General features: G+C 43.4%; 5 protein-coding genes and 2 pseudogenes across 18 annotated transcripts; 4 read left to right on the top strand and 3 right to left on the bottom strand.

Annotated features, from left to right (window-relative positions):
• The first annotated feature begins 5,469 nt into the window (after positions 1-5,469).
• On the top strand, positions 5,470-39,016 carry POLB (DNA polymerase beta). 3 transcript variants are annotated; one of them, XM_010368037.1, is made up of 14 exons: positions 5,470-5,702; positions 6,029-6,086; positions 11,961-12,027; positions 16,033-16,107; positions 17,033-17,091; positions 19,883-19,932; positions 23,007-23,058; positions 24,652-24,706; positions 24,802-24,874; positions 28,763-28,833; positions 30,045-30,131; positions 36,488-36,552; positions 37,067-37,206; positions 38,771-39,016. In XM_010368037.1, the coding sequence occupies exons 1-14, from the start codon at positions 5,642-5,644 to the stop codon at positions 38,863-38,865; spliced, it is 1,008 nt and encodes a 335-aa protein (XP_010366339.1). In that variant the 5' UTR covers positions 5,470-5,641; the 3' UTR covers positions 38,866-39,016. The 3 variants fall into 3 exon arrangements, with proteins under 3 accessions (XP_010366339.1, XP_010366340.1, XP_030793729.1); XM_010368038.2 differs by having other exon boundaries at positions 37,067-37,254; positions 38,771-38,895; XM_030937869.1 differs by lacking the exon at positions 5,470-5,702 and having other exon boundaries at positions 6,062-6,108.
• LOC104666044 lies at positions 8,759-9,701 on the bottom strand (annotated as a pseudogene).
• Positions 39,017-41,550: 2,534 nt separating the features above from the next.
• On the bottom strand, positions 41,551-44,700 carry DKK4 (dickkopf WNT signaling pathway inhibitor 4). The gene is made up of 4 exons (XM_010368035.2): positions 44,404-44,700; positions 43,170-43,320; positions 42,239-42,391; positions 41,551-41,842 (listed from the first exon to the last, which is right to left on the bottom strand). Exons 1-4 carry the CDS (start codon positions 44,512-44,514, stop codon positions 41,583-41,585), a joined length of 675 nt encoding a protein of 224 aa, XP_010366337.1. The 5' UTR covers positions 44,515-44,700; the 3' UTR covers positions 41,551-41,582.
• A 725-nt stretch (positions 44,701-45,425) lies between these two features.
• Positions 45,426-45,574, top strand: LOC115899852 (annotated as a pseudogene).
• Positions 45,575-59,074: 13,500 nt separating this feature from the next.
• VDAC3 (voltage dependent anion channel 3) lies at positions 59,075-73,903 on the top strand. Of its 5 annotated transcripts, none has more exons than XM_010368030.2 (11): positions 59,075-59,590; positions 61,548-61,587; positions 61,910-61,978; positions 63,112-63,161; positions 64,717-64,719; positions 66,724-66,876; positions 67,666-67,718; positions 69,777-70,004; positions 71,292-71,442; positions 72,862-72,919; positions 73,366-73,903. In XM_010368030.2, exons 3-11 carry the CDS (start codon positions 61,912-61,914, stop codon positions 73,455-73,457), a joined length of 855 nt encoding a protein of 284 aa, XP_010366332.1. In that variant the 5' UTR covers positions 59,075-59,590; positions 61,548-61,587; positions 61,910-61,911; the 3' UTR covers positions 73,458-73,903. The 5 variants fall into 5 exon arrangements, with proteins under 5 accessions (XP_010366332.1, XP_010366334.1, XP_010366335.1 ...); XM_010368031.2 differs by lacking the exon at positions 59,075-59,590 and adding an exon at positions 59,609-60,064; XM_010368032.2 differs by lacking the exon at positions 61,548-61,587.
• A 9,263-nt stretch (positions 73,904-83,166) lies between these two features.
• SLC20A2 (solute carrier family 20 member 2) lies at positions 83,167-212,658 on the bottom strand. Of its 5 annotated transcripts, XM_030938281.1 has the most exons (12): positions 172,923-173,807; positions 142,489-143,041; positions 141,484-141,618; positions 135,836-135,976; positions 133,080-133,165; positions 129,982-130,078; positions 118,258-118,374; positions 112,719-112,922; positions 110,299-110,887; positions 102,393-102,578; positions 101,110-101,194; positions 83,180-84,673 (listed from the first exon to the last, which is right to left on the bottom strand). In XM_030938281.1, the coding sequence occupies exons 4-12, from the start codon at positions 135,852-135,854 to the stop codon at positions 84,509-84,511; spliced, it is 1,548 nt and encodes a 515-aa protein (XP_030794141.1). In that variant the 5' UTR covers positions 135,855-135,976; positions 141,484-141,618; positions 142,489-143,041; positions 172,923-173,807; the 3' UTR covers positions 83,180-84,508. The 5 variants fall into 5 exon arrangements, with proteins under 5 accessions (XP_010366322.1, XP_010366323.1, XP_010366321.1 ...); XM_010368020.2 differs by lacking the exons at positions 141,484-141,618; positions 172,923-173,807 and adding an exon at positions 212,479-212,658 and having other exon boundaries at positions 83,167-84,673; XM_010368021.2 differs by lacking the exons at positions 141,484-141,618; positions 172,923-173,807 and adding an exon at positions 211,845-212,443 and having other exon boundaries at positions 83,167-84,673.
• SMIM19 (small integral membrane protein 19) lies at positions 212,516-225,373 on the top strand. 4 transcript variants are annotated; one of them, XM_010368024.2, is made up of 4 exons: positions 212,516-212,646; positions 217,100-217,237; positions 219,317-219,441; positions 223,483-225,373. In XM_010368024.2, exons 2-4 carry the CDS (start codon positions 217,104-217,106, stop codon positions 223,545-223,547), a joined length of 324 nt encoding a protein of 107 aa, XP_010366326.1. In that variant the 5' UTR covers positions 212,516-212,646; positions 217,100-217,103; the 3' UTR covers positions 223,548-225,373. The 4 variants fall into 4 exon arrangements, with proteins under 4 accessions (XP_010366326.1, XP_010366328.1, XP_010366327.1 ...); XM_010368026.2 differs by having other exon boundaries at positions 212,526-213,097; XM_010368025.2 differs by having other exon boundaries at positions 212,526-213,310.
• The last annotated feature ends 21,177 nt before the right edge of the window (positions 225,374-246,550 follow it).

Here is a 246,550-nt window from a genome sequence, read left to right as displayed (position 1 = left end):
CGGTGAGCCGAGATTGCACCATTGCACTCCAGCCTGGGCAACAAGAGCGAAATTTTGTCTCAGAAAAAAAAAAAAAAAAAAAAAAAAAAAAAGTGAAAATCCAGGAGTTAGAATGTCTGCTTCCAAAAAGATGAGATAGATACACTTTTTCCTCTCAGTAAGTACAGCTAAACTCCTTGGTCATGTAAACAAACACAAGACTCTGAAAGTAGATATAAGACAGAAGACTATCCCTGGACCTTGGGATCTGAGAAAGGACTCTGGTAGTTATTCCGTGGCTTTTCTTTTTGTCTCAAGATTGAGTGCTGGCTTTGGGAGGTCAAGGCGGGTGGATCAGGAGGTCAGGAGTTTGAGACCAGCTTGACCAGTGTGGTGAAACCCCGTCTCTACTAAAAATACAAAAATTAGCCGGGTCTGTTGGCACGCAGCTGTAATCCCAGCTACTCAGGAGGCTGAGGCAGGAGAACCGCTTGAACCCGGGAGAAGGAGGTTGCAGTGAGCCAAGATCATGCCACCGCACTCCAGCCTGGGTGACACAGCGAGACTATGTCTCAAAACAAAAAAGAAAAAAGATTGAGTGCTGGAGAAGCCGACCAATGGGCACAGACAAGAAAGCCTGCTTTCTCTGCGTTAGTTTCCTAGACCTGCTGTAGTCAGTTACCACAACTTTGGTGGCTTAAATGACAGAAACTTATTCTCTCCCAGTTCTGGAGGCCAGAAGTCTGAAATAAAGATGTGAACAAAACCACACCTCTTCTGAAGGCTCTAGGGAGGTTCTGTCCCTGGTGGCGTCCAGCTTCTGGTGGCTTCAGACAATCCTTGACTTGTGACTGCATCTCTGCCTTTAGGTCATATTGCTGCCGCTCTCTTTGTCACATCTCTGCTATGTATCTCTTACAAGAATACTTGCCATTGGATTTAGAGCCAATTTGAAAAACCCAGGATAAGCACTTTCTCTCAAGATGTTTCATGTAATCACAGTTTGCCATATGAGGTAATACAGGCTCTGGGGATTATGATATGGACATCTTCTTGGGGGCCACCATTCAGCCCACTACAGTCCACTCTCTGGCACCCCAAAATCTGTATTTGTCCTGCATGAAAAATACATTTATTCTGCCCAATATCTCCCAAAGTCTCAACTCATGCAGCATGAACTAAGACCAAATTTGCATCTATATATTAGCTCAGAAGTCCTGCATCTCATCATCTAATCAGATGTGGGTGAGACCCCATGCATGATTCATTTTAGGATTAAATTTTTTGGCTGTAGACCTGTGATACTACAGGTTATCAGCTTCTAAATAACTTTGGAATTTGGATAAATACATTTATTTAAGACTGACGTAATAGGCATGTGATAGATGTTCTCATTCTGAAAGGGAAAATTTGAAGGCATAAAGAAGTCACCATTCCCAACCAATTTCGATCCAGCAGAGAAAATTCTATTAGGATTCAAGGCCTGAAAATAATTCCCTAGCTTGAAGTGCCACCCACTGGGCCCACAGCAGTTCTGCAGACCTTTGTGTCTGCTCACAGCAGAATCATGGGCCTCTCTGTACCCATGGTGGCTCCATAGGCCTCTGAGTCTGTGCTCACAGTGACATCATAGGCCTGTGTCTCTGCATCCATCACTTCTGTCTGCTTCTCTGGCCTCTGTCTCTGTGCCCCTGGCTCTGCCCTTGGAGTCATTCTTGCTTTTACTTGAAGGATGGCATGTTTGCACCCCAGTAGGTCTATCAATCCATTTCCTGCCTGTAGCAGTTTGGAATTCAACAGGCTTTTCTCATTTCACACTCTCTCTGTCACTTCCAGGCTAAGCTGTTTCTGCTGATGTAACATTCTCAAAAACCTTGTGGGTCCCTTGTGTGTCATGGAGTTCAATGCCATTAGACAAGAGCATCCTCCACAAATTTTCTGGGATAATCCCATCTCTATTCCTGGCATCTATTGAGATGGTTGAGTGAGTCCAAGAGTCCCATGCTTCATCTCTTCATGCCACCACACCCGGTACATTTTTCTTATTTTTGTAAAAGAGATGGGGTCTCGCCATGTTGCCCAGTCTGGTCTTGAACTCCTGGACTTGATCCTTCTGCCTCCGCCCCCCGGAGTGCTGGGATTACAGGTGGCCATGTTTGATACTTCAGCATAACTGCAATTTAAGATATTAATATTTATTGAGTACTTATATGTGGAAACAAAAATTAAGTCCCTTCTCCCATGGAGCTGGCATTGCACATTGGTGGGAGTGAGCAGGAGTGCATAATGTGCAAACCATGTGTGAAAGTTTCCAGTCCTTCTTAGTGCTGTGAAGGAAACACACACACGGTAAAAACCTGGGCCTGGGCCTGGTCCAGGAACGTGACAAGGGTGTGACTGCCAGTCTGGGACCTAAGTGATGAGAAGAAGGCAGCCAGGGAAAGACCCATACAATGAGGGGACAACACTGAGCAGGCACATGTATGCATGAAATAGGGACGTGTGTGTCCTAAACAACGAGAAAAGTGGCAAGAAATGCAGTAGGAGAGCAGGCAGGAGATGGATCACATAAGGCCTTGTGGGCCATGAAAAGGAGCTTGGAATTATTATTATTATTATTTTTTAAGACTCTCTTGTTGCCCAGACTGGAAGGCAGTAGCGCGATCTCGGCTCACTGCAGCCTCCGCCTCCAGGGTTCAAACAATTCTCCTGCCTCAGCCTCCCAAGTAGCTGGGATTACAGGCGCCCACCACTATGCCTGGCTAGTTTTGTATTTTTAGTAGAAATGGGGTTTCACCATGTTGACTAGGCTGATCTGGAACTCCTGACCTCAGATGATCCGCCTGCCTCAGCCTCCCAAAGTGCTGGAATTACAGGCGTGAGCCACTACGCCCTGCTAGGAGCTTGGATTTTATCCTAAGTGCAGTGGGAGGGTGTATAAATAAATAGGGACATATTTTGATACTACATCCTGAAAAGATCACCAGTCCTGTTTGGGGAATGTTCTGTAAGAGGACAAGAGCAGAAGCAGGAAGCCCACTGAGGAGGCTTTGGCAACAGTTCAGGAGGTTATGGAAGTTTGAGCTAGGGCAGTGGCAGCTGAGGGGTTGAGTGGTCATCCAGTTCAGCACATATTCCTGAGAGAACAGACAAGGTCTGCTGGCAGACGGGATGTGGGGTGTGAAAAGATCAATTAAGAATGACTCCTATGGGTTTGGCCTGATAGCAGGGTGGATTAAAATGCTATTAACTGATATGGGGGAAAGTTAAGGAAAAGCTGGTGGGGCAAGAGTCAGGAGTTCTTTAGGACACTTTATCTTTGAGATGCCTATAATGGACTAGAGCTATCCAGTAGACAGCCTGATGTATGAGACTGGAACTCAAGGGACAGGTCAGGACTTGAACTATGAGTTTAGGAGACTTCAAGCTAGACATGCCATTTAAACAGGTAAAACTGGACAAGGTGGAAAAGCTGGTTTGAAGATTGAAGTGTGAAGCCATTTCCCATAAAGGCTGGAGAGTGGAGGAGGAGCTGGGAACCATTGCTCATGTGCACACGCGCCTGCACACACACACGCCCTGCTGAGGAGCGGCCAGTGAGGAAAAAGGAAACTCAGAGCATGTGGAATCTTAGAAGCCAATTGAAGCAAGTTATTTCAAGAAGAAAGTTGTGAAGCAGATCAAATGTAGGTTATTCTAAGACGATAAGGACAGATAATGGATTATTTTCCTTGGTTTCTCTGGCACTAATTTTAAAAATATAATATTTGTAAAAATGGGCTGGGTGCAGTGGCTCACGCCCATAATCCTAGCCCTTTAGGAGGCCAAGGTGGGCGGATCACTTGAGGTCAGGAGTTTGAGACCAGGCTGGCCAACATGGTAAAACCCCATCTCTACTAAAAATACAAAAATTAGCTAGGCGGGGTGGCGGGATCCTGTAATCCCAGCTACTAGGGAGGCTGAGGCAGGAGAATCACTTGAACCCAGGAGGCAGAGGTTGCAGTGAGCCGAGATCTTGCCATTGAACTCTGGCCTGCGGGACAAGAGCGAAACTCTGTCTCAAAAAAACCAAAGAAAATTGTAAAAATGATCCCACAGTTCCCTACATTTGTAACTTTTAAAATTCGGAGGTAAATACATTTTTATTTAAGGAGGAATAATTCTTCAGAGCAAAATAATCTGAATATCACCTGGAATAGAGATTGGACAGAAAAAAATGTGAACGGGAAAAACTAGGACAAGTCATATATGTAAATGACAGTGAGAATAAAGAGAATTAATGAGAGTGATCATGGCTCACTGCAGCTTAACTAATCAGATAGTTAAGAAGTTGCAGGCATAAAGTTAAAAAGCAAGTACTAAATTGAGGAAAATACAAACATTTACAAAATTTTTACAAAAGCTATCCCCCATTAGAAAAATGAGTAAATGATATGAATAGGAAATTCAAAAAAAGAATTACAGATTTCCAATAAGCATAACTTAAGATATACACTGATATTGTAAGGAAACACAATCACCACAGCCTTGCTAATCAAAGAAACTAATATTTATTGGAAAATAATGGGAATTTCTAATAGACTGGGTTAGAAGACTAGAAGTGTATGTCCCAAAATGTTAATAATAGTTCAGCTGTAGGATGAGATCACTGATTTTAATTTTCTCCTTTTATACATTTTCCAGATTTCTCTACAGCAACTACATATCATTTTGTAATAAGATTTTAATTTGTCGATGCACAAAGCAATTGCCTAGAATTGCAGTTCGATATGAACCCAGGAGTTACGCTTGTAAAATTTCCATTTCTCGAGCAGATTGTAAATTTCTCAGATGTAGGTCATCATGCTATAATGAGGGTTCCATTGCTCATGATCTAGATAAAACACTTCTCCGTTTCTTGCGGTCTCTTCATTAATTTGGTCCCTACCGCAAAGGCAGGGGGATTAAAAATAAAATATCTTTTGACACTGGTTGGCAGGTGTACTAACACGTTGTGTGCGGGAGGACTCCTGTTCTCGGCATGGTTCACGCCATGGCTCACGCCGGGCTCCGGCAGCGCCCTAGTATTAAGGGGCTGCACTGGAATGTGGACTGCCCGGTATCGTTAGAGAAAGGTTTGACAGTGTGACGCCAGAGTCGCCTCTGACCTCGAACAAAACGCGCCATGCATTGGGTCGCTATTACAATGCACATTTATGTGCAGGAAGCCAACCCACCAGCGCAAGTATTGCAGAATCAAGATCGCACTCCTGTTTTCCCTTCTAAGGAAAGGATGCCAGATAAACACTGGGAAAACAGATTTAATCTCTTAGGTCAGAACTCCAGGTCTTCCCAAAGGAAGGCCCCTGGGCTGTCATTCTGAGGTGCCTATTTCCTCCGCTCCGAGTCCACGTCCACGAGTCCACGGATTCCCTCTATTCACCGGCCGCGGGCGCGCCCCTCTAGCCCCGCCCCGCCTTGTCCCGCCCCGCCCAGGACGCGTGACGTCACAACAAGCGCCGTGCGCCGCGCCCCCTGTCAGGGACAGCCATTGTTCTGCCGGTGGCGCCGGTCGCGCCGGAGCTGGGTTGCTCCTGCACCCCTGTCTAAGTCCTGGTACCTCCTTCAAGCTGGGAGAGGGCCCTGGTTCTGAACACTCTGGGGTTCTCGGGTGCAAGCCGCCATGAGCAAACGGAAGGCGCCGCAGGAGACTCTCAACGGGGGAATCACCGACATGCTCACGGGTTAGCACCGGGCCAGGCCCCGCTGGCTTTCTTCTTTCTTTCCAGCCCCTTCGCCTGCCTTTCTTCTCTCCCACCCCGACAGTCCAGTGGGTGGGGTTGGTTCCTTGCAGCGGGTCGTCTTCCGTAGGGCTCTCCCTCCGGCGCCCCTGGCTGGTTGTCAGTCCTGCCGGCGAGACCTGGGCCATCGCTTGGGCTGCTTTTGGTCTGGCCCTTGAAGGAAAAGGGTGGTCACTGTATCTTAGAGGCTACCACATGCCCTTCCAGAAAACAGTTCTCGTTTGTTTTCTCGTGGTTCTTGTTCACCCGAGCCTTCTGTTGCCTTTCAGAACTCGCAAACTTTGAGAAGAACGTGAGCCAAGCTATCCACAAGTACAATGCTTACAGGTGGGACAGTGCAGCATTCTCGGTTAGCATACATTCTGGGATACCCTGTTTGGTGTGGCAGTTAACAGGACTGAGGGCCCAGTGGATATTTGGTCCATCTGCAAGAGCGGGAAAACAAGAATCGAGGCTGATACCTTACTCAGTATTTCTTGAAGAATGTGGGCAGCGCTTTATAGGATCAGTTCAGATAAGTTCCCAATTCTGATTGCAGGTAGCTGTAGCCTGATAGGTATTTTTCTCATCATCAAACACGAATTACTAGAAATGCGGTGTAATTTTAACCATAATGAAAGACAGCGGATGAAGTCCATACTGTGAAATGCATGTGGTTCAAGGAATCACATTTTTTCTTCTGGTTGGACTGAAGCTGATCCTGTGGAATCCTGATCTCACCTTCATGGGATCCTGTCCTTGTTCATCTCACCAGGGACCTTATCCTATTCATTCTTTCCACATCCACCTGCTTCTCCTTAGCCTATATGTATGTATGTATGTAGGTATGTATGTATGTATGTTTGAGACAGGGTCTCGCTGTGGCGTGATCACGGCTCACTGCAGCTTCAATCTTCCAGCCTCAAGCGATCTTCCCACCTCAGCCTCCTGAGTGGTTGGGACTACAGGCGCATGCCACCACACCCACCTTCTTTCTTTCTTTTTTTTTTTTTTCCTTCTTTCTTTCTTTTTTTTTTCCAGTTTTTTGTAGAGACTGGGTTTTGCTATGTTGCCCAGGCTGGTCTCCCAACTCCTGAGCTCAAATGGTCCACCCACCTCGGCCTCCCAGAGTGATGGGATTCCAGGCATCAGCCTCGGTGCCAGCCCTCCTTAGCCTATAAATATGTCCAAGTCCCTCAGCTCTTAAAAGCAAAACCAAAACAAACTTAACTTCCCTCTAGCTAGTACCTTTTCTCTTTTCTCACTTTACAGTGAATCTTCTTGAAAAATCTTCATTCCTTGCCTGGACTTCTTAATACCTAATCATTTACTCATTAAGAAGTTCAGTCCTTGCCTGGACCTACCACTGCTCTGAAAATCCTCTCACCTACATCTCATCTTATTGGACTTTCAGTGGCATTCCTCCATAGCTCATGCTGTGAAAGTCTCATGACTTCTGTAGTGGCACTCTTTCTGGTCTTTCATCTCTTCTTCTGTCTTACCTTTGAATGTTGGTATAGGTTGAGCATCCCTAATCTGAAAATTTGAAAGGCTCTAAAATCTGAATAATTGCCGACATGATGACACAAGTGGAAAATTCCACATCCGATCTCATGTGGTAGGTGGCAGTCAAAATGGTCAACACCTTGTTTCATGCAAAAAATTATTAAAATGATTGTATAAGATTACCTTCAGGGTATGTGTGTAAGGTGTATGAGAAATATAAATGAATTTTGTGTTTAGACTTGGACCTCACATATCCCTAAGATATCTTCTTATGCATATGCAAATATTCTAAACCCTGAAAAAAGTTCAAAATCTGAAACAATGCTGGTCCCAGACATTTCAGATAAGGGATAATTAATCTGTGGTTCCGGGAAGTCTGCCTGCCCTTAGCCCTCTTTTCTTACTTCTGTAGTTTCCCTGACAATCTTGCCATTCTTGACTTTGAAATGCCATTTATATTGGTGACTCCAAATCTGTATCACTGGACTGTTTTCCGCATTTTTAGCCCTATGCTGTCTTTATCCCAAGTCAGCTCCCTTCTTTCATTCCCACTCCACACAGTTCAGAGCTGATTGTGCTCTGTCCTTTCCTTACTTCTGTGACTTCCTATGTAAAGTAAAATAATTGTATTATCATCTATACATTTGATCATTCAAAATCATAGAGATATTCAACTTTGTATTCTATTTGGATCGCAGCAGGCCTCAGAAAAGAGGTGTTTAGTTTGAAGAAGCTCATCAGGGGATAAGTGAGAGGGCCAGTAGTCTAGACAAATAAAATGTGCCAAAGCATTGAGACATGAAGAGTATAACGTTTTCTAGGAGTCAGAAATTCAGTTTGCTTAAGGGGTATGGTGTGAGTGGGAAATAAGTCTGGAAAAGCAGGTGATTCCCTACCACTCCTGCATGCTTCTCCCTTTCCCAATAGGCATTTCTCTTGATTGTGGCCAAAATATTCTTTTGAAAATAGTTATCTGATCTTGTCATTCAAATAATTAAATAATATTTTCTCTTTACCTTGATAAAACCCAAATACATCGTAGCATACAAAAGGCCTTTCATCTGATTCTTCTTCCGTTTTAGACTTTGCCTCACAGTGCCAATGACCTGGAACTACTTGCCTTTCCTGAAATGATCCCCTCCATAAACTGTTGTTGCCTGCTCCTTTACTTATAAATATGTCTTTTCAGATTCATCATCAGTCATGTGCTTAGAAAGAAGTTCAGATCCAAATCTAAAGGGTTATTTGTGCTATAGCAGAAGGAAAATCCAAGGTTCCAAAGACCATCCAGTATTTATGCTTTTGACTTAGCTGTACTGTCACTTCTCATCAGCATCAACTCTGAATTACATTTTGCATTGAAATTATGGACAGAATACCATCGGCGAGCTCCCAGGATGTATCCAATCTGTCAGCAGATTAACAAGCTGGATATGTGTGAAGGTGAACAAGAATTACAGGTCACTGATTTATGCTGAACTGCAATGGGAACAATGTTTTTTTTTTTTTTTTTTTTCTGTCCATAAGTTTATTGTCTTTATCTGAAAAATCCTCATAGAAAATTGTTTGGTTTAGCTCTCAGCAGCCTGCTCCTGAGCCCTGAGGAAGCTTACCTTCTTTTGAGCTATGCGATCTTTCTTCTGAGCAAGGAACATTTTGGGACTGTTCCACCTCTTCTTTTTAACTTCTTTCTTGGGCTTCTTTTCATAGACTGGATTCTCTCCTGTAGCAGCATGAGCTTTCTTATACATCTCCTCCATCATGTCTGAAGTTATGCTATTCTTTATGTATTGAGAGAACTGTTTCTTGTAAGCATCTTTGTCTTCTTCCATTAAGTAGTGCATGTAATCTGCAACATTCTGGCCTATGATGTGCTTCTGGTGTACTTCTGCATTGAATTCCTTGCTTTCAGAATCATAACCAGGGAATCATTTGGTACTGTGAGGGATAGACAAAACTCCATCCAGGTCACCAAAAACTTTATTGCCAGTGGTAATTCTCGCAAGGCCTGCATCCAAATAGCAGGTAAAGGCACTTGGTGGACCATCAATGCTTTCCACATCGTATTCATTGCCAGTCACGTCCACTTGGCCTTCATAGATCTTGTCCAATGCCAAACCTATTGAGAAGCCTGTGGGCCAGCAGCAGGCCAGTACAATACGCTGCAGCATAGTTTGTCAGGCCAACCTTCACATCGTATTTTGGCAGTTCATGTGCATATGCTGCGCAGGCTATCATATCCCCCTCTATACAGGCATAAGCAATCTGACAAATCATATCTCTGTTACATGAACTATCATCCTATATTGGGGTGTGTTGTATTTATTTTTATCCTGTATTACCAAGCATTTCTGAGCATAGTAGTTTTACCATCCTGTCATCTTTAAATTTCATTTGGTATCTCTTAAAGTAGGCCTTATTCTTAACAACTTTAACAAACTCCATCCTGTGGAACAGAGACCTGCAGGCCCAGCAGCACTAGGGGGCGGAAAGGTGGAAACAATTTTTAAAAACTGATACAGGGGCCAGGCACGGTGGCTCATATCTATAATCCCAACACTTTGGGAGGCCAAGGCGGGTGGGTGGCTTGAGCCCAGGCGTTCAAGACCAACCTGGGCAACATAGGAACACCCCATCTCCATTTAAAAAATAAATAAATTGATGCGGGGACATAAGGGAATACAATTTGAAACTACGAATTTTAAAATAGCTATCCAAGGGCTGGATGCTGTGGCTCATGCCTGTAATCCCAGCACTTTGGAAGACCAAGGCAGGTGGATAATTTGAGGTTAGGAGTTGGAAACCAGCCTGGCCAACATGGTGAAAACCTGTCTCTACTAAAAATACAAAATTGGCTGGGCACAGTGGCTCATGCCTGTAATCCCAGCACTTTGGGAGGCCAAGGCGGGCAGATCACAAGGTGATCTTAGCAAGTGAGGTTAGCAGATTGCCTGGCTAACATGGTGAAACCCCGTCTCTACTAAAAATACAAAAAATTAGGTGGCAGGCGCCTGTAGTCCCAGCTGCTCGGGAGGCTGAGGCAGGAGAATGGCGTGAACCTGGGAGGCGGAGCTTGCAGTGAGCCTAGATTGCACCACTGCACTCCAGCCTGGGCGACAGAGCGAGACTCTGCAAAAAAAAGTACAAAATAGCCAGGTGTGGAAGCACACACCTGTAATCCAGCTACTCAGGAGGCTAAGGCAGGAGAATCACTTGAACCTGGGAGGCAGAGGCTGCAGTGAGTCGAGATGGCACCACTGCACTCCAGCCTGGGCGACTCCATCTCAAAAAAAATAAAATAGGTATCCATAAGCAGATCTGGTGTCTAATAATTCAAATGTGGCACATTTTTATGAGGGAATTATGAACAATTTCTAAAAACTGGCTATTTTATAAAAGGGGACCCAGTGATAATTTCTACTCCCAAAGAAAGAAAGATAGCTAGTCTCCCCATCCCTTGAGTGTTATGTATACAATTTAAATCACTTTGTTAGTCAGCACAGATCAAAACAAGTCACTTGGTTACTCAGTACAAATCATACTCTGACGTATAGGGTTTAAATTCAGTTATTCTCAAATGTGGAGCTTTTCAAGATACTTTAAAAGTTAGACATAGCTCAGGCGCGCTGGCTCATGCCTGTAATCCCAGCACTTTTGGAGGCCATGGTGGACAGATCACAAGGTAAGGAGTTCGAGATGAGCCTGGCCAACATGGTGAAACCCTGTCTCTACTAAAAATACAAAAAAATTAGCCAGGCGTAGTGGCGCATGCCTGTAATCCCAGCTACTCGGGAGGCTGAGGGAGGAGAATTGCTTGAACACAGGAAGCGGAGGTTGCAGTGAGGGAGATCACGCCACTGCACTCCAGCCTGGGCGACAGAGCGAGACTCCGTCTCAAAAAAAAAAAAAAAAAAAAAAAAGTGGCTGGGAGCAGCAATTCACGCCTGTAATCCTAGCACTTTGGGAGGCTAAGGCGGGTGGATCACCTGAGGTTGGAGTTCGAGACCAGCCTGGCCAACATGGAGAAACCCCGTCTCTACTAAAAATACAAAAAATTACCCAGGTGTGGTGGCGGGCACCTATAATCCCAGCAACTCGGGAAGCTGAGGCAGGAGAATCGCTTGAACCCAGGAGGCAGAGGTTGTGGTGAGCTGAGATCGCGCCATTGTGCTCCAGCCTGGGCAACAAGAGCAAAACTCCGTCTCAAAAAAAATAAAAAAAGCTAGACATATAGTAGGTGGTCTGTTAGCTTATGTGAGTTTTAAGTTTCATATGGAGATAGAAAATTAGGCCAGGCACAGTGGCTCGCTCCTGTAATCCCGGCACTTTGGGAAGCCAAGGCGGGTGGATCACGAGGTCAGGAGATTGACACCATCCTGGCCAACATGGTGAAACACCATCTCCACTAAAATACAAAAAACTCCGGGTGTGGTGATGTACGCCTGTAGTCCCAGCTACTCGGGAGGCTGAGGCAAGTTAATCACTTGAACCTGGGAGGCGGAGGTTCCAGTGAGCCGAGATCACACCACTGCACTCCAGCCTGGTGACAGAGGGAGACTCCATCTCAAAAAAAAAACAAAAAACAAAAAAAAAGAAAATTAGTTATCTTGGTGAAACCATAAGCATAGATATTTGCTTGTATATATATTCCAGTTTAAGAAAAATGAAGGCCCTGCTGGATTTCTAATTGGTTTTCCTTTTTCTCTTTCCTTATAGAAAAGCAGCATCTGTTATAGCAAAATACCCATACAAAATAAAGAGTGGAGCTGAAGCTAAGAAATTGGTAAGTTAGGTAGCATGTTGATCGAAGAGTTCACACTTGTACAAATTTGGTGGGTTTCCACCAAACCAAACTTGCCTGTCTGAAGCGGCCTTGACCCACATAGGCTGATTTCATTACTCCTGATTTCTTGGAATGACATTCATGCTATTTCATACACACTTTTTCAAGCTCAAAATGTTTTCATTTGGGGGAAGATGGGTTAAAATTTTTAAAAATATTTGTAATTACAGTTTTCTTCCTCTCTGTTACAATATATACATGTACTCACATTGAATTTCAACTTGAGTGTTGGTTTTTAAGAAGGGCGACCAAGTGGCACTAGCATATCTGGTCCCCACCTATTTTTCTCTGATCCCCAAGTGTAGGAACCTGTGTGAGTTAGTTAGAGTGCGTGTTCTCCAGAGAGATCTTACTAATAAGCACATGATTAAGCCCCTTTTATTTTATGGCATTTAGCCCTGTTCTCTGTGATTTCCACGAAGCCTTGTGTACTGTGTCACAGTTTCTAGAGGGTCACATCCCTTGTTAATTTGTAATATAATACCCCTTATCTGAAATGCTTGGGAACAGAAGTATTTTGGATTTTGGATTTTTTTTTTCTTTTTGGAATATTTGTATATGGTTGAATATTCATAACCCGAAAATCCAAAATCCAAAATACTCCAATGAGCATTTCCTTTGAGTGTCATGTCAGCACTCAAAATGCTTCAGATTTTGGACATTCTGGAATGTGGATTTTTGTATTAGGGATACTCAACCTGTAATATCACTAAGAATATCCTGAGATGGTCTATCTATTGATAGTCAGATTGTTGTCTCATCTAAATCTTACTAAATGATTCAAAGTTCCTCAAATTTAAGGACCATATCTTATTCATCTTTTGTGAAAGATGTCAAATTAATATGACTTGTTTGTTTGTTTTGAGACAGAGTCTCACCCTGTTGCTCAGGCTGGAGTGCAGTGGCACGATCTTGGCTCACTGCAGCCTCCACCTCTGGGGTTCAAGTGATTCTCCTGCCTCAGCCTCCCGAGTCGCTGGGACTACAGGCATGCGCCACCACGCCCAGCTAATTTTTGTATTTTTGGTAGAGACCGAGTTTCACTATGTTGGCCAGGCTGGTCTCAAACTCCTGATCTCAGGTGATCCACTGCCTTGAGCCTCCCAGAGTGCTGGGATTACAGTTGTGAGCCACTGCGCCCAGCCTGAGATGACTTTTGATTAGTCCAGGTCCTGATAGTTATCACCTTCTTTTGTTCTTTGCCTATTAATGTTTCACAAACGTTCTCTGGAATTTAAGTATTAATATTTGATTATCTTTAACCTTCTCAGGAGATGAGCCATAATTGCCCTTTTTTTTTTTTTGAGACAGGATCTTGCTCTGTCACTCAGGCTGGAGTGCAGTGGTGGCATGCTGCAGCCCTGATCTCCAGCCAAGCAATCCTCCCATCTTAAGCCTCCTGAGTAGCTGGGACTACAGGCATGCACCACCACACTCGGATCTATCTATCTATCTATCTATCTATCTATCTATCTATCTATCTATCTACTTTTTAAAATTTCTTTGGTAGAGATTGGATCTTGTTATGTTGCCAGGCTAGTCTTGAACTCTTGAGCTCAAGTGATCCTCCTGCCTCAGCCTCCCAAAGTGCTGGGATTGCAAGTGTGAGCCACCATGCCTGGCCTATAATTGCCATTATATTTTTGCTCTTCAGAGTCATAACGTTACCATAATCTTGGACATCTTGTAATTTAGTGACAATTTGTCCACATTCAACATGTGCCACATCTTAACCTTGACTTTGTTACTCAGTACAAATCATGCTCTGATATATAGGCTTTAAATCCTTGTGGCATAGACAGTTCTCAGCATCAGTATATCCTCCTTAAATAGACTAGCCAAGTAAGTTATAAATACGTTAAACTTTAGTTCTGAGTTTCTGTCTTGGTGAACTGACCCATTGATAGTCTCAGGAACTACTCCTGCTTCCTTTCACTTCCTCTTTTATCCCTACAGTACTTCCTTTTTTATGTTTTTTGCAAATAGCCTTCTCATTTCTTAGAGAAAAGCTTCTGAAAAGCTCTGATACACTTCATCTCAAATCTGCACTTATGGTATATTCCTAAAAAGAGTACAAAGGTATCCAAAATTCCTTTTGCACAAGACTGGATGTAAAAATCTCATCATTGTTCCTTTTCACAATCATTTAAGAATCACAGAGCTGCTACTTCTTAGTAATAGAAGTAATAGATTCTTATTTCTTAGATTATCTAATCTATTACTTCTCAGTAATTCTAGAAATCTGAAATTTCCAGAATGAGTAGTTTGCCTTTTATTCCTTAATGTTAGGTATAGAAAGTAGCTTGGGTCTAAATTGCTTGAGGTCAGTATGTTATTGAGTAAAATTATTGTAGCGCTATCTGTAAAGGGAAAAATAATTACCCTTTAAAAAGCTTCTGATACAGGAAATGAGCCTGAGTAATTTCCTTTTTCTAATCTATTCTGCTTTCTAAATCTTTTGTTCGTTTCTATCTGGTAATTGCTATTTTCCAAGCTTGAATATGCTTTCAGTAATTTGGGGACATTTATTAAACATTAAATAAATCAAGAATATTGATGAGTGAACTTAGGCCTAAGAGGCAGTCAGAAATAACTGGCACACCTGTTATTAAGCATGCTGAATGTTTAACTAAAAAGGACCAATACACATGAAAAAAAGTTCAGTATTACTGATACCAAAGTTGCAAATTAAGCAAGACACTATATAGTGCCCATCAAATACATGCAGTGTGGAGAAAGATGTGAAAAAAAGAACACTCATTTACTGCCCATGAAAGTGTTGTTTGTTACAGCCTTTCCGAAGGCTGCTTTGTCAGAATGTATATATCCTTTGACCTAGCAATTCCACTTTGACATCGTTTTCCTAAGGAAACTAATAGAGATGTGTAACTACTAGGATTCATTAATTCATAATTTTTGATCACCTGTATGCCAATCACTAGGGATAAAACAATGAAAAGACAGGATCTCTGCTCTCCTAAAACTTAGATTCTAGAGAAGTGCTGCCCAATACAGCAACCACGAGCCACATTTGGCCATTGAGTTCTTGAAATGTGGATGTTGTGACTGAAGAATGGAATTTTAGATTGTAATTAATCTAAACTTAAATTGTCATATGTGGCTAGTGTACCATGTTGGAATGTGCAGTTCCAGAGCAGTGCTTCTTAGAACGAGGTGTCTAGGCCAGCAGCATCAGCGTCCCCTGAGAACTTAGGCATATTCTTGGCCCTACCCCAGACATGGTGAATGAGAAAGTCTAGGGTGGAACTCGGCATTCTGTGTTTTAACAAGTGCCCCCATGTGATGCTGATGTATGCAGAAGCTTGACAACCTCTGTTCCAAGGAATTTTATGAATATTATTATACTGTCAAATAATTGGAAACAATATACATGTTTACCTGGACGGTATTTGCTAATTAAATTATTATGCATTTATACAATGATGTACTGTGCAGCCATTAAAGATACTATTGGATTTATTTATTTATTGGTATAGAAATTTGCTCATGATGTATTAAGAACAAAGTGTGTACATCACCCAACTAATTCTGCCTATATTTGTAAGCAGAAAAGATGTCAAATAATATATACCAAATGTTGGGGAATGAGTTTACGGATGATTTTACTTTTCAGGGTAATGAAACTGAGAAGTGAATGCTCTTCTTTATGCAACTCTGTATATTCTAATTTTTCTATAACAAAAGTTAATTTTAAATAAGATATATTTATAATTATTTTGTCAGAGTTTCCCTCTTGTCATTCATGTAAGCATGCTGTCTTTGGGAGAATTTATTTTCACTGGGGTTCAATTTTCTGTGTCCTTTATTTCAAACCTTATCACTTGGTATTCATTTGTTTTTCATTTTCTGCTTTTTACTTTATCTTTTAATGATTTGGTAAGCATTATATTCATATGACTTTTATATTTCTAATTTTCCATGTAGCCTGGAGTAGGAACAAAAATTGCTGAAAAGATTGATGAGTTTTTAGCAACTGGAAAATTACGTAAACTGGAAAAGGTAAAATTTTAACTTGTTTACTTCATTAATTATAGTATCTGCCTTTATGGCCACTATGTAGCATCATTGCAGGGTGACTGATGCCATTCACTCTAGTGAGACTCACAGGAAATGAGGTGAGTGGAGTTGATGGCTTTAACTATTGTATCTTTAAAATTTTGAATATTGTTTCTATAAAATGTTCACTTGTTTTATGTGGCATTTAAGCGACTGTTAACACCTGTAGTAGAGTTGGCTCATCATTTTCAGTACTATTCAGAAAAGAGATTATAAACTTTTGACTAAAAGATCATTATCTTTTAAAATTTATTTATTTATTTTTTTGAGACGGAATCTTGCTCTGTCACCCAGGCTGGAGTGCAGTGGTGCGATCTCGGCTCACTGCAAGCTCCGCCTTCCGGGTTCATGCCATTCTCCTGCCTCAGCCTTCCGAGTAGCTGGGACTACAGGTGCCCGCCACCATGCCCGGCTAATTTTTTGTATTTTAGTAGAGACGGGGTTTCACCATGTGAGCCAGGATGGTCTCGAACTCCTGACCTCGTGATCCACCTGCTTTGGCCTCCCAAAGTGCTGGGATTATAGGCATGAGCCACTGTGCCCGGCCATCTTTTAGAATTTCTGTGTTTAAACTCTCCCAAGCATTTTTATGGTTTTATTTCACCCCTATGATAGTAATTATATCACTTCTGATCTGTTATGAATAGACCTTTTAAAAGTATTGGATAAGTTAGAGATAAGACGTCTTCAGTTACTCTGTTATTCACCTGTTACTCCTTAGGTTACCTGTGAATAATTTTGTGTGGGTCATCCAGGCAAATGTAAATAGCTCTTCATGTCTTTTAGCAGACTGATATGTTTCCAATAAGATCATTTAAGTCCTCGAAGCATTCTTAAATTATTGTCAGACTTTTTTCTTTTCTTAAAGATTCGGCAGGATGATACGAGTTCATCCATCAATTTCCTGACTCGAGTTAGTGGCATTGGGTAAGAACTATTTTTTAAGCAGACACAGTCGTCAATTGGCTTATTTTTCTTGTTAGCCAAAGTAAATTACTTGTTTCTCAAAACCTGTACTTCACCACCTCTCTACCTTAGCCATACGGTTCACCCTTCCATAGCTTAAGATCTGAGGCTGATTCTTCAGATAATGCCTCTACTGTAAAGGCCCCATCCAAGGCAAATGTTACCTCCTTCATGAAACCAGTTTGGTTCGCCAGCCAGAAAGAACCTCTCCTTCCTCTGAACTCCACTACCACTTGCTCCGTGTGCATCTATTTCCTGCTCCCTCTTGGCCTCTTTTGTTTCTATTTATATTTATCATGATATTTATCATAGCACCTCATGAATTTGGAACAAGCCCTCAATTTTTTTTTTAATTATTTTTTATTGAGACAGGGTCGGTATATTGCCCATGCAGGTCTTGAACTCCTGGGCTCAAGTGATTCTTCCTCCTCAGCCTCCCAAGTAAGGCTTGGATTATAGGTGCACACCCCCTTGCCCAGCTTCAGGCATTTTTAAATGAAGGGATTATTATCTTAAAATTTGAGCTAGTACCAAGGGGGGCTTTTTTGACACTGGCTGAAGTAAAGATTAACATTGAAATATTAAGACTTTAGTGCTCTCAGGGCCGGGCGTGGTGGCTCAAGCCTGTAATCCCAGCACTTTGGGAGGCCGAGACGGGCGGATCACGAGGTCGGGAGATCGAGACCATCCTGGCTAACACGGTGAAACCCTGTCTCTACTAAAAAATACAAAAAAAAAAAAAAAAAAAAAACAAACTAGCCGGGCGAGGTGGCGGGCACCTCTAGTCCCAGGCACTCGGGAGGCTGAGGCAGGAGAATGGCGTAAACCCGGGAGGCGGAGCTTGCAGTGAGCTGAGGTCCGGCCACTGCACTCCAGCCTGGGCGACAGAGCGAGACTCCATCTCAAAAAAAAAAAAAAAAAGAAAAGACTTTAGTGCTCTCATCTTTATGGCATGGGGCATTCCTTTAAATATAATGATTTGTTCTTTAAATGGCAGCATTTTCAGTGAAAGTTATTCTAAAACATATTAAATTCTTAAACCTAGTATATTGAAAATGAGCATGACTCCTTGGGGACTCAAGGCCATTTTAAAATTTTCATTAGAAGAATTACAATTTTTTTTTTTTTTTTAGAGATAGGGTCTGACTCTGCCATCCAGGCTGGAGTACAGTGGTGCTATTATAGCTCACTGTAACCTTGAACTCTTGGGGTAAAGTGACTCTCCTGCCTTAGTACTCCTTTTGAGTAGCTGAGACGACAGGGTTGTGCCACCGTGTGTGGCCAATTTTTGTTATTTTTTGTAGAGAAGATGTCTCCCTATGTTGCCTGGGCTGGTCTTGAATTCCTGGCCTCAAGCAATCCTCTCCCACTTCAGCCTCCCAGAATGCTGGGATTATAGGTGTGAACCACAAGGTGTTTTAGAGAGCATCTGTTATCCCTTTTTTCCAGGCAAGAGAACTGAAAGTTGAATATAGAACATGAGTAACCATGGCAGAGCCAGATTTGAACCCATATCTTCTGATTCCGAGTTCAGTTCTGTTTCTTCTATGCTGCATTGCCTTCCTAACTAACATCAGTATCAGTTTCTATATCACAATATGATGTGATGATATTTGCACAGCTTACTGAATGATATAGGTTTATTTGTCCCGAAACACTATGGCCTCAGACTGTTGTGCTTGCATGTTTATATTTGTGTGTATCCTTTTCTTTCTGTTCCCCGCTCCTGCTTTATTATGCTATAAACTGGTATGGTGAGAAGAATGTCAGGAAATCTGAGTAATGGTCCCAGTGCTAGCACCAGCTAGATTTGTGACCTTAGCAAATCGCTTCATCTTTCTAGGTTTCAGTGTCCTTCCTTATGAAATAAGAGAGAAGTTGGGTTAGTCAGTAAGGTTCCTTCTGCCCCCATCCTATAAGAGCATCTTTAGTCATTTCTGATGTTGTGATTTATTTATATGAATAAAGTGATATTTTAGAAACCTAAATCAGATTTTGTCATTGCTTTGTGCAGTGTCTTCTAATAGCTTTCCACTGCACTCAGAATAAAATCCAAACCTATCACCATGACTCTAAAAGCACAGCAGAGTGTAATACCTGTGTAGTGCTCCATAGCACTCATACCATCACTTACATCACTCTATGCATCTATGCAACAGGCCAAGCTCATGACAGCCTTAGGGCCCTTGCACTAATTGTTTCCTTTTCCCGAAATGTTTTTCTCTTTGATCCCCTAGATAGCTGGTTCTTTAGTCATTCAAACCTTAGCTTAGATATCATCTCAAAGGCCTTATGCCACTCAGTCTAAAGTAGGACCCAGCCATTCTGTCATATCATTCTATTTTAATTTATCCACCTGATATTTTTCTTGTTTATGTAACTATCTGTTGTCTCTATCTACCCACTTACATTCTTATTCCTGCTACATTTTCAGCACCCAGAAGAGTATCTGACACATAATGGCCCTTAGTAAATCTTAGTTCAATGAATGAATGGTTTTCAAGTGCCATCTGTACATGGGCACAGCAGCCGTTTAGACATCTTTTTCATGTCTGAGTTCATAGTTGTCTTCCTAATGATTGACGCTTCAATAATTCATACTTTGGATAAAGTTGAACATTACCAAAGTAGCCATGCAACATTTTAGCAGGTCTTGTTTAGCTTAATAGCAACTCTTCTTACTATTAAGACATGGTTGTTACAAGAATCCCAAGTTTCACCCAATATTGAAGTAATGCTTTTCTTTTTGTAGTCCATCTGCTGCAAGGAAGTTTGTAGATGAAGGAATTAAAACACTAGAAGGTGAGTATGACTGTAGGTCACTAATTCCAGGTTAAATATGGTCCTGAAGTACCATTAGTGCTCTAACAAACTTCAAATTGAAAAATCCATTCTCAATCAGATACAAATGATAAGATTTTCTTTTTAACTCTGCAGTAGAGTAGATATAGGGTATAGTTTATATTACCATCATAAACATTTTTAGGTTTGTAACTAACTCAGAGAAAACTAAGAAGACCAAGAACCAGGGCCAGGCATGGTGGCTTATGCCTGTAATCCCAGCACTTTGGGAGGTGGGCGGATCACTTGAGGTCAGCAGTTCGAGACCAGTCTGGCCAACGTGGTGAAATCCTATCTCTACTGAAAATACAAAATTAGTCAGGCATGGTGGCAGACACCTGTAATCCCTGCTACTTAGGAGGCTGAGGCAGGAGAATTGCTTGAACCCAGGAGGCAGAGGTTGCAGTGAGCCAAGGTGGTGCTACTGCACTCCAGCCTGGGTTACAGAGTGAGACTCCATCTCAAAAAAAAAAAAAAAAAAAAAGACCAAGAACCAATCTCTTGACCTAAAAGCAATGAAATAGTTATCATTTGCAGATTTTTCAAATATCTAAATTGCCTTTATTTCTTTTTCTTCTTTTGAGATGGAGTTTTGCTCTGTTGCCGAGGCTGGAGTGTAGTGGCGTGATCTAGGCTCACTGCAAGCTCTGCCTTCCGGGTTCATGCTATTCTACCTCAGCCTCCCAAGTAGCTGGGACTACCGGCGCCCACCACCACACCCAGCTAATTTTTTTTTTTTTTTTTTTTTTTTTTTTTTTTGGTAGAGACGGGGTTTCACCGTGTTAGCCAGGATGGTCTCGATCTGACTTCGTGATCTGCCCACCTCAGCCTCCCAAAGTGCTGGGATTACAGGCGTGAGCCACTGCGCCCGGCCCCCTTTATTTCTTTAATAAAATTTTAAGCAAGAAAATCTTGTATCAGATTAAAAGCTAAGTTATTTATCATTGAGAAAGATTCTGTAAGAGATTTGTAATGGTTTTTAAAGGGATTTTTGCTTTGAAAAAAAAGATAAAAATAGAGCCTAACAAGTAATATAAAACGTTTTCCTTAAATATAGTAATCCTTTGCGTGTAATGTATCTCTTTATACTGTTCATGGGTGTATGTACACATATGAATTCATTACAGCGTATCCTTGGCATTTGGGATTTAGTATTTGTGAGTTCAGCTGTTTGCAAGCAGTCCAGTAGTTAGGTAGGCAGGTTTTGGAGACTGACCTGGCTTTGAATCCCATCTCCACTACCTTTTTAAGAGTGGATGACCTTATTGCTTCAGTTTTCACACCTACAAAATGGGTATTTGTGCTTCATATGATTAAATGCAATAATGTATGTAAAGCCCTTAGCAGAGTGCTTCGTATATAGTAAGTACTACTTAAAAATGGTAACCAACTCTTATGAGGCATGATTAGTAATATTACTAAGTTAGGAATTTGTGTGAGCCACATTGCTAGAGAATGAACTCTACATGTGCATCTCATAGGGGGTTTATGCTTTGCTGCTTGTGGTATAGACAGCTTATATGAGAGAAATGATTGGCTAAAGGGGTCAAGAATCTGTGGGTTTCTTGGAGGTATTGAGTTGCAGCTCTTGGGAGTGTCAAGGATCAACTGTTCTGGTTTTTATATTATTTTACAATTCACAGGTAATACAACTATTGATATCTATAACTATATCTATATAACACACTCAATATTTCCACTTCAGTTTTAGTCATATACCTTAGTGTTTTCTGTGTGCACACAACCATAGGAAATATTAAGTGCTCTATGTTTCATAAAGATGCTTATTTTTCTCCATTTTATATCTCCAGAGTGAATGTGTGTATTTGTGACTATAAGGGGGCTTGTAGGAATTGCTTTTTAAGCATGTTTATCTTGCTGTTTCTTTAACAAGGCTCACAGCTGGACTCATGCCCAATAAAGGGACACCTGAATGGAACTAAGTCACTTTTAGACTTAATATGGGATGTTATGACAATTTTTAAGTTAAAAAATGCAAGTACAGTAATAGTTTTCCTTTCAACAGGATTTTTTTTTTTTTTTTTTTGGAGACAGAGTCTTGCTCTCTCTGCCCAGAAGTGCAGTGGCGTGATCTTAGCTCACTGCAACCTCTGCCACCTGGGTTCAAGCGATTTTCCTGCCTCAGCCTCCTGAGTAGCTGGGATTACAGGTGCGCACCACCGTGCCTGGCTAATTTTTGAAGTTTTAGTAGAGATGGGGTTTCACTGTGTTGGTCAGGCTGGGCTCAAACTCCTGACTTCATGATCCTCCCGCCTTGGCCTCCCAAAGTGCTGGAATTACAGGCATGAGCCACTGCACCCGGCTTAACAGGATTTTTAGCACAATGACTGCACAAATCTACTATTCAGTACTAATGGAATGAAAGAGTGAAAGAAAAAAAATATGAATAAACCTAGTTAATCAGAAAACATTCAGAAGTTGTTGTTACTACTGCTACTTTTAGAATAAATTAAACCATATTGGTTCTTATAAGGTTGTTTTTTGCTGTAGTTAGTAAAATTTGGTGTCATTCTGTTTTTTTGTTTTTTTTTTTTTTTTTTTTTTTCCTGAAATAAGGTCTCACTCTGTTGCCCAGGCTGGATTGCAGTGATGCAATCTCGGCTCACTACAGCTTCCACCTCCCGGGTTCAAGTGATTCTCTTGCCTCAGCCTCCCAAGTAGCTGGGATTACAGGGGCACACCACCGTGTCTGGCTGATTTTTTGCATTTTCAGTAGAGATGGGGTTTCACCATGTTGGCCAGGCTGGTCTCAAACTCCTGACCTCGTGATCTGCCCGCCTTGGCCTCCCAAAGTACTGGGATTACAGGTGTGAGCCACCGTGCCCAGCCCTGAAGAGTCACTTTTATGTAGCTCTTCATATCTGAAATTTTTTTCTCATTGTGTTTTCAGTCATTTCAGTGTATTTGTTCCCCAGGTGGTTCTTTATAAAAAGTCATTGAGTTTAGCATTTTTCCCCTGAAAAGCATTTAAATTAACATGTCAATTTATTTATCTTTATTTATCTTCTGTACAGATCTCAGAAAAAATGAAGATAAATTGAACCATCATCAGCGAATTGGGCTGAAGTAAGATGGCAAATTTTGTTTTGACACTTGAGATGTAAAAGTAAAATTTTTATAGACATTCTTTTATATACCACAAGGACTCTTCAAACTTAGCTAAACCACAACCATTTTCCTATTCAGAAGTGCTAAGATTTGTGGACTTCTATAGAGTATCTACCTGTGTTCACACAATGCTTTCACTTTTGCTTTCTAGTTTACTTGTTTTGAGGATTTCCCTTCTTCTTTTTACTTTAGCAGGGAACTTCCTCTTCAAATACCTAGGACTGAGTGTATCAGGCAGTCAGTGGGTTTTTATTTCATGCTCACATTGTACAAAGCACTGCACTAGGTTTGGGGTAAAGATATAGAGAGGTTGAGTATAACTTTTAAGGAGTTTTATAGTGTACCCAGGAAGATAGGACATGAATATGAAAAACTAAATTAAAAAAAGGACAAACCTCATACCTAAATAACCACATAGGGATGACTCCTAGGCATATTTCTATATCAGTATCAATAATTATTTTGTGTGCCAGATAGAGTCTGGGAACCCCCTTTCTAATTATTTACAGTTATAGTGCATAAGCACTATATGTATCTCTTCTGGCATTATATAGTGTTGTGGGTGATTCAGTTCTAATAACCTTTTGAATTTTCCTGTTGATGCTTTACCATAATATTTTAAACTTATACTACCATTCCAAAATCTTGAGCCAGTAAGAGACCTGGATGATATGATTCTTGCTTTCCTGGCATTTCTGTAGTAAATGGAGGTCTTCTGAAGAACTGGTTTGGTGAGAATTGGCTGTGAGCAGGCACTTCATCATGCTGAAGCATATGCTTAGATGTTGTTTCACACTGAGTTCCCTAACAGCCTTATTGAGATGTAATTCATATGTCCTGTAATTCATCCATTTAAAATATACAATTCAGTGACTTTTAGTATATTCACAGAGTTGTGCAACCATCACTACAGTCAGTTTTAGAACATTTTGTTATCTCAGAAAGAACCCTGTACGTATTACTAGTCATTCCCACATTGCCTCCCCCTATGCCCACCTTAGACCTAGGCAGCTGCTCATCTACTTTCTATCCCTATGGATTTGCCTATTCTGGACACTTAATGTAAATGAAGTCATACAGTATGTGGTCTTTTGTGACTGACTTCTTTCACTTAGCATATTGTTGTCTGAGTTCATCCATGTTGCAGGATAGTATTTGAAAATATAATTTTGCAGGATGTAAGAGCCGTAAATTGTAACCCCTTGCCTTGTCAGTAGAGAGCAGTCTACTTTGAAATTATGCCCTAACTTAAATGTATTTATTTACTCTTGTTACACGAATATGTAGCTTATTTGCAAATAAGTTTAGATGGAGTCTTCGAAATATTACAAAGGATGACACTTAAGGATTTTGATCCAATTTAGGAATAAACCTTCCCCCATTCACCCCACTCCCAATTTTGTTGTTGTCTTCTCAATGAATTCATTCTAGCCTTGATTTGTGAGAATGATCTGCTGGTATGGCCTGGACAATTGTTATAAAAGACAATTTAATTTTTAAGGAGATTTAAATTTTATAAAAATCTTTTGTCTACTTATTCTGTCTTTATAGATACTTTGGGGACTTTGAAAAAAGAATTCCTCGTGAAGAGATGTTACAAATGCAAGTAAGATGTGTCAAATTATATTCTTTGATTAGAATTGAGAGTGTCACTTGTGAAAAGCCATTTTGGGAATACTGACTTAATTTTTCTTCTATTAGGATATTGTACTAAATGAAGTTAAAAAAGTGGATTCTGAATACATTGCTACAGTCTGTGGCAGTTTCAGAAGAGGTAACATACTTCCTAATCTTGGGTTATTTTTGCCCTGATACTAAAATTGCCTAATGTATGTGAAGAACTTGGATTAAAAAGATGTAATTTGTGGTACTTCATAGACTCACTAAGACCTAGTAGTATTAGTTAAGGGTATTTGTTTGTAGATGGGAATATGTAACTAGGGGAAATTCATCCTGATTTTATTATAGGATGATATTTTAATGACTAGTTTTAACGACACTTATTAAATGACTTTAAGTATATTGAAATGCTAGTAATGGTAGTCTTTGGCTCTTTGGCTAGATGATAGTGAAATTGTGGGTAGTTTTGTTAATTTACCTTTCTTTTTCTTTTTTCTTTTTTTTTTTTTTTTTTTTTGAGACAGAGTCTCACTCTCTCGCCAGGCTGGAGTGCAGTGGTGCCGTCTCGGCTCACTGCAACCTCTGCCTCCCAGGTTCAAGTGATTCTCCTGCCTCAGCCTCCTGAGTAGGTGGGACTGTATACAGGCACGTGCCACCATGCTCAGCTAATTTTTGTATTTTTAGTAGAAACGGGGTTTCACCATGTTGGCCAGGATAGTCTCAATCTCTTGGCCTCGTGATCCGCCCACCTCAGCCTCCCAAAGTGCTGGGATTACAGGCGTGAGCCACCATGCCTCACTGCCCAAGTTTTCTATAAAAGAGCTAAGAAATAATGTTTTAGAAGTACCAGTTCAAAACCAATTCTTACAATAAGCGGGTTCATGAGAAGAGTTCTGCTTAGTATGTGAATGTGAGCAAAGAAAGAACCACACAACCTGGTGTCTTACTGATTTAACATTTTGAAAAGCTCATACATGCTTAAAAATATTAACTTTTGGCCAGGCACGGTGGCCCACGCCTATAATCCCAACATTATGGGAGGCTGAGGCGGGCGGATCATGAGGTCAGGAGATTGAGACCATCCTGGCTAACACGGTGAAACCCTGTCTCTACTAAAAATACAAAAAATTAGCCGGGCGTGGTGTCAGGCACCTGTAGTCCCAGCTACTTGGGAGGCTGAGGCAGGAGAATGACATGAACCTGGGAGGTGGAGCTTGCAGCGAGCCGAAATTGTGCCACGGCACTCCAGCCTGGGCAACAGAGCGAGACTACATCTCAAAACAAAGTAAACTTTTAAAATTGGAGTAGAAAAAGCTTATTTAAAACATTTTAGAGTATGTTAGAGTTGATAGAGTAGATACCTGAACTGAATCTCTGGTCACCTATGGAATTTTGTCTAGGAAGTAGGTGATGGAATACTCTGGGTAGCTGCTGTAAGAATCTAGAGTTGGGGAGAGAAAACTAAATCCATACTCACTGATTAGTAGAAAGAACGTTGGACCAGGGTCAAAAGACCTGGGGTCTGAGGCCAGATCTACCACTGTTACGTCTCTCCTGATCTAGATTCCATACTTGCAAAATGAGAGAACTGAAATTAACCAGTTGTTCAAGTATGTCTGCATCAGAAATACCTAGGACTTAAAAAAAAAAAAAAACATATTGTTGTACCCTCCTACAAATCTGCTAAATAAGAACCTCCTTAGGTGGGAATTGGGATTCTGTATTTTCAAAATGTAGATTTGGAGGCACAGCAAGCCACATGCTTGCTATCATGGCTATGACAACCTTCCTGGATTTATTTCTATTTTATTATTACCTTTTTGGGGTATGTTGTATGGTTATATGCTTTCACATAAAAAGGTATACACTAAGATGTCTCACTTCCACAGTCCCTGTGCACTCCTTCCTACTCCTTCCTACTAAGTCCCATTAAGAACCACTTCCCTATGGATTCTTGTAATGTTTCTTCCTGAAAATACAACCACATATTAGTATACCATCTTTATTTCTTTCTTCTCCCTTTCTTTCATAAAGTAACATAATATGTATACAATACTATACCTTGCTTTTTTCACTTATAAATACATCCTGGAGATTTTTCCATATCAATATGTAGAAAACTTCCTTCTTTATTTGTTTTTTGAGATGGGGTCTCTCTCTGTCACCCAGGCTGGAGTGTAGTGGCGTGATCTCGGCTCACTGCAACCTCCGCCTCCTGTGCTGAAGTGATCCTCCCACTTCAACCTCTAGAGTAGCTGGGACCACAGGCATGTGACAACACACCCGGCTAATTTTTTTTTTTTTTTTTTTGGTAGAGACCTGGTTTTACTATGTTGCCTGGGCTGGTCTCTACTCTTGGCTCAAGTGATCCACCCACCTCAGCCTCCCAAAGTGCTGATATTACAGGCATGAACCACCGTACCTGGCCCCTTATTCTTTTTTGTAGCTGCGTAACATTCAGTTGTATGCATGTATCATACTTCATTTATTTATCCAGTCCCCTATTAATGGACCCTTGGGTTGTTTCTGTTTTTTTGCTCATACAGATTTTTTGTTTTTGTTTTTTTAGATAAAGTGAAACATTGTTGTTGGTAGGCAGACGGTGAAAGACATCCAGCTTTTAGGAGAACGAAATGAGAAGAAGAGAAGGCATAGATTTTCCTTTACTAAAATAGCTTCCATGGATGTGCAGTACACAGTCTAGTCTTCTTTTTCTTTTTGAGGCGGAGTCTCGCTGTGTCGCCCAGGCTGGAGTGCAGTGGTGTGATCTCAGCTCATTGCAACCTCTGCTTCCCAGGTTCAAGCAATTCTCCTGCCTCAACCTCCCGAGTAGCTGAGATTACAGGCACACACCACCATGTCTGGCAACTTTTTGTATTTTTTTTTTTTTTAGTAGAAATAGGGTTTCACCATGTTGGCCAGACTGGTCTTGAACTCCTGACCTCAAGTGATCCACCCACCTTGGCCTCCCAAAGTTCTGGGATTATACGTGTGAGCCGCCGTGCCCGGCCTAGCCTTCTTTATATTTAAATATTTGGTTAAGGCGCTGTGGCTCATGCTTGTAATCCCAGCACTTTGGGAGGCTGAAGTGAGAGGATCTCAAAGACACTGCAAGATCTTTAGTCACCAAAAGTATGTTTGGCCTCTATTGTACTTATCAAAATGCAAGGGAGGAGATAGATTGGATTCTTTTATGCTGTATACCAGGCACTATAGTGGATGCTTTTACATATGTTCTTATTTACACAATAGCAGATGAAGTAGTTTTTAGTAGTTTACATATAAGAAAACTGAGGTCTAGAGGAATGAAGAGTCTTCATTTGCAGCACTGAAAAAAAAGTAAAATGAACAAATTCCATCTAAGTGGAGACAGAATTTCATAGAATATAGGAAAAGAAAGGTTTAAATAGCTGCATGTAACTTGCCTGAAGCTATGTGGTTGTAGAGTATAGATCGATTAATTGAGTTCAATCATAGGAATTGAAATGAGTTTTCTTTTTTTTTTAAAAAAAAGAGCCTTCGTCTCTCTATGTTAACTGGGTTGGTCTCGAACTGCTGGCCTCAGCGATCCTCTGGCCTCAGCCTCTCAAAGTGTTGGGATTACAGGCATGAGCCACTGTGCCCGGCCGAAATGAGTTTTCTGATTAACTTTTATAGAGTTACAGTATATTGTTTAATTTGAGATTTTTACATATAGAGTTGTTCATAGGTGTATTTTAAAGCTATTTTAAAATATTGTTTTTATTCATTATTGAGTAGTTACTTAGGTGCATTTTTAACACATTAAATTAACTTATTGTATACAATGTGTATCTAATGCCGATTACTGTTGTCATCACAGATTCTGCTGTCTACATCAATACACCTGAATAGTTGGACAGAAAATTGAAATCTTTTAACTAATTCTGACTATGAAGCACAGTGAAATAGAAAGTTAGGCTGTAAGAAGTAAGGCTTTTCTGTGTGTGTCATCAGCTTGGTTGCATTTGCCCAATTGATACATTTATGTGGACAATCTCATATGTGTCTTCTGTCATCACAGGTGCAGAGTCCAGTGGTGACATGGATGTTCTCCTGACCCATCCCAGCTTCACTTCGGAATCAACCAAACAGGTGCCTCAGAGTTTATAATCAATGTGATCAGTCTCACACAACAGTGAATTTCACTTTTTAAATGATAGTTGGATGTTTTCAGAGTAAGTTTTATTTTTGCCTTCCCGAAAAGTCTGCTGAAGAGCTTTGTACTGATTGAATTCTGCGAAAGGCAAATTTCTCGATAGGGATACCTATTGTTCTTCCATGAGGAGCTGGGAGGACAGTCTAACATTTGAAAGAGATGACATCTAATACAATAGTTTTAGAACGACTTACTATCTGTGATAAATACGTTAGAAATACTATAATCAGGTTTTCATTAAAGGAATATTTTCTCTTAAAAAATGAAATATTGAGAAACCTTACTTCTATTAGAAAACCTGTGAAGGCAAAACAGTTTTTATTTTACAACATATGCCTTTAAAAAATGGAACAGCTGACTCTTTGATTTTTTTTCCCATGAGCCATTTCAAGAACAGTAAAACTCTTTGATTTAAGGAAACAGATAAATACAACTGATCATTGTTTTAACAATCATAATACCTTAAACAGTGGTTTCTAAAAATATGTTTCAAAGATGAATTTTCTATTGGAAAAAGTACTTGCTCAGAACATTAAAAAACATAGAGATGGCCAGGCACGGTGGCTCACGCATGTAATCCCAACACTGGGAGGCCAAGATAGGCGGATCACAAGGTCAAGAGATCGAGACCATCCTGCTCAACATCGTGAAACCCCGTCTCCACTAAAAATATAAAAATTAACTGGGCGCGATGGTGCATGCCTGTAGTCCCAGCTACTCGGGATGCTGAGGCAGGAGAATCGCTTGAACCTGGGAGACAAAGGTTGCAATGAGCTGAGATCATACCACTGCACTCCAGCCTGGCAACAGAGCGAGACTCCATCTTAAAAAAAAAAAGAGAGATTTCTCCATAAATAATTAGAAAACTCATGTTAAAAATGTTTTCTTTCCGGGCTCAATTCCCTGCCAAAAAAAACGGTTTCTTAGCCAGGCATGATGTTGTTCCTGATACTCTGGATGCTGAGGTAGGAGGATCACTTGAGTCCAGGAGTTCAAGGCTATAGTTTGCCGTGATTGTACCTGTGAAGAGCACAATCTCCAGTCTGTGCAATATAGCAGCACTCTGTCTCTGAAGATATTGTTAAATATTTTCTTGCCATTACAAAGTAACTACTCTTTTTCTTATTCCCTAATTATGATTCTGCAGCCAAAACTGTTACATCAGGTTGTGGAGCAGTTACAAAAGGTTCGTTTTATCACAGATACCCTGTCGAAGGGTGAGACAAAGTTCATGGTAAGTACTTGTTAAGAGTTAGCACATCTAAAAAAAAACTTGGAGACTGTTTAGTAACCATTCTGAGTGTGCGACTTCATGGTAGCTTTGAATTACTGTCAACAAATAGAGTATCCATGAGACTTTAAAGAAAAGTAATCAGCAGGATGCCTGATTCTCATAACTACTCTCAGAATATTTTAGGAAAGAATTTTCTTTTAATTATCCACTTGTAAATAACAGGTGTCATCAGAATAGTTAATTAGGCCTGGGCATGGCAGGATAATCCCAGCTCTTTGGGAGGCCAAGGTGGGCAGATCGTGAGGTCAGGTGATCAAGACTATCCTGGCTAACATGGGGAAACCCCGTCTCTACTAAAAATACAAAAAATTAGCCAGGCATGGTGGCGGGCGCCTGTAGTCCCAGCTACTCGGGGGGCTAAGGCAGGAGAATCACTTGAACCCAGGAGGCAGAGGTTGCAGTGAGCCGAGATCATACCACTGCACTCCAGCCTGGGTGACAGAGCGAGACTCTGTCTCAAAAAAAAAAGAATAGTTAATGAGGCATAATCTGCTTTTTGAAAATATCAGTAATGACTTTGACACACATTAAGTTTTTCCCTAAAATAGCAAATGGTTCTCATCTTCTCTGACTCAGAATTCTTCAATAAGTGAAGTTAGAATTGATTGAAAAATATTAATCTATTTCAACACCAAAGAAAGAAAAGTCATCACGGTCTGTGATAGAACACTCAAGGGAAGAAACATGTTACATGGAATGGTAACGAGGGAAGTTGATTGGGGGGAAATTAAGACTTAATAATTCAAGATGAATGGCTAGTGGATTAAAAGCAGATTAATAAATGATTCTGTATACCAACAGGAAGGCAGATAGAAATCTAGAATTAAGAGTCTTTTTTTTTTTTTTTTTTTTTGAGATGGAGTTTCACTCTTATCACCCAGGCTGGAGTGCAGTGAGGTAATCTCGGCTCACTGTAACCTCCGCCTCCCGGGTTCAAGCGATTCTCCTGCCTCACCCTGCCGAGTAGCTGGGATTTCAGGCGCCTGCCACCATGCCCAACTAATTTTTATATTTTTAGTAGAGACTGGGTTTCACCATGTTGTCTGGGCTGGTCTCGAACTCCTGGCCTCAGGTGATCTGCCTGCCTCGGCCTCCCAAAGTGCTGGGATTACAGGCATGAGCCACCGTGCCCAGCCTAGAATTAAGATTCTTACTTCCTCTTTTTTGAGACAGGGTCTTGGTCTGTCACCTAGGCTGTAGTGCAGTGGCGAAACATGGCTTACTGCAGCTTCAACCTCTGGGGTTCAAGCCGTCCTCCCACCTCAACCTCCTGAGTAGCTGGGACTACAGGTGCACATCACCATGCCCGGCTAAGTTTTGTATTTTTTGTAGAGATGGGGTTTCACCATGTTGCTCAGACTGGTCTTGAACTCCTCATCTCAAGTGATCCACCCTCCTTGCCCTCCCAGAGTACTGGGATTACATACATGACCCACTGTGCCCGGGCCTGTTACTTCTTTCTTAACGTGACGTTTAGTGTTCCATCACTTATATACATCATTTGAGTCCATTTTCTCCACACCCCACTTTTCCCAGGTTATATGACTGAAAGGAAAGAGACTGTGCTTTTGGAGAGTGGACATGCTAAAATTAGTAAGAGTCTCAGTGCATAGATTTGACAAGAGTTTTAGCCAAAGCTAGAAGATAGTTGAGAAAGATAATTAAATTGTCATGCCATTCAGAAAGTAGAGTGGTGTTTGCCAGGGCCTGGAAGGAGGGGGTAATAGGGAGTTCCTGTTTAAATGGCGCAGAGTTTCAGTTGCGGAAGATGAAAACATTCTGGACATGGATGGTGGTGATGGTTGCACAACAATGTGAATGTACTTAATGCTACAGAATGGTACACTTAAAAATGGTTAAAATAGTAGTCAGGCACAGTGGCTCATGTCCATAATCCCAGTGACTCATGTCCATAATCCCAGTGACTTGGGAGGCTAAGGTGGGAGAATGGCTTGAGCCCAGGAGTTTGAGGTATAGTGAGCCATGATCGCATTACTGCACTCTAGCCTGGGTGACAGAGCAAGACCCCATCTCAAAAAAGAAAAAAAAAAAAAAAAAAGATGGCAAATAGTAAATTATATGTCATGTATATTTAACCCACACACATATAAAAAATCATGTCATTAAGTTCAGCATGGTGATATTAGTGGGCTGTGAAAGTGTATTTTCTAAGCTGGTCACACTTCAACAATGCTTCCAAACGAACGTTGGAAAGATAAAAGTAAAGACTCTAGTCAGTCTTTGGAAATTAAATCTCTGATTTGTTCTCTTGACTCTGTCAGGTTTTGAAGTCTTACTCTGTTCCCAAAAGTATATACATACATGAGATGGTATTAAAAATAGGGCTTGTGTATGCCCCATGAACAGCCTTTTCAAATTTAGGTGGATTTTAATTCACTCAAAATGAATGTGCATGAATCTTACATTTAAGAATATTTAGTCAGATAAAATCCTGAAAACAATATCTGCTAGACAAGCTGGATGTTTTGCACAGTAGAAAAGTGTCTTGCTATATCTGGGCATATTCTGGGGACCTCTCTGGCCTAAATCTCTTCCTCAAGTATCATCCCTGTGAAAATCACTAGAAATCCTTACTGGGAAGTGTGCCAACTATTTTCAGAGTTAATGACCAGGAAGGTATTTCCACACTACTATGGCAGAAGCCATTTTTTATAATCTTAATGGTGTTCTGCTGTACTCGAAGAGAGATCCAGAGGAAAAACCAACAGAAGCTATAGGAATCCAGCTAGCAAGAATACAAGGTAAAAGGGCCTAGCATGGTGGCTCACACCTGTAATCTCAGCACTTTGGGAGGCTGAAGCAGGTGAATCACCTGAGGTCGGCAGTTTGAGACCAGCCTGGCCAACACAGCAAAACCCCGTCTCTACTAAAAATACAAAAATTAGCTGGGCGTGGTGGCGGGCACCTGTAGTCCCAGCTACTGGGGAGGCTGAGATGGAAGGATCGCTTGAACCTGGCAGGCAGTGGTTGCAGTGAGCTGAGATTGCGCCATTGCATTCCAGCCTGGGCGACAGAGCAAGACTCCCTCACCCTCCCAAAAAAAGGAAAAAGTATCATCTAGTGGGCTGGATGTAACCTGAAAAGGAAAGGTGGGTAGCCAGGTCTTTGTGATCTTGTTGATAGTGGTGGACTTGGGTTATCCCAGTAGTTGCTCAATCAAAGAAAGGAAACCCTTTGCCTAGGAAGTGTAAGGGCAGCCAAATCCCAGTTATTGCTAGAGATGAGGCTAGTTTAGACCTCACTGTGCATGTGCCACAGGAACGAAGACTAAGGCCACTCACCCATCCTAGGATAGACCTGGGATTGTAGGAACCATGCCCTATCTTGACTTCCCAGTCTTTAAATCATACATCTGGCAGTACATCTAGCGGTATTGACAGGAAAGGCATCCCCCAGACATATTTCCAGAAGAAAACAGGCTAAAACACAAGAAGACTGGGTCTGTTTATTTGTTTTTAAAGTGTAGAAGATTCAGATGACAATAAGAACAAGAAACTAAGATCTTTATGTTGCGACGTAGGAATCCATCTCAGTGGGTGGTTTTTGACAAAATTTGGATGTTATACCTGTGGTTCATAGTCCCTGGAACTTAAAAAAATACCATAGTTGAGCATGCTGTTTTGACATTTGTAATCATTGTTAGGAAGAGAAGCACTCGAGGTCAACTTTCAAATCAATTTTAGAGACAGTTAAGAGGTGGTTTGTATCTTTTGTTATAGAAGAATAGATTTGGATACAGAAGATAGAGGGTCTTATTCTGACTCCATTACTAATATTCTATGTGGCATTGGGAAGGTGGATTTGCTTCTAAAAGGCCTGAGTTTTATCTTTAAAATTGATATTTGCCCTACGTCAGAAGACCGTTATGCAGATCAAAATTAAATAATATATGTGGAAACTTTGAAGAGTTTGTACAATTATTTGATGTACAAATAAGAATTTGCACAACTTCAAAGATACTAGATCTTCCAAGAGTTGTACAAAGAGAGCTGCACAAATATAAGATGTCATCTGTGTGGAAATGGATCAGGAGAGGAAGGTAACCTGGTAAGGATTAGATTGGGGAACAAAAGAAGGGATAGAGAGAGGATGGTGCCTTGAAAGAAGAACAGAATGAGGAGAGTGAGCACCCCCAGGGCAGAAGTTGTATTCAGTCAATTCAGCAAATACATATAAGCATCTCCACCATTCCAGGCACTGTTCTCGAAGCTTGGAATGTATCCATGAATTTAAGTAAAACTCATATTTGAGGATTGTGGGAAGGGACTGATAGTTAACAATGAACATAATAAATATGTGAATTATGTAATAGGTTAGAGTAGTAAGTGTTATTTTTTAAAAAGGAAGAACAGGGTGTAGGGGAGAGGAGAGTGCAGGAGGCAGTGTTAAATAGTGTGGTTGGAGGCAGCCTCACTGAGAACATGAGACTTAGAGAAAGACATAGGGAGTTAGCTAAGCAGATATCTGAGGGAAGAGATAGCCAGGGAGGAGTCCAAGCAGCAAGCCTATGGGAATGAGCGTGAGCAAGATATCCAAAGAAGCTAAGAGCTCTAGGCTTCTAAAAGGAAACTGGCTGCAAAATGAATTCGACTTAGGTAGTGAAATAAGCCATTCTCATTCCATATTTTTGCAAAACCTCTTCTTGCTATCACCACTTACTAGTCTTAAAGATATGCCTCTCCATGTGTTTTTCAAGTTATCTTCAAGACAAATTCCTTTAAGCTAATAGTAAACAAACAGTAGGAAAGCCATGGTTATTCCAGATCATCTTGTACAATCATAGTCTTTAGATAATTGAGCTGTTCTTCCTGTGAATATAGTAGCACTCAGAAGAAAACAGTTTCCTCTGCATTTAACTATTGGTTTTATGTAAGATGAGTGTCATTCAACTTTCAGTATTTTGTGCAAGTTTGGCCTTGGGTGATTTTCTGTGAAATATCTGCAGTAAGAATTCAAGGGACAATAGGAGATACCATGGCTACCGTGAGGAAATGAAAGAGGCTTTATTTCAGACACTCAGTATGAAGCTCCCCAAATGAAATGCCAAACAAAGCTAATCCACTCAATCTAATACAGAATTTACAGTAAAACAGAGAAATTCTTTAACATTAGCACTTCAGAAAAAGTGCAGGAAATAAAATTAGCCTTGAGGAAAGGAACAAAGCCACGAGATAAAATCCTATTACTGATGTGACAAACAGCAACATCATTCCCTGTGGCATCTAGACATCCGCATCCGCAAGGTAATACCTCCTGGTAATTCCAGGTGGAAATGATTTCTGATCCACTTGAAAGTGGAAGTTGAGTTGGAACTTGTTAGTTTCTAAGAAGGTAGGTATTTTGAAGGTAAACATGTTTCATTAATCTTTCTTCCATAGGAACAGCTAAAGAATTAGTTTAGATTTTAATTTTTCTATTTTGCTGAGTGAAAAAGTATGGCTTTTAGTGGCATGTGTTAACTTGACCACTCTTGGGGACCAGAAGCTTGTCACTTGTGTATTTTTCTTAGAATGTAGCATTTGATACTTTTAATTGGAAATTTGGTGGTGCTTATATAGCTTGTTTTACATATGTATGGGTTACTGACCAGTCCAGATTTTTTGTCCATTTTTCTGGAAAGGGAAAAGATAAAACAGACTTAAATAACTTTTGTTTGGAAACTGTAGAAGCATAATGAAAACTTAACCTGTGGAGAAGGAAGAAAGTAATCCTCTCATTTTCTGATCTCATATTTTTCTTATTTTCCGTGTCTTTCTCCCTTCTAGTATCTGAGAGATTTCTTCAATTTCAAACTCTTTTACTTCTGCTACCTATCATTTTAAATTTTTATTTAAACCTTTCCCTGAGGGTTTTCTGTAGTATTCTATCCTTACTTCATGGATAGACTATCTTCCGTTATCTGAGACTATTACTGGTAGCTTTTTTGTTTGTTTTCTTCTTCCTGCATAATCGTTTCTTCCACCTTGCTCTCTTCTGTTTATTTTGATGTCTGTGTTTTGTGTTCAGTGTTTTCTTTGATTAGTTTCTTGTTTAGTATCACGCAAAGGCCAAATCCTCATAATGAGAATCCTCATTTGCAGTTTCGTGTAGTTCTCTAATTATCATGAAGTGTAGTAGAAAGGTGGGATAGTGTATCACTCACAGAAGCTGCTAAAAGTGCTCAGAATTCTAGAGCTGCTAATATTAAAAACAAAAATGACCTTGTGTTTTGCTTGATTAAAATTAAGCCTTAAGTTTAGAACATCTTTAAACTTGGTTTAAAATATTCATTTTAGGGTGTTTGCCAGCTTCCCAGTAAAAATGATGAAAAAGAATATCCACACAGAAGAATTGATATCAGGTATTGTTCAGACTTTGTTGCTGACCTGTTAACTTTTCCAAACTTGTCTCGTTTTCTCCCTCCCTTTTTGTATCTTGGAGTTCACATTCATATCTAGAGCCTCTTTTTACTCCCAAGAGCCATATGTTCTTGCCAAATGCAATGTTTAGCTCCAAAGTATATAAAGAATAATGACTGTCTACAGACTCTGATTTATTTTCTCTAGATTTACACCTCACCGTGATGCCTTCCACAGCTCAAAAGTTGTTTCCTGCCTGGGCTAAGTTAGTTGTATTAAGTGATAATGCGATTTCATTTCTCCACACCTCTTTCAGAACAAAGTTCACAGAAACCTAAACAAATTACAAGGTTGGGGTGATTTGAGCAGTCTACCTCATGATAGTCTTCTCTTCAATTTACTAGACCACTTAGGCTTATCTTAGGTATTTTGTTCCTTAATGATTTTAGGAGTCCTATATTTGCTAAACTTGAAATGCATGGTAAAAAAAATGTATCTACTGTCCATTTTTTTTAGGTTGATACCCAAAGATCAGTATTACTGTGGTGTTCTCTATTTCACTGGGAGTGATATTTTCAATAAGAATATGAGGGCTCATGCCCTAGAAAAGGGTTTCACAATCAATGAGTACACCATCCGTCCCTTGGGAGTCACTGGTGAGTGTCCACGTGTGTATTAGAGATCATCTCTCATCTCGAGAGAAGGTAATTTTCAAAGATACTTTGGTTTAGCAAACCTTCTAATAACTATGCCAGTTAGTGTAGTTTCTTTGTATTTTTAGTCCTTCAGGCAACAAGAAAGGATGTAATGTATAACATGCTCCTAGGCCCTCAGTTGAAGGCCATCAAGGAAAGCGTTATTTCCAGCTTTGTTAAAATGGATTAAATCCTTGCATGCTCAGTAAAACATCTTACTCATCTAAAAGGGTTTTTTTTTTGTTTGTTTTTTGCTGTTGTTTAATGTACCTCCAAGACCCCTGAAAAACTCAAGTATCATTGTTTTCAGTGCCACATACTTTGCTTTTAGTGCCACAGTATCTTTGGCCCCATGCTTTTAAAGTTTAAAGAATAAGGATTGCTGAATATATGCTTAATGGGTCCTGTTAACATTTCACAGTATACTATGTGGTTTACTGTTCTCTACTAGGAGAATGAATTTTTGTCATTTTGTCCTCAAAGTATAAAATAAGGCTTTCATCCCTGGTAGACTAGGGCAGTGCTTCTCACAATTCAGTATGCATACCAGCAACATGGGGGCCTCACTAAATTCAGATTCTAACTCCTTGGGCTTGCAGTGGGGCTCAGGATTCTGCATTTCTAGTAAGCTTCTAGATCAGAGGTTTCCAATCTTTTAGCTTCCCTGGGCCACATTGGAAGAAGAATAATTATCTTGGGCCACACATAAAATACACTAATACTCATGATAGCTTATGAGCTTTTAAAGAAAAAAATTACGAAAACATCTCATCGTGTTTTAAGAAAGTTTACAAATTTGTGTTGGGCCACATTCAAAGCTGTGCTGGGCCGCATGCAGCCCATAGGCCATAGGTTGGATAAGCTTGTTCTAGATGCCAGTGCTGCTAGTCCAAGAACTGAGTTGCAAAGGAACTCACTAGAGTATTTTATATAATATATAGTGGCTCCAGCAGAGAGGACAATCATGAATGAGGATGATTTGAGTGGCCCTAGCTGGGATCCCCAGGTTCCCTTTGTGGCACTGGTGACTCACAAGACAAGGCTCCAGCACAGGCTTCTGGGAGACAATAGAGGTGGTCAGTGTCTTTTTTTTTTTTTTTTGAAACGGAGTTTCGCTCTTGTTGCCCAGGCTGGAGTGCAATGGCACATTCTCGGCTCAGTGCACCCTCTGCCTCCTGGGTTCAAGCGATTCTCCTGCCTCAGCTTCCCGAGTAGCTGGGATTACAGGCATGCGCCACCACACCCGGCTAATTTTGTATTTTTAGTAGAGACGGGGTTTCTCCATGTTGGTCAGGCTGGTCTTAAACTCCTGACCTCAGGTGATCCGCCCGCCTCAGCCTCCCAAAGTGCTGGGATTACAGGCGTGAGCTACCATGTCTGCTAGTGTCTTTCTTTTTTAGTGACTTGGTTACCATTTTCCTTTTTCTTCTGAAAGCAAGTCCCACACAGCTTTTAATCTTGAACCCTCTATAACTAAACTATAAAACTGGTTCTTACAATAAGTTTTTTCTCTCTGTACTTGTAGGAGTTGCTGGAGAACCCCTGCCAGTGGATAGTGAGAAAGACATCTTTGATTACATCCAGTGGAAATACCGAGAACCCAAGGACCGGAGCGAATGAGGCCTGTATCCTCCCTGGCAGACACAGCACAATAGGAGTCTTAATTTATTTCTTAACCTTTGCTATGTAAGGGTCTTTAGTGTTTTTAAATGATTGTTTCTTCTTCATGCTTTCGCTTGCAATGTAGTCAATAAAACCTCGTGTACTATTATTGGATGATGATGTTCTTATTTTCTTAGCAAATATGTTTAGTTTAAATTTTCATATTATGTTCATGATCATACTTTACTATGGGTTTGGTAGAGAGAAATATGAGATGATAGCAGATCTTTAATGGGAGTTTTTATTTTCTCATATTCTGCTCTAGGCTATAAACCACATTACCCCTACTTACTGATCACAAATTAGTTAATTAAGGTACACCCAGAGACTAGCCTCTGGAAGATTGTTCAATATTTTCTAGAAACTAGGGGGGCCAGGCACGGTGGTTCATGCCTGTAATCCCAGTACGTCAGGAGGCTGGGGCAGGTGGATGGCCTGAGGTCAGCAGTTGGAGACTAGCCTGGCCAATATGGTGAAACCCTGTCTCTACTAACAATACAAAAATTAGCTGGGGGTGATGGCAGGTGCCTGTAATCCCAGCTACTTAGGAGGCCAAGGTGGGAAAATTGCTTGAACCCAGGAGGCGGAGGTTGCAGAGAGCCAAGATCACACCACTATACTCTAGTCTGGGCAACAGAGTGAGACTCTATCTCAAAAAAATAAACTAGGGACCTTCATACATTTAATTTTTTGTTGTGCCCATATTTGATTGTATCAGTCCATTCTTGCATTGCTCTAAAAGAATACTGGAGACTGGGTAGTTTATGAAGGAAAAAGGTTTAATTGGCTCATGGTTCTGCAGACTGTATAGGAAGCATGGCACTGGTATCTGCTAAGCTTGTTGGGAGGCCTCAGGAAGGTTTTACTCATGGTGGGAGATGAAGTGGCAGCAGGCACTTCACATGGCGAAGCAGGAGCAAGAGAGAGAGAGGAGGTGCCACACTCTTAAACAACCCGATCTTGTGTCAACTAACAGAACTCACTTATCACCAAGGGGATGGTGCTGAGCCATTCATGAGTCCGCCCTCATTGTCCAGTCACCAGGCCCCACCTCCAGTACTGGAGGTCACATTTCAGCCAGGAGATACGGAAAGGACAAACATCCAAACCATATCATTGAATCTTGTAATATATACTTATAACCTGAATAGAAAAACAGGTGTATGGTGTATCTCTTAAATGAAATCTGTAGCACTTGCTTGAAATCCACTAGAAAGAGCTCCCCTAAACACAACCACTTCTACTATGCACAAAATACAGCCTTTTAAACTCCAAAGTTTGCCTGAGTCTTCCTCTGGGCTTTTAAGTGCAAGTGGTCAAAATGTATAAATAAAAACACTCCTTGAAAGCCCTGCTTTTCAAATATTAAAATTATATAAATATAAAATAGACAAAAGTTATCAAATGGTAAGTAAAGCTACTGAAAACATGTGAAAATGCTTTATAACTTGCAAAGGACTATACAAACATAAGATATCTTTTGAAACTTCTTTATTAACCAAATTATTTTGTAGTGAAATGCCATTTCCCTTCTAAGAAATGAATGGAAATAAACAATAGAGTTTTTAAGCAAAAATATAGTATTTGCTGTGATAATTTTCCCTGGTAAGATGTAAGAATTAACTTACTTTTAACTTCAGATGCTATCATTTTTACCCCCTAGGATACTGTTAGGCACCAGCCCTTTACCAGAAATTGCTTAAAGATGTATTTGGAGAGAGAGATGTGACTCAGTTATAGTATATGTATTTCAAAACATCACGCTGTACACTGTAAATATATACAATTTCAATTCTTTGTTGTTGTTGTTTTGAGACGGAGTCTCGCACTGTTGCCTGGGCTGGAGTGCAATGGTGCGATCTCGGCTCATTGCAACCTCTGCCTCCTGGGTTCAAGCGATTCTCCTGCCTCAACCTCCCAAGTAGCTGGGATTACAGGCGCCTACCACCATGCCCAGCTAATTTTTTGTATTTTTTTAGCAGAGACAAGGTTTTACTGTGTTGGCTAGTCTGGTCTCGAACTCCTGACCTCGTGATCCACCCACCTCAGCCTCCCAAAGTGCTGGGATTACAGGCGTGAGCCACTGCGCTGGGCCTCAATAATTTTTTTTTTTTTTTTTTTTTTTGAGGCAGAGTCTCACTGTCGCCGGGGCTGGAGTGCAGTGGCCGGATCTCAGCTCACTGCAAGCTCCGCCTCCCGGGTTTACGCCATTCTGCCTCAGCCTCCCGAGTAGCTGGGACTACAGGCGCCCGCCACTTCGCCCGGCTAGTTTTTGTATTTTTAGTAGAGACGGGGTTTCACCGTGTTAGCCAGGATGGTCTCGATCTCCTGACCTCGTGATCCGCCCGTCTCGGCCTCCCAAAGTGCTGGGATTACAGGCTTGAGCCACCGCGCCCGGCCTGGGCCTCAATTCTTAAAGATTTGAATTAATTGAGTCCCTAGATTAGAAATAAATTTTTTTTGTTACAGAGTCCCATCAGTTTTCCGGAAAAACAGACAAAAAGCTAAAGCTAGTTTCATTCATCACAAGGTCGCCAACTCTTAGTTCTCTAGTTTCAGGCTATTTCACTTGCTACAAGATTTGATTTTAAGAGAGATCTGTATGGAAGCATTTTAAAGTTAATGTCCAAGATTGAGCTCAAATGCAATGTAGATTCTTCTTTATTTTGAAATATTTATAGCTTTTCTATTTTTTGGCATATTCTTAACCGTGCATGCTGCCGATTGCTGGTCAGTTGGCTTCGACACAGTAGTCCAGGGCCACAGTCGCAACGCTGGAAGATTTCTGGAGCTTGAGCAGTGTCTTTATGCCCTCTCCTGGAGCAGACCTGTCCCTCCAAAAGGACTGGCTTACATATTTTCGTCCAAAAATGACGAGCACAGCAAAGTCCAGGGCCACAGTCAAAAGTTCTCAGACAACTTTCTCCCTCTTGTCCTGTAACAAGGTTAATGTGGGCTTTAGTGATAAATAAGGAAAGTGGCCTGCCGGGGGTTTGCTACTGGGATAAGGGAATGGGACCTATGACTGACAGACACAAAGTAAAAATAGACACAGCACGCGGGTCTCACAGAGCTAGGTCTTACTCTAAAAGCGGCAATGCAATGGCGACTCCACCCCTACCCATCGGAATTGTTGTTACTGGCTGCAGACTACCTTAGGGTACTCTGTACGTGACCCCCACAGCTTCTTACAGAAAGAAATTACAAACAGCACATGCTCCGTAAGTGTTTCTGGGATGGAGAAGAATAAAATCAGTCTCACCCTGTCCTTAAGAGGCTGGGAGGAGAAAATGCATTTCTAAAATAAAATGTGCTCAGATGCTGTTCTTACCCTTCCTGCCTTGTGATTTCTTAATACTTGGCTTCCTCTTGGGTTGGTTTTCCTGGACTGGGTGCTCAGTTGTTACTTCCGCGTGTGTGCCATCTTGCTCATCAAGCTGCCTTTCCAATTTTGGGGTTGCGTCTTCCATCTTAGTACAAACATCTGAGGGACAACCAGGTGTAACTAGAATTACTAACTTCAAGGGGGAGAACCACAGACACACTAATTATCCTACTGTTGCATAGTTTGGTAGCACCTCTGCCTTCAGTTTATATATAACTTTCTAGATTTCTGGGACATGCACTAAATGTTTACATGCTCACATATGGCAGGGAAAGAAGCTAAGTGGAAGTTGGATTCCATTAAAGGTAGTTAATGGTATCCAAGTGGAAATGGAAGTATTTGAATGATTCCAACTTGAGTCTTTCCTTTAAAATCATTATCTCCAAGTCATTGGCAAGAGCTGTTGCCAGGAAATAAATTATTTTGTTTCATGAAGAAAAAGCAGGCCAGGCCTGGTGGCTTATGCCTGTAATCCCAGCACTCTGGGAGGCCGAGGTAGGTGGATCACCTGAGGTCAGGAGTTCGAGACTAGCCTGACCAACATGGTGAAACCCTATCTCTACTAAAACTACAAAAATTAGCCGGGCGTGGTAGTGCATGCCTGTAATCTCAGTTACTCCAGAGACTGAGGCAAGAGAACCGCCTGAACCCGGGAGGCCAAGGCTGCAGTGAGCTGAGATCATGCCATTGTACTCCAGCCTGGAAACTCCATCTCCGAAAAAAAAAAAAAGGAAAAGAAAAGGCAGCTGCATAAATTTACTTCAAGCATGAATCTAGGAAGCGCCATTAGAGAGTATCTACCCTGGAATGTTCTAGTCTATGGGGCTTAGACACTACCTTTGGTTTAAAAACTACTGTTGGTGTTATGGTCGCTCACCATTCATGCAGAGTGTCCCAGGGCAGCACATGGCATCTCGCTGGCACCTCCTCCGCAACCCACGACATGTAGCACAGAACGGCTTCTCATCGTGGGACTGGAGGCAGAACTTTCTGGTATTACAGTCCGTGTCAGACAGGCACTGTGAGCCCTGTGGAGGGAATCTGTTGTCACAAGGCTAGGAAGCGCAACACGATGGAAGATGACTTATTCAAGGCAGGAGGTGGAGGGAGCCAAAGGACAGTGGCACTGTGACAAACCCCAGGCAGCATCTTATTTTCCAGTGGAAATGGTTTTCTCCCACAAAGGGAAGCTCAGGTCACCTGGGGAGAGACCCAGGCCCTGCAAAGGCTATTTGAGTTTGAAAAATTGTCTTAACTCAGAATTTAGTTTTCCTGTGCTCTCTGTGAAAATGGGAAAAAATGTTTTCCTATGTGTGTCTTAACAGGTGATTATGAGATTTTCAATATATCTTAACTCTAGAAGCTGGCTGCAGTTTAATTAAATATACTATTGATGTTTTTGGCATTCTTGTTTGATTTTTCACTCTAGTGAATCACATTTAGCTTGCAGACCCTCCCTAAGTGAACTGTCCTTTGATTTTCAATGATGCCTCATTGACATAGAGAAAGAGATAGCGAAGATCAATTGTTCTCATCCACAGTTGATGCTTTTAATGTTGGTGTAGTATATATGATATATGTAATAATAGATAGGATATATAATAACATATACACATATATAAAGCGATCCCTAAAACAACTCTCTCTGTGAACTTAGATGGTGACAAGGCAATGCATCATGGCCCTCTGTTTAAATTCTCATTCCCATGTTTGCTGGCTTTGTGAGCTTGGGTAAGCTCTTCAAAATCTCTAAGTCTTATTTCCTCATCTGGAATTAGGGGGTGTTTCATCTTTCTCAAATTGTGAGGAAGAGTACATGAGGTATCACATGTAAAAGAGCTGGCACATGGTAGAGCTTCCAAAGTGTTCGTTTATTCCCTGATTTATAGACAAACTTATGGCCAAATGATGTGAAAAGCCACTGTGTTTATTTCATACATTCATGCTAAGGCCACTGATCCTACCAGGGTGCCCTCCCAAATCCAAAACCAATTCAATTTACCTGCTAGATAAGACATTTCACACATGAATCAAAACGACTTACTAAAGCCCAAACAGAACACCCCGACTGTCAGCAGCCCCGTACCTCACCCCCTCCCTAGCAGCCTTACTTTCCGGGCCCCAAGCAGGTCGGCAGAGCTCCTGATGTTGTTGAAGTCCAGGACCAGAGCTCCCAGGGGAGAGCAGAGCCAGCTCAGTCCCAGCAGGACGGCCGCCGCCATCCTTCAATCCCTGGGCTCCTGGAGGGTCTCAGCACTGTGCGTCACCGAAGCGAGGCTGCTCTCCACCCAGAGCAGAGCTTCCACTAAGCTGGCAACTCAGTACGTCGTCTGTTTGTCACTGCTTTTTCTGAAAGAGAAGCAAACCTTAGTCTGAGTAAGGTGCGTGAAATCGGCTGAGCCAAGTCTGACCAGCAGGTTCCTCCTGAAACTATTTATAACCAGATGTGCCCCCTCCCCATTCTGTTCCTTCCTCCTGTCCCACACAGGCTTCAACAAATCCCTTCAAATCTGTTTGATCAATCGTTCAAAACAAGGACTCAATAGAAGGAGAGAAGAGGCAGGGCCACGCAGCTTCTCCTCCAGGGGTTGAATCCCTCTTAATTATTGCATATCAAAGATAGTTCAAAGGGCCACGGCAGAGCAGGATGTCTGTATCAAAGGCAAACTGATAATCACCTGCATTTCCTACCTTCAGTAATCCTTTGGGGGTAGGGAGGGAGTCTGTCCTAAGATCTGTTTTCACAGCTAATTGTGCTCAAAGAAAGGATGAATCATACTGGCCAATATGCTATAGAGGATGCCAAAAACTAATGAGGTACAAAATACACTGAGAAGCTGTAAACTGGGCTTCAGATAGTGAAGACAGATAGAAAAAGAGAAAACGCCCCCTGATTAGCTCTGGCATCCAGATGTAACAGCACCTGTTCTGCCTAAATGCCATTTGGGAAATTACTTTCCTTTAAATGAAAATTGAACTGTTTGAAGTTAAGGTTCTTAGGAAAAGAATGTAATTTATGAAAGTCCCATTTTTCAGTGGTGGGGACAATGATAGAAAGCCCATTTTACACAATTCAGTACGAAGCTTTGGGTCCATTTTATCAGCAATATATTTAATTTGCATTGTATTATGTATCGCTTCTTGGCCTTTTGGCTAAGATCAAGTGCACTACATTATGTAAAACTCACTTAAGCAAAATGAGGATCCAAGTCTCTGGCTGATTTCAGATGAAATTTCATGTATTTCCAATTTTCCTAATACGAATTTTTTAAAACTTCTGCTTCATCCCTTTCCTGTCTGATTTATTTTTTTTTCCATTTGGACTATTAGAGAAGTCAGGTAATTTAGACATGTGCTTATCACTGTCATAAATACTTTAAGAGTAGAACAATCTATATCTGTGTCAAAAAATCATTTTTTCTTCATTGTTTCATTGCTCTTAGCATAGTCATCTGAAAGTGCATTTTTTTCTATGCCATAAATGATAATCTTATTATTTACTATGTTTTCCTGCAGAACAACCTAACATCAGTTCATTAACATGAATCTCGGCATTCTGTGCATGAGAACATTCTCAGTTTTGAGTAATGCAGTGCCGTTCTGAAGGTGATGCAGGTGATTCGAGCCTTCCCACTACTTGGCTCTCGTCCTTGGGTTGGTGTTGCTTGTCTACCTCTCATATGGAAGTTACTTATTTTAATCCCTTAAACTGACAACATCAAACACCCTTTGATAGCGTGATAACCCTGGTGACTAGGGGTATTACAGAATTTATTTTGAAGTTGGACAATTATGACCAAGGATAAAGGAGAGAGCCCCAGGGTTCTGTCTCTGCTGGGTTTCTCTGCTTCCTGCTGCCTCACTGTAAGGGAATTTCAGGTTACCAAAGGCCCCTGGCAATATACACAGGCGAAAGAACCGACAGGAACTCCTGTAACACGGCACAAACAGCCACTGAGCACTTAGCAGGAGCAGAGCCTCAGATTAGATGTCGGGAATAAAATTTGAAACTCCAATGGCCAGGCACAGTGGCTCATACCTGTAATCTCAGCACTTTGGGAGGCCAAGGTGGGAAGATCTCCTGAACTGGGGAGTTCAAGACCAGCCTGGGCAATGTATTGAGATCCTGTCTCCACAAAAAAAAAAAAAAAAAAAAAAAAAAAATAGGTCGGGCGCGGTGGCTGACGCCTGTAATCCCAGCACTTTGGGAGGCCGAGGTGGGTGGATCACCTGAGGTCAGGAGTTCGAGACCAGCCTGGCCAATACGGTGAAACCCTGTCTCTACCAAAAATATAAAAACTAGCCGGGCGTGGTGGTGGGCACCTGTAATCCCAGCTACTTGGGAGGCTGAGGCAGGAGAATTGTTTGAACCCAGGAGACGGAGGTTGTGGTGAGCCAATACGCTGCCACTGCACTCCAGCCTCGGCGACAGAGTGAGACTCCATCCCCCAACAAAAAAATTAGCCAGGCATAGTGGTGTTCACCTGTAGTTTCAGTGACTCAGGAAGCTGAGGTGGGAGGATCATTTAAGCCCAGGAGATTGAGGCTGCAGTGAGGTGCAGTGAGCTATAATTGCACCACTACACTCCACCCTCTCTCTGTACTCCACCCTCTCTCTCTATATATATTCTCTCTCTCTAGAGAGAGAGAGAGAGATCCAGAGAGAGAAAGAGCCAGACAGAAAACTTGTATGTATGGATGATTGGGCCTGGGTGAGAGAGACAGCGAGCGTGAGGTCCAGACAGAAGACATGTATGTATGGATGATTTCAATATATTATGATTGATTTCAATATATTATGTTAAGCACTAAAATAAAGGTATAATGTAAGGGTGGAGAACTTATAAAGATATAAATACAGAGGAAGGCATGATTGAGACTTTCTAGAGAAATAAAGGAATGTGTTTACAGATGAGGTAATATTTGAGCTGAATTTTGTGGTTGCACAGGAGCTTCCTAGGTTGGGAAGTTGGAGATGTCCTCACCTGGGCTCAGAGGGTGAGGTGTGTGCGAGGGCGAGGAGGTGCACTCAGGTGCTAGTGAGAGATTCTGTGGCTGCGGCAGATGATGGAAGGACGAGATGAAGCAAGATGCAGAGATATGCCGTGCTAAGGAAATCAGATTCTATTCTCTGCACGATGTAAAGTCATTGGAGATATTTCAGACTGAGAATGGCATGGTCCGCTGGGTGCAGTGGCTCATGCTTGTACCCAGCACTTTGTGAGGAGGATAAGGCAAGAGGACCACTTGAGGCCAGGGAGCAGGGAGCACTTGAGGCAGGGAGCCCGAACAATGAAGCAAGACCCTGTCTCCACAAAAAATAAAAAACATCAGCTGGGCATGCCAGCACATGCCTGGAGTCTCTGTTACTTGGGAGGCTGAGGTGGGAGGATCACTTGAAGCCAGGAGTTCAAGACCAGCCTGGGCAACATAACAAGACTCCATCTCTACGAAAAATACAAAAATTATCCTGGTGTGGTGGCACGTGTCTGTAGTCCTAGCTATTCAAGAGGCTGAGGTAAGAGGATTGCTTAAGCCTAGGAGTTCAGGGCTGCATGATCATATCACTGCACTCAAGCCTGGGTGACAAAGCGAGACTCTGTCCTCCCACCAAAAAGAAGGAAGGAAGGAAGGAAGGAAGAGAGAGAGAGAGAGAGAGAGAGAGAGAAGAAGGGAAGGAAGAAGGAATGAAGGAAGAAGGAAGGAGGAAGGAAGGAAGGAAGTGGCGGAAGGAAGGAAGGCAAAGAGAAGGCAGAGAAAGGAAAGACGGAAGGAAGGACTGGAAGAAAGAAAGGAAAGAAGACGAAAGAAAGCAGAAAGAAAGAAAGAAAGAAGAAGAAAGAAGAAAGAAAGAAAAAAGAAAAAAAGAAGAAAGAATGAAGAGAAGGGTCCGACGGGAAGAATGAAAAAAGAACGGAACGAAACAAGAGGAAGGACGAGAGAGGGTGAAAGAGGAAGAGAAGAAAAGAAAGAAAAAAAAGAAAGAGAAAGGAAGGAAGGAAGGAAGGAAGGAAAAAAAGAGAAAGAAAGAAAGGGAGGAAGAAAGGAAAAAATAAAGGAAGAAAAAAGGAAGGAAGGAGAGAGGAAGGAAGGAGAGAGAAAGGAAGGAGAAAGAAAGAAAAAGAGAAAGAAAGTGAGAGAAAGAAAGGAAGAAAGAAAGAGAGAAGGAAAGAAAGAAAGAGAAAGAAAAGAGAAAGAAAGACACTGGTGTTATCTAATTTGCTTTCAGGGCACAATGCTGGTGGCAGTGTGGTGCTTAGGTTGCACTGGGAGAGAGGGGAGGCTGGGGGCCACTTAGGACTCAGTTGTCATTGCCCCGATGACAATGAAGGGTTCAATTTGAGGCAGTGACACAGTGACAATGGGAACCAAGCAAAGGATGGGAGTCTGAAGTTCAAGCTGCATCACTGGGTGTGGGAGTGGGGAGTTGGGATGATCCTGCCCTCTCCAATTTGGTGCACTGGGTGGGTAGAGGTGGGCCTAGAGACAGAGAATTCAGGATGAAAATCAGGTTGGGGGAGCAGGATAACAGGGTGCCTTGAGCAAAGCTGTCCGCACAATCAACCGTTTGCAGGATGTCTACTGTGGAGATATAAGAGTAGCCACTGTGTCTTTCAGGAACCATGCTCTCCATTTTGCCTGTGAGAGACAGGGGAGAGGAGCGGGTGCAGGCACCAGATGCCAGAGAGTCACCAACAGGGGCTGAACAACACTGAAAAGCAACCCTCTGTCTGTCTATGTCTGTCCATCCCTGTCTCTGTCTCAGTCTCAGCACTGAGAGAATGTGGGCTTTGGGGCCGGGTCTGACTCCATCACCAGCTGGGCCTCCCCTCCGCTGTCTGCCCTGCTCTGTGCATACACCAGTCCGTCACAGCGCTTCTAAAACCCCACTGCAATCATCTACTTCTTGTCTCTGCAACTAGACCATAAACTCGAGTGGGGCGCCGTGGCTCATGCCTGTAATCCCAGCACTTTGGGAGTCCGAGGAGGGTGGATCACTTGAGGTCAGGAGTTCGAGTCCAGCCTGGCCAACATGGTGAAACTGCATCGCTACTAAAATACAAAAATTAGCTGGGCGTGGTGGCACACACCTGTAATCCCAGCTACTCGGGAGGCTGAGGCAGAAGAATTGCTTGAACCCAGGAGGAAGAGTCTGCAATGAGCCAACACTGGACTACTGCACTCTGGCCTGGGCGACAGAGCAAGACTCCATCTTAAAACAAACAAACAAACAAACAAAAAACACGACAAAAAACCCCTAAACAAATGCCTCTCATCCATTTTCCAAGCCAGAACTTTCCATCTTCCATAGACTTTAGTGCCTAGCATCTACCATGGCCCTACCTTGGCAGGCTGTCAATGGATATGTGTTCGATACAACTCATCAAAGAAAAATCCCCCTTAATCTGAGGCCTCATTTTGCAATAAGACTGGGATTTCGGTCTCTAAAAAGCCAGAGCAATTTTGGAGGAAAGTAGGTATGTGAAGTAGTTTCTGGAAAATGACTTTCGGTATATTTTCAGATTTCCCAAGGCTGCTTGCCTGCTACTAATCAGCACACTGTCCCTCAGCAAGAATGCTAACAACTGAAATGAGATGCCCCTGTGGCAGCGTTTACTGCCAGGAGCCTGGATCTCCATTATTTGGGGATTAGAGGTGATGGGGCAGTGGGGAGAGGATGGCAGGGAGAAGTAAGTGGGGAGAGGAAAACTTTAAAAATGTTGGTTTAAAGGGTGTCCTCTCTGCTTTTAGGCAAGGCCACAAGCTTCATGGCACAGGCCACAGCAGCAACGACCTCGCAGAACCCACTCCACAAGTCTTCCTGAGTGGCACCTGGAGCCATGGCTGTCTTTTGAAAAGCAGCACCACAAGACACTTCTTTAGCCACAGAACAAAGGAAGCCATTGTGCAAAGTTCTGGCCAAGGCGCTGCCGTACTGATGCCCCCTGGCAAGGATTATGGGTTAACTGAAAATCTCAGGCTGATGCTTCAAGTTTTGCAGTGAGCACCTGGCCCATGGGAACACTAAAATCGAGTAATACTGACTAAGCTTAGAGCAAATAAAATTTCTCAAAAAGAAATTTCCAGAGGTTCCAGTTTCCACACTAATTCCACTCTTTGGATAAAAATTGCAGACTTGTGTTTGAGACCTGCCACCTGTGTCCTCCTGCACGACAGCTGCTGTGGTTCACGTCAAAGGCTGGGTGTCCGATTGTTTATACTCATCCAGGAACGGAAAGTTTTATTTGTTATGCCTCCTGTGTCAAAACCAGTTTGATTTCCATAAATTTTGCTTTCCTTAAAATAAAATCAAAGTAACGGAAGCAAGCAGGTCTTTGGCAGAATCTCACAGGAAATGTTCCATAAAATAAAAGATGAGAAGGGGCATGCTGATGGGGCAGGCAGACAACCACAAGATGTGATCACAGAGATGACGGAAACGTTGTCATTTGGTTCCCTTAGGTCAGAAGGTAAGGCCAGCCCTCCATAAGGCTGGGGAGTGAAGGGCAGCACCCAGGGACAGCACAGCGGGGATGCCAGGGTGGCTGGTGCCAGCCACTTTTGCAGACGGTGTGGCCTGTGGCAGGTCATGTCATGCTCAGCCTCAGTTCCTTCTGGTCTTGAGGGCTTTTTACACACCAGTGTTCTGGGAGATTGGGCTGGCATCTGCCATGGCCCCCGAGTTGCTCAGCTCCAGGAGGCACCTTTGGACCATGTTCCACGCACATGGCCCACGCCTTTGGAGCTGTGCAATGTGCTGGTGCAGGGAACCTCCCTTTCCGCAGCAACAGCCTTGGAGTTGTCCTGACTCCACATCAGGCATCTGGCTGGGAATAGCACCAGGCTCCCTGGACTCTCCTTCCTCAAAGATAGGCTCTGCCATTGTTTTGTTTTAAAATAATATCAGGATGGCCAGGCAAGGTGGTTCACAACTGTAATCCAACACTTTGCAAGTCCGAGGCAGGCAGATCACTTGAGGTCAGGAGTTCGAGACCAGACTGGCCAACATGGCGAAACCCCGTCTCTACTAAAAATACAAAAATTAGCCAGGCATGGTGATGCGCACCTATAATCCCCGCTACTCAGAAGGCTGAGGCAGAAGAATCACTTGAACCTGGGAGGAGGAGGTTGCAGTGAACCAAGATCACGCCACTGCCCTCCAGCCTGGGGAACAAAGCAAGACTCTGTCTCAAAAAAGAAAAAAAAAAATCATTAAGTTGTGTCCATTTGTGCCTTCCTAGGTCCTAAGTGCCTCACCCTCCCTGCCCTGTTCCTGGGCACTATCCTGCTTTCCTTCCTCTGTGCCACGCTGTGCCACGCTGTGGTTGACATGTTCATGGGACACAAAACATGGGTGGGGGGTCTGCCATCTTTGGATCTGGGCCCTAAAATGCAGACCAAACTGGTTATCATTCTTCATTTCTTTATTTTTAGGGACAGAGTCTCATTTTGTCACCTGGGCTGGAGTGCAGTGGTGCAAGCACAGCTCACTGGTAGCCTCAAACTCCTGGGCTCAGCTCCCCGAGTAGCTGGGACTACAGGCGCATGCCACCACAACAGCTAATTTTTGTATTTTTTGTAGAGATGGGGTCTTGCTATGTTGCCCAGGCTGGTCTTGAACTCTTGGGCTCAAGTAATCCTCCCACCTTGGCCTCCCAAAGTGTTGGGATTACAGGCATGAGCCACAGTGCCCACCAACATCTGATTCTTTTCCTTAGATGTAAGTTGTGAATCCTGTTGCATTAGGAAACCCAGTCTTTCTAGGTGTTGAGGTGCATCTGGCTCAACGAGTGTGATCTTGGCCCCTCTGTCCCAGGCTCCTACCTTGAGTGTCGTCCAGGCCTTCCCAGGACTTTGGCCAAAGAAAGCTGCCTGCAGTTGAAGCCTCCCTCTAGGGTGGGCCTTACCCAGCCAGGAGTTTCCCTCTGGGCATCTCCATGTTAAAAATGAAGACACCGAGACTGGGAGGGACCAGTAACCTGTCACAGGTCCACAACGAGGGGGCTGCAGACCTGGGATCTGAACATAAGAATTCTTGTTTCAAAGTTCATTCTTTCCTCTGTGCCCAGTACACTCACTAACTGACGTCTATTTCCAAACACCAAGTTGATGGAAACAACATAAAATCACAAGGAACACTGCCTGGGCTATTTTCCAATTACGACTCTGGGTGTATGTCACCTCCTTCTTTGCCAAACTGTCTCTGATTAAATGGGAGACTAGAGCTTCACTAGGAAGTTACTGAGACTAAATGACTTGTAGGTGGTGTCATCAGGGCTGTAACGTAGCTGTGTGTGGTACAGTGACAGCATTGGTTTCTCCATAAAATGACTTAGTAATTACTTGCCGCCCTTCTGACATTCAAATTAGACTTGCGGCCAGTGCTAATTCCAGCACTTTGGGAGGACAAGGCAGGAGGACTGCTTGAGCCCAGTAGTTTAAGACCAGTCTGGGCAACATAGTGAGACCCCATTTCTACAAAAAATAGAAAAATTAGCCTGGCGTGGTGGTTTACACCTATAATCTCAGCTACTCGGGAGGCTGAGACGGGAGGATCGCTTCATTCTGGGAGGTTGAAGCTGCAGTGAGCCGAGATGGCACTGCTGCACTCCAGTCTGGGCAACAGAGTGACACCCCATCTCAAAAAAAGAAAAAAATCTAAAAACAAAACAAACTAGATTCTGACTTTGGTAGAAAGTCCTCAGACACAGCTTTGATCCTAATTCATAGCTTATGTGTTCATAACCTCATGAAGATCTTGGGTGAGGCTCTGGGGACCCAGGGGGAGTGGGAGGGGAGGTTGTCATCTTGGCGCTTCCACACACAATCCCCGCCCCTCCCCCGCCCCCACCCCCCCCACTCCTCCCCCACCCCTCCCCCACCCCCCCACCCCTCCCCCATCCCCACAGGGCTGGCTTCTCTTTTACCTTGTCTCCTTGCTCCCCCTTGTGGCAAAGAGTGAGGTGCATATTCAGAAGGCCCAGCAGAAAGTCCAGGCTCGTGATTCCAGGAGCATTTCCCAATTTCTGGTGGAAATTCCCCATGGGATAGCACTGTCCTTCTCATACATCTAGGTACTTCCCCATCTTATGCAAGTGAGCCTCACTTTTTCAATTATAAAAGAAATGCATCCCCAAATCTTAGAAATGTTGGAAAACACAGAAAAGTAGAAGAAGAAAATTAAAATCAGATATCTAGAAATTTTGGTAAAATTTTCCCAATTTTCTTCTATGCAGTCGTGTATACATATGTACACGCAGCATTTATTTATTTAATATACAATATAATTAATCTACCGTCAGCTCCAAAACTTGCCATTACTAATGCCTACATCTGCTCATGTGTGCCTCTTCTTCCCAATCCCTCTATCTGCCTCCCCATTGGAGGTATACACTGAGATTGTTGTTTTTAGAGACGAGGTCTCACTATGTTGCCTGGGCTGGAGTGCAGTGGCCATTCACAGGAAGGATCAGAGTGCACTACAGCCTGGAACTTCTGGGCTCAAGTGATCCTCCCGCCTCAGCCTCCCAAGTAGCTGGGGATACAGGTGTGTACCACTGTACCCAACTTGATGTTTATGTTTATTGCTCCCTTGCTTCTTAAAGTAAAATTACAACACACACACACACACACACACACACACAAAATTGGGATTACACTGTACATACACTTTTGTTCCCTCCTTTTTCTTTTTTCACTGAGCTTTTCTTCAAGATCATCAAGTATTATCAGAACCCACGGCTATACCACAACCCAGAAGATGGACGTATTATAGTTCATTTAATGTCCTGTAGATGTTGGCCATTTGGGTTGTCTTTTGATTTTGTTTTGTTTTTGTTTTGAGATGGTGTCTCACTGTGTCACCCAGGCTGGAGTAAAGTGGTACCATCTCAGCTCACTGTAGCCTCAACCTCCCGGTCTCGAGCAATCCTCCCACCACCTCCTGAGTAGCTGGGAACACAGGTGTGTGCCACTATGCTCAGCTAATTTTTTATTTTTTATAAAGATGGGGGTCTTGCTATGTTTTTCAAGCAGATCTTCAACTCCTGGCCTCAAGTGATCTTCCTGCCTCAACTTCCTAAGGTGCTGGGATTACAGGCATGAGCCACCATGCCAGACCAGCCCTTTTTCTTTAAAGAAATGGAATTGAATTACACAGCTGGCTTCAGAATCTTATCATATCCTACACTCATGGTAATTGAGCTATGAAATCTTTACAGAAGAGCTTCTGTTCCCAGCTGGTTTTTCAATCTCTGAGAGTAAAACTATACTAACCTTCCAAGATTTTTATCTGAACAAGGCCACAGGGGAAGACCAGCAGGTTACCTTGGCTCAGTGGGTGATCTGTGCTGGGAGCCTGCTCCCTTGGGGATGGCATCTCCCTGGGACTCTGCACTTGGACGCTGTGAGTGTCTCCCTGGATGGCAGCTCTGAGCACTGTCATCATGCCCTGGACACGAAAGGCGCTTAGCAAACATTCCTTAAAGGAAGGCATTGAGAGTCCCTTCTGAGCTCTAAAATTCTGATTCTATTGATTTGACAGGAGAATGCCATGGTATTCGTATCAGGATTTGGACCGAGAAAGCCCTTTCCACATTTCCCAAGAGTTTAGATCGCAGTGTGAGTGGGGAATGAGAATGTGAGAACCAGTGCATTATTTGGCTGTAGTTCTGAGGTGGTGAAGGCCAGTCTTTTTTTTTTTTTTTTTTTGCTCTTTTTTTTTTTTTGAGACAGAGTTTCATTCTTGTTTCCTAGACTGGAGTGCAATGGTGCAATGGCACGATCTCTGCTCAGGGCAATTGCTACCTCCTGGGTTCAAGCAATTCTCCTGACTCAGCCTCCTGAGTAGCTGGGATTACTGATGCTCACCACCATGCCCAGCTAATTTTTTTCTTTTTTTTTTTTTTTTTTTGTATTTTTAGTAGAGACAGGGTTTCACCATGTTGGCCAGGCTGGTCTCAAACTCCTGAGCTCAGGTGATCCACCCGCCTCAGCCTCCCAAAGTGTTGGGATTACAGGCGTGAGCCACTGTGCCTGGCCAATGAAGGCCAGTGTTGATAAGGACATTAAGTGTGAATCTAGACCCAGCTAACTGGACAGGACTAGAGGGACAGGAAGCAAAGGACGGACCCTTCCTGCAGCAGCTGACTTCCTTCACGGTCTTCTCACCACCTTCTTGCTTCAGGTCTTTCTGGATTACCTAGAACTGGTGGTGTTGGGTCCTTTCAGAAGAAAACCTTCAGATAACAGAATGTTGTGAAATTTCCATTAAAAAAATGTTTAACAGACAAGGGTCTTGGTCTGTCACTCAGGCTGGGGTATAGTGTATGATCATAGTTCACCGTAGCCTTGGCCTCCCAGGCTCAAGCCATCCATCCTCCCAACTCTGCCTGCTCAGTAGTCAGGACTACAGGAGGCCACCATAACCCTCAGCTAATTAAAAATGATGTTTTTAGAGATGGGGTCTCACTATGTTGCTCAGCCTACACTTCTACTCCTGACCTTACAGCATAGGCTGAAGTTGTGGCTCTAATATTCATATGTATATGAAAAATGTGAGTTTTGCCTGTATAGCTTTTAAATTCCTTTCTTTTCTTTCTTCTTTTTGTTTTGTTCTGTTTTGTTTGAGCGGGAGTTTCGCTCTGTAGCCCAAGCTCGAGTGAAGTGGGGCAATCTCAGCTCACTGCAACCTCCACCTCCCAGGTTCAAGCAATTCTCCTGCCTCAGTCTCCTGAGTAGCTGGGTCTACAGGCATGTGCCACCACACCTGGCTAATTTTTGTATTTTTAGTAGAGATGGGTTTTCACCATGTTGGCTAGGCTGGTCTCGAACTTCTTATCTCAGGTGATCCACCCGCCTGAGCCTCCTAAAGCACTAGGATTATAGGTGTGAACCACCGCATGTGGTCTAAACCCCTTTCTTTTCTTTTCTTCTTTTATTTAATTAATTATTTATTTTTGAGACGGAGTCTCACTCTGTTGTCAGGGTAGAGTGCACTGACATGATCTTGGCTCAGTGCAACCGCTGCCTCCCGGGTTCAAGCGATTCTCCTGCCTCAGCCTCCCGAGTAGCTGGGACTACAGGCACCTGCCACCACACCCAGCTAATTTTTGCATTTTTAGTAGAAATGGGGTTTCACCATGTTGACCAGAATGGTCTCGACCTCTTGGCCTCGTGATCTGCCCGTCTTGGCCTCCTAAAGTGCTGGGATTACAGGCGTGAGCCACTGTGCCCAACCAACTCCTTTATTTTCATGTGTTATTTACTGATGAACATTTTCCATATGCCAGGTAAATTATGTGCTGTGGATACATTATTTGTTTGTTTTTGGAGATGGTGCCTCCCTCTGTCAGCCAGGCTATAGTGCAGTGGTGCAATCACAGCTCACAGCAGTCTTAACCTCCCTGGGCTCAAGTGATCATCCCACCTCAGCCTCCCAAGTAGCTGGGACTACAGGCACATGCCACCCATGCCTGGCTAATTTTTGTATTTTTTGTAGAGATGGGGTTCAACATATTGCCTAGGCTTGTCTCAAACTCCTGGGCTCAAGCGATCCACTGCCTCGGTCTTCCAAACTGCTAGGATTACAGGAGTGAGCCATGGCACCCGGCCTGGATACATTATTTAATATCCACTACAATCCTCTGAGTAGATATTAAGTTAGTTCTATTTCACAGATGTGGAAACTGAGGCAGAGAGAGGTTAATGCTTGCCTAAGACCACAGAGTTGGCAGAGCTGAGACACAAATTCAGCTCTTTGGATTCCTAAGCTCACTTTATTTCTGCTTCTAGGCTATACTACTTTGCTTATGACATTGACCATATTTGGCCGCATTCAGCAGATATTTGTCCAAGTCTTACATTATGAGTCTCTTGGAGACATGTGTCTTATCTCTTATCAACTTCAAATGCCTTTCACACAGTGGGCAAATCTGATATTTGCCTTTTGATTCAAGCAGCAACTTGGTATTGTGTACTGTGGAGCATCACAGAGTTTGTGCGGGCCTATTTCTTTTATTTCAAAAATACTTAAAACGCAGTGGAAAATTTCAAGAATAGTGCAATGAACATACATACGTTCCACCTCGATTGTTAACATTTTATCATATTTGCTTTTTCTTTTTTCTGGACCATTTGAGGGTTAGTTGCAGATACATGTTATTTCACTTCTAAATACTTCAGCATGCATCTCCTAAAATCAAGGCCATTTCTGCATAACCAAGGTACACTAACCTTAGGATTTTTTTATTTTTAATTTTTATTTATTTTTATTTTTATTTTTTTTGGGATGGAGTCTCGCTCTGTCGCCCAGGCTGGAGTGCAGTGGCCGGATCTCAGCTCACTGCAAGCTCCGCCTCCCGGGTTTACACCATTCTCCTGCCTCAGCCTCCCGAGTAGCTGGGACTACAGGCGCCCGCCACCTCGCCCGGCTAGTTTTTTGTATTTTTTAGTAGAGACTGGGTTTCACCGTGTTAGCCAGGATGGTCTTGATCTCCTGACCTTGTGATCCGCCCATCTCGGCCTCCCAAAGTGCTGGGATTACAGGCTTGAGCCACCGCGCCCGGCCCATTTTTTATTTTTTAGACGTGGTCTCACCCTGTCACTCAGGTTGGAGTGCAATGGTGCAATCTTGGCTCACTGCAACATCCACCTCCTGGGTTCAAGTGATTCTCCTGCTTCAGCCTCCCCAGTAGCTGGGATTACAGGCACCCGCCACCATGCCAAGCTAATTTTCTGTATTTTTACTAGAGACGGAGTTTCACCATATTGGCTAGGCTGGTCTCGAACTCCTGACCTCAAGTGATCCGCTCCCCCCTCCCCGACCTCCCAGAGTGCTAGGATTACAGGCATGAGCCACTGCGCCTAGGGACCCCTCATAAAATTTTACATTGTTGCCATGATAATCTACTCTCTATTCAAATTTCCCCGATTGTCCCAATAACTCCTCAGTAGCTGGTTTTGTTTGGTTTTTATTCAGGGTCTAACTTAGGATCACACATTGCTTTTAGTGTCACATGTTTGGCTTCCTTTAATCTAGAGCAGTTCACTAGCCTTTTTCTTAATCTTTCAAGAAACTGACATTTTGGAAGACTGGCAGTTGTCTTGCAGGTCTCTCAGTTTGGATTTGCCTGATTGTTTCATCGTGAAGAGAGGCAAATTACAGACTTTTACAAGAATATTATCTCTGTGTCCCTCTCTGTGCCTCACACCGGGGGCATATGTCAGTCCCTACCTTCCCCCGTTTGATCAATCTCTCTGATGTGAAGGTAGCCTTTTCTCTTTAGTGAGTAATCTATAGGGGTGATACTTTGAAACCATATGAACATCCTCAACGGTCCATTCATAATTTCAGCCTGAATCTATTATTATTATGGTGGTTCCAAGATGATGATTTTGTTTCTGTCATCTATTCTACCTTTATTAGTTGGTCTCCTCTACGGAAGAGCTTTTTCTCCTCCACATCCTCTCCCCTTGGAATTATCATCTCTCACTACTTGTGGGATCTTGAATCAATCACTTACTCCCTGGGGACCTATGTATTCTCATCCTTAAGAGATGACCTAAGAGTGACACTCTTGAAGCCTGGTCAATCTGAAATGAAATTCCCATAAGGGGCTGGGCGTGGGCTCAGGCCTGTGATCCCAGCACTCTGCAAGGCGCAGGAGGGCAGATCACTTATGCCGTGGACTTCGAGACCAGCCTGGGAAACAGGGAGAGTTTCGTCTTTACAAAAAAAAAAAAAAAAAAAAAAAATGTAAATTAGCCGGAAGTAGTGGCGGTCGCCTGTGGCCCCTCCTACTCAGGAGGCTGAGGCAGGAGAATGGCTTGAGCCCAGGAGGTCGAGGCTCCAGTGAGCCAAGATCGTGCCACTACACTCTGGCCTGCGTCATGCCTCAACCAGGGATCCGGCACACCGCCGCCGTTTCGCGGCCGCGCCCATGGCAACAGTAACTAGCAACCTCGCGCATTCTCGCGAGAGTGAGTCCCCTCGCGGACACAGGTGCGGTCCCCGGCCTCTCGGGCCCCTAGTTAACCCCACTGTGCACACCGGACCCTCCTGCGCACGCGCGCCGCGGAGCCGGACAGTTGGTGGTGCCGGCTCTGCCAGGCTGTTAGTCTCCGCGCCTTGCTCCGTAGCGCCCGACCGTGGCTCAACACGCCGGCGCACTGGCGCGCTGGTGGAGGCGCGGCGCGCAGGCGCAGCTGGGGGTGCGAGGCCGCGCAGGCGCGGACGGCGTTGATTCGAAGACCTTCAGCGTTGCTCGGGCGGAGCGGAGACAGGCCCTCGGGGTGGAGGTGAGGAGAACCGAGGCCGCGTGGGCTCCAGGCCCGGAGAGCGGTGGGCCGCGGCCGAGCAGAGCGCCAGGCGGGAGGCGGCCCTAACGGAGGCTCTGTGGGCAGGGAGCAGGCTACCGGGGCGCGGGCCGGGCGGGGCGCGGGGGACCAGGGCCGCTGGCTCCCGCCGGGACCCGCCCCGGGCCACCTCAGGCGATAGCACGGCGGGGCAAGTGGCCTCCGGGCGCGGGCCGCGACCTCCCCCGCCGGCGTGTGGACCGCACTTTCCTCCCAGGGGTCAGCTAGAAAGGAGATCGGTTCTAGGGAAGTTGAATCCTCGAACCCCACACCCGTCCCCCTCCGCCGCCCCTGCCCTCCGGAATTGCTGTGGAGCATCAGGCGAGTCCTCCCCTCCTTACGGCCGACGGAGGGTGCCCTGCGTGCAATTCAAAACGGAGAAGCGAGGAACGAAACGGGCTCTGTACTGGCTGTCAAGTTAGTGGCTTTGTAAACCAGTAGCACCCGGCTAACGCCTTTCCCCGTCTGCGTGTCCTGCAGCCTCTGTGCAGTGTGCACATCTATGGGCAGGTGCATTCTGTAGAGCTGGTGGAGACGTGTGGTTGTAGCTTTACTCTCCAGGAACATGAAGTTTCTGTTGTTCTCGATTTTTGCTTGATCATACTAGCAGTGCATTTCCCATCAGAGTCATAGGCCAGGAAAAGTCAGCTTGAACTAGGCAGAATTGAGGTCAGTTAGTAAACTAAACCAGCTACGTGACTTTTGCATAGTATCTGGTACTGGTTTTGAAAAACAACAATATGCTGAAATATTTTAAATAGTCCCTAGACGTATATATGGTGCTTCTAAACATTTAAGTGTATCTTTTCTGGGCAGTATGAAAAACCAGACTGTAAAGCTTTAACATTTCTATTTCAATATATACTGCTTGCATTTCTATACTTACCTCCCAAATTACAGACTTCTGGCAAAATTTCAACAAATATCAACATCCGTTGTAATCATAAAGAGTAATATAAAATTGCAATTGGGATAATATAAAAAGACTAGAATTGATCACTTTAGTACAAAGGATTGAATTGTAAAATAATCGTTCCGTAAGTGAATTATGAAACCTTGTAGCTTAGAGCAAAGTTTTACTATGGAATGAGTCAGTATATTTATAGTACCCTTTGCTCTTTAATTTTTTTTCCTTTTTAATTTTTTATACTAGGCTCTTTATATCATAGTGTCTGTCATACTTGACAGGTTTATGTTAAGGAACAATTTAAATGTATTCCCATTTAAGTGCATCATATCTATATGTTTGGTATGATGGGGTAGGCAGAAGCTTAGCAGAAGTCTAGATTAAGAGCTGGGCTATATATAAGTAAATATGAGCTTAAATATGTAAATCATTCAGGCATAGCAATTGCAAGGGCTAGCTGATACTGTGGATTTTTCTGACATATGGGCTAATGGCACTGCTAGAGGTGGCTCTGTAACTGCTTAGACATAGCTTTTGAGTCTGCAAGAGGAATACAGAAGAACCTGATGCAGGAAGATTTCCCGTGATACAAAGAGGGCAAAGGAATGAGATATTCAGCAGTGTTGATAGCTCTCAGAATTTGATGTGAGGGTCGTATTACCAATAGCAAAGCTGGGCAAATTTTTAGTAGGTAAGATGAAAACTCAAAGCACCTGAGGTTTTTGAAGGCTTTAACTTCAGAGTTTACTACACTTTTGGTAAGCAGGTTGCTGCAGGTAGAATCTATCATATTTCTGGTTAATGGGTAAAATTATAGCACTTTAAGAAGAGCTTTGAGTGAGAGAAAATATATTCTAGATAAATACACTTCAATTCATATGGTAAATTCTTATTTTAAGAACTGAGTTTCAGAGGAGAAAAACGTTAACCCTGAGGATTTTGATTGCATCTTTTAACAGTTTCTTCAAAAATTTCCATTGTTGTCTTATACAGGTCTTTGGTTTCATAAGAGCCTGAGAGAGATTTTTCTAAGGTAAATTTTGCATATATTTTTAAAAGAAGTCCAGTTTAACATAGCATCTTTTTCATCCTGTAAGAACGTACTTTTCTTTGAAATGCAATCAGAAAGATGACCTCTGAATCTCACGGGAAAACTGTTTTATTCTCAGTATTCTGGAAAGCTCTATTTTTTAAGGAGCAGATTGCCATCTCATACCTTTGATTGCGTTAAAGCATTAATGATACAAAGGAAGAGAACACTGTATACCTCTTCTCATAGGATGAAACAGCAGAACTGTGGGTGAATAAATACTAAATGGGTATTTTTATTCCTTTGCCCTGTTTTTCTTTATAAGATATGTGTAACACACCAACTTACTGTGACCTAGGAAAGGCTGCTAAGGATGTCTTCAACAAAGGATATGGTAAGTATGCTATTGTAACTTTCCGATTTGGGGTAAAAGTTAGTGTTGAATGCCTACTGTGTGTAAATACTGTGCCAGTAAAATAAGGGTAAGTCAGCATTAATCCACTTCACAAGATTTAAGGGGATAACTATTAACAGGCTATTAGACCTCATTCTTTAGAGGTAGAACCCCTTTCAAGCATTAAAAACAATTATATACATATACAGATGCATATATATGTCCATATTTAATGTTACCTGTAATGTAGAATAATATATATAACATTTATGTCTTCTTTGTCTAGCCCTGGGGACAATTAAAGTAGGGGTAGTACTTTTCCTCCCTCCAAACAATGGCATTGTTTTTATGAAAGTGACAACATAACTTTTGACTTGTTTGAAATAATGTGTATTGTGATCCTAAATATTATTTTTTAGGTTTTAAAATTTAACCTAAATTTTTGTGCTGTACATATTTGATTTTTTCTTATTAACTAGTAATGTTAACTGTATATTTTAAGCAATATATACAGCAGCACACTATTTTCAGCAATTTTGATTCTTGGAATAGTGCATATTCCTTTCATTTATTTTTTTCTTTTTTTTTTTTTTTTGAGACGGAGTCTCGCTCTGTCGCCCAGGCTGGAGTGCAGTGGCCGGATCTCAGCTCACGGCAAGCTCCGCCTCCCGGGTTTACGCCATTCTCCTGCCTCAGCCTCCCGAGTAGCTGGGACTACAGGCGCCAGCCACCTCGCCCGGCTAGCTTTTTTTTTTTTTGTATTTTTTAGTAGAGACAGGGTTTCACCGTGTTAGCCAGGATGGTCTTGAACTCCTGACCTCATGATCCGCCCGTCTCGGCCTCCCAAAGTGCTGGGATTACAGGCTTGAGCCACCGCGCCCGGCCCATTTATTTTTTTCTTTAACTTACGTTTTAAAAGTATATCTTTATTCATTTTAAGGGCTTGAAAATTATACTGAATTTATTTGGTTATAATTCAGTTTCTTGAGGAACTCTCACCTAATGAAATTTTTCATATGAATGCATTTTTCATATGAAAGGTACTATAGGCTATTTCATAATTTCTGAGTTGCAAAAACTGTAGTGAATGTCACATTTTGTACATATCTGTGTTTTTGTGTGTGCGTGTATAGGCTTTGGCATGGTCAAGATAGACCTGAAAACCAAGTCTTGTAGCGGAGTGGTGAGTATCTAATATATTTTTAATGGATGTAACATAATTAACTTAAAGGAATCTGTGTAAAATCATGACAGTCTAGTTACTTGAACCAGCACCATGCTGTCTTACCCACAGCTTTGTCCTCTCAGATTCCAAACAGCATTCTTAGCCAATTAAAATAAACAACCAAGTTGAATTCTTGAAGAGACCTTTTGTGTTTCTCAGAGTATACTACAGCTTTCACTCAGAAAATGTAGAATATGTATTTTTTGACCCATGTCAAAAAATATATACTTTCATGAATATGTATATGGGCACCAAAAACCTTACTTCTATGATAATGGATTCATGGACATTTTATTACGCTTTTACAAAAACAAATTAACTTTACTTTGCCCCTTTATGATTAGTAGAAACAAAATATATAAATGAAATGTATTTCTGCATGTATGCATGTACATTATTCTACAGTTTTTAACTGATGTTTATGAAGTTTTTTTTATTGGAAGTAAAGACTACAGTAAAGGCTATGTTGGCATATTTTCAAAGTATCATTAACAATAGCTTTTGACTGGGCATGGTGGCTCACATCTGTAATCCCAGCACTTTGGGAGGCCGAGGTGGGCGGGTCACGAGGTTAGGAGTTCAAGAGCAGCCTGGCCAACATAGCAAAACCCCGTCTCTACTAAAAATACAAAAATTAGCTGGGTGTGGTGGCACGCGCATAGTCCCAGCTACTCGGGAGGCTGAGGCGGGAGAATCGTTTGAACCTGGGAGGCGGAGATTGCAGTGAGCCGAGACCAAGCCATTGCACTCCAGCCTGGGTGACAGAGTGAGACTTCGTCTTAAAAAAAAAAAAAAAAAAAAAGGCCGGGCATGGTGGCTCACACCTGTAATCCCCGCACTTTGGGAGGTCGAGGCTGGCGAATCACAAGGTCAGGAGATTGAGACCATTCTGCCTAACATGGTGAAATGCTGTCTCTACTAAAAATACAAAAAATTAGCCAGATGTAGTGGTGGGCACCTATAGTCCCGCCTACTTGGGAGGCTGAGGCAGGAGAATGGCGTGAACCCGGGAGGCGGAGCTTGCAGTGAGCAGAGATCACGCCACTGCACTCCAGCCTGGGCAACAATGCGAGACTCCGTCTCAAAAACAAACAAACAAACAAAATTGGTTTTATTCAGTAAATTTCAGGTAGTAGGTTAAGTTTTGATTCACCTTACTCTGATTTCTTCTCATTGGCTGCATCGTTTTTGGTATTTATCCATTCAAACCCATGCAGATTTTATTTCTGGATGTATAATTAGAAGGACAAAGGCATGTGGAATTCTAATGATACTGCATATAATCATGGTTTGTGACCATCATTCTTTCCCTGGGTTTCTCTAGAGTAAATAAATATATATGCACCTCTCTTACTAAGATGGGCAGGCTGTGTATATAGTTCTGTTAAAATAGAAGAATCATACTCACTTTGTGTAGATTCCAGAATTTGCTCATTAGGTTTGTGTTGCAAAAATTATCAACTAAAATTTTATCTTCCTTTCATGCTGCTGTTGTGTGGTAATATTCATTCAGATGGTAAGAAAAAAAAAGCTTATTTTTATGCTTGTTTTTATGGCTGCTTTTGGTTTCTGGTATTGATTTAGGATAAATTTCAATCATTGTTCCAAATTTCTTAGATTGTGTCTTGATATTTTTCTCATATGCCATCTACTTCACAGTAACATTTTTGTTTGTTTTGTTGCTTACTGAGCATTTAATGTAGAGCTATATGCATGTTATATGCATGTTACAAATGTGTTTTGCACTTGTTTGAACAAATTATGAAATTAGCCACAAACTGAATTGTGAATCATGAGCCTGGATCTCAACCTAAAACAATTCTAGCCTTTGTTTTTGAGATTTGTACCTGTGGCATTTTAGATTTGTGACAGACCTTCAAACTAAGAATTGATGCTGACAAGGGAGAAATGTAGACTACCCCTCTACCTTAATTTTGTCCATAAGGTTTTTCTAACACCAAAATTAAGATTTGCATTTGTTATACTTGTCAAGTTTGTGAAAAGTAAATGTAAAAAATAAAACACTAGATAGTTGGATCTACTAAAAGAAAAATGATTGTCACATTAAAATAATTATGTGAACAGGTAAACATGATTAACACGTTATCATTTTCTTACTAAGGCCTTTCCCTAAATGTGCAGCATGATACTGTCTTTGAAACCATTCTGTGTGGTGTTGATAAACAGATCATAGCTTCCCAGTTGTCTCATCTGCCTGTAGAACTAGAGTTAGGGGGCAGGGTATTTGTTAAGGAGAGGATTCATGTTGCAGGCAGTGAAAAAGACTGGTCAGGGTTGGCAGCATCTCATTACTGTTGGCAGGATTTCAGAAATGCTCCCTAAAACAGGACCAATCAGAATGTTTTTTCTTGACAGTTCATAGATTGTCAGTGACAGGTGCTGACTGCTTTCTGCAGAAGGAGGTCTATTTCTAATTGCTTATTGTCATATGACTTAAAGGACACTGAACTAGGGCAAAGGATGTATTTTAAATCATAGTAACTGTTTGATAGAAAGCACTCTTAAAGGTAGACAGGATAGAAAGGGGGAAAGAAGGATAAATTATAACATTCCACTTTATTTTGAAAAATGGGTAGTACTTTCAAATATTGAAATTGTCTAAGCAGAAGTTTTGCGGTTTTGCACACAAAAGCATTTAAAGTTTTCACAGCAGTGTGACTGTACTTAATGCCACTTCACTGTACACTTAAAACATTATTAAAATGGTAAAATTAATGTTAAATGTATTTACCACAATAAAATAATACATATTTTTTTAAAGGAAGTAGTAAAGTGTTGACCCTATTAAAAAGGAGGAGGGCAGTATTTTGGGATTTTTAAGGACTTTGAAATTAACTGATAGTTTGAAACATATAGCAGAGAACCGATAATCTTTTTTTAGGTCATGAAAGTAAAATATTTAGGATACAGTATTTTTGGTCTTTTTAGTAAAGGCATTTGTTTTCAGTAAAGATACTTCTTTTTTAAAGGAGAGAATTTAGGATTTCCATTTAGTAAGAGAGTATATGGAAAAAGAAATATCAGTAAGAGAAGTAGAATAATGGAAAGATCTGAAACTGGTATTGAGACAGGTCTCACTCTGTTTCCCAGGCTAGGGTGAAGTGGCATGATCTCGGCTCACTGCAACCTCTGCCTCCTGGACTCAGGCTGGGACTATAGTTGTGTGCCATCATGCCTGGCTAATTTTTTGTATCTTTTGTAGAGATGGGGTTTCGCCATGTTGCACAGGCTGGTCTCGAGCTCCTAGACTCAAGGATCCACTGCCTTGGCCTTCTAACATGCTGGGATTACAGGCATGAGCCACTGCGCCTGGCGGAACTGGTTAAAATATTTAGGGACTGGAAAAGCAAGGGGAAAGGAGGAAAGAAGTTGCTCTAGAGTAGGGCTGTGGCAAACAGTAAATGGTATTGTTTCTGATGCATTGAACACTGCCTTTCAAAGTGAATATTTTCTATTTGATGAGCTAATTTTAAAGTAATTATTTTATCTTGCTTACCAGGAATTTTCTACTTCTGGTCATGCTTACACTGATACAGGGAAAGCATCAGGCAACCTAGAAACCAAATATAAGGTCTGTAACTATGGACTTACCTTCACCCAAAAATGGAACACGGACAATACTCTAGGGACAGAAATCTCTTGGGAGAATAAGGTAAGAGAAAGCATTAGAAGTTATTCATAGGTTCAATTTATCTTATAGACTGAATGATGAACATACCCCAGATATAATCAAAAGAGATCTTACAACCTATCTAGTAGCCATATTTTTTCTCTGCATATGGCCTTTTTTGATGTCTTATGTTTCTAGAAAATAAGGCTTTGTTTGTGAGTACTCTGATTATTATATTACATCTTTGTTCTGACTGGTTCTGTGTTACACAGCTGAGCTTCTCTTGGGTAGAACAAACTATTTGCGGAAATTTGGTTTAGTTTTGTAATTGTTGTAAAATTGGCTTGACAGAAAAATTTTTCTAAAATGTTCTCATGTTTTCAAGGAGAAAATCTATTAGATATTTGTCAAGTGCCCACTATGTACAGGGCACTGTTTTTGATATAGATGCCATGTATAGATAATGTACATGCAAAACTGAGTAAAATGACTTAGCTTGCTTGTTAAATGTCCGGTTATCTCATTGCCACTCTTTCAAGAGGGTATCAAGATGATTTTGTTGTATGAGAATTCTGTTTGGTTTTGAACTGTATTTTATGTAACTTGTTAAAATAGGATTTGCCCCATTTTTTGGTGAGAGAACCATGATGAAGGCTGGGGTGAGGGGACAGGAGGATGGAGAGCTCACTTACTACATAATTTAATATTTTGCCTTCTTGAATGACTTATTTTTTTTGTTAAAGAACTTAGAGGAAACTTTAGAATTGGTTTCTTCAGTTGGATAAATGATTGAAAATTACTGATTATTTATTTTAAATCTTTGTTTTTCAGTTGGCTGAAGGGTTGAAACTGACTCTTGATACCATATTTGTACCGAACACAGGGTAATTGTTCAAATCCTATTTCCTGAAATGTTTTTGGAGCCTGAAGGGGTAGAGAACTTTAGAATAAGAAGATATAGTGCAAAGTTCAGAGGCAGGAAGAACTTATAAGGTTGCTATAAGGAATATTGGAGACCTTGTATATGTAGTACAGATAAAGGAAGATCCCTCCCCCCCCAAGGCAGGATGAACAATTTGGAAACTGAACAGATGAACAAAAATGTATAAATCTATTTCAGAGAGACAGATAGTAGAAAAAATTTAGGAGCTAGGAGAGTCTTGAGACCATAGATGAATCTTAAGCAATTCTGAAGTTTGATGGACACGGTATTCTGCTGAAAAAGTTAATTCCTTTTGGCCGGGCGCGGTGGCTTACGCCTGTAATCCCAGCACTTTGGGAGGCCGAGACGGGCGGATCATGAGGTCAAGAGATCGAGACCATCCTGGCTATCAAGGTGAAACTAAATATCTACTAAAAAATACAAAAGCTTAGCCAGGAGTGGTGGTGGGCACCTGTAGTCCCAGCTACTCGGGAGGCTGAGGCAGGAGAATAGTGTGAACCCGAGAGGCGGAGCTTGCAGTGAGCTGAGATCGCGCCACTATATTCCAGCCTGGGTGACAGAGCGAGACTCCATCTCAAAAAAAAAAAAAAAAGAAAGAAAGTTAATTCCTTTTTTTTTTTTTTTTCCCCTCACCCTATCTTATGGTGCTGAGAAGTTAATTTCTTAAGAGGGTGATCTCCTGGCTCTCAAATGCTATAATGATTAGTTCTGCTGCCTACTTGATTTCTTAGCCTCTGTAAATCCCCCAACGTCTTAACCTCAATTTCCTCATGTGAAAAAAGGGGAATTGTGTCATTTCCTATCTGCCTAATGCGGGTCTATGCTATCTGAAGGACGGAGGTGCTAGATGAATGCAAAGTGACATTTGTCTCAGCCGTAACAACAGGTGTGTTCTTTCTGTCACACACCTCAGTTCTATCTTTCGGACAAATATTATTTTCTTTTTTGTTTTTTTGAGATGGAGTCTTGCTGTGTCGCCCCAGCTGGAGTGCAGTGGCGCTGTCTCAGCTCACTGCAACCTCTGCCTCCTGGGTTCAAGCAATTCTCCTGCCTCAGCCTCCCAAGTAGCTGGGACTACAGGCACGCACCACCACACCCAGCTAATTTTTGTATTTTTAGTAGAGACAGAGTTTTACCATGTTGGCTAGGATGGTCTTGATCTCTTGACCTTGTGATCTGCCCATCTCAGCCTCCCAAAGTGCTGGGAATACAGGTGTGAGCCACCGCGCCCAGCTTAATTTCATTTTTTTGATATCGTCCTTCATAAAAGCACACTTCTCTCCATGATAGGTTAATAATCTGTATTGGGGGTTAACTCTTTGTGGCATTTGGCATTTGGAAACATTTAAAGAGATTTGGCTTCTCATGCGTCTGTATATGTACATCTTCAGATTATTAATTTGGCCGTGAAGTATCTCATTCATTCTTGTTTTTTTTTTTTTTTTTTTTGAGATGGAGTGTTGCTCTGTCACCAGGCTGGAGTACAGTGGCATGATCCTGGCTCGCTGCAACCTCTGCCTTCCAGGTTCAAGCGGTTCTTCTGCCTCAGCCTCCTGAGTAACTGGGACTACAGGCGTGTGCCACCACACCCAGCTAATTTTTGTATTTTTAGTAGAGACAGGGTTTCACCATGTTGGCCAGAATGGTCTCAATCTGACCTCGTCATCCGCCCACCTCGACCTCCCAAAGTGCTGGGATTACAGATGGGAGCCACTGCGCCCAGCCTCTTTTTCATTCTTGTACTTTTGTTCATACCTTTACGAAATAAATCATGAAGTATCCTGTCATTTGAACTTATAATGAGTAATAGGTCTAATCCTAACAAAATTATATTTGTAGAACTAGGTCATTTGAAACGTTTTTAATATATATGTGGCATGTAGCAAAATAATATTTACATTGGAAGATGAGAGAGAGGATCTTACTCCAAAAATTCTTAGACAATAGTAAAAACTCATGTTGTTTTCATCATTTTTGTTTGTTTGTTTGTTTGTTGCAGAAAGAAGAGTGGGAAATTGAAGGCCTCCTATAAACGGGATTGTTTTAGTGTTGGCAGTAATGTTGATATAGATTTTTCTGGACCAACCATCTATGGCTGGGCTGTGTTGGCTTTCGAAGGGTGGCTTGCTGGCTATCAGATGAGTTTTGACACAGCCAAATCCAAACTGTCACAGAATAATTTCGCCCTGGGTTACAAGGCTGCGGACTTCCAGCTGCACACACATGTGTGAGTGTTTATAATTTATTCCTTAGTGTCAGTGCAGTTGCCTAAAAGATTGTTGCCATTAGCATACTGAGAAGTGATGGTGCTTAGATTTAGCATGTCTTGGTGAATATCCATCCTTGCAGTGCTATCCTCATAGCAAAACCTTGCCAGGAGGCTGGTGCACATGGTGTGCAGGCTGTGCTGCTGGTGGTCACTGGCCTCTCAGCCTGCACCCCAAACTTCAGGAAGCTCTAGCCTCTCTAGAAGAACCATTGGGATAGAGGGAGCCCAGAGCATGGCTTACCTCATGGTAAGATGACCCTTTGGAGATGTTATTGCTTCCTCTGCTCCCCTCTTATCTTGACAGTATGTGGAAGCAGGTCTGTTTGGGTCACCAACAACAACCACCAAATTGATTTGAGCATCCTGGGACATCCCAGTAATTCTTTGGAGGTTTCAGGTATTCTTGGTTGGAACCCAGGTACCGCTAATGCATTCAGAAGTAACAGGTGCTCTGAAAGAGTCCTGGGATTCAGCTATGTAGGCCGTACCATGTTGGCGGGATGAATCGGAACTTTTACATAGTATTTTATGTTGGGCCTACTGGACACTGCTCCTATACCAGGAAGAAGCAGCAAAGGGCAAACTATGTGTTTTTAAACTGTCGTAGATTCCTCTGTGCTAGATGCTCTAATTCACTTAATGATGGCTAAAACAAAGGCAAGCAGTGGTACAGACAGTTACTGAAATTGATGAAACAGTATTATCAGGAAAACCATGAAAACCCAAGAACTCATCTCTGGCATGCTTGGAAGCAATAACTAAGGTGGTTTGCTGGAGCAGTGCACCCTAGGTATTGTAGGAGGGTGCTTTGTAACTGTAGGATTGTGTTTTAAAGGAAATCCAGAGTTGGTTTTATTCCTGTACCTCTACCTTTTTATTTTTTTGCAGAATCTTTATTGAACTCTACTTTGAAGTTTCTAAGTTCTATGAACTTCTCAGAGACCTATAGATTTTATTTACCTGAGGTGTCTGCCTTTGTGCTTAATTGAATTGTCTTAAGAAACTCACATTATGTGGAGGAGCCAAGTAAATGGATCAAGTGTTAGGTTTTAATTAAGCAGTCATTACTGGCATAGCTGGATTTAGTTCTGTGTTTTGTTTACTAGTCATTTATGCTAGAAATTTGCTGAAATCTGTAGTTACAAAATGGGATCCTTGTTTAGATAGTCTTAGAATTTGTTTTCATGCCATAATAACAATGGTACAAACTAGATATTTATGACATTTTTTTATCTATGAAAACAGGAACGACGGCACTGAGTTCGGAGGTTCTATCTACCAGAAGGTTAATGAGAAGATTGAAACATCCATAAACCTTGCTTGGACGGCTGGGAGTAACAACACCCGTTTTGGCATTGCTGCTAAGTACAAGCTGGATTGTAGAACTTCTCTCTCTGTAAGAATGTGTTGCCAGATTGGATCTGCTCTTATGTTTATGTCTAACTTTTCCGTGAATGTTGTGATATGAGTGTAGTTTGCTTGTTCTTTATTAACTTTAATAAGCCAGCTCATTGTGTAGTGAAAAGAATATAATATGGCCAGGCACAGTGGCGCATGCCTGTAATTCTAGCACTTTAGGAGGCCGAGGTGTGTGGATCACCTAAGCTCAGGAGTTCGAGTCCAGCCTGGCCAACATGGTGAAACCCTGTCTTTACTAAAAATACAAAAATTAGGTGGACGTGGTAGGGGACACCTGTAGTCCCAGCTACTAGGGAGGCTGAGGCAGGAGAATTGTTTGAACCCTGCAGTTGCAAAGATTGCAGTGAGCCAAGATCACACCATTGCTCTCCAGCCTGGGTGACGGAGTGAGAGTCTATCTCAAAAAAAAAAAAAAAAAAAAAATATGCTTGAAGTCAGGACGTAGGGGTTCTTCTGTTCCTAGCTCTTCCTGTATATTTGTTGTCTGACCTTCTCAAGTCATTTTATCACTTTGGCCTTAGAATTTTCTTATTTGGAAATTCATGGGATTAGATGACTATTTCTGTTGCTATAGTAACTCTTATTAAAAATAACACTGAGCTCTTAAATTTCATGTACTGTGCTAAAGGCTTTACGTATATTATGTCATTTAACCCTCACAACCACTCCATGTGGCGAGTAGTGTTATCCTCATCCCTGTTTTACCAATGAGTAAACTGAGCCTTAGAAAGGTCAGCTAACTTGCCCAAGGTCACATAGTAACTGGCAGTGCCACAGTTTGAACCTAGATCTGTTTTTCTGTCACCCGAGTTCATGCTGTAACCACTGTGAGAGATTGTCAGCTGGTATCTCAGGGAATTCAGGGTGTTTGGCTGTGTAGTGTTTAAAAATTTTGCTTGAGGCCTTGAAGCATGCATTCTTAAGGTATGTCCCACCCATACAAGTCCTGCTGACTTAAAAGATCAGTAATTCTGGCTGGACGCCATGGCTCACGCCTGTAATCCCAGCACTTTGGGAGGCTGAGGCGGGGGATCACCTGAGGTCAGGAGTTTGAGACCAGCCTGGCCAATATGGTGAAACCCCATCTCTACTAAAAATACAAAATTAGCTGGGCATGGGGATGCATGCCTGTAATCCCAGCTACTTGAGAGGCTGAGGCAGGAGAATGGCTTGGACCCGGGAGGCGGAGGTTGCAGTGAGCTGAGATTGTGCCATTGCACTCCAGCCTGGGTGACGAGAACGAAACTTCATCTCAAAAAAAAAAAAAAAAAATCAGTAATTCCAGATTGGCCCTAGGGTGCTTTTAGCGTTGGAAACCTGATGCACAAAGTGATGGTTGTATTGGACTGATCTGTAATTCACTGTTTAATGTTATTATTCTATCTCTTAATCTTAGGCTAAAGTAAATAATGCCAGCCTGATTGGACTGGGTTATACTCAGACCCTTCGACCAGGTAAGTAAAGGAATTAGTAACAGAGGGTCTGGGGTGGAAAGTGATAGAGAAAAAAATGAGAATAACCTGCAGAACAACCTATAGTCACTGTAAGTTGATTCGGACCATTTTGTAACATTTGGTTGTTCAGACAGAAAACAAAACAGGTCAAATACTTTTTCATTAAAAAAGTGTGTATTTCTGACTATAATGTGGTCACTCTGGCCTTTGAGTTTGGTTGATCACTCATTGCCCTTAACCCTGAACTTCAGAGAAAGTTTGCCATGATCATGCGTTCCTCATTACACATCAGATGGTTATAAATAACCGATTGAGTAATAGCTGTTTGCTTATAGCTCTTATACCCAGCTACAATTCACACCACTGATTCCATCTGTTGTTTCTGGAAAGTTCAGATCTAATTGTAATACTTGTTACAAGTGATTGTGGTGTTTTCTTCTTCCTAGGAGTCAAATTGACTTTATCAGCTTTAATCGATGGGAAGAACTTCAGTGCAGGAGGTCACAAGGTTGGCTTGGGATTTGAACTGGAAGCTTAATGTGGTTTGAGGAAAGCATCAGATTTGTCCCTGGAAGTGAAGAGAAATGAACCCACTGTGTTTTGGCCTTAAAATTCTTCTGTGAATTTCAAAAGTGTGAACTTTTTATTCTTCCAAAGAATTGTAATCCTCCCCACACTGAAGTCTAGGGGTTGCGAATCCCTCCTGAGGGAGGCGCTTGAAGGCATGCCTGGAAGTTGTCATGTTTGTGCCACATTTCAGTTCAGTTCTGCAGTGTTATTAAATGTGTTCCTCAGCGACAGTGTAGTGTCATGTTAGAGGAGACGATCTGACCCTCCAGTTTGTACATCACGTCCTGCATGTCCCACACCATTTTTTCATGACCTTGTAATATATTGGTCTCTGTGCTATAGTGGAATCTTTGGTTTTGCATCAGAGTAAAATAAAATAAACCCATCACATTTGGAACATAACTGCTCATCTGACTTGCTGGTGGTGGTTTTCTTACCTTTGATGTGATTTGTTTTAAGAAGCACTTTCACAGGCGAGATTTGTGTCTAAAGTGTCGGGGCTGCTGCCAGTCCCTTTCACTTCACTGAGCCCTGCTCTGTCTGCTTTTGCTCTCACAGGGCAGGCTGAGGAAGGAAGCAGTGAACATGATTGTGCTGGGGAGCAGCACATCTGTTGTGCTTGTGGTGTGATAGGGTCACATCACCCCAGGAGTTGTGTGCAGCTGCTGAGAATGTATGGGTGTGAGTGGGTGAAAAGGTGGTTGAGGGAAGAGTGCATTTGGGGAAGCATGGGGAGGAGAGATGGGAGGAGGCCAGAGCTGGGTGGACACTTCTGGGGCTCCTCCTGGGCTTCAGAAACATGATTTTTTATTACTAGTATAGAAAAATGATAACCAAGGAATGAAGTACCAGTTTAGAGAAGAAATGAGCAGACTATAATATCCTCAGGGATCACTGGTAAATCATCTTCCTAAAAGTGGAACTCCTTTGAAAATCTTTTTTTTTTTTTTTGAGTTTAAGAGCAGAGGTTTAATAGTTGAGAGAAAAGAGAAAAGCTCTTTTGCAGAGAGAGAGGGGTTCCTGAGTGGGTCTTCCGGTTTCGTGATGAAATGCATAGGGTTTTATAGGCTAGCTTGAGGAGGTGGTGTCTGATTTACATCAGGTCTGAGAGATTAATAGGACCAGGTGTGCTTTTTGCATGAAGAAGCTGGCCATTCCACCCTAATCTTTTATTATGCTGATGGGGTCTCTACCTAGCTGGTGCCATGTTGCCTGCCTTTTTACTGCACATGTGACAAAAGGGAAGAGGGAGCTTCCATGTTGAACATGCCTGGCCCGCCGATAGCCTTTTCCTACTGGCACAGCTGCTGGCATGTACCCGTGCAAGCTTCCAGCTTGCTTATCTATGCTTGCAGCTTGATTATTTTCAGGGTGCTTCTTTGTTAGAAATGATTTGGGGGTTGCTTTTTATTAAAAGGAAACCTTACCAATGACTCTCTTAGCCTCACTATCTGCCTAAATAATTTCTTTCTTGCTCTGGTATCATTTCCCCTATAAGGAGTGGTAACTCACTGCTGTTAGGGGGTATTGGATGATGACTCTTTCTGGCTACTTCCTGCTGAAGAGGGATGTTATGTGGGGAACAGCAGTTAAGGCTTCTCCTGGGGTTGATATAAGGGTCCTCGGAAGAAAGGTGTGTCCATGCGTGGCTCCATCTGTGGCACCATTTGGATGTTCCATCTTCAGCAACATTCTTTCCGATGAATGCACTTTCCAATCCTGGACAGGGCCCCAAAATGAAGCGGCGTTGTTGTCTGGGGTAAATACCCGACGTTCGTGGTCTCATGCCAAGGAAATCGAGGACATGGACACACAAGAAGTGAGTTTAAGAGTGGAGGTTTAATAGGCAAGAGAAAAGAGGAAAGAAAAGCTCTCTCCTGCAGAGAGGGGCTCCTGAGTGGGTCTTCTGTGCATATCTCTTTTTTTAAAAAGTACAGCAATGCAGTTTGCTGTTTGAATTTGTTTCTAAACAAGTTCAATTTAGAAGTAAATAAAAGTGAAAATTCTCATTCTTCTCTCTTAATTCCTTTTCTTCTGCCACTGACAGTTTGATATGTCCTTGAAGACATGTTTCAGTATCTTTAGAGATTATGTAAATATCTATTTATATATACAAAACATTAAAACAGATACCATGGCCGGGCACGGTGGCTCATGCCTGTAATTCCAGCACTTTGGGAGGCCAAGGCAGGTGGATCACCTGAGGTCAGAAGTTTGAGACAAGCCTGGCCACATGGTGAAACCCTGTCTCTACTAAAAGTACAAAAATTAGCTGGGCGTGGTGGCGGGCGCCTGAATCCCAGCTACTCAGGAGGCTGAGGCAGGAGAATTGCTTGAACCAGGAGGCGGAGGTGGCAGGGAGCTGAGATCACGCCATTGCACTCCAGCCTGGGTGACAAAAGTGAGACTCCATCTAAAAAAAAAAAAATTGGATATCTTGTTTTGCAGTATACTATTTGCTCACATCTGCTTCATATTTTTGTTTTTTGCATGCTGTAGTATTAATGTGACATTACTTAACTATTCCCCTTTTTTGCTTGTATTCAGTTTTTTGCCTTATAAACAATGCTGCATTGAATGTCCTTGTCTTTTTTTTTTTCTCTTTTTTGAGATTGAGTCTCGCTCTGTCTCCCAGGCTAGAGTACAGTGGCGCAATCTTGGCTCTCTGCAACCTCTGCCTCCTGGGTTCAGGCAATTATTCTGCCTCAGTCTCCTGAGTAGCTGGGACTACAGGTGTCTACCATGATGCCTGGCTAATTTTTTTTTAGTAGAGATGGGGTTTCACCATGTTGGCCAGGCTGGTCTTGAACTCCTGACCTCAAGGAATCTGCCTGCCTTGGCCTCCCAAAGTGCTGGGATTACAGGTGTATGCCACCGCGCCCAGCCCCTTGTCTATTTCTGTGACTGTTCCTGTGCCAGCACTGCCCAGCAGAGCTTTCTGAGTGACAAAGGTGATCTGTCTCTGCACTATCCTGTGTGGCAGGCACTAGCCACATAGGACTATGGAGCACCTGAAATGTAACTAGGGGAACTGAAGAACTAAAATTTTAATTCAAATTAAATTAATTTTTTGAGACAGTCTTGCTGTGTTGCCTGGGCTGGAATGCAGTGGTGTGATCATGGCTCACTGCAGCCTCAACCTCCCCAGGCTCAGGTGATCCTCCCATCTCAGCTTCCTGAGTAGCTGGGACTACAGGCTTATGCCAGCACACCTAGCTAATTTTTGTATTTTTTTGTAGAGGATGGGTTTCACCATGTTGCCCAGGCTTAATTTAATTTTAATTAAATTTAAATAACGTGGACAGTGGCTACTATATTGGATATTGGACAGTGTAGTTCTGTAGAATAGATTTCTAGAATTGAAATTGCTGAGCCATAGGGCATATGCATTTGCTAAGTAGTACAGACTTGCCCTCCAAAAATTTTGTACCAATTTCTATTTATATCGATGGTGTTTGAGTGTCCGTTTCCCCACATCCTCAGTATATATTTTTTTAATTTTAATTTTAATTTATTTTTTGAGACGGAGTCTTGCAAATTGCAACTCCAGTTGCCCAGGCTGGAGTGCAATGGGGTGATCTTGGTTCACTGCAACCTCCGCCTCTTAGGTTCAAGCAATTCTGCTTCAGCCTCCTGAGTAGCTGGGATTATAAATGTGTGCCACCACGCCGGGCTAATTTTTGTATTTTTAGTAGAGACGGGGGTTCACCATGTTGGCCAGCCTGGTCTCGAACTCCTGACCTCATGATCCTCCCACCTTGGTCTCCCAAAGTGCTGGGATTACAGGCGTGAGCCAAATGTTAAGAACGCATCCTATTTTACATACCAATTTTCCCGCAAGTGACCGGGACGATGTTGCGGTGCATCGCTGACCGTCGTCCTATGCTGAGGGTCTGCTCAAGGAACAGAGGAGGACGGTGCTGTCCTACGGTTTCGTCTGGTTTCCTGTGCCTGTTCTCGGAGGCTCGCTGTTACCTTTCTGAGCCTCAGCTTCTAGCGCGGGGGCTGGGAAGGGAGCTGAGAAGGGGAGCCGCGCGGCCCTTTGAGCGTTCTCTGTAAACGCTTGGGGTCCCCACGCCAAGCCCGGCCTTCCACATGTCGCTTCCTCGGCTGCCCTTGAGAAGCAAAGCCCCCTTTTCCCTTGCCCACCACGCCAGTGTTGGCGCTCAGGTGCTGCCTCCCCTGTAACCCACACCCCGGTTCTGGGTGAAGACGTGTGTTAGCACGAGGGGCATTTTCAGATCCCGCGAGCCCTTAATCGTGGGCCGCACTGCGCCCTAGCGGCCTCTTTGCTTATATTCAGTGCTGTTCGCATGAAGAAGCTGGCCATTCCACCCTAATCTTTTATTATGCTGATGAGGTCTCTACCTAGCTGGTGCCATGTTGCCTGCCTCGGTGGGAGGGTGGTGGGATACTAGCGCCGCCGGCCTCGCCCAGCTTTGAACAAATCACGGCCGCGCGGTGTGGCCGCGCGGTGGTTCACGCCGGGAATCCTAAAACTTTTCGGAGGCCGAGGCTGGAGTAGCTCTTAAGCCTAGGAGTTCGAGACCAGCCTGGGCAAGATAAAGAGAGCCCCGTCTCTTAAAAAACAAAACGAATTGTAAATTAGGACAGGGTGCTATTGGATAGACCTCCATGAATGTCGCTTTTCCCACTGAGAAAGGCCTGGTGAGGCTGTGGCTTAGCGTTAGTCACCGGCAATGTCCGGCCGGGCAGGCCTCCCCTCCTGCCGAGGTTGGATGGCCCGGAGGATACCGGGGCGCCTGTGTTCTGAGGTCAGCCTCCCTCCCAAGGGGGGCTGACTCCAACACGCCCAGTTCCTTCTTCCCCAATAGTTACCAAATACACTCCTTTCCTCTGGCGGAGTGGATTAAAGGGGGTGGGAAGCAAAAGTGGATTCCAAATGGGGTCCAGTCACGTGGAAGGAAGGTTAAGGACCGGGCACAGCATTCCTGTGCAGCGTAGGTACAGTCGGCCCCGCCCCTCCCCGGGATCTGGCTGCCCACCTGCGGAGGGCGTCCAAGCCTGGGGCTAGGGGAGTGGAGCTTGTGCTTGCCGCCTTCCGGGGCTCATAACCCCCACTGCTCGGTAAACTGCCACTCCCATCTGCCTCCTGGACAGCTGCCTCCTGAAGCTCTTTCCCGAAGCATTTCTCCATAGCAGAACTCCCTCTTGAACTCCAAACCTTTATTTCGAGCTGCCTGGCAGATGTCTCTCCTCAGAAATTCTGCAGGCATCCAGAAGTCACCGTTCCCCAGGCGGAACCTGTGCGTTGGGTGCCCTTCTCACATGGAGTCTGGGCCGCATTACCGCCTCTGCTCTGGTAACTCCCGACCTCTCCCAGCTCCGGTGAACACAGCCGGGGCGGCAAGCGCTGTGCTGCAGCTGTGTGCCTGTCTCTCCTCTGCCCATGAGCACTGGAGGCCTCTCTGTCTTCCTTCCTGCAGCGGCCAGGCCGTCGCCTGCCAGATAGGCACTGGCGGATGATGTTTGCTGAACAGGAGCCCTCAGGCAGGCTGACCTTGGTCAGGCCTCCCAGGCAAGGGGATTTCTGTTTAGGGACCGAGGTTCTCCTTCAGCAGGCGATCACAGTTCCCTGTGACCACCAAAGAAACACAGACCATTCCTGGCACTTCTGAGCATTTCTTACAACTCTGAATTATGGTATAATTAACACTCAGTGAGGTGACTTCACTGCTGCAATCGAAAGGGACCGATAGTTATAGTTGCAATTAAACTCGACCCCACCAGGTGCCGCTGTTGTTGCTGCCAAACAGAGATGCCCGCAGCTTCCTCGTCCGTGCTTTCTGCCTGGAGCCCTTTAAGTCCCTCTTACTTTTGACCTCCTTGCCCCACTCCCTACCACTCATTGCAGTCTCTAATCAGGGTGTGGTTTAACCTCTAAATGGCAAGTCTCGGGAAAAGCAAGGAAATTCTCCATCTTACTCTGGCCCAAATCCCTTTTGCTGTGTAAGTAGATTTTGTTCTAGCCACACGGAGAGCAGATGGTCATCCTCACTGAGTCTGAAACCCTTCATATTGAATTCTCGTGTTTCGTTTATAGAAACAGACAGAATGAGCCCTCACCCTCTCTTCCTGGGCTTCCTTTCCAAGCTCATAATCACCTCTCGCAGTGCTCCTTCCTGGAACTTCCTCCTGGGCCTACCCACAGTCCCCTTTTATGGAGACCACAGCTGTGGACGGGCCTGGCTGTTGCTGAACCGGAAGACTCCAGATAAGGCCAGGAAGCCTGGGGCCTGCCCTGGCCCCAGACGAGTTGGCTCCGAAACTTTTTCTCATCCTGGGCTTTTGTGCCTGCAGTGGCTGGCTAGCTACAGGTGTTTCAAAGATCCAGTAAAATAAGGGAAATGAAAATGTTTCAGAAGGGTGCTGGCAGGATGATGGGATATAAGTGACTTTTTTTTTATAATATGAGTCATGCTTTTTTTTTTTTTTTTTTTTTTTTTGAGATACAGTTTCGCTCTCCGTTGCCCAGGTTGGAGTGCAATGGCATGATCTCGGCTCACTGCAACCTCTGCCTCCTGGGTTCAAGCAATTCTGCCTCAGCCTCCTGAGTAGCTGGGATTATAGGTGTGCGCCACCACACCCGGCTAAATTTTTTTTTGTATTTTTAGTAGAGGGTTTCACCATTTTGTCCAGGCTGGTCTTGAACTTCTGATCTCAAGTGATCCACCCGCCTCAGCCTCCCAAAGTGCTGGGGTTACAGTTGTGAGCCACTGCGGCTGGCCTATTGTTTTTTCAATATAACAAAATATAAAAATATTTAAGAGGGTGACAGTTAATCCAAGAGCAGAGCTCCACTGCCCACTTATGTAACCACATTCTACAGGTCTCCCCAGTTCCCCATCATGCAGGAAACCGATTTGCTAGCATCCTTGTCTCTAGTGGTTTTAACTGTGGTCTCTTTTCTATTCCTTTTCTTCATCATCCCATTAATGCTGTCCTGAGAGTCGTCCTCCTGAGGGGAATCACCCATAAAAATAAAGGATTCACTCACGAGAGGGACAAATGCTTACCCAGGGAGCCCCTGCTTGGTGCCAGGCCCTGGGGTGATCCCTTTTTCATGCCGATGCCCCGATTCCTCACACTCCCTGGAAAGGGTCCCTTGGCCCATTTTGTACACAAGAAAACTGGTTCTAATAGGAGCGATGGAAGTGGCCCAGGGTTAGTGAAGCAGGAGCTGACCTCTGAGCCCGGTTCTGCCAGACTCCAGGACCCTTCAAGGCACTGGTCTGCCATGGACAAGCACAGTTCAGCAACAGCCTCATCCTGGGATGCCTCAAAACTCATTGCGCCAGCTACACGGAGGGCCTTTTTGTCACTTCACTTTGTCATCAAATAAACCCAGAGGCCAGAGATCTTTACATGTCATCCTGAACGATGCTGATTTTAAATGTTTATTCTGCAGCTTGAGATCCCTACTGCTTAAGAATTCAACTTCTTTAAAGAAGGCAAGGTGGAGAGGGCTTATTTAAGAAAATTATCTTGTTGAAAATGAATCTGTTGTGTTTAGATATTTGCTCTAAAGTTCATTCCTGGCCGAGAGTGGTCGCTCACACCTGTAATCCCAAATCTCTTTGGGAGGCTGAGGCGGGTGGATCATGAGGTCAGGAGTTCAAGACCAGCCTGACCAAGATGGTGAAACCCCGTCTCTACTAAAAATACAAAAAAAAAAAAAAAAAAAAAAAAAATAGCCAGGTGAGGTGGCAGGCACCTGTAGTCCCAGCTACTCAGGAGGCTGAGGCAGGCGAATTGCTTGAACCCTGGTAGCAGAGGTTGCAGTGAGCTGAGATCGTGCCATTGCACTCCAGCCTGGGCGACAGAGTGAGACTCCACCTCAACAAACAGACAGAAAAAAAAAAAAAAAAAAAAAAAAAAAAAAAAAAAAAGCCGGGTGTGGTGGCGGGTGCCTGTAGTCCCAGCTACTTGGGAGGCTGAGGCACAAGAATCACTTGAGCATGGGAGATAGAGCTTGCAGTGAGCTGAGATCGTGCCATTGTAAGCTAGCTTGGGCTACAGAGACTGTCTTAAGAAAAAAAAAAAAGGTCATTCCCTTTGGAAAAGCAATAATGAAGCAAAAAAAGACCATTGTCTTCGGAACTCAAGCTCCTCTGACAGCATCCAGACTTTGCCCCCTCAGAGGAGCCCAGACAGCAGGAAAGAGAGGAGTCTCTAGGCCTCCCCACGGTTCTCTCAGGTGGAGTAAAGGGATCCCATGAAAAGAATCGCAGTGAGCAGCAGGCCGGGGTTCCCTCTGTCTGAGGACTCTGCATTATTAGAGGAAGAGGCCGGTGAACTCAGGAAAGATCCTCTGGGTAGAACTGTGGGCTGGTGGCCCAAGACAGGAAGCCTCTGCCAGCGTCACCTCTGGCTTGAAGATGGTGCATGCTTGGCCTCAGCTGACCAAACTCTCCCACCACCTAGCTTGGCTCCCTGGGCACTCTGCTTTCCCGCCCTTGGCTTGCAGCACCCCCAGCCACCCACAGGAGCCACCTTGCAGGAGGGGTCCCAGGTGGAGTGACTTCTCTCCCTTGTTGGGGATTGGCTGGCCAGGCAGCCCTGTGTGTCAGATCACAGCGAGGCTTCTCCCAGAACTGCCACTGAGGCGCCTGTGCTCAGTCACAAAAACGCTCAACGTGGTGAGTGTGGCCTGTTCCCCTCCCACCCCAAGATGCTGCCTCTGCCGTCCTGCCTGTCCTGCCTGCCGGGCCGGGCTGGGGCTCCCAGGTGACAGCCCTCCTCCCTGGACAGGGGTGGCTAACGTGTCTCTGCCTGAATCCTGCAGACTGTTTGGGCTGCACAAGGTTCACCTGCATTGTGTTGTGCTATTACTTACATAGATTTGGGAGGAAAACCGATCTTTTCTTGAAGTGGGGAAATGAAGGGCTTAAGGTGCCATTTTAAACACCAGAAAGGGCAGGGCTCTTAGTGGAGATGCATTTTTTTTTTGAGATAGAGTCTTTGTCACCAGGCTAGAGTGCAGTGGCACGATCTCGGCTCACAGAAACCTCTGCCTCCGGGGTTCAAGCAAATTCCCCTGCCTCAGCCTCCCACGTAGCTGGGACTACAGGTGCACGCCACCACGCCCGTCTAATTTTTTTGTATTTCAGTAGAGATGGGGGTTTCACCATGTTGGCCAGGAAGGTCGCCATCTCCTGACCTCATGATCCACCCGCCTCGGCCTCACAAAGTCCTGGGATTACAGGTGTGAGCCAGCGTGCCCAGTCACAAGATGCATTTTTTTATACCTGCCACTTTGCTTCATCTGTCGCCTTCACAGCTCCTAAGGGAGTTGGAGTTTGTGCCGCCACCACTGCAGAGGATTAAGGGGTTTCCCTCTGGGGGCTCCAGAAGCTGCAAGCCAGGGTGTTTTTGGCTGCTTGAGCAAAGGATAAGACCTGCACTTCCCTGCTTGGTCCTCAGCCCTGAACATGGCAACCGACTGCTCCATGAGCTGCTGACTGTGGGTTTCTGAGTGCGGGGTGGGGACACCGTGCCTCCCTTTCCTGCTCACCTGTGTTTTCTGTACAAACCCGTACAGTAGTCAAATAAGGGAAATGAACAAAGGGTATGTGAAAAAATACAAGGACTAAATTTTATAGCTTTGGTTTTTGTGGAAACTCTGAAAGAAAAATTGTCAATATTGAGGAAAAGGCTTCAGAGGCAAACTTCCGAGGGGCATTTTTTATTATAAATTTAATATGGTTGATTAATGAAAAATCACAATGAAGTACCAAGAAAATGTTTGTCAATATAAAAATTTTAGCAGCATTTCCAAAGTTTCAGGCTCCAACATTAGTCGTACTTCCTCCCTCCCCACTATCAAAAAAGAAGAGACTCCAGTGGGATAGAGTAGAGCCTGGGGATGTCCAGCTTTGTGTAGGCCTCAGAGAAATACCCCATCCAGCATCCAGGATTTCCCCTCCCTCCCATCCCTGAACTGCTAGAATGTCAAAGCACAGAAAAAGCCTCCTTTGTGCTGACATTTGAGACAAGGATCCATTCTTCGGGCTGCGGGGAGAATTGGGATGAAAACTGACCCTGGACTTGACATGTAGTGCTCAGCCGCACGTCCTCACCAACACCTGTGCATTCTCTACTCTGATGACAAGGAAAGGCCACTGCAGGGCGGGTGGGATCTGGGGTGTGGCGGCGGTGGTGGCACTGCTGGTGGGAGCCACAGCGTGGCGCATGCTGGGTGACGGTGTCACCGCCACACGCTGCTCCAGGGCAGGCATGATCAGTGAGGGTGGGAGACAGACAATGTGAAAATGTAACACTGGCCAACGATTCCCCTGCTTCTTTGGTACTTTCCAAAATTCTCTGATCAAAAAAGTATAAGGGAAGCACACCATTAAAAAATTACAGTTTTACGTATTTACAAAAGCAATGATGATACATTACACAAAAATCAATACACAGTATATGAACAAATCTTCAGTGAAAGCACTTGTGAGCTCCCCATCCCGCTGGCATCCCACAGCACGTGGCCTCTGCAGGGTCGTGTCGCCTGTCCTGAAGCTCATCACCTTATAGTATATTAGAAGGGAAAAACATCATTTGGAAAAAAATCATTTTCCAATCTACTCTTTCCTTTTAAAAGGCTTAACATTTGCCATCAAAATAGTTATGTACAAGATTTGCTGAATATTGACTTCTAGGCAATGATTTCCACTTCCAACTTGAATATGTTTGAAATAACGCTGCCTATTCTATGGATACAATAGATATTTAATATATAAGTAACTGCACCACATTATATCACCACGATACCAGTTTAATACATATTATTATGTACAGTAGTTAAGTTAGCTTGAGAAGGTGAGTCTCCGCAGCCCGGGTGAACAGTGTGGGATGCAGCCTCCTGGAAGGGAGGCGGAGAGCTGGTCATGAGAGCCGTGCAAGGCCAGGATGTGTATGTGTGGCATGAGGGCACATGTTTCCCACACGCCCACACCAGACCATCGCTTTAGCTGTTTGCAGCTGGAAGAAGACAAATCACACATATGGAAGAATCCCATACATGAGAAGAGCCATGACAGCAGCGCTGAACAGCCCAGCCACAGGGACGGTCACGAACCAGGCCACGAAGATGTTCCGAAAAAGGCGCCAGTCCACAGCCTTGCGGGAGCGGATCCAGCCCACGGCCACCACCGAGCCCACCTGTGAGAGCACAGACATTGCAAAGTAAAAACAGGTGAGCCACAAAGGCTATACTCAACCAAGGTACGTGGGCTAATCTCAGAAACAAGCTCTAGTACAACATTACCCAGTCCCCTACATTTGTTAAAGCTTGTAAAATAGCTTAGATTTTAGGTAGAATTGTTTGGGTATTCTTCTCTTCAGCATATAGCTCTTTGTATAGTTTTTATATAGTTGTTTTGAGACAGAGTCTCATTCTGTCACCCAGGCTGGAATGCAGTGGCGTGATCTCAGCTTACTGCAACCTCCGTCTCCCAGGTTCAAGCAATTCTCCTGCCTTAGCCTCCTGAGCAGCTAGGATTACAGTTGTGCGCCACCACCCTCGGCTAATTTTCATATTTTTAGTCGAGACGGAGTTTCACCATGTTGGCCAGGCTGATCTCAAACTCCTCACCTCAAGTGACCCTCCCTCCTCGGCCTCCCTAAGTGCTGAAGTGCAGTGGTGCAATCTCAGCTCACTGCAACCTCCGTCTCCCAGGTGCAAGCAATTCTCCTGTCTCAGCCTCCTGAGTAGCTGGGATTACAGACAAGCGCCACCACATCCAGCTAGTTTTCATATTTTTTAGTAGAGATGGATGGGGTTTTGTCATGTTGGTCAGGCTGGTCTCAAACTCCTGGCCTCAAGTGATCAGCCTGCCTCGACCTCCCAAAGTGCTGGGATTACAGGTGTAAGCCACTGTGCCCAGGCTGGATTTTGGCTTTAAAAATAATATTCCCGGCCGGGCGCAGTGGCTAATCCCAGCACTTTGGGAGGATGAGGTGGGTGAATCACGAGGTCAGGAGATCGAGACCATCCTGGCTAATACGGTGAAAACCTGTCTCTACTAAAAATACAAAAAATTAGCCAGGCGTGGTGGTGGGCGCCTGTAGTCCCAGCTATTCAGGAGGCTGAGGCAAGAGAATGGCGTGAACCCGGGAGGCGGAGCTTGCAGTGAGCCGAGATCACGCCACTGTACTCCAGCCTGGGTGACAGAGCAAGACTCGGTTTCAAAAAAAGAAAAAAAAAAAAAATTCCCTGAAATCGACTGTAGTTAACAGGGAACATTTAAAATGTATCTTGAAATAATTTGAAACTTAGAGAAAAGCTGCAAGAACTCCTGTTTTCTCTTTACCTAAATTCACTAATTTTTGACATTTGCCACAATCTGTCAAGAGACATTTTAATATGATTAAAATATCCTGCATCTTATCAAACCTCACTTTCCCCTTCTGCTAAAGATTTCACAATCCAATATTTATGATGATGGCTATAAAATGGTGATTTACCAGGCCAGGCGTGGTGGCTCACGCCTGTAATTCCAGCACTTCAGGAGGCCGAGGTGGGTGGATCACTTGAGGTCAGGAGTTCGAGACCAACCTGACCAACATGGTGAAACCCCGTCTCTACTAAAAATACAAAAATTAGCCGGGTGTGGTGGTGCACACCTGGAATCCCAGCTACTTGCAGTGAGCCAAGATCGCGATACTGCACTCCAGCCTGGGCAACAGAATAAGACTCAGTCTCAAAAAAATAAAATAAAAAATAAATAAAATAAAATAAAATAAAATGGTGATTTACCAAACTCCATTCCAATTTCTCACATGGAGTTCTACTTCAAGGAAGAGCTCTTTCCTCTTCCAACATGTTTTAGGATCTTAATACATAATGACAAATAGTTTTATAAACAGCTGTAAATGTAGTGTCATCCATAATCTGTGAATATCAGCACATGATAAATATCATGTAAGTTGTTCTTTTTTTGGCTAATTAACCAGCAAAAAGATGCACTGTTGCTGCTATAATTTGCATATCTTTAATAACAATTAACGCTGAACTTTAAAAAATATATTTACTGAATTTCACTCTCTCTAGCTTTCACATATACAAATTGTCGGCCAGGTGCAGTGGCTCACACCTGTAATCCCAGCACTTTGGGAGGCCAAGACGGGCAGATACGAGGTCAGAAGATCGAGACCATCCTGGCTAACATGGTGAAACCCTGTCTCTACTAAAAATACAAAAAATTAGCTGGGCATGGTGGCGCACACCTGTAATCCCAGCTACTTGGGAGGCCGAGGCAGGAGAATCGCTTGAACTGGGGAGACAGAGGTTGCAGTGAGCCGAGATGACACCACTGCACTCCAGCCTGGGCAACAGAGTGAGACTCCGTCTCAAAAAAAAAAAAAAAAAAATTGTCTCTTCATGTATTTTGTCCATTTACATAAAATCTAATGTGTTCCTTATTTATGTGTAGTCTTCACTGAATAATGGCATTAACTCTGTGATATCAAATACACATATTTTCTCTAGGTAGTATTTTGCTTTGTTTCACTTTCAAGTTTCTAACTTCATGCAGTAAAATATGCTATAATTTTCTTCTGTGATTTATCTTTGGCTTGAATATTTGATAAATATTTAATTCCATTTTATTTTTCTAAAATAAAGTTCCATTTTACTCTAAATTTAAGAATATTTTAAAAATATTATTTAAGCCATCAGATTTACATTCATGTATTTTGAGAGTGGTCTAATTTTGTTTTTCTAGACTGACAGCTATCCAACCTTTCAAACACTTACTGGTTAAATTTTCCCTTTTTCAAAATATATGCTCATATGGAACAGGTTCCATCCATTGCTATCTACTCTGTTCTTGTCCAGGTATCTACTTTTAAAAATTGTTGTGGTAAAATATGCAGAACATAAAACTTACAGTTTTAGTAACTTTTCAGCATACCATTTAGAGGCATTAAGTACAATCACATTGTTTTGCAGACCATCTCCACAATCCGTCTCCAGAACCTTTTCCATCATCCCACATGGAAACTGCCCCATAAAACACTAATGCCCAGTTCCCAACCCCTCCTCCCAGGACCTACTCTTGACTTTTGTTTCCTTATATGACATTACATGTCAGGAAGGCTAGTTCCTCCTTTCAGTTTTCTTGTTAGATCATTTTATATTGCTGATAATTTATTTCATCAAAATGTATTCTTTAGTCTCATTTTGTAAAGTTCCAAGTAAAATCCTGTTCAGGATGTATTTAGGGAGAAGTGACTTCATTACAACATCTGGTTTTCCCATCCAATAGCATGTTACGTCTCATATTCAGATTATCTTTTTATACCTCTGAGCAGTTTTATGCCTCTTCCATATATATCACTCACATTTCTTTTTTAAAAAATTATTTATTTAGTTATTTAGAGATGGGGTCTTACTATGTTGCCTAGACTGGTCTTGAACTTCTGGGTTCGAGCTGTCCTCATGCCCTCAGCCTCCTGAGTAGCTGGGACTACAGGAACACACCACTGTACCTGGTGCCACTCACAGTGCTTGTTAGGATTATTCTGAGAAACCTTTTATTTTTGCTGCAATTATGGTGGCAGTTTTTTTCCCTTCCGTTACATTTTCTAATTGGCTATTGTTGATGAACAAGTGCTGGATTTTTCTATTTTTATCTTGGACTTGGTCACTCTTATGAACTCTAGTAGTGTTTTAGAAATACTGAATATTGGCTGGGCGTGGTGGCTCATGCCTGTAATCCCAACACTTTGGGAGGCCAAGGTGGGCAGATCACCTGAGGTCGGGAGTTCAAGACCAGCCTGACCAACATGGAGAAACCCTGTCTCTTCTAAAAATACAAAATTAGCTGGGTGTGGTGCCGTACACCTGTAATCTCAAATACTTGGGAGGCTGAGGGAGGAGAATTGCTTGAACCTGGGAGGCAGAGGTTGCGGTGAGCCAAGATCATGCTATTGCACTCCAGCCTGGGCAACAAGAGTGAAATGCTGTCTCAAAAAAAAAAAAAAAAAGAAAGAAAGAAAGAAAAACTGAATATCATCAAATGTCTTTTCGGCTTATATCTCAACAGATATCTTTTTTTTTTTCTTTTGAAGTGGATTGCTAAGGCATATTATACTGAAGGTGCCCATATACCCATCTTGATCCCCTGCAAGGGCCTAGCCCTGCACAGGCGCTGGTGGTGGGTGATGCAGCCCTGCCCTGTCACGAAGGGAGACCACTTTCTGGTAATCTTGATCAATTTGGTCCTGCTGAAAGGTTCTTGTATAGTATTGTTTTGTTTTGAGACGGAGTCTTGCTCTGTCGCCCAGGCTGGAGTGCAGTGGCATGATCTCAGCTCACTGCAACCTCCATCTCCCGAGTTCAAGCAATTCTCCTGCCTCAGCCTTCCTAGTAGCTGGGACTATAGGTGCCCACCACCACACCTGGCTAATTTTTATATTTTTAGTAGAGACAGGGTTTTGCCATGTTGGCCAGGCTGGTCTTGAACTCCTGACCTTATGTGATCTGCCCACCTCAACCTTCAAAAGTGCTGGAATTACAGGCGTGAGCACCACGCCCAGCCAAATACTGTTGATTTCATTTATCAGCATCTTGCTTAAAGTTTTTACAATCAATATTCATCAGTAAACAGAGATATCATTGTTTGTGATATTTTAAATTAGGTTTGGTATTAGGGTTATTCAGTGTACGCCATAGCACAAATGGGAGAGGTTTTCTAGTTTTGTTTTTCCTCCTACATGGTGGGAAAGTTTAGATCGTGTGAGAGCTGCTTTTTTTGTTTAAGTGGAAAAGATTCTAATTAATTCATCTAGTCAGCAGTATCCTTACTCACCCCACCCCTAGCAACTTTTTGCTTTTTTAGGTGAGAACAGTTATTTTTGGAGAACTCCCTTAATTTCATCCTATTGTTCTGGGTCAGATTTTCCACTTTTTTCTACTTCTTAGGCCAATATTTCTTTGTCATGTATATTGTTGCAGAAAATAATTCACAGGGGTTTTCAAATTCTTAGCATATAGCTGTGTGGTTTATTTAATAATGGAAACAGGGGGCAGAGCAAGATGGCTGAATAGGAACAGTTCCAGTCTCCAACTCCCGGCACGAGCGACACAGAAGACCGGTGATTTCTGCATTTTCAACTGAGGTACTGGGGTCATCTCACTGGGGAGTGCCGGACAATCGGTGCTGGTCAGCTGCTGCAGCCTGACCAGCGAGAGCTGAAGCAGGGCGAGGCATTGCCTCACCTGGGAAGCGCAAGGGGGAAGGGAATCCCTTTTCCTAGCCAGGGGAACTGAGACACACAACACCTGGAAAATCGGGTAATTCCCACCCCAATACTGCGCTTTAAGCAAACGGGCACACCAGGAGATTATACCCACACCTGGCCGGGAGGTTCCCACAGCCACAGAGCCTCCCTCTTTGCTAGCACAGCAGTCTGCGATCTAACCGCAAGGCAGCAGCGAGGCTGGGGGAGTGGCGCCCGCCATTGCTGAGGCTTAAGTAGGTAAACAAAGCCGCTGGGAAGCTCCAACTGGGTGGAGCTCACAGCAGCTCAAGGAAACCTGCCTGTCTCTGTAGATTCCACCTCTGGGGACAGGGCACAGCTAAACAACAACAGGGGAAGCAGCAGAGGCCTGTGCAGACGCAAACAACTCTGTCTGACAGCTTTGAAGAGAGCAGTGGATCTCCCAACACGGAGGTTGAGATCTGAGAACGGACAGACTGCCTGCTCAAGTGGGTCCCTGACCCCTGAGTAGCCTAACTGGGAGACATCCCCCACTAGGGGCAGTCTGACACCCCACACCTCACAGGGTGGAGTACACCCCTGAGAGGAAGCTTCCAAAGTAAGAATCAGACAGGTATATATATCAGCAATATTCTATCTTCTGCAACCTCTGCTGCTGATACCCAGGCAAACAGGGTCTGGAGTGGACCTCAAGCAATCTCCAACAGACCCATAGCTGAGGGTCCTGACTGTCAGAAGGAAAACTATCAAACAGGAAGAACACCTATACCAAAACCCCATCAGTACGTCACCATCATCAAAGACCAGAGGCAGATAAAACCACAAAGATGGGGAAGAAGCAGGGCAGAAAAGCTGGAAATTCAAAAAAGAAGAGCGCATCTCCCCCTGCAAAGGAGCACAGCCCATTGCCAGCAACGGATCAAAGCTGGTCAGAGAATGACTTTGACGAGATTAGAGAAGAAGGCTTCAGTCCATCAAACTTCTCAGAGCTAAAGGAGGAATTAAGTACCCAGCACAAAGAAACTAAAAATCTTGAAAAAAGAGTGGAAGAATTGATAGCTAGAATAATTAATGCAGAGAAGGTCATAAATGAAATGACAGAGATGAAAACCATGACACCAGAAATACGTGACAAATCCACAAGCTTCAGTAACCGACTCGATCAACTGGAAGAAAGAGTATCAGCGATTGAGGATCAAATGAATGAAATGAAGCGAGAAGAGAAACCAAAAGAAAAAAGAAGAAAAAGAAATGAACAAAGCCTGCAAGAAGTATGGGATTATGTAAAAAGACCAAATCTACGTCTGCTTGGGGTGCCTGAAAGTGAGGGGGAAAATGGAACCAACTTGGAAAACACTCTTCAGGATATCATCCAGGAGAACTTCCCCAACCTAGTAGGGCAGGCCAACATTCAAATTCAGGAAATATAGAGAACACCACAAAGATACTCCTCGAGAAGAGCAACTCCAAGACACATAATTGCCAGATTCACCAAAGTTGAAATGAAGGAAAAAATCTTAAGGGCAGCCAGAGAGAAAGGTCGGGTTACCCACAAAGGGAAGCCCATCAGACTAACAGCAGACCTCTCGGCAGAAACTCTACAAGCCAGAAGAGAGTGGGGGCCAATATTCAACATTCTTAAAGAAAAGAATTTTAAACCCAGAATTTCATATCCAGCCAAACTAAGTTTCATCAGTGAAGGAGAAATAAAATCCTTTACAGATAAGCAAATGCTTAGAGATTCTGTCACCACCAGGCCTGCCTTACAAGAGACCCTGAAGGAAGCCCTAAACATGGAAAGGAACAACCGGTACCAGCCATTGCAAAAACATGCCAAAATGTAAAGACCATCGAGGCTAGGAAGAAACTGCATCAACTAATGAGCAAAATAACCAGTTAATATCATAATGACAGGATCAAGTTCACACATAACAATATTAACCTTAAATGTTAATGGACTAAATGCTCCAATTAAAAGACACAGACTGGCAAACTGGATAAAGAGTCAAGACCCATCAGTCTGCTGTATTCAGGACACCCATCTCACATGCAGAGACATACATAGGCTCAAAATAAAGGGATGGAGGAAGATCTACCAAGCAAATGGAGAACACAAAAAAGCAGGGGTTGCAATCCTAGTCTCTGATAAAATAGACTTTAAACCATCAAAGATCAAAAGAGACAAAGAAGGCCATTACATAATGGTAAAGGGATCAATTCAACAGGAAGAGCTAACTCTCCTAAATATATATGCACCCAATACAGGAGCACCCAAATTTATAAAGCAAGTCCTTAGAGATTTACAAAGAGACTTAGACTCCCATACAATAACGGGAGACTTCAACACTCCACTGTCAACATTAGATAGATCAATGAGACAGAAAGTTAACAAGGATATCCAGGAATTGAACTCATCTCTGCACCAAGCGGACCTAATAGACATCTATAGAACTCTCCACCCCAAGTCAACAGAATATACATTCTTCTCAGCACCACATCGCACTTATTCCAAAATTGACCACATAATTGCAAGTAAAGCACTCCTCAGCAAATGTAAAAGAACAGAAATTATAACAAACTGTCTCTCAGACCACAGTGCAATCAAACTAGAACTCAGGACTAAGAAACTCAACCAAAACCGCTCAACTACATGGAAACTGGACAACCTGCTCCTGAATGACTACTGGGTACATAACGAAATGAAGGCAGAAATAAAGATGTTCTTTGAAACCAATGAGAACAAATATACAACATACCAGAATCTCTGGGACACATTAAAAGCAGTGTGTAGAGGGAAATTTATAGCACTAAATGCCCACAAGAGAAAGCTGGAAAGATCTAAAATTGACACTCTAACATCACAATTAAAAGAACTGGAGAAGCAAGAGCAAACACATTCAAAAGCTAGCAGAAGGCAAGAAGTAACTAAGATCAGAGCAGAACTGAAGGAGACAGAGACACAAAAAACCCTCCAAAAAAATCAATGAATCCAGGAGTTGGTTTTTTGAAAAAATCAACAAAATTGACAGACCGCTAGCAAGACTAATAAAGAAGAAAAGAGAGAAGAATCAAATAGACACAATAAAAAATGATAAAGGGGATATCACCACAGACCCCACAGAAATACAAACTACCATCAGAGAATACTATAAACACCTCTACGCAAATCAACTAGAAAATCTAGAAGAAATGGATAATTTCCTGGACACTTACACTCTCCCAAGACTAAACCAGGAAGAAGTTGAATCCCTGAATAGACCAATAGCAGGCTCTGAAATTGAGGCAATAATTAATAGCCTACCAACCAAAAAAAGTCCAGGACCAGATGGATTCACAGCTGAATTCTACCAGAGGTACAAGGAGGAGCTGGTACCATTCCTTCTGAAACTATTCCAATCAATTGAAAAAGAGGGAATCCTCCCTAACTCATTTTATGAGGCCAACATCATCCTGATACCAAAGCCTGGCAGAGACACAACAAAAAAAGAAAATTTTAGACCAATATCCGTGATGAACATCGATGCAAAAATCCTCAATAAAATACTGGCAAACCGGATTCAGCAGCACATCAAAAAGCTTATCCACCATGATCAAGTGGGCTTCATCCCTGGGATGCAAGGCTGGTTCAACATTCGCAAATCAATAAACGTAATCCAGCATATAAACAGAACCAAAGACAAGAACCACATTATTATCTCAATAGATGCAGAAAAGGCTTTTGACAAAATTCAACAGCCCTTCATGCTAAAAACGCTCAATAAATTCGGTATTGATGGAACGTACCTCAAAATAATAAGAGCTATTTATGACAAACCCACAGCCAATATCATACTGACTGGGCAAAAACTGGAAAAATTCCCTTTGAAAACTGGCACAAGACAGGGATGCCCTCTCTCACCACTCCTATTCAACATAGTGTTGGAAGTTCTGGCTAGGGCAATCAGGCAAGACAAAGAAATAAAGCGTATCCAGTTAGGAAAAGAAGAAGTCAAATTGTCCCTGTTTGCAGATGACATGATTGTATATTTAGAAAACCCCATCGTCTCAGCCCAAAATCTCCTTAAGCTGATAAGCAACTTCAGCAAAGTCTCAGGATACAAAATTAATGTGCAAAAATCACAAGCATTCTTATACACCAGTAACAGACAAACAGAGAGCCGAATCATGAATGAACTTCCATTCACAATTGCTTCAAAGAGAATAAAATACCTAGGAATCCAACGTACAAGGGATGTAAAGGACCTCTTCAAGGAGAACTACAAACCACTGCTCAGTGAAATCAAAGAGGACACTAACAAATGGAAGAACATACCATGCTCATGGATAGGAAGAATCAATATCGTGAAAATGGCCATACTGCCCAAGGTTATTTATAGATTCAATGCCATCCCCATCAAGCTACCAATGAGTTTCTTCACAGAATTGGAAAAAACGGCTTTAAAGTTCATATGGAACCAAAAAAGAGCCCGCATTGCCAAGACAATCCTAAGTCAAAAGAACAAAGCTGGAGGCATCACGCTACCTGACTTCAAAGTATACTACAAGTCTACAGTAACCAAAACAGCATGGTACTGGTACCAAAACAGAGCTATAGACCAATGGAACAGAACAGAGTCCTCAGAAATAATACCACACATCTACAGCCATCTGATCTTTGACAAACCTGAGAGAAACAAGAAATGGGGAAAGGATTCCCTATTTAATAAATGGTGCTGGGAAAATTGGCTAGCCATAAGTAGAAAGCTGAAACTGGATCCTTTCCTTACTCCTTATACAAAAATTAATTCAAGATGGATTAGAGACTTAAATGTTAGACCTAATACCATAAAAACCCTAGAAGAAAACCTAGGTAGTACCATTCAGGACATAGGCATGGGCAAGGACTTCATGTCTAAAACACCAAAAGCAACGGCAGCAAAAGCCAAAATTGACAAATGGGATCTAATTAAACTAAAGAGCTTCTGCACAGCAAAAGAAACTACCATCAGAGTGAACAGGCAACCTACAGAATGGGAGAAAATTTTTGCAATCTACTCATCTGACAAAGGGCTAATATCCAGAATCTACAAAGAACTCAAACAAATTTACAAGAAAAAAACAACCCCATCAAAAAGTGGGCAAAGGATATGAACAGACATTTCTCAAAAGAAGACATTCATACAGCCAACAGACACATGAAAAAATGCTCATCATCACTGGCCATCAGAGAAATGCAAATCAAAACCACAATGAGATACCATCTCACACCAGTTAGAATGGCAATCATTAAAAAGTCAGGAAACAACAGGTGCTGGAGAGAATGTGGAGAAATAGGAACACTTTTACACTGTCGGTGGGATTGTAAACTAGTTCAACCATTATGGAAAACAGTATGGCAATTCCTCAAGGATCTAGAACTAGATGTACCATATGACCCAGCTATCCCACTACTGGGTATATACCCAAAGGATTATAAATCATGCTGCTATAAAGACACATGCACACGTATGTTTATTGCAGCACTATTCACCAGAGCAAAGACTTGGAATCAACCCAAATGTCCATCTGTGACAGACTGGATTAAGAAAATGTGGCACATATACACCATGGAATATTATGCAGCCATAAAAAAGGATGAGTTTGCGTCCTTTGTAGGGACATGGATGCAGCTGGAAACCATCATTCTTAGCAAACTATCACAAGAACAGAAAACCAAACACTGCATGTTCTCACTCATAGGTGGGAACTGAACAATGACATCACTTGGACTCGGGAAGGGGAACATCACACATTGGGGCCTATCATGGGGAGGGGGGAGGGGGGAGGGATTGCATTGGGAGTTATACCTGATATAAATGACGAATTGATGGGTGCTGAGGAGTTGATGGGTGCAGCACACCAACATGGCACAAGTATACATATGTAACAAACCTACACGTTATGCACATGTACCCTAGAACTTAAAGTATAATAAAAAAATAAATAAAAATAAAATAAAATAAATAAAAAAATAAACTAAAAAAAATAATGGAAACAATGGTCTTCTCTATCTGTCATCACAATGTCTTCCTCCTTCCCCCACTTAATTGCCTCCCTCTTTTCCTTGATGTAATCTGATATTTTATTAGTAGCCACTTTCCTCTCCCCTTATTTTGTTTTTACTTAATTTTACTTCTATATTTCTTACAACCTGTTTCCTCAATTTTTATTGTCCTGGACTTTTTACAAAATCCTAATTTTAATACTTGGTTATTTTATTTTCCCTTTGATCAATTAAACCATTTAAAGATATGAATTTTCATCTTAGCATAACTTGGTTGCCACAGGTTTTGCTATTTGTATCCACCCACAGACACACACATTCAGTTTTTATTATTTTCTGAGAAAGCTATCATTGTATTTTTCTAAACTCCTTAATTCAATTGCTACCTTAAAAACCCATTAAAAAGTCTCCGTTGGGATACATTCTTATTTCAATATATAATTAATGTCCAGTTTAATTTTATTGTAATTAGAGATCATGGTTAGCACAATGTATGTTTAAAAATTGTTTTTTAATTTAAATTTAAATTTTTATAAAATAGAGACAGGGCCTCATTATGTTGCTCAGACTGGTTTCAAACTTCTGGGCTCAAGTGATCCTCCTACCTCAGCTCCCAAAGTGCTGGGATTACAGGTGTGAGCCACGATGCCAGGCCTGTTTTTAAAATTTTATAGAGATTTTTATCATGATTTTCTGATTTTAGGATTTTTATAAATGTTTCATGATGCTTGACAGGAAAGCATATGATCAGCAGGATAAAAGCTTGTACATATTTATTAATTATGCTGCTCTAAATAAATGTTCAAATTCTTCATATTCCCACATACTTTTTCTATACTTCATTTATCATAGGCTAAGACAGTAATTTCTGCGTTCTTAACAATTTTATGTATTTAGTTACACGTTATTTGATTCATAAAAGATCCAGAGTACTATGTCTTTGTTACTGATCATGTCTTCTGTGGATGTAAAATGGTATTTTTTGCTGTGTTCTAACTTCCCTTTTAATAAATCGAGTGTGTTTCCAGTTTAAGGCCATCATCAGGTAGTTACAGCAAAAAAATTGTTGAGAAGAAGGGGGACCAGATGGCAAGAATTATAAATTAAATTAGAAATTATAATCCTACATTTGAAATCAGTAGTGTTCCCTATATGCTGTTCCAAATTGAAATGGTGGTTGAATCATCATCTATGTCATCAGTGAAGATTGACAATGTGGGTGATCCACAAACAGGAATAATCTCAATCCACCCAGTATGGAATTAAAACATTCTGCAGAACATGACTTCCAAATTCCTATTAAAGAGCACACACAAGAGCGACTGTGCTCAGTAGCGGTACTGTGTGTTATCTGCTAGGGCTAAAGACCAAAGGTAAGATTAAGGATCACAGAATGGAAGAACGATGAACGAGTTGCTGAAACATAACGTCTGAGGATTCTTTTATTTTCAAGACCAGTTTCTATGTCTTCAATTAAGGCTTCTGTTTTTTTTTTGTTGTTGTTGTTGTTTTGGGCCAGGGGGTAGTTTTGCTTTTGTTGTCCAGGCTGGAGTGCAATGGTGCGATCTCCACTCACCACAACTTCCGCCTCCCAGGTTCAAGCGATTCTCCGGCCTCCGCCTCCCGAGTAGCTGGGATTACAGGCATGGGCCACCGTGCCTGGCCAATTAAGGCTTTTGACCCTACTCAAAGGAATTATTCCAGGAAAGTATCTGATAAACTGAGTCCTCTGATATGAAATACAAAATGTATGAAACCAGAACACATACAGGGTGAAACTCATCAAACAGACTGTCTTATATATGCCTGCTGGAATAAAATGTGATAGCAGGACTTTTCTAATTGTTTTTTCCCAAGTTATACATTCAGCTCATATATCACATAATATAGTATGGTTTCATAAATGTTTTGAAATAGGCTACAACAAAATTTAAACTATGCATTTAGGCCAGGCGCAGTGGCTCATGCCTGTAATTCCAGCACTTTGGGAGGCCGAGGCAGGCGGACCACTTGAGGTCAGGAGTTCAAGACCAGCCTGGCTAACATGGAGAAACGCCATTTCTACTAAAAATACAAAAATTAGCCAAGTGTGGTGGTTCATGCCTGTAATCTCAGCTACTCAGGAGGCTGAGGCAGGAGAACTGCTTGAACCCAGGAGGCAGAGGTTGCAGTGAGCCAAGATCAAGCCTCTGCACTCCAGCCTGGGCGTCCAAGCGAGACTCTGTCTCAAACAAAACAAAACAAAACAAAACAAAACAAAACAAAATAAAACAAATCTATGCACTTAGCCACGTATACTTAGAAGGAAGCATAAATCAATAACATGTACCTAGATACATTCAAAACTCATTTTAAACAATAGTTTCCATCTTATTTCCTGCCAAGTCCCCAACTTTTCCCTACCTTCTATTAGACGGCTCTAAGCAAGAAACTTAAAAATCAAACACCGGATAATTATCCTAAAAACTGATGCAATTCAACTATGACTCTATGTGGACATCAATACCCTTTGAGTGTTTCCAGATTCACAGCCTCACTCACAGAGGGCCCCATTCTTCACGCCATCCCACGGCTCTCATAGTTCATCCCACATTTGCCATTTGGGAACTGTTGTGTGCAGGGGAAATATGTAATATGAGAGAATAAGTGTTATGGAGTAATGACAACTGTGAACTCTTCTCAGCACTTCTATTATTTGGACTCTGATGAGAGCCATCTGCTCTCCAACTACACTGCAAGTTCCTGAGAGCTGAGGCTGTGTCCTTAGTGCTCACAGGGAATAGCTCTGGGCTTTGTCCAGAAGTCCATGATCAATGATATCGGACAAACTGACTCAAACCCAAGTTGTGACCTGTCTTGTCTATTTTACAGATGGCACCCCACTGCAGTCCCATTCAGGGAGACCTGCTTTAAGTGCCAACAAGCTATCCTAAGACTACTCATCACCAGCTCAAAGGAAACAAAACTGGCCAGGCGTGGTGGCTCATGTCTATAATCCCAGAACTTTGGGAGGCCAAGGCGGGTGGATCATGAGGTCAGGAGATCGAGACCATCCTGGCTAATACGGTGAAAACCCATCTCTACTAAAAATATAAAAAATTAGCCGGGCGTGGTGGCAGGTGCCTGGAGTCCCAGCTACTCAGGAGGCTGAGGCAGGAGAATGGCGTGAACCCAGGAGGCGGAGCTTGCAGTCAGCCAAGATCACGCCACTGCACTCCAGCCTGGGTGACAGAGTGAGACTCCATCTCAAAAAAAAAAAAAAAAAAAAAAGCTATTTCAACTGGTGTGGAAGAGTTAGCCTTCAGCAGTCTTGCTTAAGTGTAGGTTAATCATTAAAAAGATGGCATTACATGTGTTTAAAAGCATTCCAAAAGACAACTGATGCCTATAGAAAAGTCACAAGCCCGTGTCCTTGGAAAAAGAATATATTTAGCGACATGCGTCTCCTCCACGCTCCACACACCACAGTGAATGGAAGTAACCTGGAGTCTGGGGAAGATGTTACTTTTCATTCCTTACAGTGTTGTATTGTTTGAAATATTTCAGTGAATATGTGCTTCTCTGGTAAGTTTTAAATAACCCACATTAGGAAATCACAATGAATGGGCGGCGGGCGCACCCGCACCTCTTCCTCCCTTCCTCCCCCGTGCTTGCCAGGCGGAGCCGGGGAGGACGACGCTGGCTATGCTGTCCACGTGGGTACCTCAGCTGGGCTGCTACCTGGCTGTGTAATCTCGGGCACGTTACTTAACTTTCCTTTGCCTCAGTTTCCTCATCTGTGAAGCTGGGGAAGGTTCTTGGGGAGACAGAGGGAGCTCATGTTCATGGCGCCAGTGGAGTGCTTGCTCCAGGCACCTTGGCCATGGTTGGGCACCACAATGGCGCTGATGGGGACCTGAACGAGAAGGTTTGTGGCCTGAGGCGAAGATATGAATCCTGGATCTACCACATGTGCCGTGTGCACATGGCAAGCGGCCCAGCTCTGAGGGAACCCAGTCTCCTCACCTGTGGACTGGGAGGGACAGTTCTGCCCCCACAGGCTTGCTGTGGAGAGGGGATGGCGTACCACGTGTGTGGTGTGGAGCACAGTACCAGCACTCTCCTGATAATCAGTAAGTAGGGGGATTTCTATACAGAAACTTTGTGGAAATTGAAATATTTCTGTATATGGTAGCAAAAAAGGAAAAAACAAAACAAACGCTTTCCACTGAGGCTGATTCCTCATGCGCAGAGCCCCAGCTTTGAAACACGCTGCTGGGCCACTCCATATACTCTTGTGAGGGCCACCTGACCTGGGTGTTTGAAGCATGAAGCCACTTGCCTTTGCTTTGAGTTTTCTTTTAAACATATTGGCTGGAATCTTAAAATTGTGAGTAAATATAAACATGGGTGGCTATGTCTGTTATGAGGGCTCATAGATTCCTTCTGGTGCCGAGAACTCTGCCCCCATGCAGCAAACGCCAATTAGTTTTTCTTGAATGATACAAATGAATGAACCTAGGAAAAATCCGGAAGTGACTTTCGCTTTGTTGAGACTGGTGAGTGTGTCTGTATACAGAGGCTCACCGGAGCTATTTTAGAAGTACCTGCAGATACTGGGCAGAGTAGGGTGATGAGACCTGGGCTCTGGTCCTCCCAATCCAGGTTCTGGTCCTCCCAACCCAGGTTCTGGTCCTCCCCACCCTGGCCACCTATGGATCACTCTCTGAAACTCCCAGAGCCCATTTCCTCTTCACTGGTCTTCAGGGCTCCTCCCTGCAGCTCCAATTTTCCACACCACGACCAGGAGCCCTCTCTTGTCCAGCTGTAGGTTTCAGAGCACTCGTCAGTGGTCGGTATCAGTAATTATCCCTCATGGGGAATTTATGGCAATACCATCACTTTGAACATCATATAAGGAACAAAACCAGAAACAACTATGCCCTACAATTCCACAGAGATGATTTTTGTTAATTGCTATTTCCACTGTCAACCCCCAGTCCCCTCAATGGCTGGACCAAGTGGCAGGCTCCCATGTGAGCCCACAGGTATGCTCAGCGCACACAGGATGCCAATCAAACTTCACCATGGAAGCAGTGGGAGGGCAGCAGGCCAGTCTCAGGCAGGCCAGCCCTAGCATTCATTCTGCCTTGGAAAAGCCAGGTCTGAACAAGGGATGGTGGTGTCCTACCGAGAGGAGGATGGTGGAGGGGGCAGATGGAGAAAAACAAGGACCCAGAGACCCAGAGAACCTGGAGATGCGTTTTGCACAACCATCTACAGAGCCCTACAGCTTCCCTCGCATGCGGTCCTGGTGGCCCTGACCCATCCCAGTGGCCTGGAGAAGGCCTCCCGGCTAGCAGGGGCCTACCTTGCAGTGTGTGGTGCTGACTGGAAGCCCAATGTTGGAGGCGATCACCACCGTGAAGGCTGAGGCCAGCTCGATCGTGAAGCCACTGCGGAGGGAGCATGAGACACGTCACGGGCGTCCTCTGTATCGCCTCCCTGACACCCCGCGGGTGACAGAGGCTCGCCAGAACATTCTCTGGGGCGACTGTCGACTGCTGACTGGGCAAGATCAACTTTAACAGAACAAGAGGCCGCTGCTCAATGACAGCGATTCCCACCAAGGCTGCGTTTTCCTGTGCACGGCCCCCAGAAGCCTGGCTTTCTGATACATTTCAAAGACCACACACTGGGCCAGACATTCCTGCTGTGCAGTAAGATAGTAAATCAGTCATTTCTAAAACGCAAAGGAAAAACTATGCTCTCATTTAAAAAATGTGTACGTATTACAAAAGAGTGTATTTTTCTCAGATTATGAATTTTTCTTCAAATCAATCTTCTAAAATATCTTTTATTGAAATGATTTTCAAGTGAGAACTTAAAATTGGAAATTTATATAGGAGGCTCACTGGAGCTATTTTAGGTTTCTCTGCAGATGCAGGGCAGAGCTGCGTGATGAAACCTGGGTTCTGGTCCTCCCCACCCTGGGTGCCTTTGGATCACTTCCTGAAACTCCCAGAGCCTGTAGGAAAAGGAAACCTCCCGTATGTTTTAAAAAGAGAGAGATTTCCTACCACAGGTGGCTCCAAATTTTGGTCATGTTCTGAAAGTTCTGGAAGTTCCTTTAACCCCTGATGCAGCTAAAGGCTATGCAGTTGAGAGACCACATTTAAAGCCTCCAGAGCTCACCCATGATGACAGGGGGCGCCTTGCTGTCTGGCAGAGCAAGAGGAAAGTAACCCCAGCAGGGGGGGTTGCTGAGAGCTGGGGTGGCCAGAGAACTTTCAGGAAAGGCCAGCCTGGGGGCCTGCTTAAGTCTGTGCCCTCCCTGCCCACCTGCCTCTGGCCCCCGTGCTGGCTAAGGGTGAGCTGCTTCTCTCCTCCCTGCCTGCTCTGCTCTACTACCCCTGCTTGTCTGCCCTTCCCACTCCTCATCTCAGGGACCCTGTGGCTGGGGGCCGGGACACAGTGAGGGAGGGCAAGGATAGGTGGCATGGTAAGTAGGGCCATTCTTGCCCACTGTCCCCTCCTCCCTGTGACTCGCTACCAACTGCCGGTGCTGAGCAGGTTGTTCAGACACAGAAGGGCAGCTCTACCCAGGCCTCGGATGACAAGACCTGCCCTTCCCGTCCACCAGCCCAGGCTTACCTGGACGGCGTGATGGGAGTGAGGTCTTTCCCCATGGTCTGAATCACTCTTCTCCCCCAGACCCAGAGGCCTGTGCAGATTCCAACTCCTCCATAAAACAGCAGCCAGACGGGTGTAGCTGCTTCTTGCATTACCCCGCCTTGTTTGTAAATCAGCCACAAGGCTACCAGGGGACCGATGGCATTACTGGGAAAAATAAAAAGAGAAAAGATTAACTAAATATGCAAGTGGCACTGTACATGATACAGGTAACTTTGTTTTATTGTGCTTCATTTTATTCACTTTATCACACTCCACAGATACGACATTTTTTCTTTTTTTTTCTTTTTTTTTTTTTTTTGAGACGGAGTCTCACTCTGTTGCCCAGGCTGGAGTGCAGTGGTGTGATCTCAGCTCACTGCAACCTCTGCCTCCCAGGTTCAAGTGATTCTCCTGCCTCAGCCTCCCGAGTAATTGAGACTACAGTTGTGGGCCACCACACCCAACTAATTTTTGTATTTTTAGTAGAGATGGGGTTTCACCATGTTGGCCAAGCTGGTCTCGAACCCCTGACCTCATGATCTGCCCACTGTGGCCTCCCAAAGTGTTGGGATTACAGGCATGAGCCACTGCACCTGGCCTTCAGATACGACTTTTTTTAACGAATTTGAGGTTTGTGGCACCCCTACATCAAGCAAGTCCACTGACGCGATTTTCCAGCGGTATGTGCTCACGTCATGTCTCTGTGTCACATTTTGGTAATTCTCATAGTATTCCTGACTTTTTCATTATTATCATATCTGTTAGGATCTGTGATCAGTGATCTTTTATGTTACTATTATAATTGTTTTGGGGTGCCATGAACTGTTCCCATATGAGATGGTAAGCTTCACTGATAAATGCTACGTGTGTTCTCCCTGCTCCACTGACCGCTCACTCCCCTGTCTCTCTCCCTCTCCTCCTGCCTATTTCCTGAGATATTGCTATATTGAAATTAAGCCAATAAATTACCCTACAGTGGCCTCTAAGTGTTCAACTGAAAGGAAGAGTTGCATGTCTCACAGTTTAAATCAAAAACTAGAAAGGATTAAGCTTAGTGAGGAAGGCATATCAAAATCAGAGATAGGCCAAAAGCTAGGCCTCTTGGGCCAGTTAGCCAAGTTGTGAATGCAAAGGGAAAGCTTCTTGAAGGAAATTTAGAGTGCTACTCCAATGAACACATGAATAATAAGAAAGCAAAACAGCCCTAGTGCTGATATGGAGACAGTCTAAGTGGTCTGGATAGAAGATCTAACCAGCCACAACATTCCCTTAAGTCAAAGCCTAATCCAGAGCAAGGCCCTAGTTCTCTTCAGTTCTGTGAAGGCTGAGAGAAGTCAGGAAGCTAAAGAAAAGCTGGAAGCTAGCAGAGGTTGGTTCAGGAGGTTTAAGGAAAGAAGCCATCTTCATAGCATAGAAGTGCAAGGTGAAGCAGCAAGTGGTGATGGAGAAGCTGCAGCGAGTTCTCCAAAAGATCCAGCTAAGATCATTGATGAAGGTGGTTACAGTAACAATAAATTTTCAATGTAGAAGAAACAGTCTTCTATTGGAAGAAGATGCCAGCTAGGACTTCCATAGCCAGAGAGAAGGCAATGCCTGCCTTCAAAGGACAGGCTGACTCTCTTCTCAGAGGCTAATGCAGCTGGTTAACTTTAGTTGAAGCCAATGTTCACTTACATTCCAAAAATCCTATTGCTCTTAGGAATGATGCTAAATCTACTCTGCCTGTGTTCTAGAAATGGAACAACAAAGCACATCTGTTTACAGCATAGTTTACTGAATATTTTAAGCCCACTGTTGAGACCTACTGCTCAGAAAAAAAATTAATATTTCAAAACATTACTGCTCATTGACAATGCACTTAGTCACCGGAGAGCTCTGATGGAGATATGCAAGGAGATGAATGTTGTTCTCCTGTCTGCAAATACAGCATCTGTTCTGCAGCCCATGGATCAAAGAGCAATTTGACTTTCAAGTCTTATTTTACTTAAGATATACACTTTGTAGGGCTACAGCTGCCATAGATAGTGATTCCTCTGATGGGTCTAGGGAGTCCATTGAAACCTTCTGGAAAGGATCCCCCATTCTAGATGCCATTAGAACATTTGTGATTCATGGGAGGAAGTGAAAATACCAACATTAACAGGAGTTTGGAAGAAGTTGATTCCGGCTCTCACATATGACTTTGAGAGATTCAAAACTTTAATGAAGGAAGCCACTGTAGATGTGGCGGAAACAGCAAGAGAACTGGAAGTGGAGTCTGGCGATGTGACTGAACTGCTGCAATCTCACGACAAAACTTGAACAGATGAGGAGGTGCTTCATACGGATGAGCAAAGAAAGCTTTTTGAGATGGAATCTACTCCTGGTGAAGATGTTGTGAACATTGTTGAGATGACAACAAAGGATTTAGAATATTCCACAAACCCAGTTGTCAGAGCAGAGGCTGGGTGTGAGGGGACTGACTCCAATTTTGAAAGAAATCCTACAGTGGGTAAAATGTTATCAAACTGCATTGCATGCTACAAAGAAATCTTTTGTGAAAGGAAGAGTTAATTGATGCGGCAAATTTCATTGCTGTCTTAATTTAAGAAATGGCCACAGCCACCCCAACCTTTAATCACCACCACCCTGATGAGTCAGCAGACATCAACATCAAGACCCAGACCCTCCATCAGCAAAATTATGATTTGCTGAATGTTCACAGGGTTGCTAGCATTATTTTTTAGCAATAAAGTATTTTCAAATTAAGGTATGTACATTGTTTTTTAGACACACTTAATAGACTACGGTACACCATTACAGAAACATAACTTTTCTATGTGCTGGGACACTAAAAATTTCATGGGTATTGTGAAACTTGTTTTATTGCAGTGGCCTGGAACGGAACCCACAGTGCCTCCCAGGTATTCCCGTACATGGTGACTTTTGTCTTGAGCACAGCTCATCTTGGTGTATTTGAGGTTCATCTATATCATCTATTCATGGTCAAAATGAATTTTTTTTTAAATTTTGGTAAAAAGCATAACATAATATTTACCATTGTAATCAATCTTATTTATAGTTCAGCAGTGTTAAGTATATTTACATTGTTGTGAAACAGATCTCCAGAGCTTGTTCATCTTGCAAATGTGAAACTCTGTACTCTTCAAACAAATTCCCACTGCCCCTCCCCACAGCTAATGGCAACCACCATCCTACTTTCTAGTTCCAGGAATTTGACTGCTGTAGACAGCTCACAGAAGTGGAATCAATCATATTTATCTTTTTTTTGAGACAGAGTCTTCCTCGGTCACCCAGGCTGGAGTGCAGTGACGTGATTTCGGCTCACTGCAACATCCGCCTCCCGGGTTCAAGCAATTCTTCTGCCTCAGCCTCCTGAGCAGCTGGGACTACAGGCACATGCCACTACGCCTGGCTAATTTTTTGTATTTTTAGTACAGACGGGGTTTCACTATGTTAGCCAGGATGGTCTCGATTTCCTGACCTCTCCGCCCCTCAGCCTCCCAAAGTGCTGGGATTACAGGCATGAGTAGTAGTTATCTTTTTGTGATGGTTTATTTCACTTAGCCTAATGTCCTCCAGGTTCATCCATGTTACAGCAGGTGACAGGACTTCCTTCTTTTTTAAGGCTAAATAATATTCCACTGTATGCACGGACACATTTTGTTTCCATTCAGCTGTCAGTGGACATCTGGGTTGCTCTACCCTCTTGCCTATGACAAACGGCAGTGCTTTGAACATGGGGTATAAATATCTCTTTGAGACTCTGCTTTCAATTCTTCTGTATGTATACCCAGAAGCAGGAATGCTGGATCATAGGGGAGGTCTGTTTAATTTTTTGAGGAGCCTCCATCCTGTTTTCCATAGTGGTTACACCATTTTACACCCCTACTAACAGTGCACAGGGTTACAATTTCTCTACATCCTTCACAACATTTGTTACTTTTTTTTTTTTTAAGTGGTAGCCACTCTAATAGGTGTGTAATTTATTATCATTTTTGAGACAGAGTCTCCCCTCTGTTGCCCAGGCTGGAGTGTAGTGGCGCAATCTCACCAGGGTGGAGTACAGTGGCGCAATCTTGGCTCACCGCAACCTCCGCCTCCTGGGTTCAAGTGATTCTCGTGCCTCAGCCTCCCGAGTAGCTGGGACCACAAGCGCCTAGCACCAGGCCTAGCTAATTTTTGTATTTTTAGTAGAGGTGGGGTTTCACCATGTTGTCTAGGCTGGTCTGGAACACCCAACCTCAGGTGATCTGCCCACCTCGGCCTCCCAAAGTGTTGAGATTATAGGGGTGAGCCATCGCGCCCGGTCTATTAAATTAATTGATTTTTTTTTTTTTTGAGACAGAGTCTCACTCTGTCGTCCAGGCTGGAGTACAGTGGTGCGATCTTGGCTCACTGCAACCTCCACCTCCTGGGTTCAATTGATTCTCCTGCCTCAGCTTCCCGAGTAGTTAGGACAACAGGCACGTACCACCACACCCAGCTAATTTTTGTATTTTGAGTAGAGATGGGATTTCACTTACCATGTTGGCCTGGCTGGTTTCGAACTCCTGACCTCAAGTGATCCACCCACCTCAGCCTCCCAAAGTGCTAGGATTACAGGCGTGAGCCACCACGCCTGGCCAAAATTAATTTTTTAAACAACCAAGTTCACAACACAACAGCCAAGTTATTTTTTTCTTCCTTTTTTCCTCAAATTTCTATTTTCTCTGCCACCCCCTGCTGCTGGTACTAACATTAGCTGCCAGTTTGGGACAGACTGTCAGGCCCCATACTATGGGTGGCAACATTTTGCTAAGCATCCATTCCCACAGCTGCCCTGCACAGCGGGCACTGTTGCTCCCATCTTACTGACAAGGAAACCGAGGCCAGGATCCCACCTCTGAGGTGGCAGAGTGGGAGGCCCAGGCTGCTTCAGGCCCTCCTGCATGGGCTCCAGTCCCTTCACTGCTTATGTCTGTCAGGCCCCTGGAGCCCATGCAGGCCCTGAGGTGCTCTTAACAGCTTCCCTGGCTCTTGTCTCCTCCCCCAGCCAGCTGTGTAGACTGGGTGTCACTGAGTCACTGGAACTGGCTTCCAAGTTGGCTTTGGTCTCGCTGTGTGACTCTGAGCATGAGATCCCATCTCTGAGAGATGCCCACCCCGGCTCAGAGGGGTGTTAGAGACGGGGTGGGATAGGCCATGGCAGCTCAGTGATAAGGCCTCGGAGCTCAACTTCATGCTGAATGCATGGACGCCTCTTCTCAGATGATTTCTAGAATGGTGCTTTCACTAGACACTCTCCCTGCTCCAAAGCCCCAGAATAGTCCCCACGCTGCAAGCAACTGCTCGGAATTCTACAGTTACCCCGAGCAGCCACTGCCTAGATGCTTCCTTTGAAATGAAACATGGTGTGTGTGAATGTGCATGACTCCATGTGTGAGTGTGCATGTGTGAGTGCATGTGTAAGTGTGTATGCATGTGTGAGTGTGTGTGTGTGAGTGCATGTGTCAATGTGCATGTGTGAGTGTCTGTGCGTGTGTGCAGCTGAGTGTGTGAGTGGGAAAGAGTGTGTTGTGACTTTTCCATGAATTTGTTTTTCTCATCTCCCTAACTGGCGTTTAAACTTCTAATGGATGGGGGCCCAGTTTCTAGTGCTCTGCCAGTGCCAGGCCTTCCATCAAGAATGCTTGATGATGAGGAGGAAGCAGGACGGTATGGGGCAGACAAAAAGTTACTAACATAGGACACAGCGTACTATCTCCAAGAAAATACCAAATAAAATACCACAGAAACGCCCATGTGATGCTGAGCAGAACATAAGATGGCCAGGTTCGTCTGCAGCAAAGAGCAGAGATGCAGCTGCATGTGGGGAGGCGTTGTGTGCAGCCCATGGGGAGTCACTAACTGCAACAGAAGATGACAACGGCACAGTCCTCTGAACCATCAGTGGCTGACCATGACCGTGACAGCACAAGCAGAAACGGACGGAAACCGAGTGAGTGGGGAGCACCATCCTGAGCATGTTACACAGGGGAAGCCTGGGAGGTTGGGACTCGTTTTCCCGCATTTTACAGATTGGGAAACAGAGACTTCGGAAAAGCAAGTGCCTTGTCTAGGGGTAACACAGCTGGAAGACGACAGCAGAGACCCAAGCCACCCTGCTTCCTGCACACCAGGCCTGGGCGTGGGGTGGGGCGGGTGGGATGGGTGGGGTCAATGTTGGAGGGTCATATCCGCCTGTCACTACACACTCATTTGCAGGATGCCTGTGACATTACCATGTGGGGTGACCTGCAGGCTCAGGTGGCAGCTCCAGCAGCTGCACCATGCAGTGGGGAGAACTAAAGCCCAGGAGAGGGGTGGAGCCTTCTCACTGGGGTTAAAGATGTCACTGAAGGATGGCTGGGCGTGGTGGCTCACACCTGTAATCCCAGCACTTTGGAAGGCTGAGGTGGGTGTATCACCTAAAGTCAGGAGTTTTTTTTTTGTTGTTGTTGTTGTTTGAGACGGACTCTAACTTTGCTGCCCAGGCTGGAGTGCAGTGGCCGGATCTCAGCTCACTGCAACCTCCGCCTCCTGGGTTCACACCATTCTCCTGCTTCAGCCTGCCGAGTAGCTGGGACTACAGGCGCCCGCCACCACGCCCGGCTAATTTTTTTGTATTTTTAGTAGAGAGGGGGTTTCACTGTGTTAGCCAGGATGGTCTCCATCTCCTGACCTCGTGATCCACCTGCCTCGGCCTCCCAAAGTGCTGGGATTACAGGGGTGAGCCACTGCGCCTGTCCGAGGTCAGGAGTTTGAGACCAGCCTTGTCAACATGGGGAAACCCCGTCTCTACTAGAAATAGAAAAATTAGCTGGGCCGGGTGGTGGGCGTCTGCAATCCCAGCTGCTTGGGAAGGCTGAGACACGAGAATCACTTGAACTTGGGAGGAGGAGGTTGCAGTGAGCTGAGATCACGCAACTGCATGCCAGTCTGGGGAACAGAGTGAGACTCTGTCTTTAAAAAAAAAAAAAAAATTAAAATTAAATCACTTCCTAGAAGTTCTCCTAGCATCCTGGTTCGGCACACCTTCTTGCTGTTTCCTCCGTCCCTGCGCTCCGCCTCCCGCCTGCCTGCCTCGCTGCCCCAGCGCTTCTCACCCAGGTAACCCATGTTACCTGCTTGGCACCCAGCCTGGCCTGTCCTGAACTCGGGTGTACACGGCCGCTGTCTGCTCAGCCTGAACAGCAGCATCGCTCCCTGGCTGCATCCAGGGCCTCGGTCATCCCTAACAGACAGCAGCTCCACTCTCGCCTTTGCCAAGGCCACGGCTCCAGTCTTGGCAGCTGCCTCTTTCCTCCTTCTCTCATATCCGCGTCCAGGCCGTTGTCCAAAGCCAGTGCCCCTGTCAAACGTGCCCTGTGTGGCCCCTGTCAAATGTGCCCTGGTGGCCCCTGATCACATCTCCACTGCTCCCCTCTCGAGGTGAGACCTTCCTTCCTATGTCCATCGGCCACGCGCTCTGCATCCACGACCCGCAGACCGGCGACCTCCTAGCTCATCCTGGAGGCGCACATCTTGTGCCCGCCTCAAGATTGCACCTGCCGTTTTCCTTCCTGCTAACGCCATGTGGCCGCCCCTGCACCTCCGTCACCGGCCAGCTCTTCCCTGGGCAGCCCAGGTCGCATTGCCATCCCGGCGGCTCCTGCCCCGAGTCTACCTACCTTACTTTCCTGTTAACACTTCTCGCTGTCCCGCACGCAATGCTGACTTATGGGTCTGTCCACCACCGCCTGTGCACCCCTACCCCGGGCAGGGGTTTCCATCGGTGCCGTTCACTGCTGGATCCCGGCACCCGCACAGCGCTGGCCCCTGGGGGAGCCTCAAGGACCGTTGTTGAATGAATGAACACACCCACCTCACGTCATTGCCGCCGTGAGCAAACGACCCGAAACAGGCGGTGAGGACCTGCAGGAAATGGAACAGGAGATGCACCTCGGGCGCGTCCTTTTCCTCCTTCTCCTCCTCCGCAGGGTCCTCTCGTGGCTGGTCAGGATCGGCCAGCTCTGACGCCAGCTTCATCTCCACGCCGCCCTCCTCCGCCTCGATCTCCGCCTCTGCCACCGCGTTGCAGTAGCTTGAGTAGCTGTCGTAGCGCAGCCTCTTCTTGGAGTAGGACACGGTGTCGCCCACCAGCTTCTCGCTGTCCTCTGGGGCCGATGAGTCCGCGGCTCGGAAGGTGGCGTGCACTGGCAGCCCGCAGATGGCTGCGGTGTAGCAGGTGTAACTGTTGTTACGGCGCAGCAGCCTGTAGTTGCTTTCCTGGGCCGGCTTCTCCTCGGGGCCCCTGTCGATGTGGATTTTGTGCAGCAGGTCTTTGTAGAGCCCCGAGTCTTTGTGCACGGTGTGGTACACATGACCGTCGCTCCTGGTGTGGCCATCGAAGCCGAAGGTGCCGTTGGAGACGGGCGATTTCACAGAGCCATGGGTCATGGACAGCGCCCTTCCTGAAAAGGGTTAGAGAAGGTCTCATTTTCCAGTCTCTTTTTTTTTTTTTTTTGAGGCGGAGCCTCGCTCTGTCCTCAGGCTGGAGTACAATGGCGCCATCTCGGCTCACTGCAACCTTCGCCTCCAGGGTTCAAGCGATTCTCCCTCGGCCTCCTGAGTAGCTGGGACAAGCGCGACACCATGCTCATCTAACTTTTTTTTCTGTATTTTTAGTAGAGACGGGGTTTCACCATGTTAACCAGAATGGTCTCAAGCTCCTAACCTTGTGATCCGCCCGCCTTGGCCTCCCAAAGTGCTGGGATTACAGGTGTGAGACAACGTGCCCAGCCCCAGCCTTTCAAATATAAGCGAAGGAAACACTCCCTACTATTTCATGGCACTTATCTCCGGAAGGCTGGGGATGACTTATTAACATATACTTTCTTTTCTAAGTTGGCCATAAAGGACATGTAATATGGTTACCACTAAAAATAATAATAATAATAATAAACGTGAAAACATACAACAAAAGGGTAAAACTAATAATGTGGTATTTTCAAAACATCTTAAGTTCTGCTAAAAAGTGTCTTCCAGAAATTACTATGGCACTTGGCACATTTTTTTCTGTTTCTAGAAACCAACACAAGGAGAATGTCAAGAAACTCATCTTAGAAAAACTTCATACTTGAGACAAAACCCACTTCATGTAAGGCAGATATTCCAGGTGCTTCTGTTTTGGTTTTGTTTTTAGAGACAGGGTCTCAGCTCTGTCACCCAGGCTGGAGTGCAGTGGTGCAATCATAGTTCACACCAACTCCTGGACTCAAGTGATTCTCCCGCCTCAGCCTCCCAAGCATCTGGGACTACAGGTGTGCACCATCATCCCAGTTAATTTTTTAGGTGCATCTTAAAAGGTCAGTCATGACTGTCAAAGGCAGTATCTGAGATGAGTCAGGCAAAATGAATTTGCCTTCTCTGGGCCACATCTGAGACTGCACCTATGGCAGGCAGGTGCCAGAACCCACCGGGGCTGGCTTCGGTGAAGCTCTGCTCCCCTGGTACTGCCCACAAACACTGAGAGTCTAAAGGACACAGAATGGTCTGGATGTTTTCTTTTCTTTTCTTTTCTTTTTTTTATTTGAGATGGAGCCTCACTCTATTGCCCAGGCTGGAGTGCAATGGCGCAATCTCGGCTCACTGCAATCTCCGCCTCCCAGGTTCAAGCGATTCTCCTGCCTCAGCCTCCCGAGTAGCAGGGATTACAGGCGCCCGCCACCATGCCCAGCTACTTTTTGTATTTTTAGTAGAGATGGAGTTTTATAATGTTGGTCAGGCTGGTCTCGAACTCCTGACCTCTGGTGATCCACCCACCTCGGCCTCCCAGTGTTGGGATTACAGGTGTGAGCCACTGCACCCAGCCAGTCTGGACATTTTCTAAGGTTTCTGTGATTCGATGGTGGGACCACCTCCTTGGTTACAAATTTAGCTTTCTCTTTGCATCTTCCATAGTAAGCTGGGTTAACTGATGTTTAGCAATTTGGTAACTCCTGGGGCATGGAGATCTGCGTAAGTAGCTGAGTGGGTGCAGCACAGACATACAGTGTGTGGCCCCAGCGCCTCCGGTGAGACTATAAACAGCTCTTGAAAGAAATCACAGGACAAGAGTGAGCCTGCTCTGCTGACTGGAATGGTTTCCTGAGGCCTCCCTAGCTTCTGGGTTTTCTCAAATTATAAAACCGGGGGATCCTTTTGTGCATTAAAACCAGATTGCCCATAGCCAGGCCCAGCTGGTCCTCCCCAGGGAACTTCTCTGTGCTGCCACGGAACCAAAGCTCTCCAGGCACATCTTACCGTATGCAGCCCGAGGGTGGCTGCCCGCAGAGGTGCCTTCTGAGGTCCCGGACGTCTCCCCTGCTGCTCCCGTGAGCGGGATGGTGCTGTCATCATTAGCCTTGGCACCTGGTAGCTCTTTAAATACTGGGGACTCTGCTTCCTGAACTTTACTGAGGCTTTCATCAGATACTCGTGATAAAGCACCTTCTTTTTGTAATTTGTCTAAAAAAAAAAGTCATTCCGAACATTCTGGAAGAGAATTCTTATTATTGAAGCATGAATATTAAAAAGTGAATCTGTATCTTTATGCTTTAGCACTGATTTTGGAAAAAACAAAAAAAGTTATAGCTAGATAGAAAAAACGAAGTCGAAACCAGGTGTGGTGGCTCACACCTGTAATCCCAGCACTTTGGGAGGCTGAAGCAGGTGGATCACCAGGTCAGGAGTTTGAGACCAGCCTGGACAATATGGTCAAATCCTGTCTCCACTAAAAATATAAAAATTAGCCAGGCATGGTGGCAGGTGCCTGTAATTCCAGCTACTTGGGAGGCTGAGGCAGGAGAATCTCTTAAACCCAGGAGGCAGAGTTTGCAGTGAGCCAGGATTGTGCCACTGCACTCCAGCCTGGGTGACAGAGCAAGACTCTGTCAAAAAAAAAAAAAAAAAAAAAAAAAGGAAGTCAAAAGTTAAATTAGTTATCTGGAAAACTCTAGCCAGAAAATTCAGCAATTGAGGAAAAGATGGAAATGTAGGGCCTGAGTTATCATATCCAAAAACAACAACAAAAAGGGTTAGCTCCGAATACCAGTTCCCTCCAGCGCTAATGTTCTGTAAATCTGTAGCCACCTAGACTGGCCTTCTGTTTCTTAAACCTCAGAATAAGAAACTTCAATTTCTGAAAAACTGCCTTTTTCAGAAAGTCACATAAATAAATAATAAAATATGTGATTTTTTAGACTGGCTTTTTCTACTCAGCATAATGCCTTTGAAATCCATCCATGTTGTTACATGGATCAATAATGTGTTCCTTTTAATTGCTGAGTAGTATTCAAATGTTCAAAGGCACCACAATTTATTTATTCTGTGAATAATGCGGGTTTTTGGAGATTGCATATAAAGGTGCTATAAACATTCATGTGCAGATTTCTGTGTGAATTTAAGTTTTCATTTTTCTAGGGAAATATCTAGGAGTGGTTAAGAGTATATTTATGGCAAGTATTAGCCATATAAGAAGTTGACAGTTTCCCTGTACCATTTGACATTCTCACCAGCAATGTACGAGGTTCCAGTTGCTCTTCATTCTTGTAAATACTGACAGCATTTAATACTGTCAGTTTCTCTCTCTCTCTCTCTTTCTCTCTCTCTCTTTCTCTTTCTCTCTTTCTCTCTCTCTTTCTCTCTTTCTCGGAATCTTGATCTCAGCTCACTGCAAGCTCCACCCCCTGGGTTCACGCCATTCCCCTGCCTCAGCCTCCCGAGTAGCCGGGACTATAGGCGCCCGCCACCACGCCCAACTAATTTTTTTTGTATTTTTTGTAGAGACGGGGTTTCACCATGTTAGCCAGGATGGTCTCGATTTCCTGACCTTGTGATCTGCCTGCCTTGGCCTTCCAAAGTGCTGGGATTATAGGTGTGAGCCACCGCGCCCGGCCTTTACTGTCAGTATTTTTAAAAAGCCGTTCAAATAGGTGGTAGTAGTATCTCGCTGTGATGTGAATTTGTACTTCCCGATGACTACTGATGTTGAGCACCTTTTCATGGACTCATCTAATATCCATCTATCTTTTTTTTTTTGACACGGAGTCTCGCTCTGTTACCAGGCTGGAGTGTAGTGGTGCAATCTTCGCTCACTGTAACCTCTGCCTCCCGGGTTCAAGCGATTCTCCTGCCTCAGCCTCCTGAGTAGCTGGGACTACAGGCACCCGCCACCACACCCGGCTAATTTTTGTATTTTTAGTAGAGACGGGGTTTCACTATGTTGGCCAGGATGGTCTTGATCTCTTGACCTCCTGAACTGCCCGCCTCAGCCTCCCAAAGTGCTGGGATTACAGGCATGAGCCACCATGTCTGGTCCCATCTATCTTCTTTGGTGAAGTGTCTATTCAAATATTTTGCTTTTTTTTTTTTTTTTGAGATGGAGTTTCACTCTTTTTGCCCAGGCTAGAGTGCACTGGAGTGCACTGGCGTGATCTCGGCTCACTGCAACCTCCGCCTCCCGGGTTCAAGTGATTCCCCTGCCTCAGCCTCCTGAGTAGCTGGGATTAGAGGCGCCTGCCACCATACCCGATTAATTTTGTATATTTAGTAGAGATGGAGTTTCACCATGTTGGCCAGGCTTGTCTCAAAATCCTGACCTTGTGAGGCCTCCCACAGTGCTGGGATTACAGGCATGAGCCACTGTGCCCGGCCTATTTTGCTTTTTTTTTTTGAGACAGTCTTGCTCTGTCACCAGGCTGGAGTGCTGTGGTGTGATCTCGGATCACTGCAACCTCTGATTCCCTGGTTCAAGCGATTCTCCTGGCTCAGCCTCCTGAATAGCTGGGATTACAGGCATGCACCACCACGCCCAGCTAATTTTTGTATTTTTAGTAGAGACGGGGTTTCACCATGTTGGCCAAGATGGTCTCGATCTCCTGACCTTGTGATCCGCCTGCCTTGGCCTCCCAAAGTGCTGGGATTACAGGTGTGTGCCACTGTGCCGGGCCTATTTTGCTCGTTTTTTAATTATTTGTTTTCTAAAATTTCTTTTTATTTTTTGAATGCAAGTCCTTTGTAAGTATGGGATTTGCAAACATTTTCTCCCATTCTGTTCACAGTGCTTCTCACAGACCAATAATTTCAAATTTTGATGATGTACAATTTATCAACTTGTCCTTTTTTTTTCTTTTTTTTTTTTTTTTGAGATGGAGTTTCGCTCTTCTTGCCCAGGGTGGAGTGCAATGGCATGATCTCGGCTCACTGTAACCTCCGCCTCCTGGGTTCAAGCAATTCTCTTGTCTCAGCCTCCGGAATAACTGGGATTACAGGCATGAGCCACCACACTCAGCTAATTTTGTATTTTTAATAGAGACAGGGTTTCTCCATGTTGGCCAGGCTGGTCTTGAACTCCTGACCTCAGGTGATCTGCCCGCCTTGGCCTCCCAAAGTTCTGGGATTACAGGCGTGAGCCACCATGCCTGGCCCGACTTGTTCTTTTATAGAACATGTTTTTGGTGTCATATCTAAAAACTCTTTTCTCAACCCAAGGTCACAAAGTTTTCCCTTATATTTTTTTTTTTCCTAAAAGTCTTATTTTTTTTAAATTTTGTATTTAGACCTATGATGCACTTTAAGCTATTTTTTAAAATCAGGTTTACGTTAAGGTTCTTATTTTGGCATACGGATGTCAAGTGCTCCAAAACCATTTGTTGAAAAGATCGTCCTTTCTCCACTGAACTGCTTCTATACCCTTGTCTAAAACCCACTGGCCACATTAGTGTGGGTCTGTTTCTAGACTCTATTCTTGTTCCATTCATCTATGTGTTTCTCTCTTCCCGAATTCCACACTGCTTTGTGGCTTCATAACAAGTCTTGAAGTCAGGTTAATATGAATCCTCCAACTTTTTTCTTTTCCAAAATTGTTCCAGCTCATCTAGTTTCTTTGACTTACTACACGAACTTTAAAAGTGGCTTGTCTAAATCTACAAAATATCCTGCTGGGACTTCTATTTAAATTGTCTAAAGTCTAGAGATGAATCTGAGAAGAACTGGCATCTCTACTATACTGTCTTCCAATTCAGGAGCATGCTTTGTCTCATGTATTTTGGTCTTCTTCGAAACGTGAATCTCCAAATGCAGATATATCCATACTGAAATGTGACCCTATGGTACATGCTGAGACCAAATGTAAATACTTGTTTTTTGAGAGCTCTATAAAAAGCATGTGGCTTCAAGGCTTGAAATTCGAATATGGGGAATTGGGAATAGGAAAACAGCCCTGGCTGACTTCCTAAGCCATATTCTTCTTCTTAAAAACTGTTTTTCCTTTTAGTAACATGTGTTTTATTTTTATTGTTTCATTTTATTATATATATGTTATAATTACTATAGCTATAATAATATAATTATTATAATACTATACAGTAGAGTACTATATTGCATATTATACTATACAGTTATTATATAGTATATTATTCCACAGTATAATTATTACAGTACTATAATAATACAATTATTATTATAGGTTTTATATGTATATATAATACAATGCATATATCTATTTTTTTGAGATGGAGTCTCGCTGTGTCGCCCAGGCTGGAGTGCAGTGGCTCACTGCAACCTCCGCCTCCTGGTTCAAGCAATTCTCCTGTTTCAGCCTCCTGCGTAGCTGGGACTACAGGCACCTGCCACCAGGGCCTGGCTAATTTTTGTATTTTCAGTAGAGACAGGGATTTATTTACCTTGTTGGTCAGGCTGGTCTCGAACTCCTGACCTCAGGTGATCCACTCAACTTGGCCTCCCAAAGTGCTGGGATTATAGGTGTAAGCCACCACGCCCAGTCAAAAATGCATACAGTTTAAGCACCCAGGTGATGACCTGCTGCAAGTGGGCACACCCTAAAGCCCCTTCCCCGATGAAAACAAAGACATTTTATGTCCCTGATAAGTTCCCAAGCTGCCTTCTCCAACCCCCACCCATCCCAGGCGATCAGTGCTTTCTGTTGCTACAGATAAATTTTCCCTATTCTTAAATTTAATGGAAAGATCCATAAAACTTTTAAATGAAAATTTATGGAAATGTTATGAAAAATGCCAGCATGCAGAATAGCTACTCTTCTGGATCATGGACTTCTGCTCAGTATCACGGCTGTGGGATGCCTTCCGCTGTAGGGTCCCCAGCAGTTCATTCTCTCTATTGCTGCGTGGTCGTCCATCCCATGAATTTACTCAATTTGGTTACCCATTTGCCTGCTGACCAACACATGGGTTGTTTCCACTTTGGGCTTTTATGATGAAAAGATTTGTGTACAAGTTTTTTTATGAACACGTTTTCATTTCTTTGGAGAAATAGCTAGGAGTGAAATTACTGGCCCACATGGTAAGTGTAAGGTTAACTTTATAAAGAAACTGCAAACCTAACTTCCAAAGTGGTTGCACCATTTTACATTTCAGCATAAACCTGGGAGAGTTCCAATTATTTCACTTCTTCACCTACACACGGAATGGCGAGAACTTTTTACTCTTAGCCATTCATGTGGGTGGGAAACAAAATCTCCTTGTGGTGTTAATTTGCATTTCTATGAAGGCTAACGTTTTTCCACAGGCTAGCAGAACTGGACTGCACGGTTAACTTTCAGTTACTCATGGCAACTGGGACCTTACTGCCCACCTGGGTTACAACTCATCAAGAAAATGTCTGAGCCAGAAAGCACTCAAGAACCGAGTGACAGAGGATGGGGTATGTTCTGGAGTCACCCACACTTCCTCTTCCTCCATTAGTAAGGATCATGTCGTATTACATGTGAGGTTTTGGAAATCAGGAGAATTTCTGTAAATCAGAAGAATCAAAAAGCCCATACCTGTTATTTTCCTCCGCATCCACGGACATACGAAGAGCCACACAAAGAAAGCGAACAGGAGGGCGACACCAAAGGAAATGAGGGCTATGGCCCACATGGGGAGAACCAGGCCGAGCACTGGGAAGGAAAATGAGAAGCAGTGTCATTACGGGAAACTTCTACAAGGTTAGGCCTCAGGGCAGTGGACTTCCCACTCCCCAAATCGAGAATGAATCACCTGGATTTTGTAGTAAATAAAACTCTCAACCAAAAAAACATGCTGTACTTTTTGGAGTAGAAAGCTGTATGTTCAAGACATCCTATATCTTGCGAATATGTGCTTAAACTAGTTAGTAAGCTAATTATTAAAATTTTACCAACTGGGGTCTGGGTGCTGTAATCCCAGCACTTTGGGAGGCCAAAGTGGGAGGATCACCTGAGGTCAGGAGTTCGAGATCAGCCTGGCCAATATGGTAAAACCCTGTCTCTACAAAAATTCAAAAATTAGCTGGGCATGATGGTGCATGCCTGTAATCCCAGCTACTCGGGAGGCTGAGGCAGAAGAATCATTTGAACCCAGGAGGGGGAGGTTGCTGTGAGCCAAGATTGCACCACTGCACTCTAGCCTGGGCAACGGAGTGAGACTCCATCTCAAAACAAATAAATAAATAAAATAAAAATAAATAAATAAATAAAATTTTAACAACTGGGCACAAACAACATATTTAAGTTGGGATGAAATCCATTTACATATTATTTCGATATCTAAATGGCTGCATGCACAAATGTGGCTGAGAGGGAGTCAGCTGAGGTCGGGCATGATGGCTTACACCTGTAATCCCAGCACTCTGGAAGGCTGTGGTAGGGGGATCACCTGAGGTCAGGAGTTCGAGACCAGCCTGACCAACATGGTGAAATCCCATCTCTACTAAAAATATGAAAAACTAGCCGGGCGCAGTGGCAGGTGCCTGTAATCACAGCTACTCAGGAGGCTGAGGCAGGAAAATCGCTTGAACCTGGGAGGCGGAGGTTGCAGTGAGCCGAGATCATGCCATTGCACTCTAGTCTGGGCAACAAGAGTAAAACTCTGTCTCAAAAAAAAAAAAAAAAAAAAAGAAAGAAGAAAAAAGAAAGGAGTCAGCTGTCTTCCATCCTGATGCCCACCCCAGCCCAGCCCACCTGCGGCAGGAAGCTGCTGTCTAGACACTGCCCGACTCCCACAACTGAGGCCTCTCCTAGTTCCTCAGCAGCCAGCAGCCCTACTTTAAACAGACATGTGCCCTAGCCACATACACAGAACTTCTTTGAAATCAGTTGAGAAATAAAAGGATTTTTGTTGTTGTTTGTTTATTTTTATTTTTTATTTTTAAGAGACAAGGTCTTGTGATGTTGCCCAGGCTGGTCTCAAACTCCTAGCCTCATGGGATGTTCCTGCTTTGGCCTCCCAAAGAGCTGAGATTACAGGCGTGAGCCACCTGGCCCAAGGAATAAGAATTTTTTAAAAGGATATTAACCTCAAATTTAATTCTTCTTTGAAGCATCAACTTATGGAATTACAGTGCAGAAAAACTTCACTCAAATCCCATAATGCACACTTAGCATAATAACATTAGTCAATCCAAGGGTGGAAGTGCACATGGTTTGAAAACGTCATCTTTTCATAGCACTGTCATATCTCCAGCCCTCATCACCCTGAATTTTGTCCATCTGCTGTCAATGGTGACAATAGGCACATTCACACACATTCATACGTGCACAACTTAAACACTCATGCTCGTACATAAACTCACTGGAAGATGTGCAAGAATACTCACCACAGCATTATTTGTAATAGTAAGAATCTGTAGAACAACTAATACATGCACCATTATGAAAATGTGAAATAATTATTGTAGACAGTCTTAAGAATTAGGTAGGTCTATATGTACTGATAAGGAAAGAGGCCCAAGATCCAATGAGTAATACAGGCTAGTTGTATGATATACACATAGCATCATGCAATTTATGTTTGAAAAATAAAACATCCACCTTTCCACATTCCTGCCATATCTGTGAATTTACAGAAAAAGTTCTGGGAAGATACAGTGGTTTCCAATTTCTTTATGGAGAGATGGGAGACTGGAGTGGAAATTTCACTTTTTATTACATATACTTTTATAGTGGTAACTTAAAAAATATATACAATAAGATAAGGATCTGTGAGAATTTACTAAAAAAAAGTAAAAAACAAAATATAAAAAAGAAAAAGAAATAAAAATATATATATACAATAAGAATGTCACTTTTGTAAATTGTTAAAAAATGTAATTCAAAGGGGTTAACTATTTAACACTTTGCTCTTAAATAAATTTGCAGTCTTTGTTATATTGTTAACCATTTTATACATACAAAGCAGCACAAAGTTACTCAACTGAAGTACTATTAGGCTGGGCAGGGTGCCTCATGCCTGTAATCCCAGCACTTTGGGAGGCTGAGGTGAGAGGATCACTTGAAGCCAGGAGTTCAAGACCATCCTCAGCAACACAGTGACACCCTGTCTCTACAAAATAAAAATAAAAAGATTAGCTGGGAGTAGTGGTGCACGGCTGTAGTCCCAACTACTTGGGAGGCTGAGGTGGGAGGATTTCTTGAGCCCTGGAGTTTGAGGCTGCAGTGAGCTATGATAGTGCCACTGAACTCCAGCCTGGGCAACAGAGTGAGATCCTGCCTCAATAAAACAAAAAAAAAACCCAAAAATACACACACACACACACACAGAAAAACATACTACTAAACATTTGGGCTGGGCACGGTGGGTCACACCTGTAATCCCAGCACTTTGGGAGGCCGAGGTGGGTGGATCACGAGGTCAGGAGATCAAGACCATCCTGGCTAACACGGTGAAACCCCGTCTACTAAAAATACAAAAAAATTAGCTGGGCATGGTGGCAGGCACCTGTAGTCCCAGCTACTCAGGAGGCTGAGGCAGGAGAATGGCGTGAACCCAGGGGGCGGAGTTGCAGTGAGCCAAGATCGCGCCACTGCACTCCAGCCTGGGCAACAGAGCAAGATACTGTCTCAGAAGAAAAAAAAAAAAATTTTTTTTTATAATTTTAAGAGGTTGTATTAATAGAATAGGTAGTTAATACCATATATAGTCAGAATTAATGTATATAAGTATTAAAAACAAAAATCCAGAATCACCTAGCTCAGTGATAGCTAAGGTCACTGGGGGAGGACAGACACTTAACTGCTCGGCTCCCACCCCCCTGACTACATTGGAGGGCTACAGACTTGGCCCTGCCGCGCGGCTGCACTGACACCCAGCAGGCCCCATCCAACGCAGGCTCTGCGAGTGCACCCAAAGCTGAGAGCCACTTGTGGGACCCCTTGGTTGGTTGCATTGGGCTGTGTCTGGGGCCAAGGCTTCCTAGCATCTGCTGTCCAGCTTCACGTAGGGGTTCATACACGCGGCAAAGGATTGCACCAAAGCTGGTGCCTGCCAACTCGAATGGTACCTGCTCTTTACCAACCTCAAACTAACAACTGACACCAACACCAATCCCCCACACAGCTTCAAAGCATGGTTCCTGAAGAGGTTTCCCTGCTGCTTCTCCGGTTTTGCTGATGATAAAATTGCTAATTGTGCTACTTTGGCTTAGCGCTACTGTGCCAAACTGATCTACGAGAGGCAAACCCTTCAGACCACAGGGAGAGAGAAGCAATCTGAAATACATATTTCAAAAATGAGTGAACACTTTTGCTATCAGGTCCTATTTTTACCATTCATGCTGAGCAGGGCCCGGAACAGAAGTCAAGAAGGGCTACTTGATGGGCTCCTTCTAGGACCACACCAGGCTCCCAGCAGGGTCACATGGGGTCCCAGATGGTGTCAGGACCAATGCCAAAAGGGTGAACCTGAGGTCGGGGCAAGACTTCTCACCCTGTGCTTAGACTTAAGATAATATCACCTGCCCTTTGCACCTTTGCCGTCACACCTGCCTCTACCACTGATGTGGCCTGGGAAATAGCCAGAAAACTCTAAAATCACCTCCCAGTCATGAGAAACTGGCAGGGGAAGCAGGAGAGAAACACATCACCCAGAGGGAGTGGTGGGGAAACAGAGTAACACATCAAGGAGAAGGAAGAAGAGAGAAGGAACTTGGGAAAACAGGGGGAGCTGTTCACAGTAGTGAGAAGGGGAGCAGAATGGGGACAGGATCTTACTGAAGTATTCCAGCAGTTTGGTGATTTAGCAGAGAATCAGACAAGCACAAGGATTTACTTTTAAGGCTTGCATGTGAAAAACGTAAACTGACAGTTACCTGTGTTACACATCTCCAAACTGTACTAAGTATATAAAATCCAGTTTTGTAGATAAAAAACAATTAAATACAAAGATTCAGCACAGGACAGCACCTGAATCAATGCATATCCAAGGCAAACGGTTTTTCTCCTAAAAAGTCAAGACTGGCTTCTACACAACAAGGTTTTTTACTAAAATACTTTCTATTAAATTGTCTTTCTGGTACGGATCTCAAATTGTTTCCAAACAATCATGCCTTCAGCAGGCAGTAAGATACAGCTGTCATTTCCCCCTGCAGGTGGACATAGTGGGGCACAGCCTCAGTGGCTCATGTTCACTCAGCCAAAAGTGGCTGCCAGGAACCAGCGCCGGGAGCTCTGTGTCTCCATTCTTGGCTCTAGCCACTAAATGGCCTTTCATGTCAAGCGCCTTTCATTTGCGGAGCAGCAAAGATACGATGAATAGTGATTTAGCTCTAACCTCAAGCATCTTTACAATTCTATTCCACATTCCCAAAAGATGAGATGAATATTCAAGCCATTTAGGGAGAAGTACATAGAACTTTTTATACAAGCTAAGTCTCCATTGTTATTGCCTTGTTGTACTTCTTGTTTTTCACATCTAACACTCATGACTAAGGATCTATAAACAAATAAAACTTATATGGGACCGATAAGGCTTTAGTCCATATCAGTTTCCTTATACCATGACCCATCATCTCCTCCCTACAACCTTCCTTCTCAGTGACTCAATGCACAGATTCTCTGTCTTCATTATAAATAATCTATGCGTAGCGTAAAAATATCAGCAGTACCTACAGAAGTGTATGATGGACAAATATGAACCTTCCTCATCATCCTCCCCTCTTCAACTTATTTCCCAGGGAGACAGTAAGAACTATTTGGTGTGTATCTTTCCAGGCATTTTCTAGGTAGGCACGGACACCATGTCAAATATTTATTTTTCTCTTCTCCTTTTATTAAACAGAAGCAGAATCCCACTATAAACTATACTATGCTTTTGTCATATAACAATATACTGTGAATATCTTCTCACAGTAAACATTCACACTCATGTGTGTGCACACACAGAGATTACCTCCTTTGCAGAACTGCTCTAATATCCTGCCTTATAAACTGAGCTTTGTCTTTTGCTCTAGATAGATCAAGATGTTCAAAGCATTAGAGGGGCCACCTATGTAACAGGAATCCTGAAACAACTTAGTTGAGAAAATAAAATTTAAAAAATGTGATTTCCTAATTTGCTCTATAAGTAAAAAAAAATATATATGTATGTGTTAATATCATATATAAATATATACACATACATATATATGATATTAAAAATATATATATATTGCAGATGGTATCAACTTTTTTTGTTTTGTTTTGTTTTGTTTTTGAGACAGAGTCTTACTCTATTGCCCAGGCTGGAGTACAGTGGTGCCATCACGGCTCACTGCAACCTCCACCTCTCAGGTTCAAGTGATTCTCCTGCCTCAGCCTCCCAAGTAGCTGGGATTACAGGCACATGCCACTATGCCAAGCTAATTTTTGTATTTTTAGTAGAGATGGGCTTTTGCCATGTTGGCCAACCTGGTCTCGAACTCCTGACCTCCGACGATCCACCCACCTCAGCCTCCCAAAAGTGCTGGGATTACAGGCGTGAGCCACCATGCCCAGCTTGATTTTGGTATCTATGGAGGTCCTAGGGCCAATCTCCGAGGAGAGGGAGGGACAATGACTGTGTGAAGCACTGATGATGTACTGGGCCCTGTGCCAGGTACCCTGCCTCCATTATCTCAGGGGTATAGTGTCCCTTGATCGGAGGTGCCACTCCTGGCCTTACTTTATAATTAGGAATAAGACTTAGGGAGGGGAGGGATGTCACATTCCTGACAGAACAGTCACCCAACTACAGAACCTAACGCTAACTTTATGACTAGGAATACTGCTTGTGCTTCGAGGGAATAATGAACTTCAAGATCCGTATACAGACTTTTTTTTTTTTTGAGACAGGGCCTCACTCTGTCTTCTGGCTTGAGTGCAGGGCCACGATCATAGTTCATGACAGCCTTTACTCCCTTATACAGATTTCACAATTTTTATTATTATTCTTGTTATTTTTGTAGAGATGGGGTCTTGCTATGTTGCCAAGGCTGGTCTTGAACACCTGGCCTCAATTGATGCTCCCTCCTCAGCCTTCTTAAGTGCTGGAATTACAGGTGTTAACCACCATGACCAGCCCAGAATTTTTATACTCCTAATTAAGAAGGTGGCTGCTTCTTCACACTAACTAGTATATTAAATATATACAAAAATAGCTGGGCATGGTGACACACGCCTATAATCCCAGCACTTTGGGAGGCCAAGATGGGCGGATCACCTGAGGTTAGGGGTTTGAGACTAGCTTGGCCAACATGGTGAAACCCCGTCTCTACCAAAAACACAAAAATTAGCCAGGTGCGGTGGCGTGCATCTATAGTCCCAGCTACTTGGGAGGCTGAGGCAGGAGAATCCCTGAACCCAGGAGACAGAGCTTGCAGTGAGCTGAGATCGCACCACTGCACTCCAGCCTGGGAGACAGAGCAAGACTCTGTCTAAAAAAAAAATAATAATTTTATATATATATATATATATATATATATAGAGAGAGAGAGAGAGAGAGAGAGAGAGAGAGAGAGAGAGAGAGAGAGAGAAGGGGGTGGAGAGAGAGAGAGAGAATGCGAGCGAGCGAAGAGACAGCACGTGCCAGGTTCCCAAATATACCAGAAGACATTTTAAAGAGAGTTAAGAGAAGAGAAAGAATTTGTTAAGATCGGGCGCAGTGGCTCACAGCTGTAATCCCAGCACTTTGGGAGGCCGAGGCGGGCGGATCATGAGGTCAGGAGTTCGAGACCATCCTGGCTAACACGGTAAACCCCATCCCTACTAAAAATACAAAAAATTAGCCAGGCGTGGTGGCGGGTGCCTGTAGTCCCAGCTACTCGGGAGGCTGAGGCAGGAGAATGGCATGAACCCGGGAGGCGGAGCTTGTAGTGAGCCAAGATTGCACCACTGCACTCCATCCTGGGTGACAGAGCGACACTCTGTCCCCCCAAAAAAACGAATTTGTTAAGGTTGATGCAATTTTTATTGTCATTAAGTGCAACATTACATACCAGGTATTATACGTGGTGTTTTAAACTACCTCCCGTATCTGTATAATGTCACATCTAAGACCCCAGGGCTCAGGACTGGAGGTGTGGTTCAAATTCTGGTTCTGCATCCTACTAGTTACAGGACCTTGGGTACTCAGCATTGCCTTGCCTCAGTTTCCCACCTGTAAAATGAGGTTATTTGTATTGCCAATCACCAAGAGTAGTTGGGAGGACTAAAAGGATTAATCCACATAAAGCTCAGTTCAATACACTTACATTATTTATTTCTCACAACAACCCTATGAAGTATTTATATTAGTATTTATATTGTTTTTAGAGTCTCATTCATCACACAGTTTAATTTTCCCTAAGATAATTTACTCTCCCAGTAAGATGATATTTTTAGCGAATGTGCCAACTGCAGCCAAAAGATGGGGAAAAGAAGAGATGAAAAAAAAAAGGCCATGTATAGAAAAAGTCAGACTTTTATTAAAAATCATAATTGTCTTCTTCTGACAGTTGGAAGAAACAGGAAGCAAGAAGAATAGAGGGTGGAAAAAATAAAACACAGAAATGAAAAAACCCCATCCATATCAATGCCAATTCCCATGTTCAGGACTTGGCACCACAGAAGGCGTCCTCAGCTTTCACTGGCTCAGTCTCTTAAGTCAACAACCTGGGAGGTGTCTGGTGATTGCAGGAGGCTTTGCTTTCTGTTCAGCTAATTTGAGCTCTAAGAGCCCATATAAAATAAGAACAAGGGGCCAGGCACGGTGGCTCACGTCTGTAATCCTGCTTTGAGGGGCCGAGGCAGGCGGATCACGAGGTCAGGAGTTCGAGACCAGCCTGGCCAACGTAGTAAAATCCCATCTACTAAAAATGCAAAAGATTAGCCAGTTGCGGTGCTGTAATCCCAGCTACTCGGAAGGCTGAAGCAAGATAATCGCTTGAACCCGGGAGGCAGAGGTTGCAGTGAGCTGAGATTGCGCCATTGCACTCCAGCCTGGGCGACAGTGCAAGCGTTCATCTCAAAAAAAAAAAAAACAAAAAAAACAAGGACTAAGATATCTCCCCCTATACAGTTCACTTCCAAACCAGCGCTCCAGGCCTTCCAAGTGCCTGGCACTATGAGATGTTTGAGGGATTCACACGCTAGGTGGTGCACTTAACTCCATGGGTCCATGGTTTGGAACTGGGTTTTTCTCTGTCACTCACTTAAAAAAAATTGTTTTGTTTTGTTTTGTTTTTGAGATGGAGTCTTGCTTTGTCGATGAGGCTGGAGTGCAGTGGCGGGATCTCGGCTCACTGCAATCTCCACCTCCCAGGTTCAAGTGATTCTCCTGCCTCAGCCTCCCAGGTAGCGGGGACTACAGGCGCCCGCCACCATGCCCAGCCAATTTTTGCATTTTTACTAGAGACGGGGTTTCACCATGTTGGCCACACTGCTTTAGAAATCTTGACCTGGTTCAAGTGGTCCACCTTTCTCAGCCTCCCCAACAGTGGGGATTACAGGCACGAGTCACTGCGCCTGGCCTCCTCACTTACAAGTTGATGGGTGCAGCACACGAACATGGCACAAGTACATATATGTAACAAACCTGCACGTTGTGCACATGTACCCTAGAACTTGAAGTACAATAAAAAAAATTTTTTTTTTAATTTATCCTGGGGCCCACACTTCAAAAAGCTGTGACACACTTCTCAGTCCATGAATTATCAAACCTAAAGGGGCAGCAGGTTGCTGTTACCTATGACTGGGATTTCACCTTCCTCCTGCTCTCCTCATCCCTCCAACCTTTGCTTCCTGCTTTCCTAGAACCTAAAGCAGCTCTGGCGCTCCCCCTTCCCTCATCCTCAAATCAGCCAAAGTCTGGAAGCCCCACAGAGAGTATTTAAACCCTTTTTTTTTGAGACAGAGTCTCACTCTGTCACCCAGGCTGGAGTACAGTGGTGCAATCTTGGCTCACTGCAACCTCCGCCTCCCAGGTTCAAGCAATTCTCCTGCCTCAGCCTCCCAAGTAGCTGGGACTACAAGTGCGTACCATCACGCTCAGCTAGTTTTTGTATTTTTAGTAGGGATGGGGTTTCACCATGTTGGCCAGGATGGTCTTGATCTCTTGACCTTGTGATCCACACACCTCGGCCTCCCAAAGTGTTGAGATTACAGGTGTGGCCACTATGCCCAGCTGAGTATTTAAGCCTTTACAATCAATGTTCTGAATGCTGCACAGATGCCACAGTAAAAGGTTATATAATGTTAGAATCATTTAGAAATAATTTATTTGCAGTACTGAAACATACAAAATATAATTAGATACGTGTAATAAAATCTGAGGAACATTACATTGAGAAGTCCTAGTTTGAGAAAGTAATAAGGATTTCCACTATTTTGGAAGAGGCTACTTTTCAATTATGATAAGACATGTCAGTTAGCAGAAATTTCATCTTTAAAACACAGAGAGGGAGGCTTTTCTGTCAAATATGGCCAATAACCGAATCTTCATCCATAAAGGACATTAACAAGATGAAAACTAGCACAAACTAACCCATCTATTGTCACCACAGATCCCACAATCTGGCTGTAGGAGGTGCATCTCACAAATAGAAGAGGAATATTCTCCAGCAAACATGTACAGAAATATTTAACAGAATGCTAGTAGCTCATCAGTGCTGAAATGGGTGCAAATAAGAATACCATACATAAGTTTATTCCTTTTCCTATTCAAGGTCTAAAAGAAAAGAACTAGGCCAGGTGCAGTATGGCTCACACCTGTAATCCCAGCACTTTGGGAAGCTGAGGCAGGAGGATTACTTGAGGCCAGGAGTTCGATGCCAGCCTGGGCAATATAGAGTCCCCATCTCTACAAAAAATACAAAATTAGCTGGGTGTGGTGGTGCACACCTGTGGTCCCGGCTACTCAGGGAGCTGAGGTGGGAGGATTGCTTCGGCCCATGAGGTCGAAGCTGCCGTGGGCTATGACTGCACCACTGTACTCCAGCCTGAACAATACAGAAAAAAAAAAAAAAAATCCGGGCACAGTGGCTCACGTCTGAAATCCCAGCACTTTGGGAGGCCAAGGTGGGTGGATCACGAGGTCAGGAGATCGAGACCATCCTGGCTAACATGGTGAAACCCCGTCTCTACTAAAAATACAAAAAATTGGTGGCGGGCGCCTGTAATCCCAGCTGCTTAGGAGGCTAAGGCAGGAGAATGGTGTGAACCTGGGAGGCGAAGGTTGCAGTGAGCCGAGATCGCGCCACTGCACTCCAGCCCGGGTGACAGAGCGAGACTCCATCTCAAAATAAATAAATAAATAAAAATAAATAAATAATTTTTAACCCCCTCCACAAAAACCCTCTGAACCTTTATACAAAAAACAAAAGCGGCTGGGCGCAGTGGCTCACGCCTGTAATCCCAGCACTTTGGGAGGTCAAGGCGGGCAGATCACAAGGTCAGGAGTTCGAGACCAGCCTGGCCAACATTGTGAAACCCTGTCTCTACTAAAAATACAAAAATTAGCCAGGTGTGGTGGTGGGCGCCTGTAATCCCAGCTACTCAGGAGGCTGAGGCAGGAGAATTGCTTGAACCTGGGAGGCGGAGGTTGCAGTTTGCCAAGATCGCGCCAATGCACTCCAGCCTGGGTGACAGAGCGAGACTCCGTCTCGAAAACAAACAAACAAACATAAACAACAACAACAAAACCCATGAGAATGACAAGAAAAGGAGTAATTCAGCAAAGAAAAGCATCATTGGCTTTGGTATCTAAAAAAACAAAGCACGGCTTCTAGTCTCTGGATTAACTGGTCTGATATTTCCAGGGGGCTGTGCTCTGTGCTGTGGATGCCTTTAGAGCTCCACTGGGCATTGCTGTTGTGTGGACTGTCCCACTCACTGGGTGCCAGGCGTGGCCCCAGGTGCTCCATACCCTCTCCTGACCCTGGCACAACCCTGCAGGCATGTGGGATTAGATCAGGTTCTGAGGCTCAGAGTGGCTGAGTAAGCTGTGGGGGCAACACGGCTGCGTAAACGGCAGAGTGGGGATTTAATTTTTTTTTCTAACTTGAAAGTCTGCTGCCTTTGTACTCTACATATCTCTTGGGTATTTAACTAAGACAAGTAAATGCATTTACCACTCTTTTTACTATTCTATAATGACCATGAGTAATGCATTTTACTATCAGCCAACACCTCCAGCATCTATTCCATAATGACCATGAGTAATGCTTTTTACTGTCAGCCAACAATGCCAGCACCAAATAAACTGATAATGTTAGAATACAATGCACTTTGCCTCTGGAGTGTGCTTGCAACGATCCTTACCTGGTGCTCCTGTGTACATGATGGAAAAGACATTGATTGCTATGGTAGCAGCATAGAATACTGGGAGTGCCCGGAGACCGTTGGGAACAGGGTCTTCCTGTGGGACAAGGAGACAGAGCGGGAGGTCAGGATCCCAGCAGCACTTGGAGCCAACACAGACAAAATGATACAAAACACCGTTACAAGAAACTCTTCCCAAACCCGTGTGGCCAAAAGGATGGGCGTTGTTACTGCCTATGATCTGCTCCACTTCTACAGAAATGGCATTGGCTGGGGCCATCTCTCCCACACAAATGCAATGTCAAAGAGCCCACTGTTGTGGCCAGTAGACACATTAAAGCACTGGAATCACATGAGCTGATGTCACACTTGGAAACAGAAAAGAACTGTTGGGTCAAGCCGGTTCTGGAGGACCAAAGCCCAGAGCTCAGCATCTCCTTCCTCAAAACCTGTTGTGCTCACTACAGCCAAATCCAGGTTTGGCCCTAACTGGCTACACTCAACAAATAATTTGAGATTCCAACCTCCAAGCATCCTCTAAGAGAGTCAGATTACTTCATGAGATTTTACAATACTCTATTACACAACGCATCTTAGCTATGTTACCATGTGCTATGGATTTCCGAATCTTTTCACAAGGTATGGTATTTAACCTTCAACTATTAGAAGTTAAAAAGAACTGCGGTTCCTTGTCAAATAACTTATTTGCCATTTGACATTTATTTACTACTTTAGGCTTCTGCTACAACATTCCCTAAATCTAGTAAGTTCCACAAGAATGGTACTGTGCATGTTTTCAGTTAAATAACATTTAAGAGAATATGAGACATTTAGAGTTTTTAGCAGATCTACAGAGAATTTTGAAGTAAAAATATGGGCCAGGAACTCCCATCAATGTAGCACTGGCACACAGATGTGGCTCAAATAATTCAAAAAGGGACTAACTTCTAATAACCACGAAGGCCACATTTACATGAACATGCTACCTGCCATGATAAAAGGAAAATTAGGTCTAAAAATTGATGAGAGCTGCAGAAGTATGGATAAGCATCTCAAAGACTGCTACTGCCAAATGCAAACATACCTGGAAGTCAAGTATGTTTGCAGAACAGCACAGCCCATCAAGGAGCTGTTCTGGAATGTCTCAAGGAGCCAAGAGCACTTGTCAAGAGGCTCAAGTTGAATGCAGTGAGGCATGATGCAGCAAGAGCAGGGCAGAATGAGACTCAAGTGTGGGAGTGTCACACCAGACCAGGCAGGGGAGGCAGCCATGTGGCAAACACCAAGATTAATGAGCTGGAGCCTGGCATGAGTGACACAGCCAGTTATGATCATCTGTGACATATCACATGAAAAGAACCCAGGAGGAACTGAAAACAAAATGCTGGGAGGCTCAATTCCTGTGGCCTCTGGTTTCCACAGCATTGTTTTCTTAGGGACAACAGTTGCTAAAGACAGATTCCCAACCAATAACTTCTGCAGGTGGACAACCCCGAGTCTGTGTTTTCAATTAAATCACCGTATGTTTTCTCAAATATCTTTTTTTTTCCTCTTGAGACACAGTCTCACTCTGTCACCCAGACTGGAGTGCAGTGGTGCGATCTTGGCTCACTGCAACCTCCGCCTCCAGCATTCAAGCGATTCTCATGTCTCTGCCTCCCAAGTAGCTGGGACTACAGGCATGAGCCACCATTCCGGGCTAACTTTTTGTATTTTTTAGTAGAGATGGGGTTTCGCTATATTTGCCAGGCTGGTCTCGAACTCCTGACCTCAAGTGATCCACCGCGCCTGGCCTAAAATAACTTATTCTCGAAACTCATTGACAGACTTCTTGTTTGACCTGTCTCCTTTCTTCCCCCTACTTCCTTTCTCTCTCTCCCTCCCTCCTATCCACCTATCCATCCCTCTATCATCTGCCACTCATCCAAGCATGTTATTCCCTCCTCCTAAATATTTACCAAGTGCTGTAAGTGCTAAGCACAGTACTAGGCCCTGGAATACAGAAGTGGCCAGGGCGGTCATGGTTTCTGCTCTCAGAGATCTTACAGTCAAATAGTGAACAGGCAACTAAGCAAGAAATGAAGCACCATATGATATGCTAAGTGCCGTGATGGGAAGGTGGACTGTGGCCAGAGCTCAAAAGAGAGGGGACCAAGCGAATCTGGGGGAGGGGAGGAGAGGAGCAGCTTCCTCGGAAGTGACACCTAAGGGCTGAGTAGGGCTTGCCAGGTGAGCACGGATTCCAGAGACAGGAGGGGAGGCATGAAGGCTGGCAGGCTACAGAGGGGTGTGCCTTTAAGATGTGAATATGAGTGTGCCTGGTCCCAGGAGAAGCAAGCGTGAGAAACGGTGAGGGCAAGTTTGTGCTCTCTGAGAGAATGGACCCTTCAATAGACGGCCAAGCAAGGCTGCGAGAAAAGGGCTGCGCTAGCTTCCAAGCAAGGTATAGCCTGGAGGGTATGTCCCTGCCTGCAAAGAAAGAGTGCACTCGATGGTTATCAAACACTGCAGCAACCTTGTGACTGCCAAACAAAAAAAGATAGCCACATTTGTGTCTAGAACACTGATCTCAGTAAGCACTAATTTTTTTTTAGACAAGATGTACCCAATAGGTGTATTTCCTTCTTTTTATCCTTTCCTCAAATTGAGTCAGTGTTTCAGTCTTGTTCTATCCATTAAAAAAAAAAAAAAAAAAAAAAAGGAAAACATCTTCACATTTGGGTAAGGAAATTCTCCAGCTGTTTTTTAATGACAGTTTCAAAATCTTACCACTATCTCATTCTATTCTGCTTAACATTCAGAAAATAATTACCTTTCCTTTTTGAGGTCTCAGCACAATTTCTGGGAGTGTTGATTAATGAATTAAAGTACAGAGCCAAGAAACACTATTTACAGTGCTTGTTTCTGGGGGAATCTCTGGGTAATTTACCTTGGCTCTTTCTGGCTATTTATAATAACATCCGATGCTAACTGCAGGGTGCTGTTCCTTAACAATGTATGAATACAATTATTCCTCTCACCCCTCTCATTATTAATTTCTACCGAGCAGAGCCAAAATTAGTTCCTAAGATTTAATTCAACGTAGCAGCCCCACTTACCTTTTTTAAGATGAAAATTCTGATGAGTACAAACAGCAGGCCAGACATGAAACCAGACAACAGTGGAGATATAAACCAAGAAGCAACTGAATAATTAAAAAAAAAATCTAATGAATGTTCAAATTCATCCACAATTATGGTCCTATTCATAGAACACAATGATAAACAAAATGTATTACATACAATCATAAATATTTCCAGAATTATTTACCTTTAATTCAGAACCTAATGAGCCCTGTGACTTGGCAGAGCTGACCTTCACGCATTTATGGCCACACTCAGACACCAATACACAGTCACACACCACTGACCACACTGCCAGTGCAGGGTCAAGAAACCCCTGCCCCAAGTTCGGGCCTCAGAAGACAGCATCCTGAGTTCTGCCTCCCATGGAGTCTTTCTGCCTGCCCTTCTTATCAGCACATATGGAGACTCGGTCGCTGTTCCAACAGTAAGGGTTATTTAAAAGCTGGGTCAACTTCCATTTCCTTTGCCAAGGCCAGCCAGGTACTTTCATTCCTGCCATCTAACTGCTGGAACTCTGAAACTTTTAGCCTCTAGCCAAGTAGTTCCCGCCTCTGGCTGCACAGTGGAACCATCTGTGGCATTTTAAAAAACTAGTTTGGCTCTGGCTGGACCCCCAGAATTCTGATTTAAAAGGCTGGGAATGGGGTATGGGCATTGGCATTTTTAAATCGCTTCCTAGGTCATTCTAAAGTGCAGCCAGAGTTGAGAACCACTGTTCTAGAAGCCTGGGATGGAAGGTGGGTTTCCTTGTGGTCTGTGCTCCTGCCTGGCAGCTCAGGGATCCCGTTTGACCCAGGACTCCTAAGGCCATCATGATTCTTGTAAAAAACTGAGTAAGCCAGAATATGGAAATGGAGTGAAAGAGCACCGTTCACGATGGGTGGGTTGGTATTTGTGGAGCTGAATGGATTTACCTCTTGCTAAAAGCCGAGCCAGGCACTAACTTGTTAGACACCTGAGAATGGGTGTGGGTTTACGTCTGGTCCCTGCCAGGCAGGCTTACAAGGTAGAGAGGACACTTGGCAGAGTGTTTCTTCCCAAAGGGCAGGCTGGATGACCTCTTTTTTTTTTTTCTTGTTTTGAGACAGGGTCTTGCTCTGTCACCCAGGGGCTGGAGTACGTGGCATAATCATGGCTCACTGCAGCCTCAACCTCCGAGGCACAAGTGATCCTCCCACCTCAGCCTCCTGAGTAGCTGGGCTACAAGTGTGCACCATCACACCAGGCTAATTTCCTTTTTTATTTTTATTTTTTTGTAAAGATGGGGTCTTGCTATGTTGCTCAGGCTGGTCTTGAACTCCTGGGTTAAAGTAATCCTCCTGCCTTGGTCTCCCAAAGTGTTGGAATTACAGGCCTGAGCCACTGCGCCTGGCCTGGATGATCTGTTGAATGCAGGGACATATCATGGGGCTCACTTTGAGGCTTCCCCAAGACTATGAACTCCTGGATTCCAGGCATCTTCCTCACCTGTGCCCAGTCTTTCTCTGACCTACAGATTGACTTAAGTCTAATACATTTCTTACCTGCCTGGGAAGAACAGAGGGTGATTTCCAAAGCTGGATGACAAGGTAACATTTCAAAAGAGTAGAGTTAAACAACTGTCCAGCACATAATAGTTCACTATCTCTATTAACAGGAATTTTGGCCAGGCGCGGTGGCTCACGCCTGTAATCCCAGCACTTTTGGAGGCAGGTGGATTGCCTGAGCTCAGGAGTTCAAGACCAGCCTGGGCAACACGATGAAACCCCGTCTGTACTAAAATGCAAAAGAAATTAGCTGGGCGTGGCAGCACGTGCCTGTAATCCTAGCTACTCAGGAGGCTGAGGCAGGAGAATTGCTTGAACTCAGGAGGCGGAGATTGCAGTGAGCCGAGATTGCGTCACTGCACTCTAGTACTCCAGCCTGGGTGACAGAGCAAGACTCCATCTCTACAAAACAAAACAAAACAAAACAAAACAAAACAAAACAAAAAAAACAGGAATTTTAAGGGAAAATGCATTACCCACACCATCTACGTCTTTTTTTTTTTTTTTTTTCTGAGATGGAGTCTTGCTGTGTTGCCCAGGCTAGAGTGCAGTGACTCGATCTCGGCTCACTGCAAACTCTGCCTCCCAGGTTAAAGTGATTCTCCTGCCTCAGCCTCCCGAGTAGGCACCTGCCATCATGCCCGGCTAATTTTTGTATTTTTGTAGAGATGGGGTTAAACCATGTTGGCCAGGCTGGTCGTGAACTCCTGACCTCAGGTGATCTGCCCACCTTGGCCTCCCAAAGTGCTGGGATTATAGGCATGAGCCACCGCGTCTGGCCCATCTAGGTCTTTTAAACCTTAACATTTGAAGAAAAATATATAAAATTAACTTGTGGCTGGGTGCGATGGCTCACGCCTGTAATCCCAGAGCTTTGGGAGGCTGAGGCAGGCATGAGGTCAAGAGATCAAGACCATCCTGGCCAACATGGTGAAACACCGTCTCTACTAAAAATACAAAAATTAGCAGGTGTGGTGGCACACGCCTGTAGTCCCAGATACTCAGGAGGCTGAGGCAGGAGAATGGCTTGAACCCGGGAAGTGGAGATTGCAGTAAGCTGAAATTGCACCACTGCACTCCAGCCTGGCAACAGAGTGAGACTCTGGGTCAGAAAAAAAAAAAAAGTAACTTGTAAGAAAACATAAAACTTACTCTAGAAAATGTAAACTTTCCTACTTAAGGGTAAAATAAAATGCCAGTTACCAATCTTGACAAGCTCCATCCACTGCACACCTTTGGTACCGATTGCGACCAGCGAGAATCCTATAGTAGAACCCACAATGCAGTGCGTTCCTGAGATTGGAAGCCTCAGGAAGGAAGCGATCAGCTGCCACACAGCGGAACCTACAGATTGAAGGACAAAAACCCATCAGATACAGAGTACAAAGGTGCAGACACCAAGGGAAGAAATCGAAATGTTCTCCATAACAACATCTTTCAGAGTTTAATTTTCTGTGAATTGTTTCTTTACAAAGTGCTACAGCCTGGACAAAAATCATTCAATTAACTTCAGTTAAAGGAATGCTTCTCCCTTCCTCAACACAGAAGGGACAGGGATGTTGGTTATTTATTTATTTATTTATTTATTTATTTATTTATTTATTTATTTATTTTTTGAAGCCAGTCCTGCTCTGTTGCCCAGGCTGGAGTGCAGTGGCCTGATCTCAGCTCACTGCAACCTCTGTCTCCTGGGTTCAAGCAAGTCCATCTGGCTAATTTTTGTATTTTTAGTAAAGATGGGGTTTCACTATGTTAGCCAGACTGGTCTCGAACTCCTAACCTCAAGTAATCTACCCGCCTTGGCCTCCCAAAGTGCTGGGATAACAGGCGTAAGACACCATGTCCGGCCAGATTATGCATTTAAAGGCACATCTCCTGGTGCTACACACTGACTGCCCTTGTCACTTTTCAGTGAGGGTGCTGCGGATGAACTAGTTCTGGGGTGAAGTTTGGCCAAAACCAAGCAACAGATTAAAGTCTCGAATGAACACAGAAAGACAAGAAAGGCAATATATTGGGAAAAGATTTTGTTGTAGTTATGCCTTACAGTCACATAATGAAAAGGACTAGATATTGGCTAGGTTATATTATCTATATAAGACAGTATAATACCATGTTGCTTTTTTCTTTTCTTTTTTTCTTTTGTAGAGACAGGGTCTCACTCTTGCCCAGGCTGGAGTACAGTGGCACGATCATGGCTCACTGCAGCCTTAAACTCCTGGAGTCAAATGATCCTACTGTCTCAACCTCCCAAGTAGCTGAGATTACAAGTGTGTATCACCACACCTGGCTAATTTTTAAATTTTTTGCAGAGACAGGATCTTGCTATGTTACCCAGGCTGGTTTTGAACTCCTGGCCTTAAGCAATCCTCCTGCTTCAGCTTCTCAAAGCCCTGGGATTACAGGCATGAGCTGCCACACTCAGCTAATTTTTAAAATTGTTTGCAGAGACAGGGGTCTTGCTATGTTGCCCTGGCTGGTCTTGAACTCCTGGGCTCAAGCCATTCTCCCGCCATGGCCTCCCAAAGTGCTGGGATGACAGGCTCACTGGATGCAGTGAGTTACTGCACCTAGCCCACACTGCTTTTTGATGGTGCCTCTCCTATGAGAAATAACTATGATATTTAACCCAAATTTGGGCATCTGCTCTCAGATCCTGCCCAGAATGTTGGACCTTTTATTTGTATGTCTGATTCCTCATTGTTAAGAGGTTCTCATTAGTGTTGGCTTTGTGTCCTTTTACCTCAATTTCACCAACTCTTTTCTAGGTTTAATGTTTTTCTAGGCTACAGTTCACTTCAGATATTTTCATAAGCAGATCAGATTTTGTAGTGAGTATTAAAAGCATCAGCCGGGAGAGATCACTTTCAGAAGCAGTTGTTGAAAAGCTCCCATGGAACTGTAGGGGAACAAAGGGCCTGGCTGATAAGCTGGGCACGTTATTAATCCCGAATGTTAATTCTGGAAACCTGGTTGCCTGGCAGCAGCAGCACTTTTCAGGGAACCCCTGGTATTTCCTTCAAAGGCATCTGAGTTGCAGAAGGATCATTTATGGCTGTGCAGGACTCAGTTTATGAAGCAACACACACAGCTGCTCCCATGAGTGCTAGGCGTGCTGACCTTTGAGCTGAGGCTGGCTGTGATCCTGTGTCAATCCCTAAGGCGTGCTTTGGGAGGAGAAGGGGCCAGCCTGGTGCTGCCAAACCCATATTAGGCTCCATGGCAGCGCCAGGCCTACCCGCGGACACGTCCTTAAGCCTCTTCCACATCTGAGCCCTGGGCTCCTCAGGGACTAGTGGTTTTAAAAAGAGAGCCAGGGTTTGGAGCACGTTTCACAGCACAGATTCATAGCTTAGAAAATACATGATATGGTTTATATTCTTTTTTTTTTTTCTTTGGTTCGGAGTCCCACTCTGTCACCCAGGCTGGAGTGCAGTGGTGCGATCTTGGCTCACTGCAAGCTCTGCCTCCTGGGTTCACGCCATTCTCCTGCCTCAGCCTCCCGAGTAGCTGAGACTACAGGTACCCGCCACCATGCCCAGCTAGTAGAGATGGGGCTTCACCGTGTTAGCCAAGATGGTCTGGATCTCCTGACCTTGTGATCCACCCGCCTTGGCCTCCCAAAGTGCTGGGATTACAGGCATGAGCCACCGCGCCTGGCCTAGATTCTTACAATTGAAATAATCTCATGATGTGAGACAATGATATCAACCTACCCAGTTGAATTCAGACCGTAAGATTTGTCCTTCCTGAAACCTGCTCTATTTTCTGTGGCTGACTTTACAAATATATCCTGGAGCAGGAGAGTTTGTAAAGAAAGGTAGGGAGCAATGGGACCACCTGTGAGGACAGCAGGGAGGGGAGGAGAGAGGGGGCAGCTGAGGGAGGGCCTGGTGGGGCCAGGAAATACCTGCAAGAGGGCCTGGGAGTAGGTGATAGCATTTTAGCCTCAGGGGTGTCTGAAGATAAATAGGATCACCTTAGTGTCAGGAAGAACAGAGGGAAAAAGATACTTTAACGTAAGATAATGGCATCTGACAGAGGAAAGAGATGAAGCATGGGATAAGAGTGCAAGACACGACCTAGGGAAAGTGGGGAGATGGGCATCTCAGAGGCCACCATTCCGGTGCAAAGGAAAGAAACGGCAGAGCAAAGGCTCAGGCTCCAGGGAGGTTGCCGGGCAGGGGTGAGGTGGCAGAGTGTGGCTGGGCAGAGGGAGCTGGAAGAGGGCTGTGTGCTTCTTAAGGGGTTCGAGGAGCTGGCTCATCTGTGCTAGTGTGGGTCTTTCCACAAAAAGATGCAGACTTTTGAATTATCAGACTTTTGGAACCATTGCTGGTTTCCTACAAAATGGACAGACTACTGCTTTAGGGCTGAGCTAGTCCCACATGATGACTTGTTCAGGACGTTTTGCTGGCAGCAATAATTTCTACCCAATCACCTTAACTCCAACACAACTCTGTCAGAAAGCACAGATGCTCAGGGCCTTGGGGAGAAGTGACTAAAAGAGAAAACAAAAGAATCAAACAGAATAGAATTAAGGACAGGGGGAGAGAGGGAGAAGAAAAAAGGACTGTTGGATTTAGAAGCAGAAGACTGGAGAATTCAGGCATCTGGACAGAATCAGCTGTGGTTTTGGCCAATGGTAATTACACCACCACCTTAAATTTATAGCTCCCAAGGCAAAGACCCCGATTTTACGAATCTACGTAACTCACACAAATTCCCAACAAAATAGGCTTTGAGATTCATTTAACCATGTAACAACAACAAAAAAAGTTTAAAAACCAAAGCAAACAAAATCAAGTTATTCAAGCAAAACCCCAAATTGCTTTGGTAAACCCAAATTCTAGTTGAGGTAAGTATCCTTCATTCTTTCAGTAAAGAGCCAAACGGCAGGGGTGGGGAACGGAGAAGTGAAAAAAGTTATCCTGTCCGCAGGAAGAGTCAGCAGATGAGGCCCTGTTCATGAACCCTCCAGTCACACGGAGGTCTTCAGCGTGGCCTCCCTAACAAATTTCTTTAATAAGCAGCACCATGCCTCTAAAGTTTATCGATCAAAAGGAAAAAAACTTAGTTAAGATTTAACTTTGTGGCCAGGCCTGGTGGCTCACGCCTGTAATCCCAGCACCCTCGGAGGCTGAGGTGGGAAGATCACGAGATTAGGAGTTCGAGACCAGCCTGACCAACATGGTGAAACCCCGTCTCTACCAAAAATATAAAAATTAGCTGGTTGTGGTGGTGGGTGCCTGTAATCCCAGCTACTCAGGAGGCTGAGACAGGAGAATTGCTTGAACCAGGGAGGCGGAGGTTGCAGGTGAGCCAAGATAGCGCCATTATATTCCAGCCTGGGCAACAGAGTGAGATTCCATCTCAACAAAAGAAAAAGGGGCCGGGCACGGTGGCTCAAGCCTGTAATCCCAGCACTTTGGGAGGCCGAGACGGGCGGATCACGAGGTCAGGAGATCGAGACCATCCTGGCTAACACGGTGAAACCCCGTCTCTACTAAAAAATACAAAAAACTAGCCGGGCGATGTGGCGGCGCCTGTAGTCCCAGCTACCCGGGAGGCTGAGGCAGGAGAATGGCGTGAACCCGGGAGGCGGAGCTTGCAGTGAGCTGAGATCCGGCCATAGCACTCCAGCCTGGGTGACAGAGCGAGACTCCGTCTCAAAAAAAAAAAAAAAAAAAAAAAGAAAAGAAAAAGAAAAAGATTTAATTTTGTCAGTGTTTTTCTTGATTTGTCCCACACTTTCAACACATCTAGTCAGATTTTCCTGACTAGAAAAATCTTAATTTCCGCTTGATGGAATTAAATCTTAGATATCTATCACAACTAAAATGGTGAATTTTACAAATAACGGTTATTTTTCTAAGGTAAATTTCCATTATATCTGACTATGCTGAGATATACATATGTTCCGTGAAGGCAAGTAAAATTCAATAATGACTATAGTTGTTGGAATAAAAGTGATCTTGAACCTGATTTTTTTTTCTTTTGAGACAGGGTCTGGCTGTGTCGCCCACGCTGGAGTGCAGTGGCACAATCACAGCTCACTGCAGCCTCAATCTCCTGGGCTCAAGCAATCCTCCCACCTCAGCCTCCCAAGCAGCTAGGACTATAGGCACGTGCCAGCAAGCCCAGCTAATTTTTTAATTTTTTTTGTAGAGACAGGGTCTCCCTGTGTTGCCCAGGCTGGTCTCAAACTCCGGGGATCAAGTGGTCTGCCCATCTTGGGGGCCTCCCAAAGTTGAACCTGACATCTTTACAACACAAAGCATCAAGTTGAGAAGTAGGAGCTCCTTGGCATGTGTTACCGGCCTACAGTGCTTGGTAAATATGGAATTCCTTAGTATACCAGGCTGCTTCTGATCAAACGCCTTCGGAACAAAATGAGATTGGGCCATTGTAAACTTGGTCAATAATCTCTAAATTCTGGGTGTTTAAGAAATGCAAGTGACAGGCCAGGTATGGTGGCTCACGCCTATAATCCTAGCACTTTGGGAGGCAAAGGTGGGTAGATTGCTTGAGTTCAGGAGTTCAACGCTAGCCTGGCCAACATGGTGAAACCCTGTCTCTACTAAAAATACAAAAATTAGCCAGGTGTGGTGGCGGGCACCTGTAGTCTCAGCTACTCCGAAGGCTGAGGTGAGAAAATAGCTTGAACCCGGGAGGCAGAGGTTGTAGTGAGCGGAGATCACGCCATTGAACTCCAGCCTGGGCCACAGAGCAAGACTCTGTCTCAATAAAAAGAAAAAGAAAAAGAAAAAAAAAGATAAAATGTAAGTGACAAAATAAAGAACTCGGGAATCATGGAATGTGGCTGTATTCTCAGTACACCAGCATCTTACCTCCTGCTGCAGGACTCTTCCTACAAGAGGATATGTCCTGTTGAAAGCAGAAGGTGGTAGAATTCCTCTCTAACCCTCTTCTCCCTAACCAAATTACCCGTATACATCAGCTGTCTGTTGTGCCGTCATCTCTACCTAGAGGCAAGCAGAGAAAGAATCCTGTCAGCTGCACTTAACACATGCCTGCCCGGAAGGTTCTTTTCTGTCGTAGCGAGGGCAGTAATGGGAGGACCCACAGGGCTAGGATCTGTGTCCGCCTAGGCCATGGGGAAATCACTCTGTCCAACCAGCCACTCTGCTTATTCACACAGTTCATGCACCTCCACACTTCATCTAGACAACTTGAAACTGCACTAAAAGGTCATGCTATCACCAGGCAACACGCACATTATTTTTTGGCCAGAAAACAAAACAAACATACCAAAGGGAGCTCCCAGAGGTAGAATCAGAAAATTAAAACGAAAGTCGACAAAAGGATGACAAATAATGTAAGAGACCAGAATTTCTTGAAACACACACACTTAAGATTTATTCGGTAACTTCTTTAGAACTTAAACTGTGAATATAAAAGTTAGACTAATAAATATTATTTTTGACATCCAAGTTTTCAAAACATTGCCTCCTAATTGATGAAAAACCTTAAGAAAAAAATCTAAATCAACCTTCCTGGAAACTTAGACAACTTTCAAAGAACTCTAAAATAATAAAGCGCTGTTCTACAAAGATCTTTTTCTATACTTTCTGAAAATTATTCACTTGGCTGAAATCTATTTTAGCAACCAAGTTTGCTCAAAAGTTGAGAAAATAAATGGTTGCCTGATATTTAAACACTTTAAAAATCATAAATTAATATGCAGAAAGCAAAAATAAGAAAGTAAATATGAAACATCCAACCAGTTTTTGAAAAGCCAAAGCAAAAATCACATTTATGGATATGGGCAAAGTACTGTAGGGAAGCGGGTCAGTGGGCGGATGTCCCATCGGCGTAGAGAAGAAGCTACTCACCAACCATGGCACTAACTTCCCCAGCCATGAGCATCTCCACCGTCTCGTTGTACAGGTTCACGTCAATGATACCTTTGCGAATGGTTTCTCCTACTTTGGCTCCTAGTAATACGGAGCCGGTGGTTTCAAATATTGAAGCTAAAATGCACGCCTGCCTCAAGGTCACCACACCAGAGCCCACGGCCGTACCAAAGGAGTTGGCAACATCGTTTGCACCAACAGAAAAGGCCAAGATGAAAGCTATGATGAAACCCAAAATGACCATCCACAAATACTCATCCATGGCCATTTTGGAAAGTGGGTGCCGGGTACTTTTCTTTTGCAGGAATATTTTAAATAAACAAAGCTTGAGGTTATAAACTTCGTAAGGCCAAGAGTTCTTGTAAACAGTGAGTTTGCTCTGGAAAGTGCTGGACAATGTTAGAGGCTGGACAAACTGCTAGCTGCTGGTTTGCAAACTACTGTCAGGACAGTTCATTTGGTTGTGTTCAGTCAGCGGTAAAACACATTCCATATTTTTCTTCCTGATCTGGGAAAGCTGTGATGTCTCCTCCTGTAGCAGAAAGGAAACAAAAGAAATCAATTATACTCAGCAACCTGTAACAGTTTGTTCTTTCAGAAATAAATGTTTTAAGCCTGCTAATGGGATCTAACTTTGGCATGTGACGGACCTAAGCATAAAGCAATTCAAGGAAGATTATAATTAGGATAACCACCCCCAACCAAAAACAACAAAAAAACCTGGTTTCTAGAACTGTCAGGAGTTGAAGCATGCTTAATAACTACAGACTAATAGTAATCCTTACTAGGTTACATTGTTTTATGCAATTGGAAAAACATATTTGATCATTATTTTCAGTGAGGAACAATTGCCTCAAATGAGCAAAAGATTAAGAAATGAGAAATTTAGTTGCATAGTTTTTCAAATATGTGGAATGTGCCCAGTTTCCTGGAACAGCAATAACCAAATCTGAGTCCATGATACCACTGGGTGTGGCCAACGACCCACCTCCACATTTATGCATAAGCAGTGAGCACAGTATGTTATCATGCATGTGTCTGGTAGAGTTTACAGGCCTGGTGAGAGGTCACTTATCTGGTGGGTGACCAAGGCCGGAACTGATAGGCCCCAGAGAGGAACACAGAAGCCTGGAGAATGAGGCAATCCTATCACGATGCCACTATCCCATCTCACTAGGAGGAAAAGCTAGAGGCCCCACCAGGGTCAGGAAGACCCTTCAGGCCTCCTTGCAGCTCACTGGCCTCAGCTCCTCTCCCCTCCCTCATGATGCCCTGGTGTCACTGTCCCCTTGCAATCCCTTGGAAAGACCAGGCACATTCTCACTTCAGGGCTTTTGTACCTGAGGATCCCTCTGCAGGAAGAATCTTCCCCCACAGCTGCACAGCTCCCTCCTCCCTGCATTCAGGTGCCTGCTCAAATGTCAAATGTAAGAGAGGCCTCCCCTGACCCCAGAAGGAGCAGCCCTTCCCCCACGCCACTGTTCCTGCTTCTGAGAGGGAAAGGAGATGCCACGAGATATATCCATGAAATAAAAATGTCACTGTAAGCTTCATAATTATGGTATTCTATTATTGGAGAGCCAAGGCACTGTATATTTTCTTTGAATGGTATCAAGCATATAAACGCTTGAGTTGAACTGAATAAATACCACACCATATACAATATAATAATCTGACGCATCAATAAGGTTATTTAAAGGGAAAAATCAAGACACACAATTTTATGTACACTGTGATTATGGCAATGTTGAAAACGCATATAAAAGGCTGGGTGCGACAAGCTCACGCCTGTAATCTCAGAACTTTGGGAGGCCGAGGTGGTTGAATCACTTGAGGTCAGGAGTTCGAGACCAGCCTGGCCAAAATGGTAAAACCCCATCTCTACTAAAACTACAAAAATTAGCTGGGCCTGGTGGCAGATGCTTGTAATCCCAGCCACTCGGGAGGTTGAGGCAGGAGAATTGCTTGAACCTGGGAGGCAGGGGTTGCAGTAAGCCAAGATCATGCCACTGCACTCCAGCCTGGGCAACAGAGCGAGACTCCATCTCAAAAATAAAAAATAATAATGCATATAAAAATACCAAAGGGTATATACTAAAATTATAACGGAAGTTGAACAGCAAGGTTATAGACAATTTTTTCTCTTTCCTCCCCAAACTATATACTGTGGTTACATGTTTTTCAAATGAAAATAATAAACAAATATACAAATATATTGAGCATCATCAATGTGCAATGCTATAAGCACACAATGAAACAGAAAATATACACTGATAGTTGTTATCATTTCTAAGATTTTTCAGCCTATGCAATTTTGGAGATTCAGATCCCAAGTGAGACAAATGAAAAGACCACTCTAAGGGCAAAAGACAACATTCCACTGAAAGAGTATTTAATTAATATGACAGGCACACTAAATCTATACCTGAAAATCAAAACTTTAAAAATTGGGGGCCAGTATGATCTATCTCAAGATATAAACAAATTCTTGATAAAATCTTGTTTGCTGGGCTACCTTGCCAATAGGGCAAACATGAACAATATTCAATTACTGACTGTGAAATATGGCAATGAACAAAAATGGATGTGGTCCTGGTGCATCTGGGAAGTCCAGTGAAGGAAACAGACACTAATCATATCAACACATAAATGTCTATAAACTGGTGACAAGAACTATGCAGGTAGGAGATGGTGCCACACAGTGTTGTGAGAGCACAGCCGGTGGGACGTGGTGTAGCAGGCAGCAAAGGCTCACCTGAGACCTCAGACGGCCACAGTCATGCTGGGCCTGGTGTGGGAGGTGCGGGGGGAACACTCATTCCAGATGGTTCTCATGGTGGGAAGGAGCGGCCTGGAGGCAGGCCAGAGTGAGAGGAAGCAGGATGAAGGTCGGGTGGGTCTGCTTAAAGACTGGCCACCATGGCCGGGCGCGGTGGCTCAAGCCTGTAATCCCAGCACTTTGGGAGGCCGAGACGGGCGGATCACGAGGTCAGGAGATCGAGACCATCCTGGCTAACACGGTGAAACCCCGTCTCTACTAAAAAAAAATACAAAAACTAGCCGGGCGAGGTGGCGGGCGCCTGTAGTCCCAGCTACTCGGGAGGCTGAGGCAGGAGAATGGCGTAAACCCGGGAGGCGGAGCTTGCAGTGAGCTGAGATCTGGCCACTGCACTCCAGTCTGGGCGACAGAGCGAGACTCCGCCTCAAAAAAAAAAAAAAAAAGACTGGCCACCATGTGGACAGTGGGGTGCCACTGAAGGGTTTTAATCAGAGAGGGGTACTCTCTGGTCACTGGCGTGACCAGACTTGGCTTTCTTTTTTTTGCTCCGCCACCCAGGCTGGAATGCAGTGGCACAAGCATGGCTCACTGCAGCCTTAACCTCCCAGGCTCAAGCGATCCTCCTGCCTCAGCCTTCTCAGTAGTTGGGACTACAGGCATGCACCACCATACCCTGCTAATTTTTAAATCTTTTGTAGAGATGGGGGTTGCCCTATGCTGCCAAGGCTGGTCTCAAACTCCTATCCTCAAGTGATCCTCCTACCGTGGCCTCCCAAAGTGCTGGGATCACAGGTGTGAGATACCATGCCCGGCCCAGACTTAGGAATTTTTCTGTTGTTTTTGAGACAAAACAAAGTCTCACTCTGTCGCCCAGGCTGGAGTGCAGTGGCGCAATCTTGGCTCACTACAACCTCTGCCTCCCAGGTTCAAGAGATTCTCCTGCCTCAGCCTCCCGAGTAGCTGGGATTACAGGCACCCACCATCATGCCTGGCTAATTTTTTTTGTATTTTTGTAGAGATGGCGTTTCACCACGTTGGCCAGGCTGGTCTTGAACTCCTGACCTCAGGTGATCCACCCCACTTGGTCCTCCCAAAGTGCTGGGATTACAGGCGTGAGCCACCACACCAGGTCCCAGAAGATCCTTCTGGCTGCAGTGTGGTGACCACATTGGATAGAAGGCAAGCAAAAACATGGAGTGTGAGTCAGGAGCCCGTTGCATGGCTTAGGCATGAGACGAGGCATCTGGGACCAGGGTGTGGACAGTGGTGGGTGGGAGGGAATACGATGATTTAAGAGAACTGCAGCAGCAAAATCCAACAGGACCAGATGGTGGATTAAACATGGGGGTGGAGAGAGGATAGATGGTTTATGGAACTGAACTGAAAAATACCGAGTAGGTTTTTCTTCTTTTTCACATTGTTTTCAGTTTTGCTTTTTGGGGCTAGGATAGGGTCTGGCCACAGGTGGGCTTTTCACTGGGTGAACCAGGTGGGTTTACTGTGTCTTTTTTTTTTTTTTTGAGATGAAGTTTCACTCTGTCGCCGACGCTGGAGTGCAGTGGCGTGATCTCTGCTCACTGCAAGCTCCGCCTCCCAGGTTCACACCATTCTCCTGCCTCAGCCTCCCAAGTAGCTAGGACTATAGGTGCCCGCCACCACGCCCGGCTAATTGTTTTGTTTTTTCAGTAGAGACGGGGGTTTCACCGTGTTAGCCAGGATGGTCTTGATCTCCTGACCTCGTGCTTCGCCTGCCTCAGCCTCCCAAAGTGCTGGGATTATAGGCTTGAGCCACCGTGCCCGGCTGGTTTATACTGTGTCTTAATGGATGATTCCCTTGCTGTGCACCTTGAATATGGCAGTGGCTGTACTACTGTACATGTTGTCAAAACTTGTGAAACTCACACAGGTGAACCACAGGAGCACCGTGGGTGGGAAGAGTGGCTGGTACAAGCCCCCGAGCAGCTTTGCCCTGGTCTGGTTTTGCTTGGGGAAGTTGTTAATCACCTTGATGTTCCCCTTGGCACTGTGTCAGCCCGGAGATCCCCTCTCCTACTTAAACAGTGTTAGACAACTCATTTCCACAATTGTGCCTATGCTCTTTAACGCGGCTTTTCTCCTTCACACTCACACCCTCAGCCCACCAGCTTAAGTCCAGCAAGCACCTGCCTAAGGAGAAAGGCTTGCCACCTTCTTTCCTCTCTGTGGTTACAAAAGGAACATTTGTTTCTCCTATGTGGAGAAGGGCAATGAGCACAGGACCTGCAGTCAGGGACTCTAGGTCCATTCCCGTCCAGCCAGCTCCTGGCTATGCAACCCTGGGTAAGTCACCTCAATGACTCACCTGAACCGTGGAGACTGTGGCAGATGCCTCGCCACCGGTTACATGCAAAGGAGAAGGCCCAAGCTCAATTCCAGCAATCAATACGAGGTGACTATTACCATTCTTAGCAGATAAAGCCCTGGGGCGAAGGTCAGGAAGCATAAGGTCCTGTCGCAGTTCTGTTCCTCTCTAGTGGCTGACCCTGGGTACCTCACACACACTTTTTGAATTGCAGCATCTATAAAATGGGGACAGTGACAGCGCATGCATCTTACAGAATTATTGTGAGGATCAAACTTAATTGGGCAGAAGTGTTTCGCTTCAAGCAACTTGAAGTTACTGGCATCACTGTTGTCACAGGAAGAATAACAAACAAGAGGTTCCCAAATCCTTCTGAAAGGATCTTTCTCAGGCAGGCCTGTGCCCCACTCTCTTCCCAGTCCTGTGGGTTTCTCCAGCCTCCTCCCTTAGACCTGCTCTTCTTCCTCAACACGCAGACTCTGACCTTGTTTTTGGTTTAAGACTGACACACGTTGTGAGGGATAAGGACTTTCTTTTTTTTTGAGACAGTCTTGCTCTGTGGCCCAGGCTGGAGTGCAGTGGTGCAATCTCGGCTCACTGCAACCTCCATCTCCCGGGTTCAAACAATTCTCCTGCCTCAGCTTCCCAAGTAGCTGGGATTACAGGCACGCCCCACCATGCTCAGCTAATTTTTGTATTTTTAGTAGAGACAGGGCTTCACCATATGGGTTGGCCAGGCTGGTCTTGAACTCCTGACCTCGTGAACTGCCTGCCTTGGTCGGCCTCCCAAAGTGCTGGGATTACAGGCATGAGCCACTGCACCCAGCCTGGACAGGGACTTTTTAAGGGAAGAAGGGAGGCAAAGAGAAACACTAAAAGGGTGCTAAGAAAAAAACCACTCAACATGGTAAAGACACTTTGGAAAACTACTGGCAATTTGTTTTTCTTTTTTTCTTTTTGAGATGGAGCCTTGCCCTGTCACAGGCTAAAGTGCAGTGGCACAATCTCGGCTCACTGCAATCTCCACCTCCTGGGTTCAAGCAATTCTCCTGCCTCAGTCTCCCGAGTAGCTGGGACTACAGGTGCGCACCACCAAGCCCAGCTATTTTTCGTATTTTTAGTAGAGAAAGGGTTTCACCATGTTGGCCAGGATGGTCTCGATCTCTTGACCTTGTGATCCACCCGCCTTGGCCTCCCAAAGGGCTGAGATCACAGGTGTGAGCCATCGTCCCCAGGCAACTGGTAATTTATTTTCTTTTTTTTGAGACGTAGTCTCACTCTGTCGCCCAGGCTGGAGTGCAATGGTGCGATCTCTGCTCACTCACTACAACCTTTGCCTCCCAGGTTCAAGTGATTCTCCTGTCTCAGCCTCCCCAGTAGCCAGGCCTGCACTACCTCCTCCGGCTAACTTTTGTACTTTTAGTAGAGACAGGGTTTCACCATGTTGGCCAGGCTGGTCTTGAACTCCTGACCTCAAGTGATCCACCCACCTTGGCCTCCCAGAGTGCTGGGATTACAGGCGTGAGCCACTGCGCCTGGCCAACTATTAGCAATTTCTTAAAAGTGTAGTGTACACTCACCACATGACCCAGCAGCCCCAATCTGGTGTGTAGTTGCCCAAGAGAAACAACAGCCCATGTCTACACAGGGAGTGCTCTGCTGTGCACCTTGAGTATGGTGGTAGCTGTGTTACTGCATGTGTTGTCAAAACTCACGAAACTGTTCACTCACAACTGCTGAGCTTTATTTATTGAGGTATATACAGTCTACCTCAAAAAAAGTGATCAGAAAAAATACGGGTCATAAAAGGTAATGTTCACTTTTGATATTTTCCCTTATCTATATTGCAAGCATTGCCCCCCACTTCCACCAAGTCCCCTAGGATGGCATATAGATTACACAGTGAAAAAAAGAAAGAAAAAAGACAGTTCTCTTTTCAATGAGAAAGGGAATCTTCCACTGAGACATAGAAAACCCAGCCAGTTCACTCAGTCAAGTAAGGACTCAGGGAGGGGTGACGTACGTCACAGCACATTTAAAACAATGGCAGACGGATCGAGGTGGGGCTGACTTAGCGCTGTAGACATGAAGCCCACAGAGAGGGGCTCGGGACGTGACTCTTCCGGGGCCAGGGAAGAGAGGAAAGGCCTGCTCCAGAGCCAGCCTACAGACCTCTCTTCAAATCCACAAGGAAAAGAAAAGCCAGCTTTCCACAGACAAGCCTTCCAGATGGCTTCTAGAGGATCTCACAGTAGAAACCCATTTGTTAGTATTAAGTTTACGCAAATATAAACATTTCAGCTGAAAATCATTCCCATGGGGAACCACAGACTGAAGATCCTTTAAATCTGAAGTTCTGGGCACTTCATTGACCAAGACCTGCAAGGACGTCACTCAGAGAAAGTCTGAGTGTGGGCAAGCTACAATCACAGGGTCACTCTGAATCTGTGACCCCAAAGTCAACTCTGAAATCAGTTCTGCAAGGGTAACTGTCATGAATCTGTGATGAAAGGTTCTGTAATGGTATCTACCTAAGTACAGTTAGAAATGGTTTACACAGTTCTTTAAAATAAAAATAATAATAAAAGTAGCTATCTTCTTATTGAAATGGTTCTTAGCTGGGCGCAGTGGCTCATGCCTGTAATCTCAACACTTTGGGAGGCCCGAGGCGGGCCCATCACTTGAGGTCAGGAGTTTAAGACCAGCCTGGCCAACACAGCAAAACCCTGTCTCTACTAAAAATACAAAAATTAGCCGGCATGGCAGTGTGCATCTGTAATCCCAGCCACTCGGGAGGCTGAGGCAGGAGCATCACTTGAATCCGGGAGGCAGAGGTTGCAGTGACCTGAGATTGAATCACTGTACTCCAGCCCAGGTGACAGAGTGAGACCTTGTCTGAAAAAAAAGAAAAGAAAATGCTTCTTGTCCACTGACCAGGCCAGGTCAGATGTACGGCAACTCCAGGGCCCTACTGTGAATGAGGAGCACTCAGCGGGGTATGGGTGCACTTTATAACATCAGCCTCAACTGCTCAAGAAAATAGGCAAAGACTTTGAAATGTGGGCAAATAATGCACAGATGTGGAATATAGTGTCATTTTTATGATTATAAAAAAGAAGAAACATCTAAATGTTCCCAGTCAGGGGTGTGGCTAAGGCAACTTCTTCTAAAAGATGAAATATTAGGTAGCCACTGCAATGATGTAACTTGAGAGATTTTCATGACACTGGAACACAGTGATCCTAGGGGAAACATGGGAACACACAATGACATTAGCCACATGGCCTCTGCTGTGTTTAAGAGAGTGCGGGCTAAGACTTTCAGGAAATAAGCCCACAGGTTAATTGCACTTCTCTCTAGGTCTCTTTTTATTTTTTTGACATTATCCAAAATTTTCTACGATGTGCAATGACCACTTTATCACTGGAAGACCCTTCAAAACACTACATTTTTTTAAAAAAAAGTTATGAACATCACGCCTGTAATCCCAGCACTTTGGGAGGCCGAGGCGGGTGGATCACGAGGTCAGGAAATCGAGACCATCCTGGCAAACATGGTGAAACCCCGTCTCTACTAAAAATACACAAAATTAGCCGGGCGTGGTGGTGGGCTCCTGTAGTCCCAGGTAATCGGGAGGCTGAGGCAGGAGAATGGCGTGAACCCGGGAGGTGGAGCTTGCAGTGAGCCGAGATTGCACCACTGCACTCCAGCCTGGGTGACAGAGCGAGACTCCGTCTCAAAAAAAAAAAAAAAAGTTAGGAACATATCACAAAAATAGGCTTAGTTTTCTTAAATAAACAAAATGAATTTGCCATTAATCTAATTATGTTTTCAGCCAGGGCCTCAATTTTTCTCCAGGCTTACTATCTACGACGTAAAACGTAAAACACATTTTGTATTCCCTTTATTTATCTTTTTCACCATCAAGAATATCCTTTTGTCTAGTATTGGAGCGCTTAGTAAAAAGGTCTCTGCATAGTGTGGAGTCTTCTACTATATTCCAATTATTTATTTATTCCTTTGTTTTTATTTTTGAGGCAGAGTCTCAGTCTATTGTCTAGGCTGGAGAGCAGTGGCACGATCATGGCTCACTGCAGCCTTAAGCTCTTGGGCTCAAGTAATCCTCCTGTCTCCACCTCCTGAGTAGCTGGGACTAGAGGCAAGCGCCACCACACCCAGTAATTTTTATTTTATTTTTTTACAGGTTGGAGGGGTCTCCCTATGTTGCCCAGGCTGTCTCAAACTCCTGAGCTCAAGCAGTCCTTCCACCTCAGCCTCTCTAGTAGCTGGGACTATGGGCACACGCCATCATGCTTGGATAATTTTGTTTTCTTTTTGGTAGAGACAAGGTCTCACTATGTTGCCCAGGCTGGTCTCAAACTCCTGGGCTCAACTGATTCTCCCGCCTCAGCCTCCCAAAGTGCTGGGATTACAGACGTGAGCCACTGTGCCCAGCCCTGTATTCAATTTATATTCCAAAGGGCCCATGATCAGTCACAGTCTTTCTCAGTTCTTCCCTCATCTTCCTTATGCTTCTTTTGAGGTTTGGCCTCAGGACTGAACTGAATAGAAAATATCTCGATGGTGCCAAGGACTCTGCTGGCCTCTTTTCTCCTGAAACTGTTTGAAGCTAATGCTTACAAGAAGCAACCTATAATTACGCTTTTATTCCTGTTTTGGTTTACAGAGTTAGAAGATCATAGAACATTAGGGTATGAAGGGACTTTAGCAGTAATCGAGTCCAGTTTTGGTCATTTAAAAGATGTGGCTGCATCACTGAAAGTAGATTTAAACAATGAATCCCTAAATGCACTATCTCCTTCCCATGAGTCCACACCACACCACACCACAGTAGGAGGCACTGAAATGAAAGCAATGCCGAGAAACTAGGAAGTGATGCTCCTGGCTGACACTTGCCAGGCCCTGATGATACGAGGTTCAACTCTGGGTGCTGAGGCTCCCTGGGTTCCTGGCCTAAGCTGGGCGGGGGGCGGGGTGGGGGGGGCGCGGCAGGGAGAGACATGGGAAGGAGGGAGGCTAACAAAGAGAATGGACTCACAAGAATGCTGCCGGGCCCTCACCCTTCAAAATTGTCAATATCAGATGACATCTTTTAGTCCTGTCCAACTCTATTATTCTACATCAACCAGAGACCACAGGGCCAGGAAGAGGCCGTTTAGCCTGAAACTGTGAGCCACAGGATTGTCCTGTGGGGAAGGGTGGAAAATTCTGACCCTGTCTTGAGCAGTGCAGTCAACGGCCTTCGTGGACTTATGGAACATGAACAGACTTACTTTGCCATTTGGTTCTCTAGCTAAGATTCCTGCTTCGGACCCTGAGGGTTTCAGCCTTCCCTGCCCTTTTTCCTTCCAGGTCTCATTTCTGCTCTGTCCATGCTCCCTCTGCATTCTTCTCATTCCTACAGGGAAGTTTCTTCCCAGCCCTAAAACTTCTGTGATATTTAGATGTTTTCCACACAGCCTCTTACTCTCTGGGAAGGCATTGCATAAATCTACAATAAATAAATCTAAGTGAATATATTTTTAAAGGAAAAGGAAATAAACAGCAAAAAATAATTAAAATGAGATAAAGTTAGAGGAGTTAGGATGATTTGGCCTGAAGAAGAAAAGATTTCCAAGGTCCAACATGACTTACATGGAAAATATTTTCTTTTTTAGCGGAAAGGCTGCCTCAGGATATCTAACTGCCATCCTTGGTGACGTTCAAATGGAATCTGAATGACCATATGACAGGTAATTGTAAGATTTTGTCATTTTCCTTTTACATTTACAATTCAATGAGTCCATGAAAAAGTTATTATTAGGAAATACATCAGCCTCTCTTTATCTAATTTGAGGACACAGCACAAGGAAACAGTCTTTCATGTAAGAAAAAAGACTTATGATTTAGGCTGGGCGAGGTGGTTCATGCTTGCAATCCCAGTAGTTTGAGAGGTCAAGGTGGGCGGATCACTTGAGCCCAGGAGTTTGAGACCAGCCTGGACATCATGGCGAAACCCCATCCCTACTAAAAATACAAAAATTACCCAGCTACCCAGGAGGCTGAGGTGGGAAGATCACCTGAGCCTGGGAGGTTGAGGTTACAGTGAGACTGGAGTGTTGTCACTGCACTCAGCCTGGACGACAGAGTAGGACCCTGTCTTAAAAAAAACAAAACTGTATTTGGCCAGGCACAGTGGCTCATGCCTGTAATCCCAGCACTTTGGGAGGCCAAAGCAAGTGGATTACCTGAGGTCAGGGGTTCGAGACCAGCCTGGCCAACACGGTGAAAATCTCTCTACATGGTGAAAATTCATCTCTACTGAAAATACAAAAAATTAGCCAGGCATGGTGGCGGGCCCCTGTAATCCCAGCTACTCAGAGGACTGAGGCAGGAGAATCACTTGAACCTGGGAGGCAGAGGTTGCAGTGAGCTGAGATTGTGCCATTGCACTCCAGCCTGGGCATCAAGGGCGAAACTCAGTCTCTCAAAAAAAAAAAAAAATTGGGTCAGGCGCGGTGGCTCACGCCTGTAATCCCAGCACTTTGGGAGGCCAAGGTGGGTGGATAACTTGAGGTCAGGAGTTTGAGACCACCCTGGCCAACATGGTGAGACTCCGTCTCTACTAAAAATACAAAAATTAGCCGGGCAGGGTGGCGGGTGCCTATAATCTCAGCTACCAGGGAGGCTGAGGTGGAGGAATTGGTTGAACCCAGGAGGCAGAGGTTGCAGTGAGGCGAGATCATGCCACTGCACTCCAGCCTGGGTGACAAGAGCAAAACTCCATCTTAAAAACAAACAAACAAACTGTATTTGTATAGGAGAAACACATTTATAACAGAATAGGTTGCAGCCCACCGAAGTGAGCACCCACTGGAAATGTGGACTCCCCAGCAGTAGAGACTTCTAAAGTAGATCATCGCCTTGCTGGAGAGTCTGAGGCACGCTACTGTCTGGAAGCAAGGGACAAGAACAGCCAAGCTTTATGAATTTATTCCCACTCTCTAACATAGAAAAGGCTCTTCAACATTTTCTCCTTTCTTCCTTTCTATATGTAACATAGATGGATTCCCCGCCCTCCCAGATATTCTAGATATTTTCTTCACTCATAACCAAAAATAGGTAGATATTCATGAGCAAATTGCTTAACATATGAAACTTCTATCAAATGACAAATCTAGGATCACTGGTTCCAATTCTGTGACCTGAAATGTTGGACTGTTTGGCTAAGTTCCAAGAGCTATATTAGGGAAATACTTTCCCTTCAGCGACAGTTTAAAATGGAACCATGTATGAAAATAGATATGGCTCTTATATGTTTATTTGCTAACTTTGTTTTGATTCTATTGGAGGTTCAATAAAAATATGGCTGGTACTTATAAAACTTTTTGTTCCTGGTATGACCGCATATTCTTTCCATTAATGCAACATTAATATAAACAGAGGAGCTGACAAATGAAATTATCTTAACTCCTTTCCATGCTCAACTTACAGCCCCATATTTCTTGTTATCATTCCAGAGATTCTTAAGCAATTGTTCTTAGCCAGCAGAAAAAGCAACAGAGGACAAATGATTATTAAGTTGATCTAGGCAGCCTCTTCCTCTTTGCCATTCTCCCAAAAGATTTGGGAGAATCTGTTCAAGTCTCTGAAGTGCTTCATCAGAAATCTGAAAACCTGATTCTACTCCACTAATAACTTGCTAAATTGGCAGTATAAACAGGCTAAACAAGGCAATATAGTCCCAAGAACGTTCATTTGATTGGTAAGTCAGGTAGAAATTTAGCAGTTCCTCTCATCTTCTGTGGACTACTGAGAGTGAAATCTTTTTACTAAATTAAGAAACCATGAGCACTGGCTTGATATTATTAATACCTTCACAAAACTGTGGGATGACAGTTAAAAAACACAAAAGAGAAAAGACATTTTATAAGATTTCTTTGAAAACTATTTCCTCACTCTGAGAATGCTCATGGCTCTTAATTCCTTATGCACGATAAAGATCATCTCTCTTGCACTCTGTGCTTTCCAAGCTATCTTCGAGCTTTGCAGGAGAGGCCATGGGGGCAGAATGGGGTGTAGTCCCACGGTGTCCCCTGACAGATCCAGTGTGCAGTCTGATGAAGTGTGGGTGGGTGTGGTCTATGGCTGGCAGCCACCATGATCCAAGAGAGCCTGACTTGGGAGGGCAGCCAGGCAGCTAAAGGCTGCTCCCATATCATGCAGGAGCACCTGGGTCTGGCCTTCCAGACCCCCAGGGCATTCAGCCAGCCGGGTGTTCTGCTTGCTGGTCTACATGCAGCCACTAAGCATCTCGGCCACACAGCTGGCCCTGAGACAGCAGCAGTACATAAACGCCTCCAGGCCAAGAGTGAAACAGGGCACAGGACTAAGCACAAGGCCTGCATTTGGACCAAAGGGCACCCTGGCAAACCTAGGCCTGGAGTGAGCCTTTGAAACTGTGGGCAGGAGGTGCTGACAGCACAGCCTCCAGCCCACCTTTCCTCCTTCCCCAGAGGTCAGGACAATCACAGTCCTTCCTTTCTCCCACCCACTGTGCCTGTAAAGGGGGGCTGAGATGACCAGGCATCAGAGTCACTCATTTATTTCCTCACCGCTTCTCTCACTGCATGGAATGTTCAGGGAGGTCAGCTGATTTCCCTAGGTACACTCATGGGGTGATGGACACAATGCACACAAATAAAAGACCCAGAAAGCACCCCCCTCCAAAAAGGGAGAGCTTGTCAAGCTCCCTGTGCCTGCATTTTTCCTTCAGAAAACTTGTGGCTAGGCCGAACGCAGTGGCTCACGCCTGTAATTCCAGCACTTTGGGTGGTCAAGGCGGGTGAATCGCCTGAGGTCAAGAGTTCGAGACCAGCCTGGCCAACATGGTGAAACCTCATCTTTACTCAAAATACAAAAATTAGCCAGGTGTTGTGGCGGGCACCTGTAATCCCAGCTACTCAGGAGGTTGAGGCAGGAGAATCGCTTGAACCTGGGAGGCAGAGGTTGCAGTAAGCTGAGACCGTGTCATTGCATTCCAGCCTGGGCGACAAGAACAAAACTCCATCTCAAAAAAAAAAGCGGCTAGATGCGGTGGCTCACACCTGTAATCCCAGCACTTTGGGAGGCCAAGCCAGGCGGATCACAAGGTCAAGAGATTGAGACCATCCTGCGCAACATGGTAAAACCTCATCTCCACTAAAAATACAAAAATTGGCTGGGCACGGTGGCGTGGTGCATGCTTGTAATCCCAGTCACTCAAGAGGCTGAGGCAGGAGAATCACTTGAACCTGGGAGGCAGAGGTTGCAGTGAGCCGAGATCGTGCTGCTGCACTCCAGCCTGGTGACAGCAAGACTCAGTCTCAAAAAAAAAAAAAAAAGAAAAGAAAACTTGGGTCTAGAGAGATTGTTTCAAGAACAGCATACAACTTTCTTATAGACTGGAGGGCAACCAGACAGAAGGTGCTCTTTCATGATATTTTAAATTAGTTAAGAAAGAAAAAGGAATATGTAATTATATTGTCTTTTATCATTAACTACTTATCTTTAGCAGAGCTCTATGTGTATGTGTGGACTCAAATCACTGTCTAGTGTCACCTCCTTTCAGCCTAAAGAACCACCTTTAGTATTTTTATTTACTTTTTTCTTTTTTGACACCCAGGTTGGAGTGCAGTGGCACGATCATGACGACCATGGCTCACTGCAGCCTTGTTCCTCCTGCCTCAGCCTCCCAACTAGGTGGGACTACAGGTGTGCGCCAATGTGCCTCGCTAGTTTTTTTTGGTAGAGATGGGGTTTCACTATGTTGTCCAGGCTGGCCTAGAGTTCTTGGGCTCAAGCGATCCTCCGGCCTTGGCCTCCCACAATACTGGGATTCCAGGCATGAGCTGCCGCCTCTGCCTTCCTCTAGTGAGGTAGGTCTGCTAGTTATTTACGTGGCAGTGTTTTTATTTTGTCTTACTTTTGAAAGACAGGTTTGCTGGATGTAGGATTCTTTCGGCACTTTAATATTGTCATCCACTGCCTCCCAGTCTCATTGCCTCTGATGGAAGTCAGCTGTCCATCTTACTTGAGTTACATTGGACTTGACAGTCACTTCTCTCTTGCGGGTCCCAAGAGTTTTTCTTTGTCTCTTAAATTTCTGACTGCAGTATGTCTGTGTCTATCCTAACTGAATTTGGCTAAGCTGTCTGGATGTGTACATTAGTGTTCGTCATCAAATTTGAGAAGTTAAATTACTACAGAACATTTTTATTTTTTATCTTTTTGAGACAGAGTCTTGCTCTGTCGCCCAGGCTGGAGTGCAATGGTGTGATCTCAGCCCACTACAACCTCCACTTCCTGGGTTCAAGCGATTCTCCTGCCTCAGCCTCCCAGGCAGCTGGGATTACAGACATGTGCCACAACGTTGGGCTAATTGTTGTATTTTTGTAGAAACAGGGTTTCACTATGTTAGCCAGGCTGGTCTGGAACTCCTGACCTCCTGACCTTGGCCTCCCAAAGTGTTGGGATTCTAGGCGTGAGCCACCGCTCCTGGCCATGATTATTTTTAAGTGTTGAAATATTGTTTTCTGCACCTTCTCTGTTGGTTCTCCCGCTGATGCACTGAATGGTGGCCCACATTTCTCTGGCTCTGTTTATTTTTCTTCATTCCTTACAGCAACATCTCTATTGCTTGTGGATCTTTCTTCTGGCAACTCTAATTTACTGCAGAACCTCTCTAGCGAATTTTTCATCTTGGTTATCATACCTTTCAACTGCAGAGTTTCTCTTAAAAAATGTTTTTAAATTGCGGTAAAATATACATTGCATAAAATTTACCATCTTAACCATTTGAAAGTGTATGGTTCAGTGGCATTAGGTATATTCACATTGCTGTGCAACCACTGCCACCATCCAGCCACAGAACTCCTTTCATTTCCAAAACCGAAACTCTGTACCCATTAAACAATAACTTGCCATTCTCACCTTTCCCCAACCCCTAGCCGCCAACATTCTACCCTCAGCCTCTATGAATCTCACTGCCTAAGGACTCAGATGAGTGGAACGACACAGCATTTGTCCTTTTGTGACCAGTTTATTTCACTTAGGGTTCACCCACGTTGCAGCATGTATGAGGATTTCCTTCCTTTTTGAGACCGAGTAATATTTCCTTGTAGGTGTAGACCACACTGTGTTTATCTATTCATCCATCAGCGGGCATTTGTGCTGCGATTTTTGGCGACCGTGAATAACACTGCTTTTTTTTTTTTTTTTTGAGACAGAGTCTCCCTCTGTCACCCAGGCTGGAGTACAGTGGGTCGATCTTGGCTCACTGCAACCTCTGCCTCCTGGGTTCAAGCAATTCTGAGTAGCTAGGATTACAGGCGCATGCCACCACGCCCGGCCATTTTTTTTTTCTTGTATTTTTAGTAGAGACGGGGTTTCAGCACGTTGGTCAGGCTGGTCTTGAACTCCTGACCTCGTGATCTGCCTGTGTCAGCCTCCCAAAGTGCTGGGATTACAGACGAACACTGCTATTAAAATGGGTATACAAATATCTCTCCGAGACCAGATTTTCAGTCCTTTTGGATATATACCCAGAAGTGGAATTGCTGGATGTGGTAATTCTAATTTAAGTTTTTGAGGAACTGTCATACTGTTTTTGACAGCAGCCTCACCATTTAGTATTCTCACCAATAGTGCACAAGGGTTCCAATTTCTCATTACCCTCATCAACACCTGTTATCTTCTGTAGGTTTTATCTTTTTATATGATAGCCATCCTAACGGGTGGAGGTGGTATCTCACTGTGGTTTGATTTTCATTTCCCAAGTAATTTGTGATATTGGGCATCTTTTCACATGCTTATTGGTCGTCTGTATTGTCTTCTTTGGGGAAATGTCTATTAAAGTCCTGTGCCCATTTAAAAAATCAGGTCATTTGCTTTTTGTTTTTGACTTACAGGAGTTCTTTTTTTTTTTTTTTTTTGAGATGGAGTCTTGCTCTGTCTCCCAGGTTGGAATGCAATGGCGCAATCTCGGCTCACTACAACCTCCGCCTCCTAGGTTCAAGGGATTCTCCTGCCTCAGCCTCCCAAGTAGCTGCGATTACAGGCGCCTGCTACCACACCCAGCTAATTTTGCATTTTTAGTAGAGACAGAGTTTTGCCATGTTGGCCAAGCTGGTCTCAAACTCCTGACCTTAGATGATCCACCCACTTCGGCCTCCCAAAGTGCTGGGATTACAAGCGTGAGCCACCACGCCTGGCCGAGCTGTAGGAGTTCTTTATGTATTCTGGGTCCTTATTACGTATAAATTTGTAAATATTTTCTCCCATTTGAAAGGTTGCCTTTTCACTCTGTGGTATCGTTTGATATATATAAGCTTTTAATTTTGATATAGTCCAATATTCCTACTTTTGTTGCCTTGTGTTTTTGGTGTCTCCAAATGGTTTTTGTTGTTGTTGTTGTTGTTTGAGACAGAGTCTCGCTTTGTTTCCCAGGCTGGAGTGCAGTGGCACAATCTCAGCTCACTGCAACCTCCACCTCCTGAGTTCAAGTGATTCTCCTGCCTCAGCCTCTCAAGTAGCTGGGATTACAGGTGCGTGCCACCACACCTGGCTCATTTTTGTCTTTTCAGTAGAGACGGGGTTTCACCATGTTGGTCAGGCTGGTCTCGAACTCCTGACCTCAGGATCCACCTGCCTCGGCCTCCCAAAGTGCTGGGATTACAGGCCTGAGCCACCGCGCCCGGCCAGGTTCTTTTTTTATTTTATAATTTCTATCTCTTCATGAATATTCTCTATTTGATGAGTCTGCCAGCATACCTTCTTTGCATTATTAAAACATGGTTTCCTTTAGTCTGTGAACGTATGTGTAATGGCTGCTCTGAAGACAGTCTGCTAAGTTCAGTATCTGGGCCCCCTCAAAAGCCATCTCCACTGTCTGCCCCCCACCCCGCCCTGTGTGTGTTTCACATGAGCTAGTTTCTTTACATGTCTTATAATTTTTCATTGAAAACTGGATCTTTTAAATAATAAACTGTAACAATTCTGCTCACTCATACTCCCACTTCCCAGAGGCCTGCAGCTGTCACTTAATTGTGTGGGTACTTGGCTGAACTATTAATGATTCTCTGAAGTCTATTCCCCTATAGTGTGCAGCTGCCAGCCCCGCTCAGATTTTCCCCTTGTTTTTATATTTTAGTGCAACTTGCTAGGGATCACTTGTGGGACAGCACAAGCCACTTAGTGGCCAGAGGTTGCGCTTAAGCCCCCGTAGCCTGCAAAGTTTCACCCTTGACCATGGCTGTGTGTGGTTCGAAGACTCCTTCCACAGTTCAGGGAGTAAGGGTTAAAGGCAGGGTCTGAATAAAGGGGCAGCTCAAGAGGGGTCTTCAGGGAGCTGGAGTTATTCTGTATCCTGTTTTTGGTGGTGGTCACAAAAATCTGTGCATGTGTACAAACTCACAAAACTGTATACCAGAAAAAGCAAATTCTACCATGTGCAAATAAAAAAAAAAAAAAGGATTTGCTGTTAGAAAAATATACTTTTATATCTGTATTGGTCTTACAAAGCTGGATTCAATTTGATTGCTTGAGTTCTTAGAAGTTAGAAGTTCACTGCTTACTAGTTAGTGGGGACATAGAAAACAAAAGCTTTCTTATACCATTGATCGCTGAGGATAACTTCTTCTCAGAATACAATACAAATATAAACTTAAAAAAATTATCATTAGAATAGTTAATAGTATGATACTGTCAGGCTTTTATATCTCACCAGGAGACATTTCTTCTGGATGAGGCTTTTGAGTCTTTTCTCTTCAAGTAAAAACTCTGGATTTTGGCTGGGTGTGGTGGCTCATGCCTGTAATCCCAACACTTTGAGAGGCCGAGGTAGGTGGGTCACTTGAGGTCAGGAGTTCAAGACCAGCCTGGCCAAAATGGTGAAACCCTGTCTGTACTGAAAATACAAAAATTAGCCGGGCATGGTGGCATCCACCTGTAATCCCAGCTTCTCAGGAGGCTGAGGCAGGAGAATTGCTTGAACCTAGGAGGCAGAGGTTGCAGTGAGCCAAGATCCTGCCACTGTACTCCAGCCTGAGAGACAGAGTGAGACTCCGTTTCAAAAACAAAAACAAAAAACCCCAAAACTCTGGATTTATTTAATTGTTGCTGACATGCCTCACAGGCCTGAAGACACTATGCTTAAAGATGAGGGGGAAACCAAACAAATGTAAGCAAAAGCAGAGATGGCAAAAATCAGGCCCAAGAGAAGGAGGTGCGTTGCCAGGCGCTCTGCCCTCTAAGTCCCTAGGGACACTTAACCGCACAGCAGCCAAGGCAGAAAGTGACAGAACATCCCAGCGATTCCCTCTTCCTCTGACAGCTGCCACTTTAATTTCAAGTCAGGTCTAAGGCAATCACTCTTTTAAAAACCTTTATAACAGATGAGCTCTTTTATAACTCCTAACACCTATGTTAACTACATTCATCTCTCTTACTTTTGCTTTTAGTCTTCAGAGTAAAGATAAAAACAAATAAGCAAAAAACAAGTAAACAAAGAAAAGATAAAAAAGAGGAAAATAAATGCAATTCAAGTTTTTAAGTTGAGATCCACTCTCTTCTTCCTCTTATAAAAGTCACCCTCTTTCAGGCTAGTGTGGTGGCTCACGCCTATAATCCCAGCACTTTGGGAGGCCAAGGCGGGCAGATCACCTGAAGTCAGGGGTTAGAGACCAGCCCGGCCAACATGGCGAAACCCCGTCTCTATCAAAAATACAAAAATTGGCTGGGCACGGTGACCCACGCCTGTAATCCCAGAACTTTGGGTGGCTGAGGTGGGCGACTCACGAGGTCAGGAGTTCAAGACCAGCCTGGCCAACAGTGAAACCTCGTCTCTACTAAAATAAAATTAGCTAGGCATGGTGACACATGCCTGTAGTCTCAGCTACTCAGGAGGCTAAGGCGGGAGAATCGCTTAAACCAGGGAGGTGTAGGTTGCAGTGAGCTGAGATCACACCACTGCACTGCAGCTTGGGCAACAGAGTGAGACTTCGTCTCAAAAAAAAAAAAAAAAAATTAGCTGGGCATGGTGGCAGGCACCTGTAATCCCACCTACTTGGGAGGCTGAGGCAGGAGAATCGCTTGAACGTGGAAGGCAGAGGTTGCAGTGAGCTGAGATCGTGCCACTGCACTCCAGCCTGGGTGACAGAGTGAGACTCCATCTCAAAAAAAAAAAAAAAAAAGGTCACTCTCTTTCTCTTGATGACTACCAGTTTTCCTGCCTTGTCCAACATAGTCTATAGTCTCAGAAAATCCTTTTTATCTGGCTCTATCCCTTCTAAGGAAGTAAGAAGACTCTTCTTTTAAGGCATTCAACTTGCCAAGTAACCAAATTTTAACACCTACTATTCCATCTTGATGTGGCATTGTGCACGTCTACACTCACATGGTGTGCAGGAGAGCTTTGGGACTCAACTCAGTTGGAACTACTTGGCAGCCAGGACATGCTGATGTCCTGGGAACTGTCCCCCAACAATCTCACTGGGAACAGTACTTCGATTCATTGAATATCTGACTGATGAGTGAAGGTGTTCACCCACACCTCTTTCTTCCCCCCAAAGAAAATGAAGATGTGCCTGGCCAGGGGCAGTGGCTCAGGACTATAATCCCAGCACGTGGGAGGCCAAGGTGGCGGATCACGAGGTCAGGAGTTCAAGACCAGCCTAGCCAACATGGTGAGACCCTGTCTCTTCTAAAGGTACAAAAAATTAGCTGGGCGTGGTAGTGGGCGCCTGTAATCCCAGCTACTCAGGAGGCTGAGGCAAGAGAACTGCTTGAACCCAGGAGGCAGAGGTTGCAGTGAGCTGAGATCGTGCCATTGCACTCCAGCCTGGGTAACAGAGCAAGACTCTGCCTCAAAAAAAAAAAAAAAAAAAAAAAAAGAAAATGAAGATGCGCCCATGCAAGGCGTGTCTTCACTTCCTAAGGAAGTAATACTGCAGAGAGGAATGTCATGACTACTCCTCTCCTATAATTGCAGTAGAAAGACACAAGACGATGAAGAAAGGAAGGTGAGCATAAAAAGCAGAGCATTCCTTATATGGATGACAAATATAAAGACGAAACTTGAAAAACCAGCTTTCTCAGTTCCGAGCATTCCAGGAAACACTCTTCTATGAGTAACAAAGGCTCTAAACTAAAGGCTAGGCCAAAGCATGGTAGCACATGATTCCAGATTCCTTTTTTTTTTTTTTTTTGAGACGGAGTCTGGCTCTGTCGCCCAGGCTGGAGTGCAGTGGCCGGATCTCGGCTCACTGCAAGTTCCGCCTCCCTGGTTTACGCCATTCTCCTGCCTCAGCCTCCCGAGTAGCTGGGACTACAGACGCCCGCCACCTCGCCCGGCTAGTTTTTTGTATTTTTTAGTAGAGACGGGGTTTCACCTTGTTAGCCAGGATGGTCTCGATCTCCTGACCTCGTGATCCGCCCGTCTCGGCCTCCCAAAGTGCTGGGATTACAGGCTTGAGCCACCGCGCCCGGCCCAGATTCCTTTTAGTTTATCAAGGCACTTGGTTTTCTTTTCTTTTCTTTTTTTTTTTTTTTTTTCTCGAGACGGAGTCTCGCTCTGTCGCCCAGGCTGGTGTGCAGTGGCGCCATCTCGGCTCATTGCAAGCTCCGCCTTCCGGGTTCACGCCATTCTCCTGCCTCAGCCTCCCAAGTAGCTGGGACTACAGGCGCCGGTCACCATGCACCCTGCTAGTTTTTTGTATTTTTAGTAGAGACAGGGTTTCACCATGTTAGCCAGGATGCTCTCGATCTCCTGACCTCATGATCTGCCCGCCTCGGCCTCCCAAAGTGCTGGGATTTCAGGTGTGAGCCACCGCGCCCGGCCTTGGTTTTCAATTAAGTTTAAGGTCTTAGTCCTGTTGAAAGCAGATTCAATCCAGTCTGAATTTCAGCCTCAATGCCCAAAGGAAACCTAGTGACAAATGCCATTTTGCTCCAGGCCCAGGCTTAGGAGAGCCTCTCTCAATGACCATCAAAACTACTTACTCTCATGCGGCACTGTGTAAAGCAAGTCGAAAGGGGGGCCTGCTTTGGTGGGACGCCCCACTTTGTTCAAGATTTTCCACAATCTTTGTTCCAGATTTTCTTAAATCAAGTGCCACAAGCACCAAAACGGTTACCCAAAATAACCTTCTGATTAAGGCCATGAGGACATACTGGCAGCGTCTGGCAGAAGTGACTGAGGGAGCCAGGACTTTCTTAAAGTGTTCTCACATGTAGTGAACACTGGTGAGATACACCGTGATACTACACAGTTAAGTGCCCTGGAAACACCGGCTAGGGTATTCGTTCTTTCCATCATCCCTCACTACTGTCACTCAAAATTTTATTATCTGAGGCCTACTGCACATAGTTCCACCGTTCACTGCTTTGAATTTAACATTCTGAACTCTGGGCCCTTCTGAAATTTTAATGGATAATCATAACACCAGAAGTGTTATTTTAATTGACTTAAAAATATGCTAAAGTCCCCAGCTTGCTGCCATTGCTCTCCAAATAATACTGAGTCTGAGATCCTGGCCAATTTGAGATCAGATTATAGAGTTTGTTAAGATCCAGTGTGGTAATGAAAGCAGACACTTGCTGGATACCTCTAATACTCCAGAATTAACAGAATTTAACCTTTTTTAGTGACCACTACACATCAGTTTATGTGGGTGTCTTTCCAAAATCCATGATCCCAAGTCTCTGCCTTAGAAATGAATCAGATTTTTCCAGTGTAAAAATAATATTGGCTGGGCATGGTGGCTCACCTCTGTAACCACAGCACTTTGGGAGAGTAAGGCAGGAGGACTGCTTCAGTTCAGGAGTTCAAGACCAGTCTGGGCAACATAGTGAGACCTCATCTCTATAAAACATTTAAAAAATTAGCCAGGTGTGGTGGTGTGTGCCGGTAGTCCCAGCTACTTGGCAGGCTGAGGTGGGAGGATCACTTGAGTTCAGGAAGTCAAGGCTGCGGTGAGCCCTGATGGCACTTCTCACTCCAGCCTGGATGACAGAATGAGACCCTGTCTCAAAACTCATAATAATAATAATATGTGCTCACAAAAAATTTGATAAATATAGAAAATGGGAAAGTAAAACAAGGAAAAATGCTACTGGCCCATTACTGCAAAATAACCACAATTAATGTATTGTTGTACTAGCTTTATCAGCTGGACTAGGCACTACTTATATGAGCCAACTGAGAGGCCACTGCCGAATTAAATAAAATATAAAAGTCAAAATAAAAATGAATTAAAATAGTTCTTTTTTAAAAAGAAAGTTTTCTATTATTACATAAGTAATCTATGCTCACTGAAGAAAAAAATTAACATACAGGTAACCAAAAAGAAGGGGTGAAAATCACATATAAGCTCACCTCCTAGAGATAGTTATTGCTCATAATAAATGCAACATTCTTTTCTCACGTACATACATACATGTACCTTGCTTTTATAAAAATGGGGTCATAAACACATAATGTTTTGTAACCTGCTGGTTTTTACTTGATATACATCCAACGCCATCATTTCGAATGGCTGCATAGTGTTCTATGCTATGGAAATACCATAAATTATTTAATCAGTAACTTACTAGGCTGTTTCTGGGGATATTGTATTCAATTATTAGGTCCATAAATCTTGTACAGTCTAATAATAAGTAAAATATATTTTTTTACCTTTTTCTTCAAGTTTAATTTTTTTTGACTGGACAGCTATAATGAGACAAAGTTTATCCCAAACCACTTAACCACTCTTATTTATTTATTTTTTTTGAGATAGGGTCTCACTCTGTCACCCAGGCTGGAGAGCAATGGTGCAATCTCGGCTCCCTGCAACCTCTGTTTCATGGGTTCAAGCGATTCTCCTGCCCTAGCCTTCCGACTAGCTGGGACTACAGGCACGTGCCACCACACTTGGCTAATTTTTTTTTTTAGTAGAGATGGGGTTTCACTGTGTTAACCAGAATTGTCTTGATCTCCTGACTCGTGATCCGCCCACCTTGGCCTCCCAAAGTGCTGGGATTACAGCTGTGAGCCACCGCGCCCAGCCACCTCTTATTTTTAATGACACATTTGTGAACTAGCTACAGATTGATTTTAGAAACGTGATTTTTCCAAGGAAGAAATACCAAGAAAAGAATGACTATTTGTAATTCCTCTTTGTACAGAAATGAAAATAGCTTTTTGGCTGCCATTATTAAGAACCAAATTAAACAGACACATGGAATGTTACCTACTGGCTATATAGTTATTGGAAGTTCATGGGTTTCACAGACTCTACTTATATTGAAAGGCTCATTCAGGGTTAAGATCAGCTCCCTGTGCTCTCTGGAGTGAGGAGACACGTCGATCTTATCTCTGTACAGCCACCATGTTCACTGGGCCTCGTATGTTCTGAAAACAGACACAGATGTAGAAAATAACAGTGCATGCAGCCTCATGTCTGAGAGGTCAGTTGTTTGAAACATAATGAGGTTGAAAGATTGAAAGACTGAATAGTAACATCAATATCTTATGACCAGGCAAACTAGAGTTTGGCTCAAACTGTCCTCACCAGTCTTTTCTCACCTGAGGCAATTTTTTCTTTCTTTCTTTCTTTATTTTTTTTTTGAGACGGAGTCTCGCTCTGTCGCCCAGACTGGAGTGCAGTGGCCGGATCTCAGCTCACTGCAAGCTCCACCTCCCGGGTTTACGCCATTCTCTCGCCTCAGCCTCCCGAGTAGCTGGGACTACAGGCGCCCGCCATCTCGCCCGGCTAGTTTTTTGTATTTTTTTTTTTAGTAGAGACAGGGTTTCACCGTGTTAGCCAGGATGGTCTCGATCTCCTGACCTCGTGATCCGCCCGTCTCAGCCTCCCAAAGTGCTGGGATTACAGGCTTGAGCCACCGCGCCCGGCCGGCAATTTTCAATACTCTGCAAACACGTAATTAACTATGCTATAAAAGCCAAGGATTCTACAGATCCCTCCCCCTTTTTTTTTTTTTTTTCCCAGACAGAGTCTTGTTCTGTTGCCCAGGCTGGCGTGTAGTGATGCGATCTTGGCTCACTGCAACCTCCACCTCCCAGGTTCAAGCTATTCTCCTGCTTCAGCCTCCCGAGTAGCTGGGATTACAGGCGTGCACCACCACGCCTGGCTAATTTTTTTATTTTTGGTAGAGAGGGGGTTTCACCACATTGCTCTGGCTGGTGTCGAACTCCTGACCCCAAGTAATCCGCCTGCCGTGGCTTCCCAAAGTGCTGGGAATACAGGCGTGAGCCACCGCACCTGGCCAGATCCCATTTTCAAGTGCTGAAATATTAGGGCCAAAATTCCCTAGCTAAGGTAAGGCGGGTCTTTTTCAGACATGGCAGTGCGTTACTTGTGTGACAGTTTTTATTTTTATCTTTATTATTATTATTTCTAAAAACCTAGCTCCTGCAGGAAGTGTAACACTTTTTAAACAGCACTGGCAAAACGTCCTCAGAGAGCCCTTTCTTCATTATGATCACAAAAAGTTTTTATTGTCCTAAATGCTATACAAAGTATAACGAATAGACACTCTCAGCAGCCTTTGTTTTCAACCGGAGACACTTCTGTCAAGCGAAAGCACAAAGGAAAATATACAAAAGGGCACAGGCATAACTAAATTCAGATGCATTTCTATTATGTGTAAATAAAGGTGGGTGGAAGAGAGAGCAGAGAGATGAATACGGGACTCCTAGGAGTAACTGTTTTGATCGGGAAAGGTGAGAATGGCCACCTTCCTGACTCTAGAGAACTCATTAGAGGAGAAAGCAGAGCACTTACTTGTGGCCTTAGCCATTCCAATGGAATTAGAATTTATTTGTATTAAGTCCATCCTATGTGTGCCACTGGGCTATTTGTTGTAGATACAAAAATGTTGAGATAAAATGTGTCCCTCTCCTCTATCTCTAGTGGAGAGCTGACACACAGATAATACATTCCACTGTGCTTGGATTTGTTAGGGCCTTCTATGTTGCTTCCTGCTCCTAGGGTGTAGTGGGTAGGGTCCAACTTTCCCTGCAGCCCCCTCTCTTCTGAAATGGGCTGTGTGAAGACAGGGACCAACCTGGCCGCAGTCTGTGATATAAAGTGCTCATGAGCCAACATTAAGCTCCCTACCCCCCATATGGGCTACTCACTAACACTGCCCAGATCCCTTTCAGGTGGCTGTGAGGTCAGATGGGGAGGAGAGAGTCTATCTGGTAACACTGATGATAAAATACAGTAGATCCATATGCTAACACAATATTATTCTCACATTATCTCAGGTGAGCCTCATTTGAGAGGAACACTGTCTTAGCTCAGAAAAGTAATTGCAAAATTTTCCTGGTTAATTATTAATCTTCTCTAAGTGACAAAAGGAAATCCAGAGCAAAGTCAGGGCTGGAAGGGACTCTGAGAGGTCATTTATCTCCTGACTTCAGAGAGTACATTGAAAATACTGCAAACAAATATAATACCATGTTTAGATGACTTCAGGAAAAAGGGTTACATTTTTTGGCATCCAGATTCCCCATTTTATAATACCCTCCATCTTTGCATCTCATCCAGCATAATCACTTGGGAGACTTTTTAAACACAGGCTGCTGGCCCCACCCCAAGGTTTCTGATTCAGCAGGGCCTGGGTGGGGCCTGAGATTCTGCATTTCTCACATGTTTCCAGGCTGTGCTGATGCTGAAGGAACAGGATCCCCACTGTCAGCACCTCTGTTCCAGCCTAACCCTTGCTGGACCTGACCCTTTCATTCTCGATGGAAATAGATACCAGTGGGTCACCAATCTTTGGCACTGAGACACACATGTACTTGAAGAACAATCTAACAGTCTCCCAGTCATTCGTTTCCTCTTCCAGGCTACATAACACTAAATAACAGAAGTTCCCTACCCTCTTATCATAGGTATCATTTTCCAACCTTCAATTGGTTTTTGTTTTTGTTTTGTTTTGTTTTTTGGGGGGTTCTTTGTGGAGCCCTCTCCCAGTTTCTTTTCATTGTGGAGCCATGAACTAGACCCAGAACCTTAGAGATTGGCTGAGGTTGGGCACGGGGTGGGGAGGGACTCACAGACTCACAGAACCACGCAGGCCGCTCACGTTATTACCCTCCAGTACCCAAGTCTGCCGATCAGCCCTTCTTCTGATTCATGTGCTTCTAACTCCTTTAGGAGCTGCAGTAATGCTCAGTAGACCTTCATAATGCCTTTCTTCTGAGAAGCTGAAGGCATTTCCCTAGCTAATATTACAGTTGACTCAATATGCTAAACCAGTGCAGGGTTAAGTAACTTGTTGAAGTGCAAACCAGTTCAGGAAGGGAGAATCCGGAACTCCAGATTTCTACCTAAATATCATTTTATGGAGAAAGATGCTTTGATATTTATTGGACTTTATAACAAGTCTATCCCCTCCACGTAATAATAATAGTTTCAGGTGCAAGTGAAACTGTGAAGCTTCTCCTCTTTGCAGGAGGATTGCAACAGAGGACTGACAGTGGGGAGCAAGGCTTCTGCGGTCGGTCTTGTCACTTGTCCCTATCACTTCCCAGCTATGGAAGAGAAAGGGAAGGCACAGCCCAGGTGGCACAGCTATCTGTCCTAATCGTCTTTGGCAAAAGCCCAGAGGAGCTGAATGCTGAAGTACCCTCAACCCACCCCACTCATTTTGTTTCCCTTTTCTTCATTTTCACATTTTTTTCTGCCAGTGTAGTTACTGAATGTCAGCGGCCCAGTTTCTGTGTCCTGCCTTGTTGTAGCATGTGGGTTGGAACTATGCTTTCCTTGTGCACTGTGTGTGCTGTGGGGTGCTTAATACATGCTAAATTATGACAGCAGTCCCCTGTACGCCCGAGAAGTCAGTCTTCCTCCCGAGGGCCATATCCCATTATGTTACACTTGTGTTTAAGACGGTGGGAAGCTGAAGGCATCCCTCCTGCTCCTTCCACTTTAGATGAACAGCTGGAACTCATATAACATAGTCTCTTCCGACAAGATTTCTTTTAGAGAAAGAACATTCTAGGGATGTGACCACGGAGCATCCCAGCTCCAAGCCAAAAGGCAACCTGTTACATAGCGCAGTTCCCATTTAGCCATGCAGGCAAGGGACCCATTAAAACCTCATGTGAGTGAAGGGGTCCCAGAGAAAACGTTCCTCTCTGTGTTCCTGAGAAACCCCTCAAAACTTCCGAGCAGAAGGCTATCCCTCCAGGCAGAAAGTAACAGTGAAATAAATCTCCTGCTACCAGCAGCGGTTCTGTCAGAGCCTCTGGGTCTGTAACTATTTTAAGACGTGGAGGAGTAGGATAAGAGCACGGGCAGCTGGAGAGAGTGGCTCCAACAGGGCTGCAGGGGAGATGTGCGGTCACCTGCCGCGTGGGGACAGCAGGGCAAGGGCAGGCGGGTTCGGCTCCTGGACTCCTCCTGAGGCCACAAGGCTGACCTATTTCTCGGCACCTGGGCCCCCCGTGTGTGACTCTGCATAGAGCTCATCATGATTTGTCGCCCAAGGTCATAACCAGTCACAGCCAGCATCATTTCACCAGGCACACGGGATAGAAGCAGCAAAGAGAATCGCAGCACCGGCAAACATGAGGAATTCCGGCACTGACACTTACATGATGAAAACTATCTCCACTCTCACTCACCGCTGCCACTCTCACAGCACGTAAATCATTAAAGCAAACACTCCGCAAGTGTTTATGTGCATTTTAGCAACTCGTCATAAAGCACACGCTTCCTAGTAGTAGAAAAACCTACAGAAACGTCTGTGAAATTAAACAATGGATAAATTCTAATCAGCTTTTCTCTTTTTGCAGGACTAAAAACTACAATAAGTCAAGTGAATACTGGCTTGAAAATTAATACCCAACTACAGTGTACCTTTAAAAATTCTCCACTGAGATTCTGATGGTGCCTTATTAACAATTAAAAGTAAGAAATAACACCAATAAGTCAGAATTTTTTGGATAAACGTATACATTATGAAGGATTACTGGAACAAAACCCTTTTTACTGCTGAAGATGACATTAGAGGCTTCTGTTATCATAATTCATCTGGATAGCAAATTTCTCTTCAGCTCAGTAAAAACTAAGTATGAAGTAAGTTTCTTTCTAAAAATAGCCCAAGAACTCAGTACTGCTTTTCTTTCTTTCGTTCTTTTCCTATTAATTGGAACACTGAAATATTTCCTTTCATTGTTGACACTTTATGTCATTTGCATTTAAAATCAGACAATACATAATAACAAAGAAGTCTTTAACAACATCTTTTCAAAATAGGAAAATGGCATTCACAATACTAACTGAGGACCTGCCTCCTTCCTTGCTCTAGAGATGACAGGCACAGATAGCTGGTAAGCACCTATCCTATTGCCTAGGAGAATTGTTTCATTAACATCTATATTCCTAAAGCTGATGATACATTTACTTGCCAATTGATGAAGAAATTCCTGCCTGGTTCCCTGCTGTAAGCAAACTGTTTGGCATGAAGTCAGTCCACACTGAAAACACACTTCTAAATAAGCAAGGTGATTCAAATGTAGTTTAAAATATTCAATATCAAAATTTTTTGTTTTCTTCAGCACAAATTTAAGTTGGCAATAACGTGTTAGATGAACTGCAGTTAAGGTTACAGAATCCCATGGTCTTTGGTTACTTTTGATAACTAACTCAGTCTAAAAGAGGATGCTTTAAATTATTCTCTAAAACCTTCCTCCTAAATTAATTTTTAAAAGTGCTTCTCTTTAGGCATATATGGGTTTATTTTTTAGCACAAAATTCCCCTTAAAAAGATAAAAACTGTCCATCTGTACATTAAAGAAAATTACATTTGACACTCCATTATTTCTACAAAATAAACTTGTAGCACAGAGTATAACAGGAATTAACTTTTAACATTTTTTTTCTCAAGAGTTAGGTTACCATAGTAGAAAATAAGCTCAATGACACAATACAATGTTTCTGTATTTACAGAAACCATATCCATTAATCAAATATTTTAACATAAAATAATAATCTACAGATTGCTTTTGCAAAAATAAGTAAGAATCGAAAACTTTTTCTTGGGAAAATTGAATAAGGCAGATTTACTGCACTAGGAGATATTTAAAGAAAAACCTTTTGCCACCTTTCTTAGCTTTCTCTAACATACCAACCTCAAAGCTTCCAGTTTTCCCAAGAGATAAACATTACTATGACGGTAACATTAGAAAGATTTAAGGAGAAAAGAACACAGAGAAGTCTTAAAATTCCACCCAGTACTTACAAGTAGTTTCCAAGAAAACTGAGCCACAATTCTTCAGAAGACTGCTCTCCTGATCATAAACACAATCTGAAGTCTAAAATAGATATCCTATCACATTAGGCCGAGAAGTCACATTTCAGCTTGCTAACTTCTACTTTTACAACTCATAGAACTAACCCCGGCTAAAATTAACCGCAGCCAAGCGGCAGGCAGGAACACGCTGATTTGCATCATGTGTGCCGGGATTTATTCACTAGGACAACATCGGTGTCCTCTTAATGGGAAATGCGGCCAAGGGGCGTGCCCTGGTGAACAATACATAGCATCATGATTATGCTAATTACTGAATTCAGTCCAACAATGCTAACTTCTTTTAAGTTGTTTTTGCAAGTACTGACAAAGAGAAGGAGTAAGCTTTTTCCAAACAGGCATTCACTTGATTTTTAAGCACATTCAAATCAGACCAAACTTTGGCAACAAGGTGGCAGTGCTGTGTGCTCTTTACAAGCAAAAGCAAAGCAAAAGGACATTCTGTTCGATTAAACAGAGTGATTAGATGCAGCACTACATGAAATTAAATAGACACAGAACATACATATCGGAAAGTCTATCCACCAGAACGCTGAAATAACAGCTTTTTCTTTCTCTATAACGAACTGATTGCAGGGACTTGCTTTCTGGCTCTGCCTCCTTCTGCACCTCCCAAGGAGTAGCTATGAAGACACAGATTCAGTAATAAATCACAACTGAGAATAAACATCTCAAATATTTGCAAAGGCATTGTCCTTGGCAAGAAGCATTTTAAGGTGGATTTACTGCTTGGCTAGAAAAATTGTCCTCTGTAGGTAACTGATCATCTACAGAGCATGTTGGAACTCAAACTAACAGGTAAAGACACCAAGCATACAGCTGATACTTAAAAGAAAATCAGAACATGAAAAACTTTCTCTCAAAAATATAAGTACAACTTATAACAAAGACATTAACCGCTTAGTATCTACTCAAGATGGTTTAGACTAGTTTGCTTTAGACTAAGTTCTGAAGACATATTTTGTTCTTATTGGACACTCTATGAAAGATACCAAAGCACTTTACAAACATCAATCAAATCTCCAAGCATCTTTGGGAGATGTCGTTTTCCTCTTTTTTTCCACAGACGGGTAAAAGACAGGGTAATTTAATTTCAATGACTTCAACCAACCCTGGATCACCCCATCACCTCCTGAGCCCTTTATAACATCTTCCATATTAACCACTTATCTATAATCCTATAGGTAGGTCTGTTTGTCGGAGGCAGGTTGAGCTTGTTATAACTATACCTCACAGGGATAATATAAGGAAGGGGTAGGCTATATATTCTGTCAGGGGGTTGAGAATTGAGGTAAGTCATATTATACCATAGCCGCCCAGTTTTAAAAGTATAATCCTATAGACCTTTTCAGAGCTGTTTGTTTTCCTCATTTTAAAATGTCATGTTAGTTTGGACTTCAGGAGGTTCACTCTACTTGACACCCAGATGCCAGGCCTGAACTCCAGGAGCTTAAAAAGCATTCCTAGACTCTCTCTTGCAGGCAGGCATCCTACAACATGGATCCCTAAAACATGGCGATGCCCTCAGGAGGCACTGTCCATCTGCAGCCTGCTGCCCAAAGTGCAAATGGTTGATCTTCATTGGTGTGAGTTGGACATCACCAGCACAACCTCCCTGCTGTTGTTTACAAACACTGCCGGCTGCTGGTCTGAGACTGCATCCCCTCGGCCTAACCTGAGGCTCTATGCCAGCACCTGCCCCACCTCTGCAAGAGGGTGGCTGGTATGCATTCCCCTTCACTCCAACCCAGAGTCATGGGAGGCAGCCCTTTCCCACTCTGTGCTGAAAGGAGAGAAGTCAGCACTCATCAAAGATGGCTAGCTGCTAATGAACAGAATTATTCTCAATAATCTACCGTAAACTCACTCCAGAAGTCTTAATGCCAAAAAGGACCTTGTAAGGCTATTTTTGACACAATATTCTTATCCTATTATGTCATAGTTCAGGAGAAAAGTCTCTAAGCCAAAATATTATTTCTGCCCTAAACCAGAAAGTAAGAAAAAGCAACTACACCAAGTGCATTTCTGCATCAGAGTTTGTATTGGAGAGGAGCAATCTGATGTATAATGGACCCTACATCCATTCATCGGAAGGCAGGGGCCCCTGAGCAATGCTCCAGTTCCTCACACATCAGATATGCCTAGTATGACTCTGCTGTTTCAACTGCAGCCACACTTGTTCCACAGTGGAAGAACCAAAGCATTCCAAATAAAACAGTGTCTCCTCCAATCTACATTAGTCATTCTGCTGCTTCCTTTTCATTAGTGAAACTACTTGAGTCAACAGTGCTTTTGTTCTAGGTATACTTATGACAGTAGAGAAAAATCTGTATCAGAGTACCTTTAAAAGCAGAGTAAATTCTTCCCGTTTGTTCTCATTAATTTTTGGTGGTAGAGGAGGGACAGGGAAGGTGGTGACCTATGGGATCTTTAGTTCAAAGAATCCATGAAATTAAAGAAAATTACTGTGTTTATGAATCTACACTTATGAATTAACCCGGATACCAACCTTCTATGAGCAGCTACATGTATAATTTAAAATTTTCTAGTAGCTGCTTTTAGAAAAGTAACAATAAAGAGGTAAAATTAATTTAATAATATATTTTATTTAACTCAATATATCCAAGATATGATTATTTCAATGTGTAATAATCATAAAAACTATTAATGAGATATCTTCATTCTTTTGTTTGTACTGCCCCAAGCCTGTGCAATCCAGTGCGTATTTTACAATTAGTACATTCCAGTCTGGACAATCCACATTTCCAGTGCTCAGTACCCACATGTGCCTGGTGACTATCATAGTGGAAAGCCTGAGTGTACAAATATCTTCCTGACAACAGCTTTTCTACAACATATACTAATATTTACGTGTTTGTGGGCAAGTGCACACTTACATACACTCAATAAACATTAAGATACTAGGCATAAGGATGAAAAACACCTAGTTTTTGTCTTCAAGGAGCTCAAAGTTTAGACACTTGGCACTCTTTGTTTTTTAGAGCTAGGGTCTCATTCTGTCACCCAGGCTGGAGTGCAGTGGCACAATCATGGCTTACTGGAGCCTCAACCTCCTGAGCTAAAGCAATCCACCCACCTCAGCCTCCTGAGTAGCTGGGACTACAGGCATGTGTCAGCACACCTGGCTAATTTTTAAATTTTTTGGTAGAGACGAGGTCTCACCATGTTGCCCAGGCCAGCCTCGAACTCCTGGGCTCAAGTGATTCTTCCACCCCAGCCTCCCAAAGTGCTGGGATCACAGGTATGAACTACTGCCCCTGGCTTCTTGGCATTCTTTACCTTTGAAATAATATGCAAAATATTCTGTGTTCTCTGTGTGTCTTCTTCTGGAGAGATAAATTTCTTCATCACTTTATTAAAGGAGTCTGTATCTCAAAAAGGTTAAGAGCCAGGAGACTAGACTAGCAGCAGATGCTGGGAGAAATGGAGAGCAATGGAAAACGAAGGAACTGAGATAGATAGAAGGGGAAAGATCCGAGGAGAAAGAAAGGACTAAAAGGAAGATAAATAAACAAAGAAGGCAGAAGAATTTCATTGCTAGACATGAAATTTTAGTTATAAAATCATATAATAAAAATTGGCGGCCAGGCGTGGTGGCTCACGCCTGTAATCCCAGCACTCTGGGAGGCCGAGGTGGGTAGATCACAAGGTCAGGAGTTCGAGACCAGCCTGACCAACATGGTGAAACCCCATCTCTACTAAAAATACAAAAAAAAATTAGCCAGGCATGGTGTTGCACGCCTGTAGTCCCAGCTACTCAGGAGACTGAGGCAGGAGAATCCGCTTGAACCCGGGAGGCAGAGGCTGCAGTGAGCCAAGATTGCGCCACTGCCAAGATCACACCAGCCTAGGCAACAAAGTAAGACTCCGTCTCAAAAAAAAAAAAAAAATTGGCATGTTCCAGTTACTATGCCAGGTGCTGGGGTCAGATACAGAGATGAAAGACAAGGTCTCTGTGTCCAAGGAGTTCACCTTTTAGCGACAGGAACAGACTCACCCAGGCAGATACAATACTTGGGTCAAGTATAAGACGCAGTTTATGTGTGATGTGCTATGGTTGCAGCAGGGAGAGGAGGAAGGGTGCCACACAAGAGGGACACAGTACCCTTTCTTTTCTTCTTTTTTTTTTATTGAGAAGATGTCTCACTCTCTTGCCCAGGCAGGAGTGCGGTGGCGCAATCTTGGCTCACTGCAACCTCCACCTCCCAGGCTCAAGCGATCCTCCCACCTTAGCCTCCCAAGGAGCCAGAACTATAGGTGTGCACCACCACACCTGGCTAATTTTTATATTTTTTGTAGAGATGGAGGAGTTTTGCTATGTTGCCCCGGCTGGTCTCAAGCCTATAATAGGACAGTAAATAAACAGGCTGGGCTCAAGCGATCCACCCACCTTGGCGTCCCAAAGGCGTTAGCCACCATGCCTGGCCCCTCATTTCTTAAATGAAGGTTATTTTCTGATTAAATTTTAAATTTATGTTCTGGAATGACTCAAGATTCTGCATTTTAGTTTGGAATCTTAGAAAAGCATGGATAGGTCATGGAGAAATCAGGTATTCTAAAATATTTTAAAATGACATCTGGAAATAGCAGTGAAGTTTCTATTCTGAGTTATTTATCATCAAATTGAACCTGGTTATTTGATACAACTATTTAAGGTTGAGGCAGGAGGATCACTTGAGGTCAAGAGTTCAAGACCAGCCTGGCTAACGTAGCGAAACCCCATCTCTACAAAAAACTTAGCCGGGCATGGTGGCACTCACCTGTAGTCCCAGCTACTTGGGAGGCTGAGGCATGAGAATCAATTGAACCTGGGAGGCGGGGGTTGCAGTGAGCTGAGATCACGCCTCCACTCCAGCGTGGATGACAGAGTGAGACTCTATCTCAAAGGGAAAAAAAGCCACCAAAAAATGAACATTGAAGAAAAAACTCAACTTGTTAGGAATTCTCTGTATTTATTTATTTTGAGACAATGTCTTGCTCTGTCACAAGAGTGCAATCTTGGCTCACTGCAACCTCCGCCTCCTGTGTTCAAGGATTCTCCTACCTCAGTCTCCTGAGTAGCTGAGATTATATGACCGGCTGATTTTTGTATTTTTAGTAGAGACGGGGTTTTGCCATGTTGGCCAGGCTGGTCTCAAACTCCTGACTTCAAGCAATCCACCCACCTCGGCCTCCCAAAGTGCTGGGATAACAGGCGTGAACCAACTGTGCCTGGCCTACGTTAGGAATTCTTTGGATTGTAGCTGTGGACTCAGAAAGACCTGGGTTCAAAATGTACCCCACCACCTACTAGCTGTTTGACCTTGAGTAACTGAGCTCACCTCCGTGACTCGGCTTCCTCGCCTGTAAAATGGGGATAATTATACTGACATCAAGGGTCGGTGTTGGAAGGAAGTGAGATGTATATAGCACAGACACACAAAGAGTCTCAACAAATGGCCAGAGCCATTATGCTCACAGCAGGTCTAGCAGCAGTGTGGTACTTGCTGAAGGGCAATTTGGCATATTGACTGAGTGTGGATTAAAGGCTCCCTGTTTTTATAGCATGAAGCTTCTTCAAAAAATAAAATGTTGAAAGGAACTTCAAATGGTTGTTAAGTATTTCAGGAAAACCAAGGTCTGTTAACTCCTTTGGAAAACTCTGTAGCTGCGTCAGCCTGTTTAATTTTCTCCATGATACGGCCTCATGTTCCCAACCAGAGGTTAGCACAGGATTCAGGGACACTGACTGAAGAACACAGGCGAATCACGTGTCTGGGCAGATAGCTGCTGTAAAGTCCCCCTATTCCTTCCTTACTCTAGGGAGTCCCTTCCCACACTGACTCTGGGCTTGGCCAGTAGGACAAGAGCAAACATAACGCTGGGCCCTGGAAAGTGCTGGCGCGTGGGGGCTCACCCTCTCTTGCGACTTCAAAATGCCCTGCCCTGGCTTGCCTACTGCATATGAGAAGGCCACATGGAGTGGGGACACGCCATCACTGCTGAGTCCCTGCCACCGGTCAGCCTGCTGAGTGCTGATGTGTGGGTCAGGCCATCCTAAACCACACAGCCAGCCAGCTGCCAGCTAATTGCAAAGTCCAGCCAGGCTCGCTCAAGCCAGAACCACTCCAGTGCCCTACAGAACTGTGAGGTACAGAAATAAATGTTTGTTTTTTTGAGCCACTAGTATCAGGTGGTTTGTTATGCAGCAAAAGCTGACTAATACATATTCTCCAAACAGGCTGCATGCTCAGGAGGGCTACACCAGTGTGATCCACAGCGATGCAGTTTTCACACTTCAGAAATGGACTCTATTCACATACATACGAACAGAGAGCTCTAACTCTACACAGAAGAAATTGTTTTCTTCAGCTAAAAAAAAAAAAGACGCAAACTCTTCAAGACAGTTCTTTTAAAAACCTTGATAAATAGCTAATTCAGCATAATTTTATGACAGTTTTTTATCAGGATTGTGAAAGTAAAGGCAGCATTATGACTGCTGTTGTTTGAATACTCATTTTAACATAGTTGATTTTAAAAATTATATTGGAATTCTCTTGGGGTTTTCATACTGCTCTACATTCAGAACAGCCATCGATTTAACAAACATCTGTTAAAGCACCATCAGGAAACTCCCAAGCATTTGCAAGATTTGTATAAGTGGCAGGATGCCCATGACCACAGCAGAAAGTGGTGTCAATGACAGTTCTGCCTTTAAGAGGCTCATAATATGATAGGAGTCATGACACTGTCCATAAACTTATCATATAAGGGAGTAATCAGTAAGCATCCCAAAAGTTAAAAGTTCATTCCAATAGGAACATAAGTAAAGAAGAGGCTTCCAGTTGTGTTAATCAAGAAAGGTCGGCCAGGAGCGGTGGCTAACGCCTGTTATCCCAGCACTTTGGGAGGCCGAGGCGGGTGGATCACCTGAGGTCAGGAGTTCGAGACCAGCCTGGCCAACATGGTGAAACCCCGCCTCTATTAAAAATACAAAAAAAAAAAAAAAATAGCCAGGCATGGTGGCACACACCTGTAGTCCCAGCTACTCAGGAGACTGAGGCAGGAGAATCCGCTTGAACCCAGGAGGCAGAGGCTGCAGTGAGCCAAGATCGTGCCACTGCACTCCACCCTGGGCAACAGAGCAAGACTTCTGTCTCAAAAAAAGAAAAAGAAAAAAAAAGAAAAAAGAAAGGCATCTTCAGCCAGGTGCAGTGGCTCACACCTGTAATGTAATCCCAACACTTTGGGAGGCTGAGGTAGAAGGATCGCCTGAGGCCAGGAGTCCCAGACCAGCCTCAGCACGATATCGCGACCCTATCTCCATTTTCAAAAAAGGGATCTTGGAAGGAGTGGTACTTGTTTTTGTTTGTTTTGAGATGGAGTCTTGCTCTGTAACTCCAGGCTGGAGTGCAGTGGCATGATCTCAGCTCACTGCAGCCTCCGTCTCCCAGGTTCAAGTGATTCTCCTGCCTCAGCCTCCCAAGTAGCTGGGATTACAGGCATCTGCCACCACGCCTGGCTAATTTTTGTATTTTAGTAGAGATGGGGTTTCACCAAGTTAGCCAGGCTAACCTGAACTCCTCCTTGAACCCAGGCTGGTCTTGAACTCCTCACCTCAGGTGATCCATCTACCTCGGCCTCCGAAAATGTTGGGATTACAGCCTACCACACCCAACCTGGGAGTGGCATTTGAAGGGAGCCTTCTCCTAAGCTCTCAACAGTGGCAGGAGTAGAAAGAACACTATACAGAAGCAACACACAAGCAAAGATGGAGAAAAAGGAAAGCTATAATGTTTGTCTAGGGGACAGCTTGTACTGAGATTCAAGCTCCATCAAGTAATAGCTGCTTTGATGACTAAATTACTTAATTTTTCCAAATCTAGGCTATAAAGTATCCAATGAAAGTGGCATCTGCAGCAAGGTTGCCTGGTTCAAATGACAGCTTCATCACTTTGTAGTTGTCTTGGGAAACTACTTTCTCACTGTACCTTCATCACTTTTAAAATGGGAATAATAATTATATGTGCCTCATGGGGTTATTATGAAGACTAAATGAGTTTTCTATTTGTAAAGTATGTAGAATAGTGCCTGGTATAAACGTTTTGTTAAATAAACTTATATGTTATGCACATACAGCAAACAGAGAGATATATATAGAAAGGCATGCATAAATGCAGATATATAGATACAGCTTTATCACCAAGAACAGTACCTGGTATGTAGAAAATGCTAAACATATTTAAATGTTTCCCTTCCTCCTCCATTGTCTGGAGTCCATAGAGATCCAGAGCACCAAGTCAGACACATTTCATGCACCCCAACATCATCCTCCACTCAGTTAAAAGAACACAAGCTGTCCTTCCTCTACTTTCACACTGGAAGCTTTCTCTTTTCTCTTGGGGGCAATAATTCTGCACTTGCTGATACAAGATGCTAGGCTTAGCCAGGCACAATGTCATGCCTATAATCCCAGCACTTTGGGAGGCCAAGGGCATAGGATTGCTTGAACCCAGGAATTTGAAAACAGTCTGGGCAACATAGTGAGTCTTTTTGTCTCTAAAAATTAAAAAAAAATTAAAAATTAAAAAAATTAGCAGGTGCAGTGGTACCTGCCTCCAGTCCCAGGTACTTGGGAGGCTGAGGTGGTAGGATCTCTTGAGTCCAGGAGTTTGAGGCTGCAGTGAGCTATGATTGTGCCAATGCATTCCAGCCTGGGCAACAGAGCGAGAATTTGTCTCAACAAAACAAAATAAAACAAAACAAAAAGATGCTAGGCTTGAAACCACTAGAGACAGATACAACACGGCCACTAGCTCCAAAACAAAAGAGCACTAATACCTTATGTGATAAATGCACCTCAAATGGAAAAACAAGCACAGCTTATTAAGTGCAACCTTCACTTCTATAATTTATTACTATGCAAGTTAATCTAAAACAAGAAACCCTGAATGCAGTAAGATTTTGGAGAAAAAGTCAAACATTAGATTTACAGCCACAGTAATTCGAAAGTTAGGTTAACAAAAACCTTACTAATCCCAGACTAATTTGGCTTGAACTAGATATACATCTAAACTGAAAATAATTCTAAATGCAGTTTTATTACTTGAATCAACAAAATGTTAAACTGAGTTTCCTCTGTTTTCAAAAGGAAAGTACTAAGGATAGTTACTGGATTATACTAAAAACAAAACCAAAAAAACCCACTAAAAGTGCTTGAAAATATTCTACTATGTTGAAATAAGTAACATTTTCCTGCAATTTTATAGTATTTACTTCTTTAGAAACCACTTTTTCATAGGTGTCACCAAGGTAAACTTTACCCCTCACAAACAAAACCTTATTGCCAATTTTGTATTGGGTAGAATGTAAAATAATGAGTTGTGCTAAACTGCTAATCATAAACATCCACTTCTCAGTTTATTCCCTCCGATAATAGGAAAACTATTAAGTATCAGGCAACGAGCTACTGATTGCCTAAATCTTTTGATACATGGTATAAAATACTAATTTTTGTGATTTAAACCTATACTGTTTCACAATCATTGAAGTCTGTTTCAAGAGCACTTAGAGTCTTTAGGTAAGGATTACCCTACTTTTAACTTGAAATTTAAGACTTTCTGAGGAACAGAGGGCTGTAGGAGTCTTTTAATAGAGCCATGTTCCTGGGTTCAGTCAAACTGAACCAACCGCTAGCTTTGAGATAGCAGGCAAATTATTTAACAGAGTTCTCCCTGCCCATCTGTAAAATGAGGATAAGGATTCATCCACCTTCTAGGATTGTTGCAAAAATGACTTAATGCACATAAAGCACTTACATCAGAGCTTGGCATGGATATTTGAAAAAAAATATAGATTTTATACATGGTTTTTTTAAAAAAAGAAAATATACATATAATATATATATTTTATATGTAAGCTATAAAATGTATATTTTTATATGTAAGCCCTATTTCAGGTAGACAGGGAACTTGCAGGGTATGCCTGAAAGGACCCTCATAATGACAGCCAAGAGCCTCCAGCTTCACTGTGAATAATTTCAAGTCTATTCTCAAGGCTCCTGCTCAAGTCTCTGAGCATCTGTGAGAGGCGCTTGAAGGGCAGATGCCCACGTGTGTGGTGGAAGACAATACTTGATACCAATTTTCCAAGAGACATGGAAATCAAGAATTTGTTTTCTAATTTGTAATAGTTTTGCTGTAAATGGGTATGATCTGTTTTCAAACAGATAAACTAAGAAGTGGTCACTTTTGGCCAGGTGCAGTGGCTCACACCTGTAATCCCAGCATTTGGGAGGCCAAGGCAGGTGGATCACGAGGTCAGAAGTTCAAGACCAGCTTGGCCAACATAGTGAAATCCCATCTCTACTAAAAATACAAAAATTAGCTGGGCATGGTAGTGAGCACCTGTAATCCCCGCTACTCAGGAGGCTGAGGCAGGAGAATCGCTTGAACCTGGGAGGCAAAGGCTGCAGTGAGCTGAGATAGCGCCACTGCACTCCAGCCTAGGTGACAGAGCAAGACTCCATCTCAAAGAAAAAAAAAAAAAAAGAAGTGGTCACTTTTAGGGTAAGCAGTTCAAAGTCAAGCTCAAATTACGAGACAAAATATTCATAAGAGGATCTAGTTGCACTTGGCTATAAGAATACAGCAGGTGGCTACTTCCACAGGTCTGATAAACGTACGTGATTGTATCCTTAGCTACTAAGTCTTTCATTTAAAAAGTACTAAAAACATGAGTGTTCGTTTTCAAAGTAGCTGTGATAAGCAAAAAACAAAGAAAAAAAAACCCACCAAAAAACCATAAAACCAAACCCAGAAGGATCAACAACTCGACTCTCAGAACTATAATAGCCCAATAATTATAATAATCCAAGAGACCATTCTGAGAAATGCCAGAGACCAGTTCCTTTATCATACAGGGGGATGGTTCACAAAAGAGGAGTGGACAAACAGTACTGGGATAGTCATGGTTGATTGCAGACCGCAAAATAAAAGCCAATTATCCATTTTAGACATTAATGCTTTCATTGTAAGAGTTGGTTTCTTCTTTTTGACATTATATTCTTGCCTCTCCAATTGCCAGGACAGGATGCGTTTCCCACTTCTTTGACTCAGATCTGTTTTTTAAAAATGCTCTTTAAAAACAACTGAAAATTCTCCTTTTTAGTTTCCCAAACTAAGAACCTTTTATATAAATCATAAGGAACAGCTCTGGATAGACCCAGATTTCTTTACAAAGTTTAAAAAAAAAAACAAAAAAAAACAAAAAAAAAACACCTCAAAAAACTCTTTTTCTTTTTTTCTTTTCTTTTCTTTTCTTTTCTTTTCTTTCTTTTCTTTTCTTTTTTTTTGGAGATGGAGTCTCACTGCTATGCTCAGGCTGGAGTGCAGTGGCACGATCTCAATCTCAGCTTACGGTAATCTCCGCTTCCCGGATTCAAGCGATTCTCCTGTCTCAGTCTCTCGAGTAGGTGGGACTACAGGTGTGCGCTACCACACCCAGCTAATATTTGCATTTTTAGTACAGATGGGGTTTCACCATATTGGCCAGGCTGGTCTCGAACTCCTGATCTCAAGTAATCTGCCCGCCTCGGCCTCCCAAAGTGCTGGGAATACAGGCCTGAGCCACCACACCCAGCCCAAAAAAATTTTTCAATAAGATGGATAGAAATGTAAAAGGGCAGCATATTTATAAGGTCCAACCAACATTGTGGCTTTGAAAAAGAAAACTCTTGCCCTTCTTATTTAAAATTATTAAAGTAATAAGCAGCTAGTTAGACAAAGAGCATTCAGGTTGTTCATACACAGCAGATCAGAACTATGCAAGCCCAAATCACAACATCAGATTAGTAGTCACTGTTCTTTGTATCAGCTTTAAATACACCATCTCTTCTCATAAGAGTGTTGTGGTGGTCAGTGCTCAGGAAAAATAATTAAGATAAAGAATGAGTAACACAAAACACCCCTCAAACAATATCCAACAGAGTATCTCTGAGATCATTTACTCAAGTAATCTCTCTCAAAACCACTTTTATGCTTAAACTAATCCTAGGCACTGAAAAAACAGGAAGAATAAATCACATTTAACTTGCCATTCTTTAGAATGCTGGACAATTCTGAGATGCATGGAGGAAAAAAAGTATTAAAAATAGCCAAGAGAAGGATTAGACAGCAGCTAAAACACAAAGGCCAGGGGTGAGATCAAAATTAGAAACATATAATGTCTGGAGAACTGTCCATATAAGGGCATCTTCCTATCAGTAACTCAGTTGGAATAATCCACCAGGCAGAATTAACAGCTGCCACCATCACAGTGGCTGCCTTTCCACCTCTCATTCAGAAACCACTGGAGTCTTGGGAGACACATATGACATGACTTTATGTTGTTATATTCAGACAGTCAATGTTTGGGGGTATTTTAAAAGCTGGTCTTAACTTTCCTCGTCCTAGATGATAAACTTCATATATTTAGATCTTTCCTTTTCATACAAGTATGAAAAAGCAATAGAAGAGGATAAAACTTTGCTGAGCACTTTTAACCACTCCTATACCACATTGACTTGCATTCCCTAACCCCACAGATTTCCTGACTCCCTTGAGTAGGCGGCTGGTTGTACATTCTCATGTGTTCATTTATCCATCAGGCTCTCAGGGAGCTTCCCAACCTGGTGACAAGTGCTTGAGAAAAGAAATGAATAGGATCTTATCTTCCAGGAGTTCAGTGTACCCTGGAAGACAGGTACATAAATAATAATACAGGTAAATCCTGTAACAGAAGTAAGGGATGCAATTCTCTCTGGGGCTTGAGGAGATTGTGCGATGGAAATACCCAGGCAGAAAAACAGTGAAAGGCATTCTAGGAAGAGCAATCAGTACAGGCAAAGGCTCAGGGGTAGGAAACAATGTAGCAGGTTCTGGGAATAGCAAGAAGTATGTGTTTTGAATACAAGTAATGGGATATGAATGGGAGAAGAGGTAGAAGATTAGGTTGCAAAAATAGATTGGTGCTAGATTGCTGGGGCCTACAAGCACCATGCTAAGGAGTGGGTCCATTATCCTGTAGCTCTGAGGCTCTCAACTTTGGATACAAATTAAAATCTCCTGAGAAGCTTTAGAACAAAATGCTGATGGCCTGTTATTTGTTAGCAATAATAATTGGGTCCAGGCATCAGCAGTTTTTAAAAACTTCCCATGTAGCAATTCTAACCTGTGGGCTAGAACCACTCCGGTGAGCGACAGGGAGTCAACACCACTGCATCAGCTTAGGATAGCAATAGAAAAACATTAAAACAATAGTTAATTGGGTAACAATGTGAAGAGCAGATTAGAAACAGAGATTAGGGGAGAAATGTCAGTTAGTTTATATGCTACTGGAAACAGGCAAGAGATAAGAGTAATTATTAGCCTTTTTTGGGTTACTGACTTGCATGAATGCCAACAATAAAAGTTAAAAAGCCCTTCCCCGCCTGGGCGCCGAGGCTCATGCCTATAATCCCAGCACTTGGGGAGACGGAGGCAGGTGGATCATTCGAGGTCAGGAGTTAGAGACCAGCCTGGCTAACATGGTGAAACCCCATCTGTACTAAAAATACAAAAATTACCCGGGCATGGTGGTACGTGCCTGTAGTCCCAGCTACTTGGGAGGCTGAGGCAGGAGAATTGCTTGAACTTAGGAGGTAGAGGTTGCAGTGAGCTGAGATCATACCACTGCACTCCAGCCTGGGCAATGGAGTAATACTCCGTTAAAAAAAAAAAAAAAAAAAAAAAAGGCCCTTTTTCTAAGAAACATGCACATATGTCAAAAAACATACATGTAATTTCTGGGGCTGATAAAGCTCTGTGAGTGATGGATTCAGCTTAGGGAAGCCTGGTGTAAAGGCAGTGATGGAAAAAGAGAGACTCTGGAGGTAGAATCATAGCATTGATGACTTCAGTGGGGAAAAGAAGAGGAATTCAGGATGACACTATCACTTCTAGTGTGAGAATTATAAATAATAAACATGTACTGTGCACCTAAGTGTCAAGAACCATACGAAGCACTTAACATGTATTGATCTCACTGATTTTTCCCAATTCTTTAAGACAGATTGATATCACATCTGTTTCATAGCTGAAGAACCTGAGATTTACAGACGTTAAATTGGCTTGTCCAAGGTCACATGGAGATAAGTAGCGGGGCAGAATTGAATCCCAGACGGTTTTGACTCCGGAGCTTGTGGTATTAACCTCTCCCCATGCTACCTCTGATGAATGGTACCTGTGTATTAAACAGGGGTGACAGGAGAGTATGGCAGGAGTAGGTTTAGGATGAGCAAGGTGGAGTGGGGATATAAAAAATCAGTTATAGACATGCTGTGTTCAAGATAATACAAGATATACAGATGACAGTATCTGTTAAATCAGAAAAAATCGGAAAGAGATCAAGAGGTGAGAGAAGAAAGTATGGCAACAGAATACAGTATTTCTGAGTTCTCTCCAGTGCCAGCACTGTGCTGAGTGCTTACTCACAATGGCAAAAGTCTATCACTATCTTTCTTCTGCAAGTGAGAGAACAGACCTGGGAAACCAGGGTCACATAGCCACTAAGTGCTGAAGCCAGATGTGAATCCACGAGGCTACCTTCCTAACCTCTAACCCACTCCCTGGCACTCTAAAAAGTAGAAATCCTGGGGTCATAAGTGGCTGTAGCCTCCCAACTATTCTAAGGCTGCTAGTGTGTCTTAGAACAGGGGTCTAAGATACAGGGTTTTTAAAAAAAAAGTTTTACATAAAAATGTTTGACAATATTTATGTATTTCCACAACCTCGAGGATTTTTATATTGTTTCAATTATCAAAGGGTCATAAGGGATAGCTTAGTCTCAACCAACTTCAACAAATATTGGCGGTGTACTTCCACAGGTATGCAAGCTTGGGTGCAAACCCATGGGCATGACACAGCATGACACCAGTTTTATATAAAACACAGAGCTGCTATGCAAGTCAGAAGCCAGGACAACTGGTCTAGTGGAGACTGTGCTTCCTGAAGCCATAGCAAGGGCAGGAAGTGATGAAATTTCCTTTTTTAGTCATTTTTATAATTTGGAAAATTGTGATTCTTCTCCTCTCTAAAGTCACCAAAATGAAATCTTAAACACTATCCTACAAGTCCAGACTAGTTACTTCAGGTAGAACAGCGGAGTAACTTATGCACTGCAGTTTCAGATAAAAATCGGTTATATTTCAATTCTCAGCACCTTTGAAATACCTGTACTGACAATCACGTAGCCTTTGAGTCAAAAACACTCCTTCCATAAAAGTACTTTTAAAGGGAACACAATATTATCCTAGAATTTTTTCCTGTTTTAGAATTAAGGTACCTAAGAGAAGAAATGTAAAACTCCAGTTAAGAACTTCTGAAGTCCTGTTGTACAACCATTCACTTAGAGCAGGAATCTGGTCTGGAGCTCGGACTTGTCCATGGCTGGGCTTGAAGGGTTCCCTGACCTGGGAGGTCATTGTTCTCCAGGGCAGCACATCCCACTGCTGGAGAGCTCTTACCACCGCAAGAATCTGTCTTAGACCAAGTCAAAATCCTTTGCCTTATAATCTTCACTCATTCATTCATAAGAGCTACATACCACCCTCTGGTCTTCCTATTCCCTAGTTTATAAGGGCTGCTACAACTCTCCTTTTATACCATCCTTCATATCCAACAACCAAACTCCTTTAGCAGCAGTTCCTGATATGACTTCGTTTCTCCATCCACCACTAGTCCTGCCTCCCTCGTTTGCCAGTGTCTCATCTAAACTGTGGTTCAGAGACTAAAACACAATTCATCAAGGGTGCTCTAACTAGCCCACAAAACAGGACAACAGACTCGATGTAATCTAGGCACGCATCAGTGCAACCTGAGCTTGCTGTTTTTAGCAGCCACATCACAGAGATGCCTCACATAAGTCTGTGCCCCAATAAACTCTGAGCTATTTTTCATCTCGTGCACTTGAGACAGTCCACCACCCCCAAGCATTTCTCAACTCCTGGAGATGATTTATCCTTAGTATCTCATGTTGCTGATTTTAGAACATTATTACAACCTATTCAGATTATTCTGAAACTAGAATCTGCTATCTATAGTATTAGTCATCTCTCCTAATTTTATGTGACCTGGAAATTAGATAAACTTATTTTGATCCAGGTCTTTACAGAAAGAGGATACTGTGATTTAAAATGTGCTACTGAGGCTGGGCGAGGTGGCTCACGCCTGTAATCCCAGCACTTTGGGAGGGCGAGGTGGGAGGATCACCTGAACCTGGGAAGTTGAGGCTGCAGTGGGCCATGTTCATGCCACTGCACTCCAGCCTGGGCAACTGCAGTGAGACCCAGTCTCAAAAAATAATAATAATAAAATAAATAAATAATAAAATAAAAATGTGCTACTGATGAGAACTTAGAGTACCTTACAGGTTTTTCAGGCTTAGTAATATTCTTTAATTGACAATATAAATATATTATCAATTTTAACCATATCCACGGCAAGAGCCCCTTTGAAAATCTGATGCAAGCCATAAAACGTCCAAGTGTACACCATTTTGCAATCAATACCATGTGGTTGACAGACCTCCACGAAGACCACCATGGGCCTTCTGTTAAGGAGCCCCATCCTAGGGATTGTAGGGCCTCTGGAGAACATTCTGGTTGCCAGGATTCATCAGTATCCAAATATTCCTAAAATAGTTGATTTTCCTATTAAAGCCCAACTTAATACCCAGAAAGAGTCAATTAACTGGAAATCAACTGACACTAATTCATTTATTCTAACAGAGAAGACATCCAGAAACTAAGAAATCTGACCAAAACCAAATCATGGATTACAAGAATACTTTAGGAAAAAAAGCACAAGTCCCTAAGGTTGTATGTACAAAAACATTGCTTGTAGTGGCAAATTTTTTTTTTAAGAATTATTTCTTTATTTATTTTTGAGACGGAGTCTCGTTCTGTCGCCCGGCTGGAGTGCAGTGGTGCAATCTCGGCTCACTGCAACCTCTGCGTTCTCAGCCTCCATAGTAGCTGGGACTATAGGTGCGTGCCACCACGCCCAGCTAATTTTTGGTATTTTTAGTAGAGACGGGGTTTCGCCGTGTTAGCCAGGATGGTCTCGCTCTCTTGACCTTATGATCCGCCCACCTCGGCCTCCCAAAGTGCTGGGATTACAGGCGTGAGCCACTGCAACCGGCCAATCTTTTTTTTTTTTAAGAAAGGAAACATCCTAAATGTCCATTCAATGTCCATTCACAGGGAAATGGTTGACTATATTATTTTACGTAAAGTCATACCAAATGGCTATTCATATTTTATTCATAATGGCTATCAAATTTTATTCACATTTTTTAAACAAGAGTTAAATCTGTTTCTATTGACCTGGAGGCATATCTATGATATACTGAGGAGGAAAATCCGGCTTCAGAATCATGTTCAGAGTTTGAGCCTATTTGAAAAACAAAAATCTCATGAACCCTATGTCATTATACACACTTTTGAGTACAGAAACAGGTGGGGAGGAATTCCCATCAGGCTATGAACATGGGTGGGACATTAACTCTTGTATTTTATTCATCTGTGTATACTTTCACTTGTTACAAGTAAATATTGTTTTACAAAGTAAAAAATTAAGCTAGAAAAAGAGAAGAATGTGGCCCACAATAGGCTCTGTCAGTACTCAGATGGCTCAGTCCCACACTCCACTCAGGTTTTCTAAATGCTCTATTTCCCAAAAAGTTTCCCACCCATGGTGTATCCTAGATGAAGCCCACTCTCCTCTTTGACTACTCAATGATTGTGAATTGCTCACTGTTTTGGGTATTTGATTCCACTTCATAAGCACTATTCTGCTGTACATATTAAAGCTGTGATCTGAAGTTTAAATGTGTCCAACATTCACAAATGTGATTTTCCCCGCCCTCAGGAAAATACTAATCTCAGCAGAGCCATAAATATAAGCTATGTGGAACACACAGTAGTCCAATGCGCAGAGGACAGATGCAGGCAGTCTACTCAAACAGCATTTGAGGTTCTTGGGAGACAGTGTTCAGCCTGCATGCTGTATGTGAATTATGCTGTAAGATTTAGTTCTATAGCATTTTTACCTACTCTATCTGTTCTAAGCTACTTTTTTTTTTTTTTTTTTTTGAGATAGAGTCTTGCTCTGTGGCCCAGGCTGGAGTGCAGTGGCGCGATCTCGGCTCAGTGCAACCTCTGCCTCCCGGGTTCAAGTGATTCTCCTGTTTCAGCCTATGGACAGCTGGGACTACAGGTGTGTGCCACCATGCCCAGCTAATTTTTGTATTTTTAGTAGAAACTGGGTTTCACCATATTGGCCAGACTGGTCTCGAACTCCTCACCTCATGATCTGCCTACCTCGGCCTCTCAAAGTGCTGGGATTACAGTCATTAGCCACTGGGCCTAGCCTATAAGCTACTTTTAAAACCCCTTTTTTCTGGGTGCAGTGGTACATGCCCACAATCCCAGCACTTTCGGAGGCCAAAGTGGGAGAATTGCTTGAGGCCAGGAGTTCAAGACTAACCTGGGCAACATAGCGAGACTCCTATCTCTACAAAAAATTTTTTTTTATTAGCCAGGTGGTGCACACCTACAGTCATAGCTACTTAGGAGGCTGAGGCAGGAGGCTCGCCTGAGCCCAGGAATTCAAAGGTGTAGTGAGCTATGCTCGCACCACCACACTCCAGCCTGGGTGACAGAACAAGTCTCTAAAGAGAAAAGAAAAGAAGAACACTTTTGCTACAATAATACCTTTTTTTTTGAGATGGAGTCCCACTCTGTCACCCAGGCTGGAGTGCAGTGACATGATCTCGGCTCACTGTAACCTCCGCCTCCCAGGTTTAAGTGATTCTCCTGCCTCAGCCTCCCAAGTAGCTGGGATTACAGGCACCTGCCACCACACCCGGCTGGTTTTTGTATTTTTAGTGGAGACAGGGTTTCACCGTGTTGGCCAGGCTGGTCTCGAACTGCTGACCTAAGGTAATCCGCCCACCTCGGTCCCCCAAAGTGGTGGGATTACAGGCGTGAACCACCATGCCCGGCCAGTAGTGCTTTTTCTTAATCCTTTTTGCTTTGAAATTGTATTACTTTCTTAACTTTGACACCTTGGCTACTTGCCAGCGGAGGTTGAATGAATTTCTTGTCTTCTCCATCCTTCAGTGTCCTCCTCTGAAAAGTAAGGATATTTATCAGCCACCACCTCATTGGATTGCCTGTTGAGTTAAATGAGATAGGCTCTAGTACCTGGCACATGACAGCTGCTTGCTCACTATTATTCTGGAGTCTCACTCTGTTGCCAGTCTGGAGTGAAGTGGCGCAGTCTCGGCTTACTGCAACCTCCGCTTCCCAGGTTCAGGCGATTCTCCTGCCTCAGCTTCCCGAGTAGCTGGGACTACAGGTGCATGCCACCATGCCCAGCTAGTTTTTGTATTTTTAGTAGAGACGGGCTTTCACCATGTTGGCCAGGATGGTCTAGATCACTTGACCTTGTGATCCGCCTGCCTCGGCCTCCCAAAGTGCTAGGATTACAGGCATGAGCTACTGCGCCTGGCCAGTATTTTTAAAATATGCTTCCAAGGTGATACTTCTGTTGAGCCAAGATCGAGAACCATTGAACTAACAGGAACAGCATCTATGCTCAAATTTCAGTGCCTTACAGTTTGAGTAGACTGCCTGCATCTGTCCTCTGCGCATTGGACTACTGTGTGTTCCACATAGCTTATATTTATGGCTCTGCTGAGATTAGTATTTTCCTGAGGGCGGGGAAAATCACATTTGTGAATGTTGGACACATTTAAACTTCAGATCACAGCTTTAATATGTACAGCAGAATAGTGCTTATGAAGTGGAATCAAATACCCAAAACAGTGAGCAATTCACAATCATTGAGTAGTCAAAGAGGAGAGTGGGCTTCATCTAGGATACACCATGGGTGGGAAACTTTTTGGGAAATAGAGCATTTAGAAAACCTGAGTGGAGTGTGGGACTGAGCCATCTGAGTACTGACAGAGCCTATTGTGGGCCACATTCTTCTCTTTTTCTAGCTTAATTTTTTACTTTGTAAAACAATATTTACTTGTAACAAGTGAAAGTATACACAGATGAATAAAATACAAGAGTTAATGTCCCACCCATGTTCATAGCCTGATGGGAATTCCTCCCCACCTGTTTCTGTACTCAAAAGTGTGTATAATGACATAGGGTTCATGAGATTTTTGTTTTTCAAATAGGCTCAAACTCTGAACATGATTCTGAAGCCGGATTTTCCTCCTCAGTATATCATAGATATGCCTCCAGGTCAATAGAAACAGATTTAACTCTTGTTTAAAAAATGTGAATAAAATTTGATAGCCATTATGAATAAAATATGAATAGCCATTTGGTATGACTTTACGTAAAATAATATAGTCAACCATTTCCCTGTGAATGGACATTGAATGGACATTTAGGATGTTTCCTTTCTTAAAAAAAAAAAAAGATTGGCCGGTTGCAGTGGCTCACGCCTGTAATCCCAGCACTTTGGGAGGCCGAGGTGGGCGGATCATAAGGTCAAGAGAGCGAGACCATCCTGGCTAACACGGCGAAACCCCGTCTCTACTAAAAATACCAAAAATTAGCTGGGCGTGGTGGCACGCACCTATAGTCCCAGCTACTATGGAGGCTGAGAACGCAGAGGTTGCAGTGAGCCGAGATTGCACCACTGCACTCCAGCCGGGCGACAGAACGAGACTCCGTCTCAAAAATAAATAAAGAAATAATTCTTAAAAAAAAATTTGCCACTACAAGCAATGTTTTTGTACATACAACCTTAGGGACTAAGGTTAGGACTTAGTTTAGAGTAAAACACAAATCTGTGTATAATGAACAATACTGGCTAGCAAATGAATATTTCCAATAAAAGTTTTAAATAAAATCATGCAATTAAGATTGGTTTCATCTTTCTTAGAAAAAGCAAGAGGAAAATTTCTGTCTTTTTCACCTAATCTCCAATTTAGACATTTAAATTGCATATTTTAACAGTATGTGAACAGACAGAGGCAATTATAGCATACATTCAATGCAAGTAAGTGGGTATTTAAAAGGAAATTTGCTGTACTGGTTGTAAAGCTTTTGAGACAGGACTAGTAGCTCACTTAATTTTAAAGATCAAGTGAAACCCCAGGAAAAGACAATATTTAAAACATCGAGAGTAGTAATCATCCTTTTAAGTCATAAACAGTCAAGTAATCCAATTAATGTGCTGATTGAAGAAAACAGAATAATCACTGTCCATTCTGCCTTTAGGTTCATCTCTGATATCAAGGGTATTCTTTCCTCTGAAGTCATCTTCTTAAAAACAAATGCAAAATCAACATGTTGGTTTTCTTAGAAGATCTGTAAAGTCCCAGTGCAGGAAATTACACATAAGAATCTTACTTGACCTTCAGAAATCCCTCACAGAAGATCAGAGTGGAACAGCTCCACTGCCACATTCCCATTCGTGGCTTCGGCTAGTGGCGAAATCTGAAAAATAATTCTTGTGATATGTCCTTGGAATTTCTTCCTCACGGACAAAGCTTAAGAGTTAATTAAGGTAAAAAAGCAACAATATATAGTTAGGAGAGATGGGCCATACAGTCATTATCAATCTTTTGGCCTCGGAAGAACTCAAATAGGAGATTAATTTATTTCTTCCAACTAAGACCCTCAGACAGCAGATTTTGATAACAGCTGTAACCCAGGCCATTCTGCTGGTGGACAGAATCTCTCCCTAATTGCTGGGAGGGTATACCAAGGAACTGTATTTTCACTAAAGCCACATTTTAATTCATGATAAACACAACTTCTGGAAATTTTTACAACTAAATATTCTTAAGTAGAAATGCTTTTAAGGTATGAAAATGGTATTATGGTTATGCTTTGAAAAAAGTTTTTTCCTTTTGAATATACTGAAATATTTATAGTGATTTAACATGTGGGATTTACTTCAACGTAACATGGTATTGGGGGGAGTAGGTAGAAGTTTTAACATGATTGGCCGCAAATTGATAAAGCTGGGTGGTGGGGACATGATTAATTACACTATTTTGTCTTCTTTATGTTTAAACATTTCCAACATAAAAAATTGTGTATATCCTTGCATGAGATATAAAATATATCCATGCAGGCTGGGCGCTGTGGCTCACTCCTGTAATCCCAGCACTTTGGGAGGCCAAGGCGGGCAGAAAACAAGGTCAGGAGTTTGAGACCAGCCTGGGCAACATGGTGAAACCCCGTCTCTACTAAAAATACAAAAATGAGCCAGCTGTGGTGGCGAGTGCCTGTAATCCCAGCCACTTGGGAGGCTGAGGCAGGAGAATCGCCTGAACCCGGGAGGTTGCAGTGAGCCGAGATTGCGCCATTGCACTCCAGCCTGGGCAACAACAGCAAAACTCCGTCTCAAATAAATAAATAAATACATAAAAATAAAATAAAATATACCCATGTAACAAGAAATTCTGAGACTTAGGCAGAAATCCAGATTCTCAAATGCTTTTTGCTAATGCATAATTCCAGGCAAACCATCTCACCTAATAAAAAGTTTCCTGTTTCTAAAACCCATGGTTGAGGCATGATGATTTCTAAGGTTGCTTCCAGGTCTAATATTTTTACTCTGAGAATGCTGTTTGTTTTTTTCTGAATTGAGTTTTAATTCATCTTTTGTTAGCTGTCTACAGTAGCTGACTCTATAGTGAGAAGGCACAGGTGTCTCAGAAAAGTGACCTCAAAGCAGCTCTTTAGGACTGTTGGTGCCACACCCACCATCATCCCTCGCTAAAGAAAACACAGAAAAAGGAAGAAAGGCAACTCTGGTGACAGATATACCTCTATTTTTCGTGAGAATGCTCACACCTCTGAAATCTGCTTAGGTATTGTTAAGAGTCACATATCACATAAAATGTAAAATGGCTGGGCATGGTGGCTCACCCCTATCATCCCAGCACTTTGGGAGACCGAGGTGGGTGGATCACTTGAGGTCGTAAGTTTGAGACCAGTCTGACCAACATGGTGAAATCCCGTCTCTAACACAAATAAAAAAATTAGGCGTGATGGAGAGCACCTGTAATCCCAACTACTGAAGAGGCTGAGGCAGGAGAATTGCTTACACCTGGGAGGTAGAGGTTGCAGTGAGCCAAGATCGCACCACTGCACTCCAGCCTAGGCAACAGAGCAAGACTCCGTCTCAAAAAAAAAAAAAAAAAAAGTAAAATGGGCAGACCTTTCTGAATACATGAACGACAATTTTCATAAATGTCTTCTGAAGACTGCTTATCACGGTATTGTTTACAACTGATCTGATACCTAAATTACCATCAATAAGGGATTGGTTAAATTATAGTAGAGAACATTCTTACAATGGAGTACCATGCAGATATTTAAAAAATTAAGATATAAACCCACGATGATAGGATATGGCAAGGGGGCACAGGAACCAACTGAAATAGCTCCCGAAGACAAAAGCTAGAACAATATGAGCAATAAATAAAGCAGCATTGGATTCTAACCCAGGGTATATTCATTAGTATATACAGATATAAATGTTGAATAAAGAAATGGAGGAGACAGATACAGCTGCTGTACAGAACTCCAAATCATCTACATAGATATTCTGCCCTCAAGGAGGTAGGCATAACTTCCCACTCCTGAAGCGTGGGCTGCCTTCCCAAGAGGGAAGCACAGAAACACGTGAGGAGAAACAGGTAAACTCTGCAGTGGAGAAACTGGGCAAACACGACCTCAGCAGACTAAGGTCAACATCAATGCTGATGAATCATGTTGACTGTATATCTCTCTGAAATGATGTGATGAAAACGGCCTGCTGCCTCTCCCTCCCTGAAACTCCTAACCCCAGTATAACCATGAGAAAAACAACAAACGAATCTCAACTGAGCAACATTCTACAAAATATCTGACTGGTGAACTGAAAACTGTCAAGGTCATTTAAAAAAAAAAAGAAGCCTCGGAAACTGTCACAGTCAATGACTGAAATCTGAATAAAGTACATTTTGATAATAATAATGTATTGATATTGGTTCATTAATTTTAGCCAATGTATGACATGAATGTAAAATCTTAACAATAGGAGAAACTGACAACAGGCGCACTGGCTTCCACCTGGAGTCTCAGCACTTTGGGGGGTCACGGTGGGTGGATCACGTAAGTCCCGGAGTTTGAGAACTGACTGAGCAACATAGCAGGACCCCGCCTTTACAAAAAAATAGAAAAATTTGCCATGCATGGTGGTGTCCGCCTCTGGTACCAGCTACTTGGGAGGCTGAGGTGGAAGGACTGGTTGAGCCTGAGAATCGAGGCTGCAGTTAGCTGAGTTCCTACCACTGCACTCCAGTCTAAGTGACAGAGCAAGAGACTGTCTTGTGTAAAAAAGAAAAAAAAAAAAAAAAAAAAAGTGGGCCGGAAGCGGTGGCTTACGCCTGTAATCCCAGCACTTTGGGAGGCACAGGCTGGTGGGTCACGAGGTCAGGAGTGCGAGACCAGGCTGGCCAACATGGTAAAACCCCGTCGCTACTAAAAATATAAAAACTAGCCAGGTGTGCTGGGGCGTGCCTGTAATCTCAGTTACTGGGGAGGCTAAGGTTGCGGTGAGCCAAGATCGTGCCATGGCACTCCAGCCTGAGGGGCAGAGCAAGACTCCATTTCAAAAAAACAAAAGAAAAAAGAAACTAGATGTGCAGTATACAGGAACTCTCTCCATATTAATCTTTGCAACTTTTCTGTAAATCTAAAACTTTTCTTAAAAAGTTTATTTTTAAAAATGGGGAAAAGGCCGGGTGCCCAGTGGCTCACATCTGTAATCCCAGCACTTTGGGGGGCCAAGGCACGCGGATCACCTGAGGTCGGGAGTTCAAGGCCAGCCTGACCAAATGGAGAAACTGCATTATTAGCCAGGTGTTGTGGCACATACCTGTAATCCCAGCTACTTGGGAGCTAAAACAGGAGAATTGCTTGAACCGAGGAGGTGGAGGTTGCCCGTGAGCCGAGATCATGCCATTGCACTCCAGCTTGGGCAACAAGAGCGAAACTCTGTCTCAAAAAAAAAAAAAAAAAAAGGAAGAAAAAAATTTAAATGAAGATATAAATGTATGATATAGAATAATGGCCAAAATATAATAAATGAAATTAGAATTATAAACAACATGCCTGTTATAAATCTATTTGTATTTTAAAAACATTATGTGTATGTGTTTATACACCAAAAAGTCAGCGAGACCATACATCAAAATGTTAACCTCTGGGTGGTAGAATTACTAGTCATTTTCACCACTCTCTTCTTTATATCTTTCTGTATTACCTGATTTTCTATTACCACTAAGCACTGATTACTCTTAACAATGAACCTCATTACTTCTACAACCAGGAACAAAGATATGTTATTTTGGGAAAAAAAAACAGGTGTATATCACAGTGTTGATAGAGTACTCCTTAGCTCAAAAGAATGTGCATTTATATGGCAGGGCGCAGAGGCTCACGCCTGTAATCCCAGCACATTGGGAGGCTGAGGCGAGTGGATCATGAGGTCAGAAGAGCGAGACCATCCTGGCTAACACGGTGAAACCCCGTCTCTACTAAAAATACAAAAAAATTAGCCGGGTGTGGCGGCAGGCGCCTTTAGTCCCAGCTACTTGGGAGGCTGAGGCAGGAGAATAGCGTGAACCCAGGAGGCGGAGGTTGCAGCGAGCAGAGACTGTGCCACTGCACTCCAGCCTGGGTGACAGAGCGCGACTCCATCTCAAAAACAAAAACAAAAACGAAAACAGAAACAAAAAAAGAAAAAAAAATGCATTTATAAAACAGCCAAATTTTACTTTTTCAAGGGGAAATATTTGAAAAGGCAGTACAGAAAACTGGTTGAAAGCACAGGATTTAATCAGACTTAGATTAAAACCCTGGTTTAATCATTTACTTTCTGTACAATCTTGGGCAATTCCATCATATCCTCCCTCAAAGTCCTCTTTATTTTTTGTTAATTTTTTTTGAGATGGAGTTTCGCTTGTCGCCCAGGCTGGAGCGTGGTGGTGCGATCTCGGCTCCACGTGACCTCGGCTCACCGCGACCTCTGCCTCCCAGGTTCAACCGATTCTCCTGCCTTAGCCTCCCAAGTAGCTGGGATTACAGGCATGCACCACCACGCCCGACTAATTTTTGTATTTTTAGTAGAGACGGGGTTTCTCCATGTTGGTCAGGCTGGTCTCGAACTCCTGATTTCAGGTGATCCCCCGCCCTTGGCCTCCCAAAGTGCTGGGATTACAGGCGTGAGCCACTGAGCTCGGCCTATTATTATTATTATTATTATTATTATTATTATTATTATTATTTAGAGACAGGGTCTTACCCTGTCACACAGGCTGGAGTGCAGTGGCATGATCATACCTCACCATAACCACAAACTCTTTGGCTCAAGCAATCATTCCACTTCACCTTCCCAAGCAGATGGGACTACAGGCACATGCCACCATACCCAGCTACATTTTTTTGAAGAGATGGCGTCTTGCTATATTAACTAGGCTACTCTCAAACTCCAAGGCTCAAGTGATCCTCCTGCCTTGGTCTCTGAAAGCACTGGAATTACATGTGTGAGCTACCTCACCTGGCCCATTTCCTCATTTTCTAAAATGTAATAAATAAGAAATTTTAAAATTAAAAGAATTTTTTAAAAAATGTAATACAACCAATCTGGAGGACTCCCCCAACATCTATTTATTTACTTATAACCACATATTCTATGAGTATATTACAGAAAATATATTTTATCACATCAAGTTTTATTAGAAAATTACATGAGTAATAGCAATGGGTTAATGTATGTCAAGAACCTACTGAGGCTCCATAATGGAAACTGTTACTATTAATAGCATTAATATCCAAGAAAAACTAAACACTGTCAGGAAAAGCTCAGTTTCTCTAAAAACATAATAGGGAGCCATGAAAGACAAAATCAGTACCTCAGCTCATTCTACATCTCAGCAATGCCTCAGACATTTCTGCTAACAAGACATTCATTATGGAGATTACACATGCTGTTGTTCACATGCCCACAGGACTACTGAGAATCTTCTAGAGAACACAAATGAAAGCCACTTTTCTAATCATTACCAGCTTAAACTAAGCTTTGGAATATTAATGCACCATGTCTCCCTTTCTATGGGAATGCAGTTTTCCTATCTCTGAATCGATACAAAATAATAATAATCATAAAATATACACTAAACTTATTTAAACCTTTTGATTATAAGTGAAATAATAACTTTTTAAAAAGAAACTTTAGATACAATATATATTTTGATCTTTATCAAAATCCTGGGCTGGTAGTTCTATCCAAATACCAACATTTTAAAATTACCCCAGTTACAATCCTTATAACGTACAAAATCACAATCTAATGGACAAGTTTAATCATGCAATGAATATGTGATTTTTTTTTTTCCAAGCCAAACAACCTGGGTCAGAAGAATGAATTTTTTCAGGTGAAAAATTTACCCAACCTAATTTATCAGATGGTATACAGGCCAGAGACCCATATTTTAAAGAACCGATAATTTAGGAAGATAATAAACCATAAACAAAATATCAAATCACTGTGCCATATTTTTTCTACATTAGAAATGCAGATTGTTTAGTCTGGTTGTTAAAGGAAGTTAATTTAAGCAGCACCTTTTAAAAAAGCAAAAAAGTTAACTTTGTCCAAGTCTCCAAAAAAGATATTATTCACGAAATATACTCAGGTTGGTATTAAATATATATAACCCAGTGTTGGGATTACAACTATAAAAAGACTTAGTAATTTCCTAACATACTCCAAAACTTCTGTATCCATAAATTTTACTCCAATCTTCCCAAAAGCAGTCATCGCGAAGACCTACTCCAATAATGCTGACATGCTTCTTCTTGAATAGGCTTCAGAAGCCTGTGGCACATTTTGGTCAAATATGCTCAACTGTTGCAAATTTTGAGAATGGATTTATGGAAGAGACACAAGTCACTGAAAAAGACATCTGGTAAACTGATCAGGCTAAATAAACTTCTTTTAACTAAAAAAAGGGGTTTTTTTTTAGTTAAAAAACTATAGTCTGAGGGGACAGACTATAAAGACTATATAAAGACTTTATAGTCTGAGGGGACAGACTATAAAGACTATATAAAGACTTTATAGTCTGAGGGGACAGACTATAAAGACTATATAAAGACTTTATAGTCTGAGGGGACAGACTATAAAGTAATATGGTTAGTTTTTTTCATTTTGTATTTGAGACAGTCTTACTCTGTCGCCCAGGCTGAAGTGCAGTGGCATGATCTCAGCTCAATGCAACCTCTGCCTCCCGGGTTCAAGGAATTCTCCTGCCTCAGCCTCCCCAGTAGCTGGGATTACAGATGCCCGCCACCACGCCTGGCTAATTTTCTTTGTATTTTTAGTAGAGATGGGGTTTATACCATGTTGGCAGGCTGGTCTCGAACTCCTGACCTCAAGTGATCTGCCCGCCTTGGCCTCCCAAAGTGCTGGGATTACAGGTGTGAGCCACCGAGCCCGGCCAGACTCTCCCTATTAATCAGTTCTCCTGTAATAGCTGCTACATGCATATATTTTAGCATTTGCCACACTGTACTGCAATCATTCATGTATTAATATTCCCTATTCAATTGTGACCCTCCAGAGAGAAAGGACCATACCTTATTCATCTCTACAGTTCCAGAACACAGGCTGGACCTGGCACACCTACGTAAGTTCCTTGTTAGTAGCCTCACTGTGGCTTTGCGGCCATTCTTTACTAACTGCTCAGGGATAGTAAACACTACAGGACCATTAGTGGACTCTTAGCCATTCTTTTAGCTCCAAGATACCCAAACCACCACCCTCACAATTAAGGCAGGCTCAGCAGAAAGAATTATTCAATACAATCATCCCCTCTTTGTAGGGCTGTTCTTATATCTTAAACACCACAAATGTGATATATAAGGGTTTTTAAGTTGAAGAACTGCACTCACATCAGTCTACCTCCAGCAGTTCACATACATTATAATAATTCAATGACAGGACAGCACCATATTCATAAAATACAGAAGTATAAAAGAAAAATATGAGACAATGTGAGTCAACAGCATAATATAAAGTTTTACCAAGAGCTCCATTTTCACTATGCTACAACTACAGGGTCCAGAGGGGCAAGACCACATAATTTATGAGCTTTCCCACACAAGAAACGAAAAGGGTTAGTTGTTAATGGCATTCTGACACTATTACAATATAATTACAAAATGCCACAGGTTAATATTTAAGGAGACATCGAGCCTCTCAAAAATAAAATGAGTATTTACAAGATTAAGTCTCTATTTTTTTTTTTTTTTTTTTGAGACAGAGTCTCGCTGTCACCCAGGCTGGAGTGCAGTGGTGTGATCTCAGCTCACTGCAACCTCCACCTCCCGGGTTTAAGCAATTCTCCTGCCTCAGCCTCCCCAGTAGCTGGCACTACAAGTGCCCGCCACAGGCCCGGCTAATTTTTTTTTGTATTTTCAGTAGAGACAGGGTTTCACCATGTTGGCCAGGATGGTTTCAATCTCCTGACCTTGTGATCCGCCCACCTCGGCCTCCCAAAGTGCTGGGATTACAGGTGTGAGCCACTGTGCCTGGCCAGTCTCTGCTTTGTTAAACACTGAAGGTCTTAAAACTTAAAGGATAATGTAAACTACAAATGACCCAATACTAAAGCTAGTTAACAGAAGTACGGATACTTTTTATTCTTTTCAGGGATCTTTTATCTAAAAAATGTTAAGGCTTCTGCTTTCAGATTTCAGTCCAATTTCTAGAAATTAACAATGAGTCCTTTTATAGCACTTACCTTTCTCTTCCTGCCCTTCCCCACCTCCACCCCAAACTTGCTTTGGGTGTTCTTTAATCTTTCAAGGGAGTGAGAAATGTCACAAACTCTAGAATAAAGGGCTGAAATGATAGCATATGACTATCTTGACTGTCTTTAAAGTAGTATTAGTCTTCTAGAATACTAATCTAATTCTTAGAAGTAGAAAACACAGGAAGCTCAATGTTGGAAGGAAAGTTAATAAAAACTGATTCATCCTGGCTACCCAGGAAATGCACAGTAAGGATGTGTGTTCTATGTAAAGGCAGACAACAAATCCATCTAGTAATACCTATTAACAGAAAAAGAGCTCAAGGACCAAGTGCACAAGGACTAACAAGCACAGAAAGAAAACAAAACAAATGTGGAGACGAGAAGGGACCAGAGCTAGATAAAAACACATGGGAAACCAAAGCAGTGGAGAACGGAGCAGGACTGACCGGGCTGAGTGGAATGCGAGTGGACCACAGGCAAGGGTGAAGCAGCAGGTGAGCAGGCGGGAGGGCTAACAGCAGCAAAAGATGAGGTGGCCCAGAGGAAAGAAGCACACCCAAGTCCAGAGAGGGTGGAAAGACTAGGCTGAATCATGGAGAAGGGAGGGAGTAGGCAAAATACAAGAAACTAAACAAGAAATTCTGGACTGAAGAGGAAAAATATAAAAGTGGGACCAAGTGATAAACAGGGCAGAAGGAAGCTAAAAGAATGATGCAGAAGAGGCCTATCAGGGAAAGAAACACTATTTTTAAAATGATGTATGGAATTTTGCTTCATTAAATTAAAAATATGTTCCTTTGTTTATACTTCTCCCTGCTGCATAAAACTTCATTCATAAAAGTAAAAATTGTCCTCAATTTATAGAAGAAAAAATTGTTGATGAGGTTGACTTAGCCATAATAGCTAAAAACAATGACATGGCAAGTGCTGTTCATTCTAATCAACAAACTACTTACTAAAAATGTGTCTATTAGGCCAGCTGCAGTGGCTCACACCTATAATCCCAGCCTTTGGGAGGGTGAGGCAGGTGCATCACTTGAGGCCAGGAGTTCAAGACCAGCCTGGCCAACATGGTAAAACCCCATCTCTACTAAAAATACAAAAATTAGCTGGGCGTGGTGGCGCATGCCTGTGATCCCAGCTACTTGGGAGGCTGAAGCACGAGAATCGCTTGAGCCCAGGAGGTGGAGGTTGCAGAGCAGGTTTATGTTTACCGAGACTGCGTCATCACACTCCAGCCTGGGCAACAGGGTAAGACTCTATCTCAAAAAAACTGTCCATGCACATTAATGGCCTTAATGATCGACTGTTCTTTTTTTTTTCTTTTTTTTGAGACGGAGTCTTGCTCTGTCGCCCAGGCTGGAATACAGTGGCATGATCTCAGCTCACTGCAACCTCCACCTCCCAGGTTCAAGTGATTCTCCTGCCTCAGCCTCCCAACTAGCTGGGATCACAGGCGTGTACCACCATGCCTGGCTAATTTTTGTATTTCTAGTAGAGGCAGGGTTTCACCATGTTGCTCAGGCTGGGCTCGAACTCCTGACCTTGTGATCTGCCCACTTCGGCCTCTCACACCACCATGCCCGGCCCTGTTCATTTGTTAATTACAAACTCTCTCTCTTTGTGCTTACTAGCATTTGAAGAAATCCCTGCTTCTTACTGCCTGCCCCTCAAAACAACAAAAGGGGCCAGGCATGGTGGCTCACGCCTGTAATCCCAACACTTTGGGAGGCTGGGGTGGGTGGATCACCTCAGGTTGGGAGTTCAAGACCAACCTAGCCAATATGGTGAAGCCTGGTCTCTACTAAATATCCCAGCTACTCGTGAGCCCAAGGCACGAGAATTACTTGTACCTGGGAGGCAGAGGTTGCAGTAAGCCATGATTGCATCATCACACTCCAACCAGTCTGAGAGACAGAATGAGACTCTGTCTCTAAATAAATAAATAAATAAAAAATAAATAAAAAGGAAAGAAGAGGTAACACATCATCAATATTGTTAAAAAAAAAAAAAGAAGCTTAATGCAAGTTTAACACAATGGTTAAGAGACCTTGTAAATTTTCCATAGATTTCTATTACCCATGTTTTTCTGATCTCCCAGAAAACTGAAAATAGAATATAGAGATTACCCTTCATTTTCACCTAGAATATGAGAACAACAAAACACTGAACAAGAACATATGATTAGTAAAGAATAATGCTGGAAAGAACAGAAATTGTTCTATTCTTGATCCTAGAAAATAACCTAGGGTAAAATGCAACTATACCAAAGGTCTATTTGTGAAGATATAATTTTTAAATTGAAAAAATATGGTAATCAGATCTTTAGTGCCAAAAATTATTCAAAAAAAAGTAGGCATATACCGAGGCTGGGAGTAGATAAAGGAAGGTGAAATTAAAGTCATATGGGTATGAACAAGAAGCAGCACATCACCATGAAAAAGCAATTCAGCACACCACACCCTTTAGGAATTATTCAATGAAAGCCAATTTCTGGGGACCAACATCCCAGTGAACTGTTCCTATTTGTTCTCCCACTGTTGGTACCTCCTGTGTTTCTGTCCACACAGAGTAAAACTCTGAGCCTAAGTAAATTATTAGCCATTGCAGTAGTGGAAAATAACTCAAATAATATACACAAAAGCGGATGGGTTAACAAAGATAATGTAAGAAACAACTAAAAAAACATGCTGGAGAACTGTCACTCATATTTTCAGAACTTTCTTCTTTAGCTGCTCAAAAATCCTCGATGGAATTGAAGGTGCTTCTATAATGTGCCTTTTCTTTGGTTTTTGACTATTCTTCCGTGAATATCTTCATGAGTCATTTGGCCAGGCAGTCCACTCACAGGCATCTGACACATTATTATTTAGTCCTGGAAATGGTTGCCGCGCCACAGGCTTTAGGCGGCTTCCTGTGGGAATAAGCCTGATGCACTGGTCTCTGCTGCAGATATGCTGAAACTAGGTTTATCTCTCACATTCAAAGATGGCATTGTTTCCAAGGAGATGCCTTTAAAAAAGAAAAGTTGAAAATCAACTAGATTAAAAAAAAAAAACTAATAATGCAGTGTAAATTTTCATACAATATTATATTTCAGCTAAGACTGAAAAATAATTCTAATAAGAAATTTTAATGTTTTACTTCAGTTTTAAGTATACAATATTTTCAAAAAAACTTAAAAGGGCATCACAGGGTATACAATAAAAGTACTGCAAATAATTGACAAGCATGGTTTACAATCCGCTGTAAGATGAACTACTGAATTGATGACTTGGTAAACTTCTTCCAGCCATAGGATTCTGAAACTGTATTATCTGGTGATTAAATCTTCGTACCACTGAACCAAATCTAGGCAAGTCATTTGTTTGCCCAGGTCTTTTTTTTTTTTTTTTTTTTTTGAGGCGGAGTCTTGCTCTGTGGCCCAGACTGGAGTGCAGTGGCTCAATCTCGGTTCACTGCAAGCTCCGCCTCCCGGGTTCATGCCATTCTCCTGCCTCAGCCTCCCGAGTAGCTGGGACTACAGGCGCCCGCCACCTCGCCCGGCTAGTTTTTTGTATTTTTAGTAGAGACGGGGTTTCACCACGTTAGCCAGGATGGTATCGATCTCCTGACCTCGCGATCCGCCCGTCTCGGCCTCCCAAAGTGCTGGGATTACAGGCTTGAGCCACCGCGCCCGGCCGCCCAGGTCTTCTTAAATATAAAATACAGGACTGGTTCTTCTTACGGGAGAAGAGGCACCAGAATCACTTAAGGATGGTTTAATACTGATGTCCAGGGCCTGTGGCAGCAGCTCTACCAAATCTGCATCTCAAGGGTTAAGTGTTAGTTTCAGGATAAACCCTGGGTCATTCTGCTGTACATTCCTAGTTAAAGAATAGATCATGTCCAGAATCCAGCTCTCCAACCCTAAAATTCATAACATGGGGCTAGTAGAGATTTCATTAAATTATCCTAGCTTTGTAGGCTAAAAATAAATTAATCAGTGTATTACTCTCTCTTTCCCTAAAAGTTTTCCATTCAGGGAAGAGCCTGAAATGAAAATTAGGGCTTATGTGCAAATTGGATAAAAACTTCAATATAGATTATTTTAACTCAAGTTTTCCAAATTACTTCCTCAGATACTTAAACAGAACACAAGGTGTAGGTCAATATTCATTATCACAAGTTTCTTTTATGCAGGCCATCCCAAAATATATAATGTTCTTACGGGAGCATAACGAAAGCAGCACGTCATTTCATCACTGACTCAAATTCTGAAGCTACTCTCAAGATAAATGACATGACATCCTTCCCAGTGGAAACAATCTGTATAAAACAGAATACTGTACCTGCAACGTGTGTGTGTGTCCTCCCTGGCTGCTAACCAGGCTTGCGGCCCATGCTTCATTCAAGGGTACTTCCTCCTGATTCCTGGACAGCTGGTATGGTGATGTATATACTCCCCTATCTGTGGAGCCATTTAGATTCAGTGACCGTTGATGCCCAATGCCCCCCAAAATCATACTGTCAGCTCCTAACAAAAGGGAGACATACTGGGGCTTTCAGAGAAATACCACTGTTCTTCATCTTGCTGAAATTTGTAGGCCCTCATCTAATTCTAAACAGCTTCAAAATGACTTTATTCCAGGTATGTCACCAAATCAACCACACAATTTTACATTTTTTTCCACCAAAGTATTACTTGGTTTGAAGAGACCTCCTGACCCCAACAGTGTTCTCTATTGCTCAATACAACCTGAAAAAGTGGATCAAGATTCTACAAAAAGGCTGGGCATGGTGGCTCACACCTGTAATCCTAGCACTTTAGGAGGCCAAGGTGGGTGGATCACCTGAGGTCAGGAGTTTGAGACCAGCCTGGCCAACATGGTGAAAGCCTGTCTTCTATTAAAAATACAAAAATTAGCCGGTGTGGTGGCAAGTGCCTGTAATCACAACTACTCAGAAGGCTGAGGCAGGAGAATCGCTTGAACCCAGCAGGCGGAGGCTGCAGTGAGGCGAGATCGCGCTGCTGCACTCCGGCCCGGGCAACAAAGCCAGATCCCGTCTAAAAAAAAATAAATTATACAAAAAGGCCAGGCACAATGGCTCACTGACGTACCCAGCACTTTGGGAGGCTGAGGAGGAGGGCTGTTTGAGCCCAGGAGTTCAAGACCGGCTTGGGCAGTACAGTGAGACCTCATCTCTACACAAAATTCAAAAATTAGTTGAGCACAGCGGTGCGTGCCTGTAGCCCCAGCTACTCTGGAGGCTGAGGTGGGAGGATTGCTTGAGGCAGAGGCTGCAGTGAGATCACACTACTGCACTCTAATCCAGACGACAGAGTGAGAACCTGTCTCAAAAAAAAAAAAAAATTTTTCACAGAAAGACAAAGCAAATGGACAGAAGTGTATAGAAAACCTTTAGTAATACCCACATTAAGGTAAATTACTACCACTAGGGCATCAAATCTGGTAAGCATTTAAAAAAAGAAATGCAGTAAGATATCTAGTGTCATTCAATATTATTTTATTTGGCATAAGTTTTTTGATACTAAATTAGTAACAAGCAATCATTGTCCTATGTCCTGGTGAATAACTGTTCTAGAATTCAGCATCTATAAAGAATTATAATCCTCAGCTTTGAGATTCAAACTTCAGTTTCTCTCCCCCATCTTTAGTCATTTCAATATATAATGTCCCCTTAACCATTCCATTATCAATGTCCTCTCCATAGAAAATTCAGCATTCCTTCTGCAGTTTAGAGACACTGCAATCTCTTAGGCTATTTTGAAACTTTTAAAAGAGCATCTCTTACAGCTGCAAAAGTAGTGCTTAGATCTCCCTTCGAAGTATAAAGTAAATATCCCCAGAGAAACCACACTGCCCCTGGAGCCAGACTGCCTCCTTATGATTTCCGGTACAATCTTGAGCAAGAAACTTAATTACTTTGCTGTGTCTCCATTTCTTCCTCTGAAAAATGAGGAAATAATTGTACCTACTTCAAAGGATTGTTGTGAGGTTCACATTTTAAGCACAACATAAGTATTATTAACTCTTATTTAGCTCCAAATTCTAGTACTGTTTCACATGTGTACACTAGGTTTGCCTAACTAAAATATTACCTAACATTTTGAATCTCTTTGATGTTTCCCCACAGTAACATTCATTTAATAGGTAAATATAAACCTACTCTCTCTATATATATTATATATTACATTATATATATTATATATTACATATGTAATATATGCAATATATATTATTATATATAATAGATGTAATATTATATGTAATAGATGTAATAATATTATATGTATATATAATATTATACATTATATATTATACCAGATACCAAGGCAATTCTCAAAAATAGGACATTCCATAGCATTGAAGAGCTTATATTTTGGGTGAGGAAACAAAATACATGAAACACTCATGTATCAATATAAAGCTATAAAAGATTAACTGTCACAGAGTGTGGTATACACAGTAAATGTTCAAAGAGTCATTGTGGGCTGCAGATTGCAGAGAAAGTCAGGCTGGAGTGGCCCTGCACCTAAAGGCAGGTGGAATCTTCACTAGTGGAAAGTGGAAAGAGGATTCCCCAGGGAACGTGCTCATTCTACAAAGGTTTACGTAGCACTGTTTGCCAGGTTCCGTTACAGGCCCCAGGGAAAAGACAATGAGTGAAACAGAAGAAGTCCCTGCATTCAGGGAGCTTAAAGGGCACTCCATCTGAGAGCCAAATTTTGAAGGAATGAGAAAGGCTTGTCTTCCTGTCATAGGAAACACATCATTTAAATGCCTTATGAACAGGAGCCAATGCTGTTATTACACTCAGCCGTAGGGCTTTCCAACAGTGACAAACATACAGAAATTCCAAAATTTTTTCATGTACTGTTATATACTGTATTCTAAATCAGTGCCATCTTTAAAAAGCACATAGGCCGGGCACGGTGGCTCACACCTGTAATCCCAGCACTTTGGGAGGCTGAGGTGGGCAGATCATGAGGTCAGGAGATCGAGACCATCCTGGCTAACATGGTGAAACCCCATCTCCAGTCACAAATTCACTCCAAAAGAAAACATGTACATCTTTTTCATTCTAAGATCTTTCCATTGATGACAACTCTCAACTCCTCCCCCCCCAAAGAAAATGACTTTAAGTAAAGAAACCCTCTTGTAAATACTGACTAACAAAGCATTCTTAATCTTTTCCTCTTCCCAAAGATGGACCACCAGAATCTTCTGATAGCTAAGTTCCACATGCTTTTTTAATCACAAAGAAGACACACATCCAACTCTCCAGTCCTTTCAACTCCCAAGAAAATGTGAACTGTTAAGTTAAACCCTACGCTCATCTCAGAATCACTGTTAATTGGAACTGTTATGCCTACACAAATCATTAAATTCTATCTTCAAAATAAAATTAAGCAAGCCAAAACTAGTCAATTAAATCCAATCAAAAACTTACTATTAATGCACAAAGTACTGGACTCAATACTAAGCATATGTTCAAGACATTTAAAGGCAAACCAAAAACTTAGACACACAAATCTTTCACAACTACCTACAATGTAAATAACATCCTTAACATTCAAATGCCCAGTAAAACTGCGCTAGACTCATCAACAAATAGCCAGTCCACTGTTTTTTGTTTTTGTTTTTAGTTTGGTATTGGAAAATTAGTCTTGTTTCATTATGTTTGTTTACCCTTAATTAGGAATGTCACTTAGAAATTAAATATGGAAAGAGGGGCCATTTAACAAAGGACCATTAGGGCTTTCTCAATATTTACCTTTTTCCAGTGTCCTAGCATAGCCTGTTCACTGGGTGACAATGTTATATAATGGAAACTTTGATAAATAAGAGACACGGGGCTTTGGAAACTATTCAGCACCTAAATAAAGAGACTAATTGTACTTTTATGAATTTTTAAAGCCACATTCCAACTTGAAACAACACATTAATTTACTCTATGGGTAACATTTTATATTGCCAACACTCTTATTTTACAAAAGCAGAAACAAGCATTTAATGTACACGTTTGCCGGAGCGGTGGCTGTGGCTCACGCCTGTAATCCCAGCATTTTGGGAGGCCAAGGCAGGCGGATCACCTGAGGTCTGGAGTTCGAGACCAGCCTAGCCAACATGGTGAAACCCCGTCTTTACTAAAAAATACAAAAGTTAGATGGGCGTGGTGGCAGGCGCCTGTAATCCCAGCTACCTGGGAGGCTAAGGCAGGAGAATCGCTTGAACCCGGGAGGCGGAGGTCCCAGTGAATCAAGACAGTGCCATTGAACTCCAGCCTGGACAATAAGAGCAAAACCCCGTCTCAAAAAAACAAAACAGTAACAATAATGTACACGTTTCACATGTGGACACACTGAAATCAAACTCACGTATTCAAATCTTATGAGATTAAGTGACATAAAGCACGCACACCATTTGGCACAGGCCACGCAAACAATCAGTACTCAACATCACCTGTTATTTTCCTAATTTTCCAACTTTAGAGTCAAACTAAATGTTATACAATTATATATATGATATATACACTATATATAAATACATATAAACACCGTACATTAAGCTAGTATGTTATTGCGTGAAGTAATGGTCTTACCCTAGACAAAATTGAGTTTAACTGTAACAGATGAAACAAAGAATAGAAAACTTGTTAAGTGTTCAATGTTAGCTCTCATCTCTGCAGGGTTTCCTGTGACTTATAATTACCAGTCAGCTGGTCCTAGAGAACTTGCTCAAAATGTATTGTAAAGACGAACTACGTGGACCAGTGGCCATTTATTTGCAAGGTGGCACCAACCACTGACATCCGATCACTTCCATACTGATGCTGAAATCCTATGCAAATTCATTACCTATGTCAAGCTGGGAAACACTTCTGTCAAGTCACTATACAATTAAATAAAAATAGCCAAAAGGCACTTACACTGACAATGCTATAGCATCCTGGCCAAATCCAGTTTTGAAAACACTACGGTGTCAGCCACGCACCATTTAGGACGGGGAGAATGGAAAGCCAGTTTGGATAACAGACGCTTTCTTAAGAGTACACGTGAATATGAAAAGGGACTCTATGCCCTCAAGACCAAAAAAGAAATCCTCTGCGCTGCCCAGCTTCATCGCGCTAGGTGGGACAACATACACGACCCCTCCCCCGCCGAGTCCCGCCCCACGCGCGCACAGCGGAGCAGGAGGCGCCGGGCATTCGCAGGTAATGCCGAGTCCCTGACACTTCCGTCGAGTTTTCGCAAAGGCGCCGCACGGCAAGCGACGGCCAGGTCCACGTGGGCCAGCAGGCGCGGGGGACGCAACCCGCCGTCGCCTCTAGCCCCGCCGGCGCCCGCCAGCCCGGCCCCCACCCGCGGGAGCCCGGGAGTCCGGGCCGGGGGCTTGCGGGGGTGGCGCGCGCAGCCCGGGCGGGGGTCGCGGCGGGGGAGGGGAAAGGAGCCCGGCTCCACTCACGCGCCCGGGGGCGGCACCGGGACCGCAGCTGCGTCTCTCCGGCTCAAAAAACTGAAAAGGGGAAAGGGGGGTAAGAAAAAAAAAAAAAAAAAAAAGACCTGACTCCTCGTTTCATCCGGAAACCGATCGGCCGGCAGGAAATGACGAAGGCAGAGGGCGTCCAGGTCCGCTCGGTAACCGGTTCCCGCGCGCCCGGCCCCGACTCCGGGGGAAAGAGCCCCGGAGCGGAGCAGCGCTGGCCACGTGCCGCCTCTGGAGCTGGCAGCGTGAGTGGCCCCGCGTCCCCGCGCCTCCCAGTCCCCGTTGGGGCCGCGTCACCCGGCCCCGCCCCGCGCCGCCCGCCCCGCCCCGGACGCGGGAGTAAGGGGGGGTCGCCGCCCGCCCGCCCCAGGTCCCGTGCGGTCCCCGAAGCTCCGAGCACCTGCCCGGTCCGGGAGCTGAGCTCCTCGGCGTCGCGTGGAGCAGCCAGTCGCCCGTTTCCGGAAACGCACACGGCCCAGTCGCGGCGGCCCATCTGCCAGGGCGGCGGGGGCTCAGCGGGAGGGTTGAGGCTGAATCACGCGCAGCCTGCGGGCGGCGGAAACGTCCCTAGAGCCTGGCCGCCCCGGGACCCGGGCAGCTTCCTGGGAGAGGATTACATTTTCTCCCTGCTCCACTTGACTTTCTTCCGGAAGGAGCAGGTCTCGCAGGATCGGGGCCAAGGCTGGAAGAGTTCAGGTTTGGGAGTCGTGTGTGTAACAGCTCCACGCCCTGGCCCGTGTGGCTTTGGGCAAGTTATATAACCACTGCCGCCACCCCAGCTTCTTTTCCTGTAACATGGAGCTTTAGTGCCGCCCAGCAGGGTTGTTGGGATGATTCAGTGACTCTGTGGACTGCCCAGCACCTGTGAATTGCTTTCCTCGATGTTGGTGTGTGAAAGCCTGTGAGCTTGTATGTACCTTTCTGCTTCAGGATGCCAAGCCTTTAGTGTTTCAGAGGGATGAGAGAAAGAAATCTCATTTATTGATGCAGAGGATTTTGTTGTAAGGGACTCTAGGAACTAAGTGGTTCCAATGTGAATTTGTGTCAAAATAACAAAGTTCTAAGTGAGAGACAAAAATGGTAACATGAATGCACGATGACAAGCGGTGGTCAGTTTTACAACCACCTAGACGTGGCATGAGGAACCCAAAATCACGACACAGATTTTAAAGCTTATGATACAGTGACCTAGTCCCTAGAAGAAGTAGTTCTCGGCTGGGCATGGTGGCTCACGCCTGTAATCCAGCACTTTGGGAGGCTGAGGCGGGCAGATTGCCTGAGCTCAGGAGTTTTGAAACCAGCCTGGGCAGTATAGTGAGAGGACCCCCACTCCCCCGACTTTAAAAAACAAAAAAAAAATTACCCAGGCATGATAGCACTTGCCTGTATTCCCAACTACCTGGGAGGCTGAGGCAGGAGAATCCCTCGATTCCGGGAGGTGGAGGTTGCAGTGAGCCGAGATCGCACCACTGCCCTCCAGCCTGGGTGGCAGAGCGAGACCTTGTTTTTTTTTAAAAAAAAAAAAGGAAAGAAAACGCAGTTCTCATCCTAAAAGTTTGGCAACCTAAAACCAACTCCTAGTTGTCATATACTGGCAACTTTAGATACACATATTTACTTGGAACTTAATTCAGCCCATCCTAGCCTCTCCTTACTGAAATAGTTCAAGCATTACATTACAGGAAAATGTGAAAAAAGGTATCTTGCTTTAGATTCCAGAGGAAGGCTGTGGTGGTATGCAGTAAGCGCGCAACAGGTGTATGTGTGTACACTTGGTTACACTGTGGCATGCCGAGAAGGAGGGGACGGGGTCATAGTTGGGGCTGCATGTGGGCTGTGGGTCTGTACTGTGACTCAGGACCACAGCACTCCTTACTCCTGGCAGCCTTACAAAGTCATGCCATTGATCATGATTGAGGACTGGGAGGGAAAGGCCTCCCCTCTGCAAATCTTTCACAACTACACTCCTAAAAATAACTCAAGTGCATGTCCCTGGAAGCACAGAAGAGTGACCTCATGACATACCAATCATGTTGTATAATATAGGTTGTATAATTCACGTTAAAATTTTACCGTTCTGTGTCAGCAGTAATTGGAAATTTTTTCCTAAGTGTAATTAAAGACCTGCATATTTGGGGCAGGAGGAAGTAGCGCTTTGAGTAGGAATATACCATTTACTGTGGTACATGTATATACATTTCATGTGGCACATTACCAGAATCTTGCGAAAAATTAAAGCAAGAAATTAACCTGATTCTGATCCATTTTGTCATTAGAAAATAGGAAACATTTTGTAATTTGTCAGATTAATGACACCCATGAAATGTTCTAGTGACCAGTGCTGTATGGCTCCCCGTTTCTTGCCTAATTTGTTAATAACTCTCAATCCTGAAAGCTGCCTCCCTTGCTGCATAATTGTCCTGGGGCTTCTGCAGCATCTCAAATCAAGACACATAAAGTCATCTTTATTTTGCCAAACACGGTGGTGGTGGTTGCTATTTTATACTTTGGCACCAACGAAGTTTGAGATTCCATAAATTATACAGACAGTTATAGTGTCTGGGCTTCCAAAAGTTTCCATGTCTAAAGTAGGCTGATTACTTACTATAAACCATAAAGTTACATTCAGAGGAACTCTGGAATTTAGTTTTGAGGAATAAGAATTCAAACTGTCAATATGCCAAATACCTCTGTACCTCTCACTCAAAAAAAATCCACAGCCAGTCTTCAGTATCTAGGAATTGGGTATAGTCTAGTGTTTAAATAATATTTAGATAGTGCATCTACAAATGTTTACAATTTAAGTTCTGTTTTTATTGTTCCTGGCTAATTTTCACGAGACCAATCTTTATATTCAGCAGACACCCATAGTTATTTTCGTGAAATCACTCCTGCCTTCAGTGTGAAGAGTTGAAGTTAAATGGCTGTTCATGATACTCACTTTATTCTAAAGGAGTACAGTATGTCCCCAAACTTTTGACAAAGATAAGTTGTCAGAAAGGCAAAAACATGCCACGTGGCTTAGGAACAGACCTCTCCTGAAATTGCATTCTTCTTATATAGAGGCAAGCTAGAAGAAAGAACTCTGCCCTCAGTACATATGTATTAACTAGCTGGCCAAATCTACACTAATGAACACTTTGGAGGCTTACAGCATGGACTCCTGCAAGACATTTTAGTGGAAGAATTTTTGCAATGCCTTCATTATTGTAGGCAGCGTAGAAAAAATCACCGAACAACTTTTTAGACTCTTTTTCTTGGTATTAGAAAATGACTGATTCTCAGAAACTACAGTGCAGCTATCACCTATATTTGTCCATTTTTCTCCTGTATATAGAGTGTCTAAAACAATACTTCTGGATTTTCTTTACATATTAGGTCATTTTACTTAGACTTACCTTTTATATCCCAACACAAGGGAGGAACTTTCTCTTTAAGGAAAAATTCAGTGAGCTTCTCAAACACAAAGAAGTCATTACTTTTACTTGCTGTTTGATGCACTTGCTGTGACCACTCTAACTTTCTGTGGGAATGTCCAAAGAATGCATTTCCTAGGGTAGATGTCACAGCTGTGTCAATAGCAAAATGTATCTTTTCATCCCATAGCTGCTTTCAACCAAATTTGTCCAGCAGGCCAAAACTAGATAAAGCTCCAAACCTTTCCCAGTATGGGAGGCATGCGGGGTGAGAGAGCCGTGTTCTGGCTGTCACATCCTTGCTAGGCTGCTGTGCAACACTTTTGTAGCAGCACAGCCAGGTGTTGAGTCTCTGTGTTTTTTGTTTTTGTTTTTTGAATAGAGTCCCACTCTGTCACCCAGGCTGCAGTGCAATGGCGCGATCTCGGCTCACTGCAACCTCCGCCTCCCAGGTTCAAGTGATTCTTCTGCCTCATCCTCCCAGGTAACTGGAAATACAGGCACCCGCCATCATGCCCAGCTAATTTTTTGTATTTTTAGTAGAAATAGGGTTTCACCATGTTAGCCAGGCTGGTCTTGAACTCCTGACCTCAGGTGATCGCCCACCTTGGCCTCCCAGAGTGCTGGGATTACAGGCACCAGCAAAGTCTCTGTTTTAAAGTATTCTGTTACTTTCCTCTGGGTGTTACAATTTGGAAGCTGCAATAACATTTCAAGCTCAGTCCTTTTAGTAATATTATTTTTTATCCCAAGTTTCTTAAGGGGCCAGATTGTAAATATTTTAGGTTTTGTGGACTTTGAAACAAAATCAATATTGTGTAGGTGCAGTCCTTGGTATTTGGGAGATTGGTGCCAGGACCCCCTCAGATATCAAAATCCATAGATGCCCAAGTCCCGATATAAAATGGCATAGTATTTGCATATAACCTAAGCACATCCTCTGTGTACTTTAAATCATCTCTAAGCACTTATAATACCTAGTACAATGTAAATGCTATGTTAATAGTTGGTATAATGTATTTTTTAAAATTTGTGGGTTTTTTTGCAAATATTTTCCTTTCACGGTTGATTATGCGGATGCAGAACTGTCAGAGAGAGAGGGCCAACTGCACCATTTAAAATGTGCCACTTAGAAATGTAAATCCCATTCTTGGCTCATGGGCCGCACACAAACAGGCAGTGGACTGGATTTGGCCAGTAGGCCATATGTTTGCCAACCCTTCTCCAGACAGTGCTACCATCATTAATTAAAAGAAACCCTACTTTCTTTTCTCTCTTACAGCCCCATGGCTGGGGGTTATGGAGTGATGGGTGACGATGGTTCTATTGATTATACTGTTCACGAAGCCTGGAATGAAGCCACCAATGTTTACTTGATAGTTATCCTTGTTAGCTTCGGTCTCTTCATGTATGCCAAACGGTAAATTTTTGTTTCTCAGGGTAGATAAAAACTGTGCATTTACAAGTTTTGCAAGTTTAAGAAATGTGAAATGAATATGTAAAAGTAATTGCATCAGGCTGGGCGCAGTGGCTCACACCTGTAATCCCAGCACTTTGGGAGGCCAAGGTGGGCGGATCACGAGGTCAGGAAATTGAGACAATCCTGGCCAACATGGTGAAACCCTGTCTCTACTAAAAATACAAAAAGTAGCTGGACGTGGTGGCACGTGCCTGTAATCCCAGCTACTTGGGAGGCTGAGGCAGGAGAATCACTTGAACCAGGGAGTTAGAGGTTGCCATGAGCCGAGATCGCACCACTGCACTCCAGCCTGGTGACAGAGCGAGACTCCACCTCAAAAAATAAATAAATAAAATAAATTTCATTATAATTTTTGTTCTAGTGCTGAAAGACACTGTCTACTCTGGTCTCAAGCATTGGTGGCCAAGGTTTGGCTCTGAAAACCCCATTACTGACCAGACATGGTGACTCACACCTGTAATCCCAGCACTTTGGGAGGCTGAGGCAGGTGGATCTCCTGAGGTCAGGAGTTCAAGACCAGCCTGGCCAACATGGTGAAACCCCGTCTCTACTAAAAATATAAAAATTAGCTGGGCATGATGGCGCCAGCCTGTAATCCCAGCTACTTGGGAGGCTGAGGCAGGAGAATCACTTGAACCCAGGAGGAGGATGCAGTGAGCCAAGATCGTGCAGCTGCACTCCAGCCTGGGCGACAAAGTAAGACTCCGTCACAAAAAAAAAAAAAAAAAAAAAAAAAATCCATTGCTTTAAGAAATGGAGAATTAAATACCACTCTTAGCCCCTCGGCCAGCTGCACAAAACTCTCAATTCTGTAATTTCTGATATAGCCCAATTTTATCATCCAGCCTGGGTTCATTGTCACCCTTCATTGAGCACATTGTTTTGGCTTAAGTCCCTGAATGCAGAAACACTGACTCCTATGTATTCAGCAAATCTCCCTTCAGCCAGTATAAGCTTTTCCTTGTTTTTTGTGCATGACTGTATCATAGCACTTATTAAACAGCGTTAGTCTTATCTGATTACTTGTTTGTCCATTCCACAACATGTCTCTTTTGTCTTTTACCTTTGGGTCCTTGGTGTGCCGTATAGTGTAAATCTTCAATGAATATTTCCTGTCTTAATTCCAGATGTTGTAGCTTAATTTAACTGCTTTTCCACATTCCCTGGCTCCTTTCCCAGAAGTACAGTAAAAGGGGAGGTGCGGGATGCTTTAAAAAGAGGAAGAGCAGTGTTAGATTTGGATACTTCTGCAGATACATGCTTTACAGGTATCCTCTCCCAAGGTAAAAAGGCATTTGAGAGTTCAAGGTAATTAGTAATCCAGAAGTAATTTAAGTTTGGCCTGAGGAATTATTCAGAGCCCCCACTTGCGCCCAGATCTCAGCTGAACCCTCCTGGAGCAGCTGGCCTGTTGGCTCATGAACTCTAGGGGTGGTGAGAGGAGGCTCCCTGACCATCACTGATCACCTGGCAGGTGACCACTTTCCTCTAAGCCACCACTGCCTCCCCATGTTTCTTTTAAAAGCGGAGGCACGCTGTTCTTAATTTTAAAAAGATGTCTCCACTAAGGCCATGCTATTGTATTTAAGAAATATGTTTATTCATTACTTTCTAAAATTAAGGTCTGCTCACATTCAGTTTATTCTCCAGCCCAGTCATTTAGCTTTATCTGGATGATGTGAAAGGGAGGAAAAATCAGCTGTTTTCTTGTTTGTGATTTTCTCATAGGATATTTGGCTTTTGGGGATTGAGGAGAATCACAATGGAGGAACTTCACTTTGTTGTGTTAATTGGATGTGTTCAGCTACTTACGTTTCTCACTTACAGCCTCATACTTTTTAGTGAAAGAAATAATACTTTGAGCCAAGGAAGCAGCTCTCAAAGACAAAATAGAAAGTAAAATGGGCTTGTTGTCATTTAAGTCCTTTTGCCACAGCTTCTGATGACCAGGATCATAAGCATATTACAACTCTATAGACATTAATACAAACATCTCTTCTGCGTGGATTTTGTGTTTAGGAACAAAAGGAGAATTATGAGGATATTCAGCGTGCCACCAACAGAGGAAACTTTGTCAGAGCCCAACTTTTATGACACAATAAGCAAGATCCGTTTGAGACAACAACTGGAAATGTATTCCATTTGTAAGTGTATTCTGTGCTGAAAGATACACATATGCATGTTTAAAATAGATTTTCTGGAATTGAGTTCATTTAGCAAAATGTTATTAGAAATCGTAAGTGATGAAAACTTAGTGCTTTTTACAGATGTTTAATATGCTTTTCAGATACTTATCCTTTGTTCCTTTTGTATTTTATGCCATTTGCATATGATACTGGCTCAAAATAAGGCATATAACTTAATTCAACATAGCAGCATTATTCACTATAGTCAAAAGATGGAAATCACCCACATGTCCTCAGCAGATGAATGAATAAACAAAGTGTGGTGTGTCCAATGGAATGTTATTCAGCCCTTAAAAGGAAGGACATTCTGGCTGGGAGCAGTGGCTCACACCTACAATCTCAGCACTTTGGGAGACCGAGGTGGGTGAATCACAAGGTCAGGAGTTCAAGACCAGGCTGGCCAAGATGGCGAAACCCTGTCTCTACCAAAAATACAAAAATTAGCTGGGCGCATTGGTGGGTGCCTGTAATCCCAGCTACTTGGGAGGCTGAGGCAGGAGAATCGGTTGAACCCGGGAGGCGGAGGTTGCAGTGACCTGAGATCACGCCACTGGACTCTAGCCTGGGCGACAGAGCAAGACTCCGTCTCAAAAAAAGAAAAAAAGGAAGTCCATTCTGACACATGATGTGAATGAACCTCGAAGATGGTATCCTAAGTGAAATAAGACAGTCACAACAGAACAAATATTGGATTATTTCATTTACGTGAGGCAAATCATAGAGATACAAAGTAGAATGGTGGTTGCCAGGGGCTGCAGAAGAGGGGAATAGGGAGTTTAATGGGTCCAGAGTTCAGTTGGGGACGATGAGAAGAGCTCTGTGGATAGATGGTGGTGATGGTCACAGCAATGTGGGTACATGTAATACCACTGAACTGTACACTTAAAAATGGTTAAAACGGTAAAGTTTATATTATGTGTATTTTACCACATTAAAAAAATTCTTTTTTTTTTTTTTTTTTTTTTTTTTTTTTTTTTGAGAAGGAGTCTCTCCTTGTCGCCCGGGCTGGAGTGACTTGGCCGGATCTCAGCTCACTGCAAGCTCCGCCTCCAGGGTTTTACGCCATTCTCCTGCATCCGCCTCCCGAGTAGCTGGGACTACCGGCGCCGCCACCTCACCAGGCTAGTTTTTGTATTTTTTAGTAGAGACGGGGTTTCACCATTGTAAGCCAGGAATTTCTTTTAAAGAAACATAAGTATTGCTAAAAAAAAAAAAAAAAAAGTACAGAGCCTGTACAGGGACCAGGCATGGTGGCTCACGCCTGTAATCCTAGCACTTTGGGAGGCTGAGACGGGCGGATCACTTGAGGTCAGGAGTTTGAGACCAGCCAGCCAACGTGGTGAAACCCCATCTTTACTAAAAGTACAAAAATTAGCTGGACGTGGTGGTGGACACCTGTAATCCCAACTACTTAGGAGGCTGAGGCAGGAGAATTGCTTGAACCCAGGAGGCAGAGGTTGCAGTGAGCAGAGATCACGCCATTACACTCCAGCCTGGGCGACAAGAGTGAAGCTTCATCACACACACACACACACACACACACACACACACACACACACACACACACACACACAAAGAGTACAGAGCCAGGAGCTCTGTATGAAAAATTCTAAGTAAAGAACTAAGTTTTTATTGACACATATGCAAAACAAGTTATCCACTGTCAGTAATATGCTCAGTAACACAGCAGATACATTATAAACCCACAGTTTATTTCTTTTTTGATGGGAATGATATAAAATAAAATCAATTCGAATTTCTGTTTGCAAGGTGTATTAGTTTTCTATTGCTGCTGTAACGAATTACCACAAATGTAGTGGCTTAAACCACATGAACATGTTGTCTTACAGTTCTGTGGGTTAGAAGCTCCACAGCAGCTGTACTGTGCTAACTTCAGGGTGCCTGCATGGTTCTGTTTTTCTAGAGCCTCTAAGGAAAATCCCTGTCTTTGCCTCCAGCTTCTCAGGGCCATCCACACTCCTTGGGTCACAGTCCCTTCCTCCATCTGCAAAGCATTGCATCTTTCTGACTATTTCATGTCCACATCTCCTTCTCTCAGAACTTAGGCAGGAAAAAAACTCTGTAATTTTAAGGGTCCATCTGATTATATTGGGCAGATAATCCAGAGTCATCTCCCCATGTCAAGGTCCCTACCTTAATCACATCTTCAGAGTCCCTTTTGTCCTGTGAGGTAACATAGGCACAGATTACGGGACAAGATGTGGACATCTTTGGGAGCCATTATGCTTATAAGCAGTGAGAACATGTGTGGATTTGCACATTTAATAAATCCCAGCATAAAGGGTCCTTAGTGCTCGTGACATATCTTGTCCTGACAGAGTCTGGTGCTTCCAGAAGAAACAGGCAACAGAATTCTTTTTTTAAATAGAAGACTCCCGAAGTTGTACGCTTTGGGCTACAAAAATCTGAATCTACCCTGAGTAGCATAAACAAATAATATCTCCTTATTGGCTAGTGAAAAATTTAGAAGAGATTGGCCAGGCGCGGTGACTCACCCCTGTAATCTCAGTGCTTTGGGAGGCCAAGGCAGGTGGATCACGAGGTCAGGAGATCAAGACCATCCTGGCTAACACAGTGAAAACCCATCTCTACTAAAAATACAAAAAATTAGCTGGGCGTGGTGGCGGGCACCTGTAGTCCCAGCTACTCGGGAGGCTGAGGCAGGAGATTGGCATGAACCCAGGAGGCAGAGCTTGCAGTGAGCCCAGATTGCACCACTGCACTCCAGCCTGGGCAACAGAGTGAGACTCCGTCTCAAAAAAACAAGAAGAACTCGGAAGAGATTGAAAGTTTTAAAGCTAAGCATTGGATGACGCAAAGATTTTTAGCCCTGTATTTTCTCTAGTTTCAGGTTAAGACAGTTTTTCTTCAAGAAACATTTCTTAGAAGTACAAAAAGAAGACAGAATTGCATATTTAATTTTCTTCTTTATATTGAAGACATTATATGTTTAATCAACAATAAGCCTGTTAGATTTATAAGTTAAAATATAGTCAAATTCCTTATGGTGTGGACAAAAGCATTATTATTAACTTTAAGATGGAAATGACAGGTAATAAAGGAAGAAATTACAAAACATTAATTTTAAGAGCTTAGATCAGGCATGATGGCTCACACCTGTAATCCCAGCACTTTGGGAGGCCAAGGCAGAATGATCGTTTGAGCCCAGGAGTTCAAGACCAGCCTGGGCGACATGGTGAAACCCTGTCTCTACTAAAAATACAAAAAATTAGCTAGGCGTGGTGATATCAGGCAGTAGTCCCAGCTACTTGGGAGGCTGAGGTGGCAGGATTGTTTGAGCCTGGGAGGTCGAAGCAGCAGTGAGCCATGATTGTGCCACTGCACTCCAACCTTGGTGACAGAGTGAGACACTGTCTCAAAAATAAATATAATTTTGAAGTTTTAAGAGCTTAATGTTTATATTTTAAAGCTCTGAATAATCCTGATACATGAATAATAATAAACATAAAAATTGGCATCAGCAGTGTTGAGAAATGAGAGGATCATGAAGTGTAATACATCTTTTCCAAAGAAACAAAATTGTTTTAATTCTAGACTAATTACTTAGCCGGGTGCAGTGGCTCGTATCTGTAATCCCAGCACTTTAAGAGGCCGAGGCGAGAGGATCCCTTGAGGCCAGGAGTTCAAGACCAGCCTGGGCAACATGGCGAGACCCCATTTCTGCAAAAAAATACAAAATTAGCTGGGTGTGGTGGTGTCTGTCTGTGGTCTCAGCTACCTGGGAAGCTGAGGTGGGAAGATTGCTTGAGCCCAATAGGTTGAAGCTGCAGTGAGCTGTGATTGTGCCACTGCACCACAGCCTGGGCATCAGAGGGAGACTATCTCTGAAACAGACAAACAAAAACTAATTCTTTATTGAGAATCATGACTTGATTGTAATTTAATGATATTAAGTAGTAATCATTTTGCAGTTTTATTAATTTTATCTCTTCTTTTTCTTGTTGTTTTTGTGAATAGCAAGAAAGTACGACTATCAGCAGCCACAAAACCAAGCTGACAGTGTGCAGCTCTCATTGGAATGAAGCCTCAGAAAATGAGCAACAGAAGTAATTGTTGCAAGCTCCTGATTCTTTCTACTAAATCGTGAACAGCTTTAAAAACATTTCTGTCTGCATAAAATTATTTTGCTTGTGACTTTTCCCCAATTGTTTTGTGCATTGTTTTCCTTTTTTAAATTGCATCTCCAAGTCATTGTTAGGTAAATACAAATGGCTCAAAAGGCCTTGACACAGGGAGCCTGCACATATCCAGGATATATGTAACCAGCGATGGTGACTTGACCTTGCAAAGACCTGTGATTCCTTCAGGATAAAATCAGTGAGAAATAAAAACACATCTTGGGAAGCGGGAATCCTGGAGTTTATGCCGTTTACAATATTAAAAAATAAAAATGCAACCATTGGAATAACTTCCTGTTCGATTGTATTCTGTGAGTGATAAGTATCAGATCAGATCAATAACATTAATTTATTGTTAACAGCTCTTTTTTTTTTTTGGAGACAGTCTGTCACCCAGGCTGGAGTGCAGTGGCACGATCTCTGCTCACTGCAACTTCTGCCTCCCAGGTTTAAGCGATTCTCCTGCTGCAGCCTCCTGAATATGCTGTTAACAGCTCTTTAATTAATGATCTTTGCTTCTTCAGAACTTGTATGGTGGACTGTCCTATCTACATCATGATGCATTCTCCTGTGCTAATTTTAAAAGCTTTCTATAACTAGACTTTTTCCTCATTATGCTCCCAGGAGCGAGTTTGTTTTTATCCCCCAGTTTCATTTCCAGCAGGTAGCTCTACTTTAGGCCATACTGGGCCCCTGCTGTTGAATAAATGGATGCCTCTATATTGGCATTGGCAACTCTGTGGTAATAGTACTACCAATGGCGAATGTTGCCGTCTGGTTACTTGGCATGCTAAGCTTTCCCAAAGAGCTTCATATCTTTTCTCATTCTGTACTATACAATGAAATGTTTTTACCTAATTTTTCATATTTATTTAAATAAAATGACTGGGTAGTAGTGGGGAAGTTTAATTGTCCACGTAAGTCAAAAGAATCCATTTTTGAACTAGAGCTATTTTCAATTATAAGAGTTAGTTGGCTGGGCACGGTGGCTCATGCCTGAAATTCCAGCACTTTGGGAGGCCAAGGTGGGAGGATCACGAAGTCAGGAGTTGGAGACCAGCCTGGCCAACGTGGTTAAACCCCATCTCTACTAAAAATACAAAATTAGAAGGGTGTGCTGGCTTGCGCCTGTAATCCCAGCCACTCGGGAGGCTGAGGCAGAATTGCGTGAATCTGAGAGGTGGAGGTTGCAATGAGCTGAGATCGTGCCACTGCATTCCAGCCTAGGCGACAGAGCAAGACTTCGTCTCAGAAAAAAAAAAAAAAATTAATAATAAGTATTATTTCCTTTTCCCCTTATTGTGAAATAAAATACACATTTTAAGTGAAAAGGTTTAGATCAAATAAAATCATTCAGGGAAATTGCACTTACTGTAAAAAATGTGTTGTTCAAAAATGTATGTATTGTACAAAGTGAATTGACCAAATAGAATAATTCTTAACTCACAAAGGAGTTTGAGCGCACTGCCTATATATCGAATTTAAATCTGACTCAAGGATTGTAAACAGTTGTAATTATGGGTTGTAGTAGCAGAACAGCAAGGGGACAATCTTCGAAACTTGCCTTTGCCTAGGAGAACTACTGTATATTTCCATGAGTGAATTTAATCAGCAGTAGGAGTGGTTTACTTGTCACTGACATGTGGCACAATCTCGACAAATTACACAAACTGGCTATCTCAGATTTGTAAAATTAATGTACATAAATAAATATAAGTCACACAATGAAATGAATTGTTTTCTTTGTGTCCACTAGATAGAGATGGCCATAACTACAAAGTAGTAGATTGTTTGATGAGCATCAAACCCTGGTAAGTGAGAGGTGAATTCCTCTCCGTTTTTTCCTTAAAGCAAACCGATGGGAATTGCACACACCCCACTGGCAGGAACAACAGCAAGCTGGCTTTGAAGTCTCTTCCCTGCTTCAACAGCTGAACTGGGGAGAATGCAAGCCCTGCAACCACACTTCAAAGCGGCACTGTCTGGCTGTCCTGCTTCTACCCAACATCCACCTGAGGCTCAACGGAACTGTTTTCTTTGGAAGAAAAATGGAACGACTAATAAGCTAGTAATTAACCCTTGTATTCTTCTGGTTTCATCTTCCCTTTTTAATGTGTAAGATATTCAGCAGTAAGCACTGGTCAGTCTGCCCTGGTGCACAGCTTGAGTGTGTTAAATAACTGGCTGTTTAGCTGATGCCAGGCAGCTGCGTGAAGGGGAGAAGGCTGTCTCCAAGGGCACAGATGTTTGCTGTTGACCTCACGCTGTGTCTGGTTGAGTTACTCATGATTCATCGGAAAACGACATGCAAGGTTTATGGTAAAACTGCTGTAACGTCGGAAGTATTTTAAGGGTTCACTAAAAGTAAGATAAAATAGTAATAAAAATAGTTTCAGATGTTAAGATGATATAAGAATAAATTTAACCTAGAAAATAAAGGGAGAAGGAACAAAACATTGTATAGAGCCAAGTAATTCATTCAATGGTTGGTTCTGGAGTGTTTACCCTGTGCTTGCTGTATGTGATCCTCTTCCATAGGCTATTCTAGTAGCAGAACTAGAATAAGAGGTGCCGGAAAACTAACGGAAATAGGAAGGGCACTGAGCTAACCTCCAACATGTTCACAATAGTGAGGACCAGAGGGCAGGGGCTGGTGCTCCTGTACTTCCCACTTGGCTCCTTAATGAAGCCAGAGCCAAACTTAGCACAAAGCTATAAAGCAGGAAAAATGTCCCACTTCTCCCATTTACATCCCTCTTTATCCTCCCATAAGCCTATGAGTGAGACAGGTCTTGAATGAGGATTTAAGAATGGGAATGAGGAACTCAGAACTAAAGTGGTGAACCCTACACATCATAACAGACATGCAAACTTTCTTTGACCTCTAACCCCAAATAAGTGGCATTCAGCATTGGACCTTATACTAATGAAACCGTTAATTTTATTTTATTTTATTTTATTTTATTTGAGACGGAGTCTCACTCTGTCATCCAGGCTGGAGTGCAGTGGCGCCATCTCGGCTCACTGCAACCTCTGCCTCCTGGGTTCAAGTGATTCTCCTGCCTCAGCCTCCTGAGTAGCTGGGATTACTGGCATGTGCCACCACACTGGGCTAATTTGTATAGTTTTCATAGAGATGGGGTTTCGCCATGTTGGCCAGGCTGGTCTCAAATTCCTGACCTCAGGTGATCCACCCACCTCGGCCTCCCAAAGTGAGATTATAGGCATGAGCCACTGCGTCCAGCCTTACCTTTATTTTATTTAGATACAGTAAAAAAACTAAGACCATTTGTGGAGGTTAGTAACATTCCACAATCCAGATTGGAAGGTGGAGTAAGTCAAAGGGGAGGCCCCTCCCTGGCGCCGGTTTTGATGCTAAAGGAGCACTGTGCTTTCACCTCTTTCAGGGTGATATTTCTAGCTCCAGAGGTTCTTTTCTTCCAAATGGAGAAGTGACAGAGGTCTCACTGTTAGGAAAGAGTGGCTCTATCTCTGGGGTTTTTATGAATATATATTTTGACAAAATTCAAACTAGTCAAAGGAAATTGAGAATGTTTAACTACAGCTGATTTGGTGGTGTTAACTGCAAGATGCTTTTGGGCTCAGCAATCAGAATTTCTTGAGAAAATGAACCACGTAAGTGTAAAATGTCTATGAGAAAACAAGTAAATGTACATGGTATTCCTTTAGTGGGTAGGGAGAAGGGATTGTAATGTCTCGAATAACATCTTTATTTTGAAGTCTAAAGAACCAGGCCCATTCAAGTTGACTTTAGTTTTACATAATTCTTTATATCTGAAAGGATTTCTAGCACCTAATATTGGCATAGTAACTAGCCCAAAGTAAATGCTCAATAACTACTTGTTGAATTAATTAATTTACTTGTAATAGTTTATAGAGGTGATTTTTTTATGTGTGTTTTTTAAAAGTGTAGTCTCCACTTCTGATAATGGCAGAGTAATTGTGTCAGACTAACTCTTGGAGATAGTGACAATAAGTTCAGGACAAAATATTTAGAAAACAACTATTTGGGCTGGGTGCGGTGGCTCATTCCTGTAATCCCAGCACTTTGGGAGGCCAAGGTAGGTGGATCACGAGGTCAGGGGTTCGAGACCAGCCTGGCCAATATGGTGAAACCCCATCTCTACTAATAATACAAAAATCACACACCTGGAGTCCCAGCTACTCAGGATGCCTAGACAGGAGAATTGCTTGAAACCGGGAGGCAGAGGTTGCAGTGAGCCGAGATCGCACCGCTACACTCCAGCCTGGGCGTTAGGGAGTGACTCCATCTCGAAAAACATAATGAAACAACCCCCCCCTCCCCAACAACTATTTGGAAGTAACTCTATGTAGACAAACAAACCAGAAGGAAGATGACCTTTAAGAGAAGGGCACCGGTTGAGATTCTCATTTCTACAGTTTTTTGCCTGAAGGCATTTCCCAGTCCACAGCTCAGGACTATGGGGGAACACAGGCAGAAAGCCATGGTCTCTGAGGACAGAGCTCAGGGACTCTGGAGAGATGACAAGGACAGGACATCCCAGAAAGAAGTGAACCACAGAAGAACTGCATGTAAATTTGGGCAAGTTTTTGGCTGATCCTTGAACTATGGTCTGTAGTCTCTCAGGAGCCTATCAGGAAGCAAATCGCTAAAAAGGCTGAAAGAAGCTGAGGTTGCAGTGAGCTGAGATTGTGCCACCACACTCCAGCAGCCTGGGCAACAGAGCCAAAGTCCATCTCATAAAAAAAGCTGAAAGAACTGAGCAGTTTTCAGCTGCTGCCACCACAGGAATTGCCATTCAAGTCTTGCCAAATTAATTTTGCTTGCTAGAACAAAAATCAGCACTTTTCAGAGAAAGATAACAGAATCTAGAGACTTTGTATCATTCACAATGTCCAATATGTAATAAAAAAATTACAGGAATTTGAGAAGAATAGGGAAATGAGAACAGAAAGAACAGGAAAATGAGACTATAGTCAAAGAGAAAAAAATGTGACAATGCAGTCCGTAGCCGAGAAAAAGCAGTCAATGAAAACTGACTTCAAAATTACCCAGATATTGGATTGGCAGATAATAACTTTGTTTAATTTTTATTGATTTTTTATTTTTTTGAGTCAGGGTCTCACTCTGTCACCCAGGCTGGGGTGCAGTGGCACAATCACAGCTCACTGCAGCCTTGACCTCCCGGGCTCTGGTGATCCTCCCAACTCTGCCTCTTGAGTAGCTGGGACTACAGTCACACACCACCATGCTGAGCTAATTTTTTGTATTTTTAGTAGAGAAGGAGTTTTGCCATGTTGCCCACGCTGGTCTCGAACTCCTGGACTCAAGCCATCTGCCCACCTCAGCCTCCCAAATTGCTAGCATTACAGGCACATGTGCTACCTACCGTACCCAGCCAACAGATAAGAACTTGAAAGCAGCTATTACATATATGTTTAGAGAAACGAAATACTTTCAGATAAATGATCATTGAAAGGATTTATCAGCAGCAGATCTTTTCTACAAGAAATACTAAAGGAAACTATTTGGCCTAAAGAGAAGTGACAGCAGATAGAAAGTCAGTTCTCAGCAAACTACAGGCATATGAGTGAACAGATGAGGAGAGACATGGATGGAGCAAGTGGGGCTTTTACCAAGTAGGGATCAAAAGCGTGTAGGAGTTTCTTGCACTGGAATAACTTTTTCTATAAGCTTGAAGTTTGTTAATTTATAGAAAAAGCATTTATGAATCCATTTCTTATTTAACCAGGTTTTGTTTTTCCTCTCATACCAATTATTAGTAAAATTGAAAAACAGGTGAGGTGTCTAAGGTGTCTTAGACAAGCTTATGCTTCTTTATTCTCTACTTAGTCCCATAGTATCTAATATCCTCCTGTTCCCTATCAAAATCTACTTCCAGAAAGGAATCTAAAACACACTTCCACAAAAGTCTAGATGACTGATAACAGTCAAAGCATTACACTTACAGGTTGTTTGGTCTGCATTTTAACAGAGAGAGGTTTCAATAGGAGGGAAATGAAGTTTTTAGACATTAGAGAGCAGTGATAATTTTTAGAGATAAGAAAGTGTTTATGGCTTCTGAAGTCACATCATGTAAGCAATTAACTAAACTTCGCCTTCTTGTCTGGCCACCACTTACAATTCTGCTCTCCTCTATCATCTTTTTTTATTTTTTTCTCCTCCTGCCCCAAGACAGAGTTTCACTCTTGTTGCTCAGGCTGAGTGCAGCCGCAATCTCGGTTTACTGCAACCTCCGCCTCCTGGGTTCACGCCATTCTCCTGCCTTAGTCTCCTGTGTAGCTGGGATTACAGATGTGCGCCACCACACCCTTTTTTGCATTTTTAGTAGAGATGGGGTTTCACCATGTTGGTCAGGCTGGTCTCCATTGATCTCAGGTGATCCACCTACCCCAGCCTCCCAAGGTGCTGGGATTATAGGCGTGAGCCACCACGCCTGGCCCTCCTCTATCATCTTAAACATTAGCAATCAGAGTGTCAACTGTTCCCCATAAAAATTATTAAATGCACTGGAACTCCTAAAAAAAAAAAAAAAGTGATTCTGGCTGGGTACAGTGGCTCACGCCTGTAATCCCAGCACTTTGGGAAGTCGAGATGGGAGGATCCCCTAAGGTCTAGAGTTTGAGACCAGCCTGACCAACACGGAAAAACCCCCTCTGTACTAAAAATACAAAATTAACTAGGCTTGGTGGTGCAGGCCTGTAATCCCAGCTACTCAGGAGGCTAAGGCAGGAGGATCACTTGAACCCAGGAGGCAGAGGTTGCGGTGAGCCGAGATCACCCCATTGCACTCCAGCCTGGGCCACAAGAGCAAAACTCCTTCTCAAAAAAAAGTGATTTTACAGTTTTGAATCCATTTAAAACAGGGCTGTCAACTCTATTGTCTTATCCCCTTGAGACAGGAAGATAGAATGCATCCAGAATTGGTTCCTTCTGGTGGGTTCTTGGTCTCACTGACTTCAAGAATGAAGCTGTGGACCCTCGTGGTGAGTGTTACAGTTCTTAAAGATGGTGTGTGCAGAGTTTGTTCCTTCAGATGTTCAGATGTGTCTGGAGTTTCTTCCTTCTAGTGGGTTCGTGGTCTCACTGACTTCAGGAGTGAAGTTGCAGACCTCCACAGTGAGTATTATAGCTCTTAAAGGTAGTACAGACCCAAAGAATGAGCAGCAGCAAGATTTATTGTGAAGAATGAAAGAACAAAGCTTCCACAGCATGGAAGGGGACCTGAGCAGGTTGCTCCTGCTGGCTCAGGTGGTCAGCTTTTATTCCCTTATTTGGTCCCGCCCACATCCTGCTGATTGGTCCATTTTACAGAGTGCTGATTGGTGCATTTACAAACCTTTAGCTAGACACAGAGTGCTGACTGGCGTGTTTACAATCCTTTAGCTAGACAGAAAAGTTCTCCAAGTCCCCACCTGACCCATAAGCCCAGCTGGCTTCACCTCTCAAGCCCCCCTCTAAACAGGACACCCCAACTGCTGTTGGGAATTGGGCGATGACTGCTCTAGCTACTTCCTGCTGGATAGGGGCGAAGAAGGGGCCCTGCAGTTGTAGTGTCCTCCAGAGGGGAACTCTCTAGGCCAGTGAAAGGGCTAGCAGGTTGGTCCAGGAGTCCTTGGTAGAAGCTGTTAGTTGAGCTCATTTGGGGTTCCATTTGTAAGACCATCTGTAGCTTGATGGCCTCGATCCTAGGGGAAACAAATTTGACAAAGAGGTTAAAAATACAGGGCCTGGCAAGTAATAGCAAGATGGCTGCCATGGGACCTAGAAAGTGGATAAGCCATGTTGCCCAACTCCAGAGGTTGGTATAAGAGTTTGAAAGGCATCTGATTTCAGAAGCCTTTCCTGTAAACATCGGGCGGCATCTCATACTATCCATGACTGGCTAGTGTAAAAACAACACTCTTCCCCTAAGAGGCGCAGAGTCCTCCTTTCTCAGCAGTGAGGAGGTCTAGGCCTCAGTGGTTTTGGAGAGTCACTGCTCCCAGAAAGTCTATTTGGGATTGTAGAGTAAGGATAGATTTCATTATTTCTTACAAACTGAGAAATCCTTTGAGAGTGTGTGGGTAGTAGGATAATGAAGTAGACAAACTGACTATTCTGGTTGTTGTAGTAGTAGCCATTCCCAACCGTATAAGTAGGGGTATTAGTTGTATGGCTCTGTGCTGACGGACTTGAGCTTTGAGGGGTACTGATAGGGTCTGATTTCCTGGGACAATGTTAATGTTGGGACTTAGAAAGATTAAGGTGCAGGTGCCTGTCCAGTTAGTGGGGAGGCAGATATAGGTTGATGTTCCACATAAGAAGAATACACCTTGGCTGGGTAGACAGAACTGGTTGTGTATGTTAAAAAGGTGTGTGAATTTGTTGTTTTCATTTTCCCATACTGCTAGAGTACTTCCCAAGGTAGCTCTGGTGAGTGGCTGGAAAGGGGTGTTGGGAGCAAACTGAGTGGCTCCCTGTGTTCTATTTTGTTTTCATCCTGGCAGGAGCTACAGTATATACTCCTGTCGTAAAGAGTATGGTTAGTATGCTGCTTAATAATATGATGAAATAGTAAAAGGATTCCATTAAAGGGGCAAGGAGAGGTGTTAAAGATAAAGATTATGTAGGTTTTCACTTATCTTTTTTAAGGAGGATGGGGTTTTTCTTCAGGATCAGTGGTAGGAGCCTCTTCAGTCTGGGATGTTTCCTTCCGAAATAGGAGATGCAAGTCCTCCAACAGTTCGTGGGTGTATCGAGGCTGGTCTGACTGATCTTGGGACTCCTGAGCTAACGGTCCCGCAGGTTCCACAGGGGTGTCCAAAATTTGACTCAGATGTGGTGAATCCAAGATTCCACTCCTGACACCTTAACTGCAGTGGGGGTAGAGAGGATTACTGAGTACAGTCCTTCCCACAAAAAGACCATAGATGGGGAGGTAGAGGGGAGAGATTTGACCAACACTATATCTCCTGGTTGAAACAACTCTATTCCTTTTTCTCTGTGACATCCTACAGGTAGGTTTTTAAGGTTTTGTTGGTATTTTGCCAAAGAAGTTATATCTTTGACAAAGTTGGCTGATTCCTGATCAAGTAGGAGGTCATTTGTGAGAAAAGGTCTTCCACACAGCATTTCATATGGACTGAGCCCTATTTTGTGAGGAGAATTTCGAATTCTCAACAAGGCCATGGGCAAAATAGTAGGCCATGGGAGATGAGTTTCTTGTGTTAGTTTCCTTAAATGTCTCTTGAGTGTTTCATTTGCCTTCTCAACCTTCCCTGAGGATTGTGGCGTCCAGGCACAGTGAAGGTGATATTGTATCCCTAGCATCCTGGAAATTCCCTGAGTTATCATGGCTTTAAAAGCCAGACCATTGTCCCTCTGTAAGCTTTGAGGAAGTCCAAATCTAGGAATTATTTCATGAATTAGGACTTTAATCACTTCCTGAGCCTTCTCTGTCTTGCAGGGGAAAGCTTCTACCCAATTTGTAAAAGTATCAGCATAGACCAATAAATATTGAAATCCCTTTGACTTAGGCATATGGGTGAAGTCTAACTGCCAGTGCTCTCCAGGATAGTGACCTATTCTTTGTTCTCCCAAAGGGGCCTTATGATGGACCAAGGGATTATTCCTTTGGCACACCTCACAGGGTTTGACTACCTGTCAAACAGTACGGAGGAGACTTGGCCCTGTAAATAGGAATTTGGCCATTTGATGAGTGTTTTCAATACTCATATGAAAAGTTTGGTGGAGGGTTTTAAGTATTTTCCACTGACTGGCTTTGGGTATAAGTACCTTTCCTTCTTCTGTCGTTAACCACCCTGAGGTGAGAAAACTATGCCCCCGTGAAAGTCCCCATTCTGTTTCAGTTGGGGAATACTGGGGCTTAATCTCTTAGAGGGGGTTGTTCCATACCAAGGGTCCTTCCATAGGTATTTCTAATGGAAGGTTCCACTTGGCAGCAATTTTGGCCTCAGCATCTGCCTGACGGTTTCCTTCTGCCTTTTCTCCTTCACCTTTCTGATGGCTTTGGCAGTGTAACACTGCCACTTCATTAGGTTTTTGCACTGTGTGCAATAACTCCATAATTTCATTGTGGTATTTAATGGGGATCCCCCAGAGGTTAGGAACTCCCTTGCTTTCCATATTGCAGCATGGGCACGTAGAATTAGATAAGCACACTTGCTATCTCTATACACATTTATTCTTTTTCCCTTTCCCAGTTCTAAGGCTCGGGTAAGTGCCACTAGTTCTGCTAACTGGGTGCTGGTCCCTGGGGGAAGAGGCTTACTTTCAAGTACGGTTACATCACTAACTATGGCATAATCTGCCCTTCGTATCCCATTCTCCACAGATGAACTTCCATCGCTATATAGGTTAAGGTCCGGATTAGCTAAGGGGAATTCTAAGAGATCATCTCGGGCAGCATAATTCTGGACTATAATTTGTTGGCAGTCATGTTCGATTGGTTCCCCATCCTCTGGGAGAAAAGTGGCAGGGTTGAGGGCCATGCATGTACGTATTTGAAGCACCAGTCCCTCAAGGAGTAGCACCTGGTATCTAAGTAGGCAGTTGTCTGATAGCCATAAACTTCTTTGGCACCTAGTATGACATTTACATCATGAGTAGTCCAGACAGTGAGATCCTTTCCATGTACAATTTTGATAGCCTCTGACACTAAGATAGTCACCACTGCAACTGCCCACAAACAGTGAGGCCAGCCTTTTGCTACTACATCAATTTCCTTACTTAGGTATGCCACTGGTTGTGGGGTTGTCCCACAAGTCTGAGTAAGGACTCTAAGAGCTATCCCTGCTCTCTCTGTGACGTTATAAAGAGAAATTTTGTCCTGTGGGAAGGCTTAAAGCTGGAGCTTGTACTAGGGCCTGCTTTAAGGTTTTGAAGGCTGTTTCTGTGCCTGACTCCCATTCTACTAGATGAGTATTTGCCCTCTGAGTCTCCTTGATTAGAGTATAGAGGGGCCTGGCTATCTCATTATATCCTGGGATTCATAGTCGGCAAAAGCCGGTAATTCCAAGGAACCCCCACAACTGTTTTAATGTCTTAGGGTGAAGATAAGTCAGTATAGGCTGTATTCATTCCTTACTGAGGGCCCTGGTTTCTCTGGCTAAGATTAGGCCTAGATATTTGACCTGCTATAAGCAAACCTGGGCCTTCGACCTAGACACCTTGTACCCTTGATTAGCTAGAAAGTTCAAGAGATCTAGAGTAGCCTGCTGGCATGAGGCTTCCGAACTGGTAGCCAAAAGTAAATCATCTACATACTGAAGGACCAGAGTGCCTGGACTTGAGAAGTGGCCTAGATTTTGGGTCAGTGCCTGACCAAACAGATGAAGGCTATCCCTAAATCCTTGGGGCAAGAAAGTCCATGTAATTTGGGACGTGTGGTCTGTGGGATCCTCAAAGGCAAAGAGAAACTGCAAGTCAGAGTGCAGGGGAATACAGAAGAAGGCATCCTTGAGGTCCCAAACAGTGAACCATTCTGCTTCCTCTGGTATTTGAGAGAGCAGGGTATAGGGGTTGGGTACAACTGGATATAGAAGAATTACTGCCTCATTGATGAGTCTAAGATCTTCCAGTAGTCTCCACTGACTGTTTGGTTTTTGTACTCCTAGAATTGGGGTGTTGCAGGAACTGCTGCATTTCCTTACTAAGCCTTGAACTTTTAAATGTTTAACAATATCCTGTAATCCTTTATGCGCTTCAGACCTTACGGGATATTGCCTTTGATAGGGAAAAGTGGTGGGGTATTTTAGCCTGATTTGGACTGGGCGGGCATTTTTTGCCCTTCCAAATTGTCCTTCCGATGCCCAGACCTCAGGGTTGATTCCCTCCTCAAGTAGGGGACAAGAAATGGGTAATTTGTTCCCCATATTCATGTAGCTAACAGCTCCAGCTTTGGCTAATATATCCCTCCCTAATAAGGCTCTGGGACTTTCAGGCATAACAAGAAAGGCATGTGAAAAGAGCAAAGTGTCCCAATTACAACTGAGGAGGTGGGAGAAATACCTGGTTACAGGCTGTCCCAGGATTCCTCAGATGGTAATGGATCTTGAAGACAGTCATCCAGTACAGGAGATTAACATTGAGAAGGCTGTGCCAGTGTCCAGGAGGAAGTCAATTTCCTGGCCCTCAATGGTTAAATGTACCTGGGACTCAGTGAGGCTGATGACATAAGCTGGCACTTGCCCCTGGCTCTCTCAGTCCTGTTGTTGGATCATCTGGTTGGGGGCTTCTGGCCTAGACAACCGTTGCATTCTGGGGCAGTATGCCTTCCAGTGATTGCCTCAGCATAGCAGACATGGATGAGGGGGAGGCTTGTGTCTCATTGGACAATCTTTTCAAAGTGTCCTTGTAAACCACACTGATAACAAGCCCTACCGGGTGATTGGCCTGCTCCATTTTGTGTCCTCTCTGAATCACCAAGGTTTGTTTGTCTGAGGGCCATGACTAAGGCTATGGCCTTTCTCTGATCATGCTTTTCCTTTTGGGCCTGTTCCTGTTATAGAACACCGAGGTAGCCAGGTTTAATAAGGCCTCCAGATTTTGTTCAGGGCCCAGGACTTGCCTTTGGAGCTTTCTCCTGGTATCTGCAGCTGAAAGGGTAACAAACTAATCTTTTAGAATCAATTGACCCTCAGCCGGGCGTGGTGGCTCGGGCCTTTAATCCCAGCACTTTGGGTGGCCAAGGTGGGCGGATCACGAGCTCAGGAGATCGAGACCATCCTGGCTAACATGGTGAAACCCCATCTCTACCAAAAATACAAAAAACAAATTAGCCGGGTGTGGTGGCAGGTGCCTGTAGTTCCAGCTAACTGGGAGGCTAAGGCAGGAGAATGGCATGAACCCAGGAGGCAGAGTTTGCAGTGGGCTGAGATTGCACCATTGAACTCCAGCCTGGGCAACAGAGCGAGACTCCATCTCAAAAAAAAAAAAAAAAAAAAATCAACTGACCCTTGAGTGATTCAGGTGACAGGGGAGTATATTTTCTTAAGGCCTCCTTAAGGAGGAAGGCAGAAGGATTTTCTTCATTTCCCTGAGTTATGGTGGACATCATTGAATAATTCATGGGCTTTTTCCTTATTCTCCTTAGTCCTTCTAGAACACAGGTCAACAGATGTTTGTGACTCCAGTCCCTATGATCTGAGTCAAGGTCCAAGTGGGGATCCATACTGGAGATGGCTTTCTGACTGGTAGGGAATTTGTCCCTTTCTTTGGCTGTCATTCTATCATTTACTTGACTAAGATACCAGGTATCTCCAAACTCTCGGGCTGCCCTTTCATTAACGGCCAGGGTTTAGTTTAACAATAGCATGACATCTCGCCAAGTGCGATTGAAGGTTTGCCCTAGACCCTGTAGGACATCCATATACCTATCAGGATCATCTGAAAGCTTCCCCAGGTCTGCCTTGATCTGCTTTAAATCAAGAGGGAGAAGGGGACATGTACCTGAGTTGGAGACATGTACCTGAGTTGGGCCAAATTCCCCTCCCTCTACAGCTTGAAGTGGACAAAACGGATAACCTGGGTTTTTTGTGGTCCTTTGGAGATTTCTTTGCTTGTTTCCTTCTGGGTGGGGGAGATTAGAGGAGGCTTATTAATAGAAAGGGGAGCTATAGGGAGACTAAGTTATGGGGGTAAGCTGAGAGGTCCTCCTGTGGGATGTAAATTGCAAGCTTTGCAAAGTTGTGGATTATCCTTCAATGAAAAGAAAGCTTGGACATAAGGTATTTCACTCCATTTGCCTTCCCTCTTAAAGAAAATGTCAAACTGCAGGATAGTATTGTAATCTATACTTCCCTCAGGTGGCCATTTTTCCTCATCAGAGAGAGAATATTGGGGCCAGGCCATAGTGCAGAAAAAAATGAACCACCTCTTTTTCAGGGTTTGCAGGTCAAATTTGTCCCAATGGCTTAGGACGCATTTCAAGGGTGTGCTTGTTGATGCCTGAGTGTTTCCCATCTGAAAGACAAAACCACCTGCAGTTTTGGTTTGCTTGTTTCTCTCCCTGCCCAAGAACCTGCAACAGTCCCTGGACCCTGCTGATCAGAATAGTTGCACTCACTGACGCAGTGGCAGAAACACTAGTTTTCCTCCTAGACCACAAGGAGGACCAAGGAATGTCAGATTTAGTGATCCTTACTGACGCATTCTCAAAAACTTGCACCCTTGCCTGTCCTCCTAGACCACAAGGAGGACCAAGAAAAATCGAATTTAGTGGCCCTTACTAAATGCATTCTCAAAAAAGTGTTAGAGTCCTAAGCATTCTCCTGTTAGTATTGGGACTTTACCCGTGTCCTATAAAGATGTTATGTCCCAAAAATGAAGTGGAGGGCCATACCCTGAGGAAGGAAGGGATCTCCAGAGTTGGAAGGGTGATACCTTTTGTCCTCACTTATAGGTATAGGAAGGATACAATTTATGAATCTCCCCATATCCTAGCTTCAGGAATAGCTTTTGTTAGGGCTGCTTGTCTGAGGATGGATCCTAAAATTCCAGATAAGATTGTCCCCTCACCAATGGGGCTTTGGGCAAAAATTATGTCTTTCTGATCAGTGAGGAGCCCGGGTGCCTAAAGAAGGCAAGAGAGTCCTGGAGTTTATACTAGAAATCATTCTTATAGAAGAAACTAGAAAAGCACCAGAGACAGTGGTTTTTAGAAGCAGGACTAGCCTCGGAGAAGAGAGGCAAGAGGAAGTTTGTCTGACAGGCGTTAGAACCCAGGAGGCAAGGGTCAGGATAGATAGGATAGATGGGCAAGTCTCACTGGAGCAACATAACTTTGAGAGTTCCACTCATGGCCTCAGGGTCAACCAACTTGCTGTTGGGACCCTGGAGCTGAATGGCTTTCCTCTCTGTCGACCCCAGGCTCGGCCCAGAAGTACAGGAAAAGCAGAAGCTGGTTCCAGGAAAACCAATGCTCCCAACTCTGAAGAGTCAGGGATTGTTGGAGAGCCCTTTTCTGGAAAGCCTGACACCCGTGTCTTTAGTCTGGCGTCCACACTACTCGCTTTTAACTGGCCAACAGGTGTCCGATATTTAGCTCCCAAATTCTAAGGAAAAATAGGACAGAATAGCAAGCGAAAGGGGTCTGATGGTACTCACCTCTTGGTGATAGTCAATAGTCCCTTTGTGGTTGCCCAAATGTGTCCGGAATTGGTTCCTTCCAGTGGGTTCTTGGTCTTGCTGACTTCAAGAATGAAGCCGCAGACCTTCACAGTGAGTGTTACAGCTCTTAACGGTGGCACATCCAGAGTTGTTTGTTCCTCCCAGTGTGTTCGTGGTCTCACTGACTTCAGGAGTGAAGCTACAGACCTTTGCAGTGAGTGTTAGAGCTCTTAAAGGTAGTGCGGACCCAAAGATTTAACAGCAGCAAGACTTATTGTGAAGAGCAAAAGGATAAAGCTTCCACAGCGTGGAAGGGGACCCAAGTGGGTTGCTGCTGCTGGCTCGGGTGGCCAGCTTTTATTCCCTTATTTGGCCCTGCCTACATCCTGCTGATTGGTCCATTTTACAGACGCTGATTGGTCGATTTTACAGAGTGCTGATTGGTGCATTTACAAACCTTTAACTAGACACAGAGTGCTGATTGGTGCGTTTTTACAGAGTGCTGATTGGTGCGTTTGCAAACCTTCAGCTAGACACAGAGTGCTGACTGGTGTGTTTTCAATCCTTTAGCTAGACAGAAAAGTTCTCCAAGTCCAACCTGACCCAGAAGACCAGCTGGCTTTATCTCTCAAGAGGACAGCAGATAATAATCTTTTTTTTTCTTTTTTTTGGGGGGAGATGGAGTCTCACTCTCTCACCCAGGCTGGAGTGCAGTGGCATGATTTCAGCTAACTGTAACCTCCACCTCCCAGGTTTGAGCAGTTCTCTGCCTCAGCCTCCTGAGTAGCTGGGATTACCAGCACCTGCCTGCACGCCCAGCTAATTTTTGTGTTTTTAGTAGAGACAGGGTTTCAGCATGTTGGCCAGGCTGGTCCTGAACTCCTGACCTCGTGATCCACCTGCCTTGGCCTCCCAAAGTGCTGAGATTACAGTTGTGAGCAACCGCATCCGGCCAGCAGATAATAATCTTTTTGTCACCACCTTAGTCATGAAGAAAAGTGAATGTGTGAGTGACTCTTCCAGTCCTAAACTTTTACAGTATTGAGAAGTGTGAAGATTAGACAGGGAAAAAATGTTTGCCCAGGGACAAATGGGAGCATTACAAAGGCAGGTATATAAAAAGATGGTTTCTGACAAACATATGGTAAAATACTAAATATATGGATGTTTTTAACTTAGAACTGGTTTTAGAAAAACACACACATAAATAAAACTTGATTTCCTTTCTTCTCATGTCGTTTTTCCTTGATCCACTGTAGTACCTTGAAATAGTGAGAGGTGAAACCAGCTGGACTTCCTGGGTCGAGTGGGGACTTGGAGAACTTTTCTGTCTAGGTAGAGGATTGTAAACACACCAATCAGTGCTCTGTGTCTAGCTAAAGGATTGTAAATGGACCAATCAGCAGGTTGTGGGTGGGGCCAAATAAGGGAATAAAAGCTGGCCACCCCCAGCCAGCAGCAGCCACCCCAGCCAGCAGCGACAACCCGCTCGGGTCCCCTTCCACATTGTGGAAGCTTTATTCTTTCACTCTTCACAATAAATCTTGCTGCTGCTCACTCTTTGGGTCAGCACCATCATTAAGAGCTGTAGCACTCACCACGAAGGTCCACGGCTTCATTCTTGAAGTCAGCGAGACCTAGAACCCACTGGAAGGAATAAATTCTGGACACAATAGTAGGTGTTTAACAAATATTTACTTAATCAAATCAGGTTGAATCCAGGGCCATACTGTCTCAGAAAGTAGCAGGTCTATGGAATAACTTCATTCTCGTATTTTTTTTCCCCCAGCACAAAAGAGAGCAACAGGGATTCTACCATTCTTGTAGCTCTTTGCTGGCAGTCCAGTGCATGTTGTGAAAGTCAGTAAATCTGCACAACTTTTCCTATTAATACCTTCCCAAAAGCAGAATAGATTTTCCCCTCAAAAAGGAAGATAGATTTTTCCCTGAAAACACTCCAGAGTACAGTGTTCTAGATATTTTTCAGGAGGTTTTGTGTTTGTTTTTGTTTTGAGAAAAGTCTTGCCATGTTGCCCAGGCTGGAGTGCGGTGGTGTGATCTCGGCTCACTACAACCTCTGCTTCCTGAGCAAGTCTCCTGCCTCAGCCTCCGCAGTAGCTGGGATCATAGGTGCCTTCCACCATGCCTGGCTAATTTTTTGTATTTTTAGTAGAGATGGGGTTTCATCATGTTGGCCAGGCTGGTCTCGAACTGTCAACCTCAGGTGATCCACCCACCTTGGCCTCCCAAAGTGCAGGGATTACAGGCGTGAGCCACCATGCCCAGCCAGGAGTTAAAATTTTTCAAAAAATATATAATTACTCTTTAAAAGTGTTCAGTAACAAACTTTCAATTTATCATGCCAACGAAAGTGGTTACATGGAAAACCTGAAAAAGCAAACAATCCAAGTCACACATTTGCCTTTCCAAATTAGTTTGCTATACCAGTATTTTAATTGGTTTGCCATCTCTAAACTCTTACAATTTATGATAATCCCAGCAAACACAAATCCATTTGCATTCCAAAGGGAAGGAACTATAAAGGGGGTGCAGGTGATCTACAAACTTCCCAGTTGGTATTTGGGAAATCTTGGGTGGACCAATCACATGTTTAACCCTATCTTATGTGCCATTTTAAGACTGAGGAAAACCACTGCCGGGCACAGTGGCTCACGCCTGTAATCCCAGCATCTTGGGAGGACAAGGCAGGTGGATCACAAGGTCAGGAGATTGAGACCAGCCTGGCCAACATGGTGAAAGCCCGTCTCTACTAAAAATACAAAAATTAGTTGGGCATAGCAGGAGAATCGCTTGAACTGGGGAGGCAGGGAATGCAGTGAGCCAAGATCCTGCCACTGCACTCCAGCCTGGCAACAGAGCAAGACTCTGTCTCAAAATTAAAAAAAGAAAAGAAAAGAGTAGTCATGGTGCAGGTGACTTTTTTACACATTAACTTTTTCCATTTTTATATTCAGTCTTAGCAAATTACCACATTAGTCCAAGTGTCACAACATCATGTTTTGAATTTATTTGAGTCACTGTCTTCCACAATTTATAGTATTTATTTATTTATTTATATTTGAGACAGTGTCTCACTCTATTGCCTAGGCTAGAGTGTAGTGGCATGATCTTCTCTCACTGCAATCTTCGCCTCCTGGGTTCAAGCAGTTCTCTGCCTCAACCTTCCAAGTAGCTGGGATTATAGGTGCCCGCCACCAAACCTGGCTAATTTTTGTATTTTTAGTAGAGACAAGGTTTCACTATGTTGGCCAGGCTGGTCTTGAACTCCTGACCTCGTGATCCACCCACCTCAGCCTCCCAAAGTGCTGGGATTATAGGTGTGAACTACCACACCCTGCCCATTTTTAAATTTTTTTAAGATAAAGTCTGGCTCTGTCACCTAGGCTGGAGTGCAGTGGCATGATTATGGCTCACTGTAGCCTCAACCTCCTGGACTCAAGCAGTCCTCCCACCTCAGCTTCCTGAATAGCTGGAACTAAAGATGTGTACCATCATGCCTGGCTAATTTTTTTTTTTTTTTTTTTTTTTGAGATAGGGTCTTGCTCTGTTGCTCAGGCTGGTCTCAAACTCCTGGCCTCAAGTGATCCTCCAGCCTCCCGAAGTGTAGGGATTATAGGTGGGCACCACCACACCCTGCCCACAGCTTATAGTTCTTAAGCAAAGTCTAACATCCCATTACAGTCTTACATGTCAATAAAACATTGATAATCAAACATTGTGTATTGGAAACTGACTGCTACTGAGGAAATATGTCACTAGCCCAGATCACTGAAGAAGGTGCCAGCCTGGCTAATTGCAGATAAACTTTATACCCCCTTTTGAACAGTCAAGGCTTTTATCAGCAAATCTTTCTGGGAAAGGATTTCTTTCCCTTTCTTCTTGGAGACTTTTGATCATCAGTCAGCTCTCTCTTTTCATCTTTAAGACTTGTGATGTTTTCCACAGAGGACTGGAGACTGGGTTTTAGAAATGCAAGTTCCAAGGACAGATTTTCATTTATCTACAAATTATAAATGAATAAAAAGTGGTTGAAAAGTTAATTACTCAGAATTTGCTTATTTAATTGCATTCTAACTTTACTTAAAGTTCTGGATGTTTTTGGCCCCTTCTAAGCTGCCTTATTGAATGGCCTGTGGTCCGTTGCCAGGGTGAAACAGAATTAATAACAATTCTTACTTATGCAAACTTAATGCTTGTCAAATATACTCTTTCTTTGTTAAAAAAAAAAAAAAAAAAAAAAAAAAGACCCTGGCAAATCTGGTAGACTTCAAAAGGATTATAAATTTTTAGAAACCTACTCCTTAATTATAGCTGTTTAGAAATTTGAGATGAACACATTAACAACATATGACAAATGTAGACACAGTTCTGCTCACTAACAGCTTTGACTGAAGCTTGACATTTGCTTTTTCAAGCTGTTTGAGAGTAATTTTAGCTCCAAACTATTCTGAATGGAGGGAAGTCACTTCATGGTCCAAATAATCTTTTTCCTTCTGAACTCTATTATTACTTGTCATTATTGGCCAATTGAAAGGATCAAGTTTATCTTTCTCCTAAGTAGTTAAAATAAAATTTGACTTTTGTTCAGTTTGTATTGTTATATTTAATGCAATCAAAGGCAACTCTACGTTTCTGTGTACTATAGGACAAGTTTGAAAGCACCAATATAGGTAGAAAATGAGTTAGGCAACGACTCAGTTAATAGAACACATGACTAGAAACAGTTCCAGCATGTTCCAATCTATGCTGTATCTGTTTGAATTTGAGGATATTATTATTATTATTGGTTTTTTTTTTTTTTTTTTTTTTTTTGAGATGGACTCTTGCTCTGTCGCCCAGGCTGGAGTGCAGTGGCACTGTCTCAGCTCACTGCAAGCTCCCCGTCCCAGGTTTATACCATTCTCCTGCCTCAGCCTCTGGAGTAGTTGGGACTACAGGGGCCCACCACCATGCCCGGCTAATTTTTTGTATTTTTAGTAGAGACAGAGTTTCACCATGTTATCCAGGATGGTCTAGATCTCCTGACTTTGTGATCCGCCCGCCTTGGCCTCCCAAAGTGCTGTGATTACAGGCATGAGCCACGGCGCCTGGCTGAATTTGAGCATATTATTAACCTTGGTAGGCTTCACTTTGTTCATCTGCTAAGAATAAGACTTCCTTTACCGTAGATTGTTCATTCTAAGTGATACACGATTTAAGCCCCTTGGAATACAATGTAAAATCCTTTGTTGTTATTTAATATAGTTTTTAATAGGTTACCAATGTATATACTCAAGAGTCTGAAAGAGCAAAATCAGGTATGCATGGAGTCTCTAATCCCTCCAGGCTATGAGAGTTTGTATTTTCTAGCTTTCCCTGCCGTCCCAGGTGAAGGTACTGGCGAATGAAATCTGAAACACACAAAGCAAGCCATCTCAACAAACTGCCATCTATGAACACATAGTTAGGTATCCCTCACTCTGAGTACATTTTTAAAGCTTTCAGTCTTCTGTATCGTCCTTCATATCCCTGATTTTCAGATAGAAATATGGATACAGAGAAATTAGAGGAGAGGGAACATTCAAAACTAGGATTGTGTTGTCTCTTAAGAGACTTTCTGGCCGGGTGCATGGCTCATGGCTATAATCCCAGCACTTTGGGAGGCTGAGGCGGGCGGATCATGAGGTCAGGAGTTCGAGACCATCCTGGCCAACATGGTGAAACCCGGTCTCTACTAAAATACAAAAAATTAGTCGGGCGTGGTGGCACACGCCTGTAGTCCCAGCTACTCGGGAGGCTAAGGCAAGGGAATTGCTTGAACCTGGGAGGCAGAGGTTGCAGTGAGCCAAGATTGCACCACTGCACTCCAGTCTGGTGACAGAGCAAGACTCCGTCACAAAAAAAAAAAAAAGAAACACTTTCCACTCTATGTTTCTATGATTCTCCTAATAGAAACAGAAAGATTTAGAGGTCCAAGCATTGTTTCAGGGAGAAAAATAATACAGATATTACTCCTGGGGAATGGTGTAGCATGCCTAATTTATCAGATAACAAAGCCACCTTATTATTCAAGTCCCTCTGAGATAAAGAAAAGTCAAGCAAATGGCAGCAAGTAATTTTTTCTTACAATATTTTTAAAGTATCATTTTCAAAAACTCAAATATAAGAGATTCTTTTTTTTCCTTTGTGTTCACATGATTACCCCACAGTTTATAAATCACAGGTCTATTTTGTACATTTTGTACCAGGCAAGTCTGGGCACGCAAAGATTGTAGCCAAGTTCACAAAAGCCACTTCACATACTTAGTTGTCATTTAGCTTATGACTTTGAGAACAAAAGAAGACAAACTCTTTTATGATAGGCAGGTCTACATAAATTGCTGCACAAACTAAATTCAGAATAACTTCCTGTTGAAAAAGTTATTCTTTTACTGACACTCTGCCATAATACTTTCTGATATTTTAAAAAATATCCTCAGTGGCCGAGCGCAGTGGCTCACGCCTGTAATCCCAGCACTTTGGGAGGCCAGGGAGGGCAGATCACCTGCGACTGGGAGATGGAGACCATCCTGACCAACATGGAGAAACCCGTCTCTATTAAAAAATTCAAAAAATTAGCCGGGCATGGTAGTACACGCCTATAATCCCAGCTACTCGGGAGGCTGAGGCAAGAGAATTGCTTGAACCTGGGAGGCGGAGGTTGTGGTGAGCCAAGATCACGCCATTGCACTCCAGCCTGGGCAGCAAGAGCGAAACTCCGTCTCAAAAACAAAACAAAACAAATAAACAACAACAAAAAAACTATATCCTCAGTAATTTGTAAGTATGACATGAAGGTTTCGGTACCTTTTTCTCCTCTCCTGTTTATTCCTTCTGTGAGTCACTGAGTCTGCAGCCACCCAGGCTTCCAACTGATGACTGAATGAAGTCTAGCTTTTCCCCCAAAGCAGTTATACTGACACTTTATAAATCACAGAAAGAGAGTCAAGAGTCATAACCTTAGGAGCACAGATAAGAAGATAAGACTTAAAGTTTGTTCATTTCCTTCCTCTAATGGCTCTTTTTGCTATAGTTTCCCTTCAGTGACTCAAGAATATCCAAGTTAAAAAAGAGAGAGAGACAAAAAAGACTCCCCTGCAGTTCAGGTATATGCAGTAGAAAAAGCCAGAGCACGGAAGTCAGTAGCTACATCCCCCAGGCATATATTGGAGGGATTAGCAATGCAAGCTATGAACAGAGACAGACCTGGGGACCTGGATTTAAATTGCAGCTTTTTTTCTTTCTTCTTCTTCTTTTGTTTTTTTGTTTTGTTTTGTTTTGTTTTGTTTCTTGAGTCAGAGTCTTACTCTGTCATCCAGGCTTGAGTGCAGTGGCATGATCTCGGTTCACTGCAACCTCTGCCTCCCGGTTTCAAGCAATTCTTGAGCCTCAGCCTCCAGAGTAACTGGGATTACAGGTGCCTGCCACCACACCCGGCTAATTTTTTTGTATTTTTAGTAATGACGGAGTTTCACCATGTTGGCCAGGTTAGTCTTGAACTCCTGACTTCAAGTGATCCACCCGCCTTGGCCTCCCAAAGTGCTGGGATTACAGGTGTGAGCCACCACACCTGGCTCCAGCTCTTTTTCTTATTGGCAGTGCACTGCACCCTCATTTATAAAATGGAGATGATATCTCTCCCATAAAGAATTATTTTCAGGATTAAATGAAATGTCCAATGTTAACTGCTTGGCACAGTGTCTGACAGAATATGTATTCCATTAGAGTTATT

This window comes from Rhinopithecus roxellana, chromosome 9 (assembly GCF_007565055.1).
Source record: "Rhinopithecus roxellana isolate Shanxi Qingling chromosome 9, ASM756505v1, whole genome shotgun sequence".
NCBI classification, from domain to species: Eukaryota; Metazoa; Chordata; class Mammalia; order Primates; family Cercopithecidae; genus Rhinopithecus; species Rhinopithecus roxellana.
This window is presented reverse-complemented; position numbering and strand designations above follow the sequence as displayed.

Coding starts and splice junctions, on each gene's coding strand:
- SLC20A2 (XM_010368020.2), bottom strand. CDS start 142,777: ATGGCCATGGATGAGTATTTGTGGATGGTCATTTTGGGTTTCATCATA. Junction 112,923..118,257: donor GATGCGGAGGAAAATAACAG/GTATGGGCTTTT, acceptor TTTTTTTTTTAG/ACAAATTACAAAAAGAAGGT. Junction 84,674..101,109: donor TCAGCACCACACACTGCAAG/GTAGGCCCCTGC, acceptor GTGCTCTCACAG/GTGGGCTCGGTGGTGGCCGT.
- DKK4 (XM_010368035.2), bottom strand. CDS start 44,514: ATGGCGGCGGCCGTCCTGCTGGGACTGAGCTGGCTCTGCTCTCCCCTG. Junction 42,392..43,169: donor TGGGACACTCTGCATGAATG/GTGAGCGACCAT, acceptor GTTGTCCCTCAG/ATGTTTGTACTAAGATGGAA. Junction 41,843..42,238: donor GAAATCACAAGGCAGGAAGG/GTAAGAACAGCA, acceptor ACCTTGTTACAG/GACAAGAGGGAGAAAGTTGT.
- VDAC3 (XM_010368032.2), top strand. CDS start 61,912: ATGTGTAACACACCAACTTACTGTGACCTAGGAAAGGCTGCTAAGGAT. Junction 61,979..63,111: donor TGTCTTCAACAAAGGATATG/GTAAGTATGCTA, acceptor GTGCGTGTATAG/GCTTTGGCATGGTCAAGATA. Junction 66,877..67,665: donor AAATCTCTTGGGAGAATAAG/GTAAGAGAAAGC, acceptor TTTGTTTTTCAG/TTGGCTGAAGGGTTGAAACT.
- POLB (XM_010368037.1), top strand. CDS start 5,642: ATGAGCAAACGGAAGGCGCCGCAGGAGACTCTCAACGGGGGAATCACC. Junction 16,108..17,032: donor AATTACGTAAACTGGAAAAG/GTAAAATTTTAA, acceptor CTTTTCTTAAAG/ATTCGGCAGGATGATACGAG. Junction 36,553..37,066: donor CACAGAAGAATTGATATCAG/GTATTGTTCAGA, acceptor CATTTTTTTTAG/GTTGATACCCAAAGATCAGT.
- SMIM19 (XM_010368024.2), top strand. CDS start 217,104: ATGGCTGGGGGTTATGGAGTGATGGGTGACGATGGTTCTATTGATTAT. Junction 217,238..219,316: donor CTCTTCATGTATGCCAAACG/GTAAATTTTTGT, acceptor TTTTGTGTTTAG/GAACAAAAGGAGAATTATGA. Junction 219,442..223,482: donor ACTGGAAATGTATTCCATTT/GTAAGTGTATTC, acceptor TTTTGTGAATAG/CAAGAAAGTACGACTATCAG.